Source organism: Vombatus ursinus, unplaced genomic scaffold (assembly GCF_900497805.2).
Source record: "Vombatus ursinus unplaced genomic scaffold, bare-nosed wombat genome assembly UNPS02014826.1, whole genome shotgun sequence".
Taxonomy (NCBI): domain Eukaryota; kingdom Metazoa; phylum Chordata; class Mammalia; order Diprotodontia; family Vombatidae; genus Vombatus; species Vombatus ursinus.
In genome coordinates, this window is record NW_020954604.1 from 11,548,551 (window position 1) to 11,836,908 (window position 288,358).

Below are 288,358 nucleotides of genomic sequence, written 5' to 3' on the forward strand. Positions count from 1 at the left end.
TCAAAGTTGTTTGTATTTACACTATTGTTGTCATTGTATACTTTGTTCTCCTGATTCTGCTTATTTCACTCCATCAGTTCACACAAGTCTTCTAGGTTTCTCTAGAATCATCCCCTTCAAAATTTCTTAAGGGACAATTGTATTCCATCACATTTATATTCATCCATTCCCTAATTTATAGTCACTTCCTCATTTTCCAATTCTTTGGCAACATAAAAAATGCTATAAATATTTTTGGACATCCTTAAAGTTTGTTTTGCCTAGGATTAATCCTTCCGTTAAGACATCCTCCCTTCTATTCTCTCCTTTCTCTTCTCCCATTTCCCTCCTATTTCCCTGTTGAGTGAAATGTATTTCTGTTTCCAGCTGTGTATATTCTTCCCTCCTTTGACCAGTTCATATGACGGTGAGGTTCAAATGCCACCTGCTCTTCCCATCCATTCCCCCTTGTTTATATAGACTTCTACTTTCACACCACAATCCCATGAGATAATTTCTCCCATTGTTCCTTTCTTTTCCTGCCCCCCCCCCAGTATATTTCTCTTCCTCGTCCTTTCCATTCTTGTTTTAAGATATAACAGAACTACTTCTAAGCCTTCTGTCTAATTAGACTCTTTTTATAACCCCTGGTCTTAGAGTTTTGAGTGGACCCATGTATCATCTCCCCATATTAAAATGCAAGAAATTTATTCTTGTTTAGTCCCTTATGATTATTCATGTTAATTTTTTGTTTGTTTTTCTTGACTCTATTTTTTTGTACTTCAAAGTTTCTATGTAGCTTTGGTCTTTACATTGAGTGCTTAAAAGCCTTCTATTCCATTAAAGGGATACATTTCTCTCCTATAGGACTATATTCAATTCTTTGGAGTTTTCATTTTGGGGGTTTCTTTCAGGCAATTGGTGTATTATTTCTATTTATACTTTCCCTTCTGGTTTTAAGAGATTTGGTCAGTTTTATGATTTTTGGGGGATATGATATCTAGGCTCTTTTTTTGGAGGTCAGGGCTTTCATGTAGTCCACAGATTATTTTTTTTTTCAAGTGAGGCAATTGGGGTTAGGTGACTTGCCCAGAGTCACACAGCTAGGAAGTATTATGTGTCTGAGGCTGGATTTGAACTCAGGTCTTCCTGACTCCGGGGCTGGTGTTCTAGCCACTGCACTAGTACACTGATTCTTAAATCATCTCTCCTTGATCTGTTTTCTAGGTCACTTGTTTTTGCCATGAGGTACCTTACAGTTTCTTCTATTTTGTCAGTCTTTTGCCTTTGTTTTAATATTTCTTAATGTCTCATGAAGTCATTAGCTTCTATTTTGACCATTCTAATATTCAGGGATGTTTGTGGCTTAGGCAAAGTTTTATATTTCTTGTTCCAAGCTATTAATTCCCTTTCTCATTCTTTTCTTTTTCCTTTCTCATTCTTTCTTCCATAACTTTCATTTCTTTTCCAATTTTTCTCTCTAGTGAACTCATTCATTTATAAAAAAATTTTTTTAAATTCTTTTTTAGCTCTTGCTTCATCTCTTCCAGGAATTCTAGTTGAATTTGTGCCTAAGCTGTATTTTTCTTTGAGGCTTTGCTTTTAGATGATTTGGAGTCATTCTCTTTTGTGGGGTTTGTGTTTTGAGGATCTGTGGCAAAAATATCTTTTTATGGTGGGATTGTTTTTGTTTGTTTGTTTGTTTGTTTGTTTGTTTGTTTTGCTGTTTGCTCATTCTTTGAACCTACTTCCTGACTTCCTAATTTAGATTTGATGTTAGGGCCTGGCTCTTTGCACTTCTGGAGAGAAGGTCTGGGCTGATACTGTTGCTGCTTTCTTGGGGTATTGAGTGCTATGTTATTCCAGATCTCAGGGATGGCTCAGCCTTGGGACCCACAAGCTTTCAGTGCTCCCAAAGTACCCCCTGGTCTGAGCTCTGCAAATTTCTGATCCAAGTTTGGGTCTGAGCAATATTCTTGTAGGCCTTTCCCTAGTTGGAAGTTTCGGTAGACTGCTACTAGACTTAATTACTATCAGCTGGCTGAGAAGTTCTTGTTGGGTTCATATTGAAAGAGCTGCAAGCTTCCTTTTGGTCTGGGATTCCTGCCCTTGTTATTCAACTCTGCAAGTTCAGACTGGGGTTAGGGCTAGAACTGAGACCCTCTTCTGTTTTTATCCCAGGGTCAATGTCACATAAATGCTGCTCATATTTGAATTTGGGCTAGGGACTTCAGTCATTCTTTATCCTAGAATATCACCCCTAGGGACAGGTACCCTCCTTAGTCTATCATGAATATATGACCTGGAATTGGGTAATGAGCAACAGAGCTACTAGTTTGCACCTATTCTTGTGCCCTTCACACATTTAAGCACCTCTTTGCTGGATCTGGGACTTATTCTTGCCCTGGTGTACAACTTTTCCTTGTGCTGGAATACTCTGCATTGCTGCTTCTTGCATATTCTCATCCCCTGTGTCTGCTTATGTCTCTGTCTGTCTTTCTATGCTGACCTGGGCTAAAGATAACTCACTGTGAATTTTTCTTGAATTTCCAGATCAGCATTTAGTCTATTTTTCTGGATGTTTAGAGAACATTGTTAAGGAGAAGTTTCTTATATTTCTTCTTTCTACCCCACCATCTTGGCTCCTTCTCCTCTTTGATGCTAGGGAGCCTTCAACGTCCTCTGCTGATATCTTAAGTGGACTACTGAGCTGGGAGTCCTCTGCTGCTCTGGTCTCAGCTGCACTCCTTTCTGCTGCATATTTCTTCAGTGCTCTCTCCCAATGACCTCCTTAAAAGAGTAGTAGTCTACACTCATTACTACTCATTGATTAGAAACCCTTAAGCATTTGCAATCTGGCTTCTTTCCCCATCATTCTACCCAAACAGTTTTCTCTGCCCCCTCATATCCAAGCTGTTGCCAAAACCTCTAGAGCTGACCTTTACAACATCTCTCAAATACACTCCCTTCTCTCTTTTAACACTGGCATCACTCCGGTGCAGATTCTCAACTCCTCATGCCTTAATTGCTGCAATAGCAGTAATAGGTGGGTCTGCCTGCCACCCAGGTAGTCTCTCTCCACTCTAAGCAATTCTCCATTTATCTACTAAAGTGATTTTCCTAAAGTGCAGGTCTGATTGTGTTACTCCCCTACTCAATAAACTCCAGTGGCTCCCCGTTGCCTCCAGGAGCAAATACAAAATGCTTATTTGTCATTCAAAGCTCTTCATAAACTAGCTAGCCCCTTTCTATCTTTTCAGTCTTATACCCTACCCTAAATATGTGCTCTTTGATCTAGAACACTGGCCTCCTAGTTATCCCACAGACAAGACACTCCATCTTGGCTCTGGGTATTCTCTCTGGCTGTCCCCCATACTTGGAATGCTCTTGTTCCTCTGCTCCTACTACTACTCCCCCACCCCACCTCAGCTTTCTTTAAGTCTCAACTAAAATCATGCCTTCTATAGCAAGCCTTCCCTAATCCCTCTTAATTTCAGTGCTTTCCCTCTGTTAATTAGATTTGTTTGCATGTTGTTTCCCCAAGTAGATTGTAAACTCCTTGAAGGCAAGGACTGTCTTTTGCCTCTTTTTGTTTGGCCAGTGCCTGGCACATACTAGGTGCTTAATAAATGTTTACTGAATTGAATTCTCAATCTCTCTGCAGCATCTCCACACCCTGCTCATCATGAAATCTTCCCTTCCTTTCCCTTTCTTACCTTACCCCTCCTTTCCCTTCCCTTCCCTTCTTCTTTCCACCTGATTGGTATGAGGCAGAACTTCAGAATTTTTAAAATTCTCATTACTCTAATTGATAGTGATTTGGACTCTTTCAATATGACTGTTGATTGTTTGGATTTTTTCCTTTTTTTTTTTTTTAGGCAATTGGGGTTAAGTGACTTGCCCAGGGTCACACATCTAGTAAGTGTTAAGTGTTTGGTCTGAGACTGGATTTGAACTCAGGTCCTCCTGACTTCAGGGCTGGGGCTCTATCTAGCTGCCCAGGATTTTTTCCTTTAAGAACTGTCTGTTCATATCCTTTGACCATTGTTGGGGAATGGCTGTCATTCTTATATATCTTGAATATCAGACTTTTATCCAGAGAAACTTTCTGCAAATATTTTCACAGTTAACTATTTCCATTCTAACTAGAACAGCATTGGTTTTATTTGTCTAAAAACTTGTTGGAAGGCCACAATATTTAGCTGTAATCAAATAAGGGAGAATTCAAGAAACTTCAATTAGATATACGTAAAAATGTACATTATTTTGTAAAAAGCTACTTTGTACTTAATCATTTCAAAAAGTGAAAACTGTTCGTTTTAAAATTAACTAACCTTTTAATGACTTTCTTGAGTCTGCTTTTTGTTGGAAAGCATTTGAATATTTGGTTGCAGCATGGAAGTCTGCAGTTTCAGTTGATCCTCTAGATGGGTATCAGTCATTTGTGACCTTAAGGGAATCTTGATTTGGGTTAGGTAGAAGAATGTAGATTCACAGCAATAAGTGGTTGAAAAGCAATAAAGCATTTTTCGGACAGGTTGCTGAAGGCCTGGCTATTCTACAGCATTTTTCAATATTTCAATTGGATCTTTTTTAGCTTCAAACAATGACTTTAAATGTCATCTACTAAGAGCTCAATCAATTCCATCTGTGGTTCTTTAGGTACTCTGGTGATAACTAGATGAAGCTGAAATGCTAATTTGAATGTGATGTCATGATTCTCAAAGTCAGTGAACCTTTCATTGTATTCTCCAATTAATAGGTCTGTAACAGCTGTGTATTCTTCAAATGATTCTCATATATTACCCCGCTCATCAATGACCCTTGCTAACTGGGGAAAATGTTCATCCAAAATTTTCTTTTGAAGAAATGCTTTGAAAAAAAATAGCTTTTATAGTAGGGTTTTTATATTTATGGGAATGGGAGGATAGGGAGGGATCTTTGGAGGCTAAGTAATAGGAGGGCAAGGTAATGAGTAGAAGTAAAGTAGAGGAGCTGGGAAGGATAGGAAACAATAGATATACACAAATTATAAAAACAAAGATCAGGAGTAGAATTTCCTAGGGAAAGTATATGTCTATATGTGCATATTATATATGTATGTGTGTCTGTGTATATATATGTGTATATATATATATACACATATACATACATATATATATGTCTGCACTTAATTGTAGCTTTCGGGGGGGGGGGGGGGGCCGGGGACAAGGGTGAAAAAAGAACAAAGTAAAAAGTGGGCAGCAGAGAACAAAATAAAACTTACAAGGAAGCAAAGAAAGATGGACAGCTCTCAACACAACATGCAGTATTTATCATACAGGCTTTCTTGAAATGAAAATTTATCGTTACAAGAAAAGGAAAAGAAAAAATAGCTTTTTTTGAAATGCTTGGATTTTTTTTCACCACATATCACATATAGATTTAGTTTTACCTTGCAAAGAAATATTCAAGTCGTTTTGATTTGACATGATATCACATAGAAATACAGCATTCCTACAGAAATCTTCTTTCAATAATTCACATGTCTAATTCTGTTCTTCATGAAATTTAACTATCTGTTCACACAGAGATAAAATTTTGTCTAACACCTGTCCCTGCAATAACCAATGCACTTTAGAATGATGTAGCAAATCCATACCAAATAACTCATCGTTCAACTTTAGCATGTTACAAAAATGATGATGCCATGTTGCATTTGCACGAATGTAGTTAACAATACTTATAACTTGTTGCAAAGTCACTTAAGATAGCTTTAGCAGAGATTTTGCTGATGCAAGATACGATGAAAAGAAACGAGAGCATCTGGATCTATTAATACCTTTTTTTCATCTGTGCAATAAATCCTTCATGTTTTCCTGTCATGGAAGGGGCACCATCTGTATATACGCTCACTAAATTTACCAAATTCAGTCCAATTTCACAACATTTATCTTGAAAGTTGTTGAAGCTATCTATTCCCTACGTTCTGTTCTCAAGAGTGCCCAAAGCAGATAACTCTTTGTAGCAAAGAAAATCATCTGTTGTGACCCGAATGAAGTATAAAACCTGTGCCAAATCAGTAGTATCAGTTGATTTATCCAAAGCAATTGAATAATACATATTTTCTTTTTGAAGTATTGAATGACATTGTTCTGTTAAGTTGAAGGCTCATTCATGCTGCCAATCAGTTATGGTTTTCCTTGAAGAGGCAGTTGTTTGTACTTTGAAATGTTATTGGGATCTAAACATCCTACCACTTCAACAATGCATTCTTTCACAATTTCTAAATCACTGAATGGCTTCCCTTTTTTCCTGAGTATATAAGCTACTTTATTAGTTACTCCAGTGGCATTATTTCCAGGTCTTATTGCTGCTTGAAAGAATTGTCTTTGCTTTTGCTTTTCATCTTTTAATTTCTGCAATACAGTGTTTCACACCTCTCCCTCTAATTTAAAATATTTGTGGCTCTTATGAGTGTTATAATGCTGATGAGCATTGAATTTCTTTAATGTTGATGTTGCAATATCACAAGCAAATCATCTTATCTTTAACAGAAACAAGATATTATTGCAATGCCTAATCCTCATTAGAAAATCTGTTTTCTTCCTTCAGCGTTTTCTTGGTTTTCTTTGACATAATGAGTTGTTAAGCAGACAGAATTTAAAAAATACTGTTGAATTGTGCAACTACTTACAAATTCCACTTCAAATAAAAACACAGTGCACCCTTGTCAAAAGTTGATAACAGATTGGTATACTCAACCCCCATAACCTTTAGCAAACCAGTCTCACGCGGTGGTGGTGCCAGTCAGGTGGCAAAGTTAGAAATAAATAAAAATACAAAAGACGAACAAAAATATATTAACAAAAATAAAAGGATTTGTTCTATAAAATTTGGATTCAGTCAAAAGGCCTCACTTAAGGACCTAGAAGGCCACATGAGGCCTTAAGGCTGCAGGTTCCCCACCCCTGCTCTCACCCTTGTCTGGTCATAAATTCTTCCTTTATCCATAGTTTCAAAAGACGTTTCTTCTTTGCTCTTCTAATTTCTTTATAAAATGACCTTTTATATCTAGGTCATGTATCCATTTGGATCTTATTGTGGTATATGGTATGAGATCTTAGTCTAAACCTAATTTCTGAGAGACTGTTTTCTAGTTTTCTTGGCAATTTCTGTCAAATAGTGAGTCCTTTATCCCAGGAGCTGAGGTCTTTGGGTTTATCAAACACTATGTTCATTTACTTCTATATGTTGCGCACCTAATCAGCTTTCTATTTTTTAGCCAGTGCCAAATAGTTGTGGTGATTACTGCTTTGGTGATCTGGTACAGCAAGACCCCCTTCCTTCCCACTTTTTTCTTGATTTCTCTTAAGAATATTGACTTTTTTTGTTCCTTCAGATCAATCTTGTTATTGTTTTCTAGCTATTAGCTCTAGGATCAAATATAAGGTGTTCTGTTTTGTATTAAATCTCTTAATAAACTAGACCCTTCCTACCTTTGTAGTCTTCTTATATTTTACGATCCTTACTGGTCTATTTGCTGTTTCGGGCATATAGCATACTCATCTCCCATCTCTCTTCCTTTGCACTAGCTGTCGCCTAAGCCTGAGATTCTCTGTCCCCTCTCCTTTGACTCTAAAGCTCCGTCAAGACCACCTTCTACAAAGGATCTTTCCCTTTTTTCCCAGCTGCCACTGATTTACCCCTCTGAGATTATCTTTCATTTAATTTCTATATATATTATTTATTTATGTGTTGTCTGTACATATCTTTGTTATTTACATATTGTCTTTGCCATTAGAATGTGAGAGTCTTAAGGTCAAGGATTGTGTTTTTGGTTTTATTTGTATCCCAGAGCTTAGCATAGTGCCTGGTACATAATAAGTGCTTGTTTTTTATTTTGTTTTGTTTTGTTTGTTTTTGGTTTTGTTTCATTTTGGTTTTTTTGCAAGGCAGTTGGGGTTAAGTGACTTGCCCAATGTCACACAGCTAGTAAGTTGTTAAGTGTCCGGTCTGAGACCAGATTTGACCTCAGGTCCTCCTTACTCCAGGGCCGGTGTTCCATCTACTGTGCCACCTACCTGTCCTGTAGTTAGTGCTTGTTGATTAGACATAGTAAAAAAAAGACATAATAAATAATATAATGATAGACATAATAAAGGCAGAAATATAGACCAGATGAATGGGGATACTGATCCTTTCTCCTTTCCTTACCTTTTGCTCTGGCTCAAATTCATTTGCATGCCAAGCCAGAGGGAAGTCTTAGAACCTTCTAACCAGAAATCAGATAATTGTCCAGGAAAAAAAAAAAACTATGATTTTTAGCTCCCGACAAAAGTATCAAAATAAAATAGATAATCTTAGTGTGGTGGTATTCTAATTTTAATTAGCTGGCAGTGGTGGCTCATGGCCTTTAACTATAACTAAAGAGCAGTCCTAACAGGGATAGGCTTTCTAGTCATTATACTCCTGTAGACCAGAGCTGAGATTGCTGGTAGGTATCCCTAACTGGGTGAAGCCCAGGAGCTAGGAGCTAGGAGTAATGCCCAGCAGCAACCATGAGACCAGTAGAATATGATACATCCTAGGGAGAGCAGAGAAGCCCCAGAGAAAGAGATGAGAAGCATTAGAAATATGACACCTAGTGGGAAACAGCAGAGGTACAACAATCCAAGAGAGAGCAGTGTAATGGCATCATCAGAAGACAGTGAACCTAACTACAGAGGTATTCAAAGAGGTTAAATAACTTGCCCAGGTGATAAGCAGTGCCTTGACTGGTGGCCTTGGGAGTTACTCTGGCAATGCAACATCTGAGGCATAAAGCAGTCCTACAAAGTTGTCTTTACCTACTGGGATAATAAGTGATGGGTTATTTTTAAAAAATATTTTAAGATGTTATTAATGTGTGTTTATGAGTCTTTGTTTTTTAAGCATTTCTTTTTTGATAGAGAAAATAAATAGCTGTCTTATCCAGTATCCACTGTATAATTGTCTAATGGACACTTCTGAGAAGTTTTTTTTAATCCCGTTTGGGGAGATCATAGATAACAAGCTTTATTTTGGATATTTTCCTTAGAGCTCTAGTGAGGAGGCAATGAACCAAAAAGCATGAGAAAAAAGCCTAATCCCTTTTCTTTTTTTTGCACTTAATAGTATTTTATTTTTTCCAATTACATGTAAAGATGGTTTTCAACATTCATTTTTATAAGATTTTGAGTTCCAATTTTTTTCTCTCCCTCCCCCCTTCCCAAGGCAGCAAGCAATCTGATATAGGTTATACATGTCCAATCATGTTAAACATATTTTCACATTAGTCATGTTGTGAAAGAAGAATCAGAACAAAAGGGAAAAACCATGAGGAAGAAAAAACAACCCAAAAAAATGAAAATAGTATGTTTTGATCTGCATTCAGACTCCATAGTTCTTCCTCTGGATGTGGACAGCGTTTTCCATCATGAGTCTTTTGGAATTGTCTTGGATCTTTGTATTACTGAGAAGACCTAAGTCTATCAAATTTGATCATCACACAACATGGCTGTTATTGTGTACAATATTCTCCTGGTTCTGCTCCCTTCACTCAGCATCAGTCCATACGAGTCTTTCCAGGTTTTTCTGAAGTCTGCATGCTCATCATCTCTTATAGCACAATAGTATTCCATTGCATTCATATACCACAACTTGTTCAGCCATTCCCCCATTGATGGGCATCCCCTCAGTTCCCAATTCTTTGCTACCACAAAAAGAACTGCTATAAATATTTTTGTACATGTGGATCCTTCTCCCTTTTTTTTTTATCTCTTTGGGATATAAATCTAGTAGTGGTATTGCTGGGTCAAAGTGTATGCACAGTTTTATAGCCCTTTGGGCTTAGTTCCACATTGCTCTGGTTAAATCAGTTCACAACTCCATCAATAATGCACCTAATCCCCTTTCTTTGGGGTTAGACTCCTCTAAGACTGAATCTAATCTGTTTCAACCGAGATCCAGAGCCCCTTTTTCTGGGAACAGAGCCTCCCTGGGCTATGGGTAATAATAGGTAGGAATTCAATAGGCAAAAGGGAGATGAAGGACATTCCAGGTATAGGAAACAGTGTGGGTGAGACACCAAGTCAGGAAAGTGATGGCTTTTGAGAGACATAGTGTGGTACAAGGGAAAGAGTGCTAGAGTTGGAGTACTTAGGTTCAAATCCTATCTCTGTAACTTATTACCTAAGTGACCTTGGGAAAATCACTTAACCTCTCTGGGCCTCAGCTTCTTCCTCTGTAAAATTCAGAATTTGGGGCTGGATGCCCTCTTAGGTCACTTTGAACTCTAAATCTATCATTCTGTGTTCATCACTCCAAGATGATACTTCCATGCTTAAGGAGTTTGAGAAGTAATTTTTTACATTTTGGAAAATGGGATATGCACGTGGACTGTGTATATGTGTGTGTGTTTCCTTCTTCCCTTTTTCTTGTAAGCTAAAGTAAACTCTGGACTTGGGAAGGTAGCCACACTTCTGTTTAAACCTTCAGTTCTTGCCACTAGAGGGTATCCTTAGGCTTACTAGTGGTCATCTTTGCCCATTCTTTCCTTGTATATAGGGTGCCATCTCACCCCAGTCTCTTTCCCCAGAAAAGGTCCCCCAGACTGTGCCTGTGACTACTAATTTGACCTTTTTTGGTTTGTTACTTCATGAGATTTGATTTCCCATCCTTCTCCCTGATGCTTCTACAGCATCCGAAATGAGACTCTGATGAAGCTCTAGAGAGGAAAATGAAGGAGCCCATGGCCACTCCTCATTTGCTGCTGGCAGGGCTTTTTCTAATTGGATCAGTTTGATTAAAGGGATTAGGGTGACCTCTCTGGCAGATCCTACTTTAATAATCTGCAACATTGAGAATGTTTCTCCTTTGCTCAAACGGGGAGTTCCAGAGACAGCAGTGGGAACTACTTACGTTTGATGAACTGTGAATTTAATGCCCCTATTCCTGAGCTCACCGGAGCCCTAGGATAAGGGAGAAGACATGGCCAGACCGGAGAAGGGCTCCCTGCAGACTGGGCCATCCGCCGTACCCCAAAAGCCTTGAATTCTTATCTCTAAAGTTCACCAAGTTGAGTCCAGAGCCCACTTGGGCTCCAGCCAGCAAAAATGGCACTGATGAAAGTCAAATTCGACCAGAAGAAGAGGGTCAAATTAGCCCAGGGGCTCTGGCTTATGAACTGGATCTCAGTACTAACTGGAATAATACTCTTCAGCCTGGGAATATTTCTCAAGATTGAGCTCAAGAAGAGAAGTGAGGTAATGAACAACTCAGAGAGTCATTTTGTGCCCAACTCTCTGATTGGGGTAGGGGTGCTAGCTTGCATCTTCAATGCTCTTGGGGGCAAGATCTGTTATGATGCTCTAGACCCTGCAAAGTACTCCAAATGGAAGCCTTGGTTGAAGCCCTTCTTGATCATCTGCGTTCTGTTCAACATCTTCCTTTTCCTGGTTTCTCTTTTTTGCTTCCTGATGAGGGGCTCACTGGAGAGTACCCTGACCCATGGGCTCAAGAATGGCATGAAGTATTATAGGGACACGGACACCCCAGGTCGGTGCTTCATGAAGAAGACTATTGACATGTTGCAGATTGAGTTCAGGTGCTGTGGAAACAATGGCTTCCGGGACTGGTTTGAAGTCCAGTGGATCAGCAACAGATACCTGGACTTTGCCTCCAAAGAAGTTAAAGAGTGAGTAGTAGCGTGGAGTTTCCTGTTTTGTGTGTATGTGCATGTGTGTGTGTGTGTGTGTGTGTGTGTGTGTGTGAGAGAGAGAGAGAGAGTGTATGTATTTGCATACCCATATGGATGAGGAAGGGAAGCAGTAAGGGTGCCCCTACCTATAACTGGCTTGGAGGTTCTTAGGGGAGGAAAACCTGCTAAGTGTCTGGGTCTACTTCATCAGACTAGGAGGGAAAGGTTCATTTCCAGATCAGATCTTCTGAGAAATTATTCACCTTCCCAACTCATTCATCCATAACCATTAGACCAGATTGATTTGGACCTGGATGTTTTATATAGAAATGATAATCCTGCCCAAATTCAAGTATTTTTTTTTCCTATTTCCACATCACTACTTATTTTCCAAGATTCTGCCACAGAACATCCCATCCCAAGGAAGCCCGTTGTTCTGAAATCATAGTAATAAAATAAGACTTTAAATGTTTCTATTGTCCTTGACAAAAAAAAAAAAAGGATTGCCTCTTTAAGGAAGGAAGAGTGTTGACCTTCACTTTACATATGGGTCATTTAAAGGACCTCGCCTCACAAGGGAAGTACTTGTCCAATTTTTAAGTGATATGTAAATATAAGTATATGCTTAGCACAGTGACTGGCACATAGTAGGTGTTTAATAAATGTTTATTGACTGATATAAATAAGAAATTATGAATTATTAATTTGTTTTCTAACTTCTGGTTAACAATTATAATAATAATACTTTCTGTTTGGTTTAGCAGAAGTGCCTGGCATCTAGTAGGCACTTAGTAAATGCTGATCAACTGATTGATCTGTGATTTTACCAGTGGAACTCCTAGGGTGGAAATTCCTTCTACTAATGAAGATCAGCAACTTGGCAGTAATTTATGATTTTAGAGAGTTGCCTGGTGCACTCAGAGGTTCATCAACTTGCCCAGCATCACAGAAACAATATGTATTGGAGGCAGGATTTGAACCTACGTCTTTTGGCTCCATGGCTGGTCCATTTCACTACTTTACTTTTCTGATGCAGTCATCATAGTAAGCCAAAATGTCCTTCTGTGTTAAGTGTCTTCCTGTCCTTTTTCTGAACAAATGCCCACTGTCCACCCATACCTTTGGTTGCTAGGTTCAAATTCATATCAAACGAAAGCTATTCAAAGCCAATCTGGTGAATAGGATGAATGATGCATCCATGGGAATGGCAGTTTAGGTCCCCACTGATCTTCTTGTATGGCTCATAAGCTAACTCTGAAGGTCATTTCAAAAGAGGACATTCAGAGGGAAGACCCTGGCTGGAATGGACATGAAAGGAAAAGAGACAGACCTGCCTCTCTTGCACTTGAGAGCTGGAGACCTGTCTTCATTTAATACACAAAGTTAACATTATAGGAGGAGCAGACACTGAGCTGTTCTTCATGTGATAACACTGAGCTACCTGCCCTCTGGTCCCCCTTTTATTAAGAACCCACAGTGACCAGAGGATTAGGTTCAGGGCACCTAAGTAGGTGCAGTAGGTAATTATGACAAAAGGCTTACTCTATGAATCTGAGGCAACTGTATAGACATTCCAACATTACGTGATGAACTGATGAGCTATACACCCTGGAGAGAGGTAGGCAGAGCTATACTAAGGCATTGTCACAGTGGAGGATGTCTGGGTCCCTCTGGCAAGCCTTGTTCCTTCCCACTATCACATTTTTATGTTACCCAGAACTATTTCTGAGACCCATTAGTGTTTTATGACCCTGGGCCCAGACGGTTTCTAGCTCAGTAGTGTAAAAAGAATCACAATGAATTTGGAATCAGAGAATTGGGGTTGGGATCCCAGCTCTGCCCCTAACTGTGAAGTTGGGCAAGTCAGCTAACCTTCATGGGCCTCAGTTTCCTCATCTTTAAAATGAGGGACTTGGATTACATCAGAGGTTCTTCACCTTTTTTGTGTCATGGACTCCTTTGGCAGTCTTGTAGAAGCCTATGCATCTTCTCAGAATAACGGTTTTAAGTACATAAAACAACTTAAATAGGATTACAAAGGAAACCAGTTATATTGAAATAAAGATGTAATCCCCCCCATCCTGTCCACAATCACAGACCCTCTAAAATCTAACCATATACCCCAGGTTAAGAATCTGAGCTAGATGATCTCCTCCAGCTCCAAATCTATGAACTAGATTGGCTAATAATAGCTAACTTTTATATGGTGATTTAAGGTTCACAGAGCACTTTCTATCCTTTATTTCATTTGTTCCTCACTACAGCCCTGTGAGGTAGGTGCTATTATTATCCTCATTTTACACATAAAGAAACTGAGGTTTAAAAAGGTTGGATCCTCCAGAATCCCATAATGAGTGAGTGTCTGAGGAAGGATTTGAACCTCGATCTTCCTGTCTCCAAATCCAGCCACCTGAAATGAAAGGTTTGGCTTAGACAGCTCTATGAGCTACTCCAGTTTTAAACATGTTAGAATTCCAAGTCCCTTTCCCTCTCTGAGCCTCTTCTGAAAAATGAGAGGTTTGGATTAGATCATTCCCAAAGTGCCTTCCTAGTAGGCTATAAATCTGAACATCAGCGAGCCCAAGAGGGCTTGCCTAACTAACTACACCTGAAACAAAAGAAGTTCAGACTGAAGGTCATTGCTGGAGGATTTTGTCTTCCCCTTGTGTGGGGATTATAGATGTAAATCCCTGTTGGAGGAGGGGACCATAAGCCTTTCTGTCCTTCATACACAGGGGGCAGTGTGTGTGTGTGTGTGTGTGGGTGGGTGTCTGTGTGTGTGTCTGTGTGTTCAGTTACAGATAGTATCATTTAAACATCTCTCTCACTCTCCTAGCAAGGGTGGAAGGCCAAACAAGCTTTAAGTTTTGCAAAGTGCTTTACATATGTTATCTATCATATAATGTATATATTTATTATATGTAACATGTTATATACAATATATGTTATATATTTTATATTTTGTAATTGGTGGTTAGCAATTATAATAATGATTTTTGTGTGGACCTGTGATTTCACCAGTGTAATGATCTTCCAGAGAGGAAACTCCCTCCATTTATGCAGATCAGCACCTTAACTGTAATTTATAATTTTAAAGAATCAGCCAGGGCCAATGAGATGTTAAACTATTTCCCCAGGACCACATAAACAACACGGGTCAGAGGCAAGTCTGAAACCCAGGTCTTCCTGGGCAGGAGAAGCAGCAGCCAGCTGGTGGTTTTGTCCCGTGAGATTCTACATGTAGCCAACTCCAAACTAATCCACAGAAACCCCAGCACTTGGATTCACCTTCTCTCCAGATAATCCCTAAACCCTATTGCCAGAAGGAGCAAAGTGGGGCTTTCTCCAAGCCTCGATTTTGTCCTGAGGAGCTGTATGCTTCAGGCAAAATTTGGCTGTAAGCGGACTGTTTGCTGTGCATAAATTGCTTCATTCTGCGCTTAGTTACAAGTATGTCACGGAGAGAGCTAGCCCCGAACCCAGGAAGGCCTGGGTGAAAGTCTCGCTGCTGATCCATACTGGTTGTGTGACTCTGGACAAGTCTCTCAAAACTCTCAGTGCTCAGTTCAACTCTGTAGAATTCTCTGATGTAGAATAGTTGCAGATATACATTGCCAGAGAGGGATGTCCTCATCAGGAGGTCCCTATATTGATGAAATGGCAGCTTTGGACCAAAAAGATTGCTTCATTTCTCTCTATTTCTCTGTCTTTCTGTCTCTGTCCCTTTCTCTGTCTTCTCTTTCTCTGTCTCTGTCCCTCCCTCTCTCTGTCGCTCTCTTCCTGTCTCTGTTTCTCTTTGTCTCTGTCTCTGTCTCTTCCTCTCCCTCTCTCTGTCTCTGTCTTTTTCTCTCCCTGAATCTCTCTGTCTCTCTTTCTCTGTCCCTCCCTCTCTCTGTCTCTGTTTCTCTCTTATTTATGCCTATTAGCATAGGCCTGAGTTCCTCTGACATTCTTTGTTTTGTCCTTTCCACAGCCTCTGTGACTGTCCACTTCTACAAGGGCATGCTGTGCTCTCTATTTGGGTTTCTAAGTGCCATAGTAATTGAGGCATTACCCCACCAAATGTGTTTTCTTGGTTCCACAGAAACACAAGATTATATGAAACAACCTCAGAAGGGGCAACGAGTTCCACGACAACAATGTTATGAACATAGTGTCACAGTGGGGTTCACGACAAAATGTCAGGATTCCATTAGAATGCATTAATGATATTTTTGTAAAACAATATCTATCAGGGCAATATTATGCCTGCACAGGGTTGTTTCTGCCCTGTGTTCTTAAAGAGGGTAATGCTTGGCCCCTTAACCCCCAATGGACTTGCAGCAACAAAGAAGCAACTAGGAATTTTCGAACATGGGGTAAATTCAGTTGAAGAGGGCAGGGAAGACTTGGGGAGATCGCTTAGGCCCGTGATTTGGCCATGTTGGGGGAGATAGGTATCCTAAATAGGCCCTCATGGGAAAATACCCTAGGAGACTACAGCTGGGAAGACTAAGGGTGAAGGGAGTGGGATGGAAGCAGGATGGAATGGCCACGGAAAGCACACCTGGAATGTGGGAAGAATGTCCCAACACTGATCTTATCTCTCACTGTTACTACTTGTTTAACCCTGGGCAAGTCACTTTCCCCATGCCTCAGTTTCTTCATCTGTAAAATGAGGGTTTGGATTGGCGGACCTCTGAGGTCCTTTCCAATCAAGAGCTCTGATCCTTATGATCTCCTATGAAAGGCATGGTGCAGGTCGTCAGATCCATCAAGGTTAGGTACAGTAATTCTGAGAGATGGGATGGCCTGACTACAGGCCTGGCCTGCATTCCTATAGCATCCCACTAACTCTAATCCTTCAAGAGGTTGTGGAAGGTGGCATGTGTGTGTGTGTGGGGGGGTATCTCTGGAATTGCAGGTACCTAGGAGAGGTACACCAAGGTGATAGAACCCTTGAGGTAGCAGCTTGGAGCTAGGCAAGGAAGTGGTTGATGGTTGCACAGGTCAGCGATGGAGAGAGACTGACCATGAGGCATAAGGATGGTAGGCTATAGGATCACTGTGGGGAAGATATGCCCCCCTCAGACTGTCAGCACCCTGGAACAAAGCCCAGTCTCCTTGTCCTAGTCACTTCTCTGCACAAACCTATCAGTAGGTGTTTAGTTTGCTGGTTACAGTAGTGTTGGATTAAAGGCAAATAAGGTCAGCTTCTTGAGATCTGGTTTGCACTCTGTTTTCCATTTTAAAAAATTAAGTGCCTATTATGTACAGAACCCTTTCCACACCCCTTAGTATCCTTTTAGGAAATTATAAAGATGAATAAGGCTAAGTTCCCACTCTCATGGAGGTTATAGTCTAGTATGGCACAAATAATTATAATACATGACAGTGCTGAGTCCTTTTTAAAAATAATCTTTAAAAATCATGTTTTTGTGGATGCCATGGCTTTTGAGGATGCCATTTTGAAAGTGATTTTATTTGAGGATAATATTATCAAATGAGATAATATTTGTAAAGTACTTTTTAAACTAAAAGGACTGTCTAAATGGTATTAAATTTTAATTAAATTAAATTAATTTAATTAAATTATTAATATAATTATATTTTATAGATATTTTATAATTTACATATATAAATTTTATAATTATATTATATAAAATATGATAATATTAAAATATAATATAATTAATAAATAATTAATTTAATTTAATTTAATTTAATGTTAATTTATTTATTAGTAGTATGATCTCACTCTTCTGATGCATTTGGAAGCTGCTCTCTGATCACCACCAAGAGGGATATAGGGATAGTGAAGAGAGAGCCGAGGAGTCCTGCCTCTCACCCACACTGTGTGAGCCTTGGCACGTCTCTTAACTTCTTGGTACTCTAGGCAAGTCTGTAAGATCAAGTTTCAAAGATGCTGATCTGTATGGTGGAGGGTTCCTGATACCAATGAAATAATAATAGCTAACATTTGTATGATGCTCATTCTATACCACCACTGTGCCAAAGCACTTCACAGTTATTATCTCATTTGATCCTTACAACAACCCTGGGAGGGAGGTGCTATTATTACCCCCATTTTACAGAAGAGGAAACTGAGGCAATGACTTGCTCAAGGTCACACAACTAGTAAGTGTCTGAGGTTGGATTTGCACTCATGTCTTCCTGATTCTAAGCTCTGCGTTCTCTATCCATTGCACCAACTAGCTGCTTATGAATCACAAGTCCATTCCCTTATTTCTTATTATTTATTCATGGATTATTCACCCATGATGGAATGTAAGATCCTTGAGGGCAATTTACTTTTCATCTTTATGTCTCTAGCACTTGGCTCAGATCTTAACACATAGTAGGCACTTAATAAATACCTATTGATTGATTTGCATTGGTGGAAGGAGTTTCTCCCCAGGAATTCCCTGCATTGGTCTGGACAAACAAAACAAATCAAAACAATATAATTCCTTCCCTACCAAATTCATACTGAAGCTAGCAGCTTAGATTAAGTTGGGGTACTGTTGAGGTTTTTTCCTCTACTTCTTGCCATTTTCTTTGTTTGGAGAAAAAGCTACCAAGCAGTGATATGGTCCTAAGGCATATGGACATGAAGAAATCACTGTGAGGAATAAGTCTCTAAATAGTGGAGGGTGGGCAGTATCCCAGAGGACAGCAGCATCAATTGTCTATTTAATACTTAAGGTATCTGTGATTGCTTCTGTTTGGGTACTCCCTCCACTGTCCAGATGAGCAGGTTATAAGCACTCCCTCCACAGTTTGGTAGACAGTAGACACTTTTCAGGAGTAGATGGAGTTAAAAAAAAAATATCATCTTCTGATGACCAGCCTTCTGATGATGAGCCTATCCATGCTTTACACCCACCAAATGTGATTTCTTGGTTCCACAAAAACAAGGTTAGGTAAAACAACTTTATCAAGGGCAGTGAGTTCCATAAAAACAATGTTATAAACATGGTATCACAATGGGACTTCATGATATTGTGGTGAGATTTTATTATAATGCATTAATGATATTTAGGTTGGTCTTCAGACTTCAAACATAGTCCATCCCTAGACCTTTCCTCAGTCTTTCCAGGGCTAGTGGTTTCCTGGCACAGACTTTGAGAATGTAGGGTACTGGGTTCATAGATTTAGAGCTGGAAGGGACCTTCTAGTACAAGCCCCTTATTTTACAGATGAGGAAACTGAGGCTTGAAGAGGTTAAGTGACTTGTCTAGTAACACAAAGCCAGTAAGTGTCAGAGGTGGGGTTTGAACCCAGGTCTTTCTGATTCCAAGTCCACATCACAGTGTACTGTGCTTGTTGCCTCTTTAGGAGGCATTGGGGGAAGACTTTAGTGGAGGCCCATGATAAACTCATGTTTAAATTCCAAGAAATCAGGCTTTTTTCAGACTATTTTGGTTCTTCTGTCAGAATCAGAGTAGATGGGATGACCATCAATCAATCAACAAGAATTTGTTAAGTGCCTACCACAGACCAGGAACTGCGAAACACCAGGAATACAAAGACAAAAGTGAAACACTCAAAAGAATCACAGATTTAGAGCAGGAAGGGACCTTAGAGGACATCTAGTCCAGCCCCATCATTTTACAGATGAGGAAACTGAGGCCCAAGGAAGTTATATGACCTACCCAAGGTCATAGAGGTTGTAAATAGCAGAACTGAAATTCAAACCCTGGTCCTCTGGCTTCCAATCTAGATGTCCTTCCACCGTCACAGTGTAAATTCTAACTTTTTACCTTCTTATGTACCATTGTCTTTAGCCTGCCTCTGTTACTCTGTCTTCCTTCTTCAAGTAGCCAGAATGACTCAGCAGAGAGAGTAACTGGACCCCAGATGGGGAACTTGGGTTTTGTTGTTGTTGTTTGTCTTTAGTTCTCGAAGAGAATCATGGCATCAGGAAGGTGATGCCATGATTTCCAAGTGGCTTTGACTCTTCTTGGCTGTATGAATTTGGGTAAATCATTTCATGAGGCAGTGGAAATGGGACTGTTTTTGGAATAATCAAAGAAGACCTGGAATCAAATCTGGATCTTCTACTTGTGGTCTGAGTAACCTTGGATCAATCCCTTAAATACTCTGGGCTTCATTTTCCATATTTGGGTAATGAAGAAATTGGGCCAGATGGCCGCTAAGGTTCCTTCCAGCTCTAAATCTGTGATCCTTTTCAGTATTCCACTTTTGTTTCCTTGTAGCTCTAGAGCCTATTATTCTTGGGGTTTTTTGTATTTTGCTTTTTGTTTTTTTTGGTTTTTTTTTAGACAATTGGGGTTAAGTGACTTGCCCAGGGTCACACAGCTAAGCCAGTAAGTGTCAAGTGTTTGGTCTGAGGCTGGATTTGAACTCAGGTCCTCCTGACTTCAGGGCCAGTGCTCTATCCACTGCACCACCTAGCTGCCCCAAGAGCCTATTATTCTTATATTATTATCCTCAAACTCCCTGAGCCTCAGTTTCCTTATCTGTAAAATAAGATTAATATTTGCATTACTAGTGAGGCAGCTAGGTGGCATGATCGATAAAGTGCTGGGCCTGGAGTCACAAAGACTTAAGTTCAAATCCAACCTCTGACACTGGCTGTGAGACCCTAAACAAGTCTCTCAACTTCTGTTTGCTTCAGTTTCCTCACCTGTAAAATGGGAACAATAATAATAGCACCTACCTCTCTGGGTTGTTGTGAGGATCAAATGAGATAATATTTGTAAAGTGCTTTACAAACCTTCTTACCTACCTCACTGGGTTGTAGTGAGAAGAGTACTTTGTAAACCTTAAAGTTCTATAGAAAAATCAGTTATTTTTTAAACAAGAACAAAATTTACTATGTCCATGACGCTGGGCTGGGCATGGAAGATGTTACAAAACTAAAGTAATTTAGTAAACTAAAGTAAAGTACAATCTTTGTTTTTCTTAGACTTTATAATATCAAGATGGTTAGAATCTAGTATAAGCATCAATTCTGAGTCTTTTTGTGAAAAGTGACCTCGTGAATGGGGGGAAAGAGGTGCTTTCTGGTGGTTTCTCCCCCTGTTGGGAATGCTATCAAATGGTGGAGGGGAGAGGACTATACTCATAACTTGGACCTCTGCGTCACTTTGTTCTAACAAGCTATGCTAACCGGCCATACACACTTGAGAGGCCCAGTTGGGATGGTTTCGAAGATCCAGGTAAGAATTTGATGGGGAGAAGGGCACGGAGATGGCCATCAACTTAAAGGTTTTCCAGTAGTTGAGAACCCTCTAATCACATAATATCAGAGTTAAAAAAAGGATTTTTTTAGGGACAATTCCTATGAACAGATACAAAATGAAGTGAGCAGAACCAGAACAATTTATACAATAACAGCAACATTGTAAAGACAAACAACTTTAAAAGACTTAGTGACTTTGATAAAAACAGAGACCAACTATAATTTTAGAGGACTCATGACAAAACATACTACCCACCTTCAGATAGATGTGATAGCCTTAGAGTGCAGATTGAAGCACCTTTTCTCTTTTTCCTTTCTTTCTTTTCTCTTTCCTTTCCTTTCTTCTCTCTCCTCTTTTTTTCTTTCCATTTATTTTTAACCTGGCTGATGCAGGAATTTGTTTTTCATGGCTATACTTGCTTTTAATGGGTTTTATTTTTCTTGCCTTCTCCATTGGCGGGGGAGAGGGAGATGAGAGGGAGAAAATGTGAAACCAACAATAAACAATAAAATAAAATTGAATTTTTTTTAAAAAGGACCTTAGAGAGATCATTGAGTCTAATTCCTTCATTTTCCAAGTGAAGGAACAGAGACAATTGAAGTGACTTTCCCAAGTTTACATAACTCTTTAGTGGAGGAGCCAGGACTAGAACTCATGACTCCTCTCAAGGCAAGGATCTTTTTCAAATCATTCAGAAAAAGACCCTTGTCTATTTTGTTACTTGTTGAGTAGCTCTTGTTTAGAGAAAGGACGTATGTTGGGAGTACATTGGTCCAAATGACGTGGTTCCTATTTCACATAACCAGAGAATATTGAGAGTTGGCATTACTTAGAAAAACCAAGATCTGGCAAACTGTGAGCTCTATCATGGCACATATCTCCTCCCAACTCCAACAGCATTTGTGAGTGTGCACACTTGTGGACATATATATGCAGGCAAAACAAAGTGGATGATATTTTCTTCAATGCCATCTCTCCTGCCATCCCAGGTATACATCTTGGGGACCTCATCAGCCTATGCTTACCTATCCCTTGGCCCCTTGGCTTGTTCTGTGTCAGGCTCTTTCCTCACCTACCCCATCCCACTCTCACCAGTGAATCTTACATTTTATGTGTTTCATCTACCTGAGGCCCAATAGATCAACTGGTTAACTTGATGAACACATGTATGTGAATATCCCTGTTAGGGAGGTTGTGGCAGTTAGTGGAGAAAACACTAGAATGAGGCTGAAGAAACATGGGTTCAAATTCCAGCTTTCATTGACTGACTTGGGGAAGTAAACCTCTCTGGTCTTCAGTCTTTGTCTTACCTACCCCTCGCAGGGTTGCTGTGGGCAGGATCAATGAGTTAATGGATGTGATAGTGCTTTGTAAACTGTAAAATCATCTATACATATGTCAATGCCACTGTTTACAATTTGATCAAATGTACAGTGCCCAGGGATGAACATGATCACTGTATCATGATGAAGCTGATTTGGATAATTTAAACACCTGGAGCAATGAGGTTAAGAAGAACATTTAAAAAATATCATTTATTTATTTTTAACATTAACTTTTTAAAAATTTGAATTCTAAAGTCTCTTTCTCCCTCTAACTCCTCCCCTACTTATAAGGAAGGCAAGCAATATGATATAAATTATATGTGTGAAGTTATGCAAAACATTTCCATATTAGCCATATTGCAAAAAAAAGCAAGAAAAATTTAAAAAGTAAAAAAAATTATGCTTCAGTCTTCACTCAGAGTTTATCAGTTCGCTGTCTGGATGTTATAATATTTTTCATCATGAGTCTTTTGGAATGGCTTGGATCATCATATGGGTCAGAGTAGTCAACCCTTTTAGTTGCTTATTGTTTCAATATTGTTGTCACTATGTACAATGTTCTCCTGGTTCTGTTCACCTGACTTTGCATCAGTTTGTATAAATCTTCCCAGGCTTTTCTGAATCCATCTTTCTTGTCATTTCTTATTAGTGCAATAGTATTCCATCACAATCATATACCATACCTATTAAACCGTTCCCCAATGATGGGCATCCTCTCAATTTCCAATTAAAAAAGTGCACTTTCTGATGTTTGGTTTGGTTTTGTATTCATTGACAAGTACTTTTGTAACTGTTCCCAACATTATGTCTCTCCAGTCAGACTGGATGCTCCCTGAGGGCAAAGACTATGTATATAACTCTATCAGACTGGGTCTCCCTGAAGAGGGAGATCATAGTTCTTCCCTCTTCTCTATGCACCTTTGTGATGCTCTATGTAGGACTTTATATCCAGTAAGTACTCAATAAATAAATACCTATCAATATACATCTATTCATTTATTCATTCAAGAAGCATTTATCAAGGCCCTAGTACAGGCTAGACACTGAGCTAGGAGCTAGAGATGCAAAGACAAAACTAATCCTTGACCTCAAGGAGCTTATAGTCTTTCAGAGGGGAGAGACACAACACATACACAGATCAGCAAACACGGAATAGATGTAAATCTAATACAAAATAATGGGGGCTACTAGCAACTGGGGGCATTAGAATAAGCCTTGAGTAGAAGGTAGCACTTGGTTGACTCTCAAAGGGATTTTGTAAGGCAGAGATGAAGAAGTGGGTTCCAGGCATGGAGGACAGCCTGTGCAAAGGTATGGAGGTAAGAGAGAGAAAATTGTGTACAGGGAAAGTTGGTGTACCAAATCATAGTGCTTATTCAGGCAAAATCTAACTCCTGGCATGAAAGGTTGAATGAATCCCCATTAAGGCTTGGTTTTTCTGCCTGAGGGAAATCTGGTTAGACCAAAGAATTCCTTCATTCATCTCTGCATGACCTCTCTTCCAGGGCTTGTTAAAACCACGAGTCTCACACGTCTCACAAAACTGAGAAAGACCTGACATTATCCCCCCTTTATATTAAAAAGTGATTCTTTTCTTTGACACATCCACTTCAATTCTGAAAATACCTCTTCCTTTTTCCTTTTGCCCCATCTTTTGTAACAAAGAACAAAAAAGAGGGAAGAAAAAGCAAGTCAGCAAAAACAACCAATGCACCAATTGTGTCTGAAAATATATGCCATATTCCAAGTATTTATTAAGTATCTACTGTGTGCCAGGCATCGTATGAGGCATTCAGCATACAAAAACTTCAATGAAACTAGTCCATATCTGAAGTCACCCACAAAAGTGGGATTTGTGATAGACCTGAGAGGGAAATCATTGGAGCTTGGGTAATACTCTAGGTTATAAATAGATGCCTCAGTGACCTAGGACTTGAGATCTCCTTGGCCTGGCTTTGGCTTAAGAGTATGAGCTGCCTCTTAATCCAGAATTGGAACAAGAGCAAAACCCCAGGTAAACAAGGTGAGGCTTCAGGATGGACTGATTCAGGAAAATGGGAAGCCCCAGGAGAAGGGACCAAGGCTGGAACTTATAGAAGCCTGGGGAACTACAGACTTCCCCTCTCCCCAACCTGTTTTCATCTACACAACCCTGTGCTTGACACTAAGGTGGAGGCAGAAAAGAGATGATACAGACTTGTCCATTGAAAATTCCACATCTAATTTTGGGGAGAGAGGCTTTCTGACCTCGCCTTAGGGAGCTCTCATTCTGATAAAAGAGAGACAATCCCTGTCCTTGCAAATGACCCACAGCATTTACCTGCTCAAAAAACTTCTGTGGCTCTCCATATCTTTTAGGGTAATATACTTAGTCTGGCATTTAAGGTCATCCATTGTCTGGTTCTAGTCTCTCTGTCCAGCTTATTTCAACCAGTCAATAAACATTTATTAAGTGCCTTCTATGTTCCAGGCTTTAGGGATACAAATACAAAAATGAGAATCCTTGACCCCAAGGAACTTGCATTCTACTATGCTGTATTCACAGCTAAATACAGAATCTTTAAAAAAAAATACACAGGGATGGGGGTTCAGGGAGGCAGATTGCACTTAGCTGGGCAAATCAGAAAAGGCCTCTTGAAGGAGATGGCACTAAACTAGATTACCTGTTGCCTAGCACAAGTACCTAGTTGCCTGGTACATAAAAGGAGTTTAATGAACATTTGTTGAATTGAATTGAAATGAATTCCCCATCTTGTTCTGCCCTCTAGGAGCTTACAATCTGACAGGGAGATAACAAGCAAAGAAATATGGATAAACAAGCTATATACATGTTCAATAGGAAATAATTAAAAGAGAGAAGGCACTAGAATTATAAAATCCTTATTTTTTTATACCTCTCCTCATTTGCCTGCAACCTGAGTGGTTTAGTGGATAGAGAGCTGGGTCTGGAGTCAGAAAGACCTGAATTCAAATCTAGCTTCACATACTTACCAGCTATGTGTCCCTGGGTGAGTCACTTTACCGATGTCTGTCTCAGTTTCCTCAATAATAAAATGGGGATCATAATACTACTTTCCTCCCAGGATTGTTGTGAGGATAAAATGAGGTAATATTTGCAAAGCCCTTGGCACAGTGCCTGGAATATAGTAGATACTTAATAAATACTGTTTCTTTCCTCCACTATCATTTTTCATCTTTGTAGGACATTTAATAACAGATACTTAACAAATGTCTGTTAAATGAACAGTGAATGAATGTGGATTGTCTGCTAAGGGCGGACACAGGCAGTCCTTACCCACGGGAAGTTCTCAGTCTTCTGGGGATCTAAGAATCAGACTGAGGGGTAAGGAGACATCACAGAATTTTAGAGCTGGAAGGGCCACCCAGTCCTACCCATACTTGAAAGGTATCCCCACTAGAACATACCCAACAAGCAGTCATCCAGCCTCTGTTTGAAAACCTCCAAGGACGTGAAACTGTTACCTTCCAAGGCTGTCCATTCCACTTTGGGAAAGCTTTTATTGTTAGGAAGTTTTTCTTGATATCAAGCCTAAATTCACCTCTTTGCAATTTCCACACTTTGGTCCTGGTTCTTGCCTCTGGGGCCAAATGGAACAAATCCAATTTACCTTTTCCTGATGGCAGTCCACTGTTCCCATTTGTCCCTTGAGTATCTACTTGTCCACACTAAATATCCCCATTTCCTTCAGCCAGTTTTTATATGTCATGGGTTCATGACCCTTCATCTTCCTGGTTGCCCTTCTCTGGACATTACCATTCTCTGGACATTTAATTACATTAAATTATCAATTTAATTTTTGAATTGTGGGACCTAGAACTGACTATGAGATGAGAACATAGGCACAATCATTTCCTTATTTCTGGATGCTGCACTTGCTGCTAAGATTACATTACCTTTTTCAGTTACTCTATCAACTTATATTGAACTTGGGATCTACTAAAATAACCAAAAGGACCTTAATAATAACAACTAATATTTCTATAGCATTTTAAGGTTTTCAAAGTGTTTTAATTATGCCGTCTCCTTTGATCCTCACAACAACACCATGAACTAGACACAGTTATTATCCTTATTTTATAGATAAGGAAACTGAGGCTGAGAGAACTTGCCCAGGGTCATACAACAAGTAAATACTGCTGAGGAAGAATTCAAGCTCATAACTTCCTGACCTCAATTCTAGCACTCTACCCCGATGCCACATAGCTGCTTTAAAAACCAGGCTGTTTGGATTGCCAAAGCTGGGCAGTAATGCATCCACAATTGATTTCAGATCATGATCTGAATCTCACCTTAGCTGTATATACAGTAAGGAAAGCCAGACCCTGTGAGCTCAGGACTGTAGGCCAAATCAGAAGACAAATAGGAGTGGGAGTAGGTTTAGCCAGTGACAGTTCTGTAAGAGCTGATGCATCAGTGCATGACACATAGTGGTGATGACACACAGATCAGTAGTGTAAGTAAGGGAGGACAAATGGGGCAGCTGTCCTGAGGGCACAGTCTGGATGAGGCATTGAGAGGGCAGGTACCAGTAAGTATCTATTAGGCAACTACTAGACCAGCCTAGGCATTGTACTAATTCCTGGGGGTACAAAAGCAAAAATGAAGTAGTGTCTGCCCTCAAGGAGTTTACATTTTATCAGGGGAGACAAAATATATGTATATAAGTATATATAGAATATATGCATATATGTATCCCTTATCTATCTATCTATCCATCCATCCATCCATCCATCTATCTATCTGTCTGTCATCCAAAAGGGTCAGAGCTAGAACTCAACCATTAATAACTTGCTGTATGACCTTGGGCATATCAACGTACCTGTTTAGACATCAGTTTCTTCGTCTCTCTTCTAGCTTTGCAATTCTAAGATTCTATGTCTCTGTGATTAGGATTATGTTCACGTGAGCTCATACTCATTACTGTATTAGATTGAAAAAAGGCTCCAGCTTATATGAAATCAACTCTCCGTCAATCAACCAACTGACTGGAAGTAGGCTCCAACATATATGGAATCATTTCTGTTTTGCACATTACATTTCTGATAGTTGAGTAATACATTTTGGGATTTTACATCTGATTTGTGTTTTCACCTGTAAGGAGGGAGGGGTGGGAGAGACAGACAGAGACAGAGACAGAGATGGAGAGAGAGACAGAGACAGACAGAGACAGAGAGAGAGAAAGTTCTAAGAAAGGTTTCTTTAATATTCAAATAGGTTGCAGAGAGTGGTTAAGAAGGCAAGGAGCTGTGGGTGTATGTGTGTGTGTGTGTTTAAAAACCAGGCTGTTTGGATTGCCCAAGCTGGTTAATGATGCATCCACAATTGATTTTAGACCATGATCTGAATCTCACCTCAGATGTGTATACAGTGGGATGACTCCCTCTGCCAACATAGAGCAACATTAGTAGCTAAGTCTTGAGGAATGTCCCAAGACCCAGAAAGGTTCAGTAACTTGCCTATGGTCACACAGCTAGTAAGGGTTACAAGTGTATTTGAATCCAGTTTCTTCCTTAACTCTAAGTCCAGCTTACTCTACATTATGCCACATACTCACCAAAATGCCAGAATAATTCAATAACTGGTACACATGATACATGTCAATCAAATACAAGTATGAATTGGGGGTAGGGTAAGGAGGAAGCTTTCTCTTCAAAAAAAATACTATTTATTTTTGACATTCACTTTAAAAGATTCTGAATTCCAAATTATCTTTCTTCATTCAGCCCCTCCCCTACCCATTGAGAAGGCAAGGCATATATCAATTATGCATATGAAATCATCCAAAATATATATGTATATATATATCCAAATTAGCCCTGTTGAAAAAAAAAGCAAGAAAAATAAAAGAAGTGAAAAAATATGGAGGAAACTCTCTTGATGTTACATTGCATTTACAGGATTGTAGTGTCCAGAACAAGGAAGATGACAGTCCTGTTGTACTATGTCATGGTTACACATTGGGAGTTCTAGGTTTGGTTGTGAATGTGAAATTTTAGGAAGGTCATTGATGAAGTAGGACATGTCCAAAGGGGGGTAACTAAGATAGTGAGGGGACCAGAGGCCAAATCATATGGACGAACTGGGACTGCCTAGTCTGAAAGGGAAATGATGATAATAATAGTTAACATTTATATGATGTTTGAAGGTTTGCAAAGCACTTTATAAATATTATCTCATTCAATCCTCACAACCCTGGGAGTTAGGTGCTATTTTTATCATTCCATTTTACAGATGGGGAAACTGAAGCAGAGAGAGGTGAAGTGATTTGCCCAGGGTCACACAAATAGAAAGTGTTAATCTCAATTTGAATTTAGATCTTGCTGATTCCAGGTCCAGCTCTATCTACTCTACAACCTAGCTGCTTTTTTTTTTTTCTGGTGAGGCAATTGGGGTTGAAGTGACTTGTCCAAGGTAACACAGCTAGTAATTATCAAGTGTCTGGTCTGAGATCAGATTTGAACTCAGGTCCTCCTGACTCCAGGGCTGGTGCTCTATCTGGTGCCCCTTCTAACTGCTTCTAAGACATAGCACTTTAAGGTTTGTAGAATGTTTTTACATATATTGTCTCAGGTGCTCCTTACAACAACCTTGTGAGGTAGTTGCTATTATCATCCCCAGTTTACAGATGAGGAAACAGGATGAGAGGAGATAAGTGACTTGCTTAGGGTCATGTAGCTAAGTGAGAGTCTGGGGGGGATTTGAACTCATCTTCCTCGTTCCAAGTCCAAGGGTATATCCATCGCATCAACTAGTTGCCTTAGGCAGAACAAAAAGAAACATCTTGAAGTATTTGAGGTGTCATGTGGAGGATGAGATTTTTTTTCATTTGCTTCCAGAGGACAGAATTAGGAGCAACAGCTGAAAGTTGTAAAGAGGCTGATTTAAATTAGTCAGTTGTGTGTCATGTTACCTTCATTCCTGAGTATCTTCCTTTCTCTTTCCCTTGTAACAAAAGACAACAAAAGGGAAAAAAAAGCAGGTCAGCAAAACCAACTCACTCATTAATTGTAGCTGAAAATATATGCAATATTCCAATCAATTAATCTCGTTTGAACATAGTTGTCTCCCTCATTAAACCTTTAGCTCCTTGAGGGCAGGGTCTGTCTTTTGCCATTCTTTGGATCCCCAGCACTTAGCACAGTGCCTGGCACAGAGTAGGCACTTAATAAATGTTTATTGACTGGCTCACAACAAACTTTAAATGCCTACTGTGTGCCAGGTACTGGAACTACAAAGACAAAAATGAAAACAATCCTTGGTTTGTGAAGGCGCCTGGCTTGATGTAAGGAGGAACTTCACGAGAAGTAACTCTATTTCAGTGGGCTTTCCTCCATAGTGGTGCATCACCTCACTGGAGGATCACTTGTCAGGGATGCTGGAGAAGGGGTTCCTGTTTTGCCCTAGGCTCTACTAGATGACAGCTGAGATTCTAGGACTTATTGAGATCTTGTCACCTCTTTTTGCCTCAGTTTCCTTATCTGAATAAAGGATGGGATTGGGCCAGGTGATCTCTAAGAAACCTTCCAGTTTTGATATTCTAGGATCTTGCTAAGCTAAGTGAACCAGAGCACACAGAGGACCTGGTAATCTGCCAAGCCGGTCTGTTACCTTCTTAATAGGAGAGGGATGGAGAGACACATCCCCCAGGTAACATCTCTCAGCAGTAGGAGGGTCAGGGAGCTGAGACTTCATTTGAGTTTAGCCAGGTCTGTTACTGAGACAAGTCAGAAGTGGGAAAGCAACGTCAGTGTTAGTCTGGGGGTGGGGGTGGAAACAGTTTCAAGGATGGATGCCCAGGTGATTAGGCCCAGGGTACCCTCTCCCCAACCCCTAAATGGTGTGGCCTTGTTCCATATGTAGGCCACAGGGAAATATATCATCGATACTCAAAATTCATTGCAGAAAAGACCTTAGTAATGGTCCTCCTTTTTTCCTTTTCCCCCTCCTCTCTGCAAACACAAATTTTCCTTTATCTTTAAGGTCCAGTTCAAGCCTTGCCTCCTCCATGACTATTATAGTTCCCACTGATGCTTCCCTTATCTCCTATCCCACTGTTCCCTCTTTTAAAAATATTTATTTTTAATTTTCAACATTTACTTTTATAAGATTTTGAGTTCCAAATTTTTCTCTCTCCCTTACTTCCACCTCTATAAGACTGCATGTAATCTGATATAGGATCTACATGTGCTATCATATTAAACATGTTCCCACCTCAGTTATGTTGTGGAAGAATCAGAACAAAAGGGTAAAACCACGAGAAGGAAAAAAACAGCAAAAAAGAAAAATAATGTTCTTTCTCTGCATGTGGACAGCATTTTCCATCACGAGTCTTTTGGAACATTGTTCCCTCTTAATTATGTTGTTTTCCAATAGTTTCCTTAGCAACAGGGTAAGTTTGAGGACAGGGATTGAGTTTTCTATCACAGAATCATAGAACCTCAATGTTGCAAGGAACCTCAGAGCCTGTCAAGTTCAATTTCTATCTAAGTAGGAATCTCCTCTCTAATATCCCCAACAAATGGTCATCCAGGGTCTACATAGTAGACCCAGTGACTGGGAGCTCATTATCACCCAATATATCCCAATCCACTTTTGGCTAATGGTAATTGCTAGGATGCATCTCCTTATATTGAGCCTACATCTTCCTCTCTGCAGCCACTACCCCTTGCTCTTTTCACTGACCTCTGGTGTCAAGCCTGCTCCCTCTCTCACACACTGCTCCTCAAGTATGGGAAAACCTACACCATTCCCTGGAAAACCTATACCATTCCCTGCTAATTCTTCTCCTCTTTAGGCTACTTATTCTCATTTCTTTCAACCAGTCCTTGCTTGGAATGGTCTTGAGGCCTTTCCTCATCCAGTTCATCCTTCTCTAGGCCTGCCCTGGTTTGTCAATGCCCTTAACATAGCATGTTCTCCAGAACTACACGAAGTTATCCAGATATGTTCTACTTGTATCCAGGGATGGGTTGGTAAATGTTGCACAACTGGTTCTGTTAAAAAAAACCTGTATTATTGATGTCTTCTCCTTCACTTGGAGTCTTGTTCATTCTTTTTTTTTTGTGAGGCAATTGGGGTTAAATGACTTGCCCAGGGACACATGGCCAGTAAGTGTCAAGTGTCCTCTCTGAGACTGGATTTGAACTCAGGTCCTCCTGACTCCAGGGCCAGTGATCTATTCACTGTGCCACCTAGCTGCCCCTTCATTCTTCATTCTTGAAGCGGACCAATGACATCAGGAAGGTGATGTTTTGACTTGCAAGTGAATTGGATTTAAGTGAGGTAGAGCTGTGCAGAGTCATCAGCCTCACTCTCTTCCAGGCGTCAGAATCCAGTGGCAAGACAAAGGTCATGACTATTGGTGATGCAGTGGGAGACCCTAGTCTTTTTAAGTGAAGGTCTTTCTCAGGTCTTTGTAATTAAGGGCTAGGTAATTCAGTAATTAAAGGCTAGGTAAGAATTGAGGCAAAAGATGGCCTACTTTGCTTCACAAAAGAATCAATCTAGGAGAAAAAGACCCTCAGAGTTTCTCACTGAAGTCTAGCCAATCAACAAAACAATAAAAGAAGCCCTGACTTGTAGGGTTTGCCAATTTCAGAGCTGTAAATGTTTACATTGAATATTTAAATATCAGCTCTCCAGTTGGTTCAAACTGGCTGTAGCTCATCCTTGCTTGTATCCCACATATCTTCAAGCACAGTGCTGAGCTCAGGGCTGTGAGGTCAGCAGTGTAGCTATCACCTACACCAACCTTCAAGTCATGAGTTTTCTGGGCAGGTGCTCAGGCTACTATAGCTTTAAAAAAATAAATTTTACTTTTTTAATGAATAAAAATCTACTTTCCTTTCCTCTCCCCTCACTGAAAATAAACAAGTAATAAATATGCATAGTCAAACAAAACGTATTCCCACGTTGTCCAAAAGAGATGTCTTATTCTGCACCCTGATTCTATCATCTCTTGGTCAAATAGCATGTTTCATCATGGGACCCCTGGAATTGTTTGGTCATTGTGTTTTTTGGAATTCTTAAGTCTTTCAAAGTTGTCTGTCTTTAAGTTGTTGCTATTTTATACATTCTTTTCTTGTTTTTGTTCATTTCAGTTTGTATCATTTCAGCCTATGTATCTTTTCAGCAAGAGCAGCTAGGATAAAGTGCCAGGATAGGGCGGATAGAGTGCCAGGCCTGGACTCAGGGAGACTCATCTTCCTGAATTCAAATCTGGCTTCGGACACCTACTAGCTGTGTGACCCTGGGCAAGTCGCTTAACTCTGTTGCCTCAGTTTCCTCATCTGTAAAATGAGCTGGAGAAGGAAATGGCACACCCCTCCAGTATCTTTGCCAAGAAAACCCCAAGTGGAGTCAAGAAGGGTCTGACACGACTTAACAACAGCAAAATATTTTCAGCACCGAGGACAGAGTTAAGGATTTTGCATGGGTCATTGAAGACATAGTCACTGGGTCTCAAGCTAGTGGCCAGGTTTCTGTAGAGGACGATTCAGTAACAGGTTAAGGTTTCAAGGGGAGGGGGGGAAGAGGGATAAACAACTTAATCCTACTCTAGGGAATAAAGAATGACTTTGGACTAGAAGGAAGCTTTTTATTTACTTAGTTATTTTGATTATCTATACTCCTCAGTCATCCCCATCAAGATCCAAATAAGAATGAATGGGTCAGGCAGGAGGTAGATGATAGGTCTGGATCTGTCACTGACTTGTGTCCTCATATGAATTACTAGGCCCCTCTAGGACACAGTTTCCTCACCTATAAAATGAGTTCATCAACTCTTGTCATACCAACCAACCTCAGAACCTTTATCTGTCCATCCATCTATCTATCTATCTATCTTTTTATCTGTCTATCTATCTTTCTATCTATCTATCATCTATCTGTCTGTCTATTTTTTTTTGCTTCTTTGTTGTGTTTTCTTTTTTAACTTCTTTAAATGAAAAAAAGTATGCTTCAATCTTCACTCAAAGTTCATTAATTCTCTCTCCCTCAGAGCTGTTTTAAGGACAACAGCTCACATTTATCTATCACTTTAAGGTCTGCAAAATGCATTGTATACATTACCTTATTTGATCCTCACAGCAACCCTGTGAGGTAGATGCTTTGTTTTCCCCATTTTATTTATTTATTTTATTTTTAGGCAATTGGGGTTAAGTGACTTGCCCAGGGTCACACAGCTAGTAAATGTCAAGTGTTTCATCTGAGGACAGATTTGAACTCAGGTCCTCCTGACTCCAGGGCCAGTGCATTATCCACTGTGCCACCTAACTGCCCCTTATTCATTCATTCATTCATTTATTTATTTTATTTTTAGGCATGTTTCCCACATTTTACAGATGAGGACAGTGTGTTACAGAGAGGTTAAGTTAAAAGGCCAGTGTCATATAGTTAGTAAGAGTCTGCCACAAGACTAGAACTCAGGCCTTCCAGATTTCAGGTTCATGCTACTCTGCCTCTCACATAAGATACTATCTCAGTAAATGCTTTAGGAATGGTGAAGTGTTATGTAAATATGAGGTGATGCTATCATCTCCATTTCACAAATGAAGACCCTAAGGCCCTGAGGAACCAAGGGACTTGGTCAAGGTAACATAGCTAACTAATAAGAGAACCAAGATGAGAACCCAGGTATTCTCTTTCTACTGCATGTGTGGTTGTTCAGCATCTATGTCCTTGAATTTCCCACATGTTGGAAAATGTTTCTTTTGTCCCACATCCCTCACATACACCCATAGACTAGGTAAAGCCCATGTCTTGGTCACTAGTTCTGAGATTGTGTTTGAAAAAAAAACAACCTCATTGCAATAAAACCATTGCATATTTCAGGAGATGCTGCCTCTCTGAGCCCTCTAGAATCACAGGATGTCAGAGCTAGAAGACACTAATTTAGAAATCCCTCTTTTTTACATATAAGGAAATTAACGCCCAGAGAAAGAAAGTGAATGGTCTAAGGTCAAATGTCAGAGATAAGATTTTTTGGGGGGGCAATTGGGGTTAAGTGACTTGCCTAGGGTCACACAGCTAGTAAGTGTCAAGTGTTTGGTGTGAGGCCAGATTTGAACTCAGGTCCTCCAGACTTCAGGGCTGGTGCTCTATCCACTGTGCCACCTAGCTGCCCCCCAGAGATGAGATTTGAACCTAGGTCTTCTAACTCCAGATCAGTGTTCTTCCTTCCCTACCATTCTACTTCCTGGTTCAGTTCTTCTCATTTTGGGGAGACACTGTTTTGTCAAAGCACTGGGGCCCATGGGTGTACTTCTTACCTCTTCACAGTGTGGTGTGCCTCTGTGGTAAAGGCTTAAGGGAAGAGAGAGAGCCCCAATGTTATTCTCTGGTAGATCCTTCACAGAGGATCCCTCTCAACCAATCAAACAGCATTTATTAAGCACTTACTGTATGCCAGTCATTGTGCTAGGCAATGGACACACAAGGACAAAGAATGAAACAATCCCTACTCCCAATTAGCTTGCATTCTAATGAGGGAGATGTCAAACACACATAAAAATATATACAGCATAAATATAAAGTTTATCTGCATATATACATGTAGTTAATAATAATAATAGCTAGCATTTCATAGAACTTTACAAATATAGAATTTTATCTTCACAACAACCCCGAGAGGCAGATGTTATTATATCCATTTTACAGATGAGGAAACTGAGGTAGAGAGCACTGAAGTGGCTTGCCCGGGTTCATGCAGCTAAGTAAGTGTCTGAAGCTAGATTTGAACTCAGGTCTTCCTGACTTCAGGTTCAGCATTCTATCCACTGTGCCACTTAGCTGCCTACTTAAATAGAAGATAGTTTGGGAAAATGGGCAATAGCATTTTGGGGGCAGAGAGAAGAAGAAAAGGCTTTATGTGGAAAATGGTACCTGAGCAACTGGATCCTCTTCTCTAGGTCCTTTTTGTGGGGACCAGTAGAATACTTAGACTGTCCACTGATCATCCTTTATTTTTACAACATGACTAGGCCATGTCCTTTTCTTTTTTGGAATGGGGGAGACTGGCTGTCCCTATCTTGCCCAGGCTAGAATATAAGTGGTCACTCACTGGCCTAATACCCTTGCTGACTGGCAGGGAAGCTTTTACCTGCTCTGTTTCCAACCTGGGGTAGCTTGCCTCTCCTTAGGCAGCCTGGTGGTTTTCACTCCTATGGGCTTACCATATTGGTATTAGACTTAGTACAAGTACACAGTCAATGTTAGCCCTACTCCAGCTCCGAACTCTTGAGCTCAAGCAATCCACAAGCCTCCTTGGCCCCCAATAGCATGGATTTTAGGTGTGTGCCCCTGTGCCCAGCCCATGTCCTCCAATCAGAACTTTACCTGAAGATACCCTTTATACTAAGAGGTGTCTTGGCTTAGGTGCAAGGGTTCTTAACTTTTTCTGTGCTGTGGACTCCTTCCTACAGACCACTTCACAAAAGACTTTTTAAATGCATAAAATAAAAATCATTAGATTACAAAAGAAACTGATAATATTGAAATACAGTTATCAAAATATTCTAAAAATCAAGTTCATGGGACCTAGTTGAAGAAGCCTTGACTTAGCCAATAAAGTGATGGCCTCAGGAAGACCTGGTCAAGTCCAGCTTCTGCCCCACACTGGCTGTCTGATCTTGGGCAAGTTACCTACCTCTCAGTACTCCCAGTAGGTACTAAGTGGTATGCACTGTTAGAGGGAGTTTCCTCCTTTGGAATTCCCCATGTTAATGAAATTGCAGGTCCAAAAAAGTCTTTTATGCCACATCTTTGAGCATTTGTTCTCATCGGATACATGCTGCAACTTCCTTGTGCTTGCCATGTATCTCTCCATTTTTATTTTTATCTTCATTATTATTATTAGTTATCTATATATAGTTATAGTTATCTATCTATATAATCTATCTATAACATCTATATTATTCCTCTCCTAGACTGTAAGTTCTACAAGGTCAAGGAATCTACCTTGAATAGACTGGTCCCTAGCAGAGCACTCTGTACATAGTGCCTTATATATGTTATTGATTAAGGTAGGGGTGGGGTCCAGGAAAAAATTTTTTTAGGAAATCTGTTTCCCTAAAACATATGGGAATGTGTTCCTATCACTTTTTACTTTTCTCTGAGGTGCTCTGGCTGGGCTTAAGCTCAGTCCTCATTGATACCCTTCTCCACTCATTCCTTGAAGCTAGGAAATCAGGCAAAGGTATATTTATTAAACACTTACTGCATACCCAGCCCTGTGAGTGACAATGAGAAAAGGAGAAAGTTTCAAAAAAAAAAAAGATCAAATTATAAAAAAAAAAGAAAGTTTCTATCCTCAAAGACCTTATAATTTGGTTTGGAAGAGGACTAACTCATATACATGAAATGTTTAGATGCTAACTAGTGCGAAAAGTGTGTGGTCTTGATTACAAACTCCATAGAAGCTTATTTTTTAAATTAAAAATTTTATGAGCAAAAATTGCTTTCTTTTCTTTCATCCCTCTCTCTACCATTGGGGGAAAAAAACCCAAAAACCTTTGTAAACAAATATACATAGGTATACATATACATACACACATACATATATATGCAAAACCAGTTTCCACATTGGCCATGTCCAAAAAGATCTCATTCTGCCTCAAGCCCATTACTTGGCTCTGTCAGGAGGTGGGTAGTGTACTTCATTTTTGGCTCTCTCAAATCATGGTTGGTCAATGCATTTATTGATCAGAATTCTTGAGGCTTTCAAAATTGTTTGTTATTCAGTGTTGTTATTGTGTAAATTGCTCTGGTTCTATTTATTTCATTCTGCCTAAGTTGAGAGAGGTCTTCCCAGATTTCTCTGAAACTATCCCTCTTGTAATTTCATATGGCATAATAATATTCCATTATATTCATAAGATTTGATCAACCACTGCCCAATTAATAGGCACCCCCTTAGTTTTCTGTCAAAAGTAGCTGCTGTATTTTTATGCATGTGGGTACTTACCTTTTTTCCTTTGATCTCTTTGGGGTCAATAGTTTAGAGAGGTGAGGAACAGGGGCTTCATCAAGGAGGTGACACTTGAAGTGGGCTTTGAATGATAGCTGGAATTTGAAGAGGAGGGACAATACGGATCAAGAGGTGTGGTGCTGGGAACGAACAATGAAGCACATTTGAGTGGCAGTGAGAAGACCAGTCTGATTGGAGCAATGGGAGATCCAAGAGGGGCGATGTTGAATAGGGAGTTGGTGTTAGATTGTGGAGCATTTTGAAAGTCAGGCAGAGGATTCTCTCTCTTCTTCAGTCCTCTGGCTTAGAAATAACATCTGTGAAGCCTCTTCAAGGTAGAGGGATGGTAGACATTGACCTCTTGTGATAGTAATAATTTATAACAAATTGCATTTATATACATCTTTAAGGTTTGCTAAGTTCTTTACAATGATCTCATTAGATCCACACAACACTGGGAGGTAGGTGCTATTATTATCCTGATTTTACAGATGAGGAAACCAACGCAGACAGTGGTTAAATGACTTGTCCAGGGTCACACAGCTAATAAGTGTCTAAAGCAATATTTGAACTGAGGGCTTTCTGAGTTTAGATCCAGCACTTTTATCCACTCCCCCACATAGCTAACCTCCATTTGAGGCAACCAGTGACCTCAAGGATCATCTACTCACACACCTACCCATCTGTTTTCCTTGTAGTCGCATCAAGAGCAATGTAGATGGACGCTACTTGGTGGATGGTGTCCCGTTCAGCTGCTGCAACCCGAATTCTCCAAGGCCCTGCATACAGACCCAGCTCACCAACAACTCTGCCCACTACAGCTATGACTACCAGACTGAGGAACTCAACTTGTGGATCCGGGGCTGCCGGGAGGCGCTGCTCCATTACTACAGCAGTATGATGAACACTATGGGTGCCATCGTCCTTCTTGTCTGGCTCTTTGAGGTACAGATTTGGTCTGTTTGATTTTAGGGCTATATGAAAGGTATAGCCAACAAGGAATTTGTGGTGGGGGGCAGGGAGGGAGGTCCTATTACCCTTTGGGTTTTAAAGGGCTGACTGCTTTACTTGGGGGTCTTGCCACAGAGTATCCCTGGCCTCATAATAGATCAGGATGGCATCAGCCCCATGACAGATTGTAATGACAGAGATGCTAACTTAGGTGTGTCCTGCTTAAAGCCAGTCTAACATAAAATAGCTAGTGTTTGTATATCACTTTGAGGTTTGAAAAGCACCTTACCAATATTACTCATTTAATCTTCACAATCCAGAGAAGTAGGTACCACTATCCCTATTTTTTACAGATGAGGAAACTGAGGCAAACAGAAGTTAAGTAATTTGCCCAGGGTCACAGAGTGAGGAAGTGTATGAGGCTGGATTTGAAATCAGGTCTTTCTGACTCCAAGTCCAGTGCTCTATCTACTGAACTAAAACTTGATGTTAAAACAAAACAAAACAAAACAACCCAATACCACGACAGAGAACTTGTGGGGGTATGGAACAGGGCCTCATATTTTATATTAGGAGGTGCCCAGGTGCATTTCAAATTAACGAGCACATCAGTTGCACAAAATGAGGTATGCCTCTTTTAAAAATCCAGTTTGTAAAACTGAAACAAGGGGCAGAATAGTCAAGTTTTTTGTTTTGTTATTTCCACATACTTTAAAATAAAACAAACAAAACTATGCCAATTGCATAGAGTAGGGAACATAGCCAGGAACTCACAAACACGAAATGTTAATCTGTGAACCAAGAGGAAAACAATTGGTGAGTGGAGTGGGCTCCATCAAGGGAGACTTCTTGGATGAGGTGGTTTTAAGTAGGGATGCTTAGAAGGGATAGGGAAAGACTTCACCAAGTCATCGAATTTAGCTCCCTGAAACCAATCAGGAAGACATTTCCATCATCCCAGGGTATTTACCATTCTGAAAGATTCCCTGGGGAGAGGGCACAAGCCCTTTCGAAATTATTATTTTGATTCTGAAGATACAATAAACCTAACAAATCTAAACATTAGGAAGTTCTACCTTTGGCCTCTCTGAAGTACCGCCCTATGAGTTATCCTTTGTTCTCTGAATTTTCTCCTCTCCTCTCCCCAGGTGACTATTACAGTTGGACTGCGCTACCTACACACAGCCCTGGAAAATGTGGCCAATCCTGAGGACCCTGAGTGTGAGAGTGAAGGCTGGCTGCTAGAGAAGAGTGTGTCAGAGACCTGGAAATCCATCCTGGAGAGTTTGAAAAAACTTGGCAAAGGCAGCCAGGTGGAAGCAGCGGCTGATGAAGGCGGCCAGGCCCCACCAGCCAGCTGAGGTGTCTCTAGGGAGCCCCTGCCAGGGACACCCCCACTGAACAATGACACACGGGGAAGTGGTGGGACTCAGAGGGACAGTGGAAACTCTGCTCCCATAATCTAATGTACATTCATGACTCCCAGTGGAGAATAACCATCTTGAAGAAATAACCCTTTCTCAGCAGGTGGGTGGAGGGGTCAAACAGGAGAGTTGCTAATGCTGGCTCTACTTGGAAAGGGGCCTCTCTCCAGCTCACTCTTCTTGGAGAATCCTTCACCATACCCTCCAAAGGCTTTCTCCCTTCTTTTGGTGGGCCCCAACCCACGAAAGGGGCTGCTTTACCAAAAGGGCGATACCTATATCCCCAATTCTTCTTGCTCCTCTAGAATATAAATGTGATCTTAACATCTCAGGGATGGCTGCCTGCCCATACACATGCTTTCTTCTCCCCTTTCCTCACCCATTCAGTGCTTCTCTTCCTTTTTTTTTAATCACTTCCCTTGCATCCTCTTTGGGCAGGTGTCACCCAAATAATTCAGGAACTAGAGACCCTGTCTGGGGCTCTACTCTGTGTGAGCCGGAGAGGATGCTGAGTGTCCCCTTGCTAACTCCAGGTCTGCTTGATTTCCAAGACAGTGTGTACAAAAGCAGCGCTTGATGACTCTAGATGGGATCACATTAGAGGAGTCTGGAAAATGTACTGCTCATTTTAAGTTGTAGCCCAGTCTCTTTGTACAGTTGATACTGGAAGATGGGGGTTGGAAGTGGGGAGTGCCAGACAAAGGATCAAGATTTCTCCTTTCCCAGAGGGGCAGGAAAACAGAGCGTGAGCAAAGAAGAAAAATAATTTTCAGCACTTTCCCTGTTTTTAGACATAAGTATGGTCTTTGTTCCTAAGTTCCTAAGTTCCTCAGAGATTCATTTTAGATAGAGCTATGAGCAGAGCAGGTCAAAGGTAACCATAGCCAGCACATGGCATCTCAAAACCTTCTCTTATACCCCATTCTGGGACAGAAACTGCTACACTGGATTTCTTTCTTTAAAAAAAAAAAATCTGATCATATCTTTGTCCTGGAGGGTAGTAGGGATGTTTCTTAAATGAAACAACATTTGCCCTTTGGGGAATATTGTGCATCTCTCCTGGCGGTATGGACACAGGGATAAATCTAAGCACCACATAGGACTCCACAAGCAATACTCCCAACACATCCCAGGCCTCCCAGGTAAGAGATAGTGAGGGTCTATATTTCTGGGATGACTACCTTGAGAAAGGCCTTTTGACTTGTGTCCAGAGCCTAGACATGAGAAGAGGAACCCTGGTCAGATACATTCCATAGAATGATCTTGCCTCCAACCTAAAATCTTAGAAACTAGGCCAAGGCAGATCCTTATCACAGCCCTCAAGGGCCAGTTAAGGGATCTGCTAGCTGGCTGGATCACCATTTAATTAAAGACCCATTCTGCAGCCCCTAAAACCAAAACTGGAAGAGGAAACCTATTGCCTTTTCTGCTATTGGGGCTAGAGGGAAGGGGACTTCCTAGACATGTCCCCCCCCTCCCCCAACGCCCCATGACTGCTTCAATCCAATCATGGCAGTTGTGGTTCCAATGAAACTTAGGTACCTTCCGCAGTCCCTTCTTTGCCTTCTCACTTTACATCCACAATGATGGGAACTTCTGATGTTTTATCATCACTGACCTGACTAAATATCACTGCCCTTTGCTCTGCCTTTGTGCATAGAGTGAAACAATATGGAACCTTGTTGGATAGGGAGTTCAGGTCCCCAAGTTCTGGTCTCTGCTTTGCCATTTGGCTTCTACTATATTCCCAGGCAACCTACACAGGTTTTTCTGTCCTGCTGTTGGGGGAAGATGTGACCTGAGGACTGCAATCTTTTTTTTCTTCAGAATTGGAACACAGGCCTGCTATTCTCAAAGTAGATGAAGACATTTAACTATGTGCCCAGCAACAGTTCTTCAAAGTCCCTGTATTAACTTAAAAGTTCTTTCACTATAACAGGAAAGCTATGTATTAACTACCTATACTCATGCCCTTGTCCAGGGCCAAATGCCACAATGCAAATGCTGTTTTAGGCTCACACTTGTACTTATGCTGTTGTCAGCTGTAACATAGACATTAAAAACATTTTAAGAAGAACATTGGTTAAATGAATGTCACTTAATACAGTATGTAACACCGAAACCCAAACTCTGGCTAATATTAACTACTGAAAAGATATTTGAGACATTTCTGCTCTTAAAGACCAGTACCTTGTATTGGTGATACCTCCCACTGATCCGTTGAGAAGAGCAATTTTGGTTATTAAGATAATCCAGCTAATCACAATTTGAGCCTAAGTTTAGACTTCAGTTATATTTTGCTTTTAAATGAAAATTAACCATACAGAATTTCCATACAGAAACATATTTGTAGGCCTGATTCTTTGAATTCTTTGACTCTCTGCTTTAGCTGACACACATTCCCACAACCAGGGAAACCTAAGGGAACTGAAAGAGATATGGGACTGAATAACTTAAGGCACTTTGAAAACGTGTGAGCTATTGGAGATAAGGGGCAAATGAGTATTGTCTATTCTGAGGCCTTGTCAGCTCTCAAATCATTGTAATTTTTGGGAAGGATGTTAAGTCACCTCATTTAATATCATGAATCTTGGTAATCTCACAGATGAAAAATTCTATAGGAAGATTCTATGTGGGCTCTGCTCACCTGCACCAATGACTGATAAGTCTATATCATCAGCCACTTCTTGCTTCTAACAATACTCACTTTCACTAGCAGTATAAAGCTAGTCTTCAATTCTGTATTTATTGAATATCTGCTGAATGCAAAATAGTTCTAGGCATCATGGAGGACATAAAGATAAAATAGTTTCTATCCTCAAAAGACCTAAAATCAAGTAGATATTGGGTTTGATTTCCTGTTCCTCTAGGTTCATGTCTGACAGTCCCCGTACGGGGGACAAATCAGGGACTTTTTACTTATTTCAGTACTCTACGAATTTGTGATTTGGCAGAGGTACCTCCTACATTAATACCTTCATCTTAGCAGAGAGCCTTCATGGGTTTTTGTGACTGAAAAAATTCATCACACGGTGGCCCAACATGGGTCGATAATCCCCTCTCTTAACTGAGCCAGGCTGGTCCTAGTGCATTAGATGCCCAACCTTGTTGTTAGGTCCGTACTTGAAACCTTTCCAGATTGGTAGGTAAGGCCTACTGGTCTCCAAGAACCCCGAGTTACCTTTGCACCATGGTAACGCATCAGAGTAGAATTTTAAGAGAAGTAGGGATTTATTACTTAAAAGTAAAATAAAACCCGTCACGAAATAGAAGCTATAAGTTTATTTAGAACACCTAAGGATAAGGGATTTGTGCACAGACTGAGAACGTGGAACAACTTCTAATATCTTTCAGGTCCTGAGTACCACTGGCTAGCAGCTTCAAGGCATATCAACCTTGAGTAACCTTGATATAGTTAAGAAGATTAGCTGCTAGTTAGCTCTGCACCTTCCCACTACATCTAGGGCAATCTTAATGCGGGGCACAGCCCAGGCTAGCAGTTTTGTAGCTTAGTCAGGACAGGGTAAGACATCGATTAAGTTCCCTCCTCTTTTTATGGTTAAACAAAACTTACTCCCAGTGACAGGACAAGAAAAGGGTAGGTCTCCAAGGCAGCAGCCATGAGGATTCAAAGGGTTCAGCGGGACATTGATAGAAAGGAGCTCAGAGCGTCTTTGAAAAATCTTTAAAATCAAAGGTGATAGGGAAGTGGAAGGAAAGAAGGATGAAGGAGGACTCATAGTAACATTAACATTAACTCATATTAAACAAAGCCTGAACAGGGGGATGCAGCACCACGAGCAGTAGAACACACTATCTTTTCTTTTCTTCTGAAAGTGGAGGATGAGCAGAAAAATAACATAATCTGGGAATCAAATTGATTGATCCAAGTCCCCCCCCAACGCCCTGCCACATCCTTTTGGTTTTATTTTGTTTCCCAAAGGGAAGGATTAGGATACAAAGTGCATTTCTCTTGTAAAGTGTCTCCTTTCTCTGTTTTCCTGTTAACTTATTTTGGAAAATTTGTCAGAAGAAAACCTCCTGTTCTTTTTCTTAGACAGGACTATCATAAGCCTGCAATGTCTGGTGTAACAAGTTAGAACACGGCCCTAAGATGAGGAAACTGGAATATGAAAATTCCCAGAAGGGCCGAAACCTAGATATTTCCCAACAAAACCCAAGTCTTTTGGCTGTGGGGAGGCCCCCAGCAGGCCTCTTCTTGGACTGAGAGCCATCATGATCCAAAGCAGAAAGGTCATAAGCTGTCATACCTACTTAACGTGCAACTTAATCAAGCAAAGTGATGACCAAGCACTCTTTGGGAAGGTGAAGAGAAGGGTTCAGCTAATGGCCATAATCGACACTAAGAACATAATCACCTTAATTTTCAGCTTAATACAAATGCCCCACATTGTCAGCAAGGTGAGAGGGTGAAAACCATTCCAAAGCATTTTATAGGATAAATTTAAGAAAGGGTAATAGGCCAGTATCATGTTAACATCAACACCTAAAGCATTTATTTGGATACCTTTTAAACTTTTTACATATGATACATTCCAAATTTTACAAGTTGTCCACAGATTTTAAAGTAATAGCCAATTTATTAACAGGTATGACTTCCCCTGATATTGAAAGCTTGTTTATATAAACATCTCTACAATGAACATAAATACATGCGGAACCAATAATAAAACAAAGATAGTTCATTATGGAAAGAAGAGGACTAGGCTGAAGGGCAAACCCGACTCCTCCCCTCTCAAATAAACCCTCAGAAAGTTGAAAACTGTATGTTGCTATTTTATGCAAATTCATAATTCTCTCAAAGACTAATAAGCCTTGCTATTTTAGATAATGGAACCTGAGGGAATGGATTTTTCTTTGCTAACTCAGGATGTTGTGGGTTTAGGCACAATAGCTGGTGTATTTGTATTAGGAAGTGCCTACACTGAAACCTTTATAATACTTCTGGGAAAAAAAGTCAAACTGGCCTTGCAATTTTAAACAAGAGCTCTGTGAACCTATGAAGAAGTGCCTAAGGGAAGTTGAGGCAGAAACAACTGTTTTAAAAAATGTCTACACCATGCACAACCTAAATATTAGGATTTAGTTCTACTTGAAGGCAAAGAAAAGGTGGAGAGTGACTGGACTCCAGTTTGTACTTTCTTGCTGCTCTTAGCTAGGTGTGCCTGTCAGAAGTAGGAAGACGGTTCAGTAGTGCTCTTTAGAAAGGATGGAGTCCTTTCAGACACTATTTTGAGAAGAAACAGAGCTGATGCTGGCTACTTTACATTGCTTTTGCATGGCTGTTTTATTTTATTACAAAGTCTGGATTTGCAATCCTACTCATGGATCTCCTCCCAGTACATACCGTGTGGTATGCAAAAAGGATTTAAAATACTAACTCTATAAAACCCCTGAAAATGACTTGGAGTCACAGTGGACATTCAAAGGATTAACTTCTCAGGGGTCCAAAGAAAAATAGATGAAAGTGTCACTCGCATAGTTAAAAACAAGGAAATTCATTGTATTCATTAGTCCTTTACCAACATGGTGACTTAGAAAGAAAGGAGGGTCTGGATTTGCACCTTGTACCATCTGGTATGCTGATCCCCAAGAATATGAGAGCAAATCTCAAAGGCTCCTGGGGTATCGGTATACCAAGTCTGAGTGTCTGTGCTATTCTAGCATATATTTATAAAATAGACCTGAAGCAGACATCTTTCCAGTAAGCCGCGTCCTAGGCAAGGGTGGACGAGGCCCAAGAATGATAATAGAGAAGGGCCCACTGTGACATGGGCTGAGTGAGAAACATATTGAGTATTGTAGGTTAAGTAGAAAGGAAATCAGTCCAGAGAAATGCTGTAGAGGAAAGACATCCTTAAAACATTGAGTTTTAATCCTCTGTAGGCTTTGATTCCAGGAGCAAACATTTCCAATAATTTATTCCTGGAAATTAAGCCAAACAGCATTTGCATCTGAAAAACTAGGATATTAAAAGATAAAAAAAAAATTAGCGGCATATTCCTTACACAACCCCTCCCATCCCCCTTGCCCCCCAATTATTCAAAAAGCCCTTTAATATGAGTTCTTTGTGCATGGAATCTCAAAACCACCAAAAAACAAGAGCCTCAAAAATACAATGTCAACCTTTTAAAAACACTGAAAACCAATCAGCATATTCCAGGAAAACTCCTTCCCCGAGTGGCCCGGCCCTCCCCTCCCCCGTGCCATTCACACAATCACTGGGGACAGTGCAATGCAGCAGAGACACGTTAGACTTCACTGTTTTGCTTTTAAAGCTATTGTTCCTTCAGCAGAAGGAAAAATAAAACTGGAAGGTAAACCAAGCTCCAAGTGTACAGAGTTGTCCAGGGAAAACTTGGAGTCTAAGAGATAAAAAGGTCACCTGGCAGTCCACCCACACGAACACACACATGCACACACATGTATAGACATACAGACATACATACACACGCCCAATGGCGTAATTGCTTCGTTTCCTTGCCTGAATGTGATCAGCTTCAGGCCTGAAATGCAGGATAATAAATAATGCAAAATGGCTCAGATCACTGGAGAATGGCCAAAGACAACTAGGGGAAATCTCCATCTTGGCATTCGTCTCCTCTCTCCATTTGTAAGTAAACTCACAGTCAGGCTTCCAAAAAGAGTCACACTCTTGTAACAGCAAAAGGAAGCACCTTACTGGGGGCTCCAACCCCAAGAAGCTTCATCCAAAGGAAGGGTAGTGCAAACAGTGCTGACAGAAGGAACCCACTGAAGGAAGATGGTGTTTACCCAGTCCCTGGAACCAAAAACTTTGAAAATAAAACTGGGGGGAAAAAAGCTTAAATAAAGAATTTATTTTCAAACTCAGTAGACCTTATTTTCTACTCCCTCTCGTCTGAAAAGCCGACTGGGTTACAAAAATCAAAGTTCATGTTTTCCGAAGTTAAGTGATTATAAATGTTGCCAATCAATGCCAACGAGCGTCTGGTTTGCTTCCTGGGCGTGCCCAATTTCCTCTGTGATACTGTGCTGCTGCCAGAGTTTCTGAATCTTCTTAAATCGCTCTTTGCACAAGTGTAAGGGATTCCCACGCCTGTAAGAGAGAAACATCTTACTTAGACACATAAGTTCCAATATTTTCTCTCTCTCCCCTCCACCAACAATTGTGAAGAAAGGCAAGTTTGTATGTTTAGTCCCCGTGCAAAATTTCCTCTGGTTTGGCTGTTGTGGTTGTTAGTGACAACCTGGAAAGATTGATAAGAGTAGCTAGAGAGGCAGAAGCAGCCCATAGGCTGAGAGGGAAAAATGCTTCCATTTCCTTTGCTTAGACAGACAGAAAACTATCCGTCAGGTTGCTGTTGAAGGGGTTGTTTCAAAAGCTTCATTTAATAATCACAGTATCCATAAGGTCATAAGGTCATTTAGAGTTTGAAAGAACCTTAGAGGTCATCATGTTCAAACCCTGCATGTTACAGATATGGAAACTGAAGCCCAGAGAGGTCAAGGTCATTCAGGGTCACATAGCTAACCAGCTGTCCAAGTCCAGTGTTAAGCAATCTCAGAAGCTGGGGAGGCAGTCAGAAAGATCGGACTCACTCAAGTTCACGTTCTAATTTAGTTACAACCCCATTCTACAGCTCTAATGGGTTATCATACACAAGTTACCAAGTTCTTTTAACCATGCATTCTTTGTTCCTGACTCTAGTCTCCCAGTCCTTCTCTTTCTCCTTCTCCCTTTAACCAGGGGCATTCCTTTCAGTAACTGAGTTAGGGCACAAGTACAGGAAAGGAAAAAAATGTATTTAGGTTATGACTATTAGAACTGGTCAGGAGATGATGGATGGAAGCCTCAGGCAGCAGGAGGAGCAGTGAGGTGGCAAGTCCAAGTAGCCTTGGAGATGGCAGAGACTTGGGCTAAACTGTGTGACCTTGGGCAAGTCACTGAGCTGCATTCTTCTCATTTAGAAATTTGATAGTAATACTTGTAATACCTACTTTACAAGCCTGTAATGAGAAAAGTGCTTTGGAAATCTTATAGTACTACATAATGTGAGTTATTACCACCGTCAGCATCAGCATCAACATCATGAAGGAGCATCTTTGGGTCAGGAGGTATCACTCAGAGTGTCTTCCTGTATCTGGTACAGATAACTTACCTGCCCTGCCTTAGTTATACTCTGTAGCTTCCACACTCCCTGTTCTCAGTATCTGTGCTCTATGTATAGCAAGGCAGTCATTTACCTCAGTTAAAACTCCCCAACCTTTGTGGGGGCAATGGCATGGTCTGTAGTAACGTTCTTTGACAGTAGCAGTAAGTGCTTGTGGGAGCAAAGCAGACTGTTCAAAGACAATGCAACTGTCCATTGAAATTCTTCTAAGAGGAAGATTAGGCAAGCATAAGGAAGGTGAGGAAAGAGGGCAATACCCTGAGAAGTTTGTTTGTTCTTTAAATAAATAAATCTTACACATGCATATATAAATATTATATACATTATAATATAACAATTTTATATATATATAAATCTTACATATAAAAATCTTTTATAAATAAATATATCTCTCACACACTCACACATTTTTAAAAGTTGATAGAGCTTCCAAAGAGTGTTACTGTTATGTATACTCGTTCTCACTCTTCTGATGTTCCTGACTTAGTAAATAATGTCCTTTATCTCTGTCACTTACTTAAGTTAAATTAAAGTCATTCTTCTACAAGGCCACCAGGAGTTAGAATAAGTTAGCTTGGCTGTAGTCTTAACCTCTCTATTTGAGACAATACTACCCTATGCTGTTATATAGCAGCCTACAGCTCAGCCAGTTATCAGAAGTGAAGGACAGGAAAAGAAGGCCCTATGCTCATGACTGTCTTTGATTACTGAGGGCTCATGTGCAGAAGAACCGCCCCCCATCCCTTGCCCAAACCACACACCCTTCCATTACTCTGGCACCAGTGACCATCTGATTTCTTGGGACTGGGTCAATACTATGCCTAATTGGTGCCCAAAGCTCCCCAAATTTTGGCAAGAAACAGTCATTTAAGGTCATTCAGAGGATCACAAACTAATCTCCTTATCCATTGTGCAAAAGAAGCTCTGGAGACCCAGAAATATAGTCAACGATATCATCAGATGGGTAACATGTTTATCAGTGGACTTATCATTAGCTCTTTTACTTACTACCTACATGATGTTAAGTAAGTTACTTCTCTAATGGACTCTAATTCTCTATTTCTTCATCTTTAAAATGAGAGTGTTGCATAAGATGGTCTCTAAGGTCCCTGCCACCTGTAAATACCACACGAAGATCCCACCCATGTCATTATCTAAGAATGCCTGAATTACCTGAGTCCCTGGTCTGTCTCTCCGTAGTCATCAAGGTATGGAGGAGCGTAAAAGCAGCCTTTGGTTTTTCCAGCTAAAAACAGCACCTGACATTCTCGTACTCTATAAAGAAACATTCTGTATCAGTAACCAAAGTTTGAGTATAACTTCAAATGAACGAAAGACTCATAATGCAACCTGCTATTGAACAGAACATGAAGTCTTGTATGGATCAATTTGGGAAATATCAGTAGGACTTGATTATAACCTGATCTGACCTAAAATGAAGTCTTTTCCCACCGCAGAACCATGTATATATCATATATGCATTACATGTCATCAATATTAATACGCAAGAATATGAAAATACAACTCAGCATATGCTATGAATTAGTAGAAGTGGTGCAAAGGCAGGAACTGGGTAGTTTTGGTTTTTTTTAAAGAGAGATTTTAAAGAAACTGAATCCTCCTCCAAAGAATCTATGATCCTTCCTAATCCTCCAAAGAATCTATGATCCTTCCAACAAAGCAGATTGCATTCTTGCCTACCAATCCTGTATAATTCTTGTCCATATTCTCCTATAAGCTGGCACAGGGGATCCATTCAACATTTCTAGTGCCTTTCTTGAGTTCTCTTGATATTGTGTAGCTAACAATGGAGCACCTGGGTAGTTAGTTCATCAATTAACCCTTGCTCTCATAAAGTGATCAGCTCATCTTTTTTTTCTACCACATTTTTTTACATCATGCTTTTTTTCTAAGATGTTACAGCTTGCTCATTTGAATCTCACACCATCTTGTGAAGTAGGTGTTTTTATTAACCCCATTTCACAGATGAAAAAAAAAAACAGGCTGAGAGGTTAAGTGACTTGCCCAGAGTCATATAACTGAGGTAGGATTTGAACTCAGATCTTGTGGGCTCCAAGTCACTGTACCACAATAGTCTCAAAAGCTCTCTCAATGACATCTCAGTTACTGAAAGGAGGAAAAAGGGCCCACAAAGCCTGGACTAACTCTGCTAAGAACTATACAAGTGCTTACCTCAGAAAGATCCCTACTCCAGAACCACAGGTATAGGTGTGTGCAGTACAGGCTCCAACATCTTCCCCTTCCAGCTCTGTCTGGCAGCAGTAGCTCTGGGAGCACAGCATAGTCCCACACACAAGGCACAGCGTGGGTGCTCGGCTCTTATCCCCTCCAGATTTGGGGCACCTTCAAGAGGCCAAGGGAAGCACAAGCTATTCTTTAACACACACAAGTGTGGTTAGAGCTTTATGGTTTCTCTAGATTTTTTGATTATATATGTTTTTGAAAACTTCTAGGTAATTAATTGTTACAAGTTTTTCCCTGCAGTTTATTCCAAAACATCCAGGGATAACATTCTTAGAAATTAAGTAGTGATTATAAAGGGTTAATTTTATGGTTCTCAAAAAGGAATTAACCCCCCCCCCCTGCAAACTTTATGTAAAATTGAGTGCTCCCAGTGGCATAAGATTTCATGGCTTAAAATGGTAATGGGGCAAAAAACTTACGAGAAATTAGATGCTTGATTAATGAGGCTGCTGTAATCATCTGGAAGGTCTATTAATTTGTTAGACTCCCTTGCATAGCTAAAACAAAACAGAATATGATGTTAATGAGGATACTAAGGTTACAACTGAGACAGTCCACACACATCCAAATCCAACTGAAGTTTTTCCAACTTTGACAACAATAAGTTACCACTGTGCCCGTAACGCCTCCATACTGGCACTGTTGCAGACATACATTAACAGCTATCAACAATTCTTAGCAGAGGATACCTTCTTTAGAGACTTAAAAAAAAAAAAACAACAAACAACAAAATGATAGTTTGAATGTAATTCTTTTCTAGACTCAAGATGCCAATCTGAAGCATATCTTAGAAGACTTCTGATCTCAAACATCCTGGATGTCTAAGTTTCATTGAGATTTTGCTCAGGACAATGTATGACCTGCTCTGTGGCAGGTTGTTCCAAAGGTCTCAGTCATGCCCGGCCTAGGACCAGTAAGAACATTGATTATATATGTTTTTGAAAACATGGTGCCCCCAAGAAGGATTGGCTGTCCAGTCAACAATGAGGGGGTGGTACAGAGGGAAGGCAAACATATATGTCTCAAAACAGGAAGGAAATAAGCTTAGCAGGAAATGTGAGGGAAATGATTTTTTCTAGAGTTTGGAATTTCTTAACAAAGCAATGACTTCATTTTTATTAAACACTCATGCTCTGTGGCATTCCTGATGCTAAAGAAAATAGCTTGAACCAAAGAAAACTCCTCCTAAGTGGAAGGAAGCAGTTACCAAAACAGTGAAAAGAAATGCTGACTGCGTACAAAATAGAACATGCCTATGTGTACTTCATTCAACATCAATTTATCCCTTTAAATCATGACCTATCATTTTTATAGATGGAAAATGTCTATATAAATATATGACCAAGGAAAAACTAAGGGGAAAAAAAGATTATCCTTCCCCCTTCTCCCAGATTTCTTATAAACTTTCACTTACCTTATGGCTTGTCTTCCACCTTCCAGATATTTTTTTACTTCACTGTTATTGCACCAACTTTAATGGGGAGAAAAATTATATTTTTATTTATAATAAAGTAGAACTATGATTTCTAAAATCTAATCTTAATAACCATCAGCAAAATAATATTTAAATACATAAGCAAAAATAAAATGATTTGCATTAAACTATAATTCTATACTTTACACACTTTGTTTAAAAGTACATAATAATTTTTGATACCCCTAACTGCCTATTTGATTCTGTGTCCCATTCTGAGTTGAACTAATTAAATATATCTATTTTTCCCTCTTATGTTTTTATCTTTTTTGAGGGATAGGATCTTTATTCCTCTTCACTATTCATTTTAAGTTATTATTATTATTATTTTAACACTTAGATCACTGATTCACTCAGAATTTATAGTATATGGTGTCAGATGAGCATCTAATTCCACTTTTATTGTGCTGCAAAACTGCATGGCTATTAACTTTTATTGAATTATTCTCTTCAACAATGTTTTACAGCTTTGGATTTATTAAGCATGAATCTATTGTATGTTTTTGGTTCTAATTCTAATTATCTATTCAGTTTCTCTGATCTCACTTTTATCTAGTATGAGATCATTTTAATACAAATTTATGCTACCAAACAGTAATGATTAAAAACCAGTATTGAAGAAAGAAATTACCCTGTTTAAAACAGTATATTCCCTATGCTAAAGAAAGATGGAAGAACTACATTTGTACAATGTAAATCTGCCAATTTTCTGAATGCAATACCACGGGATCATGGCTCTACAGCTGGAAAGGACCCCAGAGGCCATCTGGCCCAACTCCTTCATTTTGCAGATGAGGAAACGGAGTTCAGTGGAAGTTAAGTGACTTACTGAAGGTTACTCAGGAAGGAAGTACCAGGACCTAAAACCAGGTCCTCTGACTCCCAAGCAAATTACTCTTTCACTATACCATAATGGTCAGTATCTGAATTTGGAAATCCAGGAAAGTATTATGAATTCAAATCAACTGAGGAAAAGCCATTGTGAATCAGTGGCATGGATGAATTATGAGATATTAAAATTTTTTATTAGAAAAGTTTTAATTAAAAAGTTTTATTACTTTCACATGTGTAATTGGAAACAACTACAAAATGTTTACAAGTAAGGATTCTGTGAGGTTGCATGAACGGATAGACAAGCTTCATTTTGATTCCACAGCTTCCATTCCCATACCATAGAAACGACCTGGCAGAGGTAGAAGGAGCAAATGTTTGCTCACCAGGAGGTCTGGATTCCATTGTTAGCTCTATCCCCAACAGGCCTGTGACCTTGGGCAAGTCACACAACCCCCAGCTTCTCTGGGCCTCAGTTTCTTTTCATATAGAATTCTCATTCTAAGTCAGAGTAGATATTGAAGAATCCATTCAATATTGATTCTGTAATGTATTTACTAAAGTCTGTAAGGTTTGTTGCTTTAATAAGGTGAAAAAATCCCTCTTTCCACTCTATTTTTGCAAATGTTTCAGTCTGTGATGGGGAGACATTCAGGTGGAACACCATCTCAATTGGTGGAACTCTAATGACGTTTTGCTGTGCATCTGGATATAAACCTAGCAGAACAAGTGAACTTTTCATTTTAATTCAGGATAATTATAACTGAAGGAAAATTTTTTTTTGTTACCTTTCGATTAATGTGTTCATTATCTTGCTGTTTTCTTGAAAAAGGCAAATGAGGTTGTTTGGCAGAGAAAGATAGCTACATAAATGTTCGAACTGATTTGCTCCAATTACTAAAGGCAGACAAGAAAGAGAGAAAATCTAAAATGTACAAATTTTACAGATGGTACAAACATCAAGTAAAACTATATTATAAGGATTAAAGTTTTAAAAAAATCAATAGTGGAGGGCCCTTTAAAAAAAAGCTAATAATACAAAGAAAGGGGAAAACATTCCAACTTTTCTAGATAAATTAAAAATAGTGGAACCATATTACCAGCAACCTACTACTGTGAAAAGAATATTGGACTGGGCACTAAGAGATCCGTGCTTTAGACTACGGCCTCAGCCACTGACTCACTTTGTCAGCCCTAGCAAATTACTGAGCCTCTTCGGGTCTCTCAGTTTTGGGCTCACAGGGCTATTATATGAATGAAATAAGATAAAGAATATGACAGTGTTTTAGAAAGTAAAAATTCTTACACAAATTTGAAATGTTATTGTGAGAGATCGATGCATCCTTGCTAAAAGCTAAGGGTGTTTTAAAATACACATTCTATTTGTCATGAAATGTAAATGTTTCAGGAGTCGGGAGTATTTTTATTTTTTAAATGTTTTAAAATTTAATTTTTTTCAATGAACAAAAACCTATTCCATTCCTTCTCACTTCTTCCCTTTCCCCCTGCCCCTTGAAAAAGAAAAAACAAACCAAACTCTTGTAACAAATACGCAGTCAAACCAAACAAATTCCCACGTTGGCCATTTCCAAAAACTCTAAATTTTCATCAGTCTCCTGAGCCTATCACCCGTCTGTTGGGGGTTGGGGCAGCATGTTTCATCATGAGTCTGGACTATTTTTAGATGTCATTTCTCTTTTCTTTTGACTTACAATGAATGTATGGCCACATTCAGACTTATTACTTGGTAAATGAATTAAATATAAAATATCCAAAAGAATAGTAAAACATGCAATCAAAACAACATTTAAACTGATCTTATTGAGAACTACTAGGATGTTAAGTTACAACTTCCACATATAAATTTTAAGATTCAAAATGTTCATGGTCCTAGCTTTAATAACATTAAATAAAATACATAAAAATCTGCAGACATTACTGAGTTACTTAAAGATGCTTTTGATATTGTGCACTTCTTGGAACAGTATGTCAAATACTACACAAGGGAGAATTTCAATCTCTCCATGGAGCAGTGCAATACTAATGTAAATTATAGTAAGCAACTGTAGTATAATTTATATGTTCCTATATAAATATTATTTCATTTCATCTTCACAACAACCCTGAGAAGTGAGTGCTATTATTATCTCCATTTTATAGATGAGGAAACCGGGGCAGATGGCAGTAAAGTGACTTGCTCAGAGTCACACAGTAATTTTAATTTGTTTTCATTGTTTTGAATCAATCTTTCCCCAAATATTCACAGCAAAAGGACAGAAAAAGTTTTCCAATAACTCATAACTGAGTAATTTACCTTGGATTTCAGATGGGGCAGGTACTCCATTTAAGTAATGGAAAAACAAGGCAGAGCATCTCAGGAAAGGCATAATTCCAGCTTTGACACTCCTCCACAGATGCCAGCCTGAGGGAATTTCTTTCAAGGCACTTAAGTACAAAATGAATTGTTATTGGGAAGTGTAATGAGAAACGGTCACTTTAGTTAGAACATAGAATAAAAATAAGGAGGAATAGTTGAGCCTGATGCTCGAACTATTTCAGAGAGGCAGTTTAGTAAGCTAATGATGCCACCTGGCAGGCAGGATGGCAGGTATAAGCCATAATGTTAAAGTCTCATGTATGGCTTTAACTACTCTCTTGATATACATGATAGATACGGTCTTCCCCAGCCGAGCGCTGGCAGGTTTACGGTGCCCAGAATAAATCAGATACCCTAGAACCTACGTGAGTGACTCTCCAACCTCTGGAGTTGAGACATGCTACTATTATTTGATTTTATAAAATCTTGCCTGGACCCTTCCATCTTCCTAAAAATGTTACATGACTCATACAAATATTCTCTGGCTTACAGAAAAGATGCTGTAAAATAGTGATCTTGCTAATGTAGGCACTGCCTTTAATAGTTCATCCAAAACACTGATAGTATGCAATTCACGTCCATGTTCACCTATAAGTCTACCATAGGAGGTTGATCAAACATATGGGGGCTACTTTACTTAATATTACATAAGTATCAGTGGGCTATGCTTTGGTTATTCCTTACTGTCTCTACATGTTAAGCCCATCACCTTTTTCATTCATACAGTTTTCTGATAGTCAGATTCTGTAGATTGTACACTGTAAAATTTAAATGCTTTTTAAAAAAATCACCAACAAGCAAATGTAGCAGGCTCTTGTATTCTACTTCAATAAATGATCTGCTATAGTTTTTCTTAACTGTTATTTTTTCCAATTAAATTTTATATATTTAAATGAAGATTGCCTCCTCTTCCTCCCATCTTCCTGCCCTGCTCCAGACTGGGAAAGCAAGAAAAACAAAATCTCCTCTTACAAACGTGTAGAGCAAAACAAATATCTACGTTGGCCATGTCCAAAATGTCTAAACCTGTACTCTAAGTTCATCACCTCCCTTTTAGGAGGTGTGTAGCCTGTCTCATTATGAGTCCACTGGAATCATGATTGGTCATTGTATTGATCAGAGTTCCTAAAACTTTCAAAGTTGATTGTCTTTACAGTATTGCTGTCATTGCATACATTGTTCTTCTTGTTCTCCTCACTTCATTCTGCATCAACTCATACAAGTCTTCCCAGGTTTTTTTGAAACCATCCCCTTCATCATTTGCTACAGCACAATAGTGTTCCATAATATTTATTGTTCAGTTATTCCTCAATTGATGGGCATCCCCTCAGTTTCCAACTCTTTGCCACCAAAAAGAGGACTGCTATAAATATTTTTATACATATGGGTCTTTATCCTTTTTCTTTAATCTCTTTGGGGTACAGACCTAGTAGTAGAATTGCTGGCTCAAAGGGTAAATATAGTTTAACAGCTTTTTGTGCATAGTTCCAAACTGCTTTCCAGAATGACTGGAATAATTCACAGTTCCACCAGTAGTACATCAATGTACAGTTTCCCTAAAGACCTTCCAGGATTTGTCATTTTTCTTTTTTTGTCAACTTTGACAATCTGATAGATGTGAGGTGGAACCTCAAAGTTGTTTTAATTTTAATTTTTCTAATCATTAGTGATTTAGAGTTCATAGTATCAAACTTAAATAGAAACAAAGACCACTAAATTGTACAGAAGGATCCCTACAGGCCATGTATTGACTTAGTTTTAAAATGTAATATTATCTATGTTTTATTGTATTTTTGTTTTGTTTTGTTAAATGATTCCCAATTATATTTTAATCTGGTTTGGGCTACACCTGGAAATGCCGTGGGCTGCATGAAGCCTGCAGGCCATGTGTTTGACACTACTGATTTAGAGCACTTTTTCATATCTCTACTGATAAATTGAATTTCTTCCTTGAAAAAAATACCTGTTCATATCTTGGACCATTTATCAATTGGAGAATGGTTCTTGTTCTTATAAATTTGGATTAGTTCTCTATCAGGTATCTTAGAAATGAGAGCTTCATGAAACTTGCTACAAAGATTTTTCTTATCTACCTGTTTTTCTTCTAATCTTTCTTGCCTTGTTTTTGTTTGTGCAAAACTTTTTATTTTCATGTAATCAAAACTGTCCATTTTACTTTCTGTGACCCTCTCTATTTCTTGTTTGGTCATGAACTCTTTCCTTATCCATAGATCTGGAAGGTACTTTCTTCCTTGCTCCTCTAATTTATGATGTCATCCTTTATGTGTAAGCCATGTGGACTAAGACTAATAAATTTGGAATTTGTCTTGGTATATATTGATGAGATTTTGGCCAATACCTAGTTTCTGCCAGATTGCTTTCCAGTTATCTCGATAATTTTGTCAAATAATGAGTTCTTCTCCCAATAACTGGGGTCTTTGGGCTTATCAAATACTAGGCTACTGTTTTCCTTTGTTAAGGAAGGCTCACCAGGTTGAGGAATTTGGGAGAGAATATATTTGGAAATGACTAACATAAAAAGAAAAGTCATCAATGAAATTTTGATTTAAAAAAATCTGTTCCCTTTTCATATCTTCATTATGATGCCTTTGATAAGTATATAGTTTATTCTTATATTTTCTAAAGATGAGAGAATAGACATCGAGGTTAATGGATACTGATTTTGTTCTTACTCACTTTTCATTGGTAGTAGTTATGTTGGTGACTTTCCTCATTTGGTATTTTCCCCTCTTTCTGGTGTTTTGAGGACTGATACCTCAAAATTGTGCCATCTTCAGAACAGACCTCTGTACATACTTGGTCTAGTCTAAACAGGGTTTCGGTTTTATTTTCTATTTACTGTTTTATTTATTTTTTTATTTTTTATTTTATTTTCTATTTACTATTTCTACTTTTTTGTACAGCATATCAGGACTAATGTGGTATAAATATAGTGGGTTCACTGTCACTGATCAAGAGAATAGTTTTTAATTATATATTATCACTATGAATATAATTATGAATATTAGATATTACAACCAAAATCTTGATAGCTTTTTTCCTTTTTCATATGTTGTTCCAAGTTTCCTTCTAAAATGCTATCAAGTTGATTTGGCTAAATTGTTATCTTTCCCCAAGCTGTTAACTTGTGTTTTCTCCACCATTTCTTGCTATTTTATGAGACAATATGGCTAATAATCTTTCATCACTCTCCTCCATAAGATTTTTTCAAATGAATTTATATTTTACATTGGTATTAACCACTTTGCTCTGCATGACAATGGGAATAAATGTTTACAAGTTAAAGCAATTTCTTCTGGCTTCCTTATTATGGCAATTGATTTATATTGGTTCAACTTCCTTAAAAAATTACAATATATCTCAATTTCCCACATTTCACTATCAATAGATTGTTTATTAGGTTGGAGTTGCTTTAATTTTATGGCTTACCTTCTCATCTTTATTCTTTTCTAGTTTCTAATTCTTTTTTTTAAAATTTTTTTTTATTTTTAGGTAATTGGGGTTAAGTGACTTGCCCAGGGTCACATAGCTAGTAAGTGTCAAGTGTTTGGTCTAAGGTCGGATTTGAACTCAGGTCCTCCTGACTTCAGGGCCAGTGCTCTATCCACCGTGCCACTTAGCTGCCCCTAGTTTCTAATTCTTTCTCCTAATTGTATCTTAATTCTCATTTTGACACATTCTAAAAAGTCAATGAAAAGTCAAGTCTGACTATACAAAGACAGTTATTTGATTTGGAAGAGACTCCCATATTTGTAATTGGTTATTTCCTGCCTATTACAATGTAATATGTTTCAATTTTTGTGATGTTCTTTAATGCTCATCATATCCAGTGCCTAACTCTCTTATTGACACATCTTTCTGGTACACAAAGTATAGGTGAAAGGCTCACATAAGTGCAAGCCTTCCTTGCAATCTACAAATCTTTGGCCTTTTTTGTTTATTAATACTAAGTGTACTAAGAACACATTTTCCAGTAAATTTTTTGGCAACCCCTACTTTGCCCAACTTTGCGTTAAAGTCATCCAAGTGTGTGTTGATTTAATTTGCTAGGTTAATGTTCTTTCTACAATTTCTTTACCGACTAATCTTCACAGATGTTGATAGGTAAATGGTAGTTGTCTTCAAGGTGGTCTGTTTATGAATACTCATAATGGACACTGCCATGAGCTGACCAAATCCCATAAAATGACTTCTCTTGTTGCCTTTGGATGCACGACAAAATAAATTCCACTAACTCTCATTATTTTCCTCTTTAAGAAGAACCTGTGAGCAGTCCTTCCATTTAACTGTAACTTCCCTTTATCTTCTACCTTCATTTACAGCAGTAATATAAATACTGATGTGACTGAGGTCATGTAGTTTAGAGGATTCTTAACCTTTTCTGTCACATGAACCCCTTTGGCAGTCTGGTGAAGTCTATGGAATCATTCTCACAATAAGGTTTTTAAACGTAGAGAAGAAATCCACCGGATTACAAAGAAACCAATTATGTTGAAATATAGTTATAATGTATTAAAAACAAAACAAAACAAAACAAAAACAAGTTCACATATCTCAGGTTAAGAACCCCTGATTTAGTTATAAGTCCATTCAGTCCCTGGTCAAAGATCTCACATTAGAGTACCAACAGTTATGTAGATATTTGTAGGTGTCTACAAATTGTGTAACTGTGTACTATTGTAAAGTAAATATTTAAAATGCAAAAGTGAAAGTCACTTTTTAAAAGTCATAGTGAACCCTTTATAATGAAAAGAATCCCTTCTGATCTTAATTGTTGGTAACAAAGTTTTGGGACTACTGAGCAACTATTTAAGTGGGAAAAACAATCACTTGAAAAAGTCTAATTGAATTAAAAATAATTTTGTTTTGTGAATTTCTTGGTACCTCTTTCTATCTTCTGTAGCAAGCAGCCTAAGAAGCTGCTCAATCAGGGACTCAAGATGGGTGGTTAAGAAAGTAACTGGATGATATCTGAGGTAAGCAGGAAGTGCTTCTGATTCTGAGTTCTACTCACTTTGCCACTCACTGTCATGCAACGATAGGCAAAAAGGCTCAACTTCCACTCCTTGGTCTCACTGACAATGCAAGGTGGATGGTTCACCTACCTATAACGGGAAGGGTCAAAAGTGCCACCTAACTGCATCACAAGGAATTCAAATGTAAAAATGAAAATATGCTACATTACAAGCATTTACTGCATGTCAACAACCTTATTTGCATGGTAAAGCTCATGTAGAAGAGCAACATGCTTCCTGTGTAGTACAGATGTTACCTTCCTGCACAGTGACAAAGTGTTTTGTACAAAGCAAGCACTGCTGACTCTTCTTCACCAGTAGGATTTTCTTGGTCCATGCCATTCTCTTCTAAAAAGATAAGAAAATATTAGTATGCTATATTTGCTAGCAAGGTATACTGAAAATGAAACACCATCAATTAATTTCCAAATAATTTTCAACACTTTATGACCTCAAGTAAAACACGTGAGATGGTATGCTTTACTTCCATATGCCTTCTTCCCCCTAGTTACTTAGGATGAGCAGAATCTGAAAACACACAAAAAGGGTCATCCTCAGCTCAATAAGCCAGGCCACCTAGGGACCAAAAAAGGTTTCTACTAGGGCAGAATAATGTATTCATAAAGAAAATGGTTAAGAAATGAAATACTGATCACAATTCAACTGTTCTCTGAGATCAGCTTTGAAAAACTGCACCTATTAGAGAAGAAAGGAGTTATGATGAGAGGAGCAAAGCTATTAGGAGACAGGGGTCGAGAAAGAACCATTGGGGTCCTTAACTCTCCTTAAAAACAAACGCTGAATATTTGCCTTGACTCCACTGGAGAACCGCAATTCATTTTTAACTTTTATCTCATCTCTGAACCTGTCCTGCAGTCCATTCTTATATTGTGTCCACTTTGTTCCACCTGAGCCTGCATCCCCCCCACTGCCTATATTTAATCATATGCTCTCTCACAAAGAATTTCCAGTGTAAGGGAGAAAAGTGTCTTGAAGAATATAAATAAATGAACTAAAAAATTACTAATGGAATATATTCAGAAATAACAATGTATAAGATAAGTGCTAATCAGAGTGGAATAAATTAACTTAACAAAAAACCAAAATATTAACATGATTAGTAAAGGACCTCTTTGGGCTTCTGTCAAATAATCTTCTGCTAAAGATGTTTGGGTACATCAGGTCTAAATTCTTCATATCGTCTTTCATCGGGTAAAATTGGCTCAATATATTATTTTAAAATTTGTGGTAAAAAATAGATCTCACATGAATCACCAATGTATTAGCAGTACAGCCATTACACTGTAAACTCTTGGGGCTTACATATACCATCCCTTTCTGTACTATCAACAAGTATTTAAGATAATGACAACTAAATGTGCTTCAAGAAAAATTTTTTTTGTTTTTAAATGTTTATTTAAAAACTAAAACCCAAAAATCAATGCAACCAGCTAGATTTGCTTAGTAACTTATTTACATTTATATTAATTTATGGTATCATAACAAGTAAGAATTTCTTTTTTAGGCAATAAATAAAAATAAAATCTCTCTCCATAGAATTTTACTTTATGAACTGGAAAAATGAATTGCTCCAATTTCAAAACACTTTATTTGAGGTTGTAATGAAAAGAGTTATCCAATTATAATTTACATATTATTCTTCTTTTAAGTGATTTAAAAAAAATATGAGATAACTCAGCATTTTCTGAAAGAGATTATCAAAAGGATATAAGCAGAAATCATTACCTGTACATGAGGTAAGTAAGATTTGCACAATGTGTGCCATGGTGACAAGATGGAAAATGTGAAGATCTCCAGTGGTGAGGCTAAATCCTGAAAAGTCCTGACATTGCAAAGCTGGGAACGAGAGTACCAAGTTCACCTGGGAAAGAGATATAATATCTTAAGTATCAAAATGTGTTCACCTTATTTTCTTCCTTTATTTTTTTAAATTATGAGTATGACAATCTCAACAGCCATGAACATTTTCATAGACAAAAGGACAAAAAAAGGACCGTCTATGAAATAGGAACTCTACCATGTACCTCTTGATTTTTAGTTTAAATTTTCCTTCACTTTCTTTAACCAGAGTATTTTCTACATTTCTTTATTCTATAATCTAATAATCATCATCTGATCAAGTGATCTTCCTTATTAGAGAGAATTCTCACTCATCCTTGGCCAACAATAATCACCTAAAAACCAAAGGATTTGAGGTGAACATTCTGTCCTAAATCATTTAATTTGTCCTACAGCTTTCCTGACACAATAAAAACTGTACATGTTATCTTCTCTCTCTCTCTCTTTTTTTTAAGGCAATTGGGGTTAAGTGACTTGCCCAAGGTCACACAGCTAGTAAGTGTAAAGTGTTTGGTCTGAGCCCGGATCTGAACTCAGGTCCTCCTGACTTCAGGGCTGGTGCTCTATCACTGTGCCACCTAGCTGCCCCCTATATTATCTCATATATTCTCACAACTACACTGTGAATTAGGTAGAGTAGATGTAAACTTATGCACTAGATAGGTGACTGAAGCACAGAAAAGTTAAGTCACTTGCTCTAGTCACAAGATGTATGTTAGTCCTAGAGGTTGACTCAGAACTAGAACTCAAGTCTCCTGATGCCAACAGCTAGAATTCTTTCAACTAAAACAATTCTCTTTCTCAATACTTTCTCTTTTTTTCAGCATTTCCAAAAGATAACTTCATTTTAACAATCCAACTCCAAAATAAAATCTAAAACAGTAACAATTACAAGTGATAATCCGTCCCTACCCACCACCATATCTGCTCCTGACCAAACTAATTATGTAGGTAATCCAGCTTTATAGAAAGGAATATCATGAACACACTCACCAATAAATGAAACATGTCAATATCTAATATGCATGGAAGATTTCCATACTTCTCATTAGGCACTAGTGCTGAGTAGTAAAAACAAAAATAAGTTAGAAAACATTATATAAATTAATTCATATAGATTACATATAGCAACACCAGGTTTTCATTTGAAAGTTTCATAAAATCTATCTAAATATAGTTTTCCATAAGATACAAATAAATCTATAATTAACTTGTAAACAGAATTTAGTTCATTCTGAATGGGATATATGCTCTAATAATATTTCAGGGTTTCCTCTACTTGAAAAAGTGTGCTAAATATGAAAAATTATTTTAGTAAGTAAAATATATGTTTATTATATTATTTTCATATTAATCATTTAACAAAAGCATTTCAATATATTAAAACTTACATGCAAAAAGTATACAAAAATGTTCCTGCACCACCAAAAATGATGCTGCTGTCCAATGTGCAGCTGCAAATCTTGTTAATGACTTGAGACAGTCGTCCTGAAATGTGAAAACAGAAATATAACTATTAAGAAAAAGTGCCACACTGCATCCCAAAGAGATCATAAAAATGGGAAAAGGACCCACATGTACAAAAATATTTACAGCAGTTCTTTGTGTGGTGGCAACAAAGTAGAAATTGAGGAGATGCCCATTAACTGGGGAATGACCGAACAAGTTGTGGCATCTGAATGTAATGGAATACTGTTGTGCTATAAGAAATGATGAGCAAGCAGACTTCAGAAAGACCTGGAAAGGCTTGTATGGACTGATGCTGAATGAAGGGAGCAGAACCAGGAGAATGGTGTACACAGTAACAGCCATGTTGTACGATGACTAACTTTGATAGACCTAGCTCTTCTCAGCAATGCAAGGATGTAAGACATCTCTAAAAATCTCATGACAGAAAATGCTATTTACATCCAGAGAGAGAACTATGGAATTTGAATGCAGATTGAAGCATACTATTTGCTCTTCTTTTTTCTTCTGTTTTGTTTTGTTTCTTCTTTCTTGTGGTTCCTCCTATTGGTTCTAAGCTTTCTTTACAACATGATTAATGTGAAAATACGTTTAATAGGAATGTATATGTAGAGCCTATGTCCGATTGCATGCTGTCTTGGGGAAAGAAGTGGAAGAAAATTTAAAACTCAAAAGCTTATGGAAGTGAATGTTGAAAACTAAAAATAAATTAATAAAATTAAAAAAAAGAAAAATCTTAAAAAAAAAAAAGAAAAACTGCCACAGATGAATTACTTCTATTTCTTCAGAGATAACTATTTAAAATGCAGAACAGAGAATTCTACTCTATCTGGGAAACCATTACAGTAAATTCATATTACTTCCTGGCCTTTTGATTTGCCCAAAGAAGGTAATATCTCATGTAAAGTTACATTCATGCCACAAATATCATACAAATGATTTAACAGATAGATAATGTCTTGAGTGTGACGTGGATGAACAGAATTGTGTCTGACAGGATAAGAAGAGGGATGGGGCATGTTTATACACATATGTACATACACACACATAAACACATATGCATATATGTATACATACACACACACACATACTCTAATGGATAGTAATAATGTAAGGGGAGGTAAACTTAACTCAGAGAAAATACAGACTTCTAAGAGTTATTAGAAAAGTACTGTGTTTCAGGGCAGCTAGGTGGCACAGTGGATAGAGTACTGGGCTTAGAGTCAGGAAGACTCATCTTCCTCAGTTCAAATCTGGCCTCAGACACTTATTAGCTGTGTGATCCTGGGCAAGTCACTTAACTCTGTTTGCCTCAGTTTCCTCATCTGTAAAATGAGCTGGAGAAGGAAATGGCAAACTACTCCCGTGTCTTTGCCAAGAAAACCCCAAACGGGATCATGAAGAGTTGCACATGACTAAAAAGACTGAACAACAACTATGTAACAACTGACTACACTTAGGAAGAACCTCTTAAAGTTTAAAAGATTGAAAAACATCTGCCAAATGCTTCACCTAAAGCTGATTGAATAAACCAGATCTTCTTTCCATCTAATACATCTCTGATTGCTCATTGTTTCCACTTCTCATTTCCAGAAGTAAAAGCCCTTATTGTACTCAAGACAACTTATTTAGATGTAGGTTGCTACTCCACCAACTAATTATAAAGGAGTATAAGAGATACAGGAATACAACAAGATAGAAATGATATTTTTGATGCCCCAATCATTCCTTCAAGTCCCCAAAAGATAACAGTGAGAACAGGGACTACCACCCACTTGGCCACTATGCTGCCAATAAGTGATGTCTATTTTCAATTTCAGTGATTTATTAACAAAGGAACAAGAGCTCAGGGAAACTCATTTACTTATTTATGGTCAAAATAAGAACTCAGTAGCATCCAGAACTGTCACACAGGAAAAGAAATGTTTCATCCAAGAAGGCTTCACTTCTCCTTATGGGCACCCTTGCCACTCCTGTCCTCAGGTTTTATTACCCTTGAAGACCCTCTACAGCAGGTGTCAAACTCAAGGAGAAAAAGGGCCACTGATTTGTACAGAAGGATCCCTGCAGGCTGCATACTGACTTAATTTTAAAATGTAATATTATTTTTGATTTACTACAGTTTTTACTTATTTTGTTAAATATTTCCCAATTGCATTTTAATTTGGTTTGGGCCACATGGGCCCCAGCAATGTGTTTGACACTTCTGATCTAGAGTTTTTTGTTCTTTGTTTTGTTTCTTTTTTTTTTCTTTTCTTTTCTTTTTTTCTGTGTTCATAGTAGAAACTCAACAAATGCTGACTGATGAAACCTATTAAGTCTTCATGAAAAGTAAATCAAATAATTTTAAGTACCATAAGAGAACAGATTTTAACATGAAGGGGGTAAATCCAGATATAAGTGACTATTTCATTGTTTAAAAAAAACCACTAAACAGTAGCTGAAACTTACCTCATCCACAACTTTCATAGAATCAAGGGCAAGGTGAGATCTTACCTGTCGGCAAGGCAAATGACCAAATAATGGTTTCTCTTCATCATTTAATATTCTTTCTACAGAAAGCAATATAATGGTCAAATTTAGGTGCTAGAATTTTTAAGTCACTTCACTATAATATCTTAATATTGAAGAGCTAAAACTGAAATGGTGTTACTTCTGAACCATAAGAAGTCATAGTCCTCAAGGTGAGATTTTTTTAATGTTCATTCATAATGTACAATCTGTCAATCTGGATATTACTGCTGAGGTAATTCTATATCTTTCATTTACTTTACTATAAATTCTGACTTACAGTGGGCCTTATATAGGTCAACTACTTACCTATGGTTTGAATAGTATATGCACAGCTACCCCAACACATTATGGGGACACGGGGATCCTCTTCATTGGGATGAACCTTTAGTCCTACTTTGTAAGTGGCTGTTCCAAATGTTGTCAGCATTTCTTTAATACTTTCAGAATATGGATTCCTGAGATGAACAAGTATGGAGTTAGTTCCAAAACATTGTACACTCACATTAATTTGAAAGCAAGTTTTCTTGGATACTATTCCCTCTATTTGCTATGTGTTCAATATGTAAGTTTTTATGTTTTTTAAGATGCTAAGTTTTTCACAATGTACTTCACATGTGCAAATGTCAATCAGCTATAAACATCTTTGTTGTGAGAGGAAAAAAAACCACATGAACCACAATCACATACAATGTTTAACTTTGAAAACATAGGAGTATATTAAAGAACTTTATGATTTACCGAGTAGGCTTCAATAAAAGTAGACAGTATAAAAAAGTAGATGTCCATCTACTAGGTAATGTCTAAACTAACTATAGTACCCAAAGGGAATGGAATATTATTGTGTAGTAACAAACCACCAATATAAGAATATAGAGAAACATGGAAAGACTCATATGAAATGACCCGAAATGAAATAAGCAGTACTTGGAAAACAATATATACAATGACAATAACATAAATGTAATAAACAAAGAAGCAACTGAATACTATCTAATAATGATAATAACCAAGACTGGCTCTGAAGAAGAGATGAGAAAATACATCTACTTTCCTTCAATGAAAAGGTGGGATGCCTATGGTTTGAAACACAGCCTATACTCTCAGATTTGGCTGATAGATTCACTGGTTTTGTGGAACTTTTTTCTTTTTCTTTTCTTTTTATTCTTTGTTACAAGAGATGGCTCGATAAATATGGGAGAAGGAAAGGACATATTTGAAAATGAAAGTCATATAAAAGTAAAAGATATCAATAAAAATAGTAAGGTACAGAAAAAAATGAACTGTATATTTATAATGCTTACTTAAGATGATAGAACTTACTTCGGTCGAAAATCAGGCCTAAATCCTTCAGGGAGCTGTAGTTCAATCATACTTTCTGAATTTTCAGAAGATAGAGTACCTACAAGAAAAGCCATATATTATATATGTGTACAAACACACACTACTCAGACCACTAAAAATATTTTTTTTCTGGTTGTTAAAAGGAATGATAGTTCAAAGAAGCTACAGATACAGTTCCAGATAGTCTATATAACTTGATCTCCTATAATTGTGGCATCAAACATGGGGCTTCCCTTGCTTCTTGACCCCTTTTTGCAATAAATATGAAATGTCAGCTAATATAGTCACAACTTGCTGAGTGACTGGCCCCAAAGACTCTAGAAGCTGTGAGGGATAGACAACATGATATTGGATGGCATAACTGGGATCCCAAAAGGATCCCAACAGGCTGGAATAATGGCTTACATGGAATAAAATGAAGTTTAATTTAAGGGATGGATACATTTAAGGAATAAATTAAAATGTTACAAAAAATCAACTACACAACTACTAGATAGAGAAGATATAAAAGACACTTCAGAGAAGTACAAGATCAGTGAGTTGATAATATGATGTGTCAGTTAAACTAATATATTTATATATTCTTCTTAGGCTGCATTAATGTGTGTGTGTGTGTGTGTGTGTGTGTCCAGAACATGATACAACAGACAATAATCCCATTATTCTCCTGGCTAGACAACATCTTGAGCACTGAATCCAGTTCCAATTGTCACATTTCAGGAAGGAAAGTGATTAGGTGGTACATGTCTATAGGAAGACAATCAGGACGATGATGAGGACCTGAATTAGAAGCACCCAAGGACAGGCTAAAAGTAAGTAGTGATGTATACCCTGGAGAAGAGAACAACTGGAAGGGAAAGTCACTGTCTTCAATTCCCAGAAGAACTTCCACCTGGGGAAAGTTACTCCACCTCTCTTCCCAGGTTTCTGAGATGTAAAAGAGGGCACTGGATTAGATAACCTCTTCTAAAGATTCTAAGATCCTAAGGTACAAAGAGGACATAAAGAAAGTCACCTAACAATTAGATCTGTTAAAAAACGGAATGGTTGTCTCAGGGTGTTTGTCATCATTGTCATCATTGTCTCGATCATAATCATCTTTTTCGAGATAACCTTGACTATCTGATGGCAGGTATGGAAAGACATTAGAAGGCAAGGAGGGACAGTTAAGAGAGGCCTGGCTAAGCTGTTTTGCTTCCTTAAACACTGATACATATTGCCCATATTTCTTGATGATGAAACAGTGTCAGTAATAATGTAACCAGCTAGTCTGTTAATAATAACTGACTTTATATAGCACTTTAAAAATTTGCACAGTGCTTTATAACATTATGTCATTTCAAAATAATCCTGTGAGTAGGTACAATAAGTATTATCATTTCTATTATACACATGAGATTAAGAAACAGGGACTTTCCATTATGACACAGATAGTAAGTGTCTAGTAGGATGTGAATCCAGGCCTTCCTAACTCCAAGTCTAGTGTTTTATACACAACATCATGAAGGCTCCTCTATAATATGTATTATTGCGAGAACACAAAAAATTGAATTTTATATCATTTATTCCCAGCTGCTCTGAAAAAAAGAGGCTTAACAATTTTGCTGTAAGCTTCACACGTTTCGAATGGATAAGGAACTAGAGAGCAAAGCTGACAGTTCTAAGTCAGATAGTGACATGGAAGATTTTATAATTAAAACAATAACTCAGACAGCCCCTGAAGAAATACCCTTGAGGAGAAAACTATATCAGAACTTACCAAATGTACTTTCTTCTTTCCGAAGAAACTGCAATGCTTTTATCTGCTGAGATATTGTTCTAATCCACTGAACAAGACTTGGTTGGTCAGAAAAATCTAGCCTGTCAGAAACAATAAGCAGTATTAAAAAACAGGCAACAGTAAGATATCAAACATAGTAGTCCTTCAAATAATCACATACACACTTCAATTCTTTCAACTAATTACAAGGAGAAAAATCACATTTGAATTAATAAATAAAAAAATCACATACAAATGCTTTCAAAACAAAACTGTTATTTATCAGTCTAGTATTAATAAAAATAACTCAGCATATGTTTGTCTTTATGTTTTTCAAAAGTGAAATTTTAAACTTCAAAGCATCAACTACTCTAAGCTATATTTATTTTACATACACACAAAAAAACCCCCAAGATCCCCATATTTGAATTATAACTCAAAATAATTTTTATAGATTAAAGTAAAATACATTTCCTAGAGAGCAGTTTGTTAACAATAAGGTATAGTAAATTAAGTCCTGGTACTACAAGAAACAATTTATCACTGTCCTCTCACAAAAATTCACTTTTCACCATACAATTATCAATGATAGACATTTATCATTCCTTTCCTTCAAAATAAAGTCTGTAACGAGAGAAAAAGAATCAAATATTCAACCACACGAGTCTAACTTAGATAACATAGTTTGAGTGTTATGGGTTCTACTACAGAATAACGAGTTTCTAACACAGTTTTCTGAAACTTCTAATCTTTGTTTTTGATATCCTTCATCCAAAAACCAGACTCATCTTAACATCATACTACCTTTCAATATTTAAAAAGTCACATCTTGAAATTAAACTTAAGGCTAAAAAGCCTCATTCCTTTTCTTATTCAACTTCTTAATAATCTCAATATTATACTTATATGAACAGTGGATTTGATTTTAAATTCTTTTAAAGAACCCAAACAGCAACACATGAAGTATAGATTATTCTTAAGAAAAGAACTGTTTAAAATGCTATATTATTACCTGAATATGTATGATGTTCTGAGTATAGTACTACATTCTAGATTTTCTGGTCCATTTATAGTCTTGTCATAGCATATCATAAACCTTGCATAATAGGGGGCTGAACAGCTTCTTATAAGAAGCTGACCTAACCAACAAACTGGTAATGGGAAGAAAGAGGAACAAAAACACATATCCAAACTAATAGGTCCCTAAACTCTAAGGAGTTGTTAGGAAGCAGAGGAAGGAAGAAAGTTGAGTCTGACAGAGTATGAAAGCTAAAGAGCAAAAAGAGGTATTATAAACTAGAGTACCTGTTAAATATACTTCTTGGCGGCTGAAGCAGAGGAATAACAGTGTTGCTTAAACATTCACAAAGGGGACAAAGGAATTCTCCATTTTCTACATCATAGCTTGTGTGCACACGTAATCTCTGTTGTCTTCTTTGTTCCTTTGCTTGTACAGCATCAAAATACCTTTAAAGTAGGAGTTTTAAGTATTAACAAAACTGTTAGGTCTTTCAACGAAAGTCATACTTTTTTTTTAAGGCAATTGGAGTTAAATGACTTGCCCAGGATCACATAGCTACTAAATGTCAAGTGTTTGGTTTGGGGCCGCATTTGAACTCAGGTCCTCCTGATGTCAGGGTTGGTGCTCTATCCACTGCGCCACCTAGCTGCCCCTAAAGTCATACTTTTTAATATCATTCTTTAAGTATATAGTTTTCACAAAAGATCCAGCTTTGGCATCAACTAGCCATGTAACCTTGGGCAAGTCATTGGACCTTATTCTCATGTGTAAAAGAAAGGTGATATGCTAGATAAGGTTGATCCTAGCTTTTCTCTTCTATGAGCCATAAGCAACAATTCAGAACAAAGATGAAGCTTTGACAGCAGGAAATTGTATTATATTACCAAGAAACTCTATATTTGGTAGAATCCTGTGAAATTTTTAATATATTTATCAAAGTAAACAAATAATGTATTTTTTTGCAAAGAGGTATCTTGGTTTCTTATGCAATAATTTCACAAGTTTTATAATCAGCATGGGTATATCAGTGTTTGGAGTATGAACAGTGAGTTCTATGTTTTAGTAGAGGTGAACTTTAATTCATCTGCATGAAATTTTCTTCATATCATCCCCAAAAGATTTCTATTAGTAATGGGCACTGTTATCTACCCTAGATTTAATCATTTCCCCACTTTTATATAAAAGCTATTTGTAATAAAATATTTTTATGTTCACAATGGTCAAATGATCCCATATTATATGTACTTGGAGGGAAGGGTATAAATAGTTAGTGGCACAAGTAGTAAAGATGATCCATGGCTATGATATTCTTGCCTTATTTCCCAAGAACTCCAGTTGGCTTGGGGAAACTCAAAGAACCCTATGGCTGGCTTAGGCCCTACTCTATACAAAATGGCATAGCCGAGGTGGTGACAGCACTAGGATAGAGTACAATCTGAGGGGCCTCTTTAGCAGCAGTGAAATAAGTAGCTAGTACTACTTCCCTAGGAACCAACGCTATTTAGTTTGGATCTAAAGGCAGAAAAGATACCATTCCCTAAGCATGAGGCCAACTCTCACCCTTCTTGGAGCTGAATTTGCTATTAAGATCTTCCTTTCCCAATTACAGTAATTAATATTTGTCACTATGCAGTATCTTCCTTAGAAGGGAAAAAAGGGTTACATTTCCTTGCAATGCTACATTATTTATATGTATGTATCTACACAATCTCATGAATCATCACATTTAGGTAAATTGGGTATATCAACTTTATAATTTAATAGTGATAAGGTATTTGTCTTACAATTTTGAAGTTCTTTTTTCTGGTGCTGTACTTCCTTTAACTGCTTAAAAGTTCAATTTTTTTTTAAGGCAATTGGGGTTAAGTGACTTGCCCAAGATCACACAGCTAGTAAGTGTCAAGTGTTTGGTCTGAGGCCGCATTTGAACTCAGGTCCTCCTGACTTCAGGGCCGGTACTCTATCCACTGCGCCACCTAGCTGCCCCAAAAGTTCGATTTTGAGAACTGAAATAATCTTAACATTTACTAATTTATTGATTAGCAATTACCTTTGCCAACAATGGGCATGCATTATGTGTCCGCAGCTACCAGTGTGTGTTCCACAGGATAAGTCAGGATGCATGAATAATGGATCATACTTTTCTATACAAAAATAAAAAAAGCATTTATTCCTCATAGGAAAAAATGTGCTCCCAAAGTTCTACTTCAATTTTCCATCATGGTTTAAAGATGACCCTAGGTTCTCAAAGGCTAAATCAATCAACAAGCATTTATTAAACACCTCCTTTGCTAGTGATAGACAAAAAAGTAATAATCTCTTGTCTCAAAGAGCTTGGCTTACATTCTAAGGTGGGGGGCAGGGGGAGAGAAACAACATGCATATAAACAAACAAATACAAAATACATATACTACAATGCAGGGTAATTTTGAGCAAGAGGCACTGACATTTGGAGGGGAAGGAGAATCAGGCAAGGCCTCATGCAGAGGTGGTGCCTGAGCTGAGCTTTGAAGGAAAGTAGGGACTGTAAGGGACAGACTTACAGGGCAAGAAGGGGAAGACTCATAGGGCAAGAATATGCATTGAAGAAATGGGAATAGCCTGTACAAAGGTAAAGAGACAGAAGACTGAATATCATATGTAAGGAACAGCAAGGCCAGTCTGGCTGGACTGGAGAGTGCATGAAGGCAAATAACACATACTAAGCCCAGAAAGGTAGGTGGCTCCAGCTTGTGAAGGAATTTACATGCCAAACAGAGGAGTTTGTATTTGATCCTAGAGGTAACAGGGAGCCACTAGATGCAGGGGTGGGGAACCTGTGGCCTTCTAGGTTCTTGAGTGCAGCCTTTTGACTGAGTCCAAGTTTTATAGAACAAATCCTTTTATTATGGGGGTTTGTTCTGTGAAGTTTGGATTCAGTTAAGGGGCCACACTTGAGGACCTAGAGGGCCACATGTGGCCTCGAGGCCACAAGTTCCCCACCCCTGCCTAGAGTTTACTGAGCAGCGTAGTGATATGGTCAGATTTGTGCTTTAGGAATACCAATCTGATAGCTGTGTGGTCAATGAGGTGAAACAGAGAGAGACTTGAGGCAAAGAGACCAATTGGCAGGCTACTGTGATAGTCCAGGGCAAAAAGTAATGAGGACCTGGAATAGAGTGATGGCTGTTGAGTAAAACAAGGAGAACAGAACTGGCAGATGTTGGGGAGGAAGAAATAGGACCTGGAAACTGATTAGATATGTGGGATGAAAGACAGTGAAGAGTCAAGGATGATTCCAAGGTTATAAACCTGGCTGACTGGAAGGACAGTTTACTTTTGATAGAAATGGGGATGTCTGGAAGAGGGATGGAGGGGAAAGACAATGACTTTTGTATTGGACATAATGAGCTTGAGATGCCTACAGTACATCCATTCAAAATGTCCAAGAGGCAGTAGTTGATGCTAGAAGGGCTAGGGCTTGATATATGGATCTGGGAGATAACTGCATGAGATTATTAAACCCAGGAGAGCTTATGAGAGTGTAGAAACCAAATGAGAGTGTAGAAGCAGAAGATAACAGGGAATAGGTCAGAGCCTTAGGGGTATACTCTTAGTTAGGGGGTAGAATATGAATGGTGATCCTTCAAAGGAGTAGTCAGATGGGTAGGAAGAAAACCAAAGGGGGGCAGTATCATAAAAAAGCTCACCAAGTCATAAATGTTCAGGAAGAGTAGGGTGTTCACCTAAGCCACATGCTAAATAAGAAGAGGATGGACAAAAGGCCACTGGTAACTTTTGGAGAAAATCAATCAATTAATGCCAGGCATGTACTACATACAGAAGATACAGAGAAAATGCAAAAAGTTTCTGCTCTCAAGAAGCTTACATTCTAATAGAGGAGATAATATATACAAAAGTGAGGACACAGAAGATACACACAGAGTAGATGGAAAGTGGCCTGCAGGGCCTGGAATTCTAAGTGGCAGGGGTTAGGAGGGAGTGCATTTTAGACATGGAGAAAAGCCAATGCACAGACACAGAGAATGAAGATGAAGTATCAAGCGTGAAGAACAGGCAGTAGGCAGGTATTGCTAAACTGTAGTGTCTGTGGAGGGGCAACAAGAATATATTGCTTTTTCCAGGACTTGGAGGAGAGATAGCTTGAGACGATGATAAAGTCAAGTGAAGTTTAAAAAATTGTTTTAAAGATACAGGATAGCTAGGCATACTCGTAGACAGTAGGGAATTTGTGAGTAGAAAAGGAGTGCAACTGTTGGTGGAGCTATGAAATAGTCTAACCATTTGGGAAAGGAGTATATGCCCAAAAGGCTATTAAACTGTGTATACCCTATGAACCTGCAGTACTGATGCTAGGGCTATACCCTGTGCTGATCAAAGAAAGAAAAAACAGATCCATATGTACCAAAATATTTATAGCAGTTCTTCTATAAGGCTTGGAGGGAATACTTATACCAATGAAATCACATATTTTTGGAAGCAATGAAATATATAGCTTCAAGCTGTGAAAATTAATAAGTACTGGCTTATTAATAAGTATTAAGATATCAATTATTTTTCCAAACTATTTACAAAGCAGGACTTGAAAAAAATTTTATAGGACTGATGAAATCAATAAAGTATCCCTGAATTATCAACTAAAATTAGCACTTTATATTTAAGTAAATTGTTATTTATCAAACTTGTCAGCAAATTCAAAAGCATGGCACATTGAAAGAAATGCCTATGTCCATGTCCTTCCCCAGGCTCCTTTGTAAAGGGTAGAACATTAAATATAAATAACATCAAATTCCCCCTAATTCATTGATTGATTTTGCTGATTTTTCCCCTCTCCTTTTCTTCTTAGAAAAAAAAATAGCAATTATTTGTTCTTTCTGGGAGGTGACAGGAGGAAGAATACTGGGGAAATATAGGCAATATAAAAACAAAATATATAAACAAAAATAATAGGAAAATTAGAAATTTCTAAATATTATAAAATGAAAAAGATTAATAAGCAACATGGTAAACCATATCAAGTACTGAAATGGAATAGGATTATGGCTATGACAGAAGTGACGTACCTGGATCCTGAATAACTTTATTTCTGTTTTTTGACAATACAGTTGACCGTTGAACAAATGCTGCTAGTACCATAGCCTTGTTGTCGACTTTAACTTCCTGTTCCTCTTGACACAAAATACAAGTAACAATTTGCCTCTGTTCAGTGACTTGAGTTTGTTCTGGGCCCAAGGCTATGAGGGGGGTATCTGAAATCATAGGACTAAAATAAAAAGAAAGTCGTGAATACATGGCTAATTACATTGTAATTAATGATCCTAAGACATTCTGTTTAATTACAGTATATTACTCAATAGAACTATAGTTAGTTACTTGGCATTTAAGTAAGTGGACTTACACACCACATCCAAATACCTATTCACAAACTACTTGCTAATGAATCAAAATTTCAAAGATTCACTTAATTAAGCAAGAGAAAAACATTCAAAAACACTATTAATATGAATCAATGTATATATATCTTCAGATTCGAAGCATGCTTAAATTTTACAAGATTGAAAAATTAATATGAAACCTGGGGCTTCTTCATGAGAATTTTATCAGCTATTATTTACCCTAAATAATTGCTTGAATCCATTTCCTGTCTACATCCTACATATTTCTTTCCTGTCCTTTAGTCCTTCTAGACTGCCAAGTTCCTTCTGTAAAACTGCTTCCTGCTGTCAGAAAATTAAAGGCCCATTGTTCCTTTAAACCAGAGGTTCCCAAACTTATTTGGTCTACTGCCCTCTTTTAAAAAAAAAAAATTACTCAGCACCCCCTAGAAATCTACTTTCTTTAACCCTTTAATGGTTTTTAAAAAATTTGCATCATTTAAAAAATGTAAATTTTTTTTAAAATGACACATATTAAATTTAATAATTTATTGTAAATTTTGTTGTTTTTTTTTTTGCATTGAAATTTTGGTGATGCAATATCATAATGTAACTATATAGTATCATATTGTAAACAAGTCATAACATGCACACATTCCTGCTGATGCATGTTGGACTTCCTGACAATGCGTGACATGCTCACTGGTCAACACTTGCTTGTTAAGACCAGTTGGGGGACTTGATTACTGATGGTTATAACTTACATTTTGTGTGTTTATTTGGAAAACAATGTAATCACAATCTGTTACATAACAGATGAAACATGTGCAAACAGTTTTTCAAAATTTTCGTCTCTTCTTTCCTTATGCTTCCACTGTCCCCTTATTTTTATTCAATGCCCCCCAGTTGCACCTGAGGTTACTATTGCCCCCCTGGATCGTTCTAGCACCCCCATGGGGCAGTATCAACCACTTTGGGAACCTATACTTTAAACCCTCAAATTCTGAAAATTTCTGCTTTGGCTAAAAAAATGGGAAACATAATATTATTCTAACTATGGGGCATTCTGAGTTATTTAGCAATCTATTCCATCTATACTTTACATTATCTATAAGTTGGCTTAAGAACATATACATCTTAAAACTTTGTCACCATACCATCCCCCAGCAGCAAAACTTTATTAAAGTCCTACAGGGACTTTGGATGAAAGTAGGAATCTTTTTTCTGTAATAAAAACTGAGGTTAAAATAAAATTTAAAAAACTGAGGTTAGGGAATGGAATACAATTTAAATCTCAGGAAATTCCTTCTAAAATACTCTTCATTTACATTAAATTCCCAGATAGGAGTATGAACAGGACATTTCATAAAATCTGAACTAAGGATAATTAGACCAAGATGTTAAATATTTTGGATTGAGAGCAAAAGGCAGGAGGAAAGAATTTATACAAAAATCTATTTTTAAAAACTAATCAAATCTGTTTTTTAAATGCCCAATTAAAACATTAAGGTGAAATATTTGAATTATCTTAGTCTGGAAATGAGAGGGCATAGCATAGTTGAGAGAGAGCCAGACATGAAGACAAGAAACTAGAGTTCAGGCCTTGCCTTTGATACACACGAGCTCTGGGTGTATGGCCACGAGTGTAGATCAACTCTATAATATATCTTTTAGATGAGCTGCTCATCAATCCATCCCTTAAAAAAGCTAGGAATATTTCTTTACCTGTTATCAAGAACAGTGGATGTAGAAGCATCTAGTTCTAATGTTTGCTGAAAGAGTTCTTTGTTTTCATCTATGAAGTGTCTTTGCATTTCAGACATTTGAGCCATGATCTTTTCTCTCCGAAGTCTAGCTATTTCAGCTTTTCTCTTCCTCTCAGCTTTGTCTTTATCCTTTGAGCTCTGAAATGAAATTCAGTTATGCATTGTGGAAGTTTAACGATTAGATTTAAATTCTGTACTACCTATATATCTTCTTTGTTTGAGCAAAGGTTAGAGAGATCTTTACCATTAAGCCTAAAATATAAGATAGTAAAAGCCAAGGAAAGAATGAAACAAGTACAAGTCAATACTCTAAAATAATATATGTCAGTCAATTTCTAGACATTTAAAAAGGTAGTTGGTTATCAGTAATACGAGACGAAATTAGAAATTTCCTTTATTAAGAGTCAATATGTCAATATATTACTTATGCCTATACTATCAACAACCATAGTTTACCTCTTCCATTATTGTTCCTTCTGCCTCAGTCACAGGACTGGTGGAAGAACACTCTCTTATCTTCTTAATGGCATTAAAAGTCTATTAAAAAAAAGAAAGAAAATAGCAATGAAATCATTTCCCCAAGGAAACACAAAGAATTTGTGCTAGAGCTGGGACTCAAACCTATGGTTTTTCATATCCAAGTCCAGTATATTTTCAATACACCACATTTCTTTTCCCTAATTCTTTTGTCAAAATATTTTGTATTTGTAACCCTAGTGCTCAGCACAGTGCTTGGCACACATTAAATGCTGAACGCTTTTTCATTCATTCATTCATTCATAAGCAGTCAATAATTCACACTACCCATGAAAAGTGGTAACAATAACATAGGAAATTTTACCTTCAATATCCATCTAATCATGTCTTTGTGAACTTCCAAGTAGGGGGCATTTTGTAGTGTTTCTAGCATAGCTACGATGCTAGGAGAATTGCTGGGTGCTTCACCAGGTTCTAAGAAAAATAAGCAAAAGAGAAGAGGAAAGCTGATAAATGCTGTTTATAACTACATTCTTTATTCCTGGCATTACCAATGCTGTTAACAGTAATAAGAACAATATTACAATGGACCTGTGACTTCAACGATGTGGGTACTCTCCTTCAATGGTAGAAATTACAATTTATCCATACCTTCTCATTTCATGCAACTTTTGGCTACAGGTCTTTCTGTACTCTTCCACATTAAGTCTACCCACTGTACTAGTGTAGGCCTTCCTATACTTCAAGGAGGAAGTGTACACTTCCTATACTCCTTCCTACACTGAAGGAGCATATGGGCTATCCCTCCTCATATGAGTAGCCTACCTCCTTTTCTGAGCATACATTTCTCTGACAATATCTTTTACACAGATCCTCCTGTGTCATTCTTTATTGGTAATATACTATCACCTATTACATGAACAATGTATCTTTCCTCTTTTTTTTTTTTTTGGCTAGGTAATGGGGCTAAGTGACTTGCCCAGGGTCACACAGCTAGTAAGTGTTATATGTCTGAGGCTGGATTTGAACTCAGGTCCTCCTGAATCCAGGGCCAGTGCTCTATCCACTGCGCCAGCGAGGCTGCCCCAACAATGTATCTTTCCATGGTCCTGTGTGTGACTTGCAATTTTAAATCTTCAGGAAAGACATTCTATGTCTCACAGCTATAAAGGACCAATAGAAGAACACTGGTGTTTGTTAAAAAAGATGGATTCTTGTTTTCAGGGAGCAATTTGAGGTCATAAAAAACACTGTGCATTTCCCAAATCAAGTAATCAGGGGCAGCTAGGTGGCACAGTGGATAGAGCATCGGGCCTGGATTCAGGAGGGCCTGAGTTCAAATCCAGCCTCAGACACATAACACTTACTAGCTGTGTGACCCTGGGCAAGTCACTTAACCCCACTGCCTAACAAAAAAACAAAAAACAAAAACAAACAACAACTACAAAAAAAACCAAGTCAAGTAATCAAGTCTACTTTTCTCTTCCTAGTCAATTCTGGGACAAGTTCAATGTCCAACTACACTGTTTTTCTAAAAAAAATGTACTTAGTCCTATGGGCAGCACATTCAACTGCAAACCACAGTATGGACAATAGGCATTCTCCATCTACTTGGTTTTTCTTGTGTGAAAAATTAGGCTAAAATCTTTGGAATGACTCTAGAATTCATTCAAGAAGCTCTAGTTCCAGTGCCTAATCAATCAATCAATTAACAAATATCTAAAGGCTTATTATGCACCATATACTGTTAAACACTAGGGTACAACAAAGGTCATAGACCATAGTCTTCCCCATTAGAAGATATGTACATAATTAGGTACATACAGATAAAAATAGAGTAGATGAAAAGATGGGATACACTGAGAAGGACATCCTACAGAAAACAACATTTGAGTTAAATCTTAAAGTAAGACAGGGATGCTAAGGGTGAAGGTGAGGAAGGAGAGCATTCCAAGCATGGGGACCAGTCAATGAAATGGCACAAAGATGGAAGATAGAGTGTCCAGTGTGAGGAATGGCAAGTAGGCAATGTGGTTGGACCAGAATAGGAAGAAAGATATAAGATGATAGCTTGCAGGAATAGTAGGATCTAGCGAGGACTTTTAAAGGATGGGGGAGACTTAGGCATAGTTGTTGGTATTAGGAAAGGAGTAAGTGGATAAGGAGAGATTGAAGATGAGGAATGGGGATGATAAAAAGGGCAATCTGATGGAAGAGGTAAGATCAAAGGTACGTGCCTTGGCAGATAGATTAGAGTTAAGGAAAAGACACCAGAGATGATGCTGGAGGGATGTGAGATAAGCAGAAGGTGAAAAGAAACAGTTTGTAGCAAATTGTCTCCATTTTTTGGGTTAATTATGAGGCAATGTTATTATCTGAAAAGGTGGCAGAAGAAAGGGGTGCTGTGGGGGGCTTGAGGAGAGAAGCTGTTTGGAAAAGTTACTATGGAAAACTGAATAGAAAGTTGATTAGGAAGGAAGAGAAGGGTTATCTTGTTGTAGTGAGGGATCTGGTGATATAAGATAACATAAATTTGTACTGAGTACAGCCTTGTTTTGTGACTTCTTCCAGTTCTGTTCAGAAACATGTGAGTGACAGAAGAGAAGGTGGATGGTAATAGTAATCCAAGGTTGGGAATTTCATGAGAAAGGCTATGTGAAAAGAGGGCAAGGGATTTTAGAGCAGAAGATAATACAGAGTTAAATTGGTTTACCAAGTGGTTGATATTGGGTGGGAAGGAAGGAAAGTACAACCAGTGCAGGGATCATGATCTGGTAAAGTACTGAAGGATAGTACAACTGAAGGTCATGATTAGGATGAATAGGGTTAAAGATAGAGAGGTAGAATGAAGAAATATTATGATCTGTTAAAGGAATTTTAGAGTTCATGAAAATATAAGTAGAATAATTGTGGGTGATGGCAAGATCAAGGACAAAATCATCTCTGTGTGTACTTGAACTAGAAATAGAGGATTAAGGGGAGTTAAGGAGACTGAAGAAATATGAAGTTAAGAGTATTTGAGGGAATTTCAACATATATCATGAAGTACCCTAGTAGGAGTGCAGGAGTTTCAATCAATAAAATGTGATCTGCAAACAAGAAGATCTATTTGGACTCCATATTGGACATACTTCATGATGGTGACAATTTTGCTGAGCACATTTCTTTCTGTTGTATGCCTCATTTGATACTTATAATCTAAGAGTAAAATTGTTACATCTGTTGATACATCTTTTGATCAACAATCAAACATTTATGAAGTGTTTACTATATTCCAGGCACTGTACTAAGCACTGGGGATACAAAAAGAGGCAAGAGACAACCTCTGCCCTTAAACAGTTTACAGTTGAATGGAGAAGACACGCGAACAAATAAATACAAGCAAGCTATATAAAGGATAAAAAGGAAATAATTAAACAGAAGGAAGGCACTAGAATTAAGAGGGTTTAACGAAAAACTTCCAATAAAAGATGGGATTTTAGTTGAGATTTAAAGGAAACCAAGGAGGTCAGTAGGCAAAGTGGAAAAGGGAGAGGATTCCAGGGATGGGAGACCAGCAGACTGGTTCAAAGAGTATGTGTTGGGGAGTAAAGTGTAAGAAAAGGAAAGGTAGCAGGGACTAGGTGATGACAGGTTTTGAATACCAAACAAAGCATTTGGTATTTGATCCTCAAGGTAACAAGGAGCCAATGGAGTTTATTGAATGGGTGTAGGGGTCTGTGGTAGAGGAAAGGTTTGACATTAGACCTGCACTTCAAGAAAATCACTTTAGCAGCTGAATGAAAGACAGACCAGAGTTCGGAGAGACTTGAGGCAGGCAGACCCACTGGCAGGCTATTATAACAGTCCAGGCATGAGCATGAGATGATGAGGGCGGTGACAATCTAAGAGGAGAGAAGGAAGTATACTAGAGAGATGTGGCAAAGGTGAAATCAACAGGCCTTGGCAGCAGAATGGGGAGGTGAGAGATAGTGAGGAGTCCAGGATGACTCCTAGATTGTGAGCCTGAAAGACTGGGAGGATGGTGTTGTCCTCTACAGTAAGAGGGAAGATGCGGGGCAGGAAAGGGAGGGTTTAGAGGAAAAGACAATGTTTGTTGTTTTGGACATACTGAGTTTAAGATGTCTACTGGACATCTAGTTAGAGATGTCTGAAAGTCAGTCAGAGATGCGAGATGGAAGGTCAGCAGAGAATTTGGGAATTTTATAACTTTTTTACATGTCTTTTGCTTTACTAATCTGAATACTAAGTTATTAAGTTCCATTGTTTCTGATTCTCCTTTTTGTCTGTTTATTGATCTATTCTTACTTTTTAACTAATACCGGATGTCTTTGATGAGTGCTGCTTTCTAATACAGTTCGAGGTCTAGAAATGATATTCTTCCTATGTCCCTAGCTCTTTTCCTTATTTCTCTTGATATATACTAGACCTTTCAAATTTTATTTGGAAATTTTTTTTTTCCAAATTAATTTTTTAAAAATTTGAACAAGTTCTATAAAATATGGTTTACTAAATCAATTGCTTTTTTATATTCAACAAACAATAAGTACTATGGGATCTTCTGTTTTCTGTAGCTTTCAGTCAATTATGTGACTTAAAGATGTTGTTTCCTATAGAACATCATTTGTGAAAGCATGTCTATTTCCTTCACATACCCTCCTTCAGGATATTTTTGTTAAATTTGTAGATTATTGTTATATTTTCTAGAGATGGGGAAGCAGGTGTATAGGTAGGTAATTATTGATATTTTCTTATGTTTTTACCACCTCCTACAATCTCTCTCCATAAAATATCACAAATGAGTTTATATTTTAAACTGGTATTACCTTTGGCTGTCATTATATTGCCACCTGACAATGAGATCAAGTATTTGTTGGTAAAGCAATTAGTAGGGCTTTTTGGTCCTTACAAATAGATGCCATTACACAGAAAGACTGAACACCTGCTGTCATTCAGGGCACTTATTTGACTTCCCAGATCCTCATGTTGGAGGGATTAGAATTGTTTTGTCTCCACAGGGCAGAACCAAGAGCAATAATTGAAAATTGCAAAGGGACCAATTTAGTCTTGATGTGAGGAAAATTTTACTAACTGTTCCTAGCTGTCCAAAAGTGGAATGAGATGCCTTAGGAGGCGGTGGGCTCCCCTTTCTTAGAGGTCTTCAAGCACAGACTGTATCACTTTTCAGGTGTCTTATACTGAGGATTCCTTTTATGTATTTTGACTAGAAAGTCACCACAATGCCTTCAAACTCAAATTCTGTGGTTTTGTGAGCTGTGGTTATAAAAGGGGCACCAGCATCTGAAAACTTGTAGGAGTAAATCAATGGAAATGGGCATCAAATGGATCTGTGATCAACTGATGAGGTAAATTTGATGACTCCATTAATTCTCCTCTCACTGGCCCCTCCTTGTAATCTGGCTTTCAACCTAATCACAAGACTGACAGTTCTCTCCAAAGTTACTCATAATCTTAAAATTAAATTTTTATTGAAATCTTTTGTTTTTACACTACCTACACCTCCCAATCCATTTTCCAAAAAAGATACAAGAGTGATATTCCTCAATATCCTCCACAGTTCTGACCATATATATCTGAATTGTCCTGCTGAATTCTAGTGATGTACTATAAACTTTAAGTTCAAATAAAAACTGCTCTGTTTTGGAATTTTTAAACCCTTCAAAATCTGTCTTCAAATGCTTTCCAGACTTAAGATACATTTATTCGCCCTCATGCACTCCAAAGTCCAGTCAAAATAGCTTCCTTGCTATTTCTCCCACATGACATTTCCAGGTCTTTGTACAGGGTGTCCTCCCCTGCTTAAAATGCAAGCCTTCCTCACTTCATCCCTCAAATGACCTTCTATTTATTTTCTACATATTTTGTATATACTCACATGGATACATGTTGTCCCCTTCAAATAGATATGAGCTCCTTCAGAGCCAGGACTATTACATTTTTATCTTTTATCCTTGACAACTAGCAGTGTCTGGCACATAGTAGGAACTTAACAAATTCTTGTTGATTGATTTTGTTTTTAGCATTCCAGCTACTTCTTAATATATCCCCCACTCACAGTTTCTTCCCGTGAAAGAAAAACTGTAAAGCAAAACTAACCTTGAAAACTCCATTCCTAATGGTATGTGTTAATATTCCACACCTCAGTTCCTCAATCCTCTATTGAGGAGGGAAGCATGTTTCATTGACTGTTCTCTGGGACCAAAACTGGCATTTTCATCTTAGCTTAGTGTGCCTATCTTCCCATTACCACCACTCCATGACAAGTTCAGCCTCCATAGTTTCATTTTTGAATTATAGATTAGATTTGAAAGATAAAGTGCTGATTTTAAAACATATCAACTTATGTCCATGTCTTCCCGTCAATCATCAAGCATTTATCATTGCCTGCTATGTGTCCAGCATTATGCTAAGCACTGCAAATACAAAGAAAGGAAAAAAAAAAACAGTCCCCACTCTCAAGGAACTTAAAAGTCTAACAGACTCATGAATCTACAAATGTACTGAGCAATTTTTATATAAAAATACATCTAGATTTGTAATTGCACGTAGCACAATGATGCTTAGTAAGCAAATGAATACTTAGCCTCAATTCACTTAGTGCCTTTTATGATCGATTACTAGAGATTACACAATTTTTTAAAAAGATGTACAGCCTTCATTTTCACAAAGGGAGGCAAAGGAGATAAGAAGCTGACCTTGGATTCATGAAGAGTAGGCTTCCACTCCAGACCGTGACCTCTCTCTCCCTTTCTCTCTCTCTTTCTCATTGTCTCTCTCTTTCTTTCTATTCTGGCCAGGTGACCCTGGGCAAGTCACAAGTCATTCCCAGGCACTAGCCAATTCTAGAATACTGTTGGTTGAAGAGAAGGTGCTAATCTGCATAGGTAAAGGAAGTTCCTCACTGGGAGATTCCCATAGCAATGAATTCACATTTGTGGTAAAAAAAAAAAATTAAGAAATAAAGTTGAGACATACTTGATATCTTTTGAGTGAAAGTAAACGTCACTACAGACTCTTCACTGACATTTTCTAAATGCTGTTTTTCCTCTTGTAGTGCCATTCCAATCAAATGCAAGACCTAAAGTAAAACAGAAGTTTTAAGAAGAAAATATCTGATAATTCAATTGTTACAAGAAAGACCAAATTGTAAGCTATAAAAAAGCTGAATTTTAAAGACATACAGATTGGGTTTCAAATGAAATTTTAAAGTAATTTTTCCAATAAGGAATTCTTAAGAAAAGAAAAACAATTAATTCAGCTTCATATAAGAGGAAAATACAAAGGTCAATTTTTAGCTAAATTTAAAAACACAAGCCCCTTGATGGCAGGACTGTTTCATTTCATGGTGCCTTCCAAAGAGTAGGTGATCAACAAATATTTGTTCAACTAGAATTGTCATCTAAAATCCCATCTGAAATGGCTGGCTACCGATGCTACTTAATGACAAAAGTCAAGTACTATGCATTTGGTACACATGCTACCTGGTAATAATCACTAGAGCCTGGAATCAACCATCATCTAACCCCATGCCCACAGAGCCCAGTCCCACCTTTCTGCTAGGTCTAAACCAACATCAGAAAGATTATTAAAAATCTTTTTAAGCATTTTCTAAAGACACATCTTAGTCTAAATATCCAGTCTAAATATTTTAAAAGGTTTAAAATTTTCCCTTACATCTTATAAAAGAGCCATATGAAATTCTTGAACCAACATAGCTCTCTTAAATTCTATATACATATTTCACACGTTTATTTATACTTTGCCTTTCTTAGGAATAAAGATGTGATTTTTCTCCTTCTTTGCATATTTCCTTCCACATAGGCTCTAAAAATGGTGGCTACAACCCTAAACCAAAGAAAGTTCACATTTATGTGAAGGTAGTAAAATACGTATCATGAACACATTTTTCTTCAGATAGACAATAGGTAGCATTTACAACTCACACTATAAAACACACTGTTCTGAGTTTTCTCTATTCAAACACAGTAACATTAAAACTTTCATTAAGATATATTGATTGGGAGAGGGGAGCAAGTGAACAGGTTGTCAAAATAAACAAACAAAAGAAAAGACGGTCAGGGAAATACTTTTAAAAACGTACAGAAGAGAAAAGAAGGCCAGAAGGAAATACAGACAAGCAGGACAACTTACATATTGAACTGATCATATACTAAAAACCTTTATGTACTAGAGATGCATGGTTTCACGTGAAAAACCTCTTTTTCTGTTTTACTTTGCATATGTAAATTCTGATTATTTGGTGGCTAATTTTAAGTTAAAAATAAAAACAAAATTTAAAAATATCTTCAAACCTACCCGTTGTAGCATGGACTCTGACCAGGCATATCCATTATGTTCTACAGCCCACTGCAGTATTGTCCCCATGATACATAACATAACATCTGATTGCAAAATATTAACTAGACTTGCAAACAAGGGACAGAATGGAGGCAAAACAGGAGGTGGAAGTGCTGAAAAACAAATTTATTATTAGTTTCTTCTCCAAACTAATCTTTCTCTATACTATTTCAGAGTCTAATTAATTCTTATCTGGATAATTACAGTACCTTCTCAGCTGGTTCTCTTGCTATCCAACTTATACCCTGGCAGGCCAGATTAATCTTGGGAAAGCAAAGTTTTTATCACCTGCACATTCTCCCCAACACTCCAGATCAAAAACTTTCAAGGACAAATTATTCATAGAATTAAGTATAAACATTTTGGCTCAAAATCCACCCTTTGGTCCTAACCTCTTCTTTTTCAGCCTCATTGTTGACCCCTCTGAAAACTGTGTTCAGTAGAGAACTGAGTCACTTCTACCACTTCTCAAATGCTCTCCTGTTGCTGCCTTGAAATTCCATCTAAGAGGTGATGAACTCAAGATGCAGAATGAGACATAAATTTTTGGAAATGGATAATGTGGGAATCTGTTTTACTGTACCATGCATTTTTTTTTAAAAGCAAGGTTTTTGTTTTTCTTTTATTCCGGATAAATAGTAAGCAAAGAAAAATGTTTGTTGGTTGAAAAATAATTTTCCTCTTCTAGATTATCTTCCCTCACACATCCCCATTCAATATTATCTTTCCTAATTCTTCCTGGGAAGAAAGATTTTCTCCTTCCTGTGAATTTGCATGGTTTAATACTATATCATGGTATATGATTATATAGTGACTATAATCATTTATGTAAGTCTTATTTCCCCTATTAGATCCTAGGCTGTGGGAGTGCCAGATCTGTGCAAGATTCACCTTTATTCCATCTCTTTTACTTGCCACGTTGAGAATGCATTTCCTCTCTCAGAAATCCTACTTTCCTTTTAGGCTCAACTCAAGTGCCACTTCCTATCCTAGGACTTTTCTAATTCATTCAGCTATTAGTCCTCTCATTGTCTCATCTCTATGCAAAAATTACTTTGTATTCACTTTTGTATTACTTATTGATCTACAAGTTGTTTTCTATCAATAGAATGCAAGCTCCTTGAGGGCAGGAACTGTTTTTATCCCCAGCTCACATCATAGCACCTTCCACATAGAAAGTGCTAGATAAATAATTTTTAAATGAATCAAATCTCCAAAAATTTACACATAGTAAATATCCAATAAATATTACTGAATAAAAAGAGAAACTAAAGATGCATTCTTTGGAAGTCCACCTACCTGTATCTTCCCTATTTTGCCTTTTTAATTTCCTTTGAGCTTCTTCAGCCTAAGAAAAATCAAAGATACTTAGATTAAAATTCATTTATAAGGAATACCTGAAAATCCTAAGCTAACAACCAATTATACAAATTATCAAACACACAAATTATTAGCAAACAAGAGGATTATCATTTTCGATTGAGCAAATTTATATTCTTTTAAACTGTGTTCAACAAAACTTGTGAGAGCATTTAAACATATCTATTTTTAATCAATCAAAGCATCTTTAAAAAAAGGGGGGTATGGAAAAGATACCTAAAACAAACTTGCTTAGCTTCAAGTAAAGTTAGCAGCAAAGAAGCAAGTCAAAACTCTGATTGTGAGACGAAAAGTTTAGTCCCACTTAATGAATGAGAACTACTGAATTTTTATAGTTCATAGCTGGAGGCAGCAGGAAGAATATTGAATTCATAGACAGAGGACCCAGGCTCAGAGCATGACTGTCATTTACAATCTGTGTGATCTTGGGCAAGCCATGAAATTAAATTAGGTGTTAGTTTCCATACTTGTTAAATGAGGAATTTGGATTTATGATCCACAAGGTCCCCCCCTTTCCAGTTTTAGATTATGTAAATTTATGAAAACTCCAATTAGAATGAGAACCTATAGAAGTTTGACCAAATTTTAAACTAAAAGTTAAAAAATGAGACTTTAATACATTTTCATGAAAAAAAAACCACTGTAATTACAATGATTCATCAATCATTCAATAAGTATTGTAAACTGCTTACTTTACACCAAGTATTGTTTTAGGTGGTGAGCATACAAATACAATAAAATAAAACAATCTCTACCTATGAAGGGCTCACATTCTAATAGGAGAGAACAAGGATCTATATAAGGACATGTAGGAAAAAATGTAAGGAGAGTATGTACAAAGAATATAAAGTTGTCTGTAAGAGAGGGAACCAGCAGTTAGGGGAGTTAAGGAGAAGCTTCATGTAGTAGGTAGTTCTTGATGTGAGTCATGACACAAGGCAAGGATTCTATGCGGTAGAGGAAAGAAGTATATTCCAGGCAAGCAGGATGGATAATCCAATGGCACAGAGATGAGAGATGGCAGTGTCACCTGTGAGAATCAAGGAGACTAGTTGGCTGGAGAGCAGAGTGTGAGAGGGGAAGAGTAATGCATAATATTATTAGAGAGGCTGGAGAAAGGTTGTAAAGGACTTTACAAGTTAAAAAGAATTTATAATTGATCCTTGAAGAAATAAGGAGCCACTGGAGTTTACTGAGTAGGGGTATCATGGTCAAATCTTCACTTAAAGAAAATCACTTTGGCAACAATGAAGAGGATGGACTGGAGTGGGCAGAGACCTGAGGCAGGGAGGTCACTGCAACAATGAAGATGAGAGGTGATGATGAGGGTCTGAACAAAGATGATAGCTGAGTGAGTAGAGAGAGAATGAGTCAGATGCAAGAGATGATATAGAAATAAACATGACAAGATTTAGCAACTGATTGGATATATGGAGTGAAGGAGAATGAGGACAAAGAATAACACCCAAATTATGAATTTTGAAAATTTTGTTAACTGATATAAAATATAACAGCCTACAATTTGACTTTAAATAGCTAATGGAAAGCTTCTGAATACGTGTTTTTTTCCTAATTACCTTAGATTGCTCTGCCCTTGAGAAGTGGTAGAAATATAGATTGAAATCTTTAGTGCATTCTGGTTTTAGTTCATATAGGCCCCGTCCTGTTAATCCAGGTTTCCTATAAACAAAAAGTAATGATATCAACTGTTACTGCTCAATTTTTGAAATTACATTCATCCTTGTAAGTGACAAAGCCCCTGATCTTGGATCAAGAATCTAGAAGGAGCTAAACCTAACTGCTGACTTTTACTGTTTTTCCAGGAGTTCTTATCAAATAGGAAGTCTTTTTATACATAACCTATGTATCATTTATCAAACACTGAGTTAGTTTCTTTTTTTTTTAATTGCTTCTGGCTCTCTTATCTAGTCTTTCCACTGATTTAATCTTTCACCACTACTAAGTAGTTTTGATGATTATTACTTCATAATATAGTTTGAGGCCTAATAATACAATTCTCTTTTCATTCCTATCTTTCCCCCCATTATTTCCATTAAGATAATAGACTTTAATCCTCCAAATGAATTTTGCATCTTTTTATCTAGTTCTATTAAGTATCCCCTTAATAATTTGAAGAGCATAACACCAAATACGTAAATTAATTTACATAGTATCATCATTTTAATATTACTGGCCTGGCCTAACCAAGTCTGCAGAATTGCTATTTAAGTCTTCCTGGAATGTTTTGTATTTGTATTTATTTATGATGTTTGTGGGACTTGATATCTGTGGGATTCCTAGATATTTTATGTATTTTGTAGTTAATTTTGAAAAGAATTTCTCTAATTTTTTCTTCCTGCTTTTTGTTAGGGTTGGATCATGCTAGTGATTTTTATCTGCTATTTTGCTGAAGCCAGTAATGCTTTTGATTAGTTTCTATACTGGTTCTAAGGTTTTCTGAATACATCATTATGATCAATGAAAATTAGAATAGTTTTATCCCCATTTTTGCCCATGCTTATACCTTTAATTTTGTTCCTGCCTTATTGTTATAGAATTATTACCTAGAAGCATATTTATAGAAGTATCAGAGTACACTGGAAAGAGTGAAGTTAGACAGTTGAACTTGGGAGTAACAAGACTTAAGTTCATATTCTTTCTCTGCAAATTATACCACCTACATAACCTAGAACAAGTCATTTAACCTTGCTGGGCCTTTGTTCTTCATTTTTTAAATAAGGAGATCAGACTTGATGATTTCTAAGGTCTCTTCGAGCTGTAGATCTAGCTTCATACTTAAGAACTCTGTCAAATAACAGCATGGAAAGAGAGCAGTCGTACTTTGACCTAATATGTACTGGGAGTCTTTCTAATGTTTTCCATCACAAATGATGCTCTTGGTTCTAGATATATCTATTTTATATCACATTAAAAAAGGGTCCCTCAAAGACTATGTTTTTAAAGAATATTAATATGTGAGTTAATTTATTTTCTAAAAGGCTTTTTCCTGCATTTATGGGAAGCATCATGTGTTTTGTTGTTCATATAATTAATTATGCTTCTTAAAATTTTTTATTTAACTTCTTTTTGTTAGAATGGAAAATTAAATGTTAGTGAGAGAAATGTCCAGCAATCACTGTGATATAAAAACAAAAGGCACTCAGAATTTAGAAAAAAATAGAGATCCTAATGCCATAGCATTTCCTAGTGCTATGATTCTTTGTTTCTGATGAAGATGTAATATTTCCTTGTTTCAGTATCTGGCACTTCAAAATGCATAAGAAAAAATGTTTATTGTAATAAATTTAGAAGGAAAATTATTAAAATACAAGATATGTTAATGTTTTTCACTATGAATGGAGTTATATTTACTATAGCTTTGAAAACAAATTTCCAGCCTCCTATGTAAAAGAGGGTTTTTTCCTTCCACTTTATTCAGATCAGTGGTCATTTTAAATATATTAATGGTGATACATTTTGGAGGATAGATAAAGTATGATTAACAAACTTTTTTAAACCTCAAAAATCTGAAGTCTAATTGACTGCTGAGGGCAGTTCACACAGTCTAACAAGAAAAGCTGAATGCCAAAGAGAACAAAGAAAGATAATTCAAGAAGTAAAAAGTACTCATTTGAAACAGCTGCTCAGGTTAACCACTTTTTTTTTTTAAGGTAATCAATATATAAAAAAAGTCATTCATTCTGAAGAACTCAGTGAGCTTCAATGGTGGCAGCCACACTGATTTAAATGAGAATTTCTATGTTTCCTATAGCCCCAAATTATTATGGGAAGCAGGCTTAATTTAATTTTTTAAGGTATGTAATAGAATTTTGGGCCAATCAAGAAGACACCATCCAAAAATATGGCCCTGTGAAATTAAACTTCACACTTCACTGCTTACTACTAGAGAAATCAGCCATCTTCAGAAAATGGAATTCTAGAATATAATATTACTTTAGAAAGTAAACTCACTTGAAACAGGCAACTGCTTCAATTACACTCTCCATTCCCGTCTCCTTGTTCTCCTGAATGGCATAATAGGTAAAGAAGTGTTTCATATCACTAGTCAATAGTACCAGAGGCTTCATACACAACGTATGTACTTGTATAAGATCTTCTTGTGTGCTGACATTTACAAAGCTTAATATAACTTCAAAGAACAGCATCAAATGCCACTACCATATGGGATCAAGGCCTGCTAAGACCATATTAATAATAATTACTGACATTTAGTATCTCACATTAAGGTTTACATGCATTATTTCATACATACATTTACATGTATCACTTCAATTAACCATAAATTGAAAATGAACTTTGTAAAAAAAAAAAATTTTGTAGTAATTTATCACTTTCTATCTAAATTGTTTTTCATGAAACCAATGGCAATATACAGGGCATCTGGTATCTCTAAATACGGTTTTGGATTTTTATATATTCCTTACTCAAAGCATTAAGAAAATTTAAAATTCATTTTTAATTTAAAATTCATCTATATGACAAAATCCTATTCCAGTGCTTTACTGGAGGTAACAGTTTCTATCAAGCTGAAACAGTTTTTGAGCATGGGACAAATGATACTTGCTGTCTGAGGATCAGCCTAGTTAAGATTGAAGAAGCTCATCAACCTAATTCTATGATAATTAATTTTTCATCAACCACAATTTTGAAAAACTATCCACTGAGTCAACAGAGGGGTTGTAATCTGCGTCTGTGGAAGGAAAATCTTCCCCCATCCCACTGCTCCATTATGTTACTAAAGTACACTCTCTACCTTCACAGGTTCCTACTTACCATAGGAAAGTGGGTATGCAAAAACTTTTTATTGTATTCTAAAAGATTTTATTATACAATAAATACAAAAAGCACAGATCTTTAAGGCCTTTCTATTTGCCCCTTATGGCACATTTAAGTGATGTATTTTATTTTTAGGTTGGAAAAACTTTAAGAAAAAAATAGGAAATTGACACTGATAAAGTTCTTTGTTGTTCTATATATTGTGAATTTTTAGATACTTACATCTTCTGGCAAAGCCTTTACCAATTCACTATGTGCCATAGGTCTAATGCTCAGCTGATGGATAATCTCACGTTTAATTTCATCTGTAGCATTTACATGTCCAACTCCAGGACTAAATCTTTCTCCTGTTAAATTGGAAAAAAGTATGTAATCACATATATTTAATATAGCTACAATGTAACTCAGACAATTGTTTGTATTACATTTTTCTATTTGTATCCCTCTGTCTGCCTTTGCAGTGGGAAAGTGAATGGTTTGGCAATTGTCATCAAAATCAGTGGAGGTTTAGATTTCTTGGGTCCACAAACAGGCAGGACAGAGATCTGGACAATAAGTGGAAAGAATCTCACATTTAGCCAACAACCTCAACCATGCTGAATCATAGTCATGTCACGTAACTGTAGATTGCTGTCTTGGATGGATTGGGGGGTTAAGAGTAGAATGGCAGTAAAGAAGTATAGGTAAGGGGCAGATGGTAAAAACAGCAGTTAAGGTGCCTCTTCTCATTTCACTTGCTACTTGGTAAGCAGGGGAAAAGCCCATCTATGTTGTGGTAAAAAAACAAACAAACCAAAAACCACCTTTGTTTTTCACCACATTTTCCCCCTTTTCACTCCCCTTGGCAGTAACTACAATTCTTTTTCTGGGGAGCACAGAGGAGATGTTACAGGTGACCTAAAATAGCACAGGATGAGGGGAAAGACAGGAGGCAAGAGAAAGCAGAGGAAAAAAGGAAGGAGAGAAAACCTTTGTAACTATAGTTCACTAATTAAAATTATTATTCTTACCACTGCCAAGAAAATTTTTTTTCTTCCCAAAGAGATGGAGAGAAACTATTTGGATCACTTCCCAGGAATCTCAGCAACAACAGTACTGCACTAGTCTTTTGAATATTCTGTTTTCTAGTGTGCTACCATTTCTTCCTTTATTCTTCTCAAACCTTAGAACCCTTTAGGTTGATGTTACTCTAAGGAGTCACCCTTCACAAATCCTCCATCATACCTAACTGAAGGAGAGAAGGATTAAGAGTGTAATATCCTTTCCTAGGAACTGAATTTCATTAACACGCCAGGTGTTATTAGGATTTCTGAGTTATGTGCAACTGTAAGACCCACCCAAATTTGTATTTGTGATAGATTCAAAAACTTACCAACAAGCATTATAATGAGGTACAACATTTCTTCTATTAGAGTATTATTTTGCTGGACGACATCCTATTACAAATAAGGGATGGAGAGACAAAGGGCAAAAGTTTGAGAAAGTACACTTTATGGTTTATTGACAAAAGGAAAATGATGCATTTAGGCTTTCAAATAGTAACCAAATATCAAGTTGTATACTGATCAATTTTATATATTGCATATATTTATATGTATATATGTGCATATATATATATATATATATATATATATATATACACTAGTGTGTGTTCCTTAATAAGTGAATCTAACACCTCATTACTGTTTATAAATTAAACTGCCAATTTTACTCAGCACTGACCATTCTGCATGATTCACACAAATCCCATATAAAGCTCCTATGTCATAGTTCAGTGCTTTGGTACTTATTTTAGAAATGTGAATGGAGAGTGACGAGGGGTAGTTAAATGAAAAAAATATAATTAGGATCCCTCAACCTCATATTACTGTGGAAGCAGCAGAGGAATGGCATCTACTTTATTTCACTATGCTTAATAAACATTGTCCAATATTGCAGAGAATCTGAAAGTCAGGTCAAAGGCTATCTAATCCAACTCATTACTGATTAAGAATATTTGCTTTCTTACAACACACAGGAAAAGCAATATATTGTACCACTTCAAGCAACTGTTTGAAGACTTTTATTAATAAAGAACATACTATATTAAGAAGCAATCCGGTTCACTTTAGGATATTTCTAATTGTTAGGAATTTTTTCCCCTTAATATCAGGCTACCCAATGCTCTTGGTTCTATCTTATGGAATTGAGAAGAATAAGTCCAATTCTTCTTTCACCTGACAGCCTTTCAAATACTTAAAAAGAGCTAATCATGTCCTCTTTCAAGTCTTTTTTTCTTTAGGTTTAATATCCTGAGCTCCTTCAAACAATCCACATAGGGCACAGTGCTTCAGGATCTGCCCTAGGGCAGAGTATGCTGCTCTTACCTGGATACTCTCCAGCTTATCAATGTCCACCTCTATACGTAGCGCTCAGAACTGAACCTAAGACTCTAGATATGACCGAAAGGAAGAACACATAGGGACTATCATTCCCCTAGTCCCAGTCACCAGGCCTTTCTTAACATAGCTGATATCACATTAGCTTTTTTGGTTGTCACATTGCAATACTTCATGTTAAGATTTCAATTCCATCTTATGGAAGTGAATGTCTAAAACTAAAAATAAATTAGTTTAAAAAAAGATTTTAATTCCAGGATGTTGTTGGTTTTTTATTGTGAGTTCCAAATTTTTTCTCTCTTGCCCTTCCTGCACTCATTGAGACAGGGAGCAATATGATACACATTATACATGTGAAATCATGCAAAACATTTTCCATATTAGCCATGTCACAAAAAAAGGCAAGAAAAATGAAGTAAAAATTAATATACTTCAATCTGTACTCAGAGTTCATCAGTTCTCTCTCTGGAGATAGTAGAATTTTTCATCATGAGTTCCTTTGGAATTATTATGGATCACTGTATTGATCAGATTAGCTAAATCTTTCACAGTTGGTCATTATTACAATATTGCTGTTACTATGTACAATGTTCTCTTGGTTCTGCTCACTTTCACTCTACACCAGTTTGTATAAGTCTTCCCAGATTTTTCAGAACCCATCCCCCTCATTATTTGTTATAGCACAATAGTATTCCATCACAATCATACACCACAACTTGTTAGCCATTCCCCGAACTGATGGACATCTTCTCAGTTTCCAATTTTTTGATACCACAAAAAGAACTGCTATAAACACTTTTTATAGATATGTCTTTTTCTTTTTTTCCCTTTTTTTGGGGGGGGATCTCTTTGGGATATAGACCTACTAGTGATATTGCTAGATCAAAGGGTATGTACAGTTTTATAGTCCTTTGGGCATAGTTCCAAACTGTTCCCTAGAATGGTTGTATCAGTGCACAATTCCACTCACAATGCATTAGTGTATCTCATCTATTTTTCCATGTCTCCTCCAACATTTATCGTTTTCCTTTTCTGTCATGTTAGCCAGTTTGATAGGTATGAGGTAGTACCTCAGAGTTGTTTTAATTTGCATTTTTCTAATTATTCATGATTTTGAGCATTTTTTTCATATGACTATTGATAGCTATGATTTCTTCTCTGAAAACTGCCTGTTCTTATCCTTTGACCATTTGTCAATTGGGAAATGGCTCTCATTTTTATAAATCTGGCTTAGTTCCCTACATACTGAGAAATGAGGCCTTTATCAAAGAAACTTGCTGTAAAGGTTCTCTCCCCCACCCCCACCGCCAGTCTCCTGCTTTCCTCCTAATTTTGGCTGCATTGGCTTTGTTTGAGTGAAAACTTTTAAATTTCATATAATCAAAACTATCCATTTTACTTCCCATGATATTCTGTAGCTCTTGCTTGGTAATAAAAGCTCCCCTTATCCATAGCTCTAACAGTTAATTTTTTCCATGCTCCCCTAATTCACTTTTCATTTTACTCTTTATATCTAAATCATGTTTCTATTTTGACTTTATCTTGGTCCTCAAAAGTCTGTTTTGCTTCTGACTACTGCCTACTTTAATCTGCCCTACCTCTAATCCACGTTTTTTCTTAGCCTCTTTCCTTCCTACTTCCCTGTTGGGCAAGACAGATTTATATACCCAACTGAGTGTAACCAATTCAGATGAGAGTGAAATTTGAATATTGCCTCCCTCCATTTTCCCCTCTACTATAAAAATGCTTCCTTTTCTTTTATGTGAGAGAATTTTCCCAATCCTTTCCTTTCCTTTCCCCTTTTCCCCTCTGCATCCCTCTCTTTCTCACCCTTACATTTTTTTGAGATCATCCCAACATAATTGATTCACACTAGTGCCCTCTGTCTATGCAGACTCCTTCAAATTGCCCTAATAATGATAAAGTTCTTAGGAGTTAAATGTCATTTTCCCACATAGGAATGTAAATAGTTTAACCTTATTATGTCCCTTATGATTTCTCTTTCATTTTTACATTTTTATGCTTTTGGTGAGTCTTGTGTTTGAATGTCAAATTTTCTATTCAGCTCTGGTGTTTTCATCAGGAATACTTGAAAGTCCTCTATTTTACTAAATATGTGTTTTTTTCCCTGAAGTATTATACTCAGTTTTTCTGAGTAGGTTATTCTTGGTTGTAATCCTAATTCCTTTGCTTCCTGGAATATAATATTCCAAATCCTCTGATCCTTTATCAAGGTAGCTACGAGATCTTGTGTGATGCTGTCACTCCATGATATTGGAATAGTTTCTTTCTGGCCAGTTGCAGTACTTTCTCCTTGACCTGGGAGCTCTGGAATTTGGCTATAATATTGCTGGGAATTTTCATTTTGGGATCATTTTCAGGAAGTGATTGGTGGATTCCTCAATTTCTATTTTACCATATGGTGTTAAGATACAGGGACAGTTTTCCTTGATAATGTCTTGAAACACAATGTCTAGGCTCTTTTTTGATCACGGCTTTCTTTGCTTTCAGGTAGTCCAATAATTCTTAAATCATCTCTCCTAAATCTGTTTCCAGGTCAGTTGTTTTCCCTATGAGATATTTCACATTTTCTTATTTTTTTTCATTCTTTTGATTTTCTTTTATTGTTTCTTGATGTCTTATGGAATAATTAGCATCTATATGCTCAATTCTAATTTTTAAGGAACTATTTTCTTTAATCAGGCTTTGTACTTCTTTTGCCATTTGGTCAATTCTGTTAAGATGTTATTTTTTTCATTTTTTTTTGTATTCCTCTTTTACCAAGCTATTAATTCTTTTTTTAATACTTTTCTTGCATTGCTCCCATTTCTTTCTCCAATTTTTCCTCTACCACTCTTATTTGATTTTGAAAATCAACCTTTTTTTTTGCTCTTTTAAAAATATCTCTTTCTTTAGCTTTTCCCATGAATTTTTGTTAGGCTTATGTCCAATCTGCATTTTAGTTTGAGGCTTTGCTCGTTGATGTTTTTGCATTGTTGTCTTCTTCCAAGTTTGTGTCTTAAGCTTCCCTGTCATCATCGTAGCTTTTAATGGTCAGGTTCTTTTTTTGTGTTTGCTCATTTTTCTAGGTTTTTGTTTTGTTTTGTTTTGTTTTGTTTTAATTTGAACTTTATGTTTGAGCTGGGCTCTGCTCACCTGGAGTAGGGGATGGGAACCGTCACTGTCTCAAGTTTCAGACTTTTCACCCTACTGTTTTCACAGCTAGTTCTGGGAGAGGATGTAAGTTCTCAGTGTTTCCAAAATGATGTGACTGGAGTAAAGACATTATCACTGCTCTCCTGGTCTGTACTCTGGTCCTTACCCAGATAGAGGCCCTGTTCCCTTGAATCCAGAAGTGCTAGCACTCCTATCTCTGCCCTGGAATTGAGACCCAGAACTAGAGGCCCTCCTCTCTCTCTGCCCTGGAACTGCAACCAGGGTCTCAGCTCCATTGCAACCACAAGCGCTCCTCTTTGCCCTGAACCTATGACCCAGAACTGGGTAATGGGCGATGGAGTTGCTAAACAGGGCTCAGTCTTGTGCCCAATACTCTTGCAGGAGTCTCTTGTAATCTTTTTTTGAGAAGTTGTTTAATCCCTTTACTGTCCTTGGGTGATGAGAGCTTTTGAAACTGTTGCTGTTGCTGTCACTGCTACTTAAAAAGGTCTACAGCTGGTATTGCTGCCATGCTGTGCTACAGGGCCAGCTCCTACTCTACTGTCACAAATCTCTCCTTCTGACCATCTAAGCTGTCTCTGGCTGGAAAAAAGTCTCACTCTGACCTTTTGTTGTTTATGCTGCTCTAGAATTTGATTTGATGTATTATTTTAAAGTTGTTTTGAGAGGAATGTTGGAAAAATTCAAACAGAATGCTCCCTCTACTTTGCCATCTTAGTTTTGCCTCGAATCCCAGGTCTTTTTCAGACAAATTGCTGCCTAGCTCTGCCACCCAGTCTGATTAGTAAAATTGGTTTTCTGAAAACAAATGTGAAACTTTATATCTAATCTTTAAATTTCATCTGATTTAATTCAATCCAATGTTCTAAGGTTAGATTTTTTTTTTAAGATCCTACTGCTATCACTCAACTTATTAACTTTGAGTTATCTGTGAATTTGAGAAGTATACTGTTAATAACAGCATGGCATAGTGGAAAGAATGTTATCAGGAAGGTCTGAGTTCAAATTCTGCTTCTCTCAGTCTAACTAACACTAACTAGATGTATGTAACCAGTTTCAGTTTATTCATTTATCAAATGGGACTAATTATGTTGAGGTAGGTCCTACTTCAAAGGATTATTATGAGTATCAAATGAGATAATATATGTAAGGTGTTGTACAAAACTTCTAGCACTATATAAGTATCAGTTACTTATAGATTTATCCAAATCATCTATAAAAATGTTAAATAGTACTACACCAAGCACAGATCCCTTAGGGACTCCACAAAAGACTTCTTTTTCAAGCTAATATTGAACCAATAACTACTCTCAAGGTTCTTCCATTCAACCACAACCAAATCCATTTATAGCTATTGTCTAACCCAGTACTTTCTACTTTTCCCACAAGAATGGTTGAGAAATTTTGTTAAATTCTTTGTAAATTGCATCTGTGACATTTCCCTGGTCTATTTTCTGTCAAAAAAAAAAAAAAAGGAAATGAGTTTAGTCTGGCATAGCTAGTCTTTGATAAAGCTATCCTAACTCTTTGTGGTTACAACTTCTTTTCTAAATGTTCCCTTACCACCCTTTTAATATGTTTAAGAATTTAGCCCAAAGGAGTAGCTAAAATTATTGACCTTTCTTCCCAGTTTTGGAAATTGGTACCTTTTCCTTTCCCCTGTCCTATAGTACCTCTTCCAATCTCCACTATCTTTCAAAGAATACAGACAAAGTCTCAGCAATCATCTATCAAGTCCTTCAGTTCCCTGAGATGCAGTTTGAATGGGCCTGTTGACGTGCACTCATTAGGGGCAGCTGGTTGCTTTCTTATTACCATCTTTATTAATGCTGAAGGTACAACTCCCTCTTAGCTACTTTTGTGCTGTCCTTTAAAGTCCCAACACTCTTGTCAGAGAAAATAGCAGGAAAATAAAAGTTGTGTTGCCCACCAATACCATTCCACTTGCTATCTCCCCTCCTCCCACCAACTACAGTCCTCTCCCTCATTTGATCTTCTTTTCTCCAATCAAGCTTAAAAATGAAAAACTCCTTTCTTTTTCTTAGTTTTTCTTGCCTGGTTCAACTCATAGTGTCCTATTCTGATAGGATTCTGGCATACTTGTGTATTCACCTTCTCTTCTTGCATCTTCCTTAAGTAGGTATCTTTTAAAAACTGAGTAGTGAGTTCCCTGTACATCCATTTTGAATTCATCAGATGACTAATTTCTCCTGTGGTAAATTCCCCTGAAGAATATTAGGCCATGGCATCCTTTCTCTGAAGTCTCTGAAATCTGCTCTCCTAAAATGTATGATGCCTATCATATCATGTCTAGATTTTCTCTCATCCATCACAAATTCTAAAATCTAGTAGTCACTTCTTGACAAGTTCCCTGTCACAACCATCCCTGCAACTGGTTAGTCCTTTTTGGTGAGAATTAGCTCCAGAACAGAAGTTCATCTTGTTGGTGGCTCCACTTTTTGAAGGATGAAACCATTATTGAGATATACTTTTCTAAAGAGAGAGCTCCGGCAGACAGTCATATAAAGTCACCTATCAGTACTATATCATGTGCCTGTTTGCCAAACTCCTCATCTTTTCCTTTTTTCTGTCCAGGAGATCTTCAGCACAATTCAATGACAATATTTTTTTCCTGCTTCTGTAACCATTAATCTTCAATTCAACAAGCATTTATTTGGCATTTTCTATGTTCCACATACTAAGCTAGATGCTGGGCATGCAAAGACAAAAACTAAACGATCACTGCCCTCAAAAAGTTTACATTATACTGTGAGGAAACAATATATATGCAGTTTAGTATTTATAAAATACATACAAAGTAAATCAAAAGTAATTTTGCAGAAGGAGGGCACTAACAACTGGGGGAATAAAGAAAGGCTTCCAACAGGAGATGTAGGTACTTGAGGTATGCTTTGTAGGCAGCTAAGGCTTCTATAAAACGAAAGTAGGGAAGGAGAACATTCTAGTTGTGGGCAACAGCAGACAGCGTTTCAGACAACAGACCAGCACGTAGGCTGGTCAGTTTGGCTGAAATATATAATGTCTAAAGGGATGTAATATGAAATATTAGCCCTTCTCAGTCTCAGTTTCCTCATCTGTAAAATGGCAATAATAATAGCACCTATCTCCTAATGTTGTTGTGAGGATAAAATGAGATAATATTTGTTAAGCACTCTGAAAAGTGCCATAAAATGTTAGTTATTATTGTTATCATTATCTAAAGGCGTTCAGTACCTTCTCTAATACTTCATATTCCTGATCAGTGCTTTTAAGACTCCTCCTACCAGTATCATTTGTGATCATGAAGATAATCAAAAGTGGGTAATATTCATGAAGTTTCACAAATCTTTCAAGGTTCTCACACACTGTCCAGATGCTAGAATTAAAACTGACTTTTCTACTGTTAATGTCATGTCAATAAATAGCTACTTTAGTACTCCTCAGTAAAAGGCCCCAAACACCTATTAATATTTTCTCTTCCCCTTTACTAGATGGTCAGTCCCTTGATGCTGCCTGAGGCTCCCTATCAGCATTTTCTGGGATACTCTGAAAGCTATTTCTTTTGTAGAGACTCCAGCTTCCACTATGAGAAGAGCTTCAAATGTTCAATGATCCTCTCCCCTCACTTCTTTAACTTTCTGACACAGATACGAATTCCTCTCTGCCTCTTCAGAGCCTTCTTTTTGTTTTTCTATGGAGTACTCCATTCTCCCTGATAACCTAGAGAGTAGAGAATTATTCTTCTAAAGCTTAACTTCTTTCTAGGAGGGAAACCACCACGTATTTCGAGCATAGACAATGACTGCTTGACTGTAACAGAAGGAAATGTCACATGTGCTATTTAGGTCATTATAAAATTCACCCTACTCTCTCTACATTCTGGAAGCAAAAATCTTGGTCCTTTATTGTTCTTACTAGAAGCTCATATGGCTAGCTTGGTAAATACTTGTTGGAGTCCAACTCGGGAGCCATTAATCTCCTTACTTCATTAGCTCCTCCACAGACATACCCAAATTCTTTTGTGTCTTTCCACTTTTCTTCTCCTCTTCTTCAATCCTCTCTTCTGATTCTGCCGCTTCTCTTTTAGCCTAAGTTCTCTTCCCCAAAACTTAATCTCAGATCTTTTTCACAATTAAAAAACCCTCCAAATACAACTTCTCAATTCCTTCTCTACATTCTTCAGTTGGAGTCTTTCAATCAACTTCAACCAACCCAGAAATTTCAAGAGTTGTGTAATACAAAGGCAAAAGTACAAAGCAATGCATAAGCCTACTCCTATTTTTAATAAATAAAAAACCTAAAGATCTCCCTGGTTAAATCTGCAGAACAAATCACTTCTTTATTTGGTAAGTTTTATTGATGTGTTTTGATTTTATACCATAGTCAATCCCCACCAAAAAAATTTTTTTTTAAGAATGTGGGCCTGAGAGAGACTAGAAGTTGTTTACACTTATATTAAGAATGAACAAAAAAGAAAACTTAATTCCAAATATAGACAGTTCTCACTTTACATAAATGGATCATTCTATAGACGTCTACTTCCTATGTAATGTAAATTTGTCCATGGACGTGGGGAAGGGGAGGAGGGAAGGAGGCAGGAAGGGGGCCACACACCATTGGAGGGAGGGGCTGGCATATAGTTCAAGGATAATTGAGGCCAGAGATAGAGAGGCAAGAGCAAAAGGAGGAACAAGTGGAGCTGGGACCAGCCACATGGGGGCCTAGCTAGAACCAAGAGGAAGAACAAATCGGGGACATACACATGGAGGCTATAGAGACACAGAAGAGAGAGAATGGGTATCATGTGGGGGCCATGGGCAGATATGCAGTACCCGAGCATGGACAGACAGAAGACACACACAGGGACCAGACACACAGGTGGGCGGGCAGAGCAGGGCAAAGGTCTCCTCTCTCAGCATGCCACAGGTCTCAAGCCATGCCCCTGATCTGCTAGTGGCAGCAGCAGTGGTGGTCTCTCTGTGTATCTGTTCTTCTGCTTTCACTTTTTTTTTCAGGGTCTGTTTCTTTTTTTGGTGGAGGGTGGGAAGCCATGGAGTGCTAAGTCAAGGGGAAGCAGTGGAGAGAGAACAAGAGCTCAGTAGTGTACAGTAAAATTAACATAGTTTTTTTTTGGAACGTGGATTTCTTTCAGAATTCTTTATATAAAGTCGAATATGAGAACTGTATACTCAATCATTTCAGATTAGCAATTTAAGGGCAAGATTCCCTTCACAATCCACCACAGTCTCTCCCCACTAGCCAGAAGGTTATGTGTAGAGGAACCACTTAAGGGTGAAGTACCATGGCCCTAATGAATAGATCTGGTTAGTTTAGTAAATAAGAGACAAATTATGAAATATCAACTCATCTTTTTAAATCACGATAGGATAAGTAAACTCTTCAAAAGCAAGGAGTCAAAGTTAAGTACAAATATACTGAATTAATATAAAAGAGGAATAAGTATAATTGCCACTCCCTAATACAAGTTAGTGTTGAGGGAATATAATATACTTGAAATAAATTTAGCTTTGAGGAAGAAAAGTGCTATAATACAGTTAAATATAATAGTTATATAAAGTTTTATATATATATGTAAAACATATAGTTATATGACACATTGCTTTAATATACTATAAAACTATCTCTGAGATTTGGCAGAACTTCCACAAAGTGTTGAGACTGCCTAAAAACTCAATTACAGATTCCTTTAAGAAAAAAAACACCTGTCTTTTCCTTCTTATAAATCTTTCATAATGACTAGCACTATACTTTTCAAAATAATAAAATGTGTTCAATAAATAACTGTTAAATATTACAATTTTGCCCAATGTAATGTTAGAGTTTTTTGGAGGGAAGAGGCAAGAGAATCTACAATGCTACATATGAATCTGTTCAATAAAAAGTCATTAAAATGTATTACATATGTTATTCACCATTAAACCATGTAAAATCAGATTTCATACTCTGATAACATAGGGCAAGATTAAGGGATTTTAAATTTCATTGCCCATCTTTACTGACCTTGCTAAAGGTTGTTAAAACATATATTAGTGATGTGATAGATATTTGGAAAACTATGCATCTTACCTTATTGGTATTCTCAGAGCTGAATCTTTTCCCATAATCAGGAGTACTGAAAATTTGATAAAGTTCAAACCGACTGAGCATTATCATTAGAAAATGGTTTGGATCCATCATAGATACACCTGTCTGTTTAAAACAAAGGTTGAAATAAAAGAGAAAAGGTTTAAAGTTAAGGTTTGGGAACTTATTAATGACAAGTGTAGTTGATTTTCAGAGTGCCTGACTCTTCCAATTCCCTGGACATTTTCTGAAAGATGTGTAGTCCTGACCCTTTATAGCAATTTCTTACCAGATGACATTTATATTGGTGGCTAACAATTTGAATACACTGGCTTACATGGACAATTTAAAAATACTTTTTTTAAAAAAATGCATGGCAATTACACACTGACAAATCACTAAAAAGAGCAGCTTCACAAAGGCAGAATACCAAATTATGGATTTTTCAATTTTTTCTTGTGAAGAATATGCAATTGACGTATGACAACTTTTTGACTATTGCTATTTCCAAAGTATCCAAAGGATGGTTTTCTTTAATAGGATCTTTGTAAGTTCTGAAGCAATCTATACTTTCTATATAATTTTGACCAAATATTTTACTTCCCTTTGAAGCTTTCTTTTCTGGGCATTTTCTCCTTTAAGAGTGTTATTACTTCTTATTTTCATGCTACTACTCCTATTCCCTTACCTAGGATTTAAAAATTTTTTTTTTCTGAGTGCTTTGATAACACCAATAAAAAAAAAAATCTGTGTTAAGCTGGATATCTTAGTCTCATTACCTGAAGCATTACTATATCCTTGTCAAACATCTCACGTCTGCATTTCACATTATGGTAGTAATAAATCTGTAAAAAATAAAACAAAACAAACACACACACACATCAACTTTCCTAAATATTTTGTCTTTTATTTGTACAAAAACATTCTAACACACCATAAATGATAGTCTTTTTGATCAACCCACCATGTATTGCTTATAGAGCAACGAAAATAATTCTGTGTTCTGTAGATCAAGGCACGTTGCACACTTTAGACCATTTGCAGGTCAACAATTGTGAGCTGGTCTCAAAATTAAATGGGAGCAGAGTAGGCTGAAATGCATTTGAGAAAATATGCAGCACATTAAATTACTGCAAGGCACTCCACTAAGAGAAAACCCTACCTTCTAAACACTAATAATTTATGAGTATGTGATATAGCTGAAAACCATGGAACATTACAATCTCTGAAGAATCAAAACTATAGAAGACTCAAGCAGCACAAAGAGACACAGGACTAAGGAGGACTAAGAAGGCTGTGGCACATTACAAATAATTACTCTGGCACAAATAGCTATGTAAAAAATACTCAAATCCGTGATCTCTTCAATTTGGATATTCCCTCCAATGATGCAGATCATAATCTATCCATGCTTGCTTAATGAATGCTACTGTTGTCCATGTCTTCCTATAATTCTTCCACAGGGTATCCACCCAACCTCCTGGAGACCTTCCTGGTTTTCTCCTGATATTGCAAAGATAAGGATGGCATCTTCTAGCTGTCCTTTTGTTGACCCTCACTCTTGACACAGGAAGAACTCAATTTCTCTTCTGATCACACATCTCTCTGATAATATCTTTTACTCTTCTTGTTCTCGAAAAGTCATCACTGTTTATATGTTTCATGCACCTCTCTATCACTACTTTATGTAATTTATATTTTCAATTCTTTGTAGACTGTTGTATTCCAGGTCTGCCAACACTACACAATTAGAATGTTCATATGAAAAAGATGGTTCTTTGTTTCCAAGAGAAGCATTATAAAAGTTTTGCAGTTTCCTGAAGGCAATCCAAGTCCCTTTCCTTCTCTTTTTTTAGTATTGGGTCTAATTAACTGTCCATGTGTACTATCTGCCCAATACATGCACACTATATACATTTACATATACATATACATACACATGTATACACATACAAACATACACACATATAGACTAATGTAAAACTTCTTTAGGGTGTTCTGGTCTTCCCTGGATGGAAAGTCATATCAATCTCTTTCGAGCTGTTACTGTTCTCTTCAGAAGTTTCTGCTAAGTTCTGGGATTTGATGCAACCAACACAAAGCCATTCACATATGGGAGTATCTACAGGACCTCACTAGCCATAAGGAATCATGAAGAAATCATGAAGAAATTGCATTGCTAGACTTGGAAAAAGGAATCCCTGGGTGTGAATCCTACTTCAGACATCAACTTACTGGATAACCCTGGGCAAATCACTTCACCTCTCTGAGACTCAGTTTCTTCATATGTAAAATGAGGATATCAGAATCAATGGCCATTTTCTACTCTAAATCTAAAACCTTTTGAGTGAATCCCTTTATAAGCTGGGCTTTGTGTTGGATATTCACTGTGTTGAACTGAAAAAGATATTATCCAGGAAATGTGTGCTCACTAAAGGAGGTGAGTTGTCATGTAAGAGATGATAAATGGATAGCTTGATTCTTCAACTGATCCATGAAGAGATTTAGAGAAAAGGTTTAGGTGTACTGGGAAGACTTTAGAGGACATAAGGGAGGAAGAACACGGAGAAGCTTCACATAGGAGGAGAAGGTATGGATGGGGTATGACCTGAAATGTTGGAGGAAATAGCCAAGTCACTGAGCTAGGAGCTCAAAGGACCTTATACACCATTTAGAAGAAATCCTTTATTTTACAGATAAGGAAACTGAGGCCTAGAAAAGGGAAGTGACTCTTCTAAGCTCATACATGACAGTGAATATCAGGGGTGATCAGTTCTTTTGATTCTAAATCCATTACCCTTTCCTATACATCATGTTGCCTCTAGGGCTAATTTCACTGATGAAGTGATGAATATGGTTAAGTAGTGTTTCTATGGTTGCCAGCAGAACAAGGCTTCTAGATCCATCCCTGTAATCATAACTCCCCTATCCTATTTCCAGCTTGCCTTCTAGCCAAAAATAAGGCCAATAGCTATGAAAAAAAGAAAACAAAACCCCAAACTGAATCTAAACTGGGGGGAGTTTGACAATAATTAAAACTTGAATTTTATTAACATAACTTTTAGCTCAATTTCACAATGAATTCTAGATTATTGCTTTGCTTTTCTACTTTTGACACTTTCTCTTATACACCTACCAATGACAGAATATGAGAACTTTGGGTTCTATGATTAAATCTGTGGTTTTTCTTTCTATTGTAGCTTCTAAATCAAAGATTAAGTGCCATGAAAACTATGGTAGCTAATGATAACAGCTAACATTTATGTAGCACTTTCAGGTCTATAAAGTCCTTTACAAATACTGTATTATTTTATTTTCAAAATAATACTGGGAGGTAAATGCTATAATTATTTCTATTTTACAGGAAATTGAACGAGGAATGAGGAAATTGAAGCACAGAGAAGCTATGTGTCTTGCCCAGGGTCAGACCAGTGTCTGATGCTGGGTTTCAACTCAAGTCTTCTTGATTTCAGGTCTAGCACTCTATCCTCTATTCCCTCTGTCCACTGTGCTCTAATCTCAATACTGCCCGTGCCTGGATTAGAGGTTGGGAAATGGGGTAAAACCTTCCCCCAAAATTTGAGATACTAACCTGATTAACAAGAGAGAATCCATTTCTTCTCCACATTCCTGCATGGACTTGGGCACATAGCACAAGGCATCGAAGGGGATGTTCTATTAACATGGGTGGACTAAGCTCACTCTGCAAGTAAAAAGCCACATAAAATCTTAGCTAATGTACCATATTAACAGGAGCAGATGGGCAGGGAGACTTTGGACTAAGTACAATTTTTAAAAATTTACTTTTAAAGATAAAGGTAACTGGGACTCAAAAATAACATGAATGCTACAGAAATAGGAATTTGCTTTTAAATTTCAGTTAACACTTACCAGAGGAAGTAGCTCTGGAAATTTATACGCCACTTCACTTTTGCTTAGCAATACATGCAAACCTGAATGGGAATAAAAAACCCAAAAAAAGTTTTTCTGAAAGAAATATATAAACAACCATCCTTTTCTAATTCTTCCATCTAACTTTTTTACACCTTCCTATCTATAAGGTTACCAATTAAAAATTTAAATGAACTGTACAATAAAGCAAGTCTTTTGATTTAAGTGGTTTGAAATGATGATTGTATGGATGCAGTCCATTTCCATAATAATCCACATGGAGCAGTAACACCTCAGGATTCTAGTTCTGGGGAAGCAGACTGAACTAGGAAGAAGAATAGTAGGTATGTTATAAGGGAATATGACTTCAAATCCTGACCTTGGGCGAGCCACTTAACCTTTCTGGGCCTTAGTTTCCTCATCTGTAAAATAAGGGTGTTAGATGATCTTGATCTCAACTGACTCAATGATCTTTTAGGTCCCTTCTAGCTCTAAATCTTAAATCCATGATTAGTCAGTCAAAGAACATTTATTAAGCCCTACACTGTTCCAGGTACTGTGCTGGGAACTGGGGATACAAAGACAAACATTAAGCAGTCCCTTCTTTTTTTTGGCTAGGCAATGGGTTTAAGTGACCTGCCCAGGGTCACACGGCTAGTAAGTGTTACATGCCTGAGGCCAAATTTGAACTCAGGTCCTTCTGAATCTAGGGCCAGTGGTCTATCTACTGCGCCACCTACTTACCCCCTAAGCAGTCCCTTCTTGTAAGCTTATATTTGATCCAGAGAGATAACCAATACATAAAGAAGTACACACAGAAAAAAAAAGCAAAATAAATATACCATACATTTAAGGAGCTTGGGCACGAGCAGCTGGAGAGGGAATATATATATATATATATATATATATATATATATATATATACACACACACACACACATATTTTAAAAAGAGGATATATTTATTTAAAACAGAATTGGGATAAGAGATGGGGACTTCTCTGGTTTCCTTTAAGACTCAGCTCAAATCTGAACTTCTACAGAAGGCCTTTCTTGGTTGTTTCTCTGCTCCCTCTACCCCTCACTAGTCCCTTTCCTCTGAGATTATCTTCTGCTTCCTCTGTATATGTTATCTCCCTCATTAGACTGGGTTTCTTGAGAGCAGAGACCATATTTTTTATGCCTTTCTTTGTATCCTCACTACTTACCACAGTGCCTGGAACACAGAAATTCTTAATAAATACTTGCTGACTGACTGACTAGTAGATTTCACCAATATAAAGAACTCCAAGGTGAGTAACTCCCTTTAACATGGCAGGTTGACCAAATTCCCATTCCAGCTGTCCATCCCCTAGGCCATTCTGTCTCAGAGATGTGACGACAATCTGGCTGCAACATCTGTCACCCCACTTTATGTTCTTAATGATGAATATGCATTGAAACCAGGGAACCAGAGCCTTCAGTTGTTTGTATGATCAATAGGTTTTCTATAATGCCTTCTAAGTGAATTTGGGGGCGGTGAGTAACTAGCCTTAGAGTAAGAAAGGGACAGGATTCTAATACTTCCTTCCTGTGTAAAGAAATCATATTGTACTTTCTAAAACAGCCTTCTACAATTTTCAAGTGTCTTCAGAGGTTTATAATAGGCATAATCACAGAATTTTAGAACTGAAAAGAGAATTTAGACATCTGCTAGTTTTAAAATGTCCAACACTGTCATTTGATAAAGAAACAAGGAAGGTTAAGTAATTTGCTTAGGTCATAGAATTAATTAATGACAAAGGGGATTGGTACCAGGGTCTTAGGCCAATGTTCTTTTTAGTATTCTACTACTGCCAGGTTCTTGAATCAAAAGGTTTGCATGGATAATATTGATAATAATAGCTAACATTTATAGTAGTCTTTTAAGCTTTGCAATATGTTTTCCATATATTATTTCATTTGATCCTCACATTCCTATCAGATATATATTGTTATTATCTTCATTTTATAGATAAGGAAACTGAGACTGAGAGAGAACAAGTGACTTGCTCAGGGTCACATAGCTAGTAAGTGTCTGAAACAGAATCTGAACTCAGTTTTCCTGATGAGGTCTTACACTCTATCCACTATGCCACCTAATTTTCTCACAGTATAATAGCTCTTAAGAAACTATCATTTGTACAAATTCTATGATAAAATACCTTTTTATACTTACAGCTCTATCAGATAGTTTTTTTGGTATTCTCTATATATTATATATAGTGTTCCAAAAGCCTTAGTGCAGTTTTAAGCTATTAAAGACCTCTGAGACACCCTTTATATTATTATTATATTAATATTAGTAATAATAACATTATTATATTATTATTACTATTAGTAACAATATTAGTAATAACAACAATAATAACATTTATATAGTGCTTTAAGATTTGTTAAGTGCTTTACAAATATTGTCTTCTTTTATTCTCACAACAAACCTGGGAGGCAGGTGCCATTATTATAGATAAGGAAACTGAGGCTGAGAGAGGTTAATTGACTTGTCTATGAACTCACAGCTAGTGTCTAAAACAGAAGTGGAGTTCAGTCCTCCCGATTCTAAGTCCAGTTTTCCATCTATCCACTGTACCATTTAGCTGCCTATGTATGTACACACCTAAATGTATATGTATATGTGTGAATATACATATACATATGTAAATATCTACACACACACAAGCTCTCTTTAATTATTTTGGGAAAAATATTTCAGAACTAGTGCTATCCTAACTTCTAGGGACAGAACAGAATGGGTACAGTTCCCCGGTGCAACAAAATAGATATAAATCCCCAATGTCTGTGTACACAGCATCTGGCACATAGGCATACTAGCAAGATAACATAATGATGCTCAAAACACATATATCCTGTATATGAAAAAAATTTTTTTTTGTGATATACTGTACTGAATAACTTATTTACAAACTGAGTAGATTAGAGTCATACTATGACTTCAGTACATTTTTTTGGGGGGGGAGGGCAGTGTTAGTGTTCAGACCTGGGGTTTCTTCAATATTGGGAATTCCTTTCACTAATGAAGATTAGAAACTTATTTGCAGTTTATGATCTTAAGACTGCATGGAGCACTCAGATGTTAAGTAACTTCTCACTGCCACATAGCTATGATGTATCAGAGTAAGAACTTGAGCCTAGATCTTTTTGATTCCAAGGGAAGTCTTTTCATATCATAAAACAATGTAAAAATGTAAAGAATCCTTGTATAGATCTGGTACTCATCTCAGAATTGTATAATCAAATAAGATAAAAAAAGATAGGGGCTTTAAAGAGCCCTTTCCCTAACACTCCCTGAAACAACGGGGTATGTATCCTTAGAAGAGGGTAACGTAGGCCAAATCAATACTATAACAGTTCTGCCAAAATGGTTCCATGCCAGAGGGGAAAGCTGCAGATTCCTGACCCTGGCAAGCAGATAGCTTCAATCTATATCCTACCTATTGGGACCACTAGGTTCCCCTTAGGCCCTCATCACCTCCTGCCTAGACTATTGCAATAGCCTTCTTACAATGAGGTAGGTCTTCCTACATCCATTCTCTCCCCACTCCAGTACATCTTCCAACATAGCTGTGAAAGTGAACTTCTTTAAGTGCAGATCTGGCCATATCACTCCTCTACTCAATAAACTTCAATGACTCCCTACAGTCTGTTTCTAGGATCAAATCTAAAGTCCTGTTTGCTTTTTAAAGTCCCTTTTCAAAACCTAGATCCAACCTATCACTCCAGTATTATTCAACCTTATTCCCCTTCCACATTCTATGATCCAGGCAAACTGGACTTCCGTTTCTTATATGAGGAATTCTGTTGTTCTTCTACATGAACCCATTTCTGTTCCCCTCCTTTGCCAGTGCCATCTTCTCAGTGGTCATGATTTTATTTTCTTTACATTTCTTCTGTAAATACTCAGACCTGAATTTACACATGTACCTGTTGTCTGCTCCAATAGAATGTAAGTTCTTTGATAGCAGAGACTGCTTAAGGCTTGTACTTGTATCTCCAATGCAAAGTCCTTGACACATTCATAGTAAGGCACTTATAAATTCTTTTGGACTGATTACTTGGAGCCTACGAACTAACCTTTTAAAAATTAAAAAAAAAATCTTCCCCTAAATACTTTTGTCAGCAGCAATAACCAATAAGCTATAGGCCTTCCCTAAGCCTAACATTTATTTTTATTTTTTTAGGCAATTGGGTTAAGTGACTTGCCCAGGATCACACAGCTAGTAAGTGTCAAGTGTTTGGTCTGAGACCAGATTTGAACTCAGGTCCTCCTGACTTCAGGGCTGGTGCTCTATCCACTGTGCCACCTAGCTACCCCTTAACATTTAATTAGATATTTATAAAAGCAGCAGGTATGAAGGGGCAAAAGGTTAGGTAATTTCTATTTATTAGCAGCTGCTTTATGATAGTCTCTGTATTAAATGTTCTTGAATTACAAGGAAAAAAAACTACCTGGAGGGCATAGCATAAGAAATTATTGTAATATAAAGACAAAAGACATCAATAAAACATCTTTAAAAGTAATTTTTCTTAAAAATATCTGAATATACAGATAAATTTAGGTTGCTCTACAGGTTACACTCTCTACTAGATAGTACCATAAATTAAGAAAAAAGAAAATGGCAAGTCTTTTGAGATTATTTACCTGCAAGTAAGCGAGAGACTGGAAGGTGAATGCTAACTTTTTCTTGGGAGACACAGTATCTAATGGTCTCAACCGCATGCCCACAGAGGCTTAGTGTGATGGGCTGCTCCCCGTCGGTGAAGCCGCTATGGCACTGCATCAGCACTGCCAGACATTTCTTGTATGCCTCAATCAGCACCGTTTCCTGGGAAGGAGGATTAGATGTGCACCATTCAGTAAAGACCAGACTCCAGAGACAACCAACACCCATCTCCCAGGCCAAAAACAATTATTTTGTGATCAAAAAATCAAAGATCTCATTTAGACACATTCTGAAAAGTTATTTGAGAAGAGGTGGAATGAAACAGGCACCAGAGGATCACAGAGCATTAGCACAATAGTGCTCTATACTTCTATAGTCTCTTCCATCCCCTCCTGTAAGTTTACTGTAAAATTACCAATAATTGTGGAAGATAGCAAGGTCAGCCCTAGCAAAAACAGTTGTGATTCTGGGCACTTAGAAGTATTCATCAGCCCAGACAGGTGCCCCCATTACTGATCAGCCCCCAAACTTGTGAGACCCTGGGTAAATCACTTAACCTCTTAGTGCCCTAGGCAACTCTCTAACACTCTAAGTTCAGAGTAGTTGCCAGTTTTTATTAGTAGAAGGAACTTCCTCGCTGTGAGTTCCCTCTATCAATAAACAGAGGTCCAGGTTAAAGATAAAATAACCATTGTCTAATTATACACTAACTTAGAAAACTGATTGCTATTTAAGAGCAGAACAGGATCCTCTGACAGAATAGGGCATAAGACCTGGGGGTGGGGACAGCATAAAGACCCCTAAAAAGTCCAGAGGTACTGTTGGGAAGGCAAGCCTTAGGCATTACAGAAGGGTCACCCCAGGAAGTAGATACCAGGGATAGGTGGAATTCATACCAAAGAAAACTGCCTATTTCAATTTTATTTCCTGGCCCTGGAGAATCAATAACAATACAATCAAATAACAAATCTCATCTGAGCACCTACCACATATCTAGTCTTACACTAGGTACTGTAAGAGATATGAGAAGTATCCTTTCACTGAACTTACAGATTAATCAGAGAAACAATTTAAAAGCAGAACATATAGTACTAAGTGGTCTGACAGACTATAAATGCTTAAGATTGGGGTATGGAGAGGTCATTCAGAATAAAAGTATATCAGAGAAGCCAGGGAAGACTTCATAGAGGAAGTGAGATTCGAGCTGAGTCTTAAAGGATGGGTAGGTTATCAATATGCAGAGGAGGAGAAGAAAAGGTATTCCAGGTTAAGGAGTGGCATAAGCAAAGTAATGGAGATAAGAATAAGTAAGGTGTGTATATAACCATAAGAAAGGGCTGAAAGTAATAATGAAAGATGATTCATAATAATGAAAGTTGAATAGACAGGATCATAGATTTACAGCTAGAAGAAACCTAAGGGATCATCTAAGTCAAACACTTCATTTTATAAAGAACTAAGAGGTTAAAGAACTGGCCCAAAGACACATAGGTTGTAAGTAGGAAAACCAAAATGTAAACCTGGGTTTTCTGATTCAAATTCAAATTTTTAATTTTTTTAAAATTATGAACTTGAAACACCAAAAACAAAACAAAACAAAACAACAAAGCTAATATCCATATATACAACAGAACACAAAAAGAGGACTGTATTTGCAACTATGACTTCATTTCATACCATTTTTTTAAAAGCATATAATTCCACATGTTACTTTCAAAACTGTTCTGCTTGCCTGTGTTTCCTTCTGAACTTCTTTGCTCTTTTCTGTGCATTATTAAAAAATGTTTCAATGGCCCTATTTTTTTAGACATCATGATTGCTTAGGCTCAGCCTCCCACATCCCTCCTCCCCCAGTGAAAACTAGACTTTGTGGGAGGCACAGAGTGGAGCCAGATTATGACAGGCTTTGAATTGATGTGGTACTTAATGTGGTAGTCACTGGAGAAGTTCTTAAGCAAGGAAATGACATGAATACTTTTAGTAAGAATGCTCTGTTATCCATCCACAGAACTTGTTATACACAGAATTGTTATAGAAGAGAATAAGGGAATATGGGGAAGAGAAGATAGGCTAGGACACCAGTTGTTGCAGTTATCAAGGCATAAGTTTACAAGAATCTAGATTAAGGCAGTGGCTTTGAGAAAGGAAAAGAAATAGAGATTCCAGTTACAAATATCGGCTTTGTGCACAGGCGATGGAATAGAGCTAAAGGTATGAATACGGAGTTATCATCTAGAGCTGGTAGTATATTCACCTCAACAAATATTTGCAAATGAAGACATGAGGCTAGGTGACATCTACAAGAAAATAAATAAATCAGAAGAAGGACTGATAAATAGAATCAGAATCAGAAGAGGGATTGATAAACAACAGTTAACTGTCTCTTGATCATTTAGTATAGTTAACCCACGTACAAAACTGAATCCTTCCCCAGTGTTTGGATTGTTCACAACAGACTAGGTTTCAAACAATTTTTTTTTCTCAAGTTTCTTCTTGACTTCTTATATTAACATGGACCTTTTTTTATACTACATTAAATATAATGTACATATGGATGGATGGATGGATGGATGGATGGATGGATTACGTCTTTGATTTGAAAGAACCCAAATGCCCAAATTAAATTTCAGTTACAAATAAACAAACAAACTAAAAATTCATAATCTAGACAGCGAGGACCATGTCAACTGGTCTTACATATCACCATAGTATCCCTAGCATACCACAGGGAAGAGCCTATGGTCTGTATGCAATTTCAAGTCTAAATTTCATAAAACTGGAGAGAGAGTTCTACAGGAGCCTGCAATTACAAGTGTCATATAATTCATGGCACACTTTTGGAGTGTGATTGGCCTATGGTGTAGGATTGCTTTTGGTACATGTACAGGGCCTATCTACTTTTGAAAGCTTACTGTCCAGGAATCATATGCAATGGTAAATTAGTGACCTTCTCAAGTCAGATACCTGACAAAGGCAAATCACCCTTCTAAGAGTACACTTAAAATACAGTTAAAATTATAGTTTCCAAGGCAAACAGTGTAAACCAAATAGTATAATGTATAATTAAGTTTTTCTTCACTGGACATAATGCCTCCAACTGCCTTGAAATCATCCTCAGAAGGTAGAAATGATTATTTAAAGTTTGGAAACTGTTGAGAAGAAGTGAAAATACTTTTTGACCTAGTCTTCACAACTCACAGATAGAAATGTACAAACAATGAAAATCTTTTTTGATGTAGTTACAAACTTCTGTTTGAGGATTTTAGGATAAAAGGGATTTTCACTGAAAACAAGATCCATTAAAGCTCCTCTTTACATTATCTCATTGATCTTGTGTGCAAGTTGACACATAAGTAAACAGCTAAAGAAACTTACATCCAAAGCACACCAGTCCTGCATCATGGAGATGACATGTGTTAATTTCATTTGTAGTGTAAAAGCTGCTTCCCACTCAGGTTCCATTTCAATATGCTGTCCTACTTGGCGTGTAATTGGATCCATTCCCTAAGAGTAAACAAATACGAACTGGAAATCAAACTACATCATAAATTTAACATAATAATTCTACCGAAATTTAATTGTCCTATATGGGATAGACTACAGGAAATCTTCAAAATCCCTTTTCAGCTCAATGATCTTGTGTAAAATCTGTTGCAAGATTTTAAAAAAGAAATGAAAAAATCATTGGTTAAATTTGTATAACTATCCCACATATTCTCAGAACATAATTTTTTTCATAATAGTTCTCCCCTTTGAAACTAAAACTTTTCTTCAGTTTGAGAGAAAACTGGTAACAGAAAAATAGAAAAACTAAATTCTCTACCTCAGTCTAACAAAAATTAAATTTATAGAATTTAGGTCTAATTTCCATGGAATTGGCAGAGCTAATTCAATGGAAAAGTCAAATCCCAAAATATCTGAAGTATATTAAAAAAAACTTTTAAAAACATTTTTTTCTTTACAAAGGTTACTTCATGGGGCAGCTAGGTGGTGCAGTGGATAGAGCACCTGCCCTGAAGTCAGGAGGACCTGAGTTCAAAGCCAGCCTCAGACCAAACACTTGACACTTACTAGCTGTGTGACCCTGAGCAAGTCACTTAACCCCAATTGCCTAAAAATAAAAAAATCAAAAAAAGGTTACTGCAAGATCAAAATGGTACATATACCTAACTTTATGTACAGCAGGCCACTTGTCTTTTTATTATTAAAACTAGTTAAAATATAACAGCTGGTCCTTGCTGGAAAATTCTGCCTCTCTTTTGGAACCCTTCCAGAAAAGGAATATAAACAGAGGAAAAATAATTTCATTGTAGTATACGAACATCTATCAAGCAAATAATTAGGATGGTGAAAATTTAATATTATGGTTTCCAAAGCAAGTAAACGTCAATGTAACAACATTATATGTATGTATGTATGTATTATATGTGGACATATAATAATAAACACAGTTGTACCACTCGAAAGAAATGAAGGAAGCAAACAATTGAAAGTTAACAATACATAAAAAGACTTCAGATCAATAAACAGTTTCCAGATAAAATCCTTTCACTTAATATCTTGATAATGCTTTTTCATTATATGGATTCAAAATGTAATCCTCTTAATTTCTCATATGTAAATTTACCCCCAATTAAGAAATGTTTGAAATGTGATGGGGCTTAGTTTAGTAATAAGCTACAAAAACAAAATCATTCTTGACATTTTTTTAATATGTTGGTTCACATACCTGCATGCATTTTAGCAGTTCTAAGAAAGCATCAAATCCTTCTAGGAACTTGTATCTCAGGTCATCTGACCAGTCAGTGGGTTTACTAATTAGCACATATCTAAACAAAATGAAAAAAAAAAAACACAAAAAATGTAGGAGTTCTTAACATTTAAAGTCTTAAAAAAAACTTACTTTACTTTTCCAATGAACAAATATTTATTTTCCCCCTTCTTACTTTCTTTTTCCAAAAAAAAAAAAAAAACCTGTAAGAAATATGCAGTCAAGCAAAACAAATGCCCACATTGGCCACATCAAAAAATGTGCATCTCATTTTGTATCCTGAGACCATCACCTCTCTCTCAGAAGGTGGGCAGCATGTTTTATTATGGATCCTCTGGAATTGTCACTGGGTATTGAGTTGATCAGATGAACATTTAAGTCTTAACTGGTTTAATAATTAAGCAACTGCTTACTTGAGGTCTAAAATAAGACTCTGAACCCTCCTGAACTTGAAGGCTTGCAAGGCTGTGTATCGTTCAAATTGAAACCTGCCCTGGATATCTCGATGTTTTAAATGATCCATAAAAGTCTTGATGATGGTAGTCATAAGGTTTTCTTCTGTGATTAGCATTCGAGCCTATACAAAAGTATATCAGAATATTTTTTAGTAAAAAACTATTCACTGGGTAGATAAAACATGAATCACAGGATTTCATAAACAATACAATATTTTTTATTTAGGGCCTAATGCCCGCATGATAATAATAGCTATTTTCTCATATTTCTTAATTATTGTTAATCATGTTATTTTCCCACTGTCATATGAGGACACAAACTATTCAGGGACGTTGAGGTATTACAGAGGTCATTGTTTTTCAATTAAAAGATACAATGGTCTGTTCAATGGCTTAACTAAGCTAGATATTTACTTGAATTAATGTGTGTGTGTGTGTGTGTGTATATACATATAGATAGATAGATAAGAAATACAAGATAATTGACAAGAAATATAAGATATATAATAAGAAATCTATGCCAGAAGAGCTCTGTAAGAAATGCCAGACCTTATTTCACACATTTTCTTAGTCAAGACTTCCTAACTATAATTATAGAATGTAACCTTTTGATATTCCCAATGACCCCATGTTGCTTTCCTGTTCCAACAGACTGTCCCTTAAGTCTTGTCTTTCAACCCCACTGAGTATACTTGATATCACCCAGCATCTGGGCCAGTGTATGGGAAGGGTCTTAGTGACTACCTAGGTTAGACTGTGCATATGTTATTTGCAAAACAAAGGGGAAGTAACAAGCCATGTCAGTTTGACCATACTCTTATGATAATTATAAATTCAGAAATTTGCATGGAAAAGGTAAGAGGAAAATGTTCCAAAGAGGAAGATACAAGAGTTTTCATTAGTTCACTCTCAAATGACACTGGACGCAATATAGCTCAAGGTACTGAGAAAAAAGATGACAAGACGTCTCGAGGCTAAAAGAAACCTCAACGTTACTGTCAATGGAACAAAATGTGGTATTTATTATTGTCTTGTTTTAGAACATATGACCACAGATTTTTTGAGGGCCAATAATATGTGCATATTTTGGTACTAAAATATAGTTGCTTAGAGGCACTGTGGTACAGGGGAAAGCAGGCTAAATCTGAGCACTGAACTCAATCAAGGGACCCGAGTTCACATCCCTTCTTGTATAAGTTTGGGCAAGTCACTTAACTTCTAGGGTCTTAGTTTTCCTATCTATAAAATGAGAAGGTTGGCCTTGATGACCTCTGAAGTTCCTTCCATTCTGTATCTATGATTCTATAAACACTTAAACTTATTGATCAGGGTTCTGCTTCTTTTGACTGGATATCAAATCCATTAATTAACAGAGTGGGTCATTTTTACTGTTCTACTCAATACAAGAAGAGTTATCTACTACTCTGGCCCAGGGAAATTCCAAAGTGTAAATCTGACTTCATCTATTATAGTTCTACTGGCAAAGTTACAAATAAGAAAGATCAAAAGGTGCTTGCTATTGTGTCTAATAAATGCTTATTAAAAGCCTGATATTTTGTAACTTTCTAATTCCTAAATTCCTAATAGTTTCTCAAGGTATCATTCTAAATGAATTGGATTCTAATGAAATGGATATTGAGTTAATTACACAGCTCCAATTCACCATGATAACACTTATCCTTGGGACTCTACTTTGTTTGTACATATGTCTTCTTTTCACTTTGTTTCAGAATATCAATCTGTTACTTACCTTAAATATTCTCACTCTATGTAACTCTCAGTCTCACTTAGAGATGCCAGTCTCTCACCACACACCTAACTTAGTATGTTCAAAATAACAAGGTAAATCCTCTAACAGTCTGGAAAAATTCATAGGATAAGGATAAGTCTCAGTGCTCACCAACTCCTTTTGAGTTGCACTATATGTGGTATAGACAGGACATACATTTGGTCAAATAAATTGGAATACAGACTAATTGTAAGATGTAATCAAATTATTTAAAAACATAATCTCTTTGGACTATCCTATTATTAACTGAGAAAAAAACTGGTTCTTAACCAACTCTCAAGAATTGCTATATATTATTTCATAGATACCAACAAACAGAGTTGGGTGTCCCCCCCCCCCCAGGATGGGATATGGTTCAGTAATATTTAATACCTTTGTCAATATCCAGAAGGAAGAAATTACGTTAATGGATATCACCAATTTGGAGAAGAGTGAAAGACTTTAGCACTTTGTAAGGTAGGGACAGAGATCAACATGAGCATCATAAATTAGAGAAGTGATCAGAAGTAACCAGGAACATACATGGAGAGAAAAAAAAAAGCAAGCAAAGAGTATTTGGGAGTAGGAGATGTTATCACAGTTAGGCTGGGCAAGAAATCAAGCCAAAACTAGTGCTGAAAGACAAGACTGGCACCCTGATAAATAAACAAATACTCAAGATGTTGATTTTTATGGAATATTTTGTCATAATCAGACTAGGGACATAAAAAAATCAGTGATACTTTGGGGAAAATTTTAAATGATTTTTAAAAGGTTGGAAAACAGGACCTTGAAGAAAGTGGGGTTTTGTTTTAATCAGGAAAATAAAAAATTAATGAATAACCTCATGTGCAGTTGTTCTCATTAAAAAAAAGGATACTACTGTCAGAAGAACATGCTGTCTCAGTAGTTTTCTCAGTCATGGGGATGTATTCTGAAATACCCATATTCTCTTAGGGATACCACGTACTGGGTAGAATGGCTGTTCGTGCTTAGGCATAATGTGACCATAGAATAATTTTAATACTGGCCTGTAAGAGGATCTGGCCTGTGTATTTAGCCTCATTAGCTTGAAACAGATAAGCTAATCAGTCTTGACAACATTTTCATCCTCATCCACATCCTTACCATTCCTCAGCAATGTAAATAATTTTACTTAATTCTGCACTTTTCGCTGTTACACTTAGAACTTAATTAACTACACTAAACGACTTCCCAAATGCCAATGGCCCAATGCCTGTAGTGTACAATAATTTACATGAGGTAAATGTCAAAGAAGGTTTTCGCCTTCTTTTATAGAGAGGGCTAGCTAGTGCTGACAACCAAACAATGTTGTGGTCTAGAAATTTTTATACAAGTCTATATTAAAAATTTTCAGCAAATAAAGTTTTAGAAGCAACTCACATCTGTACAACTAGGGAACAGTGAATTGGTAAAGTAAAAGTAGTGTTAACAATCAATCAACAAGCATTTCTACAGTGCCCACTATATACTAAGCACTGAAATACAAACACAAAAAGTGATACATATTTTTTCTCAAGGGGCTTGCACTACAAAATAAGGCTGCAATCTACCCAGTATCATTAGAAAATGGTATTCCAAATAAATTTCACTAAGTATCTGACTGTGCCTAGCATAGAGCCTTTGACAGAGATATAAAATATTTTTTTATATTTTTATATATTTTGTATTTTTATATAACTGAAGATTATTTACTGCTTCACTTTTGATGAAAATATTTTAAAGATGTATTACATAATTCTATGGCTTATTAAACAGGTTACTGAACATAATTTAATCTTATCTTGGCAACTAGGAGTCATTTTAATGAATTACTGGACTGGGAAGTAATATACCTGCTAGGGCTGATAATTTTGTTGCCTCCTCCTTCCCTTACATATCTCAACATAACAGCTTCTAGCAGCTCCCCTACTTTTGGCTGTCTGGCTACAAGAAATATAAGAACCAAAGGTTTAATTTTACATGAAACTCTAAATGGTTATAGTCTGACAATAATTCCCCCGACAAATAAAATTTACATGTTTGTGACAGCTATTTTCACTGCTAGGAAGTTTTTTCTCATGGTGCTGTGTTCCAAATGATTGAGGTTGTCCTATGTCAGGCTTTCAAAACAGGTGGAACATTATTGTATTTGGGCATATGTAAATCTCAGTAGTCTAAAAGTTCAGGCTTTAGTGCCTCTAACAGAAAATAGAAAAATTCTTCTTAGTCTTTCAGTACTTACAAGTGAAGGAACTGTGAATATCTGTACCGAGAGGTCTGCGATTGAAAACTCTCTGTCGTGGTCATCTGTCACATAATCACTCTGCAAACGCTCATAGTTCTATTAAGAAGGCAAAAAAAGGGAAGGAGTGCCAACTATCAGTTAAGAAGAAAAGGCGAGCACTACTCACCAGAGTAGGTGCAGTGAAGAACTGGACAGACAGAGCAGTCACCGACACTGCTCGCTCGTGATCATCCTCCATAAAATCTCTCTGCAACTGCTGGTAATTCTAAACAACAAGGGGGAAATTCACCTCTAATCCACACGGACCAAATTTTTAATAGTTATAATGAATAGTCTGTACTCAGGAAATTCAAAGAGATAGTACTGGTAGAAAAAGGGGTCTTGCCATCCCCTAAAATCATTTGAATAATCTCTGCGAACCAACTCTAGTTTTATGGCTGTTACTGTACTTCTGTGAGGTACACAGTAGCAACTTAGCACTGACAGGAAGATACAACTAGCTTTCAAAATATTATCATATAACAAAGGAGGTAAATATCAGCAGCGTTACAGTTCCTGATGACATTATTCCTTAGTCTGACTTCATCGTAGCTAATACCTACAGAGCAGGTAATTCAATTTCAGGCTGCCAGGAGGAGGAGAGAATCCAAATGCATATCACATAGAATTCATGACTTTTAAAGGAGATACTACATATATATTAAACTAAGACTATCTCTATATCAAAAAGTCCACAGAAGGGGCAGCACCTTAATTTCACAGTGCTGATAGCTTTCAATTCCCCATCTTCATTTTGCCATTTCAAGTCCCTTTCAGAGTTAGGTATAGGGATATACACATATTGGCATAAACAATAAGTCAAACATTACTGACCTGAGGTTAGTCCATGAACTTATTTTATTTTATTTTATGTTGGTGAGGCGATAGAGGTTAAGTGACTTGCCCAGAGTCACACAGTTAGTGAGTATTATGTGTCTGAGGCTGGATTTGAACTCAGGTCCTCCTGACTCCATGGCCGGTGCTCTATCCACTGCGCCACCTAGCTGCCCCCCTATGAACTTATTTTAAAAATATTTTGATAATCACATTTCAATAAAACTTATCTCCGTTGTAATCCTATGTATTTTATTTTATAGCATTTAAAAGTATTATTCTGAGAAAGAGCCCATAGGCTTCATCAGATTGACAAAGGGATCCATGACACAAAAAAGTTAAAAAGAGGGGATTCCTCTTTCCTGAAGACCTATTAATTTTGCAATTAACAAAAGATAAGAAATAGCTACCTTTTATTAAATTTTTCTTTTGGACCCCAATCCATTTCAACAAATTCAATTAAATACATACTAAGTAGATTTAAATGTCTGGGCCTGAAGAACTAGAAGACATGCAGAAAATTTAGGCTATTAACTATTAACTATTAACAAGGTCTAAATATAGAACAGGCTGCGTCAGGAGGTAGGAGTGGGTTACTCCTCACTGGAGGTCTTCAAGAAACAGCTGGGATGTCCACTTGTTAGGTATGTCGTAGTTAGTATGACTAGATGGCTACTGAGTCAGATGCTTTCTGGTTTTGAAATTTTGTGGTTTTGCTATCAGCTATTAAATTGCCGGTTCTATGTATTATTGGCCTGAACTAGTTCATTATTTATGCTGCTTATTTTAGTGGTTTTCAAAGTTGAAAAACTACTTACTTTTGCAAAGTGGATGGCAAATAGCTTCTTATATTTCAAATCCATAAGTAAACTGCTCATGAACAACTGATGATAGACACTCCGAGCTCCTACGAAGGAAAAGATCAGGGTATATGAGGAAAGCAAGAAAGAAAGTCACTTCCAAGGAATTTTAAAACTGTATTGTAAATCTCAGCGATTTCAGCTGTAGCTTTTCTTCAGTGACAGTACATCTGTGCTTCACTAGCAGAAACTGAAATTCGTATTTACTTTTAGAGTGATATATTAAAAATAAAGAATCTCATTGATATCGAAATTTTTGCCACAAATTCAACATTACAAAAGTGAAAATATATTTGAATTTGCACCCTAAATTTTTTGTCTAAAAATGAGACTGAATTTCTGGACTAAAAAAAAATTCTATTTGTAAAAGGACATACAGAAAATTACTAAGGTTTATCTACCTAATAGTTACTCAAAATATAAAATCATTGAACTTATCTGCTAAAATGAACTTTTCAAAAAAGAATCTTCTACTATTTTGAATATATTTCCTTTCCAACTTATAAAAAAAGTTTAAAAGATTCACCTTTCCATAATTTTGAATCACATAGCATCAATTTATCCACAAGAGAAGAGTTTTCACCATCTGGTCCTTCCTGTAAGCCAACTTGACATAATATTCGACGAAGCCCATCTTAAAAAGATACAAAGAGTGGTAAAACAACTATTGCAGACATCAAAATATTTTAAACAGATATTTTATGCAAATATCAAGTCAAATTAAGATAAATCAAGAATACATTCTATATATGCTCTTAAAACTCAGACTTATCTGTAAAAAAATGAAAAGGGTCAGCAATTTATGAATGTCTTTACAAAATGGCCAACTCACAAAGTGTTCTATAACTCTACATTAAAATTTGTACCTTTAGAAGGGAGTAAGAAAATGGAAGTAATAAGTTCTTATGCTTCAAAAAAATGTCATTAAGAAAAAAAATGAGTTGTCAATCACTAAAAGAAGCTGTGGAGTAAGGGAAAGAGCCCAAGATATGGAATAAAAAGATCTGGGGCTTCTAATCCCAACTCTGAAATTTACTACTCTCATGACCCTGAACAAAGTATTGAACCTCTTTATCAGTAAAACAGTTTAATAATAATAAGTATACTACCTAGTATAATAGGGTAGTAGTAAGGAAAATGCTTTATAAAGTACCCAGCAGTGTGTATATATAAAATACATGTGTGTATATATAATATGTATATAGGTATATGCTATTATTATAATTTTTCCTTGAGCAAATTTTATACTAACAACTAGTTTATTGCTACCAATATTTACACATAAAGCTTGAAATAATCTTAAGTGCTAGCTGAATCAGGATTAAAAATTCAGTAAATACGTAAGTAATGGATTGGGAATCAAAGGCGTTGGGTTCAAATTCTGACTACCACTTACTACCTTTGTGACCATGGGGCAAGTACCTCACCTCTCTGGGCCTCAGTTTCCTCATCTGTAAAATGGGGAGGGTGGTGGACTTAGTGACCTCTAAAGACCTTTCCACCTCTAAATCTATGATCTATAATCCTATTTTATAGCATTTATTTATAGACAATATTTGTATTTCCATATTACTTTATAATCTAACTTTAGTTCGCAAAACTAAAGGAGGCCTAGAAGTACAACAGGTATCAAAACATTTTGTCAGAACGTGAACACAAACTTTTAAAATGCAATTCATAATATAACAAATGTTAAGAAGTTTCTAATCTGTAACAAAAATTACTAAAATGTACTTTCTATTTCAAGGTGAATATAAAATAATTACTAGTACAAAAATTAACAAAGCAAACCAAGAGTTTCCAAATTATGTCCCCCCCACAAAGCAGTATTCAAATAAAGTAGCCTTCCCCTTTGCCATAATCAATATAACAGACAATCTATAATCATTGCTGTGTGTCACCTTCCAATATTAAGATTATTAAGAATACAGGTTTTTTTCTCCCGTTTAATAAAAATCCTCAAGCCATGTATGGTGGTACATACCTATAATCTATTATTGGGGAGGCTAAGGCTGGTGGACTGCATGAGCTCGGAAGTTACAAACTATAGTATGTTAAGTTGATGAGGTGTCTACACTAAGTACAGAACCAACATGGTGAACCCTAAAGAATGAGGGGCCATTAGGCTGCTTAAGAAGGGGCAAACCAGCCCAATTTGGAAATGGAGGAGGTCAAAACTCCTGTGCTAATCAACACTGCTATTAGGGGCACGAATGGCTGCTACACTTCCAGCCTGGGAAAGGCAGGGAGATCTATGCTCTTAAAAAATGGATAGCGCCATCTTGAGGAGGGAGGCAGGGAAGGAAAGGAAGAAAAATTTAAAACTCAAAAGCTTATGGAAGTGATTGTTGATAAATCAAAATAAATTAATGAAAAAATGGACAAAAATTTCCCTAAAATTTCAAGAATTCTTATGAGAAATTTTTCTTTTGAGAGAACATGGAATGAACAGAAATGAAAATATCAATATTCTTGTTTATCACCAAAGAAAAAAACTTTAATGAGGTCATAAAAACATCTGAAATTCCCTGGCAATTTAATAGGCCAATAAACAAGTTCCCCTAAATTTCCAGAATCTCACATTTCCATAAGGCATGAAATAATGTGAAAATGTACTGAAAACTCAACAGCAAAAACATTCCAGGTATTTGACAAAAACACTTGGAAGTTATCAAAGTTATTCCTCTGTTTCAGTACTTTATTTTTTTTTGGTTGGGCAATGGGGGTTAAGTGACTTGCCCAGGGTCACACAGCTAGTAATTGTTACATGTCTGAGGCCAAATTTGAACTCAGGTCTTCCTGAATCCAGGGCCGGTGCTCTATCCACTGCATCACCTAGCTGTGCCTCAGCACTTCTCTTGAATAAAGTATGTGGGATACCTCAGACACATCCTTGCTCTTCCCTTCCCTGCCAGGAATAATGCTTGCTTTTTGGGCTTTGGTAGACACATGAGAAATAGAGAACTACGAAGGCTCTGAATTCTCTAATGACGACTACATATACAAAATGCCCCATAGGCAAATTCTCAAACTATATGGAAGAAAGCAAAGCAAGATGTTCTATTTTAACTATATCACTCAAATACAAATTAGTCAGGATTTTGATGACAAAAAATATAAAGGAAAACATTCTGGTAGCAAAACAACAAATCTCCAAGTCTAAACATGACTAACATCAATAAAGAGTCAAACTATATTTTAAATTTTTCTCCCCCTCCCTCTTCACCTCCCCCCATGATGGGCGCACAATCTGATATAGGCTATACATATACATTCCTATTAAACATATTTTCACATTAGTGAAAGAGTCAAACTATGAACTAACATAAATTACCCATAAGTGTATCTACACATGCAAATCAATGAGATGGTGGTGGGGAGCTTGTCAAGGGCATCAAATTCAATTTTTTAAAAATCTCTTCACTTGCTGATTTTTCAAATGGTTTAGATATGATGCTACAACATTCCTTAATAATATTTAGCCCATTATTAAGAGAGTGGATAACATACCTGAGTATCCAATAATACTGCCAAGCCAAGTCAAAAGCTTCAAACCAAAACTCTGATGTGCAACAATAGATGAATGCATAACTTGCACTTTCAATGGTTTAGTCTGTCGACTCGTATTTCTCTTAAAAAGAAAAAGCAGAATGAATAACAGAACTTAAAGAGAGATTTGAGTAACTGCTCTATTTAACACAGCAATGATTGTTAACTGCTCGTCTGCAAAAGTCCCATTCTTTTTTTTTTTTTTTTTTTTTGGCGAGGCAATTGGGGTTAAGTGACGTGGTCAGGGTCACACAGGTAGTTAGTGTCTGAGGCTGGATTTGAACTCAGGTCCTCCAGACTCCAAGGCCAGTGCTCTATCCACTGTGCCACCTAGCTTCCCCAGAAGCCTCATTCTTAAAGGCCAACATTATTTCAGCGATGTTACTTAGATGGAAAACCCCTGTTTCAGGAAAATCAAAATTGCAAATAACCCAAAATGTTCTTGATTCTGAATGCTATAGCATTATATCTAAACTATTTGAAAAAATAGTAAGTGAAAAGGGGTTTTTTTGCATTGAATTTGATGCCCAAAAGGAAAAAAAAAAGATATAATGTGCATAAGCAAGGTTGCAACACATTATTAAGGATGATATAAATGTAAGAACTGGTGCAAAAGACTTAATTGAGGTTATTTGTGAATGGAAAAAGAGATGATCCATTTATACATACTACACATAATAAGAATAAAAGATGACAGAGAGGCAGCTTAATTGGTACATTATTAACACTAATAGAACAATATTAACGTTAAAAGAGTAAGAGGCCTTTCCTGTGTTAGGTAGGTCTATGGAGGATGTACAGGAAAACATGGAAAAGAACCATAGATGAGAAACTATGAAGGCCCTGGGATCTTCATTGACAGAAAAAGTTATCACATTGATAAAATCATGGATTCAAAGTTTCACAGTGCAAGATTGCATATGGACACAAGATAGACCATTACATTTGGCTTGTCTTAAGTATTTTAGATTATTTGTCATTAAGGACAAATGCCTACTCAACTGAAACGTGGTGACTTATTTTTTACAAATTATATGAGAAAAATTATTGAGCCACACTTTATATGAAACTTAAACATCTAATAACCATCACAAGAAATTCTACCATAGAAAGTTGGGCTAAAAATCTAAACAATTTAAAAAAAAATCTTTAGTACTTCTATAACTTTTCCTTATATATTGACCAAGGTGCCTTTTAAAAATTCTTTACCAATTACTTCAATGTGTTTATGCAGTCAATCTGTCAACATATAATAAAAAGGTGTTATTTTCATGGGAAACTTTAAAAGTGACCAAACTAAAACAGGTTAAGGTTTCAAATGGTCATCTAAACAATTCACACAAATCTTGATAATGTCAACTTTTCTATTTACATTCTAGGCAAGGTACTCACAGGCCATTTGAGTCTTTTTTTATTATATAGTCAATAAAAAAATTATACCCCCACCCACTTCTTTTAAATATTCTAATGCCTGATTTTTCCTTAAACTTTATTAAAAGAAAATAACAATTAAACTAGAAGTTCAAAAATACGTGATCTACTCAATGGATTTTGAAGTCAATCTTGTTTTTTTTTTAGTACCTATGTATCTGTTCATCATATTATTTTCTGATCACCATCAAAGCCGCTTTTTGCTCAGTTAAGTACATACATTTAGTTCATTTTAAAATTATTTTATGCTTTACCATTTTTTTCAATTACATGTAAAGATAATTTTTTTACAATTGTTTTCTCAAAATTTGAGTTAAAAATTATTTCTCTCTCTCTCCCTCCCGTTCCCCCTTCATTGGTAAGGTAATCAATTTTATATAGGTTATACATGTGCAATCATGCAAAACATTTCCATGTTAGTCATGTAAAAGAGAACATAGACGAAAAAAAATCAAGAAAAAAAAAGAAAGTTGAAAAAAGTATGCTCAATCTGCATTCAGATTCCATCAGTTCTCTGGAGGTTGATAACATTTTTCACCTAAGTCCTTCAGAATTGTCTTAGATCATGCTATTGCTAAGAATAGCTAAGTCATTCACAGTTGATCAGTGTACAACATTGCTGTTATTCTAAACAATGTTCTCCTGATTCCGTTCACTTCACTTTGCATCAGTTCATATAAGTTTTTCCAGGCTTTTCTGAAAGCATCCTGCTAATAATTTCTTGTAACACAGGAGTATTCCAACACAATCATAAACCACAAATTGTTCAACCATTTCCCAACTGATGGCCATCTCAATTTTCAATTCTCTGCCATTACAAAGACGGCTGCTATAAATAATTTTGTACATATATGTCCTTTTCCTTTTTTTTTAAATTTTTAATCCCTTTAGGATACAGACCTAGTAGCAGTATTGTTGGCTCAAAGAGTATACAGAGTTTTATAGCCCTTTGGGCATAGTTCCAAATTGCTGTCCAGAATAATTGGATCAGTTCACAACTCCAATAGTACATTAGTGTCCCAATTTTCCCATACCCCCTCCAACATTTGTCATTTTCTTTTTCTATCATATTAGCCAATCTGATAGGTGTGAGATGGTACCTCAGAGTTGTTTTAATTCCTATTTTTCTAATCAATGGTTTAGAGCATTTTTTCACATTACAGATAATTTTGATTTCTTCTTCTAAAAACTGCTTGTTAATATCTTTTTACAATTTATCAATAGTGGAATGATTTGTATCCTTATAAATTTGACTCAGTTCTCTATATATTTGAGAAATTAGTCTTTTATCAAAGAAATTTGCTATAAATTTTTTTCTCAGTTTTCTGCTTTCCTTCTAATCATGGCTGCATTGGTTTTGTTTGTGCAAAAACTTTGTAACTTAATGTAATCAAAACTATCCATTTTATGTCCTATAATGCTCTCTATCTCTTGTTATGATCTTTCCTATTTGTAACTTTGCTTCACTTTCACCCTAGTGAAACAGACCTTTCTTACCTATCTTCTAAGTTGTCTTGGTATGGAAAATCGTTTCACCTAGTCCTTTTGTTGGGTCTGCAGCTTCTGATTTTGTTTTGGGGCATTATTTTAACATTATTTGAAAGGGAATTTGGGAAAGCTCAAGTGAGTCCCTGCCTTTACTCCACTATTTTTAGTTTTTTTTAAAAGGTAATTATTCTCAAGTTAAAATGTTTCTTTTTTTAAAAAATTCATCTTATTTTTTTTTGTTACATTTTGAGTTCCCAGCTGTCCCCCTCCCAACTTTGTACTAGAGAAGGCCAACATTTGACAAAAATGTATATGTGAAATTATACAATGCATACTTCCATACACCAGTTCTTTCTCTGGAGGTGAACAGCGTCTTCCTTCATAAGTCCTTTGTAGCTGATTTGAATATTCATATTAATCAGATAGTTTAGTCATTCACAGTTACTCTTCGAATGCAACTAGTATATACAATGTTCTCTTGGTTCTGCTCATTTCTGTCTTCAGTATTTCATGCAAGTCGTTCCATGTTTTTCTAAAATCAACCAGCTCATCATTTCTTACAGCACAGTAGTATTCCATCACAATCACATACTACAACTTATTCAGCCATTCCCCAATTGATGGGTATCCTCTTAATTTTCAGTTCTTTGCCACCACAAAGAGAGCTGCTACAAATATTTTAGAACATATAGGTTCTTTTCCTTCTTCCTTGATCACCTTGAGAAACAGACCCAATAGTGGTATTGCTGGGTCAAAGGGCATACAGAGTTTCATAACTCTTTAAGCATAATTTCAGATTGCTCTCCAAAATGGTTGGAGTAGTTCATAACTCTACCAACAGTGAATTAGTGTCCCAATTTTTCCACAACCCCTCCAGCACTTGTCATTTCCCCCTTTTATCATTTTAGCCAGTCTTATAGGTATGAGATGATAGCTCAGACTTGTTTTAATTTGTATTTCTCTAATCCATAATGATTTAGAGCATTTTTTCATGTGATCATAGATAGCTTTAATTTCTTCTTTCAAAAACTGCCTGTTCTAATCCTTTTGCCATTTATCAGTTGGGGAATGACTCATATTCTTATAAATTTGACTCAGTTCTCTGTATAATTGAAATGAGGCCTTTACCTGAGAAAATATCTATAAAAATTCCATCCCCCCCTTCATTTTCTGCTTTCCATTTAATCTTGACTACATTGGTTTTATTTGTACAAAAGCTTTTTAATTTAATATAATCCACAGCTGGGTATAGAAATTTGAAGGGGAAAATAGAAGGGAGGGCAGATTGGGGGAGGTAAAAGTCAGAAGCAAAACACTTTTGAGAATGGACAGGGTGAAAGAAGAGAAAGAGTATGATAAACAGGGGGAAATTAGGATGGAGGAAAAATACATAGTAATTCTTATAGCAAGTTTTTCTGATAAAGACCTCATCTCTCAAATATAGAAAATGCAGTCAAATTTATAGAAATAGGAATCATTCCTCGATTGATAATTGATCAAAGGATACAAACAGGTACTTTTCAGATGAAATAATCAAAGCTATCAATAGTCATATGAAAAAATGCTCTAAAGCATTATTGATTAGAGAAATGCAAATTAAAATAACTCTGAACTATACCCCACACCTATTAGATTGGCTAATACAACAGAAAAGGAAAATGACAATGTTGGAGGGGATGTGGGAAAATTAAGATAGTAATGTACTGTTGGTGAACTTGTATACTTATTCAACCATTCTGGTGAGCAATTTGGAACTATGCCCAGAAGGCTATAAAACCATGCACACCCTTTGACCAAGCAATACTACTACTAGGTCTGTGTCCCAGAGAGATAAAAAACAAAAAGGAAAAGGACCTGTGTGTACAAAAATATTTATAGCAGCTCTTTTAGCGGTGGCAAAGAATTGGAAATTGAGGGGATATCCATCAACTGGGGAATGGCTGAAAAAGTTGTTGTATATTATTGTGATGGAATACTATTGTGCTATAAGAAATGATGAGAAGGATGCTCTCAGAAAAATCTTGAAAGACATACATGAACTGATGCAAAGTGATATGAGCAGAACCAGGAGAACACTGTACACAATAACAGCAATGTTGTATGACGATCAACTGTGAATATCTTATTAACTATTCCCAGCAATACAATGAACTAAGACAATTCTGAAGGGCTTATGATGAAAGGCGCCATTCATTTCCAGAGAAAGAACTGGTGGAATCTGACCAAATGCAGATTGAAGCATACTTTTTCTTTATGTTATTTTTTCCGTTTTGTTTTTTTATCTGTGTTTTCTTTCACATTGCCACTTACACAGAAATGTGTTTGCATGTATAACCTATGTCAAATTGCTTGCCTTCTCAATGGGGGGAGGGGCAGAGAAGGGAAGGAGAGAATTTGGAACTCAAATTTTGAAAAAAAAAAGAATGTTAAAATTGTTTTGACATGTAATTAGGGGAAATATTAAATTATTAATTTAATGTAATCAAAATTATCTATTTTATATTCCATGATGCTCTCTATCTCTTGTTTATTCATAAATTCTTCTCCTACTCTTAAATTTGATGGGTAATATGTTCCATGTTCTTCTAATTTACTTATGATAGCTCCCTTTAATGTATCCATTTTGACTTTATCTTGGTAAATGGTATAAGATACTGGTCTATACCTAGTTTTTGCCAGACTGCTTTCTAGTTTTTCCAAATATTTTTTTTTTACTAACTTGTGAGTTCTTATCCCAAAAGCTTAACATTTGCCAAACACAAGGTTACTATAATCATTTACTACTGTGTATGTCTACTCTGTTACTGTGATCCATCATTCCTTTCTTAGCCAGTACCAGATAGTTTTGATAATTACCACCTTATAATACAGTTTAAGACCTGGTACTGCCAGTCCTCCTTCCTTTAATTTTTTTTCATTAACTCCTTTGATATTCTTGATCTTTCGTTCTTCCAAATGAATTTTGTTATTATTTTTTTCTAGCCCAATAAAAGAATTTTTTGGTAGTTTAAATAGGATGGCACTAAATAAGTAGATTAGTTTAGGCAGAATTGTCATTTTTATTATATTGGCTCAGCCCACCAATGAACAATTATTATTTCTTCAATTATTTAAATCTGACTTTATTCATATAAAAATGTTTTACAATTATGTTCATATAGTTCCTGGGTTTGTCTTGGCAAGTATACTCCCAAGTACTTTATATTGTCTATGGTTATTTTAAATGAAATATCTCTTACCATATCTTCCTTCAGGGCTTCATTGGTGATATATAGAAATGCTGATGATTTATTTCTTTTACATCCTGCCACTTTGCTAAAATTACTTATTGTTTCAACCAATTTTTTAGTTGAATATATAGGATTTTTCAAGTATACCATTATATCATCTGCAAAAAGACAGTTTTATTTCCGCATTGCCCATTCTGATTCCTTCAATTTCTTTTTCTTCTCTTATTGCTATTGCTAGCATTTCTAATACAATACTGAATAATATTGCTGATAATGGGCATCCTTGTTTTACTCTTGATCTTACTGGAAGGCTTTTCTACCTTATCTCCATTACAGATGCTTGTTAATGATTTTAGCTAGATGTTTCTTATCATTTTAAGAAAAAATCCATTTATACCTATGCTTTCATGTTTTTAATAGGAATGAGTGTTGTATTTTGATAAAAACTTTTTCTGCATCTCTTACGTTAATAGTTGTCCTTGTATTGAACCAGCACTGCATTTATGATATAAATCTCACTTGGTCACAGTGTATAATTTTTGTAATATATTGTTATAGTCTCCTAGCTAGTATTTTAGTTAGAATTTTTGCATAAATATTCATTTATGTAATTTTCTTTCTCTGTTTTTGCTCTTCCTGGTTTACATATCAGCACCATATTTGTTTCATATCACAAAAAGAGTTTGGGAGGACTCCTTCATTGCCTATTATTCAAATAATTTATTCAATATTGGAATTAGTTCATCTTTAACTGTTTGGTAAAATTCACCTATAAATCCACCTGATCCTGATGTTTTTTCTATAGGAAGGTCATTTTGGCCTGCTCAATTTCTTTTTCTAAAACAGGTTTATTTAAATATTCTATTTCCTCTTCTGTTTATCTGTGCAATTTATATTTTTGCAATTATTCTTCCATTTCACTTACATTGTTAAATCTATTTTAATATAATTGGGCAAAATAACACTTAAGAATTGCTTTAATTTCATCTTCATTAATAGTGTATTCACCCTTTTATTTTTTGATACTAGTGATCTGGTTTTCTCTTTTTAAAAATCATATTAACCAATGGTTTATCTAGCTTACTGTTTTTCATAAAACCAACTCCTAATTTTACTATTAATTCAATAGTTTTATTACATTCAGCTTTATTAATCTCACCTTTAATCTTTAGGATTTCCAATTTGGCATTTAATTGGAGATTTTTAATTTGTTCTTTTTCCAGTTTTTTTAAAATTGCATACTCAATTCATTTATCTGCTCTTTCTCTATTTTATTGATTTAAACAGTTAGATATAAAATTTCCTCTGATTACTGCTTTTGCTGTATCTTATAAATTTTGGTATATTGTCTTATTCTCTTTAATAAAATTATTTATTGTTTCTATGACTTGTTCTTTGACCCACTGATTCTTTAAGATTAGGTTATTTAGTCTCCAATTAATTTCTAATCTGTGCTTCCATGGTGCTTTAGTAAATATAATTTGTATTGCATTATGATGTGAAAAAGATGCATTTAATATTTCTGCTTTTCTGCATTTGACCTTAAAGTTTTTATGCCCTAATATGTGGACAATTTTTATAAAGATGCCATGTACCACTGAGAAAAAAGGTATATTCCTTTCTATTCCCATTCAGTTCTCTCTCAATGTCATCATATCTAGCTTATCTTGGTTAGATTTATCTAGTTCTTAGAGTGGAAAGTTGAAGTTCTCCACTAGTACAGTTTTGTAATTTATTTCCATCTGTAATTTATTTACCTTTTCCTTTATAAATCTGGATGCTATAGCATTTGGTGTATATATGATTAGTATTGATTTAGTATTCATTATCTACCTTCACTTTACAGTGAAACTGAGCCCCAGAGTGGTCCAATGACTTGTCTAAGATCCCACAGTTTATAAATGGAAGAGCTGACATTTCAACCCAGGCACTCTGATTCCAAATCCAGTGCCTACTACTGCTATACTAAGTTGCCTTTCTGACAACACATTACTAAAAGGGCAAGAAACAAGCCCCAAAAATTAAATTAAGAGGATAGCACTATTTATAAATCCATGTTACATTTCTAGAGAACAGCAGTTTTTTATACTCCTTACTACTACATCCTTAAATATTTAAGTATTTGATCATCAGAACGGTGCCTCTTACTTCACTATTTCAGATGGGGGAGCAATATTAAACTTAGATTATATTTACATAAAATATAACAAGAAGATTTTTATGATAGTTAAAACAATGAACAGAGAACTTTTTTTTTTCTTTAGGCAACTGGGGTTAAGTGACTTGCCCAGGGTCACACAGCTAGTAAGTGACAAGTATTTGGTCTGAGGCCAGATTTGAACTCAGGTCCTCCTGACTTCAGGGCCGGTGCTCCATCCACTGCGCCACCTAGCTGCCCCACAACAGAGAACTTCTAAGAGAATTATAGCATCACATAGAGTTGGAAAAGACCGCAGATGTCAGGTAGTCCAACTTCATTGAATTCTACAATGAGGAAACTGAGTCACTAATTGTAAGGAATATTCTGTCTATTTGAATAACAATGTTGTTATTCTAGTAACAGGTGCATTATCAGAATAAATAGCAAATGTCCTTTCCCTGTACAGAAGATTTAAGAAGCAAGAAAGGCAAAGTCCCCTTGAATTGAAAAGTTTGGCTACTAATATATCAATTTCATTCCAATGAAATGGCCAGAAGTCCCTACTCATAGATGCTCTAGAAACTTTTCTGGAGGAAAAGTGGCTATTCTGATAGAGGATCATTATTCTGACATAGGGGTACCAGAGAAGAGAAGGTAGAAAAAAAATAAGCCTTATCCAAAATCTATAGAGGCTCTAAATCTCAATTACCACTTTTAAATAACTGGGCGGGGGGCAGGAAGGAGAGATATCTGTAACAGACACATGCAATAATTAGAAATACTTAAAATTTTTTGGTACAGTAAACCTTAAAATGAGAAGAGAAATTAACTCTATAAAAAAAAAACTTCAATAGATTCTGGAATTGCTATCTGCTATTAACACAGAATAGAATGGTTCTAATATTACTTACCACAATCACTGATTTTGCTTGTTCACAGTACTGGAAATCTCCATATCGAACTGACCTACGTCCCTTAAGATAAAAAATTTTTTGAATTACAATCAGCATAAATAAGTTCAAACAAAGAAAAAAATTGTGAACTCTTTTTAAAAAATAATTATACTATTTCATATAAATAGTGACTCTGACCCTATTATTGGATAGAAAACAAATTCAAAGATGTGCGTGTCAAATTTTTTAAACTTTTTTTTAACCATCATTCAATAAATTACTTCTTGAAGTACAATAAGGATTAATTCTTTCTGACTCAACAATTGAGCACTTTTACTCCTTGGTGGGATAATAGCAATCTGATATCTTCTAATAATTTTAGTTATCAGGGAGTATTTTGAAATTACTTAATAATATGCATAGAATTACATTTAGAAAAAAGAAAACTAGCTCAGGTGCACTTTAATTATCTCTGAGAAAAGTTATTATAGAAAATTAAATGTTAGAATTCTCTTTAGAAAATCCTCTCTTTGAGCAGGATGATAGAGGGGAGGGGGTAATCAGAAGCAAACACTTCTGAAGAGAGACAGGGTCAAAAGAGAGAATAGAATAAATGGGGGGCGGGATAGGATGAAGGGAAATATCCTGAGTTTTTCACAACATGACTACTATGGAAGTGTTTTACATGACTACACATGTATAACCTCTATCGACTTGCTTGCCTTTTCAATGAAGGTGGGTGGGGAGAGAGGAAGGGAGAAAATTTGGAACCCAAAGTTTTAAAAACACATGTTAAAAAATTGTTTTCACATGCAACTGGGGAAATAAGAAATACAGGAAATCTATCCTGCCCTACAGGAAAATAAAAGAGGAAAGGGATAAGAGAAGGGGGGGAGAGATAGAAGGGAGGGCAGATTAGGGGAAGGGGTATCCAGAATGCATGCCATCTTGGGTGGGGGGAGGGATGAGATGGGGAGAAAATTTGGAACTCAAAATCTTGTGGAAGTGAATGCTGAAAACTAAAAATAAATAAATTAAAAAAAAAAAGAAAATCAGCAAACACACACAAAAAAAGAAAGAAAATCCTCTCTTTTACATCATTAATAAAATGATATTACTTACATCTCGATCTACTGTGGTTGCAAAGCCAATAGCTTCTTTCTGAGTGCAGTTAACAGCTTTCTGAAGGGTATAAATTACTTGTTCATATGTATGAACCTCATCATTAAACAGCATGCAGTAGTAAGTGTCGCTCTTCCCTCTGTGGGATTAAGAAATCATGTAGTTACTGGTTTCTCAAATCTAAAAAAATTTATTTTGGTTACAGCACTAAGAGGAATCATTAAGTCTAGGTTTTGCCTAGTTCCCTGACTACAGTCAAGGTTAAGCTATATGATAGTTTAGTTTTTCTATCTAGCCAGTCATAATAAAAATGTAGTAAGCTCAGAATTTATTGCTTATATTGCTCATTGAAAAATCCATTCTAGTTGTCTGCATTTTACACTTTTCCGTTGCTGAAAAAGCTAACTAAGGCTGAAGCCATTATTTCTTCTCTATCATGTGAGCACCTGATTCTTTGAGATGTAAGTTCATGGTTTAGATTCAATTACTAACTGACAATGCAAATAGTTCAGATCTTCTAAAACTTCACTTTAAGGCCTGTAAAAAAAAAAAAACCAAAGACTAATAGTTTTATCCAGCTGTCACCAAAATGCTGTATTTCACAAGACAAAAACTAAAAGGAACTCAAAATGGGTTGAACTTTTTTAATCATTCCTGGTTTCCCTTAAAATACAAATTGGAAAATTCAACATTATGAGCTAATTTAACTCAACGTAATTTGATTCAATAACAAACTGGTGGTTAGCCTCCATTTTATTTTCATTACCTCCTGGGCCCAGGAAGGGCTTCTATGACAAATCCCTAGGTATTCAAAGTCCACTAACGATTTTTATAGAAATGATGCATTAAGGGCCCCACAAACACAGAAACACAAAGGATAAACAAGTCAGGTACTTACACTGTCTCTAAATCTGGTGGTAGTTCATTTTCTTTCTCCCAGGTTAATATATCTACTGCATAGCGAAACATGATTGTAAAAATGTTGTAGGTTCTTGCGATCATATCTTCTGTTAAATGTATGAGAGGATCCTGAAAGGGATGTCACAGTGATTGGAACTATATATCCCATTCTTTAGATTCTCACAGTTACCAACCTATTCAGGCTCTTATCTTCTCATATGACTACTATAGCCTAATTGGTCACTTTGCCACCAATCTTATTCCAGATACACACACACACACACACACACACACACACATTTCCAGTTAATCATCCTATACCATCATTTTAGGACAATATTACTATAACAGCAACCATCAAAACTTCTTGATAACAGTTAAAATATGGAAAAGTAGATTAGTAGGAGAGATTACATAAGCAAGAACCAGGAGCAGTTGGAAGAGATCGAGAGCAGGTATCTACCACAGGAAAGGATAGGAGGAGAATTCTTCACCAGACAAGGGATAGAAGAACTCACAAAAGATAAAAAAACATAAATACAATTTTCAAAAAGTATGGCTCAACTATAACAAAGGCCAAAGTATGAAAAATGATGCAGATGGAAAAATAAATTACAGAAGGTATTAACCCCTGAGACATCTATAAGTGAATAATTGACACATTTAAAGAATTCAAGGAAAAATAAGCACTGGAAACAAAATCAGGATAGAAAATAAATAAGTGTAGTTGAAAAGAATGAGACAAAAAAAATTAGTGTAGTTGAAAAGAATCACAGAATGAGCTAGAGCTGAATAATACCAAAAGAAGATAAGAAAATGGGGAAAATATGACCAATATGAATAAAAGAAAATCTAACCATATCAAAATAAAGAATCAAGAGCAGAATCATCTTTATATTTAAAGATAAAATCAAAGACAACAAAATGGAAGTAGAAAGACAAGCTCATAAAATAGCTGAAATGGGGGGCAGCTAGGTGGTGCAGTGGATAGAGAATCAGCCCTGGAGGCAGGAGGACCTGAGTTCAAATCCAGCCTCAGATACATGACACTCACTAGCTGTGTGACTCTGGGCAAGTTACTTAACCCCGATTGCCTCACCCTTCCCCACAAAAAGAAAAAAAGCTGAAATGGAAAGAGATTCTGAGTAGCTTCACAAAACAAGTGAAGTCTCGAGAAGCTAGATCAAATTACAAGTTTGGGATCACTCATCTTCCTCAATTCAAATCTGGCCTCAGAAACTTACTAGCTGTGTGACCTTGGGCAAGTCACTTAACCGTTTGCCTCAGTTCCTCATCTGTAAAATGAGTGGGAGAAGGAAATGGCAAACCACTCCAGTATCTCTGCCAAGAAAACCCCAAATGGGGTCACAAAGAGTCAGACATGACTAAAAAATGACTGAACAACATTTATGAAAACTTCACACAGATATTTAAGAAATAAAAACTTAATATTTTAAAATTTACCAAGTCCATAGAACCCTGACAAGATGTTCCTAATTCAACTCTCACAGATATGCTACATGTTACTATATAACTTCAAAAGTACAACAAGGAAAAAATCCTCACTGAAAAAATCCTGAAGTTGCCAGAAGAAAAAAAGCCACAACAAAGAACATTAATCAAGAATATAGCAGATTTTTTTTCCTCAGAAGGCCAGGAACAACAAAGGAAATTGGGATGTGACATATATAAAATTTAAAAGTATGGGCTATCCATTGACTGAAGAATGGCTAAACAAATTGTGGCACATGAATGTAATGGAAAATTACCATGCTATGAGAAACAATAGGAAGAATTGAAAGCATGGGAAAGCTTACACGAACTGAGGCAGAGTAAAGCCTGCAGAAACAGGAAAACAATATATACAATGACAACAATAATGGAAAGAACAAGAAACAAAACTGAATATTATAAAAAACAAAGACTAAATATTACAAAATTGTAATGAATGACTAGCTTGTACTTAAAGAAAAGATATCGTCATTGGAGAGAGTGGGAACTATAATGTGGAACACTGCATTTACTGTCAGACTGAGTTGATATGTTGGTTAGCTTTGTGGAACTCCTTTCTTTTTTTCTTTCTGGCTTATTTTTTGTTACAAAGAATGGAGTTCACTAAGTAGGCAATTAGGGAAGGGATATATTAAAAAATTAAGATGATGGTAGAAACCAATAATATAAAAAAATTTAAACACAAAAACAAAAGTCACTCCTCTAGTGAAAATTAAATTATGCTGTTTGAAGGCTTGTTGCTGAGACACTAGTATTGGATTTAGAGTTAAAAGGCCAGGATTCAATATCCTAACTTGACTACACTACTTGTAGACCTCAGGTAAGACACTTAGCCCCTATACACCTCAGTTTCCTCATCTGTAAAATGTAAGAGTTGGATTTAAATGACTTCAAGTATCCCTTCCAACTCTAGTTCTAAATCTACAATACTAAAGCAAGAGAAATATATTTTTAAAACCAAAATGATTAAAGAAATTAAAAGAAAAAACACATACTTCAAAGAGGTCTCTGATATCTACAATATATAGATATTGTAACACAAATAGAAAATGTCAAGAACTATTTCCAGAATACAAGTGATAAAAGGTAATGAACAAACAGTACTAAGAAGTATAAACTAACAATAATCATATGAATTATTGCTCCAAATTCCCTCATAATAAGAGAAATACACATCAAAACAACTCTGAGTTTTCACCTTAAATCCAGTAAATTGGCAAGAAACACAAAAGATAGAAAAAGTCAATACTGGAGATGGTATGAGAAGTCAAGTACAGTAACATACTACTTCAAGAGCTGTGTATTATGATAATCATTCTGGGAAGCAATGTGTAATCATGCTAAACAAATGACTCAAATGTCCACTCTTTGACCCAGAGATCATATTACTAGGTATATTCTTCAAGGAGATTAAAGATGGAAAGAAGGTCACTACATACTTCTAAATATTCATAGCAGCCCTTTTTCAGTAGCAAAAAAAAAAAAAAATGGAAACAAAGTAGATGCCATTGATTAGGAATGGCTAAACAAATGTGAATGTAATATTAATATTTCACTTAAAGAAATTACTTAAAACAATTCAGAAACACATGGAAGATTTACATGAATGGATGCAGGGTCAAATAATCATAACCAGGAAAACAATATATATGGCTATAACAAAATAAATAAAAAGAATAAAATAAAACTGAACACTACATAATTAAAATGACCAGGGTTGGCCCTGAAGCAGTTAAAAAAACTGCCTCCCTTCACTGAAGAAATGGTAAACCATGGGTGTAAAACACCAAACACATTGCCAGACCTGGTTAAAGTATTGGTTGGTTTAACTAAACTGCTTTCTCTCCCTTTCCCCCTTAAGAAAAATTCCTTATTACAAGAGATGGCTCACGGTCGGGGAAGTATGGAGGGGATACACTGAAATATCTGAGAGAAATGCCATTTAAAAGCAAAAAGGAATCAATTTAAACAAAGGTAAAATAAATTTTAAGTACACAGATAATTTGGCAAGAAATAAGAGAATGAATATTTAAGTTATTATTACTTGGTTAAATTTTATATTATTACTTTTTCTCCAGTGAAAATGCAAATAATCTGGATTTTAAGTTTTTATTTGGAAATTTACTCCATACAGAATGGCCCAAAAGTCTTAGTGCCGTTTAAAGTTTTTAATGGTTACTTAATTATTAAAGCTTAAAACTATACAAAGACTTTTGGGACACCCTGTATTATTTGTAACTAAATTCACAACTTAAAAAATAACATTACACAGTACCATCAAAGATGGCAAAATGTTTTAAAAAGTCTAATCTTAAAACACCAGAACAACAAAGCAAAAGCTAAAAGTAATAATGTATTCATTTTACAAATGAGAAAATCAAGATGCTTAAGTTTTAGCTTTCCTTTTTCCAGGATAGAAGCTGAAAGACTCTTATTTAAGTATGTTAAGGACATATAAGTCATCCATGTTCTTTAGAAGCTATGGGTACTCTTCTGCACAGGACACACTAAAGTCCAGTCTAACAGAGTGTCTTACGGTATTGATGGGTGATGAGGAAACAGAACAGAGGCAGAATCAGGAATTGTTTCACCTGGGATATAACTTGTTATTGTTTTTAGGAAGTTGGGGGTGGAAACAGTGACAAATGACAGTCTAACTGAGAGTATGTTTGCACAGAGAGAAGAGGCATGCTACTCACAGGAAGTCTGGCCTTTGCTCTCACTGGGATTAGAATGGAAGGAAGGCAAGCCTTACAGGTCCCTGCGGTGCCAGCCCAAGGGAATGGAGCTAGACTATATGGTGCTAGTTGGTAGAAGATATCGAGGCATAGGTATAGAATAAGGTATAGAGATAGTAGTTTCTAGACCAGAAATGGGGAACCTGCAGTCTTGAGGCCAAATGTGTGTGTTCTAAGTCCTTGGGTGAGGCCTTTTGACTGAGTCCAAATTTTACAGAACAAATCCTTTTATTAAGGAGATTTGTTCTGTGAAGTTTGGATTTGGTCAGAGGGCCACTCTTGAGGACCCAGAGGACCACATATGGCCCTGAGGCTGCAGGTTCCCCACTCCTGCTCTCGACTGTTTTCCTTCACCCATGCAGAAGAAAAGTGCCTGTTTCCAATCCCAGGATGTTAACATCCTGGGTGAAAGTTCTGTACTCAGTCCTATTTTTTTAGTTCCATCACACAGACCCAAAATACAAACAGAAACAGTAAAGTAACATCTTCAAAAGGCCAAAGATTTCTCATTCTCTGCAATCCAATTTTTATTCCATCATCTCTCCAACTCCTTTCAGAACCATACACCATCTAGGTTTCTTCCTTCCAAAAAATCAGGTGTTTTAAAGAAGACTGCAAAAGCCTGCTTATAGTTCAGCCTAACAGCTGTTGTACAACAAAAAAGGCATGGCGAAGTGGCATCTCATGAGCATGCAAGAAAAAAACAGGCCCAGCAGATATAAGGAACTTGATTATGGACCACTTATTAAACCACAGGAAGAAATATAACATTAGAACATTGGCCTTCTTTATGCTACTTCCTAACCACTATTTCTTGTGGTTACTTTCTGCAGCACAACTGATTCAGAGGTTGAAGAATTATAATGAACTGTAATCTTTTGTTTTTTTGCTATATATTTTGTAAACCCAAACCAATTCTTAATTATCTGTGCTAAAAAAAAAAAAGGTGATGGTAACAGCAAAGATATCTGAAATTTTTGGTTAATCCAAAATTTTAATTGAATCAGTATTACTTAAATGAAGTCAAGTCAAGAAGCATTTATTAAATTCCTGCTATATGCCAGGAACTATATGAAGTGCTGGGAAAACCAAGAAAGGTGGCAGGGAATTGGGGGGAAATAACATAAAAACCAGGGAAGCCAGGAAATGGAGATGAAGATGAGTTGCCAATGAAAATGCTCGGAGTATTTGAGTGTGTGTGTGTGTGTGTGTGTGTGTGTGTGTGTGTGTGTGTGTGTGTATGTACAGGCAGGAGGGGGCCTGTGGACAGCTTTAAAAGCCAAATACAGAACTGATCTAACCATTTTGGAGAATAAATTGGAACTATGCTCAAAGGGCTATAAAACTATGCATACTCTTTGATCCAACAATATCACTTCTAAGTCTGTATCCCAGAGATTTTTTAAAAAGGGAAAAGGCCCTTTTTGTACAAAAAATATTTATAGCAGCACTTTTTGTGGTGGAAAAGAACTGGAAATTAAGGGGATGTTCATCAATAGGAGAACAGCTGAATAAGTTGTGGTATATGATTATAATGGAAAACTATTGTGCGATAAGAAATGACAAGCAGGATGATTTCAGAGAAACCTAGAAAGACTTACACAAACTGATGTAAAATGAAGTGAGCAGAACCAGGAGAACATTATACACATTAACAGCAATATTGTATGATGACCAACTATGAATAACTTAGCTATTCTTGGCAATATAATGCTCTATCTTCATGATGAAAACTGAATCCAGAGAAGGAGCTAATGGACTCTGAATGTAGATTAAAGCATACTATTTTTCACTTTCTTTTATTTTTTTTTGGTGGGTTTTTTTTTTTTTGGTTTATATCTTCTCTCACAACACGACAAATAGGGAAATATGTTTTGAATGATTGCACACATTTAATCTATATCAAATTGCTGACTGTTTCAGGAAGGGGGGAGGAAGAAAAGAAGGAGAGAATTTGGAAATCAAAATTTTTAAAAATGAACATCAAAAATTGTTTTTACATATAGTTGGAGAAAAAAAAATACAAAAGTTTTTTAAAAGGCCAAATATAGGATTTCATATTTGATTCTAAAAGCAATAGGGAAACCACTGAAGTTAATTAAATTGGGGGGAGGTGGAGAATAAGGTCAGATTTTTAATATAAAAAGACCCATTTGATAGCTGAGTGGAGGATATAGTGGATACTTGAAGCAAGGAGTGCTTTCATAGTGCCATAGCACTAAGGGCTAGTTCCCATTTTTCTCTCTCAAACTTCATATCAGAAGCACAGAAAAAAAAATTAATTAAAGTGTCAAAAATTCAAGAAAAATGCACACTACTTTAACTAATCTCCCTTCGAATTCATCCTTTGTTAACATCAAAGAGTGTAAAATGGCAGACAACAAAGGTGATAATTCAAGATTACATAATAGACATCTGAATAAAAGAGTTGACAGTAGGAAAAAGAAACGTTTAATCTAGAGCAACAACAATGTACTCTTTATACAAAATGCTAGTGACGCACTGTTGATAGGGAAGGTGTTTTGATTGTTTTTCCAGTAACAACAGTGGTTTGTACTAAATCTTTGTAACCAATGCCTTATATTTGCCAGACAGTGACTAAAGTCAATAGATCTGCAGTGAAAGAACAGAACAAAATGAAGTGCTCAATGTAGGATCTAAGTATATTACCATGTCTTCTTTAGCATCATACTAGAATTATCAGAGCTACCAGAACTAGTATGGAAAATACCAACCCTTAAGAACCAATGAGAATTCTCCAAAAATCATAAATGCCAAAGACCACCCAAAAGCAAAAATCAATGGAGTATAATGAATTATAGTAAATACTGATTAGAGAGTGCAGGGAGGCCCAGAGTTGCTCTCACCCATCCATGGGCCCAGGCCAGAAGCACGGCAATACCCAGAGCTGATCACTGACTTAGCAGCAGCATGGGGTCTCTCAGTGAAACCAAGAGTGGAAACTCAATGTCTGGGGCTCTGAGGTAGACCAGAAGCACAAGTATGCTCAGAGCTGACCTTAGACTGAGCCCCAGACACAAGGAAGCAGTATGGAAACAGAAAGGCTAAGAGAGTGGACTCAAGTGTCCAAATCTCCCAACTAGATTAGTATTGGTTATTCAGGGGAGATCATGAACTCAATCTCCTGCACAGAACAGCAGCTGAAAAAGGGGAGAGGTGAGGAAGGAAAAAAGGGTATCCCAGAAGGGCCAGGATTGCAGACTCAGTCCCTAGATTTTCCAGCTAGACCTCCAACAGCTGGCCAAGATGCCCAAAGCAGATCAATAGAAGAATAGGGAAACACAAAAGAAAAAGAGTTATTATGATGCCAGAAATGCTATAAACATAAACCCGGAAGAGGAGACTAACTCCACACACACACACACACACACACACACACACACACACACACACACACATAAAATAAAGTCTTTAAGAAAAATGGAGCTTGCCTGCAAGATCAATGAGAATTCCTAGGGGAAAAAAAATTCTGTTAAGAGGTTTTTAAAAAGTTTAAAAGGATATTATAAGTGAAATTACAGCAATAGAGAAAGGAATTGGAAAAGAAATGAGAGGTAAGAAAGAGAAACATGGACAGATAATTAACAGTTTAACACTAGAGGTAAAAAACCTTATCCAAGTAACGGACTCCTTAAAAATTAGAATGGGCCAAATAAAAGTTAATGAGTTCATGAAACAAGAAATATTAAAATAAAGAAAAAAAAAGAATAGAAGAAAATATAAAGTATCAAAAACAAATGGTTTAAAAAGTAGATTAAGGAAAGATAATCCAAATCTTGGATGTCATATTTTAAGAAATCATGAAAGAAAACTGTCCAGGTCACTTAGAACCAGAGGGAAAAGTGAAAACGTAAATACATCAGTCATCTCCTAAATGAACCCTAAAATGAAAAATCCAGGAACTTTAGATAAAAAAATCCATAGCTTTCATATGAAAGGAAAAATACAGAAAATAGCCAAAAATAAAGAGTTTAAGAGTTTAAGTCTGTGAGAAACTATAGTTAAGATCACACAAGATTTTGCACCTAACACCATAAAGAAGATGAGAGCATGGACAACAAACTTACATAGTATAACTGAATTTAAAGGTGGGGGGGAAATGGGCATTAATTAAAATGGACCGCTTCCAAGCTTTACTGATGAAAAGAGCTGAGTCACAACTTTAAAATACAAACACAGAAGCAAAAAACAAAAAACAAAAAAGCAAAAAAAAAAAAAAAACATAAAAAGTGATGCAAATGAGAAACTGGTGAGACTTTATAATAAAGTGAGACTTTATAAGGATGAAGCATTTTCATTCTAATGGGAAGAGGGGGAGTGTGATGATGCAAACATCACCTAAAAACCATATATTATTTGGATCTCAGAGGGAATCAAAGAAGATAGAGGGCCTAGGAGTGATTTTTGTAATGTTTTGATGACTTGTTATAAGAAAAACAAATTTTAGGGGCAGCTTGGTGGTGCAGTGGATAGAGCACCAGCCCTGGAGTCAGGAGGACCTGAGTTCAAATCTGGCCTTAGATACATAACACTCACTAGCTGCGTGACTCTGGGCAAGTCAATTAACCTCAACTGCTTCACCAAAAAAAAAAAAGAAAGAAAAACAAACTTTAGATTCAGAGGGGAGATACTGAAGACACATTTAAAAGGAAAGAAGGAAAAGATAAGAACTTGTGATTGGGGTCTGGATGGGGGGAAAAGAAGAGAGTACAAGCTGTTTGCATCAAGCATAGAGCATCAGTGCTGATCACACTCTAGTTCCACCCCCATCTTCTATGTAAAGAGGGGGCAGGAAGGAAAGAGAGGAAAAAATATAAGAGAAAAGGATGGAGGGAAACAATAAAACCAAAAAGTTTTACATAAACAAATCCAATGCAGCTAATATTTAGAAGAGAAACAATTAACTGGGAAAAAAATCTTGGGAGCAAGTTTCTCACACAGAGATGTTATTTCCAAAATATACATGGAACTGCTTCAAGGTTATAGGAATTAAAGCCATTCCCCAATTGAAAATGGTCAGAGGATATGAACAGGCTATTTTCAAGGAAGAAATCCAAGCTATTTGTAGCCATATGAAAAAAAAACTCCAAATCACTAATAATTAGAGAAATGCATATTAAAACAACTCTGAGGTTTCACTTCACACCAATTGACCAAGTTGACAAAAAAGGAAAAATGACGACTACTGAAGAGGCTGTAAGAAAACAGGCATATTAATGCATTGTTAATAGAATTGTGAATTGGTCCAAACATTTTAGAAATCAATTTGGAATTATGCCTCAACAGCTGTTCATATCTTTGATCCAGCAATACTGCAACTGATCCTATACTCCCAAAAGATAAAAGAAAGTAGAAAAGGTATTATATGTGCAAAAATATTTATAGCAGCTCTTTTTTTGTGGTGGCAAAGAACTGAAAATTGGGGATGATATCAATTCTGAAAGACTTCAAAAATCTGATCAATCATGATTCCAGAGGATCAATGATGAAAAATGATGCCCACTTTCTCACACAGAGATGATGAGATTAATTTGGAGAATAAGACATGTTTCTGGACATGACCAATATGGACAATGATGTGTTCAACTATGCTTATTTGTTACAAGGTTTGGTTTTGTTTTGTTTTCTGGGGGAAGGCAGGAGGAAGAAAAAAAATACACAGCTGATAAATGCAAAGAATAAAATTTAATTTCACAAATGCTGATTAGGGTTAAGGTATTACATTGTATTCCAAATATATTGTATTCCAAATGCTGTGTTGACTATACTAGATATGATATAGGTAAAGAAAAGTGAACATAAACAGTTATCGAATAAGAAAAAAACTTTTGTGTGCTAAGACTTTTCTAAGAGGTAGTATTCACCATTTTGTGATTGAATAGAAAAAACATAAGTGTTTCAATCCCTGAAATGAATAGAAATTAAAAAAAAAACTTCAGATAAAAAATTCACAAGTACCCAACGATTTTGCGTGACAGAAGAAGTTATGTGTTAAAATGACACTTGTAACCTACAAATACTGTTTTCTAACAAGGTTTATTGAATTTTTCAGTCTCCTTCTGTTCAGTGGAGCAATATATCTTTTTTGTATAGTGAATGCCACCTCTAATCCTATCTACTAAGTAATGTACTTTTACCCAAATTCTGAATAAAGCATAAGTTTCTTCAAATTACAGCTCCTAAGAGTAATATTGCAGAAAAAAAATTACCTCCTCTTCCTCAGTTTCAGATATGTTAAGTTCATGTTTTGTACAATAAGGACCCTCTTTCCAAGCTTCAGTATCACCACAGTCACAGAAGCCTCCACCTCCAGATGTTGTCATCTTTAAAAAAAAATGGTAAGAAAACAGTTGGTCAACATCACCCATTTATTTAAGACCTGAAGTGTACATAATCGCACTAAGGAATTAAAACGACTTTGATGTGTCATAATTCCCCCCTTCATAACAGAAAATATTTCTAGAGCTATTTTCAAGTACCTTCATTAAACAGCATGCAATGTCTATAGATAACCTTCCCAATGATGTAGCTTCCAATCTGTCCATGCTTTCTGGATATTGTAATTAAAAGAATATAATTACAGACTAATCTAAGTGATTTTAGGATATAAGCTACTTGATAGTGTCTAACATTTTATGGACATTTTTTAAAGGGTTTAGTGCTATATTGCCCAAAAACATGAAACATTTTCATTTGATATTGCACTCTAGTTATAACAGGAAACACTCCATTTAAATTTTAAAACCTTTGGAAAACATTTTTGTGTATATGACCTGTATTTTTATGACCTGAGTGTCTCTATTCTATCTTGCTCAGAAGCACTAAGCAAACCTAATAAAAATTTAGAGACTGAACTCTAACACTGTCATTTACTTAGATTTCCCTCATTTAGGTAAATCATAATGATGTTGGCAACCCAGATATAATAAAAAAGCCATCTACTAAGTAATGTACTTTTACCCAAATTCTGAATAAAGCATAAGTTTCTTCAAATTACAGTTCCTAAGAGTAATACTGCAGAAAAAAAAATTACCTCCTCTTCCTCAGTATCACCTAGATAATGGTATTTCTGCTGTCAGATAGTTTTACAAAGCATTTATTGCTTTTCCCTTTCAGGAAAGACTCTTAAACTACACTGCACCTTGGTTTAAATTAAATGGCCAAGGGGCAGGTAGGTGGTGCAGTGGACAGAGCACCGGCCCTGAAGTCAGGAGGACCTGAGCTCAAATCTGGCCTCAGACCAAACACTTGACACCTACTAGCTGTGTGACCCTGGGCAAGTCACTTAACCCCAGTTGCCTAGAAAAAAAATAAAACAAAAAAATAAAATAAATTAAATGGCCAACTGCAGAAATCTTTTTTAACAATTTTTCTAATGCCACTTCTAGGTCTGTATCCCATCGAGAATGGGAAAATGGGAAAAGGACCCACATGTACAAAAATATTTATAGCAGCTCTTTTTGCGGCAGCCAAGAATTGGAAATTGAGGGGATGACCATCAATTGGGAAATGGCTGAAAAAGTTGTGGTATATGAATGTAATGGAATACTATTTTACATGAACTGATACTGAGTGAAGTGAGCAGAAGTAGGAGAACATTGTACATAGTAAGAGCAATATTGTGTGATGACTAACTTTGATAGACTTACCTCTTCTTAGCAATGTAAGGATCTAAGACAATGCCAAAAGACTCATGATGGAAAATCCATATCCAGAAAAGGAACTATGGAGTCTGAATGCAGATTGAAGCAAACTATTTGCTCTCTCTCTTTTGTATTTTGTTTCTTCTTTCTCATGGTTCCTCTCATTGGTTCTAATTCTTCTTTACAACATGACTAATGTGAAAATATATTTAATATGAATGTATATGTAGAGCCTATAGCAGACTGCATGCTCTCTTGCACAGGGAGGGAAGGTGGAGAAAATTTGGAACTCAAAATCTTATGGAAGTGAATGTTGAAAACTAAAACTAAATAAATAAACGGTTTTTCTTTTCCAACCTCCTAAATAGTTTATTTTCCCCCCAAAAGACCAGAAAGGGGACTCAGATGATACAAAGTTGGATGACAGACATAAGATCAACAAAAACCTATAGAATTTAGAACCACTTTTTTTTTTTTTTTTTTGGTGAGGCAGTTGGGGTTAAGTGACTTGCCCAAAGTCACACAGCTAGTGAGTGTTCTGAGTCTGAGGCCAAATTTGAACTCAGGTCCTCCTGACTCCAGGGCTAGTGCTCTATCCACTGCACCACCTAGTTGCCCCTAGAACCAGTCATTTTTAAATATAAAAATAACAAAGTATTCTCCACTGGTCAATATTAGGAAAAAGGTAAATTCTACTTTTAGTATCATGATAAAGCTAAAAAGGGGTGTCCAGACATGGAAAATCCTAGGGTGAAGCTTACTAAATTCTCCCTAAATGATGATTTTGCAGTCACAAAAGATTACAATAACTGGAAGAAGAAAAATTCACTTTTACACTGCTGTAATAGGGTTTTTAATTTAGCTCTACAATTAGTAGCTCTAAGAAGCACTTTGAGAATTTGTCAAGAGAAGTAGGAATATAGATTTAGAGTTGGAAGGGATATTATAGGTCATATAGCCCAACCTCTCATTTAGCAATTGGGACCAAGAGAGACTGATTTGGCCAAGATCATGCAAGTAGCAAGCAGAAGTGTCAAGATTTGGAATCAAGTCCTCTAACTCCAAACCTAGCACTCTTTCTACTATACCGTACCACTTTCCCCCTCATAGCACCCCACCAATCTATATACATGCTTATTCAGACCTTTCAGTACAGGTAGGATGGTTCAAAGAGAAATGGATATTTCTCTGATCTAACAGAGAAATAGCATATAAAAGCATCCTGGAGAATCAGAGCTCACTTCTACTAGAATTTCATAGATCCTATTATTCACCTCACCAACATGTAAGAAGGTAGTCAGTAAGAACAAATTGGAGAAACAGCAGATTTTCTTAGCCTAGCAGTGACCAGCCATTTCTGTCTTCTACTTTTTAGGCGTAGGGAATATAAGAAAAGTGAGTAAATGAAAACATTCATAAGAATAGGTTCCTATCAACTGGGGAATGGCTAAATAAACTACAGTAAATGAATGTAATGAAATACTATGTAGTCAGAAATTATAAAAAAGAGAATAATTCAAGGAAAGATGAGATTTGTGCAAACTGATACTGAGCGAAATAAACAGAACCAAAAAATATACATAATGTAAATTAAAAGATCACTAAAAGGAAGACAAATTGAACAACTGAAAAACTAAAAGGTCCTGGGGGAAGCTAGATGGTACAGTAGATAGAGCACCAGCCCTGGAGTTAGGAGGACCTGAGTTCAAATGTGGCCTCAGACACTTACAAGCTAGCTGTGTGAAGCTGGGCAAGTCACTTTAACCCCCATTGTCTCCAAAATAAATACAACAAAAGAAAAGGTCCTAGAGAACAGGTACCAAAAAAGGGCAACTGGAGCAGAATTTTATGGACATTCTCAGACATGGTCTGTATGAAACATTTTGGCTTGACTGTCTTTGTTAGAAGGGAAGGTTCAAACTTGGAAGGAGTTAGGGGAGGTGATATATTTCCAGAAATGACTATGATCTTAAAACAAAAGATATCAATAAAACTTTATTTTTTCAGAGCATAAGGAGAAGTTTCATGTAACAACTCCTTAGTCTATTGCCCTCTAAATATGCCTAACTTTGTTCTCAGTTTCTAAAGAAACCACCAGGAAAAGGCATTAAAGTTAGACGTATGGGGCAGCTAGGTGGCACACTGGATAGAGCACCCTGAGTTCAAATCTGACCTCAGACCAAACACTTGACACTTACTAGCTGTGTGACCCTGGGCAAGTCACTTAACCCCAATTGCCTTAAAAAAAAATAAAGTTAGATATATGATATATTCTGAATTTTTAAAAGTACTAATTATTTGTATCAACAACTATGGGCATAAGTGCTAATGAGCACAGTGCTCTGCAACTGGGCCCTCCCCTAACTTGATAGAATTCTTAACATTAAAACACTAGTATTCTATAGAAGACAGATAATCGTAATGTAAGTAGAGGGATGAGGCCCTTATACCATAGGTAACAAAAGATATCTTTTTTATTTAATAGTAATTTTTGTTACTTTTGATTATTTCTTTCCTTCTCTCTTTTTCCTTACCTCACACTTCCAACCATTGTACTCTTTCCTCTAATTTACTAATAATCCACCCAATGAAGTTACAGCAATGATAAAAAATAATGCACATAAAAACAAAAGTAGCAAAACAAATACATTTTAAAATGTGGTTAACAATCCTTTTTGATATCTGTCTTTGATTAGGTTTTAATTTTTGGACCATCTCTTCCTCAACATCTAGAGTCTCATTTTTTTTTAAACACAATTCTCACTAGTACTGTCATGTCCTTTAAGAAGCTTACCAAGGGGCAGGTAGGTGGTGCAGTAGATAGAGCACTGGCCATGGAGACTGGAGGACCTGAGTTCAAATCCAGCCTCAGACACATAACATTCATTAGCTGTGTGACTCTGAGCAAGTCACTTGACCCCAATTGCCTCACCAAAAAAAAAAAAAAAGAAGCTTACCTAATATCTTGCTGTTAACTTAAGTCTTATTTTAAATCTTTTAATCTTACCATAGGAAAAAAATACAGTAGAAATCAACACATTCTATTACAGACATTACTAACCCTATATCGATGCTCTCTGTGAATACTTCCCAAAAAGCACTCCATGCATAAAACACAAGTTGGATCAACAGCACAGTCTCTGTAAAATTAAAGAAGAGAAAATCAGGACAATTTACAGAATGATCTATTTCACAATATAATATTTTCAAATGAGAATATATCCTACAACAGTCAAGATACAAGAGGTTTCTAAACTATACCTGAGGGAATTCTGTCCCAAAACCTGTGAGTGAAGTCATCCCTAAGTCAATTTCAAATAATGTGAAAAGCTTACTCATTTATACTTATGTCAACACAATTGTTAAGGGCTTTCACTTGAAGCTGAAACCAGATTTATTTTGTTTCAACAACTATTTTTCTTTTTCAACATAGACTTTGGATTGCAGGATTTCCCTAAAGAAATATTCTCCCATAATGAAAAATTAGGGAGCAACACCTCCTTATTGGCTGGTGTTAGTAAAACAATGATCATGGCAAGGTATTTCCTAAATACATGTCTATCTTGCTTCCACACCAAAGTTTAACCATCTCCTCATTTGCCCATTTGGTAGATCCAACTTCCAGAAGTATTCAGAGCAAAGGACTATGGAAGCAGCTTATTGGAGATGAGGTCAAAGAACCACCATATCACACTGTCTGCATTGGAAATGCAGTGTTCAAAATCTTGGGGTTTTTCTCCATTATAGTACTGAGTCATTTGTACAGAAAGGATTGTTTGAAGTTACCAAAAATTGGACGTGCTATCAGCTATTAAACTTTTCAATTTGGAATTAAGCAAAGAAAAGTAACTAAAAAGTCCATACCCTTTGACCCAGGGATTCTACTACTGGGCATATCAGCCACATAGGTCAGTGACAAATAGAAAAGCCCAACATCCACCAAAATATTTACAGCAACACTTTCTGTGGAATTAGAGAACTAGAAACAAAGTAGATGCCCAAAGATTAGAAAATGACTAAACAAAACTGTGGTACATATACGTAGGGGAAAATTATTATACTTTAAGAAACGATAAACATGATGAATACAGAGAAATGTGGAAAGATTTATATGCAAAGTGAAGTAAGGATAAGCAGGAAAACAATATCTAACAAGAAGAAAAAAACCACTGAAATTGAATATTGTAAAATTAAAATTACTAAGCCTAGACATTAAGAGATAGAACACACCTTTTTCACTCCTCTGTAGAAGTGGAGGTCAACAGGTATAGAACACTGCATATAATGTCAGACTTTATCAATATGTTTATTAGTTTTGAACTTTTTTTTCTTTTACTTTTGAAATTCTTTGTTATAAAAGATGGCTTTCTGTGAGATGAGTAACAGAAGGAATTCAACAGGAAATAAAGGTGAAAAAACAAGATTCAATAAAAATCTATTTTATAAAACAGTTAAGCTTAGTTCAGCTGCCAACCAAAGCTTTATATTAAAGGATTCTATGTAAACCTTTAGGACAAGAGTTTTTAACCTAGGGTTCACAAAAAGCTTAATGGTTTTTGGTAGTTATAATTTCATTTCTCTAAAGGTAAAGGAAGTAACAAGGGAGAGATTATTTTCAGGTTCTGATTCTCACAGACAGAGGGAAACTAGTTTCTTAAATAAAAATGATGGCAGGTGTGGGAAAAAGTGATCCTTTCCTACTAAGATATGTGATAGGGAAAAAAAAGATGGCATCAATTAATAGATTTCATTAGGTCCTTGAATTTGGGTAAGCAGAAAATGACATCTTTATCCTATATATTTATTTTTACAAATTTGAAAACAACATTTTGAAGAGTCCATAGGCTTCACCAGACTGATCATCATACTAAAAAAGCTAAAAACCCTTTCTTTAGGGCTTTAATCCTTCCTTCCATCTAGAAACAGGCAGTTATTTGTCAGAATAGTATTGTGTCACTAATACTAGTAGTCTTACCCGGTCTAATGTGAAAATGATTACACAGCATCACAAAACTTAAAAAATAAGATTTGTCTGAAGCATTAAACAACATGGAGAAGTTGGTCAGTTCCCCTTGACTATTTTCCCAATTTTGGCACAGTATACACTAGAGATGGAACAAATTTAAGAATATTTAAAAGCCATGATAGCCGTATTCAGGTTTTGCAATAGTATGCTGGTACTTAGGGTAGAATACCACAGAAGTGGGGCAGACCTAAAAGAAAATCTACTGCAAAGATATAAGCAACAGAAAATTTCACAAGAGCAAGAAATAGAAAGTAACCATTCTGTACCACTCAGTCTTAAAAGGGAAAAAGTAATTCTTCCAAATAGGTGTTAAGTGTGGGGCAGCTAGGTGATGCAGTGGATAGAGCTCCCGCCCTGAAGTCAGGAGGACCTGAGTTCAAATGCAGCCTCAGACCAAACACTTAGCTGTGTGACCTGGGGCAAGTCACTTAACCCCAATTGCTTAAAGAAAAAAAAAACAAAACAAACGAATAGGTGTTAAGTGATTAAACAAAAAACAAAAAACCAAAAACCACCTTTCTCCCTGCTGCTAGGGATGAGCTACTGAAGTGAGGAGATTAAATATTTTGGCTTTAAAATTTCCAAAACAAAACCTTCAGCAAAATTCTCTACTATGAAGAGTGCTTTATATGATGCTATCATTGCCTGGTAATAAATAAGGTTACCAATTGGAGGATAAGGTTACCAATTTAACCACACAAAGAAAACCTTGAGTTTCACTTCTTCCCTGCCAACCCATTCAACTTAATTAAGTATTGCCATATCAAATTATAGCTCTAAATCACATATCAACTGTGAAAACTAAATAGCACTTCTAATTATCCTCCTGTTCTACTGTGACTACTATTCTTACTTCTTTAAAAATATACCCAAGGACGAATTATATCAATATTATGCTTAAAAATAACTTTTTTTAGTCAAAAACACAAGTTTTTTCATTACTAACAATGAAATAAACTCTAATTAATCCACCAATTACAAGTGTTTTGGTTGTTACCTATTTCCCTTATATAAATTAAACAGACAAAATTGTTATCAAAATACACAGCAACATACAAATAAAAGACTGATATCACAGGTTTCAACCAAAACAATCTGAGAGGCACTCACAACCTCACATATTGTAACCCAAGATGCCAAAAGAATACCCAATCCATCAAGGATAAAAATATATATATATATATATATTTAAGCCCTTCCTTGAATGGTACACTTCAGTAATTCTAAAAATCACACTGACAATCCAGGAAGAGGAATAACAACCACTGTAAAGTAATGTGAAATTACCATGGAAAGATAGGCTGTAGATGGATGAGAAATACTTTAAATGCCAAACAGAGAAGTTTGTACTTTATTTTAAAGACATTAGGGAGGAAGCCACTGAAGCTTTTTAAGTAGCTGAGTGACATGGTTAGAACGGGGCTTTATGAATGTTAATCTGGAAGCTGTATTTAGGTTGGCTAGAAGAAGGGAAAGGCTGGATGGATATAGAGATCAATTAAGAAGCTACTGCAATATATATTCTAGGAGAGTAATGAAGGGGATCCGAATTAAAGTGGCTGTGGTGTGAGAGAATAGTATGGAGTCATAGAGGCAAAATAAACAAAATCTGGTAAATGACCCCAGATGGTAGGTGATAGTGATGAGCTAGCCGAATAATCCCTCCAGGCTGCAAAATAGGATGAATGGAAGAAGGGGGAAGCTTTTTGACAGATATAGAAAGACAGAAAAAAGGGTGTGTTAAGGAAGAAAGATAATGAATTCTGTTTCAGACATACTGAGTTGGAGATGCTTATGAGTTGTTGAAGTGAAGATGTCTAGTAAGTGACTGGTAATGTAGGTCTAGAGCTAAAGAGAGAAAAGAGCTGGATATGTGGATATACAAATTATCCACAAAGAAATGACAGTTGAACTAAGAAGTGTGGATAAGATTACCAAGGGAGAAGGAAAAGAAGGCCAGGACAGAGATCTGGGAAATGTTCACACATAGGTCATAAATAATGATCTTGCAAAGAAGACTGAGGGGCAGCTAGGTGGTAAAGTGGATAGAGCACCAGCTCTGGAGTCAGGACCTGAGTTCAAATCTGGCCTTAGACACTTACTAGCTGTGTGACCCTGGCCAAGTCATTTAACTCCAATGGCCTTAAAAAAAAAAAAAGACTGAAAAGGATCAGTCGGGTAGGAGAACTAGCTTGTAGAAAGAGAAATAAAAAATTGGTAATAAAATACATGGCCAGAGGGAGAAAATGTTCAAAAAGCATAGACCAAAAAGTTGGCAAAGAGTCAAGATATAGTAATGATGGGGAGCTTCAACTACACAGACATCTCTATCTGTTTAAAGTAGAGAAGCTGAGAAATTCTTGACACACCTTGCTACCAATTTCACCATTCAGAAGGCAGAAGACTATTTTGGATCTGACTCAAACCAATGAGAAGGGAATGTTAGCATTATCAGAAATGAATGGAGCCTTGGAAAGAAGTGACTTTAGGACCTTCGACTGCCTGACAAACAGAGAAAACACCAGGTTTAGACTTTCAGCCAAAAAGATTGCCTGAATGCAAAGCTAATGGTATAGCTTCCATATACCTACTCCAGCAAAACCCTAAAGTTTACACATTAACATATAAAGATGAAGAAATCCAATGAGAAACTACAATTACTTCTCCCATCCCAGGCTTGTACAACAGGTCAAACCAGAAGCCCAAGGAGAATAGGAAAAGAGGCCCATCAGAGCAAGAGGTATCACAGAACGGTACCCCAGGCCCAGGGGCTCTGAGGTCCCTAGCATCGTATCCTGAGATGCCACAGAAAGGCCCTGAAGATCTTGTGGTCTGAACCTCAAAGATCCAGGTGGGGGTCAACCCCAGAAAGTGAAAGTAAATATAGGAACCCATGTAACGCAGTACAAGACCACCCCACCCCAAAGCAAATTGGGGGCAGAGTCTGGACCTGACACAAGGCCCCATTTTAGGAATCAAAGCTGGAGGAATGAGTAAATCAAAGAAAACAACAAACAATATGAAAAATTATTACAAATCTAAAGATCTTGCAAAGTAGGAGGGAGTAACTAATAACCACAGAGACACACAGAAAAAAACTGACTTTCCATAAGGACTGTATGAATAACTAGAAGAAATTAAGCAAGGGCTAACAAATGAAAAGAAGGTACTTGAGAAAATAGCTGGAAGGATGATAAACAGCTTTAAAGATTTAAAGTAGTAAACCTTGCCCAAGAAATGGCCTCCCTGAAAGCTAAAATAGACCAAACAAATCAATGATTCCAAGAGACAAGAAATATTAGAATAAAATCAAAATACCGAAGAAAATGTAAGATATCTAATATCAAAACCAACTAACCTAGAAAATAGGTCAAGGAGAGATAATTTAAGAATCATAGGACTCCGTGAAAACTCTGATGGGGAAAAGAAAAAAAAAAACTTGGACACTATATTTCAAGAAATTGCAAATAAAAACTGCCTAGATCTATTAAAATCAGAGGGTAAAGGCAGAAAGAATTCATTGATTACCTCTGAAAGAAACCACAGACAAAATCCAGAGCTTGTATGTCAAAAGAAAAAATACTGCAAGCATTCAGAAAGACGGAAGTAGTTTAAGTGCCAAGGAACCACATTCAAAGATCACATAAGACATAGCAACTTCTCTACACAAGAGGAAGTCTTGTAATACCATGTTCCAAAAAGCAAAAGAAACAAGCTTATATAACCAAGAAAAACTTATCCTGAAAAGCTAGGTATGATCCCCCTGAAGGAGTATAGGGTTTTAATGGAATAGAGGACTTTCTTTCCTTTTTTTTTTAGGCAATTGGGGTTAAGTGACTTGCCCAGGGTCACACAGCTAGTAAGTGTCAAGTGTTTGGTCTGAGGCCAGATTTGAACTCAGGTCCTCCTGACTCCAGGGCTGATGCTCTATCCACTGCGCCACCTAGTTGCCCTTTGGAATAGAGGACTTTCAAACACTTCTGATGGAAAGATTAGAGCTGAATAGGAACTCTAAATTATAAACACAAAAATCCAGAGAGACCTAGAAAGACAAATTTATTTGAACTGGAAAAAGCAGCATGATGATATAGTGCTAACATTCTAATGCAGGACAAGAAACAGAAGTCCCTCAGAACCTTAATGTCTTCAAAGGGCACTGAGGGAGTTAATAAAGAAAAATAAAAGTCATGAGGATAAATTAGTACTGCTCTGAGGCTTTGAAGAAGGCCAAAAGAAAGGAGGGTAAAAGGAATATGACTATACTAGTAGCGCAGAAAGGAGGAAGAAGGATTTGTTATTTACTCTTTATCGTAGTGTGTGTAAGGTTATACAAACATGGAGGAAGAAGTGTGGGGGAGGGGAGTGGAACCTCAATCTTACCTGAAATGAACATGAATTGAACATTCACATGAAGACCTTGGTGTAGAGATACATCAAATTCAACAAGGAAAGCAATGGGAATTTGGAGGATTAAGGAATTAAAAAGAAGAAAGGACACAAAGGAGGGAATAGCTACAAGCAAAACAAAACTTCTTTATTCTGAAGAGTCAAAAGGAAAGATAAAGGAAAAAGCTAGAATTTAATAGCTCAGATCACCCCTTAGACAATTAAGGAATGACTGAACAAACTATGATATGAACGTAATGCTTATTTGCTACGAGAGTTTAATTTATTTTGCTTACTTTCTCTCTTTCAATTGGGAGAGGGGCCTGAGAGGATGTCAAGAGAGTTAGCAACAGAAATGTCAAAAAAAAAAAAAGCATCAATGAAACATTTTTTTTAAATGCACAGAAAAGAAAGTTCAGAAAGAAGCAAAAACAACTGGGATAGTTTTGAAAATAACACAGAATTTATTATGTACTTTTTTTTTAGTTAGAATGGAGATTCAGTTTGGCAGAGAATACTCTTTTTAAGTTTTGATGTATATGGAAATACTCTTTTTTGTTAAGTTCAAAATTTTTGAAGTAAAAAACAAATATTTAAAAAGATGAAATAAACAACAACAAAAAGAAAACAACAGGCTTGACACTTACCATACACTTTGGAAAGGAACATAGCAAACAATGTAGGGAATAGACAGGTAGAATATACCATGAGCCCTGGAGGAAAACAGATCATGAAGAATAGGAGGCCCTCAAAAATTATATTCTAATATCACAAACATAGATGACTCTGACCAGAGAGAAAGGGGGAAACTGACTAAAGAGCAAGTATATATTGAATTCATCAACTTTTTGGGGGGGGGGGGTAGGCAAAAGGGTTAAGTGACTTGCCCAAAGTCACACAGCCAGTAAGTGTTATGTGGCTGAGGCTGGATTTGAATTCAGATCCTCCTGAATCCAGGGCCAGTGCTCTATCCACTGCACCACCTAGCTGCCCCATCAACTAAGTTTTTAAAACACAACAAAACAAAGACAAGTAACTGAAGATGAATACAAAAATGCAACATGGCTGGGTAAGAATAAAGTCAGTAAGACTAAAAGTCAGATTGATGTAATATTTGTGATAAATGCTAATTTTGACAAAAATTTTTTAAAGTTATGTTGGGGGCAAGATAAAGATCAAGGAAAGGCAAGAACTGAACGATAATAAACCATGGAGGAAAGGCAGAAATGTTTAACTCTTATTTTTCCTTTTGTTTTCTCTACCAATGAGAACACTAAAAATAAAATAGTTCAGAAACCCAAGATAAAAGAGAACAATTTGATTACATTCAAGTCAATAAGCCTTTATTAGGTCCCACCAAATGCATAGTGAAGGAAAGGGACATTGATATAGATTATAACCTTTTCCTAAAATTTAACTGATAGAAATTAATTGCCATGATGAGGCTACCAAAAGGGCTTACAAATCACCTCAACCAGCAAACATTTGATCTTCTTGCCAAGCTGAGAGACATGTCAACTAACTACAACAGCAGTTTAAAATGTAAATTCGTTTTTAGAAATCTTATAGAAAAAGATAGTAGAAGATACTGATTTATTAACTCGTAAAAAACAATAAGAAGCAATGGAGAAGAAAATAAATTTAAAGAAGCTTGGTGAGAGATCCATAAGTTATCCTGAAGGCATTTAAGAATGAAACTGGAAGGACAACAGACAAAAAAAAAAAGAGAAAAAGATCTGTAAAGATTTTTATAACAAACTCTTCATCATCAAGGACAGTAAAGCTACCATATTTGGAGTCGAAGTCCCAGATGAGCTGCATGAAAACAGAAATAGCATGGAAGAAAACAAAAAGGAGAAAGAAGTTGGGCCAGATCAAGTATGCACAGAGGAGATCTATACTGTCAAGAGACAATTTTGAGGGCACTGCAGGATTAATTCTTAAGATAGACGAAAAAAGAAAGAACACTGATGGCACTGAACAAATCTCAGACCTTATCAACCCCCCCCCCAAAAAAATGGCCAAGAAAGAATCAATATCCACAAAACCATTTGCCCACCTTTATAGCTCTATAAAACATTTATGAGAATAACACATTCATTCACACACACACACACACACATACCCCACACCATCCTTGATAAAAGTATAAAAAGGGAAAAGGAAGGCTTTTGCAAATGATGTTCTACAAAAAGACCACATCTTTATAGTTATACAACTGACAGGGGTGTAAAGAAAACAAATTTTCTACTGTGCTTAATGACCCTAAGAAGCATTTAATTTAGTGGAACCAAAAGCTGCTCTAAAGTTAGTCTCTCCTTCAACAAAATGTCTCCCATGCCTATAATAAAATCATACAAGATTGCTTGAATGATATGCAACAGAGTTGCATACAGATATGCAACAGTTATGATATGTAACTCACTTTGATGACCCTCTGATTCATAAAACAGGGAGACATATTCCCTAAAGGTGTTTACCATTGTCATTGAAGATGTTCACTGCAGAATCCAAATGAAAGAGGAATTCCGGATAGATAGAGAGGTCCTCCAGATATACCTGTTTGTAGATGACAGTGTGCATAAATGACTGATTGCACGAAGTTCTAGAGCACTGTCACGGAGTCACTGATACAAGTTACAACACTTGGAAATTTCAAGGCATGTTCAGGAAACAGAGTAGTCCACACTGGCTGAAATGTAAAATATATGGTAGTGAACTATAAGACATAAGACTCAAATAGTGGGGTGTAGCCAAAAAGTGGGGCCTTCAGTGCCAGGTAAGGCATTTGAATTTTACATGGTAGATAACAAGGAGTCACTGAATGTTTCTGAGCAGAAGATCTGAGTAAAAAGATATTTCTGAGTGAAAGATTTATGAATAAAGAAGATTAGCCTGACAGCCATATGACAAACTAAATGGAAGACCTATTATGAAGGTATTGCAAAAATCCAGATGAGTAGTAAGATGGACATCTACAAATGTGGTGGCTATATACATTCAGATGAAGTACAGGATGTGAGACATATTGAAATGATAAAATCAGCAGGATTTAAAAAGTGAGTAGTTAAGAAAAGGAAGGAAAGTTAAAGAGTCAAAGGTAAAACATAGGCTCAAAATATGAAATACCAGGTACATGATGATGCTGAAAAGGGGAAGATTTAGGGAGAAAGTTTGGGGTATTTTTAGTTTGAGGAGACAGTGATATATTCAGGTAGACCCATATATGGTTAGAAATAGGAAAAGCTGAAAAGAGGTCAGGGCTAGAGATACGGATTTGGGAATGATTTATATACAGGTGATAGTTGAAGTCATAAGGGCAAATGAGATTGCTTTAAGAAAGAATATAAGAAAAAAGAGAGTTAAGGGTAGAACACCAGAAATCACTTTACCTACTTTAAAGGATTTAAAAGATGAAGAACTAGCAAAGGATACAGAGAAAGAAGACTTAGAGAGGTAGAGAAACAAACAGGAAATGCAGTATCTCTGAAGCCAAAGGAAGAAAGAATGGTGAGAATGTAATGGGTGGTCCACAGCACCAAATGCTGCAAAGAGGTCAAGGAAAATGAGATCAGATTATATGGCTGACTTCCAAAAGAAGAGTTTCAATACAGTAGAGGGAAACAGAACTCAAACTGGTTTGGGGTAAGGAGAGAAAGCACACAAGTACAGACACTGAGTATCTATGACTCCTTTTTCAAGAATTTTGGCAATAAAAGGAGAAAGATAATAGCTGAATGAAATGATAGGATACAAAAAAGGATTTTTAAAAAATTATTGGGAAGACCTGAGCACATTTGGAAGAAGATAGGAAGAAGCCACTGAAAACGGAGAAAGGAAGATGCATGGGGGGGGGGGGGAGCGGATACTTCCTAAAGCAAAGTCATGGTGGAGAAATGAAGGGGTTAAAAGGCATTAGCATTTAGCAAGGAGTAAGTATGTTACTTCTTCCTGTGACTTGAGGGAAAAACAGAATAGTTGATCCTTAGAAGTAGTTGTGAGGACTGAAGTTTGCTGAGATAAATAAGAGAATTAAGGGAATTCTACAAGTAAAGTGAAAAAAACATTTATTAAGTGTTTATTATGTGCCAGTCAGTATACTAAGTACTGGAGACAAAGAAAAAGGCCAAAAAAAAAAAAGTACATTCCCTCAAGGAACTCACAATCTACTAAGTTATCTGTGGAGAATAGGGATACAGGTGGAGGACAGAAAACAATTTTGGAAAAGTTTCTGGAGAATGGAATAGGGAGTTGATAAGAAAAACAGAAGCACTAAATAGCAAGGAACTTATGTGTTCAATATTCAGTTCTGGAGGCTATATTTTAGAACGACGTTAACAAATTGGAATAGATCCAGAGCAGAGTGACCAGTTTAGTGAGGAGATTCAAAACTATGCAATATGATGACTGATTAAAGGTAATAGGGATATTTAACCTGGAAAGGTGAAGCCTAAGGGAGAAGATGACAGCTGCTTTCAAAAATGTGAAGGTCTTTCAGGTGGAAGAGGGATGATATTCGTTCTGCTTGGTTCCAAAGGGCAGAACCAGGGCCAAAGGATGAAAAAGTAGTTGAATTTAGAGACAGAAGACCTGGGTTAAAAATCCCAGCTCTATTACTTACTATTTATGTGACTAAGCAAGTCCCTTAACCTTTTAGTGCCTTAGTTTCAGCTGTAAAATAAGGGGTTTGAAACCACACAGGCTCTAAAGTCCCTCCCAGCTCTAAATCTATGATCCTAAAATTAGAATGAACTGCTCAGACAAAATAATGAGTTCCCATTTACTGGAGGTCTTCATATAGAGGCTGAATAATAGCTAGTCAGAAATGTAGCATTTCTTTTTTTTTTTTTTAGTGAGGCAATCGGGGTTAAGTGACTTGCCCAAGGTCACACAGCTAGTACATGTCAAGTGTTTGGTCTGAGGCTGGATTTGAACTCAGGTCCTCCTGACTTCAGGGCCGGTGCTCTATCCACTGCACTACTTAGCTGCCCCGAAATGTAGCATTTCTGATGAAACATTGATTATACTAGATAACCTCCTTAATTCCTTACAACTCATTTCACCACCTCTACCAAAGTCTCCCATCACCTTTACCCAGAAGATAGGATCTCTTCAGAACACCTACCTCCACAAGAAATATCTTCTGCCCGAAATTCTCAAACTAGAATCTACCTCATACCCAGGCCACATGATCCACTGGTTTACAGCCATTTAAACTATGGGAAATCATACTTTAAAAAGCAAACAAGCCTATTGTCAATGCATTTGAGAACTATTATCAGATTATGCTTAGATTGACAAAAGTACCAAAATATCAATTTCAGGAAACCAGTCTAAGACTGAAAAGAGGCTTTTATACACATATATAGGCAACATGACATAGTAGAAACAGTAATGGACCTGGTGTCAAGCAACTTGGGCTCAACTCCCACCTCACGTAATTATTGGTTCATGGAAAAGTCACCCTTGGGGCTGCTAGGTGGTGCAGTGGATAGAGCACCAGCCTGAAGTCAGGAGGACCTGAGTTCAAATCTGGCCTCAGACCAAACACTTGACACTTACTAGCTGTGTGACCCCAGGTTAAGTCACTTAATCCCAATTGCTTTAAAAAAAAAAAAAGCCACCCAACCTCTAACAACTCCTGTTTCTTAATCTGTAAAACAAAGAAATATCTGTACTACCTGCCTTGCAGGGTTGTTGGACAAAATGATTCTGAAAACCTTAAAACACTATGTAAATGAGTTGTTTTAACATCCAACACCTTTAAGACCCTTTTGCAGGTAAATGACTTACACTATGGAGGATTACAGGCTAGATGACAGTATATAGTTGGATGGATTAAGAACTTGGTTGAATGACTGAACTCAAAGAGTAGTCATTACTGGTTTGATATCAACTTGGAAGGAGGTCTCTAGTGGAATGCCCCACAGGGATCTGTGCCTGGCCTTATCCTATTTAACATTTTGATCAATGACTTAGATCAGAGATGTCAAACACGTATCCCATGGGCCTGCAACACTTCCACAAAATAAATAAAAATACAACAAAACAAAGAGAGCATTACATTTTAAAACTAAATCAATATGTGACCCACAGAGATCCTTATCTGTCTATTAGTGGTGCCTATTTCTATTTCAGTTTGACACCACTGGCTTAGTTAAAAGGTATACTGAAATCTGTAGATGACACAAAGCTAGAAGAGATTAACAACATATTGGATGAGGACTTTATCAGTACTTCTATAGGCTAAAATGTTGGACAAAATCTTATACGATTAAATATTAATGAGTATAAATGTAGTCTCACACTTGAGTTCAAGATTCACTTCACAAGTTCACGATCAGAAAAGTATGGCCATATATGGTAGTTCATATAAAAAGAATTTTGGGGTTTTATTGAACCATAAGTTCAATGAGTCAAATGTGTTATAGCAGCCAAAAAAGCTCATGGAATCTTGGGCTACATCAGGAAAGGCAAAGCAAGTACTGCTGTACTCTGCCCTGGTCAGATCATATTTGGAGTACTATGTTTAGTTTTGAGAGTCACATTTTAAGGACACTGATAAGCTGGAAAGCTTCAGGGGAGGGTGACTAGGATGGTAAAGGGCCTTGAGGTAATGAAATATGAGAATCTACAAAATAAAATGTGAATATTTAGTCTGGAAAAGAGAGGATTTGGGGAAAGGAGAGATATAACAGCTGTGTTCAAGTTTCTGAAGGGTTGTCAAGTGTGGCTCCCACCTTGATTTACAGGAAAAACTTCCTAATAATTAGAGCTATCCAAAAGTTGAACAAGCTATCCTGGAAAGAGCATTAGACTGGTAGTAGGTAAAATTGGGTTCTGATTCTGACTTTGCCATTAACTGTATAATCATGGATAATTCATTTCTCTGAGCCTGTTTCCTCAACTATAAATGAAGAAGCTTGGATTAAATGATCTCTAAGGTCCTCTCTGGATCTAATATTCTATGATCCACCAGCTTATTTCCTATTCCTATAAACACATATGCCACTGGTTTTCCTGAAGCTCTCTCACTCTCATCATTTTATGATATTCAATGGCAAGAAAGTACAGGAGGCTCCCCCCTATTGGCGAGCTTCAGGAATAACAAAATCTCTGCATATTCTGGAGATACTGTGGTTTAGTGGAAAAAGTTTTAGATCTGATTTAAATCCCAATTCTGCTATTTCTTCCTATGTTATCTTATAATATCATTTAACCTTTTGGACCTGGGTTTCCTCATCTGTAAAATGAAAGGTTTAGACTGGAAAGTCTCTAAAGTATCTTCCAGTTTTAAATATGAGTCTATACTGTACTTGCAGAAGACTTGAGAAAAGCTCTCAATAAAGGTCCAAATTGCTTTGTGTTAACAATAGCTCAGCCAGGCCAACTGAAAAATTAAACTAAAATAAATTTTAAAACAAAACAGACCAGCAACATAATACATATGCACAGCCCTCTGACTGAATCAGAGAACAATTAAGGTTAATTTCTTCAATAAATAGATGCATCTTGTGGGCAGAGCCAATATTTGAAATTGTGTAATGGGGAACCTCTCCAATTTTCTCCACAAAATCACCAGCAGCAACAACCTAGAACATAGTCTATCCACCACTACTTCAATACAAGTCCACTGGGCTGAATGTTTGTGGAAGAAGAGGCAATAGCAACTTTAAAGAAGATGAAATAATGGGAGATTCCACGAGAACCTGGTTCCTCAGGATCCTCCTAAAATATAACAGAAATGTTGAAGAAAGTTGCTAGACAATCTCACACAAAAAATAAACCCACAAAAAACACAATGACAGAGAACTGAGAAAAAATAAAAAATCATTATGGAGTAAAATAACCATCAGAACCAGAAAGAACTATACTAAAATAAAATCAGATGTAGCATCAAGAGTGAAGGAAGCAGAACCAAAAGAGAAAGATACACTTTGATTAGCACCATGTAAAGAAAGACTACAATAACAGCAACAAATTATTGCTATATAAAGAATAAAGGTCAAAAAGGATCCAGAAAATAATAATAATATGGGTATTACTATATTAAAGTCAATATGTACATCTTTTAGAGATGAAGTTAATGATTAACAAGTAATTTAAATTACAGACATACATAATCATTCACATTTTTGTCTGTTTCAGCTTGCATGCTCCTTTTTCCTATTTTCTTTTATTGTGCCCTTATTCATAATTTAACACCTATATCTGTTAATGGAAGAAAAAAGTTAAAATTTTAATATTAAAAGAACATCAGCATTAGAAATAATGCAAGAAATCCTGAAGTATACAATTAAGCAGACAAAAGACACATTCAAAGAAAGATTGAAATCAGCAAAAAAATTCATGAGGAGAAATAAAATAACTGATGTTGCTAAAAGATCTGAGTAAGTAATGATGACACAACTCAGTACAAAGGAGAATAACACAGAGAATTTGACAACTATCAATGAAGGCAAACAAAAGCAGAAGTAATACAATAGAAGACAGAATGGCATAAAATGCTGCTGAAACAGAAAAACAAGCCCCGAAATAATTTAACTAGAAAGATGAGGAAGGTCTGATGCAAGTGAAGATCTTGAAGAACAGAATAAAAAAAGGAAGCCTCAGAATTATTGGGGGTCACACAAAATAACAAAGGAAAAAATATGATCATTCTATTTCAAGAAATCATTCCCCCAAATTTCCCAGAATCATATAAACAAGTGACATTGTGAAAACAGAAAGAATTCACAGAACCCAAGGAGAAACTCAAAATTCAACTCACCCGGGCACATCACCGTCAAACTTCAAAACTACAATGACAAAGAAAAAAATCTTTCAAGCTGTCAGAAGGAAGAAAGAGATTACTTATCATAAAAAGATCTCACATGATTTTTCTATAAAAAGCAAGAATAAAGTAGGAGGAACATGCCATAAATAAAAAATTTAAAACATGGCCCTCAAAGAATCAGTTTTCCAGCAAATCTTGTATGTTTTTTTTTAAATAAAGATAAACATTTAAAAATCAATCTGATTTCAAAGAACTCATAGAGAAGAAAAACAAATTTCAAAAAAATCTTTGGTGGTGATAGGGTGGATGTAGAGATAGTTTCAGGGTTAAGCTCCTATGTTTGATAAACGGGATGGGGCTGAGTTTTAGAGAGAAGGACAATGGGAAAATGGTGTAGGAAAAAGAGCACTTGATTTGGAAAAGATCTAGGTTAGAATTCCAGCTCTGCTACTTACCACTGCTTTGACATTAGGCAAGTCATTTCACCTCTTTGGGACTACAGTTACTTCTTTTACAGAAGAGTTTAATCATGAAAGGGTTAGACTAGATGACCCCTAAGGTATCACCTATCTCTAAGGTCTATTCACAAGATATTTACAGAGTTAACAGCATAAAATACAGGAATTGTGTTTAGTATTCTTTTGTTAAATTTAACTTCTTTTTTTGATCTGAACCCATGACTTTGTCAGTAGGGAGGGCTCCTGGTGAAGAAACTCTCTGGGCCAACAAAGTCATCTGTAACTTATGGTCTTGAAATGTGGCCTAGGGCAATGAAAGATTAAGGGACTTGGCCAAGGTCATGCAACTAGTATGTGTCAGAAATAAGATATGATTCAGGTCTTTCTGACTCCAAGGACAGTTTTCTATCCATTACATACATATATACGCTGACTCTTAATTTTGATTTAGAAACAGCAAAGTAAAATAAGAAAGCTGCTATTTCCTTCTGACAAAATGAGTAGCAACAAAGATGGAATATATAAAATTTACCAGCTGAATATAACCAGCTGGATATAACTCCCCCAACAAAAGAACTATAGAATATGTTTTAAAATAGAATTCAATAACACATCTCCACAGAAAGCATTCAATTTCCAAAAGAGGTAGTTTCCTAAACTATAAGAGAGAGGTAGACTAGATAATTTCAAAGGCCTATACTATCTCTAAATCTTATTAACTAACTCCTATGAAGATTTCAAATTGAAAGTGCCACAAAAAATGTATTATGCTATGTCTAGGTAAAAAAAAAAAACCAAATCTAGAGTTGCATTTATGATAGCTGATGATGTTGAATTCAAAACAGAAAGCACTGAGAAATAAGTAAGGAAAGTATATCATGCTTAAAGGCACTACTGAAAATGAGCATAAAATTGGCAAAAATGATAAAAGATGGAAATAGTCAATATCAGAGATCTATGGAAAGACATGCACACTAATACACTATTGCTGGAGCTATAAATTGGTTCAACCATTCTGGAAAGTAATTTGGAATTACGGTTTGTTTTTTTCTAACCAACTGAATAAATGCATATACTCATTAACTCAGGGACCCCACTGCTAAGAGAGGTCAAAGAAAGAAAAGTCCCAAATATACCAAAATATTCATAGCAGCACTTGATGTGGGGGATTAGTAAAGAAGTGGAAACAAAGGAGGTTCCCATTGACTGGGGAATGGCTAAACAAATTATCATATGTGAATAAAATGGAATATTACTGTATCTTAAGAAATGAATGTGCAGAATTCAGAAAAAGATGGGAAGACTTGTATGAACTGATGCAGAATAAAGGAGAACCAGGAAAACAATACGTACAATAACAACATCAAAAAAGAAACTGAGTATTTAAAAATTATAATGACCAAGCTTGGCACTAGGTAAGAGTTGAGAAAATACACCTCCCTCCTTTCACTGTAGAAGTAGAAGACAATGAGTGTTGAATACTGCATATACTATCATATTTGTCTGATTTGTTGGTTGGTTTTGATTAACTGCTTTCTTTTCTTTACTTTTTTAATCTTTGTTACAATGGATAGCTTCATAGGGGAAGGGAGAAGGGATATATTTAGAAATTAATGTGATAAAAACAAAAAGCATCAATAAAAATAAAATTTCATCAAGAAAATAAGTATCATTTTGCATATATATACATTAAATAATATAGCAGTTACATTTATAAAGAAGTCCAAATTTTTGTGAGAAATAAATTGAAAATTACTGTACCATATTCTACTATCCTTCAATCAGAACATGTTTTAAAAATGATGTATAAGGTTATAGACTTAAACAAATCATTGAATAATCTGAAGTTAAAGTGGAAAATGTACATTTTTAGGTTACACATGGAACATTCACAAAAACTGATTTTATTCTTAGTCACGTAAAAATCCTAGGCAAATTTAAGAAGGCAGAAATTGAAAATGCTACATTTATGGACTATAATTCAATAAGCAGAGAATTAAAGAGAAATGATATACAAATCTACAAGGACATTTAAAAGTTATTTATTAGAGAATTACTAAAGAACTAATTATAAAAATGTCAAAAGGTTACTTCAATCAAAACAACAACAAATACTACACATAAAAAGGCCAGATATACAGAACAGTGCAAGGAAAGGCATGGAGGAAAACACTAAATGTGCTAGGGGAGAAGAGAGAAGACCAGTTTGGCTACATCTGAGAGTGCATATGAGAAAAGCCTGGAAATATACAAAGCACCAAAAAGATATTCTACCCCTCCAATAGACTATGAATTCTTTCAGGACAGGGACTGCTATTTTTTCATCTTTATATCTCCCCATTGCTAAACATAGTATCTTGTATATCGCAGAACTTAATAAATGCTTGTTAAATTTAACCTAAAAAAGTTTTTTATGGAATGCAGTTTGAGTAGCATAGTAAATTCAAAGAGCTAAATGACTATAATAAGAAAAAAGAAAACAAATGGAAGTTGATTCTGCATTTAAGGAAATTAGAACAAGAACAAAGTAATACCCCCAAAGACAAGAAGAAAAATGAGGATTATCAATATCAGAATATAAATTAATAAAATGGCAAACAAAAAATGAATTGATAAAATAAAAAGCTGACTTTTTTAAAGGTCCAATGAAATTGATGCACAGTTAGAAAAGTCTATTTTATAAAAGGATTACAAAGAACTCAAAATCAGAAATAAGAGTGAAAGAAACAACAACACATATAAGAAATTTGTGTTAATAAAAATTTTAACTTAAAAGTGGTTTATCTTAAAAATATAAAATATCACATTGAAAAAACAGTAAATAGATAACCTAAAGAGAACGATCTCAGAAGAAGAAATCAGGCCTTTAAAGAATTACCCTGAAAAAAAAAAACCATGGTATCAGGACCAAGACTTACAAGTGAATTTCTCCAATCTTCAGAGAACAAATAATCCCTATATTACATAAACTGTTTCTAAACATAATGTCAACCGGTTTTCCAGTTCTTTCTGTGTTACTGATTATGGTTTTAACCTTCAAACTTAATACAGATAAAGCTATTAAAAAAAATTACTGACCAGTATCATTAACGAATAATGGTACAAAAATATTGAACTAAATGCTAGCATGAAGAATCTAGTCATATATATATAGATATATATATATATCTATATATATATGTAAAGTACAACCAAGATAATGTGTACCAGAAATGTATGAATGGCTCAATATGAGAAAAATAATAAATATGATAAAAGTTCTAATTATATGATTACAGTGATAGATGTAACAGAACAGGCTTTTGATAAAATATACCCTTCATTTGTGTTTTTCTTAAAATACAAAAATATAGAAAAAGACTACTTTTTCCTAATTAAATTAAAAATATATACAATTGAAACCAAGAGCTAGCATTACATGGAATGGTTGGTTTCATACTACTACCCTTTAAGAACTTTATGCTCCAGCCCAACTATCCTACTAGTCATATTGAGAATTCAATGCTCCTTTGCCAAATTACCATTCATTAAGTCATTTATTATAACTGGAATGCTCTCCCTCCTCTTTTCCATCTTTTGGAAACTATGTCTTCAACATTCAAATACAAAGCTTTCTCTATGAAACCTTCCTAGGCATTCCCAAGCTGTTATAGTTCTCTTCCTCATCAACTTTCCTTGTACTATTGCTATTTATGTTCATGCTTCATTGTCTTTAAGCAGAAGGTTAAGCTTCTTAAGGATGGGGACTATTTAATTTTTGTCCTTGGAATTAGATGATTAAAAAAATTTGTTGAATTTTAATTGAAAAAAGAAACATTAGAGGCATTCACACTGACAACAGGTGAAAAGCAATGTTGTCTGGTTTTATCACATCTATTTAACAATTTTAAAATTTTAGCTATAGCAAAAAAATTGTGAAAAAGGAATTTTGGCAATGAAAAGGTTAAAATATCCCTATTTCCAGATTACATGGATTTTCTGATTACATAAGGAGCTAAACAAATTAACTGATAATGAATGATGTTAGCAAATTAACAAAGTCTGAGATAAATCCACAAAAATTATCTATATTTTTACATGTCACTAACAAAAACCAGAAAAAGATGATACAAAGAAAAATGGTACTTACAGTAATAACCAAATTATTGAATATTTGGTCATTGACTTAATAAGACATGAGGCCTAAATAAAAACAAATTTTAAATGATCTTGACAAGAAATAAAGTAAGAAATTAATAATGGAGGGATATCCTCCCTCCTATATTGCTTGAGTCAATAGGCTTAAACGTTAATATTTCCCAAACTAATTTAGTGATTCAATGCAATATCAATCAAGATGTCAATGAGCAGCTTTCTAAAATAAGAAAAGACATTAAAACTTATATGAAAAAACAAACAGGCAAGAATATCAAGGGGAACTATAAGAAAAAAAATATTAAGAGCACTCTCCCCTGCCATTAGAGCTATGTTTTAGTTTAATCATTCTGGAAAACAATTCAGAACTATGCAAGAAAAATCACTAAACTGTTCATTCTCTTTGACCTAGCAATTCCACTATTGGCCATATATGCTAAGGAGTTGAAAAACAGAAAGCCCTCCATATATACCCACAGCAATTTTTTTATAGCAGCAAATTTTATGACAGGGAAAAGTGTATGCCTATCAACTGGGGATAGCTGAACAACTGGTGGTATATTAATACTAAGGAAAATGATTATTCTGTAACAAATATGAGGAATTCAAAAAAACCTAGGAAGATTTTATGAACCAATACAGAAACAAGAGAACACCACAGAAGGGGAACCGTGTTTCAGTGGAAAGATTTGGAGACAGAAGACCTGGGTTCTAGTCCTACCTCTGCTACTTACTATGTTTTGACTTTGGGGCAAGTCAATTGACTTCTCTGGGTTCAATCACCCCATTTACAAAATAAGGGGGTTGAACTATATGACCTCCAAAGTATTTTATAGATCTAAATTTATGATCCTATGATAATTATAATATAAACCAAGGCTAAAAAGAAGCCAAATTCTAAATAACTGGAGTGACTAATCTTATCTCAGAGAAGAGATAATAATACTTCAACCCTCTCAGGAGAGAAGTGTAAAATAGTATGTATACTATCAGATATGGGCACTGTGTCAGTTTTAATTAACTGTTTTTCTTTGTTACAAAGATGGTTGAAGATGATGGAGACGGTATATTGGGAAATAGACTGGTATAAAAACATAAGACATCAATAAAACTTATTTTTACAGAAGAAAAACAGACCAGACCAGAATATCAAAAGGAATTCTGGAGGAAAACATTTATATATGGTGATTTACTCTGCTATTATTTCAAAATACATTATAAAACAGTAATAGTCAAAATGACAAAATCATGGATAAATAACAGAAAAATATATCAATGGAACATAATAAAGAACACAGAAAAGGAACGGAATCAATGTATATAGAAGTCAGTGTTTGATAAACATAAGATTACAAAACATTGAGGAAAAGAATCATTGAATAAGGATTCAATAAAATTGCTGAGAAAATTGCATAGCAGTTTGACAAAAAACAACTTTAGATTCATACTTCATAACACATACTATAATAAATTCCAATTGAATCCGTATCAAAATATAATAAGTCAAACCATAAATAAGAAAAAAAGAATATTAAATTTTTCAGTTTTACAAGAACAGTATTACTAACAAATAGAAGAAATTACTAGAGACAAAAGAGATGGATCCGATAAACTAAAAGTAGTACTTTAAACATGACAAAAGCCTTGTATTCAAAATAAAAAGAATAGATGGGGGGTGGGGGGAAATCTCTGCAGAAAATGTATCTAATACAAACTAACAACAGTAAAACCAATTCCCCAACATATAAATGGTTAAAGTGTTCACAGTAATAAACTACAAGCTATTAAAAATCACTTGAAAGACTGTTCACACTTTCTATTGCAAAGGGAGATGAAAAGCAAAAAAACAACAACAACAAAAACCACCCCAAAAAACTCTTAAGGTACTATATTATATCCATTAAAACAACTTAAGATGATAAATTCAATCCTAGCAGGGTTATGGAGAAACAATTATACTACTACCCAGTTGGTGAGTTGTATAAATCTGTGCAGTCTTTTTAGAGAAAAATATGGCAACATATTGTGAGAGTCACAAAATAATCCCCAATGATCCTACCTTTTGAGACATCCTAAGGATGCACACAAAAATATTTAGAACTGCCTATAGAAAAAAAAATAAAAATCCATATGGCTTACTAGTTGGGAAATAACTAAATAAAAAGCTGCACATTAATGTTATCTGATACTACTACACAATAAGAATGACAAATAGAAAGAACACACAGAAATGTTATGATACATGAAATAATCCAAAGCAAAAAAAAGCAGAATGGAACAGACACAATGAGGACTACACAAATATAACAGCAACAAAAAATTTTTAAGAACAAAGATAGAAAAGAAATAAAACAGAAGCATTAAGTTGTTACTGTTAGTATTTTGCTAAAGTTTATATTTTTATCAAAATGTAAATAGTTTTGAGCTTAAGATTTTAGTCTAGATTTTATTCCATATTTTATTTGTTCACAAGTATTGAAGTTGTTAGTAAGTTTATAATGAAAAATTATTTTTAAAAAGATAGTGGGCAATAGCAAAAAACTTGAGCAGACGCTATGCACAAAGTTGAATCAGATAAAGCAAAAGAAATGCTTTTCTACTTCTATACTCCAAAGCACAGTTTAATGGTGGCAGTCATGGATTACCTGAAGAATAGTAATAAATAGGCCAGCAGGCCAGGGAACAAAACATAAAGAGAATAACCCATTTTAAACAAAGCTTTCAGTCCTGTTTTGACAGGTAGAAGTATCAAACACCCAAAGAAACAGCTATTATTACAATGCAAATCTTATCACTTCAAAAAATGAGCATTTCATATTTGTTTAATATATTTTATTTTTCTTACAGTAGGCAATAATTGCTTATTGGCATTTTAACCCTTTACATATGGGCTCCAGACTAGTGTTCCAGGCTGACATTACGATTCTCCTTCACGCACTCTACGTTATAACCAAACTGACTTACTTGCTGTTCTCCAAACAAGACATTCCATCTCCCACCTCCATGCCTTTGCATAAGCTGGCCCACAGGACAGGAATGCACTGCCTCTTAATCACTGCCTCTTTGAATCCAGAGTGCCCCTAACAGCTCAGTTCAGGTGCTACTGCCTTCTCTCTGAAGCCTTTCCTGCCACCTTCAGTTATTACTGCTCATTCCCTCCTCAAATTTTCTTGTACTTGGTTATCTATGTAAATATTATATTCCTCCCCCCCAAAAAAGAACGTATATTCCATGAAGGCAGATAATTTGTTCTTTTGTCTCTGTATTCCTAGAATGCACATAATAGGCACTCAATAAGTGCTTGTTATAGGAATGTTCCAATTATTTTCTTAAAATAAGATATGGGTAAATAGAAATAAGTACATTAAAGTTTTCAAGCAAAAATATGCCAATATTTTAGGAGGAAGATGTGTTACCTGCAAGAGTATGTAGGCTCTCCTACTTTAAAAACACGGCCACAGAGATGGGAAGGTTTGTTTCCTTGTTCAAGTTTTGGAAATCCAAATGCAGGATCTTCTCCACAAAGATACCACTCCATGGGTCCCAACAAAACATGTTGTGCCAGCATATCTTCTCTCTGTGGAGCGGGGTTGGGACCCCTACAGTATATTTTGGGTACATAGTGGGCTAGATGCTGGTATACTTCTCTAGTCAGGTCAGTTGCTTGTAGCCATTTCTTTAAAAAAAAAAAGTTGAGTCAGAATACCTTACTAGTAAGAAAAGAAAAAGAAACTAAAAAATTACTTTTCATATAAATTAAGTACTGATGATTAGCCCTTTTTAAGATAAATTTCAAATTTTCATTTAAAATTCTGCTCTGCTTTGATGGATCCATGAGTTTATGTCAGTGTGGACATTCCTTCAGTGATACAAATTAAAATCCCATTTGTTCTGGGTAATTCCAATCTTTGTCTTCCTTATAAATCCTCTACAGAACCACTGTTAGATGCTAATTCTGCTATGGAACAGTTTTATTTTTAATAAAGTAAAAATAAATTTACTAAAATTGCAAAGGAAAGTCAGTTCTTAAAGTCACTGTTTCCTCCTTTCAATTTTTCAGGTCCTTCTATTTGCTGGTAAAGTGACACTGGAGATGGAATGAGAAGGCTCAGCTTGTGATTCTAGCCCAGTCCCTTCAATGCTCTGAGTATCAGTTTCCTCATCTGTATAATGAGAATAATAATACCTGAACTACCTAACCCATAGGGTTGTTTTGAAGAAAGTATTCTTTAAATTTGTAACACATTACTCTAAAGGCAATTTATTCTATTATTTTTCTTTAGTTCCATTTTGTATGCTCTCTCTCCAATTCTATCATTCATTCCCAACATTCTCAAGGGACTTGACTTTCTCCCACCTCCACACTGTATCTTAGATGGAAACCAAATCAATCTTGGCATTTCAGACATGAAAAAGACTGCTAAGTTGCTCTCTCTGGTACTAAAATTGAGTTAACACAACTAACAATTCATAACTGGCTAGTATTTATGCACAGAAAACAATTTTGAAACATTTCAAAGTGAGTTAGTTTGCTATCAAAACTGTCCCCTAGTTACATAACACCACAGTAATGTTTACCTGGCACAAACACAGCAGTATTTACCTCTGAGATTATCTCTAAACATACAAAAAGTAAAATATCTAGTTTTAAAAAACTAAACTGTTAATAGCTTGATATCACTCCCACTTGCCACCTCACCCCACCCCATTATGATACTATTAACAACCTCTGTCCAAGGTCAATGCTAATATTACATACAGGCTACAGAGTTATATTTCTTCTTCCACTTCTCCAGAAATTTGTACAACTGAAGATAAAAGCATATTTCTACAAAATATTTTACCTCCTGCAAACACTGAAGATTTCTCACTGAAATAAGAGGTTAAAATTAGTAAATAATTCCTGATTCTGAGCTATGTAATCAAAATCAAACAAGAAATTATTGGCAATAGGAATACTTCTAAGTGAAAGTTCTCAATTCCAAAGATCTAAAAATTTTTTTCCTTCCTAGTCAATTTCACATTTTAAGTGAAACTCAAGAACTCTAAGAATTCTTTTTTTTTTTTTTTTTGGCAAGGCAATTGGGGTTAAGTGACTTGCCCAGAGTCACAGAGCTAGTAAGTGTTACATGTCTGAGGCCGAATTTGAACTCAGGTCCTCCTGACTCCAGAGCTGGTGCTCTATCCACCGAGCCATCTAGCTGCCCCAAACTCTAAGGATTTAAGAATTCTTAAGAAGTTTTGGGTTTTTTGATGGATCAGGACCTATATCATCAGGGTAAGAGCTCCCTATGAGGAAGTAATTGTTCTACAACTTATATTCCTAGAAAGTTGCTTGGGTTTGTTGCCAATGAAATGGCTAATCATGACCCCAGAGGACCAATGATGAAGCCTGCTACACACCCTCTGACAATGAGGTGATGGATTCAAGATGCAGCATGTAATACACATTTTTGGACATGACCAATGTGAGAATTTGTTTTGCTCACCTATGCATATGTTACAAGAGTTTGTATTTTTTTTTTGTTTCTGATTTTTTGTTTGTTTGCTTGCTTTTTTAACTGATGTGGGAAGAGGTAGAAGGGAGAAAAAAAGAAATGTTTTTTAATTTAAAAAATAACAAATTTCTTTTAATTATAAAGTTGCTGGGACATTAAGAGGTCAACTAACTTGAGGATTACACAGCCAGTATATTGTAGAAGTAGGACTTAAATCCAGGTTGATGCTGACCCCTGCACTACAGCAGGTTGCCTCTCTTGTTAACACATCATGAAAAAATGGAATGCAAGTTAACTCAAGGGAATTAATCATGAAAACAGGTTAAGTTGATGCTCTTGTCTCCCAAATGAAAATCTCTTTCCCAAACACCACTAATTTTGCTGTGTTTGTTTTGTACAAGAGATATCCTTTCAACCTACAGTGTTTCTGTAGAGATCTCAAAAGATCTCTCCTTTGGGATAACCGGGCCTAAGTAAAAAATATATCTATGCTTTAAGTTCAGAGATGAAAATAGGAACAAATAAATAAAGTAGCCAACAATGCCAGATCATGTGAAAAGTCACCAACCAATAAACAAACAAAACATGTATTGTATTAGGTAATTATTTTTACTAGAACTAATCAACTAGAATTAGTTTATTCAAGAACAAACTTCAAGTTTCACAGCAAATAAAAGTAGCACAAAAACTCTTCCAAAAAAAATAGATATTTTCAATACACTATTGGCAAAGCATAACACGCATAGAAAAGAATAAATATCATCAAGGATTAAGATTGAAAAAAATAATCTCTCTACAATCCTAAAAAGTTATCAAATCTCCTCTTGATTTTTTTTTTGGAGCAACATACATGATTTGTATGAAAATAGAAATGAATGATTTCTTGTTTTTCCTTCATTTTATGGTCTCAAATCTTGTAAAAAGAAATCCTTTTTCCACTTATTTTAATTCCAGGGAGATAAGTGATGAAGTTATCTAAAAGCACTAATGTAGCTTAATGGTACTATCAACCAGAAGTGTCAAACTTAGTTTTGGATCACTGAAACAAACTCTAAACCAAATAACTATTCAGGTTAAATAAATGTTTCAGTTGATGAAATACAAATTATATAATACAAATCAAGGTTACAAACTTATATAGCATAAACATTCTCAATATCCAGTTTTAATTATGTAACATTTTACTATAATACTATGATTTTTAAAAGTGGCTGAACTAAGATAAGTCTCTTATTTCCAAAAAAGATGTACTCCCATTTTTAATGTTTTTTAAATTAGCTTAGTATTTTGTTTTCCCCCAGTTACATGTAAAAACCATTTTTAACAGCTGTTTTCAAAATTTTGAGTTCCAAATTCTCTCTCTTCCTCCCTCCCTAACCCCATTCATTGAGAAGGCAAGCAATTCGATACAGTTCATGTGTAGTCATGTAAAACATTTCCATAACAGTCACATTGTGAAAGAAAACACAGATCAAAACAAAACAAACAAAAACCTCAAGAAAAATAAAGAAAGCAAATAAAGTATGCTTCAGTTTATATTCTGACACCATCAGTTTTTTCTTGGGGGATGGATAGCATTTTTCCATCATTAAGTCCTTCAGAGTTGTCTTGGATCATTGTATTGCTGAAAATAGCTAAGTCATTCACAGCTGATCATCCTACAATACTGTTGTTACTTTGTATACAGTACATTTCACTTTGCATCAGCTTATGTAAGTCCTTTCAGGTTTTGCTGAGAGCATCCTGCTCATCACTTCTTATAGCAAGCACAATATACTCCCATTTAAAAAAAATTAATTTCTTTTTGATACACTTTAAGTTCCGAACTGTCTCCTTCTCTCCCTCCCTCTCCACCACGCACTAAAGAGGGCCACCATTTGATACATTTATAAATATATATAAAACCATATTATGCATACTTCTATTTATCAGTTCTTTCTCTGGATGTAGATAGCATCTTCCTTCCTAGGTCCTTTATACTTGATCTGAGTGTTTATAGTACTCAGAATAATTTGACTGTTCACAATTGTTCTTTGAACAATATTGCTGTTAACTGCACACAACATTTCTCTTGGTTCTGTTCATTTCACTTTTCATTATTCCATGCATATTTTCTAAAATGAACCAGCTCATCGTTTCTTACAGCACAGTAGTATTCCATCACAATCATTATCACAACTTTTTTAGCCATTCCTCAACTGATGGGCATCCCTTCAAATTCCAGTTCTTTGCCACCACAAAGGGAGCTGCTATAAATATTTTAGAATATATAGGGTCTTTTCCTTTTTTCCTTATCACCTTGGGAAACAGACCTAACAGCAGAATTGCTGGGTCAAAGGGTATACTCAGTTTTATAACTCTTTGGGCATAAAATTGCTCTCCAAAATACTTGGATCAGTTCACAGTTCCACCAATAGTGTACTAATGTCCTAATTTTTCCACACCTCCTCCAACATTTGTCATCTTCCCCTATCGTTTTAGCCAATCTGAAGGTGTAAGATGGTTCCTCAAAGTTGTTTTAATTTGCATCTCTCTAATCAATAATGATTTAGAACATTTTTTCTTACTACTATATATAGTTTTGATTTCTTCATTGAGAAACTGCCTGTTCATGTCCTTTCACCATTTATCAATTGGGGAATGACTCATATTCTTTTAAATTTGACAAAGTTCTCTATATATTTGAGATATGAGACCTTTATCTGAAAAAATGTCTATAAAATCCCCATTTTTTGCTTTCTTTCTAATCTTGTTTTATCTGTACAAAACCTTTTCAATTTAATGTAATCAAAATTATCCATTTCACAATTCACAATGCTCTCTATCTAGTTTACTCATAAATGCTCCTTATCCTCAGGTCTAAAAGGTAATATTTTCAATGTTCTTCTAGTTTCTTATGCTAACTCTCTTTATAACTAGGTCATGTATCCATTTTTACCTTATCTTGGTAAATGGTATAATATACTGATCCATACCCAATTTCTGCCAGACTGCTTCCCAGTTTTCTCAACATTTTTTTTTACCAAATATTGTATTCTCATCCCAAAAGCTTAAATCTTCACATTTATCAAACACAAGGTTACTGTAATCATTGATGACTGTGTATTGTATATCTACTCTGTTCCACTGATCCACCTTTCTATTTTTTAGCCAGAACCACAGAGTTTTGATAATTACTGCCTTATAATATAGTTTAAGATCTGATACTGCTAAACCTCCTTCCTTTAATTTTCCCCCCTTTAATTCCTTTGATATTCTTGACCTTTTGTTCTTCCAAAAGAATTTTATTATTTTTTCTAGCTCAATAAAATAATATTTTGGTAATTTAATTGGGATAGCACTGAACAAATAGATTAGCTTTGGTAAAATTGTCATCTTTATTATATTGGCTCTAACCACCCAAAAACAATTAATATTTCTTCCGTTATTTAAATCTGACTTTATTTGTATAAAAAGTGTTTTATAATTATGTTCATGGAGTTCCTCGGTTTGTCCTGGCAGCTATACTCCCATTAAAAAAAAATAAATGTATAATGTATGAAAATCAGAAATTCTAAAACAAACTAGATGTAGCTATTTACATCATGAAAGGAATCACTACTGGAAATCTCAACTCTCCTACTATTTAAAAGGTGTTTTGATTTAGAAAAAACTTGTCAGAAACATGTGTATTATGTAAAGCAATGTATATTTGTGTATGAATTCTGTCCTTCATATTAGTTACTAGAAATGACAGAAGAGAAATAGAGTGAGGAAAAAAAGGTAGAAAAAGTTCCCTTAGAAGCAGAAAGCTGGGAAACAATTTTTTACAGCCAGTGTCTCTGATAAAGGACTCATTTCTAAAATACATAGAGAACTGAGTAGAATTTATAAGAATACAAGTCATTCCCCAACTGATAAATGGTCAAAGGATATGAACAGGCAGTTTTCAGAGGAGGAAATTAAAGCTATCTATAGTTATATGAAAAAATGCTCTAAATCACTATTGATTAGAGAAATAAAAATCAAAACAACTCTGAGGTACCACATCACACCTATCAGATTGGCTAACATGACAAAACAGGAAAATGATAAATGTTGGAGAAGATGTGGGAAAATTGGAACACTAATGAATTGTTGGTGGAATTGTGAACTGATCCAGCCATTCTGGAGAGCAATTTGGAACTATGCCCAAAGGGCTATAAAATTGGGTACACCCTTTGTCCCAGCAACAGCACTTCTAGGTCTGTATCCCAAAGAGATCATAAAAACGAGAAAAGGACCCACATGTACAAAAATATTTATAGCAGCTCTTTTTGTGGTGGCAAAGAATTGTAAATCGAAGGGACACCCATCATTTGGGGAATGGCTAAACAAGTTGTGGTATATGAATGTAATGGAATACTATTGTGCTATAAGAAAGGATGAACAGGCGGACATCAAAAAAACCTGGAAAGAGTTATATGAACTGATGCTGAGTGAAATAAGCAGAACCAGGAGAACACTGTACACAGTAACAGCCACATTGTGTGATGACTGACTTTGATAGACTTAGCTCTTCTCAGCAAGGAAGGGTCTAAGACAACTCCAAAAGACTCATAATAGAAAATGCTATCCACATCCAGAAAAAGAACCATGGAGTCTGAATGCGGATGGAAGCATACCATTTTCTTTCCTTTTCTTTTATTGTTTTATTTTATTTCTTCTTTCTTGTAGTTCTTCCCATTAGTTCTAATTCTTCCATACATCATGACTAATGCAAAAATATGCTTAACATGAATATATAAGTAGAGCCTATATCAGATTATATGCCAAAATCTTATGGAAGAGAATGTGGAAAACTAAAAATAAATAAATAATTTTTATTAAAAAGTTCCCTTAAAGAATAAAGGGCCATGAATTCCTAAACAAAAGAAATTCAAGTTTCTTAAAATTAGTTCTCACTAGTTGCCACAATTACTGTTTCCCTCAACTTACCTTTTTTATGTTCTTTAAGTTAACCAATGTCTTTATTTTTTGAATTAATTTATTTTGATTTCTCAACAATCAATTCCATATGCTGTTGAGTTTAAAATTTTTTTCCCCCTTCCTCCCCACCACCCTCCCCAAGATGGTGCACAATCTGATATAGGCTAGACATCCCTCCACTTACTTCAACATTTACTTTAAATCTACTTTAAATACTTTAAATCTCTGATTTCATCAATATGAGCACACCTTCAGCTGAAAGACTCCTAGTGGGCAGTCCTTAGTTGCTGTAGCAAAAAAAAAAAAAAAAAAAAATCATTTAGCAGCCAGGCTTTAGGCTATATCTAAACCTCTTTGAAGTGAGTTACGCTTGTCCTCCACCTCCCAGAGGTCTGTTTCTGAATCTTTTCCAACTTGATAGTACTTGCTTGAACTTGTGCTCCACTGGTATCACTTTTAAGAACTCAGAGTCACTTATCTACCAAGATGAAATACCACTTAGCAGGGCTCCATTAGAGGGCTCCTCTTAACATGTGTTTAAAAAAAAAAATTGGAACCATGAATTAGTTTCATGTTTACATTGGAAGTAAGTAATAAAGAAAGTAAATCTGAACAAAAATAATTCTTACTACTGAAATTATCATCACATCATACTTATAGGCCTGCATTTCTTTTTCTAATGGTATAGTCTAGACCCTGGGATGAAAAGTAGTAGAGCTGAAAGTAGGACAGTAAGACTCTTAAAGGTTTCTCCTCTTGTGTCATTAGACTACCAGGATACATGTAATCTATCCCCAACACAAAGCACTAGGAATATGCAGATAATTCACCACTATGGAAGGGTTGAAAATCGCACCTTCTTTGTGTTACCTTTTCCTACAAGATTTGGGCCTTCAATGAAATACATGAAATTTGATACATTACAAAATTAAAACTATATTCCTCAGAAAAACATATAGAAAAGTATTTTTAACCACCACTAAAATCTTACTCTGATTCTTCCTCATGGCATGGAAATGATGACCCTGGTTCTGGAAGATAGCCACATGAGCAGAGTACAAGCTTTGGTAGGCCCTATTAAACTGGGAAGGCTTTAGGTATGGGCTTGGTATGTCTGTTTTCCAAGGACCAAAGAAGCTAAGTTCAGAAATGCTTGTGACTAGTTCACGGCAAAGTTATGAATTCTGGCCACAGCAACTCTCACAGATTATCTACTGAGTTATAAAGGGGTATCACACTGCATCAATGGATGGAACACCCATGCCAATAAAGACTACTCTTTAAGTAATTAAACAAGCGAAATTTTTGTAGATGTTCCCTGATGTATCCCTTCCCCTCGATGCTCGACAGCTGCCTACCTTGCTTGCCTGTAAGTCCCCACTTTGTCCCAATATGACAAATAAAGGTGAAAAAAATATTGTAATACATTTATCCTAGTAATTATCAGCTGCTCTCACACACTATTTTGCACTGTTTTAGAAAGGGTAAAAACCGTTTGCAAGCAATTCTTAAAACAATAATCATCTGCATTTATTTAATGAAGTTTTTGTGAGAAAACAGCTCAAAATAAATTTATATTAGGAATGTGTTCTCTTATGATATGAAAGGAGTTTACAAATGAAAACATCACTGATTACAAATGCTAGGGGAAGAGACTGGCTTCTCCTTTTGTATTCTTCTTGCAATATGAGAAAAATGTCCATCTGTATAGTACTTTAGGTTTTACAAACAGCTTTCATGGGATCATAGATTTGTAGAGAGAAGGGACCTTACCGGCTATTTAGTCCAATCCCTTCATTTTACAGATGAGAAAACTAAGGCCCACAGAGGAAAAATGATGTTCAAGGTCGAAGAGACAGGATCTGAATCATAGTATAGTGGTATTCCAAATCTGGCCTTCTCTCCACTGTACCCTACTGCTTTCTTCATAACAGCCCTATAAGGTAGGTGATATGAGTATTAGCCCCCTTCTACAGATAAGAAACACAGGTCTAGAGATTAAGTGACTGACTTGTCTACAGTTACACAATTAATAAGTGTCAGAGACAGGACTTGAACACAAATTGCTGATTCCAAGACCAAAGCTGCTTCTGCTATAGGAATGAACATCAAATTTTCCTATGAATGAACTATAGTCACCTGTAAAATAAAATATAAATCATTACATTCAAAGGAATTCTAGAAATTAATTCCAAATATGGAAGTTTACTTTTCACTAAGGCAGATCCTTAATTAAAAGCAACAACTGGAAACAGTAAACACTTAATTGTGGCATTATACTCAAACTTACTAGTGCAAGAAATGTAGATATACAGAATAGGTCTAGGACAACTATACCTGCTGTGAAAACAATTCTGCCAAGTTAAAAAAAATGAGAAATTGGAAATAGACGAGTAGGAAGAAAAGGACATTTTTGTAGTTATATAAAAGTGCAACATGATAAAGAGTAATCTTAGAAATCGAAATTTAGAATCAATACTAATCAACAGAAAGCAGCGACAAGTCAAGTAAAGAAGCATTTATTAAGTACTCACTATGTGCCAGGAACTGTGCTAAATACTGAGAATACAAATACAAGCAGAAAGATAGTCCCAGCCCTGAAGGAGCTTATGTTCTAATTGGGAAAGACAACACATAAATGGAAGCTGAAAAGTAAGTAGTAGTGGGGGAGATCCAGGAGAGAGCATGGTAGTCAGTAGAGTCAGGAGTGGAGTCTGGAGAAGAATGAAAACATTTTCAGACAGCTAGATAGAGCAGTGTACAGTAAAAAGTGTAGGACTTGGAGTTAGGAAGACCTGAACTTGAATCCCACCTCAGACACAATTGGTTGTGTGACGCTGAGCAAGTTGATTAACCTCTATATGTCTCAGTTTCCTCATCTGTAAAATGATAATAACAGCACCACCCTTAAAGGGCTGCTGTGGGGATCAAATGAATAACATATTTAAAGAGCTTTACAAACTTTAAAGCACTATACAAAAGCTAGCTATTGTTATTATTGTTATTGTTATTAAATGGCTGGCCTGGGCTCATTCCTTAAAGTGAATGTTCTGGGACGAAACAGCCAATCAGAGGAAGACCACAGGGATAGAATATACTTCCAGTATGAGAAATCCAAGGGTGGAATGAACTTCCTGCACAGGGAGCTTTCTGTAGCATGGTAGAGAAAATCCAGAGTCAGGAATAGAGTCAAGTTCCAAGTCCAAAGCCCTTTGGGCTTGTGTCCCAGGACACTGGCTTCTCTGGGTTTCCCTGCAGGACTAGTTGCAACATCCAGATTGTAATCCTGAACTTGAAGTGACAGATGGGATCTCTGATAGGCAGAAGATCAGCCCTAGTCATATAGTGTTAAGTACACCTTAGGAAAAGCAGTATGTTTCCAGTCATTTGATATAGTTACAAACTGAGGATAAGGAATGAGATGAGACAAGTATTCATTAGCTACAATTTCCAATGATAATGTGATTTCAACCAGTCACTGGCTAAAATAAGATTCTAAAGGAAAGCTACTCCTTTGTAACAAGTTACTTCCTTGCCTTTCTTCAAATGTAACTATTTAATTGAAATTTAATTTCAAACCCTATTTAGCCCTATAATAGTACCAACATGAAAGCTATTATTAATAAAATCTCATTAATTCATCCTAATTTGAGGGGGAAATCACTTGGAGAATACTGTGAAAAGAATGCCACTTCATTACTATCCAGCACATTCAGTGACCCCTAGTTCCTGAAGGCCATAAAAATAGAGGGAAATCCCTGACATGTTCCCCTACAATTCAATACAACAAACATTTATTAAATACCCACCCAGAGCATGGAATTGTGCTGGGCACTGGTGATATAGACAAAAGTGAAACAATTCCTGCACTCAAGGAACTAATATTCTAATGGAATGATAACAATATACACACAGATAAGTATATATAAGATACAAAGTAGGGAATAAAGTGGCAAAAAAAAGAAATTTTAGTGTTCCAGAAAATTTGATGAGATTGAAAAAAACAAAAACAAACAACCAACCTGATGACTAGGAAGCTCAGGTAAGGCTTCACAAAGGAGGTAGCACCTGAGTTAAGCCTTGAGGGGAAAAACAGGATTCCAATGGGCACAGACGAAAAAAAGCAAACATGGGGGGGGGAAGGGGAGTGGAGTCTGTATGAATGCATAGAGGCAGGAAATGCCATGGAACAGTGATTAGTCGCATTTGGTTGAAACATATAACACAGGAAGGAGAATAATGTGAAATAGGGCTAGAGAGGTAGGTTGGTACTAGAATATGGAAGGTCTTCAATGCTTGATTATTTTGTATTTTGAGTTTATTTGGATTTCTTTTTTATCCAGGAAACAATAGGGAACCACTAAGGATTTTTGAACAGGGAAGTACTATAGGAAGATGATACTGACAATAATGTGAAAAACAGATTGGAGATGCAACAGACAGGACATAGAAGAACCCATAAGATGGCTATTATACATTAGTCTAAATGAAAGGTAACGAAGGCTTGAATCAGGGTTGTAGCCACAGGATCATAAGATCTTTGATTTAGAACTGAAAGGGACCTTAGAGTTTATCTATTCCAGCCCTATTGTGAGTAGATTAAAAAAAAAAAAGACAGATGTAGGAGGGATGATGCAGAAGGAAGCAAAACTGAATGGATCTGGAACCTTACCAAATGACTCCAAGATTATTAATCTGAGTGACTAGGAAGAAGATTGTAACCCCCTTCAGCTTGATAATGATTTGAAGGCAAAGGGGTTGGGTTCCAATTCTGACTCTTCCACTTGCTACCTGTGTGACTTTGGGCAAATAACCTAACCTCTCCAGTTACCAGTTACCTCTACCTGTTTCCAACTAGATAACTTCTAGGGTCCTTTCCACTCTAAATCTATAATCTAATGATGTTGTCCTCACAAATGATATTTATTTAGGGCTTTAAGGTTTAAAAAGCACTTTACATGCATTATTGAATTTGATCCCCAAAAAACCATATAGGAATTACTATTCCCACTTTACAGAGAAGAAAAGAATCAGCAAAGTCAAATAATTTATAAGCTAGTAAAATTAGGCTTGAACCTATGTGTCTCTTGATGCCAGTTCAGCTCTCTTTCTACTATACCAATAAGGAAGTTAATAGGAAAGACTTCATGTTTAGACTTGGAGACAGAATAAATCATCTGTTATTCCAGAATCAACCTCACTCAGAGTCTTATCATCAGGCTAGCCACCAGGCAATGAGTTCTTTTTTCAATCACAATTCACAAAAACTAACCAAGGTTTAGCAGAGTTAGGATGTGGATAGGTGAAAAAAGACAAAAATCACAATTCTTTTAAGTATCTAAGAAGTATATAATTCTGGTGGGAAGACAGCAAGAGATACTGGAGTAAGTCTTGGAGTGAAGACCTGGGTTCAAATTCATACCCCACACAAACTTTGTGACCCTTGGCAAATCATTTAACCCCTTAGTACCTCAGGAAACTCTCTAAGACCCTAAGAGACAGAACAGTAGCTGATCTTCATCACAGGATGGGCCCCAAAATAAATAAATAAATAAATAGCACTCAGATGATAATGGGGAGCAGGGAAGAGAGAGACTAAACATTATATTACTCAAAGAATTTTATATTTCAATAATTATCATAGTCATTGTTGAATCAGTGTACATGAATCATGTACAACTGCACTGTTAACCTTCAACTCTCAGATCAAACATTTCTGTCTTCTTTACGTCATTAACTTGTTTAGCAATGGCTCATTTTAACCCATTTAAAAAGTAAAATTACAAAAGTAAAATGCAACTTGGAAAGTTTGAACTACCAAAACGTAATTCAGTGACATCCAAACTAATGACTTCCAATTGCAACCCCCTTGATCTCTCAGTGTGGTTCTACAGTCCACTGTACTATAGATTGTTAGGAGCCTGGGATTCTAGTACAGGCTTTCTTAGTAGTTTTCTCACTATTCCATTCAATTCAATAAATATTTGCTGAATGCCTATTTTGTGCAGAGCACTTTGGTAGATAGTACGAAAAGATAAAAGGTTTTATAAATCAGGACCCCTCTACTCATGAAACTTACAATCTAATAAGTTGATACAATTCAGGCATAAACAATGTAAAATAACATGTAAATACAGAGTGTTACGTGAGATCTAAGGAAAACAATATTACTGACTGAGGAAGGAAGAGGGAAATCAGGCAGGGCTTCATGGAGGTGGTATTTCAGTCTGTTTTTAAGGCAATAGGGAGTTACTTGAGATTTTTGAGGAGTGACATAACCTGACATACGCATTAGAATTATTTGCATGACAACATTAAAGATGGATGGGAGGGGGAGAAGAGAGCACCTTTAGAAAGATATTGTAAGCATAACTCAAAAAGAGGTCCTTCTTGAAAGTGGGCGGTCTACAGGTGTTGCATGTTTTCAGAATTTTCAATGTACTGGTCAGTTGTCCTGATTTTTCCCTCTTCTTTTTCTTTCTTTTGGCTTTAAAAAATACTATTTGTTATATGAGATGTCTCTCTAGGAGTAGAGGAGGATTCTGATGACGTTAAAAACAAAAGACATCAATAAAAACATTTTTCAAAAAAAGAAGAGAATTTTAATATTCCAGAGAAGTGGCCCGAACTCAGGCAAAAGCAGAAAAAGGGAGAAACTGGAGATGTTAGGGAAGCAGAATCATAGATCTAGAGCTGGAAAAAACCTTAGTTGTCATCCAATTGCTTCATTTTACAGATGAGAAAACTGAGGTACAAAGAGGTTAATTGGCCAAAGTCACACAGTCATTAAGTGGCAAGAGAACAAAATATCTCAAGTATGGATCAAGTATGGACAGAGTATCTTATCAATGTAGATTCGCTGCCATTTATCTGATTATTTACTTAATGAAGATTATTCCCATTTATGTTTCCATGAATCAACACAGAATACATGCAAAGTCTAGCCAAAGGTTTTCTAGTCTTTAGATATAGGGTGGATAAAGTTACAATTCAGCATAAAGTGGATGGAAATAAAGCTCAACCAAACAGTTCTATACTATAGTTAAAAAGACTAAAGACTAAACATTTTTGATTCTTTGAGGAAAGTTGCTATACAGATTCCACATATCGATAAACTAAGTTCCACTTACAGATCCTTCTGTCACCTCCTCCTAATCCCTTCCCTCATCCTTTTCCTTTACCCAGTCAAATTCACTTTAGTCCACTCTCCCATTCATAGAGAACTTCTAAGCATTCATTTAACACAGTAACATGCTCTCTCCCTTTCAAACATAGCCATCCATAAATTCACAGGTCATTCAAGGCAAATAGTAGCTTAAAAAAAAGCTCTGGCGCCTTGGAGATGGTACCTATGCCAAGAGATCACTGAGAAACTAAAGTTATTTTCAGTTTTATTTACAAGCAATCTAGATGATCTGCTCTTAGTGCTCCTGCTTGTCCTTTCAGAAAAGGTTTCACTTCAGAAGAGATGTCATATATTCTATGAGGGTCATTATGAAATTCTGCTAGTTTTTAATTGCCATTTTTTTTAAAACACAAAGTATAGTTCCATGGCTTCATCTGACACAGTTTTGTTTAAAAACAATAAAAAGAATGGTCTAGTACAGAAATATTAAACTCTTAGCCCTGAGGCTAGCAAAACTCCTTAGAATAAATTGTAATTGGGAAATTTTTAACAAAATAAATAAAAATATAATACAAAATAGAGAATGTTAATTTGTAGTCTTTCTAAGTCAATATTCATTTCTATTTGAGTTTGACACTACTGGTCATAACTCTTCCTAGTATCAATACAAACCTAAGTAAAGGTAGGTCAGCTGGGTGGCCTCGTGAATAGAGCCCCAGGGAAAAGACTCATCTTCCCGAGTTCAAATCCAGCCTCAGACATTAACTAGATCTACTCTGGGCAAGTCACTTAACCCTGTTTGCCTCAGTTCCCTCACCTGTAAAATGAGCTGGAGAAGGAAATGGCAAATCACTCCAGTATCTTTGCCAAGAAAACCCCAAATGGGGTCATGAAGTTAATCACAGAACAACAAAGTAAAAGGAGTGGGTGTCCTATTGTACTTGTAGATCTGCTACTCTGTAAAAATGACTTCTTTCAGATAAAAGTGGGGGGATCAAGAGAGAATTGGAGAGGAGGGAAAGGAGTAGACAAAAAGGGAGAGAAAAGGGAGAGACAGGAAGGAGGGGAAGAAAGAGGAGATAGAGGGAGAAGAGAGAATAGGAGAAAGGGAGAGAGAGAAAAAGAGAGGAGGGGGAAGTAGGGGAAGGGGGAGAAGTGAAGAAGGGGGAAGGGGCAGGGGGGAGAGGGGAAGAGGGGGAGAGGGTAAGAGGGGGAAAGGGGAAGAAGGGGGAAGGGAAAGAAGGGAGAAAGGGAAGAGAAGAAGGGGAAGGGGAAGAGGGGAAGAAGGGGGAAGGGGGAAAGAAGGGAGAAGGAGGAAAGAAGGGAGAAAGGGAAAAGGAGAAGAGAAGAAGGGTAAGGGGGAAAGGGGGGGAAAGGGGAAGAAGGGGGAAAGGGGAAGAAGGGGGAAAGGGGAAGAAGAGGGAAAGAAGAAGAAGGGGGAGGAAGAGAGGAAGAAGAGGGGAGAGGGGAAGAAGGGGGAAGGGGAGAAGTAAGAAGGGAAGAAAGGAGAGAGAGAGAGAAGGTAGAAGGGAGAGAGAAGACATGAGATAAGAGAGAAAGAGACAGGAGAGAGTATCAAGACATGTAAGGGGTGGAGGAGAGAGAAGAGAAAAAGTGGAGGGAGGAAGGAGCACAGGGGAGAGAAATGAGAATACAGAGAAGAGAGATAAAAGAGGAGAAAAGAAATAGGAAAGGAGAAAGGGAGAACATGAGGAGAGAAAAGACAGAAGAGCAGACAGACGAGAGGAGAGAACAGAGGTGGAGAAAGAAAGGAGAGACAGCCTGCTCTTTTGTCCCCACTCCGTCCCCCAGGAGCGTTGATTTCTGGAAACCTCCAATGAATACTGAATGACAGGTGGGGGGGGGGGGCGTCGGATGCTACAATTGTTTACACGCTCCTCCCGGAGACAGGAGGCTAGGGAGAGCGAGCAGCCTCTCCATGACACCCTACAACCTGGAGAGGGTGATCTTTCCAAAGTTGCCAAGAGGAAGACTCGGTGGCAAGAAGCGGCTGGGGCACATTTTACAGTTAGGGGGCAGGAAGAGTCCAAGCCCCGGCGGTTTCGCTCGGCCCCCGGCCTGGGGGCGAGAGGGGAAGAGGAAGGAGCCGGACAGCCGGGTCCCAGCCCCGCTGCTGGGACAGGAAGGGACGGATCACGACGGGACGGCGGAAGGGGGAGCCGCTCTCTGGGGCCGTTACTCCGGACAGCGGAGTGACCGGGCTCGGACAGGAGCGGCCCAGAGGGTCCCGTCGCCCCCTTCCCCAGATACCCCGACCACCCCCCCACAGTCCGTCCTCCGGGCCCCGAAGCTCACCCCCGCGGTCTCCTCAGCGGAACATTCCAGCAAACTCCGGTCGATGGCCTGCACCTCCGGCTCCAGCTCCGACGCCATCTTCTCTCCTCCGGCCTCCGCCTCCGCTGCCTGCCTCCCTCAGCCCCCGGGGGCCGCGGCCGACACCCCCGCCTCAGGCAGCTCCGCTCCCCGGAACCCGCCGGGGGGAGGGGGTCAGGCAGGGAGGAAGGGTAGAATGGAGGAGGGAAGGGAGGGAAGCAAGCGGGCGACAGGGGACGGGACCGGGACGGAGACGGGAGTGGGGGAAGCCGCTGGTTCTGCCTCTCGGGGCTCAGCGGCACGTCACCGCCTCCCAGTCCCGGGGAAAGGACACGGCGGGCCCCGGGGCCTAGCGTAGGAGATCTCCTCTACCGCGTCCCAAACCGGGGAAGGGGCAACAACACCATGGAGAGCGAGCAGGGCATTGTGGGGACTGTAGTCTTCTTTCCGGGGCTGCCGGGAGGGAGGTGGTGCTGGCAGACGAACCACAAGGGCATTTTGGGAGTTGTAGTCCGACTTCCGAACTCGACCTCGGGGGAGGGGTAGAGTAAGGAGGGAGTTGAAGGCGTGGAATTTGCTGCGAAAACAGCGTGGTCGGAGTTGTAATCCTCTTTCTCGCCTCAAAGCTCATCTCGAGAGCCACCCTCCTACATGAAGTGTTTCTTAATTTCTCCAGCTGCCAATGCCCCCCCCCCCCGCGAAATTACAATGTATTTACCTTTTCTGTAGTCTGAATTTATTTATATGTGTACGAGTGACATGTAAGTTAATGAGATTATGAAACTGTTTTTTGTTTTTTGTCTTTGTATGCTCAGTATCTAGAACAGGGCCTGGCAATAATAGGCGTTTCATAAGAACTTGATGTAGTGATTGCTTACTCTCCCCCCAAACAAACTAAAAACCACTCCCCTTCTGAATTTCCCTATTTCTTTCAAGGGTGCCTCAATCTAGGCTGGCATCCTCATTATCCTTGATTTCTCACTCTCCCTCATCCCACACATCCAACGGTTGTCAAATCTTGTTATTTCTATCTTCACAACAGCTCTCATATTGGTCCTCTTCCTTTCACTTACTCATTCACTCAATAAATTTTGATTACTGCTATGTACTCACCAGGCCACCACCATAATTCATACCCTTACCACCCCTCTCCTGGACTGTTGTAGCATTGTCCTAATAAGTTTCTGCCTCAAGTCTATATATCTATATATATATATTTTCCAATATATATCCACTATATTCTCATATATATCCAATATATTCCAATACATATCCTCTACCTCATACCAGGAATGCATTATCCAGGAGTGGTGAACCTGTGGCCTCCAGGCCACATGTGGTCTCTGAATCCAAAAGGTCTTGGATCCAAGTTTTTGGATTCAATCAAAGGGCTGCACTTGAGGACCTAAAGGGTCACTTGTGGCCTCGAGGTGGCAGGTTCCTCACCCCTTCACTATTCATCTCACCTCTGCCCCCTTAAAATCTCCTGTTTCCTTCAAAACTCAGCTCAAGAGACATTTCCCTGAAACCTTCTCTGATTCACACCTTTCTCCAAGTGCTGGTCCCCCCACCAAAAAATTCATTTTAAATTAATTTTGTACATAAAATACATATGTTGTGCGGTCTAAATATAAAGATACAGCTTATGGGTGTCATGAATATATCAGGGACCCGACCCTTTTTTGCTTATGATTGGAAGAGGGCTGTTATGGCCCTGTCAGCATGCTATCTACTAGAATTTTATCTATCTGCCACCTTTTGAAAAGTTGCTTCTCTAACTTTTGGAAAGAGTGCTGGACTTAAGAGTCAAGAAGACCTGAATTCGAATCCTACCTTAGGACATTTTCCAGCTAGGCAAATCACTCAACCTCTTTGTGCTTCAGTTTCCTACTTTATAAAATGGAGATAATAGTAGTACCTACCTTACCAGTTGGTTGTGAGAATCAAATGAGTTAACACATGTAAAGTACTTTGCAAACTTTAAAGCTACAAATGCAAGCTATTATTATTAGCCCTCAAAAGGGAAGAGTAGCCTTTGCTTACACTCACTAGCTTAGCCACTTTCAACCAATTACTGGTTACACAAAAAACCATCATGAATAGTTAGTAAACCTCTTTACCAAAGAAAGCCGCAAATAGAAAAAGAAGTTGTAGATATTAAAATGCACCAAAGACCAATGCGGGGAATTGTTTTGCTTGACTATAAATGTTTCTAACAGTTTTGTTTTTCTTATTCTCAATTGAGAGAAAATATAGACTCTCTGAAAAAAAAAACAATATGTGTACTATATATATATATATATGTATATATATATATATATATTCTTTGGCTAAAATATTTATTACATATGTGGTGCATGCATACATACAAGTACTCACTGCAGGTCACAGGACTTCCCCTCAGGGAAAACACTTTAGGCTTGGTTGGAAGCAGAATTACATGTATCTCTTTTGTATATACTTATGTATATGCTCTTTCTTCTGATAGAATGTAAGCTTCTTCAGGACAGAGACTTTCCTTTTTGTCTGTATCCCTGATGCCTTGAATAGTACCTGGTAGTAGGAGTCACTTAATGCATATTTATTGATTGGTTGATTTCTGGGAAGAGAAAACAGAACAGGATATTATGAAAAATGAAGTTGTACTTACCACCTCACCACCATCCTCCCCAAAGTGTTCACCTAGTCTTTCTTTGTGGCTTTCCACCAACACCAGCAGCTCATCATCACCTCAAAAAAACTTAAGAAGTCTGTGAAGTTAGTCAGCATTGGAGGTAGCATAGTAGCAGACAGAATGCTGGAAAGAGTCAGAAAGATTTATTCAAATATTTTCTGTGACATTTATTAGCTGTGTGCATGCTATCAACTAGAATTTTATCTATCTGCCACCTTTTGAAAAGTTGCTTCTCTAACTTTTGGAAAGAGTTAAAGACTTAAGAGTCAGGAAGATCTGAGTTCAAATCCTACCTCAGGACATTTTCCAGCTAGGCAAATCACTCAACCTCTTTGTGCTTCAGTTTCCTACTTTATAAAATGGAGATAATAGTAGTATCTACCTTACCAGTTGGAATTTAATTACTCTAAACCTTGGTTTTCTCATCTATAAAATAGGGATTATAATAGCAATTATATAGTACTTTAGGTTGTGCAAAGTGCTTTACAAATATTATCTCATTTTATCCTCACAACAACCATGGGAAATTGTACCGGCCGTGCCGACCTTCTGCCGGCTGCACGCCATACCCTCTCCTCCTATAAGGAGCAGGCTACCAGAGTCATACTCACTTCCGAGTCTTCGGTCCTCAGCCGGATAAACACACAGAGACGAGCCATCGGGAGGCGCCAACACCAGAGCTTTATTCAGAGGCCATCACAGCAAGCCATCACAGCAAGCCCAAGCAGCAAGGCCAGAGCAACAGAGCAGGAGCCAAGAGAGAGCGCGCGTGATCTGACCACGCTCGTTCCTAAATACCTACCTAGTCCCTCCTCCCCAGCCCGCTTACTAGCCAATGATTGTAGGGTCAGATATCGGAAGGGGCTGTCTGAGTTTAGCACACCAAGGGGGAGAAAGTGACGTAGGAGGCTAGGACCGGATACAGGGAGGAGGCATCTGGGATTAGTGCATAGACAGAGTACGTGACCTAGGAAGTCAGACTCAGATACTGGGAGGAGGGGTCTGGGGTCAGTGCTACACAAAGGGACCCAGGAAGTCAGGAAGGTCACAAGATGGAGGCGTCTGGGGCTGACGCCGCATACAGGGAGGGGGCTAAGCAAAGGGAACTCGGTCCTCTGCCATCCCACTCCCATGTGGCACCGCCCCTTGCCTCAGGAGCACAAACTCCGCTACTTCCTTGTACCCAGCTTATCTCACATAGCACTGCCCACTGCCTCAGGGCTTCTCCGTACCCAGCCCATCCCAGTTCACCACGACTCCGCCTACCACAGCCCCTGCCTCGACTTCCAAATATACCCAGATCTTACCCTACTCTTGCCACAGCGCCCAACTGGCAACTGCCAACATCAGACAGTCCCTCACAGGAGATAAGTACTATTTTTACCCCCATTTTACAGATGAAAAAACTGAGCCAGACAGAAGTTAAGTGACTTGCCAAGGTCCCACAGGTAGGAAGTGTCTGAGCCCTGATTTGAACTAGTGTCTTTCTGACTTGAGACCCAGCACTCTAGCCAATGCCACACCTAGCTGCCACAACAACATCCATAGCAAATGAGGTAACAGGAATAGCACTTTGCAAACAAATTGATACATAATTGTTAATTATTATTATAGAGGCAGCTAGGTGGCTCAATGTATAGAATGCTGGTCTTAGAGTCAGGAAGATGTGAGTTCAAATTTGTTCTCCAATATTTACCAGCTGTGTGACCCTGGGCAAATCATGTAACTTCTGTGGATAGAGCTGGTTACCTCAATTGTAAAAAGAATAATAATAGCACCTACCTTCCAGGGTTGTTACGAGAATTAAATCTGTTAAAAAAAAAGTGCTTTGCACAGTACCTAGCATATCATAGGTGCTTACTAAATACTTGTTCCCTCTGTTCCCCTTAATATCATTGGCCAGTGACAGCATATATATTTGTTTTCTAAGAAGAATCTGAGGTTCAGAGTTCCATGAGTAGACAACCAGAGTTGACCCACAGCAAAATTGTGAAACATGTAGTGCTTATCTTTGGTTCTGACTTTCAACGCATTCTTTTCTTATGTGTCACCCTTCTCTGCCCCTTAAGGTGCTCAGTGCCATCATTCTGTGGAGGGGGAAGGATCATGGGATTTAGAGATGGAAATCATCTATTTCAACTACCTTGTTTTCCAGAAGAGGGAAAGTGATGATTATGTAACACTGAGGTGATGGGCTGCTAAACAGTAGAAATGGGCAGGAATCATTCACAGCTACTCATACTCTGTAATGCCCTCCATTCTTCTCCTCTGGGATGAAGGGAAGAGGTACAGGGAAAGAGAATGAAAACAGCATAGGTCTCACCCCCCACCCCCACCCCAATTTCAACACAGCTATTAAAAGCTTACCCCCAGACAATTTCTATCTCATTGCCTAAAAAGAGAGCTTAGTATAAATGTATCCTCTGCCTTGGGAAATTGTAAAATACTAATCAATAATTCTCTTTTTTTAGCTCTAATCTCCAAGCCAGAGAATTGTTCCAACAAAATAACCACAATCATAAATCTACCTCTCTTTCCTAGGTACTTACTGAACATGGTATTTCATTTGAGCAAAAACATACGTATATTAGCAATGAAATGTTTAACCACATTTATCATAATAATTTGCTTAAAAGACAAAGTAAACAGGAAGAAAGAAAATAGCATTTATTAAGCTCCTATTATGTGTAAGGTATTGTGCTAAATACTTTACAAGTATTATCTGATTTGATCCTTACAACTACCCTGGGAAGTAGCTGCTATTATCATTCCCATTTATAAATGAGGAAACTGAGACAGAGGTTAAGAGACTTGCCCAGAGTCACTCAGCCAGTGAATCTATGAGGTTTAATTTGAACTCATGTCTTCCTGATGCTAGGACCAGTGCTTGTATTTACTGGACACCTAGCTACTTTAAGCAGAAAAGTAACCAAATTTTATGAAACAGAAATAAACTTGGAGAAAGAGGCTATAACCCTTGCCTCAGAGGGTCAATTTCCCTCCTTGTTGTTGGATTACTCAGTGCCTTGGCATGTATAAGGGTCAGGTAGAATTGGCAAGAGCTAAAGAAAAGAGAGATCCAAGCTCTTTGATTTCCAGCATAGGGAGAGGACAAGTCATTCAGACCTCTCTTCAACCCCATTGAAGGGAGAAAGACACTGGAAAAAAGATATGTAGAACTTCTACCATGTCTCTGTCCCCAGCTTGCTACACCAGAGAATTAGGGGAATTTTCCCCTTTGGGTGAGATCTGGGATTCTCTTTTGATTATGATGAGTTATCTCAATCCCAATAAGAGAGCTTCTTCAATTTGTATTCTCTGGTATATGTTTTCTTTCTTTCTTTCTTTCTTTCTTTCGTTCTTTCTTTCTTTCTTTCAAGGCAATTAGGGTTAAGCGACTTGCCAAGGATCACACAACTAGTGAGTGTCTGAGGGCAGATTTGAACTCAGGTCCTCCTGACTCTAGATATAGTGCTCTATCCACTGTGTCACATAGCTTCCCCTGGTATATATTTTCATATGTATACTTTCTTTGATTTCTGCTTTGCTATCCACTTGGATAATCTCTTGGTGGAGGGAAGAAGACTAAAGACATCTGTTTTTCCATCCCTGTGAACCACATCTAGACAGACCCATGTAGGCACATATAAACCTATATGGGCAAAAACAAAACAGTACCCACATATTACCACCACCTCCACACACACATACATGTTGTGCTAAGCACCACAGACACAAATAGTAAAGTAAGAGAGCAAAATACATTGTGGTGATATGGTACAGCAGAAAGACCGTTGAATTTAGGATCAGAGGATATGTATTTGAATCTGATCCACATTGTTTAAGACCTAGGACAAATATTACTTATCTGGGGCTCAATTTCCTCCTTTGTAAAATGAGGTTAGACTCAGGAACCTCCAAGGTCCGTTCCAGCTCTGAATTTCTGATTCTACAGAATTACAGATCTTTGAAAATGAAATGCTTGATCCAATAACAGAAAAATTATGAGATCATGGTAGCTTTAAGCTTAGGGAAGCTAGGTGGTACAGTGGATAGAGTGCTGGTTGTTGTTGTTTGTCCTTCCTTCTTGAAGAGGACCATGACATCACGGAGATGATACCATGATATGCAAGTGAATTGGATTTAAGTGAGGGAGGGCTGTACAAAGTCACCAGCCTCATTCTCTCCTCTGGAGCCATCTGGGTCCTGTATAGGCAAGATACACATCAGGATAACTGGAGATGGCCCCCAGAATACCGGACCTGGAGTCAGGAAGACTCATCTTCCTGAGTTCAAATCTGGCCTCCGATACTTCCTAGCTGTGTGACCCTGGGCAAGTCACCTAACCCTATTTGCCTCAATTTCCTAATCTGAAAAATGGGCTGGAGAAGTAAATAGCAAACCACTCCAGTATCTTTGCCAAGAAAAGTCCAAATGGGGTCACAAAGGATCAGACACAACTGAAATGACTGAACAAAGCTTCGAATGTATAGTCTATAAGTCATTCGGGTTCCTGGGATTTCTCTTTCACGTTTTGTTTTTGTTGTTGTTCTTGTGGAAGGAGTAGCCACACTGATGAAAACACAGATGGTTGTAGCATTGAAGTGTCATGAAATTTATTTTATTCTATCTTAGCCACAGATTACGTTCTTAAAGGCCTTAAGAACTGTGCTGCAAGTACTGCTATTAGCCACTAGAGGGACCGAGTGAGTAAGGGTGTGAACAGAGTGTTGTAAAGTATAGGCATACCTCAGAGATATTGCAGGTTTGGTTTCAGATCACTGCAATAAAGCAAATATCACAATAAAGCAAGTTATATGACTTTTTTGGTTTCCCAGTGCATGTAAAAGTTATATTTACACTATATTGTAGTCTATTAAGTGCATAATAGTGTTATGTCTATAGATAGATCGATATCTATATACCTTAATTAAAAAATATTTTTTGTTGCTAAAAAATACTAATCATTATCTGAGAACTCTGAGAACTGTAATCTTTTTGCTGGTGGAGGGTCTAGCCTCGATCTTGATGGCTTCTCACTTACCAGGGTGGTGGTTGCTAAAGGTTGGGGCAGTGGCTATGACAATTTCTTAAAATAAGACAACAATGAAGTTTTCCTCATTGAATGACTCTTCCTTTCTTGAAAGATTTCTCTGTAGTATGCAATGTTATTTGATAGCATCTTACCCGCAGTAGAACTTCTTTCAAAATTGGAGTAAATTCTCTCAAATTCTGCCACTGTTTACATTTATGCAATATTCTTCAATATGGTTGTGTCTCAGAGAACAGGGAGGCTGGAGGAGAGTGAGAGATAATGGAAAATGACCAGCTGGCACAGCACAACACACACACCATTTTTCTATTATTTATCCATCTTTTATGGGCAAGGTTCGTGGTGCTCCAAAACAATTACAATAGTACCATCAAAGATAACTAATCACAGATTGTCATAACAGATATAATAATAATAATGAAAAAAGCTTGAACTATTGTGAGAATTACCAAAATGTGACACAGAGATATGATATAAGCACATGCTACTGGAAAAATGGCTCTGATAGGTTTACAGGACACAGGATTGCCACAAACCTTCAAATCACAAAAACCACCAATATCTGTGAAGTGCAATAAAGCAAAGCACAATAAAACAAGGTATGTAATTCTGCAGCCTGTGATTCTGAAGCCTGAAGTTGGGGGAGAGGGGGGTAGTAGAAGAGGAGGTACATGGCTCCCCTTAAACAGGTTATGGCAGTTATGGATCAGTACAAATGACAGCATCTTGTTAAATTGTATTTATTTAAGATGTAAGAGTTGCCCAGTGATAAGCTGGTACCCACAAAATATAACAATTCTTAGAGGAAAGCCAGCAGCATGTTGGGCTTATCCTTTGTGAAGAATCAATGGATACGACTCATATAGGATCAGAAAATGTAGGTGTATTTCTTCCTTCTTTCCTTCCTTCCTTCTTTTCCTTTATTCCTTCTTTCCTCAAACATTTAAGTTTCTTTTTCAGTATTTTAATTTTAATTTGTTTTTATTCTGAACTTGAGATAGAGCAAAACACATGAAAATTTCCATATACAAAAAAGAACCAAAAAAAGAAGATAGTAGATGAAACCATGAATTTATATTGTATAATTTTTTGATGTAATAGGGACCTCAGCAAATATCCATGTGTTCATGCTCCCAGGACTGAGACTTAATTTGCCAGTTTCCTATTATACTAAGTATATAAAATATCCAACATGTTAAGTTCTAAAGCTCTCCTACTTGTCTGTGTTATCTGGACTTCTCTTCTGGGAATTTAAAAAAATTTTATTTATGTTTAATTTTTTAATTCAATTTTGTTTCATTTTCATATCAGAATTCTTTCTCTCTTCCCCACCCTCACACCACCCACTGACAAACAAAAACCATTACAAATATGTATAGACAAAACAAATTTCTACATTAGCCTTCCTCCATAAAAAGCAAGAAATAGAAGAAAAAATGCTTCAATCTGTATTCTGAGTCCATTAGCTCTCTTTTTGGAGATGGATAGCATGTTTTACCATGAGTCTTTTGGAATTGTGGTTGGGTATTGATCAGAGTGACTAAATCCTTCAAAGTTGATTATCTTTACAATATTGTTGTTACTGTATGTTATAATACTCTTGTTACCTGGTTCTACTCACTTCATTTTTCATCAGGTCATATAAGACTTCCCAGGTTTTTCTGAAACCATCCCCTTCATCATTTCTTACAGCACAATAGTATTCCATCACATTTATATAACCATAATTTGTTCAGCCATTCTATGAACAACTCTATCTCTTTGACCATGAACTCTTCCCTTATCCAAAGATTTGACAGATAATTTCTTCCATGTTATACTAGTTTGTTTATGATTTCACCCTTTATGTCTAAATCATGTACCCATTTTGAGCTTATCTTGGTATACAGTGTAAGATATTAGTCTGTGCCTAGACTAATTTTTTTGCCAGGCTACTTTCCAGTTTTCCTAAGAGTTTTTTTGTCAATAGTTGAGTTCTTGACTCAATAGTTGGGATTTGGGGGTTTATTAAACAATAGATTATTCTGCTCATTTGCTTTGTATATTTTGCACACAATCTGTTACACTGATCAACCTACTTCTTAGCCAATACCAAATTGTTTTGATGATAACAGCTTGGTAGTGTATTTTGAGATCTAGTACAGTTAGGCCCCATCCTTCCCAATTTTTTTCATTGCTTCCCTTAATATTTCTGATCTTTTGTTTTTCTGGATGAAGATTGTTATATTTTTCTAGCTCTATAAAGCATCTCTTTGGTAATTTGATTGGCATGGCATTGAATAAGGAAATTGATTTGGATAGTATTATAATTTTTATTATATTGGCTTGACCTACAGATGAGCAATTAATATATATTTATTTATTAAGTTGTCTTTATTTTTGTGAGGAATGCTTAGTAATTGTGTTCATGTAGTTCCTATGTGTATCTTGGAACATAGACTCTCAAATATTTTATACTGTCTGTGATTATTTTAAATGGAATTTCTCATTCTATTTCTTCCTGTTGAATTTTGGTAGTAATACTGTACACAGAAATGCTGTGAATTTGTGTGAGTTTATTTTATATCCTGCAATTTTGCTGAAGTTATTGTTTTGACTAAGATTCTACATATAAACCATCATATCATCTGCAAAAAATGATAGTTTTCTTTTCTCATTGCCTATGTTTATTCTTTCAATTGCTTTTTCTTGTCATATTGCTATGGCTAGCATTTCAATTACAATATTGAATATAGTGGTGATAGTGGGTATCCTTACATCACCCCTGATCTTCTTAGGAAGGCTTCTAACTTACAGCTCTTACAGATGATGCTGGTTCTTGGTTTTAGATAGATACTATTTATCATTTTAATGAAAATTCTGTTTATTCCTGTGCTTTCTAGTGTGTTTTTTTAAACAAAAATTAATATTATATGTTGGAAGAAGCTTTTTCTGCATCTATTGAAACAATCATATGATTTTTATTGTTTTTGTTATTAAAATGTCCATTGTGCTTATGGTTTTCCTAATATTAAACCATGACAGCTAGGTAGTACAGTGGATTGAGCACCTTTCCTAGAACCAGGAAGACCTGAGTTCAAATCCAGGCTCAAACACTTACTAGCTGTATGACTTTGGGCAAATCACTTACCCTGTTTGCCTTAATTTCCTCATCTGTAAAATGAGCTGGAGAAGGAAATAGCAAACCATTAGCATCTTTGCCAAAAAAACCCCAAAAGTGGTCATGAAGAGTCAAACACGACTGAACAATATTAAACCAGCTTTGCATTCTTTGTATAAATCCAGTCTGATCATAGTGTATGATCCTTGTGATATTTTGCTATAATCTACTTGCTAGTATTTTATTTAAAATTTTTGCATTGATATTCATTAGGGAAATTGGTCTACAGTTTTCTTTTTCTATTTTGACTCTCCCTGGTTTAGGTACCAAAACCATATTTGTATCATTTGGTATTATTCCTTCTTTATCTATTTTTTCAAATACTTTGTATAGAATTGGAATTAATTTTTATCTAAATGCTTGGTAGAATTCACTTGTAAATCCATCTGGTTCAGAGGTTTTTTCCTTAGGAAATTCACTTATGACTTGTTCAATTTTTTTTCTAAGACAATGTTATTTAAATATATTCAGTTTCTTGTTCTTTTACTCTGGTCAATTTATATTTTTGTAAATATTCATTCATTTCATTCAGATTGTCAGTGTTATTGGCATACAGTTGGGCAAAATAGCTCCTTAAGTTGCTTTATTTCATCTTCTTTGGTTAGGAATTCACCTTTTTTATTTTTTATTCTGGTAATTTGGTTTTCTTTGTTTTAAAAATCAAATCAGTCAACAGTGTGTGTGTGTGTGTGTACAAAAAACCAGCTCCTAGTTTTTACTAATTCAATGGTTTTTTTTTTTTTTGCTTTCAATTTTGTTAATCTCTCCTTTGATTTTTATTTTGGTGTTTAAGCTGGGGGGGGGTTAATTTGTTGGGTTTTTAATTCCTTTAGTTGCATGCTCAGTTTATTGATCTGTTGTTTCTCTCTTTTGTTGATGTGTTTAGAAATATAAGATTTTCCCTCAGTATTGCTTTGGCTGCATCCCAAAAATTTTGTGTGTTATCTCTTTGTTGTCATTAGCTTTAATGAAAGATTTATTCTTTACTCCACCCGTTCTTTAAGATTAAGTTACTTAGTTTGTAGTTAATTTAAATTTTTTTGGGGGGGTAAGGATCCTTTTCAACATTTTATTACAAGTTAAAAAAAAGCAATTTTTAACATTTGTTTTTTTCAGAATTCTGAGTTCTAAATTCTGTCCCTTCCTCCTTCCACCCCCCCTCATTGAGAAGGCAAGCAATTTGATATAAGGTATACATATGCAGTCATGGGCAACATATTTCCATGTTAATCATGTTGTCTATTTTTTTTTTTTTTTTGGTGAAGCAATCAGTGTTAAGTGATTTGCCCAGGGTCACACAGCTAGTAAGTATCATGTGTCTGAGGCTGGATTTGAACTCAGGTCCTTCCTGACTCCAGGGCCAGTGCTCTATTCACTGTGCCACCTAGCTGCCCCTTATATTAATCATGTTGTGAAAGAAAACACAGACCCCCCCAAAAAACCCAAGAACAATAAAGTTTAAAAAAGTATGTTTCAATCTACACAGAGTTTATAAGTTCTTGTTCTAGAGGTAAATAATATTTTTCATCATAAGTCCTTCAGAATTGTCTTGGATCATAGTATTGCTGAGAATAGCTGGGTCATTCACAGATGATCATCATATAATATTGCCGTTACTGTATACACTTGATTCTTCTCACTTCACTTTGGATCATTTCATGTAAGTTTTTCCAAGTTTTTCTGAAAGCATCCTGCTCGTTATTTCTTACAGCACAATAGTATTTCATCAAAATCATATACCACAACTTGCTTAGTCATTCCCTAATTAATGTGGACATCCCCTTAATTTCAAATTCTTTGTCTCTACAAAAAGAGTTGCTATAAATATTTTTAGATTAAAAAAATCCTTTTGGGATACAGATATAGTAGTGGTATTGCTGGATCAAAGAGTATGCACAGAGTATGCTCTTTGGGCATAGATCCAAATTGTTCTCCAGAATGGTTGGATCAGTTCACAACTCTATCAACAACGCTTTATTGTCTCAATATTCCCACATCCCCTCCAACATTTGTCATTTTCTTTTTCTGTCATATTAGACAATCTGATAGGTGTGAAGCAGTACCTCAGAGTTGTTTTAATTTGTATTTCTCTAATCAATAGTGATTTTGAGTATTTTTCATATGACTATAGATATCTTTGATCTCTTCATCTGAAAGTTCATATATCTTGACCATTTATCAATTGGGGAATGACTTGTATTCTTGTAAATTTGACTCAGTTCTCTATCTATTTGAAAAATGAGGCCTTTATCAGAAAAACTTGCTGTAATTTTTTTCAGAGTTATGATTATTATATAATTCTCTCCATCCCATTTTCCCTGTTTATCCTTCTCTCTCTCTCCTTTCCCTACTTAAAAGTGGTTTGCTTCTGACCACCATCTTCCACAATCTGCCATCCCTTCTATCAGCCCCCCCCATCCATTTTTCTTCCCATTTCTCTATAGGTTAAGATAGATTTCTACACACAATTGAGTGTGTATATTATTCCCTCTTTGAACAAATTCTGATAAAAGTTTAAAGCATTGTCCACCACCACCTCCATCTTCCTCTCAACTGTGAAAGCTTTCATGCCTCTTTTTTGTGAGATAATTTACCCCATTCTACCTATCCTTTCCCCCTTCTTCCAGTGCATCCCTCTTTCTCACCCCTTAATTTTCTTTTTTTAGATATTACCCCATTATAGTCAATTCACACCAGTGCCCTCTGTCTATGTATACTCCTTCTAACTGCCCTAATATTGATAAAGTTCTTAAGAGTTAAAAGTATCAGCTTCCCATGTAGGAATGTAAACAGTTTAACCTTTTTGAATCCCTTATGATTTCTCTTTCCTGTTTACCTTTTCATGCTTCTCTTGAGTCTTGTATTTGAAAGTGAAATTTTCTATTCATCTCTGGTCAAACATCAGGAATGTTTGAAAGTCCTCTATTTCATTAAATATCCATTTCCCCCCTGAAGAATTATACTCTGTTTTGCTGGGTAGTTGACTTTTGCTTGTAATTTTAGTTCCTTTACCCTTGGAATATGATATCCTAAGCCCTCGGACCCCTTACTGTAGAAGCCATTAAATTTTGTGTGATCCTGACTGTGGCTCCATGATATTTGAATTGTTTCTTTCTGGCTACTTGATGGCTTCTCTTTCACCTGGGAGCTCTGGAATTTGACTATAATATTCCTGAGAGTTTTCATTTTGGGATCTCTCTCAAAAAATGATTGGTGGGAGGGAAGGTAGGTGGTGCAGTAGATAGAGCTGTGGCCTTGAAGTCAGGAGGACATGAGTTCAAATCCAGTCTCAAACAAATGACACTTACTAACTGCGTGATCCTGGGCAAGTCACTTAACCCCAATTGCCTCAACAAGAAAAAAAAAAGCAAAAAAAAAGTGATTGGTGGATTCTATCTATTTTTATATTACCCTCTGGATCTAAGATATTAGGGCAGTTTTCCTTGATAATTTCTTGAAATGTGATGTCTAGACTTTTTTTTTTTAATCATGGCTTTAATGCAGCCCAATCTCTCCTTGATCTGTTTTCCAGGTCAGTTGGTTTTCCAATGAGATATTTTACATTTTCTTCTATTTTTTCTATCCTTTTGACCTTGTTTTATTGCTTCTTGATACCACATGGAGTCATTAACTTCCACTTGCCCAATTCTAATTTTTAAGGAATTATTTTCTTCAGTGAGTTTTTGTACTTCTTTTTCTACTTGGCCAATTCTGCTTTTTAAAGAGTTCTTTTCTTCAGTGAATTTTTGTGTCTCTTTTACCATTAACCAATTCTGTTTTTTCAAAATGTTATTTTCTTCAATATATTTTTGTGCCTCTTTTATCAAGCTGTTAATTGTCTTTTCATAATTTTCTTGCATCACTCATTTCTTTTCCCAATTGTTCCTCTGCTATTCTTATCTCTTTCTTTAGCTCTCCCAGGAATTCTTGTTGGGCTTGGGTCCAATAAACATTTTTCTTTGAGGATTTTTTTGGGGAGTAGGGTAGCTGTTTCCACATGTTTTCTATGTTCATCTTGTTCTTCCTTGCCACCATAATAGCTCAAATTCTTTTTTGAAAGAACAACATGAGCCAAGATGGTGAACTAAAACCAGTGACTTGCTTAAGCTCTCCCCCAAACCCCTCCAAATATCTATAAAAAATGACTCTAAACAATTCTAAAGCAGCAGAACCCATAAAAAGACAGAGTGAAGCAAATTTTCAGCCCAAGATAACCTGGATGGTTGATTGGAAAGGTATATCGCACCAGGCTGGGAGAGGAACGCAGTTTGGCGTGGACATGCAGGCCGCAGCGAACCTGGAGCAGCCCTCAGAGGACTGAATCGCAGGCAGCTGTGGCAGTTTCCAGACTTCTCAACCCATGAACCCCAAAGACAATTTAGAAGGTCAGTGGGAAAAGTCTGTTTCTTCGGTGAAAGAGAAGCACGGTGGGGTTCCAGCCCCATTCCCCAAGCTTGGCCTGGGGTGGCGGCTGCCTCCTGAGCTTCCGGCCCACAGACTGAGGGGAAATCAAGTGGCTGAGCAGAGGGGGATTGCAGGGATCTCTACTGGTGCAGGATTCTCTTGCTTTGCCTGTGCTTTGATCTGGGTCACAGTTCTGGGTGGTGATTCTGGGACGAGGAGGAGCGCTGGCATGGTGGAGCTTGTAGTGGCTGTGGAGAGGAAATCCTCCTCACAGTTCCAGGACAGAAAAGAGTGCTTGTGGTCACTCATAGAGCAGAGCACAGGCCAGGAAAGGTGTAAACACCTCGTCCTTGATCATAGCACCTTGGAAGAACTGAAAATTTACAGGTCCCTAGAAGTATCTCTGAAAACAGCTGCACCAAACCCCTGAAGCTTGGGACAGTACATTCATCACACTGGAAACAGACCCCTACCTTAACAAAGAGTTTATAACTCAAGTAATTGTCCAGGATCATGAGCAAGCAGCACAAAAAGAGTCAGACTATATTATCTTACTTTGGTGACAAAGAAGATCAAAACACCCAACCAGAAGAAAACAAAGCCAAAGTTCCTATATCCAAAGCCTCCAAGAAAAATATGAATTGGTCCCAGGCCATGGAAGAACTCAAAAAAGATTTTGAGAAGCATGTAAAAGAAGTAGAGGAAAAACTTAGAGTGATGCTAAAAGAGAAACAAAAAAATACTGAAGAAAATAACACCTTAAAAAATAGCCTAACCCAAATGGCAAAAGAGGTCCAAAAAGCCAATGAGAAGAAGAATGCTCTAAAAAGCAAAATTGGCCAAATGGAAAAGGAAGTCCAAAAGCTTACTGAAGAAAATACTTCCTTAAAAATTAGAATGGGGCAATTGGAAGCTAGAGACAATTTGAGAAATCAAGGCACTATAAAACTAGTCCAAAAGAATGAAAAAATAGAAGAGAATGTGAAATATCTCATTGGAAAAACAACTGACCTGGAAAATAGATCCAGGAGAGAGAACTTAAAAATTATTGGATTATCTAAAAGCCATGATCAAAAAAAGAGCCTAGACATCATCTTTCAAGAAATTATCAAGGCTCAGATTCCTAAAATCTAGCCACTGCTTAGATTCTTATACTCTAAACACTGCTTACCCATGTTCAGACTCCTTAAGAGTCTGCCCAATATGATAGATGTTCTAATATACCTTGTCTTTGGCTGAAAGAAGGTTTGGGTCAAATTCTTTCAGGGTATTGTGATTTTGGAGTCCCAGCACCCCTGAACCCCTAAACCACATCATTTTGGTGGCCTGTATGGGGAAACTGCCTAACCCCAAGTTCTTCTCCAGCCAAGACTGGAAGGTATGTAAGCTTCATCTTCCTCCCTTTCTTGCTCTGCAGTTGGGGTCGCTCTCCAAGCACCAAGGCTTGGAGGTGCTTTTTGGACAGACAGTTATGAGGCTGACTTGGCCTGACACTCTCAGGCTCTTGGTCCATGGGGTCGGTTCAAGGCCATGGACCTGGGTACATCTTCCACAGCATAGGGGACAAGGATGGACACCCTATCCGGAAGTGTATCTGTGAATTCCCTCAGTGCTAAGGAATTGGGGAAAACTGCAGTTGCTTTTTGGTTTCCTGAGGCTTACTTACTCCCTTCCCTCTATGCTCCTGAATTCTCCTTCATGGAGGTTACAGGGGAAAGTCAGAATACCTGAAAATATCCTGGCAGATTCTGGAGGTTTTGTGACTGATCATTAAGGAGTTTAGAACTCCTCCTTACAACACTGGTCACTCTTTTCTTCCACTCCCTTCGCTTGAGTACTTTTGATTTCACCCTCCCCCACCTGGGGAAAAGGAAGGGGGGAGGGGCAGCAGCTACAGCATGGTCCCCACTGGCAATGGCTTTGGGCCCTAGGGCAACCTTTGCCTGGAAGCATCACCCATGTTCAACACATCCTGCTCAAGGTAATGAAGTTAGCCAGCAAACTTGGGTAAGCATGCTATTTTAAATTTGTAGTTTTAACTGTTAACGATGAGATGCTGATTCTCTGTGTAAAGTAATTTGGAAGTGCATTTAACAAAACTGAAGTCACCTGATTGATAATGGGTTTGTTTCATGTTTCAAATTGGTGAACTTTCTGTATCAGTTATGTCAAGCAACTTTTCATAATTTGATTACTGCTAAAACAATTTAGCTATTGTTGGTTGTTGTTTTAATGTGTAAACTAGTCAAAAAGCTTGTTTGGGTTATGTATGGCTTGTTGAGAATTTGCAAGTGTATAGAAATCTCTAATGATTGGTTTTTTATGTAAATCCTGGAAAAGTTTTTCCTAAACTGTGATTAGTAAAACTTGCTATTTGAGGTAAAAGCTCATAGGATTTTTTTGAGTTGTCTGATGGGTCATAATCCATCGATAATCAATAATCCACCATCTGAGAGAAATGCCACAAGCTACTCAGAGAAGGTGGTACTGGTGGGAAGTCAGCATTGAGAAAAGCTGAGAGGACAATTTTAGCCTCAGTCTACAATGGGATCCTCCTGGCTCAGTTTCCCCAATATGTTCCTTTGAAAGGGAATGTTACCCACCTGGCTATTCCTGAGTCTGGCTATGAGGTGGATTTGACACTGCATGGTTGGAAAATTGAATTATCTGAATCCAAATAGAGCTAAGGACGTTTTATTCTCTCATTTGGGCCCTAAATCTAGTTCCTGTTTTATATCTGGGCCCTGCAGTCTTTTCTGTTAGATTTATGTCTTCCAGACTATGGGCCATTTACCTACAGTTGGTAGCAAACAGCAAGTACCCGCCAATGTCCGCACATCGTTCCCTGGATTCAGTCTGTGCTTGGTTCCAGTCAACCTCCTCTTTGGGACCCCCTTGAGGCAGGGACAGCTCTACGCCCCTTGCCAGCAGGAAGCAGTTTCAGAAGCCGAGACCTTCGTGCCTTACCCCAAAAGAATTTGGGTTCCTATTTGTTTGAGGGGGGAATGATGGGGTTGGAATCTGGACCCCAGAAAGGAAAAACCCTGGACTTTCCCACATGGCCAAATCTCTGACTTTCCCCTGAGGCTATAATCCCATCAACTGGCCTTTCATTGTAGTTACACCCAATCTCTCCTCCATTGTCTTGCCTCCTTATGGCCCCCAGCCATTTCCCACCCTTAGTCCTAGCTAGGCTCCATTCTCCCTTGGCCAGGCGGTCCAGGTCCCAGGAGTTCTGTTCACCCCAGCTTACTAGCCACTCCCATCCAGATCTCCTTAAGCCCTTCCTCCTGTCACCCCAAACTACTTGGCCACTCCTAGATCCCTCCCACAGTCTTTCTGTATATAAGGTCCATCTTCTCTCCATTAAGATGCTCAGATTCCTAAAATCTAGCCAAGGTTCAGATTGTTAAAATCTAGCCACTGCTTAGATTCTTATACTCTAACCACTGCTTACCCATGTTCAGACTCCTTAAGAGTCTGCCCAATATGATGGATATTCTAATAAACTTTGTCTTTGACTGAAAAAAAAAAAGAAGTTATCAAGGAAAACTGCCCTGATATTTTAGAACCAGAGGGCAAAATAGAAATTGAAAGAATCCACCAATCTCCTCCTGAAAGAGATCCCCAAAGGAAAACTCCTAGGAATATTGTAGCCACTTCCAGAATTCCCAGGTCAAGGAGAAAATATTGCAGGCAACCAGAAAGAAATTCAAGTATTGTGGAAACACATTCAGGATACCACAAGATTTAGCAGCTTCTACGTTAAGGGACTGGAGGGCATGGAGTATAATATTCCAGAGGGCAAAGGAGATGGGACTACAACCAAGAGTCACCTACCCAGCAAAACTAAGTATGATCTTTCAGGGTAAAAAATGGTCATTCAATGAAATAGGGGACTTTCAAGCATTCCTGAGGAAAAGACCAGAGTTGAATAGAAAATTTGATTTTCAAATACAAGACTCAAGTGAAACATGGAAGAGGTAAACAGGAAAGAGAAATCATAAGAGACTTATTAAGGTTGAACATTCCTGCAGGGAAAGATGATATTTGTAACTCATGTGTCCTTTGTCAGTATTAGGATAGTGGGAGGGAAAAAAATTATATGCATGTATAGATAGATAGATAGAGGGCACAGGGTGAGTTGAAGATGAAGGGGTGATATCTGGAAAATAAAATTAAGGGGTGAGAGAGTCTTATATTGGGAGAAGGAGAAAGGAAAAAGTAGAATGGGGTAAATTATCTCACATGAAACAGACAAGAAAAGGCTTTTACAGTAGAGGGGAAATGGGGGAAGGTAAGAGGGAATGAGTGAATCTTATTCTCATAGGATTTGGCTTACAGAGGGAATAACATGCACAATGGGGTATGGAAATCTATCTTACCCTACAGGAAAATAAGAGGGGAAGGGGACAAGAGAGCAGGGTGTTGATAGAGGGGAGGGCAGATTGGGGGAGGGGATAATCAAAAGCAAACACTTCTGAGGAGGGACAGGGTCAAAAGAGAGAATAGAATAAATGGGGGGTAGGATAGGATGAAGGGAAATATACTTAGTTTTTCACAACATGACTACTATGGAAGTGTTTTGCATGACTACACATCTATAACATGTATCGAGATGCTTGCCTTTTCAATGAGGGTGGGTGGGGAGGGAGGAAGGTAGAAAATTTGGAACCCAAAGTTTTAAAAATACATGTTAAAAATAAATAAAAAAGAACAACATGTTTGCTTCTTTTTGCAGCCTATTTCTTCACTTTGAACTTTATGTTAAAGTTGGTCTCTGCTGACCTCAGGGTGGGGAAGCACTGTCCTAGGCTTCAAGCTTTTTTGTGCTACTGTTTTCAGAGCTACTTCTAAGGGTCTGCAAATTTTTAGTGCTTCTAAAGTGGTGTGATCCTGGAAGAAATACGGTCACCGCTCTCCTCATCTGCACTCTGCTTTTTACCAAGGAAGGGCCCCTAGTCCTTTGCAGCTGTATATGCTAACATTTCTCTTTGCCTGAGAACTGTAACCAGGGCCACTGTTCCCTTATGACTGACCACCAGTGCTTCTCTACACCTTGGAACTGAGACCCAGAACTATATATGGGTAATAGAGTTGCCAATTAGTGCCTGTTATATCCAGGGCCAGCAAAGTGTCCCCTATAATCTCTTTCTGACCAATTGACCAACCTCCTTATTGTCTCTCGACCAAGAGCTTCCAAAGCTGCTGCTACTGCATGTGTGGGCTTCAGACAAATCACCCCAGTGCTACAGACTTCTCCTGCTGACCTCTTAAGTTTTCTTAGGCCAGAAAAAAACATCTCACCTCAATTTTTTTGTTGGCTCTGCTCTTCCAGTTTTATTTCTTTGCATGACTTCACATGTGTAATTGATATCATATTGCTTGCTTTCTCAATGAGTGAGGGACAGGAGGGAGGGAAAGAATTTGGAACTCAAAATTTTAAAAAAATGAATGTTAAATTTTTTATATGTAATTGGGAAATATTTAACAAAATAAATAAAAATACATTTAAAAATGTCTTTCTTTAACTCTTCTAGGCATTTTTGTTAGGTTTGTGTCTAATCTTCATTTTTCTTTGAGGCTTTGCTTGTAGATGTTTTCAAATCATTGTCTTTTTCTGTGCTTGTGTCTTGAACATCTCTGTCACCATAGTAACTTTATAGTTGAGTACTTTTTAGGTTTATTTATTCTTCCATCCTACTTCTTGACTTTGGACTTTATGTTAATGCTGTGCTCATTTCTTGGGAGAATTCTAACCTGAACTTCTGCTACTTTCACAACTCACTCTGGGGGCCTACAAATTTTTAGTGCTTCGAAAGTCTGTTCCCAGTCCTCCTGGTCTGCGATCTGCAAGTTCTTGACCCAGGTTTGTGTCTGTTGGCTTGTGTGTAGTTGAATTTTGGTAGACTGTTGTTGGACCCCGTCACTGTTAGCCCATTAAGGCCTTCTTTAGGTTCAGAGAGACTGATCTGCTGACTCACCTTTGGTTTTGTCTCCTGTCCTGCTTTTTTCACCGTAGGCTTCTGTGCTGGGCTAATGGATAAAACTGTGTTAGTGCTGTGCTACTGTACTGAGAGCCATACTGTTTCTGATTTTTTTCTTTTTTTTGGTGCTCAGTATTCAGCTAAAGCCCTAAGTTCAGTTCCAGTTGCTCCTTTCCATGCTGGATCTTCAACCCAGAACTGGATAATGGGTGGAAAAGTTGCCAGATGTCACCTGTTCTGTTCCCAGTACTAGTTTAAGGGTCCCTGGGGATTTTTCTATTCCAGGACATCCTGTTTTGGTCCTCTTTCTTAGGTCCCTTTCTGTCACAGGGCACTGGAATTCTCATGGTTAGTGAGCTCAGTGTCCACAAACCTCTCTTTCTGTCTTTCTAATCTGCCTTGGGCTGGAAAAATGATTTGCTGTGCCTTTTTTGGGGCTTTACTGATTAGAATGTGGTCTAGCACATTTTCTAGGTTATTACAGAGGAGGTATATTTGGAGGGCTAAACAAAAATATTTTCCTCTGCCTTCTTGACTCTGCCCCACCTCTTCTATGAATTAAAAAAAATTCATTAACACTCTTTACTTTATTTCCTTCTTTGGGGGGCATCATTATCATTACCTTCCATATCCCTAACTATCCCTCTCCCACCCCAAAACTCCTCCCTTAGAACAAATACAAACTGATAAAAACAAATCCAAAAATTGTCCATGATTGTCCAATGTGGAAAGTATTTTTAAAAAAATGTACTTCTCATTCTGCACCTCTAGTCCATCCCTTCTCTGAAAAGATATGGGAAGCATCCTTCATCATTGGTCTTATAGAGTTATGCTTGGTTATCAAAATGAATCACTTTGTACTCTCTAGCCATCTTCTTACTTCCATGTAGAAGCCAAAGATTTTTGCAGGACAGCTAATTTGGCATTTCAAATTTCATCCCTTTAGTTGCCAGAGTACTCAAGGGTGTCATGGTGCCTAGGTAGTCTAGCTCCTCCCCCACCCCACCCTCCATCCCTCACAGGAAGCCCAGGGAGGGAGAGCTACTTGTCACACCTTCCGGAGACAGAAAAGGCATAAACCAGAACTGCCTTTTCTCCTTTAAACTGACACAGCATCTCACTGCCCTGCTACTGTTGGGAGGGAGATGGATCAAAGGACCACACAGGGTTTGCTAGGTTCTGGATAGGGCTTCTGCAGGAGGCAATAGAGGTTTGCTCCTCCACATCAGACTTATTTCCTGAAGCTTTCAGCAGGCGGCATCAGTCACACTCCTTGCCCCTGCTCCCCATTTCCATCCTCCACAGCTCTCCTTCCTATCTATTCTCAACATTCAGGCTATTGTGTTTGCTCTTTTGCCAGCCTCACTCCCTCTCTCCCATACCTCTGCCATTCTCTTTTTGTTCAATTTTCTTTTTTATTTTGGCTTAATAATTAACATAACAATTACAGAAACATTTCAATATACAAAGAAAAAACAAAAGGAGGCTTATAAATCAAACTTCTATTATGTATAGCTTGCTTTTGAAAAATTTATGTAAAATTTATAATAGTGGCAACAATTCCCTATTTGTTTTTATCCCCTTCTAAACTTTTTTCTTCTAGTTTTAATGTTTTATTGATGTTCTTTTCTTTCTAGTTGTTTTTTTTTTAAATTTATATCACAGACCATTAACTTGCCCACTTCCCGTTAAATTGTGAGCTCCTTGAAAGCAGGGACCATCTTTTCTCTTTTTTGTATCCCAGAGCTTAGCACAGTGCCTCACACTTAGAAGATACTTAATAATTACTTACTGCTTGGCTGACTGGCTAACAGAAATACTCCCTTGTAATAAAGAAATATAGTCAAGCAAAGCAAAACAACTCAACCACAACTAAAAAAATGAACATCTCATTCTCCAATTTTAGTCCATCATCTCTCTGTCAAGAGGTGTAGGCATACTTCATTATCAATCTTTTGGAGCAAAGGTTCCCAAACTTATGTGGCCTACTGCCCCCTTTTAAAAAAAAATTACTCAGAGCCTCCCCAGAAATCTACTTTCTTTAACTCTTGAACATTTTTTAAAATTCACATCATTTCAAAAAATATAAAATTTGTTTTTAAATGATGGATCTTAAATTTAATAATTTATTGTAAATTTGTGGACTTTTTCCTGCACTGAAATTTGAATGATGCAATATTTCATCATGTAACTGTGTAGTATCATATTGTAAACAAGTCACTACATGCACATATTCCTGCCAATGCATGCTGGATTTCCTGACAATGTGCAACATGTTCACCTGCCAGCAGACTTGACCACTGATCAGTTATAACTTGCATTTTGTGTGTTTATTTGGAAAATTGGAAAATAATGTAATCACTAACTCTGTAACAAAACAGATGAAACATGTATGAACGGTTTTTCAAAAATTTCTTCTCTTCTTTCCTTATGCTTCTACCACTCCCTTATTTTTATTCAAAGCCCCCCAATTGTACCCCAGGCAACTACTGCCCCCCCCATCATTTCAGTGCCTCCCAGAGGGCAGTATCACCCACTTTGGAAACCTATGTTTTGGAGTCAGTGTTAGTCACTGTGTTGACCAAAGTTCTAAAGTCTTCCAAGGTTATTTCCTTCTACATTATTGTAGTTATTGTGTAAATTGGTCTCCTGGATTCTATTAATTTCACTGTGCATCAGTTCATACAAGTCTTCACAAATTTATCTGATTTCTTCATATTTGTCATTTCTCTTTTTGGGGGGGGGAAGGTTAGGCAATCTGGGTTAAGTGACTTGCCCAGGGTCACACAACTATTAAGTGTCGAGTGTCTGAGACCAGATTTGAACTCAGGTCCTCCTGACTCCAAGGCCAGAGCTCATATTTGTCATTTCTTGTAGCACTTTTGTGATAATTTTATTACATTTATCTACCACATGAGTTCAGTCATTACTTTATTTTCAGTTCTTTACAACAGAAAGAGCTGCGATAAATATTTTTGTATATGCAGGCCTTTTCCTTTAGTTTCTTTGGTATAAAATCTTTGTAGTGCTATTGGTGGACCACAGTTTACTTATTTCTTGGGTATAATTATAAAATTTTTTCCAGAATGGTTGTACCAGTTCTGCCATTCTCCTCAACTTCCAGCAGATGGTGCTTATTGCCTTCCCAGGGGACCAGTTCCCTAAAAAACGGTCCTATATGGAAAGAATGTCCCCATGCATTTATAGTTCCAAACCACAATTCTGTGCATCTTAAACCTTCTTTAGCACATACATGGACCTCCCAGCTCCAGGTCTCATTATGCAAGGTTTCTCCAGGGCTAGAAAATTATCTCAACTTGTACTTTATGAGCAAGTTCTTGTTTTCAACACAATGTAAACTTGTAGTGACACTAGTTTGCTTCTTTCCCCCATTGTCCAACTGGCGTGCCTCCTGCTCATATCAGCATTTCTTTCTGGGTCTAAGAATTCAAGGAGAGCTCACAATTCATCTCCCTAACTGTCCCTTTCCTTCTAGTATTTCTTTGGGGATCAAGGCCAGATTATTCAAATTATTCTTCTCCAAACATCTAGTAAAGGGAAAAAGATATAAACCAGCTGCTTCACCAAAGGAAGGGAGAAATTTGTAGTCCCTACTGCATAAAATTAGTTCAGAGGAAGGTTAAGGACAAATTAAAGTGAATTCATTTGACCATAGCCAATATCACTGGCTTGATCTCTGAAAAGGCAGGTTAGCTTTATTTTGTTAGGAAGTATAACTAGGGAAGAACTAATTCTGGGCTAAATTGTAAAATATATTAAATTTGTCTTTAGTTCCTATCCTATTGCTTTTGGCAGTCCTTGTAACAAATGCCCACAGCTTTCTCACCATCCTCTGACTGTCCAAGACCCATGGTTATGGAATCTCAATAGGGCAGCCTAGTGGTTCAGACTCCAGATTTCTCTTTTTCTCCCTATGTTTCCCTCTTCATTCTTCTCCCACTCCCCCCCACCCCAACTGGAGAAATAGCTTAAAGTCTGTTTGTCTGATTGACAAAGTCAGTGGTGTCCATTTCTTATAGGAGCTTTGAATTTAGTGAAGGCTGCATTGATGAATATCATTAGAATGCCTTCAGGCTGTTCATTCTGTCTGTTACAAATAGAAGTTGTAATAAATCTTGGTGGACTGGACAATTTGTCTTTGTACTTAGTCTTTTGATCAGGGTCTGTGTGTTTTCCCACAGGGTCTGTGTGTTTTCCCAACCTCTCTAGTGTTTCTGCTTTCATATCTGTTTCTTTTGGATCAGCAGGTAAGCAAAGGTGATTCATTGTCTGGCAACATCTTCCTCTCTGCACTAATCCCTTAATGTAAAGAAGGATTAGGTAAGAGGATACAAAGAGATTAAATAAAATCCATTATTAAATTATTAAAAATAAGGCTGAGTCACTTTAGCCCAAGGAAAGATGTAAAACAAAACAAGTAATGCTATAATTCATTGTCAAAACAGCTTTTGCCTGCTTTCCTCCCTCCCCCACCCCTTTAATATTAATGGAAAATAATAATCACTTAGACTCTAAATTCTTTGGGTTCATGAATATTATGTCAGTGGAGCACAAGCTCTAGCAGGCCCTACCAATTTGGAAAGCTTTGAGGATGGTCTTAATGACAGACAGTATACATTATATAGGTATGTGTTATCTCACTTATAGAATGTAAGTTCCTTAAGGACAGAAATTGTTTCATTTTTGTCTCTGTCTCTATCTCACTGCCTGGCACATAGTAAGAGTTTAATAAATGTTTATTGGTCAGCAGACTGACTAGATTGATTGAAACAAATTTGCCAGGATTAGAAACATTTTTTATATTTGTTTTTATATCAACTTCATTTCCACATATATTCCTCTCTCTTCTCCTACCCAGAAAAATCGTCTCTTATAACATAGAATACAAAAGAGGGGGTGGAGGAGTTAAATGTAACCAATTAACATGTCAGCTGAGTGTGAAAATGTATGCAATACTTCATAGCCATCTCTGTAAATAAGGGAGGGAAGAGCATTTTCTCAACTCTTTTCTAAGGTTAAGCTTCATGAACATTATATCATACAACATTTAGTTACAGTTTTTTGTTCTTTACACTACTACACAACAATTTAGCTACAGGTTTTTGTTCTTTATGTTCTTGCAGTCATGTGTATTTTTCATGTTCTGCTTACTTTACTCTTCATCAGTTCATATCAGTCTTCCCAATGGTTTCTGTATTCTTCACATTCATTATCTCTTGGGGTACAATAATATTCTTTAATACTTATATAACACAGTTTGTATAGCCATCCCCCAATCAAAGAGCACCTACTGTATTTCCATTTCTTTGCTACTACAAAAAAAAAAATTCCAATGAAAATTTTGATATATATGGGTTCTTTTTGTCTTTGACCTCCTTGAGCTAAGTGCCTAGCAGTGTGATCACTGGATCAAAGAGAATGGACATTTGAATCACTCTTCTTCTTCTTCTTCTTCTTCTTCTTCTTCTTCTTGTTCTTTTAAGAATAATTTAATAATAACTGCTTTCCAAAATGGTGGGACCAATTCCCAGCTCCACCGAGAGTGTATGTGTGTAGGGGCAGCTAGGTGGCACAGTGTATAGAGCACCCTCCCTGGAGTCAGGAGGACCTGAGTTTAAATCTGGCCTCAGACACATGATACTCACTAGCTGCGTGACTCTGGGCAAGTCACTTTACCCTGATTGCCTTGCCAAAGAAAAAAAAAAGAGGGCATGTGTGCCCATTTCATAAACCCTCTGACATTGAGTACTCCCATCTTTTGATATCTTTGCCAATATGCTAAAACCTCAGAATTGTTTCAATTTGCATTTATCATGTTATTAGTGAATTGGAGCTATTTTTCATTTGGTTGCTAATAGTTTGCAATTATTCTTTTGGAAATTCTTTGTTCATATCCTTTGATCACTTATCCTTTGGGGAATCAGCCAGCATTTCTGTAGTCATGTGTTCATAGCATCAATGACAGTGGATCTATTATTTTTGGACTCTTAACATTTAAGTGCCAGATGTACAATATGAGGAAGAGGAACCAAAGAACAAGACGTTAGGAATAGCAAGTGCTCCAGATTAAATACACGCAGATGAAAGGATGAGAGGATACAATTTTCAAAGTATTTTAGAACTGATTTCTAAGAGGAAGGATGCTACTTATAAATAGCATTATTACCAAGAATAAGGCAATTAATAATAAATATAATATACATTTATATTATATATAAAATATATAAATATAAATAGCATTGTTACCGAGAATAAGGCAATTGGTAATAAATAAATAGCATTGTTACCAAGAATAAGGCAATTAAGGGATCATTGGTAACTATTGACTCTCATCACTATAAAATTTTTATTAAAATATCCTACACATGTATCAAGGATATTATTGATGAAAAATATGAGAAGAGAATAGGCAGGCTTTTGCAAACAATTTGATATAGTAGGGCATATCTTCACACTATACTAAAGCGCTCAGAGCACACACTGTATTTATTTTTTGTTGATTATAAAAAATTATTTGACTACCAAAACAAAATAGCCTTAAAAGTTTTCTCCCAATTAGGTGTCTTCTATGCCTATGTTAAACATACACAAAAAATAAACATAAACATAAAAAATACAAGATTTCTTGGGCAATGAAATCAATAATTTGTTGATTATTCATATCAAGTGAAGTATAAAACAGATATATACATTCACCTAAGGTGTTTGCCACAGTTATGGAAGATGTCCTTGGCAGAGTCTAAATGGAAGGGGGATTCCCTAGGGATGCTGAAATTCTCCAGATGCTCCTATTCAAAGTTAAGATTGTGCTAATTGCATCAAGACTCAGAAAACTACACAGCCTCCTTAATGAGAGCCACAAACACTCAAAAGAGATCAGATTAAAAATCTATAGTGGAAAAACCAAATGGTTGGATGAAGAATATCTATTAGGAATGAGCACATCCTTTGGAGAATTTGATACAAAACAGTTTTTCAACTTCTCTCAAACTCTTATTAAAATTCTCTTTATAAACTTCTCTCTATAGGATTTCTTCATAACATAACACTTATGACAATTGTCACAAGAAAGAAGGTCATCTTTCCTTTCTTTCTCACTGACCTCTCCACAAACTCTTCATGGATCCTCCAGGACCACAGAGAAAACAGTCTCTCTGACTCCATAGGGTGAGGATATTCACATTAAGCCGTTTGCTAAACCAATTCTACAGTAAGACATTTCTCAGCTAACTTTCTGAACTACCAGTACAAAACTGCTTTTCTCCTGATATTCTAAGTTCTTATAACTATAGTAACAATATTTAAAGTCTTTTTGAGATAGACATTCAAAATAAGGGTTACAATGATACCGAATGTAAAGTGCTTTGCAAATTTTTAAAGTGGTACAAAATGTCAGTTATTATCAAGGCTGCCCTTAGTGTGACCAAAGTAGAAAGTATGATTTTCATGGATCAGAGAAAGACCTAGTCATATCACAAAGCATTGCACAAAGCTAGGTGGTATAGGGGATAGAATGCTGGGACTGGTGGAGTCAGGAAGACCTGACTCAAATCCAGCCTCGAAAATTTAGTAGCTGTGTGACCCTGGGCAAGTCATATAGCTACTATCTGCTTCAGTTTCCTAAACTGCACCTGCTTCCCAGGGTTGCTACAAGAATCAAATGAGATAATATTTGTAAAGTATTTAGTACAGTGTCTGGCATAGAGTAAGTTCTTTTTTTTTTAAATTAATAAATTTATTTATTTTTAGTTTTCAACATTTTCTTCCACAAGATTTTGAGTTCCAAATTTTCACCCTATCTCGCCCCTGCCACCACCCCAAGATGGCATGCATTATGAATACCCCTTCCCCTAGTCTGCCTTAACTTCTATCTCTCCCCCCACCTTCTCTTGTCCCCTTCCCCTTCTATTTTCCTGTAGGGCAGGATAGATTTCTGTAACCCATTTCCTGTATTTCTTACTTCCCAGTTGCATGTGAAAACATTTTTTTTAAACATGTGTTTTTAAAACTTTGGGTCCCAAATTTTCTACCTTCCTCCTTCCCCACCCACCCTCATTGAAAAGGCAAGCAACTCAATATAGGTTATACATGTGCAGTTGTGCAAAACACTTCCATCGTAGACATGCTGTAAAAAACTAACTCTATTTCCCTTAATCCTATCCTGCTCCCCCCATTTATTCTATTCTTTCTTTTGACCCTGTCCCTCCTCAGAAGTATTTGCTTTTGGTTACCCCCATTCCCAATCTGCCCTCCTCTCTAACATCCCCCTACTCTCTTGACCCTTTCCTCCCCTATTTTCCTGTAGGGCAAGATGGATTTCCATACCCAATTGAGTGTATATGTTATTCCCTCCTTAATTCAAATCCTATGAGAATAAGATTCACTCATTTCCTCTCACCTTTCCCCATTTCCCCTCCACTATAAGAGCCTTTTCTTTTCTGTTTTTTTTTGTGAGATAATTTACCCCGTTCTACCTCTCCCTTTCTCTTTCTCCTAGTATAATCCTCTCTCACCCCTTAATTTTATTCTCCAGATATGACCCCTTCATCTTCAACTCACCCTGTGCCCTCTATCTATCTATCTATCTATACATACATACATATAATTTTTTTCCCTCCAACTACCCAAATACTGACAAAGGTCTCATGAGTTACAAATATCATCTTTCCATGCAGGAATGTAAACAGCTCAACCTTAACAAGTCTCTTATGATTCCTCTTTCCTGTTTACCTCTTCATGTTCCACTTGAGTCTTGTATTTGAAAGTCAAATTTTCTATTCAGCTCTGGTCTTTTCATCAAGAATGTTTGAAAGTCCTCTATTTCACTGAATGACCATTTTTTCCCCTGAAGGATTATACTCAGTTTTGCTGGGTGGGTGATTCTTGGTTGTAATCCTATCTCCTTTGCTCTCCGGAATATTATATTCCTTGCCCTGAAGTCCCTTAATGTAGAAGCTGCTAAATCTTGTGTTATACTGATTGTGTTTCCACAATACTTGAATTGTTTCTTTCTGGCTGCTTGTAATAGTTTCTCCTTGACCTGGGAACTCTGGAATTTGGCTACAATATTCCTAGGAATTTTCCTTTGAGGATCTCTTTCAGGAGGAGATTGGTGGATTCTTTCAATTTCTATTTTGCCCTCTGGTTCTAAAATATCAGGGCAATTTTCCTTGATAATTTTTTGAAAGATAATGTCTAGGCTCTTTTTTTGATCATGGCTTTCAGATAGTCCAATAATTTTTAAATTCTCTCTTCTGGGTCTATTTTTTAGGTCAGTTGTTTTTCCAATGAGATATTTCACGTTGTTTTCTAATTTTTCATTCTTTTGGATTTGTTTTACAGTGTCTTGATTTCTCATAAAGTCACTAGCTTCCAATTGCTCTATTCTAATTTTTAAGGAGGTATTTTCTTCAGTAATCTTTTGGACTTCCTTTTCCATTTGGCCAGTTTTGCTTTTTAGGGCATTCTCCTCATTGGCTTTTTGGATCTCTTTTGCCATTTGGGTTAGGCTATTTTTTAAGGTGTTATTTTCTTCAGTATTTTTTTGGGTCTTCTTTAGCAAGCTGTAGACTTGTTTTTCATGATTTTCTTGCATCACTCTCATTTTTCTTCCCAGTTTTTCCTCTACTTCTCCTACTTGCTTTTCAAAATCCCTTTTGAGCTCTTCCAAGGCCTGGGACTGATTCATATTTTTCTTGGAGGCTTTGAATGTAGGAGCTTTGACTTTGTTGTCTTCTTCTGGTTGTATGTTTTGATCTTCTTTGTCCCCAAAGTAAGATAATATAGTCTGACTCTTTTTACACTGCTTACTTATGATCCCGGCCAATTATTTGAGTTTTAAACTCTTTGTTAAGGTAAGAGTCTGCTTCCGATGGGGGGAATGTACTGTCCCAAGCCTAGGGGGTTTGTACAACTGTTTTCAGAGCTACTTCTAGGGACCTGTAAATTTTCAGTTCTTCCAAAGTGCGATAAGGGGCGAGGTGTTTCCTCTCCACCACCACAACAAGCTCCACCATGCCAGCGCTCCTCCTTGCCTCAGGACCACCCCTCAGAGCTGTGACCCAGATCCAAGCATGGGCAAAGAAAGAGATTCCTGCCTCAGCACTGGCAAAGAGATCCCTGCAATCCCCCTCTGATCAGCCACTCAATTCCTCTTCAGTCTATGGACTGGAAGCTTAGGAGGCAGTTGCAGCTCTGGGCCGCGCTCAGAACTTACGGCTGAGACCTAGCGCCTCTCTCACCCTAGTCATAGACTTTTCCCACTGACCTTCCAAGCTGTCTTTGGTGTTCACGGGTTGAGAAGTCTGGAAACCGCCACAACTGCCCGGGATTCAGTCCTCTGAGGCATGCTCTAGGTACACTGTGGCCTGTGTGCCCATGCCGAACTGCTCTCCTCTCCCCACTCAGCGTGATATACCTTTCTGATCAACCATCCAGGTTGTCTTGGGCTGGAAATTTGTTTCACTCTGTCTTTTTGTGGATTCTGCTGCTTTAGAATTTGTTTAGAGTCATTTTTTTACAGGTATTTGGAGGGGTTTTGGGGAGAGCTCGAGCAAGTCACTGCTTTCACTCCGCCATCTTGGCTCCACCCCTCCATAGAGTAAGTTCTTAATAAATGCTTATTCTCTCTCTCCCTCTATCCCCTTCCACATTTACTCATTAGAGGGTGTCTCAAATTCCACCAAGAGGCTTACTCTACTTGCTCAAGGCCTTGACTTCTGTAAAAATTCAAATTCTCCTACTTGTCTTGAAGGAAGCAAGGAAAGTTAGGAGGTAGAGGTTGGGAAGCCGAACATGTCAAGCACTGGCAACAGCCAGTGAAAAGGCACAGAGAGAGGCAATGGAGTGTCTGGTGTGAGGAACAAGAAGGCTGGTGTTGATGGATTGTAGAGTATGTGAAGGGGATATATTGTAAGAAGACTGGAAAGGTAAGAAAAGGCCAAGTTATGAAAAGCTTTAAAAATCAAAATCAAGATTTTATATTGTATTTTGTTCTGAAGATAAGAGAAAGTCACCAGAGTTTATTGAATAATGTGGTAATATGGTCAGATATAGACTTTAGAAAGAACACTTTCTGAGGCAGCTAGGTGGCTCAGTGGATAGAGCACTGGCCCTGAAGTCAGGAGAACCTGAGTTCAAATCTGGCCTCAGACCAAACACTTGACACTTACTAGCTGTGTGACTCTGGGCAAGTCACTTAACCCCAATTGCCTGAAAAAAAAAAAAGGAAAAAAAAAGAAAGATCACTTTCATGGCTGAGTGTAGGATAGACTGGAATATAGAGAGACTTGAAACAAGGAGACCATAGTTTGTTTAACTATGGACAAACTCATCAAAAAGTTGATGGGTACCCTCTTAATACTAAGAGAAATGATCATTAAATAACCAAATTATTGGGGAGATCCAGGGTTTCTAATTTTTCGTATTTCCTCATTCAAAGTTCTCTCTTTCAAGATCTCAGACCTCACCCAAAAATTTAACCACCTAGACCATCTTATCTATGTGGAGTTGTTGTCCCATCCAACTAGAAAAACTTTACAAAGAATTTAATCTGAGTGAATTCCAGCCCATTTTGTTTTATTCAGGCCTGGGGGGTGGGAATACCCCCCACTCCACCCCCTACATTCTTTGTCTAGAGTGTCCAAGGCTAGGGGTGATCTAGGAGTGACATAATCAAAGTCATGTCCTCTAGCCCTTCATTAGAATAGGTCCATCTCTCATTATAATTGTTAACCAATCAGAGTTGATTGCCACCTGTCAGAAACACCCTCTCTTCCAAGGGCATATGAGCATCAAGAAACTGCCATGATCCATTTTTGGTTTAGGAGAGAGCCAAATGACCTTTTTATTAATTATCTGCTAGCCATAATTAATAAAGTGATTATTAATTGCCCAGAAACTATGTCTCTTGAACTTTTTATCTATCATAATACCTAGTTCTTTGCTCTGTCTAAAAGTGCTGCTATGAACATTCTTGAATATAACTCTGGGTTTAAAAGTAGAATTAATATATGAATGAATAAAGAATTCATGAAACACTAACTATGTATTAAGCTCTGGGAATACAAATAGAAAAGAAAGACAGTCCCTGATATCAAGGAGCTCATGTGCTAACTGTGGAGACAATAATATGGAAGATTTCAGCTGCAAGTCAGATTGAAAGGTCCCATGGTCTTTAGGAGTCAGTGACCAGGCAGATGGTAATTCCCCTTCTTTACTGTCATTTCCACTAATAAAATCATATCAATTTCTGATGCTGAAACATTGGACAATGCCAAGGACTTTGGAGGCAAACTTTCTTTGTTGAATCTTCAATAGCTGTTGCTAGAACACTTGTAGGAGCAGTTAGTTATCAGGTTGCATCTCCATGTGACTTTCCTCATGGTAGAGAATGATGACTCACTCCATAGAGGGTGCCTGTGTGCAGTGCAAAGTTGGCTTGAGAATTTGGGAGAGGAGAGTCTTTTTTTTTTTTTAACTTCCTACTCTGAGAGAGGACATATGTGGTTTCAGACCTTTTTCAGGGAGAACTTTGGAAAGAAATAGAATTGACTTTGGAAGATAAATAAGTAGGGATCCAGGTGAGATCAGGGATTCTTTCTTGGTTGAGCTATCTTGCTCCTGGTGGGAGAGTTTGTTCATCCTGAATATCGTCTAGTGTATGATAATCTGTATAATTCTCTTATTTCAATTTGTTCTCTGTTTGGGTAACTGGGTTTCCTTGCTACTAATAAGTTCTGATAGCCCTTTCTGTAATTAGCATTTTGTGGGAAAGGGATAAAGATTTCAAAAGTAAGCTTGGGGTACTCCTTCCCCTTTAAGTGATATCACTCAGGAAAGTGGTTTGAACTTAAAAATCATTACCCTATACTACCTATAGTTAGGAGGGCAGATAGAGAAAATTATAAGTCAGTATTCCTGTTCTGAGGAGAGCACTGGCCCAGCCTTGGTGAGGGTTGGGCAAGATTCTTGAGATATCTATTCATGCCTCCCCATGAACCACAATTAGACAACCCATGTGAACGTATATAACCTACATGGGAATATGAACGGAAGACCATATGATTTAGAGCTCTTGATAATCTAGTTTATCCTTCTCATTTTACAAATAAGGAAATAGAGGCCTAGAGAGGGAAAATTACTTTCTCCAGGTCACTGAGGAAGTTCCACAGAAGTTGTGGCTCTTCTCTTTCTAGTATGTCATGCTACTTCTTAAAATGGCCCCATGCACTTAGAAAAAACAAGTAGATTTCTTTCCCATTAATTAAGTGATATGTAAACATAACTTGGTACATGACATGAGTAGATACAAATTATTTTTCTAGGGAGCAAAATACAGGCTAAGATTGTTCCTCTATCTTGGGTCCCATCCATGATCTTCTTCATCATAAAGGACTATTCCTTAATAGATAATCCTGTCGTGCCTGGACCCCAATGAAAGCCTTAATACCCAGACCTCAGTATATTTTTTCTGTTCATCTCATTTCAAGATTGATGTTTATGCAGTACTGTTGAATTTGTTTCATATGTATGTATACATATATATATTACGCATATATATTGTTTTGTATGTACTTATATATGTGCATTCTTTCTCCTCAATTGAATGTAAACTCCTTGAGGTCATGAATGATTACATTTTTGAGTTTGTATAGCACACTGCTTGGTGCAAAGTTGGCAATTAGTTAATACTTGTTGATTGATTGGTTTGGCCTATATGTCCTTAAAGGTTGATCTGTTTCAAAGTTATCCTAGACCACAGTCTATTGGAGAATGGGGACCATGCCAACTATGTGGCACCTATCATTATGAATTCTTGAATCGTTGAATTGGAGGTAACTAGATTGTACAGTGGATAGACTGCTGGTTCTGGAGTCAGAAAGATCTGAGCTCAAATCCAGCCTCATACACTTACTAGCTGTGTGATCTTAGGCTAGTCATTTCACCTCTGTCTGCCTCAGTTCCCTCAAATGTAAAATAGGGATTATAGCAACACCTACTGCCTAGAATTGTTGTGAGCATAAAATGAGATAATATTTGTAAAGAACTTAGCACAGTGCCTGGCACATTTCTATTATTGTTTAGTTGTTTTCAGTTGTGTCAGACTCTTTGTGACCCCATTTGGGGCTTTCTTAGTAAAAATACCGGAGGGGGGGCAGCTAGGTGGTGCAGTGGATAGAGCTCTGGCTTTGGAGTCAAGAGGACCTGAGTTCAAATCTAGTCTCAGACACTTGACACTTACTAGCTGTGTGACCCTGGGCAAGTCACTTAACCCCAATTGCCCCCCCCAAAATAAATAAAATAAAAATACTGGAGTGATTTTCCATTTCTTTCTCCAGCTCATTTTACAGATAAGGAAACTGGGGCAAACAAGGTTAAATTACTTGCCCAGGGTCACAAAACTAGTGTCTGAGGCCAGATTTGAATTCAAGATGAGTCTTCCTGACTTCAGGCGCAGTACTCTATCTATTGTGCCACCTAGCTGCTAGCCTGGCACATAGTAGATGCTTAATAAATGTTTCCTTTCTTCCACCTTTCCTCTTAGAATGATATATCTGGAAGGAACCTTATGTATTATCTAGAGGATAATATAGAGGAGAGAACCGAAAGGGGTAATGGTTTACCCAAAATTACATAACTTATTAGTAGCTAAACTGGTACTAGAACTCTGGATTGCTGACTTTTACTCAAGCTATCTTTCTACTATCGCACACTGCTTCTCCATTTCAATAAATGTATTTAAGACACTACTATAATTGTCTATCTAGAGCACTATGACTTTCATCTTCAGGGAAATTAATCAGGAAGACTGTCTGTATTAGAAATAATGTCTTCCAGATGAGAAAATGTAACTCCCTCCATTCTTTGCAGAGGTGGTAGACTATGGTTATAAGATATTCTTTATAAGATTAGATTTTGTTGATGTATTTGGTTAGTTTTGCTAAACTATTTCCTCCTACCCTTCACCCCGTCACTCCTGTTTTGTTTTGTTTTTATAATCTGTTACCAAGGATGGCTTTTTTGGATGGGGAAGAGATGGCTATATATTTGGAAATGAACGTTATGTAAAAACAAAAGAAATAATTAAAAATTTTTAAAAAGAAATACTGTCCAAGAATACAAGTGATTTCCCAGTTGATAAATGGTCAAAGGATATGAACAGGCAGTTTTCAGATGAAGAAATTGAAGCTATCTGTAGTTATATGGGAAAAAAATGTGCTAAATTACTATTGATTAGAGAAATGCAAATTAAAACAACTCTGAGACCTCACACATATCCAATTGGCTAATATGACAAAAAAAGAAAGAGAAAATGATAAATGTTGGAGAAGATGTGGGAAAATTGGAACACTAATGCATTGTTGGTAGAGTTGTGAACTGATCCAACCATTCTGGAGAGCAATTTGGAACTATGCCCAAAGGGCTATAAAATTGCATACCCCATCCAACTAGTGTCTGTATCCCAAAGAGATCATAACAAAGGGGAAAGGATCCATATATACAAAAATACTTATAGCAGTTCTTTTTGTGGTGGCAAAAAATTGGAAATTGAGGGGATGCCCATCAATTGGGGAATGACTGAACAAATCGTCATATATGAATATAATGTATTGTGCTATAAGAAAGGATGAGCAGGTGGATTTCAGAAAAACCTGGAAAGAACTTACATGAACTGATGCTGAGTGAAGTGAGCAGAACCAGGAGAACAGTGTAAACAGTAACAGCAACACTGTGCAATGATCAGCTTTGATAAACTTCGCTCTTCTCAGCAATACAGTGATCTAAAGAGAATTCCAAAAGACTCAATGGAAAATGCTATCTACATTCAGAGAAAGAACTATGGAGTCTGAATACAGATTGAAGTGTGTTATTTTCTTTCTTTTTTCTTTCTCGTGGTTTTTTCCTTTTGTTCTGATTCTTCTTTCACAACATGACTAATGTGGAAATATGTTTAATATGATTGTATATGTGTAGCCTATATCAGATTGCATGCTGCCTTGGGACAGGAGAGGGAAGGGAGAAAAAAATTTGGAACTCAAAACCTTATAAAAGTACATGTTGAAAACTATCTTTACATGTAATTGGAAAAAATAAAATACTATCAAGTGGAAAAAATAAAAAGAAATAATGCCTTCTTCTTAGGTTCCCCAGTCACCTTATTGATCAGACAATCTTCTGGTTTTTAGGGCTCATGAGCTTCTTTGGGGAATAAGATTACGTTAAGGTTGTGATTTTGCCCTTGATAATGTGTTATATGTTGATTATCCTTAGGCATGTTGTCTAGGTAGTTTCACAAAAAAGAAATAACACTCCCTTTGAGGAAGGAGTTGTAGCAGAAAGCAAAGTAATATCTTGATGGAGCAGCCTAAAATGGAAGCTTCAGAGGCAGAGGAATAGCGAGTAGGGAGGCAGAATGTGACAGCCACTTACTTGGAAATGGAGCTGTAAGAAACGGTTCGGCTGGGATGCAATCCCAGGAATGTGAACTATTTAAGAAATGTTTCCTCTCTCATCAGATCATAAAAGAATCAGTGGGACATCATACCTATTTATGCATGAGGGGATTTTCTAGTTTTGCTCTTCTGTCCTAATTAAGAGCCTTGCTATTTGATTTTAGGTTACAAGTCTGTTGATAGAGAAGGTACTAGATTCCTATGGTTCCACTCATCACATCTATACATTTCCAAATCAAAATATCCTTCCTTAGCCACCAGTCTCTTGTCTGGGTAGTGTCCTCCTGTTAAAATGTAAACTTCAAGTCACTAAAAATTGGAGAAATGAAAATTAAAGCAAATCTGAGTTTCTATCTCACACCGATCAGATTGAAAAAGATGACATAAAAAGAAAATGTCATTTATTAGAAGGGGTGCCAGAAAACAGATACACTAATGAAATGTTGGTGGATCTGTGAACTGATATAACCTTTCTGGAAAGTAATTTGGAAGCATAGTCACTAAACTATACATGCCCTTTGTCTCAATGATGTCACTACTAGGCATATACCCCAAGGAGATCAGAGACAAAGGAAAAACAAAAAACATTTATAGCATCTCTTTTTATAGTGGCAAAGAACTGGATGCTAAAGGAGTGTCCATGTAAGGGAATGGTTAAATAAATTATGGTATATGACTGTAACAGAATGAGGTATTTTTTAGCAGCTAGGTGGTGCAGTGGATAGATCAATGGGGTTGGAATCAGGAAGATTCATTCTCGTGAGTTCAAATCCATCCTCAGACACTAGCTGCGTGACCCTGGGCAAGTCACTTAACCCTGTTTGCCTCAGTTCCTCATCTGTAAAATGAGAAAGAAATGGCAAACCACTCTAGTATCTTTGCCAAGAAAACCCCAAATGGGGTCATAAAGAGTCAAGAACAACTATATTATTGCGCTCTAAAAATGATGAGAGAGATTTTCAGAGAAAGCTGGGAAGTCTTGTATAAACTAATGCAGAGTGAGGTGAACAGAATCAAGGGAACAATTTATATAAGAATATTGTAAAGACATATAAAGATGATAATCAATGAAATGACCAATTATGATTCTAGAGGACTGATGATGATACATGCTATTCACCTTCTGACAAAGAGGTAATAGACTCAAGGTGTAAATTGAGGCATTTTTTTTTAATATGGTCAATGTGGCCAATATGACCAATTTGTTTTGCTTGACTATGCATATTTGTGGTGGGGGTCCTCCCCCGACCCAGGCCCCAAATTGTGAAGGTAAGGTGGAAGGGATAAGAAAGCTAGCAATAGGATTACAAAAGACAGACAGAGATATAGAGAAACACATACACACATACACACAGAAGAAAGTCATGGAAACTTTTTTTTAAAAATGAAAGGAAGAGAACAGAAGGAAACAGACAAATAGGATGGTTTTGAAAATTACAAAACTACATGTTGAATTTATTATAATCTTAAAAGGAAAAGCGAGCTGTGTGTAAGTAATAGAAAATATCAATTTCATGTATAATCCTCTTTTTCTCTTCTACTTTGTATGTGGAAATGCTCATTTTACTTGGTGTTTGTTAAATTCAGAAATTTATTTTTAAAAAATTTTTTAAAAGAATTGAAAGGGGAAGGAAATATGTATATAATACCTGTGTACCAGGCATTGTGCATTTTACAAATATTGTCTCATTTGATCCTCACAACAACTCCAGGAGATAGATGCTATCATTATTCCCATTTTACATATGAGGAAACAGGTTAAGTGACTTACCCAGGGTCATATAGCTAGTAAGTATCTGAGGCCAAACTTGAACTCAGAACTTCCTGACTTCAGATCCAGCACTCTACTGTGCCCAGCTGCCTCTATGAATATACTGTCTTTGATTCTGTATTTGTGTCCCTGATGATTAGGTTGGGGCTAGTCACATTATAAGCATTTAATGAATTATTTTTTGTTCATTCATTCATTCATAGACAAACTAGAAAAATCTGTCTCTCTTGCTTCCACTTCCTCACACTCTTGCCTCCAATCCCATTACTCAGCTGAATCTGCTAAATAACCTCCCAATGGGGAGCAGCTAGGTAGCACAGTGGATAGAGCTGCAGCCTTGGAGTCAGGAGGACCTGAGTTCAAATCCGACCTCAGACACATAACACTTACTAGCTGTGTGACCCTGGGCAAGTCACTTAACCCTATTGCCTCATCAAAAATAAATAAATAATCTCCTAATGGCTAAATACTTTGCTCAGTCCTAATCCTTGACCTCTCAGTGACTCTTGATACTCTTAGCCAATCTTTTCTCCTAGAAATCCTCTTGGCTTTCATGACACTAGACTTTCCTGGTCTCCATTCTTTCTCTCCAACCACTCCTTTATAGTTTCTTTTGCTGGATCACAAGCCAATCTCCTGCCCTACTTTGCTTGGGTATATGTCCTGTGTTCTTTTCTGCTTTCTCATCTCTGTACACATAGCTCCCCAATTCTACGTATCCCACCCTCATCTGTTCCTTAAGCTCTAGTCTCACATAAGCAACTGCCTATTGGACATTGTACCTGCCTGCTGGACATCGCACCTGGATGATCTATAGGCATCTCAAATTCAAGATGTTCAGGGGCAGCTAGGTGGCACAGTGGATAGAGCACCAGCCTGAAGTCAGGAGGACCTGAGTTCAAATCTGGCCTCAAACCAAACACTTGACATTTACTACCTGTGTGACCCTGGGCAAATCACTTAACCCCAATTGCCTTAAAAAAAAATTTAAGATGTTCATTATCTTCCCCACAAAACCTATCCCCTTTCCTAACTAATCTTAGTGAATTTAACACTCTTCTTCCAATCATTCAAGTTAGAAACCTTGGAGTCATTCTGTCTCACTCCTACTCCCACCCCACGTAACTAAACATTTGCTAAGTCCTATGCGTTCTAACTCCATAATATCTCTGGATCTACCACCTTGATTCATACACCTAGATACTCTCACCTGGACTATTGTAAAAGATTCCTCACTTGTTATCCCTGCCTCCAGTCTTTTTCTTCTCTAAGCCCTCTCCTTAAAAAAAAAAAAAAAAGGTCAAATAATAAAGCACAAACCAGGTCATCTCACTCCTCCACTAATGACGCTCTATTGCTTCTAGGATAAAATACAAACTTTTCTGTGTGACATTTAAAACTCTTCACAATCTGGCACTAGCACCAGTCTATCTTTCCAGGTCCATTGTATATTACCCTCCTACACTAACTCAATGTTCCAGTTAAATTGATCTAGTTGTTATTCCTTTCTTACAATATTCTATCTCCCATCTCTTTGTCTTTGTACATGTTTCAAATGTTCTCTGTCTTCATTTCCACCTTGTAAAAGCCCTAGCTTCTTTCAGAGTCTAACCCAGGGGTTATCACCAATAGGAAGACTTTTCTGATTCCCGGCTGTGAGAATGCCTTGCATCTCCCCAAATAACTTTGTATTTTTTAAAAAAATAGATTTTGGTTTTTACTTATGAAGAATATAGGTAATTGGGCCATGAAGTATAAATATGGTTGACTTCTGTGATCTGGGGGCAGCTGGGTGTTGCATTAGATAGAACTCTGGACTTAGGATCCAGAAGACATCTTCCTGAGTTCAAATCTGGCCTCAGATACTAGTTGTGTGACCCTGGGTAAATCACTTAACCCTTTTTGCCTCAATTCCTCATCTATAAAATCAGCTGGAGAAGGAAATGGCAAACCACTACTGTATCTTTGCCAAGAAAATCCCAAATGGGGTCACAGAGTCAGACATGACTGAAAAACAACTGAACAACAAAATCTGTGATCTGAGATTGGGCCCACCCCATCTCTAAGAAAGATTATGACTTCTGCCTTTGTAGAGAATAGGAAGAGGGTATGCCCCATCAGCCTAGGGAAAGTGGATAGGCCATCTCTCCTTCACTCTCCAGTCACCAAGATGGGTATCAGGCTAGAATTGTGTCTATCTATTACTCTTCGAGAGCAACTAGGTGGTGCAGTGGCCTACAGTCAGGAAGACTCATCTTTGTGAGTTCAAATCTAGCCTCAGATACTTACTAGCTGTGTGACCTTGGGCAGGTCACTTAAGCTTGTCTGCCTCAGTTTCCTCATCTGTAAAATGAGCTGGAGAAGGAAATGGCAAATGACTCCAGTATCATCTCTACCAAGAAAACCCCTTATGGGGTCATAAAGAGTTGGACATGACTGAAACGACTGAACAACAGCAAACACCATACTCCTAATATCTAGGAGTATGATAAGGGAGTCAGAATAAAAGCCATTTTCCCTGATTTTTTCTTGAGGGAGTTTAAAGATAGGGCTCACCCTAGAAAGAGAAACAAAAGGGTGATATTAAAGAACATTCTCATGGAGGAACAGTATATATTTGTGATGATTGACAAGAGCTGTATCATCGGTTGTGTCAAGGAGTGGGGAAGAAATGGGAAAAATAAGAGACCCCCTTCTCTGAACAAATGTTGCACTACCTATGTTTTCTGGAGACAACCAAAAGCCAGGATGACATGGGAAGACATAGAACCTCTTCCCCACTCCCTCCTTCACTGTTCCTCCTCTCTCCTCATTCCTTGCTAAACAGCTTAATTAATCCTCAGAAAGACTTTCAGAGACCTTTAATGGAATCTGGCAGTCAAAGAGGTCATTATTAATTCCTCTACAATTCAGCTGGAAAAAGTTAATTTTTACTAATGAAACTCACTTTTTTTCTTACGATGTTATACCAAAGCTGAACTAGTGTATCTGGGAATCATTATCAGACTGTAAAACACTCACCCAAAAGTGATGTTTTGGGGATTTTTTGTTAACTTCCAGTGAGTCTTCATTGAAAGAATGATGAACTTTGATAAATGTAATGATGTATTGAGAAACAAGATTGTTTCAGAGTTATAGAAATTCCCAAATAGATATGAAATATCTCAACATGACTTGCACCATGCCACACATCATGAAATGTAAGGAAATTTATACAAGAGATAATGATAAATATACTTTATGGGTCTTGGAACTCAATTGATTTCAACCCCATTGAAAACCTATGGATTACGATCAAGGCTAGAGAAAGTAAAATGGACTTTGTTAAAAAATAGGTTCAATATGTAATGTGATAGAAGTATGATTTCACGATGGAAAATTAAAGAATGTATAAAAATCTTCAGAACTCCATGCCAAATATAAATATGTGATTGCAGCAAAATGTGGACATATTGCATATTAAGTACTTCTTAAAGATATAAAAAATGTAAGATTTATTGTGTAAGTCAATGAATGTAGTTACTTTATTTTGTCCTGGTTAGTTTGCATACCACTGAATTCTTGACCCAACCTGTTTCAATGTTGGGGTCAATTGCCTTCCTTAAGGGGCAGTTCAGCTCCCTTTACTTTTAACTAACCTATCAGTATAAATTAAATGTAGTCCAAGGCTTTCATTGACTGCACCATTTTAAAGCACTGGAATCGACTATTAGGGAAATGATCTTCCCCCAGGTTCAAAACAGATTGATTCTCTTCTTTGGTATCAAAACTGGCACCCACCCAAAAAAAAACCCTATCTCAATACCTTGCATCTTCCACAAGATCCAAATACAATGGGCTTCCAGTAAGCTTTAGCTGTGGCCCATTTTTAGGAGCCATAGAATCCCAGAATTTGGGAGTTGGAAGAGGCCTCCATGGGCATCTAGTTGATCTTGTAATTGAAAAAGAATCGCCCTTGCAACACACCAAAAAACAATCATCCAGTCTTTAGGGGAGAGCTTTAGTGACAGAAAGCCTACTACTTCCTTGGGAAGTACATTCTACTTTGGAATAGCTCTAAGAGTGAAGTGTCACACATCTGACCTGAAGGCTGTAAGTGTCCCACAACACTGTGGAGTAAGGCCCAAATCAGATTAAAATGTAATTGGGCAATATTTAACAAAATAAATAAAAATAAAATAAAACAGGGATAATGTTAATACATGATTTTCTAAGACAAAATGTGTCCTGTAGGGATCCTTATGAATAGTTTAGTGGTCTCCATTTCTATTTAAGTTTGATGCTCTTAGCACTAAGGCTAGCACTTTGAACACCTTCTAAGGAAGTTTTTCCTGACATCAAGACTAAATGTTCCTGTTGCAGCTTATACTTCCTGCTTTGTCAGGTTCAAATAGGACAAGAAAGATAGGCACCAACTGGATTCAATTAACATTTTACAGTACTGGAGCCAGCTATCTGGATTCACCTACTCTATCTAGTTTACAGGTGATAAATTATTTCCAGATTGGATTCTACCCTTCCCATAAGGGGAGTGGTTGCTTCCTAGAATCCTACCTTGGAGTTTTATAGTCTTCCAGGACTTTATACCTAGAATTTTTGTATATTTTTTTTTCCATTTGGCCAGTTCTGCTTTTTAAGGCATTTTTCTCTTCATTGGACTTTTGTACATCTTTTACCATTTGGCCTATTCTGTTTTTTAAGGTGTCGTTTCCTTCCATTTTTTTGTGCCTCCTTTACCAAGCTATTGACTTTTATATGATTTTTTTTTGCATCGCTTTCATTTCTTTTCCCAATTTTTCCTCTACCTCTCTTATTTGAGTTTTAAAATCCTTTTTGAGCTCTTGCAGGAATTCTTTTTGGGTCTAAGACCAATTCACATTTTTCCTTGAGGCTTTGGATGTAGTAGTTTTAACTTTCTTGTCTTCTGAGTTTGTGTTTTGATCTTCCCTTTCACCATATTAATTTTCTATGGTCAGGATATTTTCTTGTTGTTTGATCATTTTCCAGCCTATTTCTTTTTTTTTTTAGATTAATTAATTAATTTATTTTTAGTTTTCAACATTCACTTTTATAAGATTTTGAGTTCTAAATTTCCCCCCTCCCTCCCTTCCCCCCTTCCTAAGATTGCATGCAATCTGATATAGGCTATAATCATATTACACATATTTTCACATTAGTCATGTTGTGAAAGAAGTATCAGAACAAAAGGGAAAAACCACGAGAAAGAAAAAACAAAAAGAGAAAATGGCATACTTTGAGCTGCATTCAGACTCCATAGTTCTTTCTCTGGATGTGGATAGCATTTTCCATCATGAGTCTTTAGGAATTGTTTTAGATCATTTCATTGTCCAGCCTATTTCTTGACTTCTTTATATTAAAGTTAGGCTCTGATCCTGCAGTGGAGGGTAAATTGTCCCAAATTTCAGGGTTTTTGTGCGATTATTTTTAGAGCTAACTCTGGGAATCTGTAAGCTCTAGTTCTTCCAAGGTAGTATGATCTAGAAGAGGTGTGTTTACTAGTTTCCTGGCCTGTGCTCTGGTTTGTGAGCTATCACAACCACTCTTTTCTACCCAGGAACTGTGAACAGGGTCCCTGCTCCCCTGCAGCTACAAGCACTGGTGTGCTAGTGCTTCTCCTCACCCTGGGACTAAGATCTAGGATTGTGACCCAGATCCAAGTATGAGTAATACAACAGAATCCTGCACCCAGTGCTAGCAAAAGAACCCCTGAATCTCCTTTTGACCAGTTGTCAGATCCCCTTACTATCTCTGGGCTGAGAGCTCTGGAAGCAGCGAAGCTGTAGATTCAGTCATCCCCAATGCCTGCTGCTGGTTTCCTGTGACATGACCTGTGCTTCTCTGGATCGGGCTCCATTCCCCTCACCCCCACCCTGTGTGATAGACATTTCCTACTGACCTTCTAAGTTGTCTTGGGCTCAAAATTTGTTTCATTTCATCCTTTTGTGTTTTGCCACTCCAGAATTTGTTTTGAGGCATTATTTAAAGTTATTTTGAGGGAAATTTGAGAGAGCTCAGGTGAGTCCTTGCTTTTTCTCCATCATCTTGGCTCTGCCCCCCCCCAAATTTTTTTTAATGAAATGAGAGCACTTGATAATAAAATTGGAAAAGAAATCAGATTTATGGAAGAAAAGATTGGAAAGGGAATTAACAACTTGGCATAAGAAGTACAAAACGTTCCCCAAGCAACAAACTCCCTAAAAATAAGAATGGACCAAATAGAAGTTAATGACTACACAAGGAAACAAGAAATGCTAAAAGCAAAGTCAAAAGACTAATAAGTAGAAGAAAATGTAAGGTATTTCTTGGTTCTAGAAACAGATTGAAGAGAAAAAATTCAAGGATCATTGGACTACCTGAAAGCCATGACCAAAATGAGAGGTTAGATCTCATATTCCAAGAAATCATAGAAGAAAACAGCTTGAATCTCTTAGAACCACAGAGCAAAGTAGAAATAGAAAGAATCCACTGGTCACTTCCAGAAATAAGCCCCTAAATGAAAACTTCCAGCCATAGTACAGACAAAATCCACAGCTTCCAGATCAAGGAAAAAATACTACAAGTAGCTAGAAAGATAGAATTCAAGTACCAAGGGGCAAAAAGTCAGGATCATATGCAAATCAGCAGCTACCATCAGAAAGGAACAAATATCTTAGAACAGAATAGCCTTAAACAAAGGCTTTCAACCAAGAATAGCTTAAACAACAAAACTGAGCATTATTATAAAGGGGAAGAAATAAACTTTTAATGAAATTAGAAGACTTCAAAGCATTCATGATGAAAAGACCAGACCTGTTTGAAATGCAGACAGAAGAGTTAGAGAACCATAAAAGGCTAGAAAAAATAAAGTGAAAAAATATGCTTCAATCTGTGCTCAGAGTCCATCAGTTCCGTCCCTAGAGGTATATAGCATTTTTCATCATGAGTCTTTGGGAGTTTTTGTGGATCAGAGTAGCTAAGTCTTCACAGTTGATTATCCTTATAATATTGATATTTTTGTGCACAATATTCTTCTAGTTCTGCTCACTTCACTTTTTCATATAAATCTTTCCAGGTTTTTCTGAAAGCATCCCCTTCATCAATTCTTACAGCACAGTAGTCATATTCAACTTGTTTAGCCATTCCCCAGTTGATGAGCATCCTCTCAGTTTCCTATTCTTTGCTACCACAAAAAGAGCTATTGAGAATATTTTTGTATATATAGGTCTCTTTCTTTTTTCTTTGATCTCTTTGGGATATAGACCTAATAGATATTGCTTGGTAAAAATGCATGCTCCATTTATAGCCTTTTGGGCATAATTCCAAATTGTTCTCCAGAATGGTTGGACTCATTCACAGCTCCACCAACAGTGCATTAGTGTACCTGTTCTTCCACATCTTCTCCAGCATTTGTCATTTTCCTCTTCTTTCATGTTAGCCAATATGATGGGTCTGAGGTTTTAACTTATATTTGTACTCCCATCACTGTTCCTAGTGCCTATTAATAAATGCTTATTAACTTGACTAGACTTCACTGGAGCATTTGTAGACATTCTATAATTGGTTACGGTCACCTCTTAGCCATGTAGTGAAGGGCTGGCTCTTTGATTGGTTTCAGAGGCATTAAAAAGTCCTTTCAGCATTAGTTACCTCTCTTTTACCATGCTCTCTCTTGAGGAATCTCAGTGACTAGGTGTCTGATGAGAGATCACGAGTTAAGGGGAAATGCCTTAGCTACCATTCTTCTCTGAGGTCTTGAGAAACAGACATTCTCCTTGGCCTCTACATTTGTTCTTTTCTACTCTAGGTGAAGGGAGTGGAGTTGACATGACCTTAAAAGTTTCAAAAACATCTGGAAGGTGCTTCAGTATCACACTGTTCTGGAGGCTGAAGCACATTTTGATTTCCCAGCATTCTAGGATATGTTTTACAGTCAGTCTAACATCAATGCCTGAGAGACCTCCTGGATCCAGGCAATTGGAAGCTGAGATGAGAACTCATCTAGCAGTCATACCATTATCTGGACATGGACTTGGTGGGACTAATGCTCCACAGAAATTGAGCTAAGTTGATCCTTCATCTCCCCTATCCAGAGATTGAGGTATTAAAGGGGAGACTATGCTGCAAGAGGTATTAGGGAAAATGTTTGCACATTTTTTCTTTCATATCTTTGAAGCAACTATCTTTTGGTAAAAGCAATTTGATGCTGTTGTTAAATGGAGCTAGGTGTTAATTACGCTCCTAACAATGGGGGAACACAGCCAGTGGGTGATCAAACCTATGGCAGTAGAGAAAAACCCTTAAGGTTACTCCTGGAACCTGAAGGGGACATATGGCTTGCCTGGCTCTTTTTATCTGCTAATCCCTCCATGTCCCCTAGGTCATCAAACCTTTCAATTCAATCTCTGAATTGTCTCTTGCATTTGTCCCCTTGCTTATCATTTATTCTCACTGTCATCTCCTAACTCAGATATTCAACATAACACTAAAAATTTTTTATTACTGTTACTGTTTTTTATCACATTTATTTCTGGATATTTCACTGCCACTGTGAAGTCCCCAAAACAAACCCACATTGTGGGAAACAAAATGAGTAAACAGGAACAACCAATATAGTGACCGCTTTTGACAATGTATGTGATTTTCTCCATTTTCACACCTTGTGCCTGAATTATCCTAAGATCTTCTTAACCAGTCTACTTACTTCTAGCTCCTCAAAACTCTTAAATATCCCACAAAGCACTATCAAATTAATCTTGTATCACAGGAGACTGCCCATAGCATTCTATTGCTAAAAAACTACCAGTGACTTCCCATAAGCCACAAAATAGACCCCAAGGTCCTTAAACTAGCATATAGAGCCCTCTATAATCTAGGTCCATACCACTTCTCCAATCTTCTCTCAAACACTCTCCCCCATGCAAGGGGAGCTAGGTGGCAAAACAGATAGAGCACTGCATCCGGAGTCAGGATAAACCTAAGTTTAAATCCATCCTCAGACATTTACTAGCTTTGTGACCCTAAGCAAGTGGCCTAATTACTTTCTGCCTCAGTTCCCCTGATCCTTAAAATACAGATAATAGTAGTACCTATTTTTTAGGGTTGTTGTCAAGATCAAATGAGGTGATATTTGTAAAGTACTTACACAGTGCCTGGCACATAGTACACACTTAATAAATACTTATTTCCCTCTCCTTCCCTCTATGCTTCAGCAATACTGGATGGCTTGATATCCAAGAACTGAAAGTTGCACCTTACTCCATACCTTTGATCATGTCCTTTCCTATACCTGCAATTCGTGCTGCATTCAACCCTCAACCCAGTGATATTCACCTATTGAAATCTTTTATATTCTTCAAGACCCAACAGGAATGTTATTCATGAAAGGTCACCGAAGGACAAATGGAAAGACTCATAAATCCTAAGGGTACAGGAATGGTACAGATGGAAAGGGCCAGAGGATACATAGGTTACACAACTCTACAGTGAAGCCTTCCTTCATCTGGAAGTGATCTCCCTTATGAATCTCTTCTTCAATTAAAAATTTTAAAATAAACTTTACAGTTATCAACAAGATTCTAGGTTTTCATTTTTTTGGGATGATCCAGAATTGTGATACTATGGGAATTCCCAGAGAGACAATTTTCTCCACCAATGCAGATCTGCAAGTGCTGAGCAATTAATAGTCCTAAAGAATTGGGGGGGGGGGTCACTGAGAAGTTAAGCAACTTACTCAGGGTCAAAGCAAAAGATTGGAAATTGGAAAAGAACACAGAAATAAATAAGATGTTATTGTGATTATTTTGTAAAAAGTTTATTTGTTCCTTTGAATAAATAGCAAATAGTTTTGAATTTATCATTTTACATGTGATTTTATTTTGATTTGATTATTTGATTTTACAGGATAAAAATAATGTATCTGAAATAAAAAGAAATGGTTTAAAATATCTTTGCAATAAATGTCTCAGATATAAATCTGTTACAGGAAATAATTTATGTTTCTTCCTTTGAGAACTACATGTTCATATCCTTTGTGGAATGGGTAATACTTTTGTATTGTGTTGCTTCCTTATAGAATATGGATTTCAGATTTTGGTTCTTTGAAAAAATTATCGGATAAATTTGCTGTAAATTTTTTTAAAAATCGATTTCTTATTTCAGATGCTTTGTTTTTGTTGCACAAAACCCTGTCTTTTATGTGACCAAACCCATCTACTTAACCTTTAATAATTGCTACTATTTAGCATGTAGAAAAAACTGTTCATCTTCACAATGAGATAAATGTTATTCTGTTTTCCTTCCAGTTTTTATTGTGTTTTAAAAATATTTAGCTCATTGTGCTAATTGGAATTTATTATCATATGTGGTGTTAGATATAGATTTTATCTCATTTTTATCATAATTGTATCCAATTTATCTAATTATTTTTTATTAAATGATGATTCCTGAGGCTTCTTGTTAAGATGGTGGTGTAGAAGTTAGATCTCTCATGTGTACTACAGCAAAAGCATAAAATGACCAAGAAATCCAAAGAGAAGTATTAAAAAGCTCCGTCATTCATCCTAGAGCTTCACAAAAAGATAGTTAGAATCCCATGAGACCCCTCTTTAAGGAAAGCCAGAGTGAGTATGGGAGAATAATCCGGAAGTCTGACAGCTCTGTGACCAGAGATGTTCCAAGGGCATCTGAAACCTAAAACATTCTGTTCTCAGGGGCAAAAAACAAAACAAAACAAAGCAGAATGTGCCAATCGGAAAGCTCCAGGTAGGTCAGAAACTCTCAGCACTCTGACGACTCTGACACTAGGCTGGGCATGAGAACATTCTGACTATGATACCCCAGGCAGTCTGACCAAATGTGTCCCAAGGGCACCTGAAACATGCAGTACTCTAGTCCCAGGATATAGAAACAGAGTATTTAGATGGGGCTCAGTATTCTGACTGCTCTTGTCATAGATAAGGGTTAGCAGCCTGAAATACCCTATACGGAAAGCCCCAGAGAGTTAGAAATCCACAGCAATCTGACCTGAGATGCTTCAGAAGGCCCTGCAGCCTGTCACACTCTGAACTTGGAAGATTCCAAGGGGCCTGAAACCTTCTAGCACTTTGAGTACAGCTACACCAGGGCAATGTGGAAATCACTCTCAGGAGCACAGGGAATCCATGTCAGGACCAAAGAGAACCTGACCATCTAATCCAAGAGAAGAAGAGACGGTAGAGCTTATACTTGACACAAAGTCTCAAATCGGTTACTGAGGCTGTAGATATGAATAAGCAGCTGCAGACACTGAATACTATGAAGCAATATTATGGGTCAAGAGAGTAACTCTATAACAATTAGAAGCAGATCTTCAAAAGAAAAAAATGTCTTGACCACAGAGACTACAATAGTCCCTAGAAGAAATGAAATAAGAAATAAAAAAATGAAGTGACATAAGAGAGCTGTGGAGAACAGAACTGACAGGTGAATAAATGGCTTAGAACAGAAGGTAGAAAGTGTTACCCAAGTTATGGACTCCCTGAAAATTATAATGGAATAACAAGAATCGGTGAATCCATGAAATAACAAGAAATATAAGAACAATATCAAAAGACTGAAAAAAAAGTAAATATAAGGTATCTACTATTTTAAAAAAACACTGACCTGGAAAAAAAGTAAAGAGATAAATTAAGAACTATCACTCTTCCTAAAAACTGTGACCAAATGAAAACTTCTAGATATAATATTTCAAGAAATCAAAAATGAAAAATGCCTAGATCTTTAGACAAAGGAAAATGTTAAAAATAGAAAGTATTCACCAATCAACTCCTAGAAGAAACTCCAAAATAAAAATTCCTAGGAATGTCATAGCCAAAATGCAAAGCTCCCAGGTCAAAGAAAAAAGCCAGAAAGAGTTCAAGAACTAATGCACCACAGTCAGAATCACACAGGACTTGGAAGATGCTACTATAAAGAGAAAATCTTTAAATACATTATCCCAAAAGGCAAAAAATTAAGGCTTACAACCAAGAATAACTTACCTGGTAAAACTGAGTATAATACTATAGTAGAAAAAAAAATGGAACATCTGGAGAAAGAGGACTTGAACGTAATGGAATATTATTACATCATAAGAAATGATGAATGAGATGGATTCAGAAAAACCTGGGAAGACATATATGAGCTGATGCAAAGTGAAATGAACAGAACCAAAAGAATGATTTACATAATGACTACAACATTTTAAAGAAAACAACCTTGAAAGACTTAGGAACTCTGATCAATGTGATGACCAACAAAAATTTCAGAGGACTAATGACGAAGTGTGCTACCCACCTTCTTCTACAGAGGCGATGGACTAGAAGTTCAGAATGAAACATGCCTTTTTGGACATGGCCAATGCATGGATTTGTTTTGCTTGACTATACTTATTTGTTACAAGGGAAGGTTTAAAAAAATTGGGGGATGGGAAGTTAGTAACAGCGATGCTAAAAGAGAGAAAAGAGTGTTATTAAAATACTTTTTAAATGCACAAAAAAGAACAGAAGGAAGTTCAGTAGGAGACCCCACACAAGCAGTTCAGCTTTGAAACTAACATGTTGAATTTATTACATAATTTTTAAGCAAGCTGTATCAGATAGAAATTTGTAGTTTCATGTAAATTTTTTGTTCTTTGTATATGGAAGTGTTCAGGTCTATTGGTGCTTGTCAAGTTCAGAATAACAAAAAATTAAAACTAATTTAAAAATAAATAATTCCTTTTCCTAATATTTTATAATCTTAGGTTTCTCAAACTATTGTATTATAAGCATTATAAGACAATTAAACTGTTTACAAGATTCCTTACCATATATGAAGAGATAAACTTGTTTGTTGACCTTGCAATTATTGATATCAAGGCATAAAATAAGTATACTTAAGAAAAGTGTTTGCCATTGTCATGGAAGAGATACAAAGTCCAAGTATTACTTTGGCTACATTCAAAAGATGTCATTTTGCTGTCATTTTGAAATTTAGGGGACCAATTGGAGTAGCAGAGGATCACACTCCAGACAGACATAAATGAGTTAATATATATAAAATTCTTTGTAATCCTTAAAGTGCTATACAAATAGCAACTATTATCATTCCACAGATTTGGGTATGTTATATTTATGTCATTATCTTTGAGATGATCTGTTACTGTTACTCTATTTGTTCTTTAACTCAGGCATTATTCTATAACCCCTCTTCTGGGTTACTCCTCCCACTTGTACTCAGGTTAGGTCCCCAGAAGGCAGCAGCAATCTTGGATTCTGGGGTACTCTGTGACTGACTACTTCTAAAACCAGTGTGCTTCCCATTAACAATTAGGAAGCAGGTACAATTCACAAGCCATTTACTAAGATGGCTTAGTAAGAATTGTTGTTGTTCAGTTGTTTTCAGTCATGTCCAATTCTTCTTGACCTCATTTGGGGTTTTCTTGGCAAAGATATTGGAGTGGTTTGACATTTCCTTCTCCACTTCATTTTATAGATGAGGAAACTGAGGCAAAAAGGGTAAAGTGACTTGCCCAGGATCACATACCTAGTAAGTGTCTGAGGCCAGATTTGAACTCAGGAAGATGAATCTTCATGACTGGCACTCTATCCACCGTGCCACCTACCTACCCTGATTGATAGCTAGATAGAAGCTACAAAACATTCCCCACCACAAACCTGGGGCCTTTTCTCCCGCAAATATACACAGGATCCAAAGAAGAGTGGGTTCCCAAGTTAGCGAGATATACAGGATAGCAAGATATATGTGTGTCAATGGCAACTCACAATTCCTGGTCCTGCAGGGCCTGAAATCTATTCTCTTGCCAAACAGTCCTCAAGATTTTCCTTTGTGCAGCATCTCTGCTAGGTGGGTTGCTCCTCTGGGCTCCCAGCCCAGATCTACTCTCCTCCACAGCTCTGCCTTTGTCAGGGCTGACTCTTTTGATCCCATAACCAGCTCTTTTCTCTGCTATCTGGGCCCTCCATCCTCCAGGCTGCTTTTTCCTTTCCATGACTGTCTTTCTATATCTGTGTCTGTGTGGAGCGTGATTCTCTGCTACTGCGGTTGGGCCCCTGAACTTTTTCAAAATGTCAAACTTTTGAACTATTAAATGAGGTGCCACCCTCTAGACAAGTAGCTGCTATAAATGCTGCTAGATGTATGATGGGGGCCTGGTGGAGATGGGGGAGCACAAGCAAGAAAAATCTACTCCTGCCCCTGCCACAAAGTACTCCTGAGTTGGCATAGCCTCCCACTCACCAGGGCTTAGCTATTTAAAGCCCACAGGAGTTTGGCTTATTTGCCTGCCCAGCTATCAATGGCATTGTTCCCTTCTTACTCAATCATCAAGGCTTTCATATTTTAAAAAGTGGATTGCCATGTCACCATCTTCCTCAATAAACTCCAGTGATTGTGTATCACCTCCAGTATCAAATATACAATCTTGTGTTAGGCATTCAAAGCCTTTCACACCCTGCCCCCACCCCCACCCCCAGCTTGGTGATTCAGTAGATAGAGGACTTGGTCCACAGTCAAGAAAACCTGAGTTCAGATTCAGCCTCAGATACCTACTAGCTATGTGTGTTACCTTGGGCAAATCACTTAACCTGTCTGCCTCAGTTTCTTCAACTGTAAAAATGGGACTAATAATAGTTTTTTGTTACTTTCCTTGGTTGTTGTGAGGATCAAATGAGATAATATTTGGAAAGCACTTAGCACGGCATGTGGCACAAAGTAAGTGCTATATAAGTTCATAGTGAATAGGGCTATGAGCCTGGAGTCAGAAAGACTGGCGTTCAAATCTGAATACTTACTAGCTGTGTGACCCTGGGCAAGTCACTTCACCCTGTTTGCCTCAGTTTCCTCATCTTAAAATGAGCTGGAGAAGGAAATGGCGAACCACTCCAGTATCATCTCTGCCAAGAAAACCCCAAATGGAGTCACATAGTCAGACACAACTGAAAAAACAACTGAACAACAAACTTTTCTTACACTTCTATTTTTTCACCTTATGCACTCTTCTTCCCTATCCACACTCTGTAATCTGCTGATACTGGCCTCCTTGCTGTTCTACACACAAGACACTCCATCCTCAGACTCTGGCCATTTTTATTGACTGTCCCTCATGCCTGAAATGCTCTCCCTCCTTATCTCACCCTCCTGGCCTCCTTGACTTCAAGTCCCAGCTACAATAACACCTTCTACAGAAAGCCTTTCCTCAACCCCCTTTATTCTAATGCCTTCTCTATGTTGATCATCTCCATCTCATCCTATCTATATCCTATTTGTATGTTATTGTTTGCATGATGTCTTCCCAGCTAGACTATGAGCTACTTAAGGACAGGAACTGTATTCCTCAGTGCTTAGCACAGTGCCTGATACTTAGTAACATTTAATAAGTATTTATTAACTAACTGCATGTAGGTTACCTTCCCAGGCTTATCCCACCTTACTCCTGTTACACACTCTACATTCCAGCTAAACTAGTCCAACCTTAATTTTTCTTCTCCCATCTCTTTGTGCCTAAAATCACTTCCTCCTCATCTTTGCCTCACAGTATCCTTAGCTTCTTTCTAAGCTCTGCTAGGTACCACCACCTTCATGAAGCTTCTCCTGATCTCTCTAGTCATTAATACTTTTTTCTTCCTCAAATTACTTTGCATTTACTTATCCATGAACACACTCAACTACCCAGTAGAGTGTAAACTCCTTGAGGCAGGCACTATTTTTCATCTTTTTCTTATACCCCGGCACCTAGGCAGCAAGATGGCACAGTGGAGAGAGTGTTAGGCTTGGAATAAGGAAGTCTTTGGTTCAAATCTGACCTCAGATACTTACTAGTATGACCTTGGGCAAGTCACTTAATCTCTGTTTCTTCATCTGTAAAATGAGAATAATAATAGTACCTACCTCTCAGGGATGTTGGGAGGATCAAGTGAGATATTTGTAAATCACTTAGCACAGTGCCTAGTACATAGTAGTTGCTATATAAATTCTAACTATTATTATCATCATCATCATCATCATCAATGTCATCATCATCCCAAGCCTAGTATAGTATCTTGTATAAAGTAGATGCCTAATAAATTCTTGAATTAATTGAATTTTATATAGACATTATTCTGAAAAGATTTTTCTAAAAAAATATTCTGAAAAGCCAATTTCATTTTGAGGGACATTGGTCAGTGCTCACTTCTGACTCACTGAATAAAGTGTTTATGATATATAGATATGTATTGTGTATATAGGGCAGATAGGTGGCACAGTGGATAGAGTGCCAGGCCTGGAGTCAGGAAGACTCATCTTCCAAGTTCAAATCTAGCCTCAGAAACCTACTAGCTGTGTGATCCTGGGCAAGTCACTGAACCCTGTTTACTTCAGTTTCCTTATTTGTAAAATGAACTGTAGAAGGAAGTGAAAAATGATTCCAGTATCTTTGCCAAGAAAACTCCAAATGAGGTCGTGAAGAATTGGACATGACTGAAATGACTAAACAACAACATTGTGTATACATCATACATATATAGTTCACATAAGCCTTTGGCCTCCAACTTCTTAGCCCTGAAACATATTATCCAGTCATCCTCCCCCATGTCCACTTTGGTGTTGAAGTTGCTGAGTAGTAAGGTACTGTATATGTTGATTTGGTTTAGAGGATTTTATTATGTACTCTGCAGTGACTTCACATGTGTCATGGATATCATATTGCTTGCCTTCTCAAGGGATGGGGAGGGATATAATCAAAGGAGAGAATTTGGAATTCAAAATTTTTTAAAAAATGAATGTTAAAAAATTTTACATGTAATTGGGAAATATATAACAAAATAAATAAAAATATATTTTTAAAAATCAAGTATTCTACAGAATTTCTCTATTTCATCCTCCGAAACAAATGATGGTGCTGAAGTTGCAACTACCTTCATGATGATCCCTTTGCCAGTGTTCACCATGAATACTGCAGGGTGTGAAGACCAAATAGTCCATGAAGAGATGCTTATTTATATGATATTTTTAATTATTTTTGCCACTGTCTCTTTATTTTTCCCTTCAGTGATTACCTATCTTACTGCTGTTATTTTTATTTCCCTGTAGTTACCACACTGAGATAAGAACCAGTTCATACTAGTTGTAAGAGATCTGCCATCTAAAGTTCTAAGGACTTAAATTATCAGAATATTTCTCCAGGTCTACTTAAAATGATCAACAATTTGCTCCTTTTTAAAATTTCTTTTTTTATATTTGATAGTTTTTCTTCATGGCTTTTCCAAAAGTAGTAGCTTCCATTTGTATACTGCTTTAAGGTTCACAAAGTACCTTACATATGTTAATTCATTTGATCCTCAAAAAAACCCTGTGATATAGGTGCTATTAATAGCCTCATTTTACAGATGAGGAAACTGAGGCAAACAGAGGTCAAGTGACCTCTCCAGAGTCACAAAACTAGGAAGTATCTGAAACTGGATTTGAATTCAGGTCTTCCTGACTCCAAGTCTCATGGTCTCTCCACTGAGCCATGTAGCGGCCTCCTTTTCTGAGGCTCTCTAATTTACTCTTCTTTTTTTGGGGGGGTGGGGTGGGCAATGAGGTTAAGTGACTTGCCCGGAGTCACACAGCTAGTAAATGTCTGAGGCCGGATTTGAACTCAGTCAGTGTTCTATCCACTGCACCACCTAGCTGCCCTAATTTACTCTTCCTATTTCTTTAAGCCCTAACGTGTTCTGAAGCTGAACAAATTTTTCAAGAATTGTCAAAACCCCTTCATTTGCAAATGATCATCTTTTCCTTTAAAAAAATTGTTTTGCTTTTCTTAGAAATTGACTCTGGGATAGAAGCCCATGTTTTAATATTTTTATATAAGTTCTGTCATTTCTCATTCTTGCGGAAAAATCTTGTGAGAATAAAGTTGATGCTTTTGAAAAGTAATACTTTTCCTCCTAACCGTTAGAAAGATTTTTTTGAAGCTTGGTGATGATGTGCTTAGGTGCATTGAATTTTGAATTTTTCCTTATTGGTATTCTATGAATTCTCTCAACTTATAGTCTATTGCTTGTTTTCTGTACCTCTGAGAAGGGGATGATTTCTTACACAAATTCTTTATCTTTTGAAATAGTCTATGGAACCTTAGTAATCTGGTGGTTCTACCTTTTTATCTCTCTACTAAATCTGCCACTTTTAGCCACGTCATTTCCAACCTCCTTCCAATTGAATTATTTTCTTCAGTAGTTATTCTATTTAAACTGTGCTTTCCGTCCTACGATGTGTTAATATTGCTTTCTACTGCTTCCACTGTTATTTTCTTTTATCCATCCATCCATTCATTAATTTATCTATCATCTATCTAACAATATAACTCTATCATCTATCTTTGTATCTATCACCTAGCTATCATATATCAATCTCTGTCATTTACCTAAACATGTCTGTCTGTCTGTTGGTCTTGATCAGCGTAGAAGCTTTGATCTTGAATTGTTTCTCACTGGAGTCAGTTCTTCCCTGCCTAGACAGCCTGATGGCCTCACCTTCACCCCACCCCCACCCCTCACCCAGTTGTTTATTCCATTGATGCTGGAGTTAGTTTGGACACTGGATTGGATTTAGTCCCAATGAAGTTCAGAACTCCTGAGTTCAAGTCATCCATCAGCCTCAGCCTCTGGGTAGCAGAGATTTTGGCCTGTAGAGAGGTGTGCCACATCTCCATATTCCACTGTTGTTTAAAAATATTTTCAAAAAATCATGGAAAGACCTACATGAACAGATGCAAAGTGAAGTGAGCAGAACCAGGAGAACACTATACACAGTAACAGCAACATTGTATGATGTTCAGCTGTGAATGACTTAGCTGTTCTCAGCAATACAGTGATCTGAGACAATTCCAAAAGACTCACGATGAAAAATGCTTTCCACAAAAGAACTGATGGAGTCTGAATGTGGATGGAAATATACTATTTTTACTTTCTTTACTTTGTGTGTGTGTGTGTGTGTGTGTGTGTGTGTGTGTTTCCTTTTGGTCTGTTTCTTCTTGCACAACATGATTAATATGGAATATGTTTTACATGATTGATCATATATAGCCTATAACAAATTGCTAATCATCTCAAGGAGGAGGAAGGTGAGGGAGGGAGAAAATTTGGAGCTCAAAAAAATTTTAAATTAATTTTAAAATTTGTCTTTACATTGGAAAAAAAATGATATTTTCAAAGTCAGTTTCAAAACTATTTCAAAAATATTCAAAACTATTTCAAAACTACTCAGCTCCATCTTATCTAGAGATTCTTTGGTTGCACCCAATTCCTACTGTTCTGGGTTTTGTTTTGTTTCATTTTTTGCTTATTTCATGTGTTCCTTCATTAAGCCATTCATAAAACCATATTATGTCATCTTAAAGAATGGCTTGTGTTGTTTCTGATGCAACTGTAGGTGCTATTTCAATATTTTCCTGAGGAGATACCACTGTTTCTTTTATTCCATAATCATTTTCATCCAGTGAGAACTCTTTGATTCTTTGGTCTTTGGGTCTATCACTCAGTTATCTTTGCCTCTCCCAGAGTCCAGCATAATGCCTTGTATATAGCAGGTATTTAAAATATATTTGTTGTGCAAATGAGTGAATTAAAGAATATCTTTAGGTAAATGATTTTAGGCTTTGGTAGAATTGAAAAGCTTGTGGCTGTTGTCACTCACCTCCTACTTTTGCCCGCCTCCTACTTTTTTCTTGGTTTCAATCAATACAAATACTATCTGAGTGGAAACCACTTCCTTAGCTTTGTGTCTCATTTCCCATATTTCTGTACTTCCCTAAATGTGTCATGTTCAGTAGTAAGGTAATTCTTGTAAGGGGAAAGATTTTAAAGAAAACTGTCCCAAAAGCAGAATTGGAACTGTGATTTCTAATGCTGAGGGAAGCTGTGGATGTTCTGTCCCTGGAGAATTTCAAGAGACTGAGTGACAATCACCTGAAGTGCATAGTTTAGACACTCACTACACTAGAGGCAGCTAAGGGGTACTATGGGCAGAGCCCTGGGCTTAGAGTCAAGATCTCAGTTCAAACCTAGCCTCAGCTAGACTGTGTGATCCTAGGCAAGTCACTTGACCTCTGCCTGCCTCAGTTTCCTCAACTGTAAAATGGGGATAATAATGATACCTAACTCACAGGGTTCTTGTGAGGATCAAATGAGGTAATATTTGTGAAGTGCTTAGTACAGTGTCTGTACATTAGCACATAGTAGGTGCTAATAAATGCTTATTCCCTTCACTACCTTGAGAGTTTAGTTTCTTTAGCTCTAGGATCTTGTATATGGATTAGTCAACTGGATGCAAGGATCACAGTTTGGCAGAGAAATAGAGGTGGTAGGGATTTTGGAGGCTATTTAGTCTAATTGTCTTATTTAATAGATGAGGAAACTGAGGCTGAAGGAGACTGTGACTCCCCTAAGTTTGCAAAGATAGTAAGTTCCAGAGCTGGGCTTTGAACCCATGTCCTATGGCTTTAGAGCTAGTGTTCTTTCTACTATACCAGAATAGCCTAGTCCAGAATAATAATGCAGTAATAATATCTAACATTTGCATAGCACTTTAAGGTTTGCAAAGTGCTTTATAAATATTATCTCATCTTATTTTCATAATAACCCTGGGAGGTAGGTGCTGTTATTATTCCTATTTTACAAATGAGGAAACTGAGAATAAGAGAGGTTATATGATTTATCCAGGGTCACACAGCTAGTAAGTATCTGAGGCAGGATTGGAACGCAGGTCTTCATGGCTCGAAGTTCAACTCTCTATTCACTGCTCCCCTGAGATTTAAGGTTTTACTTCCTCTTTTGCCCCATGTGACCTTAGGCAAGTCATTTTACTTCTTTGCTGCCTCAGTTTCCTCATTTGTTCAAGGAAGGGGGTGGACTAGATGTCCCTTCTAGCTCTGAATGTGTAATCCTGTGATCAGAAGTTTGGTGGAGAAGAGGAGGGATATGGAGGGAGGGTGAAGGAGGGCTGAGGTAAAAAAAAAAATAAACTTTGGAGTCTTAAGTTGTAAAAAAAATTTATCTTTAAAATGACAAGCACTGTCACAAAATCAGCTATAATTTATAACTTGCTCTATCAGGCTTTGAAGCAAAGTCCTTCCCCTAATTATTCCAAAAGAATCATTACTTCTTCAGTAGCCGGTAACACACAGAGATGTTCCTTTTTTTTTTTTTTTAACAAGGTTTTATTCAAGGTTGGAAGCAGCCCATCAAATGGCACTGAGTGGGGAGCACAAGGCTTTAATAATAGAGGAATAATCGTTCCCCGTGCCTCCAGAGTGCTTTTCAGCCAAATGACCTTGAAGAACTTTAGATATATAGACTTCATTAATCCTGGCAACATTCATGTGAAAGAGGTAACACAGATGTGACAGTTTTATAGACAGCTCTAGAAGGATGCCAAAGTCCAACTTCTGAATACAAGGGAAAAGGAGGAGGGTTTTTTTTTCTGGAGTAAAGAGTTGGGGGGAAAGTTGTTAGTTTATTTTAAATTGGACAAAATCCTTGTGTCTATATGTGAACCCGTCTGAACATTGATTTTAATAAGAAGAAATACACAAAGCTTTGACTGATTAACTTTCAAGTCAAATGGAACAGGGTGGCTAGTAAAGTAAATGAAGTTTGTCTTCAGTAGTGTATTTTCTCTGCCCTTCTCTTTCCCCCAGACAGATACAGTACAAAGAATATCAGAGTTGAGGACAGCTAGGTGGCATGGTGGATAGAGCACACACCCTGGAATCAGGAGGATCTGAGTTCAAATCCGGCCTCAGACCAAACACTTGACACTTACTAGCTGTGTGACCCTGGGCAAGTCACTTAACCCCACTGCCTAGTCAAAAAAAAAAATAACTCAGATTTGAAGTTATAGTATATGGGTTCAAAGCCTTGCTCTGCAACTATTACAGGAAATTGAGCAAATCATTTCATCTCTCTGGACCTCAGTTTCCTCATCTGTTAAATAATGGGATTAGACTCGATGATTTCCAAGGAACCTTTTAGTTCTAAGTCTATGACCTTCCCAGGTCCCCTTCCTCTTGGTTTCTAAGTCCCATTCTTAATGCCCTCATGCAGTCTTCCAGTTGCCTATGGCCTACCCCATGTTTGTCCTATCTCCTCCCTTCAAAACTATCTTAGGTCTCTCTCTCCTTTGCATATCCAAATTTGTTCTTCTTGCTCTCATATTTCCAGTTGCTGATTGATTAGAGATCACCCAATAAATTCACACCAAAAGAATTAATGCATGATGACTTAATATGCCATTTAATAGATATGTCACCAGGCCAAGTTTTTTGACCTTTCTGAATCAGCTTCTTCATCTATAAAATGGGGTTAATAATACTTTCACCACTTACTGCAGGGAGGTGTGAAGAAAGCACTTGGTAAACTATATTACAGTGACCTCTTATTGGCCATTATGATGTAATACCTATGATTTCCTGACCTTTCCATCATCCTACATCTAATTTTCATGGCAATTTTTGCCAAGTACCTGGGAAAATAGACTTTTATAAACGTGCAATCAGGACAGATTCCTTTGGCAGAAGAATGGGGCTCAGATCACAGGAGAATCAGGGAATGCCATCCAGGTGAAGTGGGTATCAATCATAAGGAAAACTAAAGAAAGTGAGACTACAGAAAATGATAATGGGAGTTTAGATAGATAAATGAATTTCCTGAATAAAAACCAGAGTGAAAAAGGGAGAGAGAGAGAGACAGAGAGAAGGGAGACAGACAGACAGACAGAGATACAGAGTGGGGAGAGGGAGGGAGGAAGAGGGAGACAGCAAAGGGGGGGGAGAGAGAGAGAGAGGGGGGAGAGAGAGAGAGGGAGAGAGAGAGAGAGAGGGGGGGCGGGAGAGAGATGCATCTCAACCTGCCTTTGTTTTTTTTTTTTTTCCTTTTGGGTTCTTGCTTTGGTTCACAATGAAAACTTTCCCATCTCATTGGGTATTCTAATTATGAGATTTGAAGTCAGAAGACCCAGATTTGGATTAAGGCTCTGTTATTTAATTCCTATGTGACCTAAGACAAGGTCACTTGTCTCTGGGTCTCAGGTTCCTCACTTGTAAAATGAGGTGATTGGACTACATGTCCTCTGAGATCCCTTCCATCTCTCCAGCCTATAGAACCATAACTAGGGTAAGCTACCTGGGGTTTTTCCCCCAGGTGATAACATTTGGAGGGTTCTGACTGCATTTGTACTCATTTAGTAGGTAGAAACAACTGAACTTACCCAGTTAGCAAGAACTATTCATTCAAATAGAAACCAGGAGTGAGCAGTGGTTTCTGTCCTGTATGCCCCAATCCTACCCCGTAGGGCTTTGTGTCTGTAGGTCCAAGGTCTCTCCTTGAGAGGTCTCTCCATCTTCATTCCCCCTATAGAAATCTATCTTTAAAAGTTGTTTTGAGAGTGACTTTCCTAATTGCTTGTTCTGGCTGTGTTTTGTGTGCTTACAGTAAAGAAGAGAATAAAGAAGAGAATTGCTAGTTGTAGCTCAAGATCCTGTGAATTTCCCTTCTCTCTTTGTCCCAAACCCTTGCCTAGTGAAAAAAGGTATTAGATCTTTAAATTAACATAAAAGTAACAGATTTTCTTTATCATACATGTAATCATTTTACCAGGGCAGCTAGGTGGGACAGTGGATAGAGTGCGTGGCTGGAGTCAGGAAGACTTGGGTTTAAATCTTGCCTCACACACTTATTAGCTGTGTGACCCTGGGCAAGTCATTTAACCCTATTTGCCTCACTTTCTTCATCGGTAACATAAGCTGGAGAAGGAAATGGCAAACCATTCCAGCATCTTTGCCAAGAAAACCCCAAAAGGGATCACAAAGACTTGGACACACCTGAAATGACTGAATAGCAACGAAAATCAGTTTTACAATTTAAAAAATAGACACATCAGAAAAATTCAGCTTAGTAAGAAATTTAGTGCGTACTGTGTCATAAGCTGCAGAAGGACATGGCAAACTACTCCAGTATCTTTGCCAAGAAAACCCCAAATGGGGTAAAGAAGTGTTGGACGAAACTGAAAAATGACTGAACAAAAAAATGTGACAAACATTATGATAGACCCCCAGGGTACAACAGAAATCAAAAAGTCCATGTCTTCAAGGAGCATACTTTCTACTCAATAGCAATAGCAACAAAAAATACCAAATTCTAAACATCTTCTAATTCTTACGCTCATGTGGACATTCTTCTCACATGGCTATAATCAGAGTAGATCTAGAATTCTGAACTTTACTTTTTAAAAAAAGTTTTCTTTGTTTTTTAGGCAATTGGGGTTAAGTGACTTGCCCAGGGTCACACAGCTAGTAAGTGTGTGGTCTGAAGCCAGATTTGAACTCAGGTCCTCCTAACTTCAGGGCCGGTGCTCTATCCTCTGCACCACCTAGCTGCCCCTGAAACTTTTCTACTAGTATGGTACAGTAGGAAGAATGCTGGATTTCAAGTCAGAGAGACTGGGTTTGAATTCCAGCACCTCTAATTCCTACCTAGGTGTTCTTGGGCAAGTCATTTGACCTTGTTGCCTCTATAAAATGAAGGATTGGATTAGATGACCTATAAGGTCTCTTCTAGCACTAAACTTATAAGCAAATGAACTTCCTATACCTTTTTTTTTTAAGAGGCAGATAGGTCGTACAGTGAATAGAGCACTAGGCCTGGAGTCAGGAAGACCCAAGTTCAAATCTAACCTCAAATATAAGCTGTGAGAACCTGAACAAGTCACTTGAACTCAGTTTTCTCAACTGTAAAATGTGGATGATAATAGAAAGTCACAAGGTTGTTGTGAGGATCAAATGAAATAATAATTACAAAGCATTTAGCATGGCCTAGCTTATAGTACGTGCTTTACAAATGTTCATTCCCTCTCCTTTTTTCCAAATTTGCACTGAACCCATCTTAGTGGCAATGCAATGGGATAGGAATGAGTTGAACAAAGATAATTGTATTGACTGAAATGGAATTGTGGTCATTAAGGTTCTTCTGTCTCTCAATGTTTATTATTCTATGTTATTGATTACAAAAGTAAAAAACTTCTAATGCTATTCTTTGTATCAATCAAACCAATCAAATCTGAGCAAATATTCAGGGAACTGTGTAAAACCCCATAGGGGTTGTTACAAAGACCCAGAAGTTCCCTTCCCTTGAGGAACTTAAAATTTCAGTGGAGAGACAAGACAAACTTCCAGAGATCGAGATCTCAATGGCATAAGCACTCCTTTTAGGTCAGTAATTCCTCATCATATGTGATTCTTTTCCTTGTCTTTCTGTAAGTTATACACAGAGGATCTACCCAACATGGTAAAGTCCTTCCTTGAGGTCTTGTAACATCGCCTGTTATTGAGGCAGCAGTAGCGCTGCCCGTCTGTTATTCAAGGATCTGGCTACATGACCTGCCCATCTCTGGTCATGCATATCCTCCGTTATGTATTTTTTCCCCCAAGAACTGTCACTGTACATAGAACATCAGACTTACAGTCAGCAGATGGTGGGTTTAAAGACTATCTCATACATTTTGCAAGTTGTGTGACCCTGGACAAGTCACTTAAGGCTTTTCAATCTTAGTTTCTACATCTGTGAAATGGATATAATAATATCTGTGGCACTTGCCTTATAGGATTGGTGTGAGGATCAATTGAGATAATGTATGTCAAGTGCTTTACATATCTTAAAACATTTATGTAAATATCAGTTCTTGTTATTATTAATCTCAGGGTAAAAAAAAAGCTAAGAAAATAACAAGTACAAATAATATGATAATCAGTCCTACTGGATTTCTGGGGCTGGAGTTGTTAATGAGGGTTTCATAGACAATTTAGGATTTTTGACAACTTCAGGCAAAGCATCCTGCGATTTAGGCATCTTATGATTGCAGGTAAGGCAATATGAGTACGAGATAGAGGGCTAGGCCTAGTCCCAGAAGACTAGAGCTCAGAAAGACCTGAGTTCAAGTCTGGCTTCTATTTGTTCCTGACTAACCTCTCATGGCCCCAGGCAGCACGTTAAGATTTAAGAGTTTAGGTGACTTGCCCAAGGTTATACAGATATGGAGCAGCAGACTTAACATTTGAACCCAGAACTTTTGCCACTCTAGGCCCTTACCTTTTCTCCTTATGTTCCCTCTTAGAATCTCAAGTTTCCTTCAAAAATTCGGCTCAAAACGAAAAGTTCAGTTCCTCCAGGAAGGCTTTCCTGATCTCTTCAATCAGTTGATCAGTAAATAAGCCTTTACTAAGCACCTACTACATGCTGGTCACTGTGCTAAGCACTGAGGATATAAAAAAAAAGGCAAAAGACATTCCCTGCCCTCATGGAGCTTACGATCCAATGGAGGAGATAACTTGCAAACAATTATGTACAAACAAGCTGTACACAGGAAAAATGGGAAATAATTAATGGAGGGAAGGCATTGAAATTAAGAGGGGTTGGGGAAAGCTTCCTGTAAGAGATAGGACTTTAGCTGGAATTTAAAGGCAGCCAGGGAGGTCAGTAATAAGAGTGGAGGAGGGGGAGGTTTCTAGGCATGAGAGATAGCCAGAGAGAATGCCTGGAGCTGAGAGATGTAGCAGTATCTTATATGCAGAATAGCTAGGAGGTCAGTATCTTATCTGGATCAAAGAGTACATGTTGAGGAATAAGGCGTAAGAACACTAGAAGGGGGGGGCGGGGCCCTAGGTTAGGAAGGGCTTTGAATGTCAAACAGAGCATTTTGTATTTCCTGAAGGCAATAGGGAGCCACTGGAGTTTATTGAGTAGTGAGGGTGACCTGCTAAGATCATACCTGTGCTTTAGGAAAATCACTGTCATGATTGAATGAAGGATGGATTGGACTGGTGAGAGACTTGAGATGGGCTGACCCACCAGCAGGCTATTGCAGTAATCAAGGCATAAAGTTATGAGGGGCTGTACTAGAGTGGTGGAAGTGTCAGAAAAGAAAAGGGGGCATATTTGAGAGATGCTGCAAAGGTGAGATTGACAGGCCTAGGCAACAGCATGGATGAGAGGAAGAGGTGAGAGAGAGTGAGAAGTTGAGGACCATCCTAGGTTGTCAACCTAAGGGCCTTAAAGTTATGGTGTCCTCTATAATAATAGGCAAATTAAGAAGAGGGGAAGGTTTAGGAGGAAAGGTAATGAGTTCAATTTGGGGCATGTTGAGTTTAAGATGTCTACTGATCATCCATTTTAAGATGTCTGAAAGGCAGTTGGAGATAGGCAGTTCAGGAGACTGAAAGTCATCAGAGAGGTTAGGCTTGATTTGGTAGATTTGAGAATCTTCAACATAGAGATGGTAATTAAATCCAGGGGAGCTGATGAGATAACCAAGTGAATTAGCATAAATGGAGAAGAGAAGTGGGCTCAGGACGGAACCTGTGGGACACCTACTGTTAGTGGTCATGACCTGGATGAGAATCCAGCAAAGGAGACTGGGGAGTGGTCTGATAGGTAGGAGAAGAACCAGGAGAATGCAGTGTCCTGAAAACCTAGATCAAATAAAGCATCAAGGAAAAGAGGGTGATCAGCAGTGTCAAAGGCTGTAGAGAGGTCAAAAATAATGAAGACTGAGAAAAGGCCATTGGATTTGGCAATTGGGAGATCACTAGGAACAATGGAGAGATCAAGTTCAGTGGAATGAAAAGGTCAGAAGCTGGATTGTAAAGGGTTAAGAAAGTGAAAGGACACAAAGGGGAGACGGCTTTTTTTTTTTTTTGGTAGATGGTCTTTTCACAGGAGTTTAGCTACAAAAGGTTAAAGAGATAAAGACAATATTTAGAAGTAATGGAAAGACCAAGTGAGGGTTTTTTGAAGATGGAAGAGACACGGTTATGGTTGTAGGCCACAGGAAAGGAGTCAGTAGAAAGGGAGATCATGAAGATAAGTAAGAGAATGGAGATTCCAGAAGGGCCAGTCTCTTAGAGAAGATGGGACAAAATGGGATCATTTGTATAGACCCAGGGGTTTTCCTTAGTAAGGAGCAGAGCCGCCTCTTCTTGTAAGACAGGAATGAAGGAGGAAATAGTAAGGCATATGAGTGACATAAAGAAGAGGGAAGAAGAGAGAGCTTACAGAAAATGGCTTCAATTTTTATTGTCAAGTAAGAGACAAGTTTGTCAACTGAGAGGGTGGGGATGGAGGAGCCAAGGGAGGTTTGAGAAGGGATGAAAAGGTTTGGAATTGCCGCTGTGGAGAGTGAGAAAGTGAGTTGATAAGGAGGTTTAGAAGGATTGCTGAGCAACAGTGAGGGCCCAGTTGAGGTCATGCGACATAAATTCGAAGTGGACCCAGTCAGAACAGTTATGTGATATTCTCACCTTATTCAAGAGTATGTGTCTAGGAGTGAAGGGGGCAAATAGTGGGAATAATCCAAGACTAGGGTTTGGTAGGGTACAATCAGCGATATGATAGGAGACCAGGGACTCAAGGGGGAAAAGTATAAAGTTGAACTGGTTCACCACGGGATCAAATGGGGAAAAGAGGAGAGAGAAAACTGGAGAAAACTGAAGGGCAAAGGAATTGGAAGTCATGGTATGATAAAGAGTAGGGTTTGGTCAGGGAAGGCAGAGGGAGAGGTAAAAAACGAATAAATTATGATCAGATAAGGGGACTTCAGAACTCTTGAACATAGAAGTGGTGCATTTGTGGGTGATGGCAAGCTTAAAGGTATGACCATCTTTGTGTGTGGCTGAGGTGGGGTGGAGGAGTAGGTCATGGGAAGTGAGGAGAGAAACTGAGTGGCCAGGGTACTTGAGGGGGAGTTGGTATGTATGTTGAAGACCCTTAGTATGAGGGCAAGGGTTAGAGAGGAGAGAAAAATTGTTAGCTGTGTACTGAACTCACTGAAGAGGGAAGAAGAGTGATCTGAGGGTTTGTCAGCAACAGCTACTACCAGGATTTAGGTTGGGTAGAAGACATGGATTGTACGGCCCTCAGAGGAGGATAGGTTACTGAGTGATGGAGAGAGGGGGAGAACTTGAAAGTAGCAATGGGGAGCAAGGAGTATTCAGACTCTCCTGCCTGGACCAGTGAGCTGATGGGGAATGAGTGAAGATGCTGCCAATAATGGAAACAGTGGCCAGGGAGGCTATCATCAGGGGGTGGTAGGTCTTTATGATTGCTACATGATGGAAAGAGTAGGAAAGGAAAAGATTTAAGATGAAGGCAGGTTTGTTGCCTACAGAACAGATATTTCAGAGGGCACAGTGGAAGGCCTGGGTGGTGTTTGGTTGGAACTTTGGAGTGAGAGGGTTGAGGGCGATGGGAATAAGGAATTGGATGGTAGGGAATGGGGAATGGCATTTGCACAATGACCTACTGGGCTTCAGAATCACTGGGATGTATAGGGCGTGACCAAATGTGAATATGTTAAGTGGAAGGCAGTCATTCCACTTCGAAAAGGAAGCTGGAGATTTGGCAGGAGATGGAAGAAGTGAAGTCATAGGGAAGGTTCCTTCTCTTTTCATGAGGTGGGAGATCAGTTGGGGCTCAGCAGAAAGTAGAAAGCTTTCTGGGCAGGGGGAGATGAAAGTCAGTACAGATGGAAGTCCTGCAGGCTATTTGCCTCACCTCAGGGGACACAATAGATAGGTTATTCTCGGCAATAACCGAGATAGAAGGCCTCAATCAGAGGCCTCTAGTGCCTCAATTTCCCAAATTATCTTGTAATTATTTGATATATATCGTGTATACATTTATATGTTTCCGTGTTGACTTCCAAAATAATAATGCAAACCACACTATATACAGCAGCAGTTCTCCAAATAAAAGTCATAGGACCTGTTGGATCCCTCAGGTTTCTAATTATGCAAAGAAGTCATTACCCTATTTTTATTAGAATTAATTCATTCAATAAATATTTCTTAAGGCCTGCAGGCAAGGACCTACAGTGGAAATCTTACTCACAAGGACTGGCATGGTTCCTGTATTTAATTCAATATTCAATTCAACAAGAATTAAGCACCTACTATGGTCCCTTAGTATGCCCTAAGGGCAACAAGATGACTCAGTGGATAGAGCACTGAGCCTAGAGTCAATAAAACCTGAGTTCAAATTTGACCCCAGACACTTATTAGCTGTGTGACCCTGGGCAAGTCACTTTACCTTTCTTTGCCTAGGTGGCAGCTAGGTGGTTCAATGGATAGAGTGCTGGGCTTGGAGTCAGGAAGACCTAAGTTTAAATCTAGCCTCAGACACTTATTAACTGTGTGACCCTGGACAAGTCACTTAACCTTTGTTTGCCTTAATCTACTGTAGAAGGAAATGACAAACCACTCCAGTATACTCATGCAGTATGGTCCAGGGGATCCCAAAGAATCAGACATTACTGAACAACACAGTGCTCAGTTCCTGACACATAGTAGGTGTTTAATAAAATCCTAGTTGACCCTCCCCTTCATGTCTACCCTTCATACACTTTTGGACTCCCTTACCTTTAGATTGGCCAAAATGGCACCAAAAGGCATGCAGCGGATGAGGTACAAAAATAAGCACAGGACAGTGGAAGATTCTAGGCACAAGGAAATGCAATTTTTCACTGTACGAAAAACAAGCCTACAAAGAGACGGCCCAGGGACTCTTTTCCAAACATTAGCTTGATTATTCCAAGATTCTTCTTAGCTCTAAATAGACATTAAGTTTCCCTTTCCTAATAAGCTCTAATAAAAGATTATAAACTGTGGAGCACTTTGGTTTAAACAAAGTAATCAAAAAGTAAGCAATCTCCGTTCTCTATCTTTTGGCTCAGAGATCATTTTGTCTGTTAAAGACCTTTTTTTTCCCTCTTTTCTTTGGAGTCTCAAGGTCAAACAGAGGTCAGCCCTGAGCTTCCTGAGGGATGGCTGCTGTTAGGTTATTTGCTCATTTTTATAGCCGAGAATAACCAGCCATCTCTACACTTAGCCAAGGCCTTGCCCAACACAAAGGGCTGGGAGATAGGGCCAGGAGAGGATTAATCCTATTTAAGCCAAAGCCCACAGGTTCAAATCCCATTAACTGTCTGACAGACTCACCGAGAATAAAAGTATTTACCAGTTACAGGATGAAGACAGCAATGTGACATCAAAGTATTCTAGTCATTTGAGGAATAAATTGCCCCAACATACTAAAGCTGTCAACTGATTGGAAAGAAGAATTAAAACCCATTAATAATGCAAAAGCAATGCCTATCGTTCCACGCTGGTAAAATTCCATTATAACCAACAGGGTCTCCAATTGTATTTTCTGTACATGGTGAAATTTTGTTATAAAGAACATATCACTGGAAATTGTATTACCAATTTGCGGATGAAACTGAGCTGATTCTCTCTATAAAACACAAATTTCACAGCTTAACATTTAGAAACTTTCACAATCTGGCTTCCATCTATTTTTCCAGACTTATTTCACATTATTCCCTTTTTCTCATATTGTGTTCTAGCCAGATGGGACTACTTTCTGTTCCCTGAATTAATCATTCCATTTCCTGACTCCATTGCTTTGTACAAGCTGCCCCCAAACCTGGAATGCCTTCTGTCCTCACCTCTAGCTCTTAAGAATGTCTAGCTTCCTATAAGACTCAGCTCAGGGGGACAGTTAGGTGGCGCAGTGGATAAAGCTCTGGCCTTGGAGTCAGGAGGACCTGAGTTCAAATGCAGCTTCTGATACTTCTTAGCTGTGTGAGCCTGGGCAAGTCACTTAACCCCAATTGCCTCACTCAAAAAAAAAAAAAAGACTCAGCTCAGGGTTACCTTCTACATTTCCTGTTGCTATTTAGTCTTTTCAGTCACATCTGACTCTTCATGCCCCCATTTGGGGTTTTCTTGGCAAAGATACTGGAGTGGTTTGCTATTTCCTTCTCCAGCTCATTTGACAGATGAGGAAACTAAGGTGAACAGAGTTAAGTGACTTGCCCAGAGTCACACAGCTAATAAATGTCTGAGGCCAAATTTGAACTCAGGTCTTCCTGACTCCAGGCCCAGCCCTCTATCCACTGAGCCACCTGATCAGCTGCTCCTGATCCTTTCTGATCCTTCCTCAGTTTATCGTATATGTAGATACTTTATCTGTTGTATTCCTCCTTACCTTTATTTAAATGAAAACTCTTTGAGGGAAGGGTCACTTTTTTCTTTGTCTTTGCGTTGTACCTAGTGCACAGTAGGCTCTTAACAAATTCGTTTTAGATTGGATTGACTATTGAATGAGCAAGTTAAAAAGATGCATTATATGATCTAAGACAATTCCAAAAGACTTGTGATGGAAAATACTATCCACATCCAGAAAAAGAACTATGGAGTCTGAATGTAGATTGAAGCAGACTATTTTTCCTTTTTTTTTTGTTTTGTTTTGTTTTGTTTCTTTTCTGTCTTGTGGTTTTTCCCTTTCGTTCTAAATCTTCTTTACAACATGACTAATGTGGAAATATGTTTAATATGATTGTACATGCATGGCCTATATCAGAGTGCACATTGTCTTAGGGGAAGGGGAGGAGAAGAAGGGAGAGAAAATTTAAAATTCAAAATCTTATAAAAGTAAATGTTGAAAACTAAAAATAAATGAATATTTAAAAATTTTTAAAAATTTAAAAGATGTATTTTAAAACTTTAAAGGAAAGAGGTTCATTGTCATGTGAATAAGAGCTACCCACATTTATACAGCTTGCTTTTCTTAACATTTATAAAGGCTTTCCACATGACAACCCTGGGAAGCAGGTAGTATAGGTATAATTATCTCTATTTTACATTTGGAAAAACCTGAACTCAATGAAAAAAAAAAACCAATCCACAAAAACAAGAAACTGGGACTCAGTCACCATGTATAATGTCATTGAGCCAGATGGACAGGTCTCTTCTTGGTGAATCTAGGCCATAGTGAGTATAGGGGAAGGGAATAAGTATTTATATGATATTTATGTAGTATCTATATAAGTATTTATATGTGCCAGGCATTGTGCTAAGGACTTTTTTTTAAAATAAATACTATCTCATTTGACCCTCACAACAGCCCTGTGAGGTAGGTACTATTTTTGTGTCCATTTTACAATTGAGGAAACTGAGGCAGACAGACATGTAGTGACTTGCCCACAGTCACACAACTAGTAAGTATGTGAGGCAGAGTTTGAACTCAGATTTTCCTGACTCCAGGCTCAGGGCTTTGTCCTCTGCACCACTTAGATGCCTCTGAATATGATCTCTTCTTGACTGAGGCCATATAATATTAAAACTGGAAGGGACTTAGGAGATATTGTTTAATCTCCTTATTTTATAAGTGAGGAAAGCAAGACTCAGACTGCTAGCTATGTAGTTGAAGGAGGCCTAGAATAATAGCAGTTCACATTTATGTAGGTTTACCATGTACCAGGTTAAGCTGCAGTCAACACTAATAATAATAATAATAATAATAATAGCTAACCTTTATATAGCACTTACTATATGTCAGGCACTGGGCTAAGCACTTTACAATTATTATCTCACTTGATCCTCACAACAACCCTGTGAGTATTATCCCCATTTTACAGTTGAGGAAACTGAGGCCTGGGGTCACACAATTATTAGGTATCTGAGGCAGAATCTGAATTCAGGTCTTCCTGACTCCATGTCCAGAGGCTGTTGTTACAATGGAGGCCTTCTGAGTCCCATGACCACTATACCTGCTGAAGGAGTATCAGGACACTACCAGACACATGCTTCCTCACCTTGTATATGTTTTTTTGGTCAGTATTATTGTTTTGCTTCCCAGTTTATATTATTTGAGTAGGAAATGGGTGAAGAGAATGATGAATGAAAAAAATTTATCAAGCACTGTACTATATGCCTAGCATTGTACTAAGTTCTGGGAATATAAAAACAAAATCAGAGACAGTCCTTGACCTCAAGAAACTTGCATTCTAATAGGGGGACAAAACACCTATTAGGGAGTAGCAGCCAGGGAGGAGTATTTTGATGTAAAAAGTTACTGGGATGGTGAGTAGAGCCTCTAGTAGGTGGTGGCCTTGAGGCCACATGTGGCTTTCTAGATCCTTGGGTGTAGCCTTTTGACTGAGTCCAAGTTTTACAGAACAAATCCTTTTATTAAGGGGATTTGTTCTGTGATTTTTGGATTCAGTCAAAGGGCCGCACTTGAGGACCTACAGGGCCACATGTGACTTCGAGACTACAGGTTCCCCACCCCTGCAAGTTTAGGGAGTAAGTTATCATAGCTTTTCCATAAGCAAAGGGATGGATTTGATTGTGATTCCAAAACTAGAAAGGAGGAAGGGCAGGTAGCCATTTATCATAGAGGAGTGACATTAGCATGGCTGGAGCCATTCTCAGATGTACAGTTATCCCTTCCACATCTCAGGGGTTAGGGGCATGGTGCCCCCCAAATCTGAAAAATCCGCTTAAAATTTTTTGGCCCTCCCTTCCTACCAGAGAAGTCTGAATTATTATAGTATTAAAAGATAAAATATGTTGATGTATACAATACCATACATATATTTTATGCATTTCTGAGTTTCTAAACTTTTTCTGTGTTGTCTGTAGGCCCTCACATGTTGTTTGTGGCTTCTGCAAAATTCCCCAAAAATTCCCATTTAATTTCTTATGCTGACCCGTGATAGAGCAAAACCTCAATGGGGAAAGTCTCGATGTGGAAGGGATATCTGTAGTAGATCATACTAATCAGGACAGTGGGCCTTAGGATAAGAGTTTTGAATATGAAAGTCAGCCAGTAAAGCATTTATTAAAAGATTTCTATGTGCCAGATATTATGCTAAACACTGGGGATACAGACAAAGGTAAAAATATGGCTCCCTGTGCATATTTGGATCTGGTCAATGTTGAAATTTGTTTTGCTGCTCCACCCATATTTATTGTGAAGGTTTTGTTTTTTTGTTTTTATTATTCTTTTGGGGGGCAGTGGGAGGGAAACAATAAATGCTTATAAAAAGAAAATTAAAAAATAAGAGATCTAGAAAAGCACAAGCAGAGGTCCCTTCTCTCAAAGAGCTCACATTAGAAAGGGGGAGAAAACTGACAAGTAATTATGTGCATACAAGATACATGCAGTATAAATGAAAGGTATTCTCAGAAGGAAGGCACTAGTAGGTGGTGTTGGTTGGGGAGGGGAGGAAGGATGGGAGGAGCTAGACAGGCCTTTGTAGAAGGTGGGATATGAACTGAGTTTTTTTAAACATTCTTTTTTTAAAATTTTGAGTTCCAAATTCTTTCCCTCCCCTCCCCAATTAAGAAGGCAAGCAATTTGACATAGGTTATACATATGTAGTCTTGTAAAACACATTTCCATGTAAGTCATTCTGTGAAAAAAAATACAGACAAAAAAAAAAGGAAAGATAAGGAAAGTAAAGAAAAAGTATCTTTGATCTGCATTTAGGCTCTACCAGTTCTTTCTCGGCAGATAGATAGCACCTTTCATCATAAGTCATGCAGAATTGTCTTGGATCATTGTATTACTGAGAATAGTTAATACTTAATAAGCTATTCATAGTAGATCATCATATAATATTGTTACTATGTACAGTGTTCTCCTGGTTCTGCTTATTTCACTTCATGTTCATGTAAGTCTTTCCATGTTTTTCTGAGAATACTCTGCTCATCATTTCTTAAAGCACAATACTATTCCATCACAATCATCTACAACAACTTGTTCAGCCATTTCCCAATTGATGGACATCCCCTCAATTTCCAATTCTTTGCCACAATACGATCTTTTCTTTTTGTTTTTTATCTCTTTGGGATACAGACCTAGTACTGGTATTGCTTGGTCAAAGGGTATACATGGTTTTATAGCCCTTTGGGTATAGTTCCAAATTGCTCTCCAGAATGGTTGAATCACTATACAATTTTACCAACAGTACATTAGTGTTTTAATTTTCCCACATCCCCTCCACCATTTGTTATTTTCTTTTTTGTCATATTAGCCAATTTCCTTGACTTGGGAGCTCTGGAATTTGGTTATACTATTCCTAGGATTTTTCATTTTGGGATCTCTTTCAGGAGGTGATTGGTGGATTATTTCAATTTCTATTTTACCCTCTGGTTCTAGAATATCAGGGCAGTTTTCCTTGATAATTTCTTGAAAGATGACATCTACCCTTTTTTTTTTATCATGACTTTCAGGTAGTCCAATAATTCTTAAATTATCTCTCCTGGATCTATTTTCCAGGTCAGTTGTTTTTCCAACGACATATTTCACATTTTCTTCTATTTTTTCATTCTTTTGATTTTGTTTGATTGTTTCTTGATGTCTCATAAAGGCATTAACTTCTACTTGCCCAATTCTAATTTTTAAGGAATTATTTCTTCAGTGAACTTTCGTATCTCTTTTTCCATTTGGCCAGTTCTGCTTTTCAAGGCATTCTTTTTTTCATTGGATTTTTGTGCCTCTTTTATCTCTTTTACCATCTGACTTGTTCTGTCCCAAGTTTGAGGGTTTTTTTGTGCAGGTATTTTCAGAGTTAATTCTAAGGACCTGTAAGGTGGTATGATCTAGAGAGGAGTGTGTTTATTTCTCTCCTGTACTGTGCACTGGTTTATGAGTGACCACAAGCACTCTTTTTAACCCTGAAACTGTGACCAAGGTCCTTGCTCCCCTGCGGCCACAAGCTCTGTTGTGCTAGTCCCTCCTCACACTGGGACTAAGACCCAGGACTGCTACCCGGCTCCAAGTCAATACAACAGAGTCCTGTCCCTGGTGCCAGCAAAGGGACCCTTGTAAACCTCCTTCTGACCTGTTGTCCAATTCCCTAACCATGTGTGGGCTGAGACAGCTAGAAACGGCCACTGCTGCCACTGATTCAGTCACCCCAAGACCTACTCTTGGTTTGCTGGGGCTCTGTGCTGTGCACTAGTCTGCTCTCCCCTCTCACCCTGGTGCTACAGACCTTTCCTGCCAACCTTCTAAGTTGTCTTGGGTTGGAAAATTGTTTCTCCTCATCTTTTTGTGAGTTCTGCTGCTCTAGAAGTTGTTTAGAGTCATTACTTAAAGGTATTTCGAGGGGTTTGGGGGAGAGCTCAGGCAAGTCCCTGCCTTTACTCTGTCATCTTGGCTCTGCCTCCTGAACTGAGTCTTAGACAAGAAACCAGAAATGCCAGGAAACTGAGGTGAGCCTGAAAACCATTCTAGGTATGAGGGACAGCCAGGGCAAATGCACAGTCAGTACATGGTGTTTCCTGCCCTGGGAACACCAAGCAGGTCAATGTAGATGGATTGTAAAGTGCATGAAGAGGCACATAATAGGAAAAAAAAAAGACCCTGGAAAAGTAAGGAGGGGTCAGCTATGAAAGTGGTCCTTCTAAAGCCCAGCTCTGACCATATCATTCCCATACCTCCATTCAATAAACTCTAGTGTCCATCTACTACCTCCAAGATCAATAAAGTCCTCTGACTTTTTAAAGCGCGTCATAGCCTGGCCCCTTCCTACCTTTCTAATCTTTTTTACACCTTACTCCCCGCTAATACTCCAAGATGCCAAACAGAGGATGTTATATTTGATCCTGCAGGTAAGAGGTAGTTACTGAAGTTTACTGAGTAGTGTCAGCTCAGTGGTTAAGTCGGCCTTAAGGCTTGGTTTCTGGGAGAGATACAGATGTACTTCCAAGATCCAATGACATTGGTTTCCTTGCCTCAGCTCCTGACTATGGGCATTTGCGCTGGTTATCTCCCATACCTGGAACTCTCTTCCTTCACATGTCCATCTCCTTCCTTCCCTGACTTCCTTCAGCTCCCCAATAAAATCTCATCTTCTATAAGAAGCTTTTCCTGATCACCCTTAATTTTAGTGCCTTCTCTCTAAGACTATCTCCAATTTATCTGCATTTATTTATTTATATAGGTATTTTCATGGTATGTACTCCATTAGAATGTGAGCTACTTGAAAACAGACTGTTTTTTCTTTCTTTCTTAGTGTCTCCAGCTTTTAGCACAGTGCCTGGTATACAGTAGGTGCTTAATAAATGCTTGTTGACCTGACTTGGCATTCATAATGTGTGTCAATCTCTACTTTTCCAGCCTCCTTATATATTACTCCCCTTTCTGAACTCTACAGTTTAAGCAAACTGGTCTTTTGGCTATTAATTACATTCATGCAAAAACACTATTAAAATATCCAAACATGAGTAGGAAATTAATAATAATAATGGCCAACATTTTAACAGTACTTTAAAGTTTACAAAGTACCTACTGTACATTATTTCATTTTATCCTTACAACAACCTAGGGAAATCAGTGCTCTTAAATGCTATTATCATCATTGTTTTGCACATAAAGAAACTGAGGCAGACAGAGGTGAAGTTATATGCCCAGTGTCACATAGCTAGTAAGAATCTGATGTAGGATTCAAATTTAGATTTTTCCAGAATCCATGTCAATTGCTCTAGACACTATACCACCCAACCATGCCTACCATCTGCTCAGCAGAACCAAATTAAGAAAGAGATTTATACTGAAAACTTTCTGCTGAGTCAAAATCAGAGACAATTAATTTTTGTTAATTGTTTTTGCATTGTGTACAATATGGTGAATATCTACACACAGAAAAACATGATGCCTGATGAAAACTGTTAGGTTTACTAACCATTCTGAATTATTATTGGATTGTAGTATTGTGTTATTTTTCTATTTTAAAAAATCCTAAAAGAAAAAAATTCACCTACATGACTGACTATATAGATTAGGTGAATAATTAATTATTAATTAGTAACAATTATTATGTATAAGTCCTCTATTCTGTAGTTCCAGTACATACAGGATTTTAAAAAAAATAATGAAGCATATTCAATCACAAAATATTAAAATTTTATTTAAAAATATCAATATTAATGAGTTGCAATGTTTTTGTGCTGTTAATAAGCACAATTTAAAACATTGTTAATTCCATCTTTCTCTCGTCTTTTAAAATGTCTATTTTTATATATTTTATGATGTTTGTGTTTATATGTTTCATAATATATTAGTTCAGTAATTGTCGTTCATTCATTCAGTTGTGTCTGACTCAATGTGACCCCATGGACTTTTATCCATCGGGGTTTTCTTGGCAAAGATACTGGAGTAGTTTACAATATCCTTCTCCAGCTCATTTTACAGATGAGAAAATTGAAGTAAACAGGGTTGAGTGACTTGCCCAGGGTCACATAGCTAGGAAGTGTCTGAGGCTAGATTTGAACTCAGGTCTTCCTGACTTCAGGCCCACTGCTCTAGCCACTGCAGCACCTAATTCAGTCATATACACACATGTATATATGTATATGTACACATTTGTGTATGTGTAACTGTGTACCTATACATATATGTGCCTGTATGTGTGTGCGCGTGTACACATGTGTGTATCTGTGTTGTACATATGTATGTGCACATGTGTGTATATTGGTGTATGTGTATATGTGTAGTGTGTATGTATTTGAATATATGTATAGATATCTGTATATGTGTATGTACATATATACATATATGCATATATGTATTATTGAGTATATATTAAAATATTTTTACTGAGAGGTTTGCATAATATAAACCTCTAGAGGCTACTGATCTAAGACAATTCCATCATGGTGGAAATTTTTATACTGGAGGTTCCAGACATTGATGAAATCACCAGAATAGGCCAGATATATTAATGTAGCTACAACCATACAGATAAGAGATGCAGAGAGAGAGAGGAAGCTAGTATGTGTGTGTGTGTCTGTGTGTACACCTACACACAAGTCAGGAAGGCCTGATCCCAGGTTCCATCTCTGACACACAATGGTTGTGTAACTAACATGACCTGGGCAAGTCCTTCATTTAACCTCTTGTGCAGACTTGCAGTTTCCTTACTGAGAGTTCCCTATATTCCAATAAAATCCAAAAATATGTTTGACTGTTTTTGCCTTTTTTTGTATCCCCATAGCTTGGCACAGTGCCTAGTATGTAGTAGGCACTTAATCATTTTATATGTGTGTGTGTGTGTGTGGTGTGTGTATAAAATATCACACACACATACACATATATATATACACACATACACAAAGTTGTCTTTTAAGACTTACAAAGATAGGGCAGTTAGGTGGCGCAGTGGATAGATCACAGACCCTGAAGTCAGGAGGACCTGAGTTCAAATTCGGCCTCAGACCAAACACTTGACACTTACTAGCTGTCTGACCCTGGGCAAGTCATTTAACCCCAAATGCCTTAAAAAAAAAAAAAAAAAGATTTACAAAGATAGTTTTCCATTACAGTCCTGTAGGGTAGGACATAAAAGGTTTCATTATCTCTCATTTTGCAGAAAGGGAAACTGAGACCCAAAGAGTCAATCAACAAGCATGTGTTAAGCACATACTATGTGCCAGGTACTATACTGAGCACTGGGGATACAAAGAAAGGCATCAACAGTTCCTGTCCTCAGGGAGTTCACAGTCTAATGAGAGAGACAACATGTAAATAATTAGGTACATTGAAGATATGTGCATTGTAGATGAAGGTAATTTGAAAAGGGAAGGTATTAGCACCTTGGGGGAACAAGAAAAGCCTAATGTTGGAAGTGGGATTTGAGCTGAGCATTAAAGGAAATGGGAGAAATTAAGCATCTGTGATAAGGGACAGAACATCCCAGGTATGGAGGACAGCCAGCCAGTGCAAAGACACCCAGGGAGAGCAAGAGCTCTCTTCCATGAATCATGGCTAGAGGGCCCGTGTAGCTGGATTGTGGAGTTCGTGGAGGGGGGTAAAGTATAAGAGGGCTGGAAAAGTGGGAAGAGGACAAGTTATGAAGAGTTTTAAACGTCAAACAGAAGACTTCATATTTGATCCTGGAGGGAATAGGGAGTCATTGGAGCTCCCTGAACATGGAAGTACCATCCGTGGTCAGACCTACATTTTAGGAAAATACATTTTGGCAGCTGAGCAGAGGATGGATTGTAAGGAAAGACAAAGCATAGGTGGCAGTTAGAAGGCTGTTGAAGTAGTTCAGGCTAAGGGTGGTAAGAGTCTCAGACAGGTTAAATGATGCTCTAGTGATTACAAAGCTAATTAAGTGTCTGAGACAGGATTTGAATCCAGGTCCCCTGCCTCCAGGTGCTACATTCTTGCCACTACAACTCTGATCACGTTATTCTAGTGGTCGAAAATCTTTCATAGTTCCCTGCTAGTAAAATTTGTTTGCCTGGAATTCAAGGTACTCCATAATCTGGTGTCCTTCTGCTTTTCCAGCTTTATCTCATATTGTTGTTGTTCAATCATGTGACCGCATTTGGGGTTTTCTTGGCAAAGATACTGGAATGGTTTACCATTTCCTTCTCCAGCTCATTTTACAGATGAGGAAACTGAGGCAAACAGGGTTAAGTGATTTGCCCAGGTTCACACAACTAATAAATGTATGAGCCAGATATGAACTCAGGAAGATGAATCTTCCTGACTCCAAGCCCAGTGCTCTACCCGCTACACCACCTCAATACCCTTATCTCATATTATCCCCTGCCATATACTCTATATTCCAGTCTAACTGAACTGCTACTTGTCCCCCAAACATGACCTAATTTTTTCCACCTCTGTGTCTTCATTCATTTTATTCCTTATGTCTGGAATATTCTGCTTCTCCTTCTTCACCTTCAAATTTCAATTCAAATACCATTGCTAAGAATACTTCCCTGATCCTCTGTAGTTAGTAATGACTTTTTTCCCCTTGGACCTCATCTGGTCTGCAGGTGTTGAATGTACTTGTATTATAGTCAAACCAAAAAGCATATACTTTTAAGCATCTACTAGTGCCGGGCATTAGGGACACTAAGAAAGGCAAAAACCAGTCTCTACCCTTAAGGAGTTCACATTCTAATGGAGGAGACAACTTTCATACCACTATGTACAAAGATGATAAATAGAGGGTAATTGGAGATAATCTCAGAAAGAAGTCACTAGCATTAAGAGAAATTGGGAGAAGCTTCTTGCAGAAAGTGAGATTTTAGCTGAGACTTGAAGGAAGGCAGGAGATAAAGATGAACAGAGAGAGTATTCTAGGTATGGAGGCAGTTAGTGAAAATGCATGTAATTAGTGAGAGGGAGGCCAGTGTCAGCTGGATTGTAGAATACCTGAAGGGGAATGATGTGTCAGAATATGAATAGAAAGGGACTGGGTTATGAAGGGTTTTAAAAACCAAACAGATAATTCAACTTTTGAATTTTGAAGTTGTAGGAAGATAGTGGAGTTTATTGAGTTATAGAGTGATATAGTCAAACCTGCACCTTAGGAAGATCCTGTTAGTAGCTGAGTGGAGGATGGACTTGAATGGGGAGAAATAAGGCAGGGAGACCAACTAACAGCCTGACGCAACCAACTAACAGCCTGATGCAACAGTCCGGCCGGTATTAGAGTGGTAGAAGTGTCAGAGGAGAGAAGGCAAGCACACCACAGAGGTTGTCAGGGTAGAATTGACTGGACTTGGCCAGGGGCTGAATGTGGGGAGTGAAAGGGAGTGAATAAAAGGATAACACCTACACGGACACTTAAGGTAACTTGAGGAGATGGTGGTGTCCTTGAGAATAATAGAGAAGTTAGAAAAAAAAAGGAAGAGAGCTTTTGGGAAAAGATAATGATTTCAGTATTGAATATGTTGAATTTAAGATGTCTAAAGAACATTCAGTTTGAGAGATCCCATAAGCACTGGTGATCAGAGATTTGAGAGAGACAAGCTTTGAGCTAGATCAATAGATTTGAAAATTATCTGTTGTTCAGTCATTTTTTTTCAGTAGTGTATGACTCTTCATGACCCCATTTGGGGTTTTCTTGGCAAAGATGTTGGAGTAATTTTGCCATTTCCTTCTCCAGCACATTTTATAGATGAGGAAACTGAGGCAAATAGCTTTAAGTGACTTGTCCAGGGTCACACAGCTAGTAAATGTCTGAGTTCAAATTTGAACTCAGGTTTTCCTGACTCTGGGCCCAACGCTCTATGTATTCATTATTTCTTACAGCACAGTCATATTCCTTTATGTGAATGTAATACAGTTTGTTTGGTCATTTCCCAATGGATGAACATCTTTATTTCTAATTCTTGGCTATCACAAAAAATGCTGCTATAAATATTTTGGGGTTCATGGGGACATTCTTTTTATCATTCTTTTTTTTGGTTAGACAATTGGGATTAAGTGACTTGCCCAGAGTCACACAGCTAGTGAGTGTTACGTGTCTGAGGCCAGATTTTAATTCAGGTCCTCCTGACTCCAGGGCTGGTGCTCTATCCATTGTGCCACCTAGCTGCCCCGGCTCTATTACTCTTGTGATGTTAGGATAGCCACAACTTCTCAGAGCTTCAGTTTCCTCATCTAACCAATGAGAGGCAGCTGGTAGTGCAATACACAGGGCGCTGGACCTGGAGTCAGGAAGACTTGAGTTCAAATTTAGCCTCAGACACTTACTAGCTAGCTGTGTGACCTTGGGCAAGTCACTTAACCTCCATTTGCCTCAGTTTCCTCATTTGTAAAATGGAGATAATGATATCACTTACCTCCCAGGGTTGTTGTGAGGATCATATGAGAAAATAATTGTAAAGCACTTAGTATAGTGCCTGGCATATAGTAAGTGCTATATGATTTTTAAATAATAATAGTATCTACTTCAAAGGGTTGTTGTGAGTATCAAATGAGATATTTATTAAAAATTAAGCATAAAGTAGACAGCTAGGTGGAGCAGTGTAATGAATACTGGGCTTGAAGTCAAAACTCTTCCTGAGTTCAAATCGGGCCTCAGACACTTACTAACTGTGTGATCCTGGGCAAGTCAGTTAATCTTATTTGCCTCAGTTTCCTCATCTGTAAAACAAACTGGAGAAGGAAATAGCAAACGGCCCCAGTACCTTAGTCAAGAAAACCCCAAAATGGGGTCATGAAGAGTCAGAAATGATTGAAAAATTACTCAACAGCAACAATAACAACCATGAAATCTATCAGGACTTTCTCTGAGGAAAGTCGCTTCTGTATCACTCAGTCCCCTCCTCTGGCCCTCTTCTGGAAGCTTCCATGCCTCGTGTTGGAACCTTTCCCTGCCCCATGCCTCTGTCATCAGGGTCCCATCGGCCAATCCTTCGCATCCCCTTGCCTGTGACATCAGAGATGGGAAGCCAATCAGACACACGTGAGAGGGAGCCCACCTATAAAGCCAGTGGCTCTGCAGGGGACGTGACCCTCCATCACCTGGGCAGGGCAGCTAGAGAGCTGGCAAGGCTGGAGCGGAGCTAGACAGCACCCTCACCAGCCAGGGCGGCCTCTCTGCAGGGCCCTCCCCGGCTCCCCAACATCTTCCTGCCAAGACCCGAAGTCCATCCAACTGAGAAGGTGTGTCAAACCTCCCCAGCGTAGCTTTCCTTAGCCTTGTGCCCTGCGTGCCTCAGTGTGCCCTGCGAGTTCTCGTGGTTAGCCTCTTGCTTTAAGTATTTCTAGGTTGTCTGACTTTAGCCCAAACCTCTACGTTTCAAACTAGATGTTTCATCTTTGTCTTGACCCCTCTAATCATCATCACAGTCTACCTTATATAACATTCATTTGTATATAGATATTTTTCCTCCCACCTCATAGTGTCCTTTTTCTCCTTTACCAGTATCTAGATAGAATATAGTTGTTGTTTTTTTATTTTTATTTGTTGGTTTTTGAAGGGGCACAGAATCTGAGATTTCATCCGTGTAGGGAGCTCCCAGGGAGGAACTGGCAGCTCTTCCAGTGGGGATGGGCACTTTCTCTGCACTTTTTTTTTTTAAACAATTTTACAGATTTGCTTGGGGCTACTGAGAAGTTAAGTGACTTACCCAGGGTCACACTTGCCAATATGGGGCAGAAACAGGATTTCAACCCAAGTCCTGCTGCCTCCTAAGTCAGGCACCCTATTCCCATTGCATGGTGTTGTGTTGATCCTTTTTTAAAAAATGTTGATTGAATTAGTGGATTGAATTTAAAGTGAGGTTAGAGAGGTTTCTATGATGGTTCTTGCTGTCCAGTTGTCCATTCATGTGGCTCCCTCTGGGATCCCCCCTCCTCTCAAATTTACTGTTCAAATCAGGCTCAGTGTGAGTTGAGACTTAGTGAGCATTAATTAATTAAATTTAATGAGTATTAATTTATACCCAATTCATAGAATTGGGAACACTTTGTTCACAGCTAAAATAGTTTGGAGGTATTATAAAAATAGTACGCTGGATCTGACAATAATTTCCTCCCATTTTAGTAGGTATTTTGCCTGGAGTCTGTGTGACATGAAAGATATTGGGGACAAATTGCTCCCACTGCTCCTACATAGTGAGGTGGTACAGTGGTTCTCAAACTTTGTGGACTTTGTGGGTGCCCTTTATACTCTTAAAATTATTAAGAACCTTTATTTATTTGATATATATTTATTTGTTATAAATATATATGTGATCATAGCTATTGATATTTACCTCCTTAGAAGGAGTCTTAGTATTAGTTTTGATCCCTTAAAGGGTCTTGGGGACTCCTAGGGGCCCCTGGAACACACCTTTGAGAATCAGTGGAAAGAACACTGGATTTGGAATCAAAGGAATCTAGGTTCAAATCTTGGCTCTACTCCTCATTACATTTGTGCCCTTGGTTTCTTCATTTATAAAATTTGGAAAAGGTTGGATTATAGATGGTCTCTGAGGCTCCTTCTAGCTCTAAATTCTACGCTGCTATGATCTTGGCAGGATGAGCCCAATGACCTAGAGAATAGTAACTACTACCTAAAGAACACGATTTTCTCCCTGGTAGATCCTCTGAAGTCTTGCTAAAAGCAAGAGAAAAATATTGTGAATATTGCTGAAACCCAAAGTAAAATCTTTACTTTCAACCGGAGTGGGCTGTTCACCTTTCTTTAACTGATTAGTTGGTTGGGGGAGAAGTGTTTTGGAATATCTGAAAGCAGGAAGTCTTCCAAAGAACACAATGTAATCCTCTACCTACTCATGAACTTTTGCCTTTTACCTCTTTGACCCCATTCAGAGTAGGGGCTTTTATTTTCTTCTGTAATGGTGTCTTCTAAATTTATAGAAAACTCTTGAGTTTTTCTTGAGCTTAGCTGCTTGATTGAATCTGTGATTTAAATTCACAAAGGATCTTTGCAGTCAAGATTTTCTCCAGAGGCTGTTTGTGACCTTTACTTTAGTGCCGTGCCTATGTCCAAGTTCTATTGGATAAAACTCAAAAGCGGTGTGTCCAAACTATAGAAGATCCCCCAAAATGTCCAAAGAGACGATATAATTTTCCCTTGCCCTTATTCATGTTATCCTGAATCTGCTTCATATGGGAGCATCATAGATCCTATCTAAAGCTAAAAAGAAGGTCAGAAGTAATCATTCACTCATTTTACAAATGAGAACTCATTTTACAAATGAGAAAAAGAGGCTTAAGAAGACTTTCCAATTGATGCCACACATGATGGTGTGCTGGTAAATGTTTAACAACCTGCTCTGGGGAGGGATGGGGAAGGAGCTGTATTTCCAACACACTTTTATGCTTAATCTATATTATTAACATTTTCTCCATCATTGTCTTAAATCAAGACAATCAACAAAATAATAAATCAAGCCCTGATTTGTAGTGTTTGCTGATTTCTGAGATGTCAATGTTCACACTGCATATTTAACTATTGGCTCCCTTGAGACTGTGAGCCTAGCTCTAGCATATGCTCGGCATAGATAGTACGCCTCAGAAATGAGATTTGAATCTAGATCCTCTAATCCAGACTGAGTGGACTTTCCACCGCACACACTATATACTCCATATATCTAAATCTTAATCATCTATCCTCCAGGGGTCCAGTTCAGTTTCTTTCCCCTCTGTGATAACTTCCCAGACCAATCATTCCAGCTTGGACAGAGCTCTTCATTCATTCATATTCATTATTTATATCACTCATTTGGCAATATGGTTCTGTAGAAGTTTTATCAATCAATTTCATAAATATTTATTAAGTACCTACTGTGTGCCAGGCACCATGCTAAATGCTGGTGATACAAAGAAGCAAAAGATAGTTCCTGCCCTCAAGGAACTTACGATCTTAATGGGGAAAACAACATGCAAACAAATATGTACACACAAGCTATATACAGGATAAATAGGAAATAATTAAAAGAGGGAAGGCACTAGAATTAAGAAGCGTTAGGGAAGGCTTCCTATAAAAGGTCATAATTTACTTGGGACTTAAAGGAAGCTGGGAAGGTCAGTAGGCAGGTTAGAGGAGGGAGAATATTCCAGTCATGGGGACAGCCAGAGGAAATGCCGGAACTGAGAAATGGAGTGTCTTGATTTCATGGGATGTCCTGGAGACCAGTGTCACTGGATCAAAGAGTACTGTCAGGGATTAAGATGTAAGAAAATTGGAAAGGTAGGGAGAGGATAGGTTATGAAGGGCTTTTAGCCAAGCAGAGCATTTTGTATTTGATCCTAGAAGCAATAGGGAGTTGCTGGAGTTTAAATGAGCAGGACGATGACATGGTGGGACATATGCTTTAGGAAAATAATTTTGGTGGCTGCATAGGGGATGGATTGGAGTAGGGAAAGTCTTGAGGCAGGCAGACCCACCAGTAGGCTATTGTAATAGTCCAGGAGTGAGGTGATGAAGGCTTGCACTAAGAGTGGTGGCAGTGTCAGAGGAGAAATTGACAGGCCTTGGCAATAGCTTGGATACAGGGGATGAGAGAAAGTGAGGAATCCAAGAGAATTCCTAGATTGTGAATCTGAGGGACTAGGAAGATGGTGCTTCCCTCTACAGTAATGAGTAAGCTAACAAGTTCCTTTTTAGACATAATGAGTTTAAGATGTCTATTAGACATTCAATTAGGGAAAGCTATGGGGCAGTTGTGTATGTGAGATTAGAGGTCAGCAGAAAGGTTAGGGAAGAATAGGTAGATCTGAGAATCATCAGCATAGAGATGGTAATTATATCCATGGGAATTGATCAGATCACTTAGTGAAATGGTACAGACGGAGAAGAGAAGAGAACTCAGGACAGGACCCTATGGGACACCTGTGGTTAAAGGGCATGATCTGGAAGAGGATCCAGCAAAGGCGACTGAGAAGGAGCAGTCAGAGAGGAAGAGAACCAGGAGAGAGTGATGTCCTGAAAACTTAGAGAGAAGAGAGTATCAAGGAAGAGAGAGTAATCGACCATGTCAAAGGCTGAAGAGAAGTCAAAGAGAATGAGGATTGAGAAAAGAAGGCCATTGAATTAGGCAACTGGGAGATCATTAGTAACTTTGGAGACATCAATTTTGGTGGGATGATAAAGTCAGAAGCCAGACTGTAAGGGGTTAAGAAGACAGTGAAAGGAGAGAAAGTGGAGGCACCTATTGTAAATGGGTCTTTTTGGAGATTAGCTACAAAGGGCAAAAGAGATATAAGAGGATAGTTATTAGGGATGGAAGGATCAAGTGAGGGTTTTTTTTCAAGATCGGGAGATACGGTCATGTTTGTAGGCAGTAGGAAGAACCATTAAACAGGGAGAGATTTAAAATAAGTGAAAGAACAGGGAGCACAGAGAGAGCAATTTGTTGGGGAAGATGGGAAAGAATGGAATCATTTAAACAAGGTTAATGCTGGTAAGAAATAAGGTCACTTCATCATATGGGATGGGGGTGAAGGAGGAGATAGTGACAGAAGGCATCTGAGTGATAAGAGATGAGGAAGAGGGGAGAAGAGGGAGCTCACAGTGAATGGCTTCAATTTTTTCTGTCAAATATGAGACAAAGTTCTCTGCTGAGAGGGTTGGGAGAACCTATGGAAGGTTTCTGGAAGAGCCACTGTGGAGAGTGGGATAATGAGTTGATAACGGAGGTATAATAGAATTACCTAGCAGCAGTGAGGGCCCAGTTGAGGTTATGTAACATAAGTTTGAAGTGGACTCAGAATGATTGTGTGATTTCTTCCACCTTCATTCAGCACATTTATAGGAGTGAAGGCTTTGAATGGTGGGAATGATCCAAGTCTGAGGCTTGGCAGTGCATAATCATTTATATGATAAGGGAGTAGGGATTCCAGAGAGGAGGACAGTTAAATTGGTTCATCTAGGAATCCATGGGGAAAAGGAAAGAACGGCTAGTGATGACTTAGGAGAGAACTGAGGAGGTCAAGTGACGAGGTCATGACGTGGACAAGAAGTGGGACTTGATAAGGGAAAGCAGAGGAAGAGATGAAAAGCCAATAGATTATGGTCAGATAAGGAGATTTCAGAATTTTTGAACATAGATGTGAGTGGCGGTACTTTTGTGGGTGATGACAAGTGGAAGGGGTATGCTTATCTTTGGGAATGGCTGAGGTGGGGAGGTCATGGAAAATGAGTAGGTTAAGGAACTGAGTGGTTTAAGGTACATTGAAATCTCCTAATATAAGGGTAGGAGGTAGGGAAAAGAGAAAAATTGTGAACCAGGTAATGAACTCATTGAGGAAGGAATGGGATTAAATTGGAGGTCTATAAACAAACAACAGCTATCAGTATTTTTATTGGGTGGTAGATATGAATAGCATGAACTTCAAAGGAAGAGAGATTACTGAATGATAGAGTGGTGATGAGGAACAACTGACTATTCTAACACTCCCACCTTGGCCATTGAGTGGTGGACAATGATTAAAGGAATAGCCAGGATTGGAAAGGGTGGCCGGGAGGCTGGGGGAACCAGGTTCAGTAATAGCTAATAAATGGAAAGAGTAGGAGAGGAAAAGATTAAAGATGAAGACAAGTTTGTTGCCTATTGAAACAAGCATTCCAGAAAGTACCAAGAAAGGTGCCAGTTTGGTTGAAATTTTAGGGTGGGAGGGCTCAGGGGGATGGGAGTGAGGAATCAGATAGTGGGGTGTTGGGGAATGGGGTATGGATGATCTATAGGAGTTCAGAGTCACTGGGATGTTTGGAATACGACCAGGTCTGAGAATGTTTATCATTTAGTGGAAGGTGCCATTCATCTTCCCCAGGGAAGCTGGAGATTGAGCTGGAGGCAAGTATCTTTAAACTTTTTAAAAATATATTTATTGACTAGACTGGTAGGAGAGCAGTGATCCCATTTTATGAATTTTGACCCCCTTCTTAAACTCTCCCTAGCACGGTACCTTGAGCACAACTTTTGATAGTCATAAAAAAAAGCAAACAAATGAACAACAACAACAAAAAAAAAGACCCCTGGTGCCTCTATAGAACTCTCTGAGACCCACAAAGCTCACTTGTGACAGGCAGCCTCTTCTGTAGAATGTAAGCTGCTTGAGAGCAAGGACTATTTTTATTTTCTCTTTATATTCCCAGGGCCTAGTATACTTTGCATGTATAGTCACTTAATGTGTTTCTTGAATTTATTTAGACACTGGACATACCCCATTTTCTGGAAATTTCCCTACCCATTCCTTGTGTATCCTTTTTGTGCATGTTACAATCATAGATCTAATAATAATAATGATTAGAAATGGTCAGCATTTCTATAGTGCTGGCAGAGTGCTTTCCATATGTTATCTTATTTGATCCTCACAACAGCACTGTGAGGTTATAGGTGCTATTTTTATCCCCATTTTACAGATGAGAAAGCTGAGGCTAAGAGAGATTAAATGACTTGTCCAGGATGACACATCTAGTAAGTGTCTGAGGTAGGACACTTGAACTCAGGTCTTCCTGACTCCAAGTCCAGGCCCCTTATTTTACAGATGAGGAAACTGAAAGCTTGATAAAGCTGGGTGGCAAGTCTGAGTCAGGGGATTTCTTTGAAAGATCAAAGCTGAGACCCTTTTCTTTTTCCTTCTGTAGACCTAAGATCATGGTACCCAAGTGGCTCTGGTGGCTGATCCCTCTCCCAACTGAGACCCAATTTATCACCTTTGCCTTAATCCTTTCATCCCTCTTGTTCCTCTTCCCCTTTCTCCTGCCCCTAGTTATTTTGTTTTAGCCCTTGGGCCTCCTTTTATTTGAGACAAAAATGATTTATGAATTGACTGGTATGTCTGTCTGGCAGATTCTTTTGGGAAATCCCCTCTAGGTCCTTTAACTGCTGTGGAGGACTGGGATGGTGCTGAATTACTGTTTGTTGACTTAATTTGATGCGATGATATTAGTAGGGGAGCTTGAGGGGTTAATGAGTGTTGCCATATATGGTCTCACTGAGAGACTTTTTGTTGTTGTTTAGTTGTGTCTGACTCTCTGACCCCTTTAGGGGTTTTCTTGGCAAAGATACTGGAGTGATTTTCCATTTCCTTCTCCAGCTTTGTTTTACAGATGAGGAAACTGAAGCAAACAGGGTTAAGTGACTTGCACAGGGTCACACTGCTACTGAGTGTCTGAGGCCAGATTTAAACTCAGTCTTTCTAACTCCAGGCCCAGGGCTCTATGCACTATGGCGTCATCTAGTTTAATGTGCTGATGTTGGCAGGGGAGCTTAAGGGGCTGAGGAAGGCTGCCACATGAGGTCTCACTGAAAAACTTAGGGCTTCTCGATCTGGAAAAAAGTCTGAGAGGACACAATAGGGTCTAAATGTATAATTCCATGAAGGAGTTGATAGGGTAAAATGTAGACTTGTTCATAAAATCCTAGAATTCTAGAACTCTGGAGGACCTATTTGTTGCAAATGGGAAGTTAGTTTTAGAGTAAGTAAAATGTAACTTTAAACAATAAGAAATAAATTATGGTCATCATTAACCTGAAATGGTGCTCAGGATGATTTTTTTTAAGTTCAAGAAGTGCTTATAATCAATGCATGGATAATTTAAAAAAAAATTTGGGCTTGTGATTTCATTGGCATAAGGAACTCCCAGCGTGGAAATTCTCTTTATCAATTCAAATAAGGAATCTAACTGCAATTTGTAGTCTTAGAGTGTTAAGGTTAGTGAAAGGTTAAATGACTCACCCAGTGAGGTCCCATATCCTAGCTTACTTGTCAGAAGCAGACTTTGTCCTGAGATTTTCCTGGTCCCACGTGGTTTTGTCTATGCTGTCTATCTATCTCAGCTGATAGATTGTCGGTCCTTACTGATTCCCCCCAAAATCATCTCTTTAATAAACTTATCATTAAATTTTTTTAAATAAAGTTTTTAAAATAAATGTATTAATGTCTTTTGCTTTGACATTGCCTAAATTTCCCCCATAGTCTTTCCCTTAGTTCTTCTCAGAGGGACATCCCTTATGGAGTAAGGAGATTGACCAATAAGCCCAGTCCTTAGAAGCCTGTTCAGAATGTGTCAAACACGCTCAGCTGATGTAATTCCCCACATGGAAGAGGCTTGGGGGCCTGTTTCTGGGAGAGTTGCAATGATGTGTAATAAAAGTGCCTTGGAAAGATTTTGGAGAATGTGCAAGACATTTTGTAACTAGGTTCAGCTCTGCTAACCCCATGTGGATAGCAGTACAACCGCCTCTTTTATGTGGGGAATTGATTTTCTGAGCATGCTATATAGGCTTATATGCACTGGGCTTATTGGCCAGTCTCCCACTACATTTCTAACAAAGAAATTTTTAAAAAATAAAAAGATGGAGAAAAATTTTGCAAAACCCTTCAATACCTAGAAAAAAGAATATTTCACATCCATGAAACCTCACCTCCCCGCAGAGGAGTAGTATTTTCTCATACCTCTTCTTTGGGGTCAATTTTAGTTTTCGTAATTTCGCAACATTCATTTTTGAATGTTTTGGGATGTTCTTAAATCAAATTAAGTCAATAAGCATTTGTTAAGGGCCTACTCTGTTCCAGGCACCGTATTAGCCCTGGGATATAAAGAAATGCAAAGATAGTCCTTGTTTTCAAGGATCTCACAATCTAATGCAGAGATTCCCAAACTTATTTGGCCTATTTCCCCCTTTAAAAAAATTAATCAACACCCCTCTAGAAATCTACTTTCTTTAACCCTTTAGTGGTTTTTTGGGGAAATTTGCATCATTTTTTTAAAATGTCAAATATTTTTTAAAAAATAATGCATCTTAATTTAATGATTTATTGTAAATTTGTGGGGTTTTTTTCCTGCATTGAAATTTTGATGTTGCAATATTTTGTCATGTAACTGTATAGTATCACATTGTAAACAAGTCATCACACACACATATTCCTGCCCGATGCATGCTGGACTTCCCAACAATTCACGACAGATTTGCCTCCCAACACTTGCTTGTTAAGACCTGTTGGCAGACTTGACCACTGATGGGTTATAACTTGCATTTTGTGTGTTTACGTGGAAAATAATGTAATCATTATGACTTTAACTCTGTTACACAACAGATGAAACATGTACGAATGTTTTTTCAAAATTTTCTTCTCTTCTTTCCTTATACTTCTACTGCCTCCTTATTTTAATTCAATGCCCCCCAATTGCACCCAAGGTTACTACCACCACCCTGAATTGTTCTGGCACGCCCCAGGGGACAGTATCGCCTACTCTGGGAAACTTTGAATGGGAAAAGGATAAGGGGGAACAGGGATAACATTTAAACAACAACCAATTACGTAGCAATAAGCTATATACAGGATAATTAGAGATCATCTCAGAGGAAGGTACTAGCATTAAGGAAGATCGAGATGGGCTTCTTGTAGAAGGTAGGATTTTAGCTGAGACTTGAAGTCGGGAGAGCCAGCGTTCCAAGCAAGGGGAATAAACAAGTGAAAATGCCTGGAATTGGGAGATGGAGGGTCTTGTTCAAGAAACATGAAGAATACCAGAGAGGCAGTTAGGTAGCACAGTGAATAGAACACAAGACCAGGAATCAGGAGGACCTGAGTTCAAATCCAGCCTCAGTCACATAAAGGCATATTACTCTGGGCAATTCAGTTAACCCCAATTGCCTCAAAAAAAAAAAAAAAGAATACCAGAATCAACTGGATCATAGAGTATTTGGAGAATTTGGAGGGGAAGGTATGGGAAGGTTGTAAAGGTAGGAGGGCTCTTTCCATTTACATGGCTGTAGTCATCATGTAAATTGCTTTCTTAGTTCTGCTTACTTCACTCTGCATTACTTGTCTGTCCATGTTTCTTTGTATTTATCATATTTGTAATTTCTTACAGCACAATTATAATCCACTTACTTTCATTCTTCACCATTTGTTTAACTATTCCCAAATTGTTGGGCATCTACTTTTGTTTCCAGTTCTTTAGTACCACAAAACGTTCTCCTATAATATATTTGTATTTATGGAGCCTTTCTTTTATTAATAATCTCCTTGGAGTATATGCCTAATAATCAAATTTCTGGGTCAAAGGGTATGAACATTTTAGCCAGTTTATTTGCACAGCTCCAAATTTCTTTCCAGAATGGTTGCACTAATTCATAGCTCCACCAACAATGTATTAGTGTATCTATCTTTCTACAGTCACTGCAATACTGATTATTCCCATCCATTATCATCTTTGCAAATTTTCTAGGTATGACATCAAACCTCAGTGTTGTCCCAATTTGTCTTATTATTTGTGATTTGGAGCATTCTCTCACATGATTGTTAATAGTTTGCACTAGAATGCAAGAATTGCATATGGTTATTCTTTTGGCGACTGTTTGCTCATACTCTTCAACTACTTATCTCTCGTGGAATATCTTTTGGTTTTATATATTTCTGTTAGTTGTCTCTATATCTTGGATACAAAAACCTGTTACAGGGAAAACTGATACAAAAAGTTTTTTTTGTTTGTTTTCTCTCAGCTGGACTGTTTTACCCTCTATTCCTGGATGCATTAGGTTTGTGTAGAATTATCATGATAAATTAATTAATCTCAAACCACAGAGATCTTCTTTGAGTTTGGATGCTGAGGTACTGATACATGTAAGTCTGAATCACACTTCACCAATATGATGTTGTAGACTCAGTGGTATTCACAGGGAAGGCCCCTAATCAGTAAGGATAATAATCACATTTTCCCCACAAACTTTCCCTGGCAGAGACATAAATAGGATGGAGCAACTGGTGCTTTAGAGCAGTGCCAAACTCAAGCTACCAGCAAAACCACTGAGTGCTGCCGGCACAACTAAATTAAAATGTAATTGGGAAATATTTAAAATAAATAAATAAAAATACAACATAGATGTTAACTTGTGGCTTTCTAAGTCAATATGCAGCCTGCAAGGATCCATTTCTATTTGCATTTAAAACCACTGGTCTAGAGGGTGCAAAAATGTAACTAATACCTTACCATCTAGCTATATTTGCAAATATATAGATCTATCTACATGTATAGATATATTTACATGTAGTACCCCTATATGCCAGATGGTACAGTGGATAGAGCCTGGAGTCAGGAAGACCGGAATTCAAATCTGGCCTCAGGTAGTTATTAGCTTTGTGACCCTGAGCAAGTCCCTTTACCCTGTTTGCCTCAGTTTCCTTATGTGTACAATGAGCTGGAGCAGGAAATGACAAACCACTGCAGTATCTTTGCCAAGAAAACCCCAAATAGGGTCATGAAGAGTTGGACATGACTGAAACAACTAAACAACAAATCTACATATATGTAGATGTGTCCATATATGTGTGTATTATATATATGTAGATGTATCTGAATACACATATCTATCAATATTATATCTACAGATATCTATCTAAATATGCATATCTCTCCATATATACATATACATATATAGATAGATATGTATAGATAGATATCTATATAGAGATCTGTATATATATAGATATCTATAAATACATATATATCTGTATGTGTATGTATCAATAGATTAGGTATATGTATACCTATAGATAGATAGGTATGGATATCTCTATACATATATAGATAGATATTGACATGCCTACAGAGATGTATACTCTATATAGATCTCTCTCTTTCCCTTTCTATATACATATATGCATATATATGTATGTGTATGTGTATGTGTATATATACATATTTTTTTCCTTTAGAATCCATAGGCATGCATAGAGCATACCTATGGGCACATCTGTGCTGGAAAGCCAGAATAATAAATAACCATAGGATCTGATATTTAGAGTTTGAAAGGGACCTGAGATGTCCTTTGAGTCTGGCCCCTTCATTTTACAGATAATGAAATTGAGAGTCCATATGTATATTGCAAATGCAGTGGACATAGAGGACTTGAGTTCAAATCTCACCTTTGAAAATTACTATCTATGTCATCTTGGACAAATCAATTAACCTCTCTGTGCCTTACATGCCTTCATGTGTAAAATAAGGAAATTGGATGAGATGGACTTTTAGGTCCTTTTTAGTGCTAAATCTATGAGCCTAAGCTTGCCCAGGGAGGTTAACTGATTTGCAAGGGGTCACACAACTAGTGGATCTCTGAACACAGGTCCTCCTGATTCTTAAGTCTGATGCTTTATCCACTATAGCACATTGCCTAATTTTTCCTGCTGAGATCATCTGAATTTGTATTAATTAGTGTTTTTTATGGTTTTCAGCTCATTAATTACAAAGTTAATTGGCAAGACTGTTTTCCTGTTGCTTGTCTGGAGCAAAATTTTGGTGTTTGCTGTAACCAGCAAAATTGCTGGTCATAGCTCTGC

The 288,358-nt window shown here is 37.3% G+C and overlaps 2 protein-coding genes across 3 annotated transcripts; one reads left to right on the top strand and one right to left on the bottom strand.

Annotated features, from left to right (window-relative positions):
• Positions 1-10,871: 10,871 nt before the first annotated feature.
• Positions 10,872-39,661, top strand: PRPH2 (peripherin 2). Its single transcript, XM_027838435.1, has 3 exons — positions 10,872-11,674; positions 37,876-38,122; positions 39,277-39,661. The coding sequence occupies exons 1-3, from the start codon at positions 11,094-11,096 to the stop codon at positions 39,487-39,489; spliced, it is 1,041 nt and encodes a 346-aa protein (XP_027694236.1). The 5' UTR covers positions 10,872-11,093; the 3' UTR covers positions 39,490-39,661.
• A 4,380-nt stretch (positions 39,662-44,041) lies between these two features.
• Positions 44,042-193,406, bottom strand: UBR2 (ubiquitin protein ligase E3 component n-recognin 2). 2 transcript variants are annotated; one of them, XM_027838320.1, is made up of 47 exons: positions 192,385-193,406; positions 175,914-176,173; positions 152,779-152,857; positions 148,284-148,397; positions 137,802-137,932; positions 136,904-137,042; positions 135,800-135,862; positions 126,561-126,681; positions 123,577-123,684; positions 123,009-123,097; positions 121,484-121,582; positions 117,260-117,423; positions 116,805-116,904; positions 115,451-115,579; positions 112,054-112,237; positions 107,377-107,438; positions 107,078-107,188; positions 104,265-104,330; positions 103,489-103,611; positions 93,219-93,282; positions 92,069-92,193; positions 91,022-91,074; positions 88,627-88,729; positions 86,969-87,017; positions 85,628-85,782; positions 84,287-84,389; positions 77,655-77,764; positions 77,270-77,350; positions 76,773-76,951; positions 74,736-74,935; positions 71,722-71,815; positions 69,956-70,117; positions 68,651-68,751; positions 66,871-66,949; positions 65,857-66,005; positions 65,533-65,588; positions 62,961-63,057; positions 62,563-62,630; positions 61,456-61,591; positions 59,967-60,057; positions 54,611-54,741; positions 53,085-53,193; positions 51,406-51,462; positions 50,411-50,488; positions 49,920-50,090; positions 48,900-49,001; positions 44,042-46,651 (listed from the first exon to the last, which is right to left on the bottom strand). In XM_027838320.1, the coding sequence occupies exons 1-47, from the start codon at positions 192,460-192,462 to the stop codon at positions 46,510-46,512; spliced, it is 5,265 nt and encodes a 1,754-aa protein (XP_027694121.1). In that variant the 5' UTR covers positions 192,463-193,406; the 3' UTR covers positions 44,042-46,509. The 2 variants fall into 2 exon arrangements, with proteins under 2 accessions (XP_027694121.1, XP_027694120.1); XM_027838319.1 differs by lacking the exon at positions 121,484-121,582 and adding an exon at positions 121,315-121,413 and having other exon boundaries at positions 192,385-193,405.
• Between the last annotated feature and the right edge of the window lie 94,952 nt (positions 193,407-288,358).

Coding starts and splice junctions, on each gene's coding strand:
- PRPH2 (XM_027838435.1), top strand. CDS start 11,094: ATGGCACTGATGAAAGTCAAATTCGACCAGAAGAAGAGGGTCAAATTA. Junction 11,675..37,875: donor GCCTCCAAAGAAGTTAAAGA/GTGAGTAGTAGC, acceptor TTTTCCTTGTAG/TCGCATCAAGAGCAATGTAG. Junction 38,123..39,276: donor TTCTTGTCTGGCTCTTTGAG/GTACAGATTTGG, acceptor TCCTCTCCCCAG/GTGACTATTACAGTTGGACT.
- UBR2 (XM_027838320.1), bottom strand. CDS start 192,462: ATGGCGTCGGAGCTGGAGCCGGAGGTGCAGGCCATCGACCGGAGTTTG. Junction 84,390..85,627: donor CAGAGTCCATGCTACAACGG/GTAGGTTTGAAG, acceptor GTTTTACTTTAG/GTCTTGCATTTGATTGGAAT. Junction 71,816..74,735: donor TAAAGTTATTCAGGATCCAG/GTACGTCACTTC, acceptor ATTTTTGTATAG/AAAAGTATGATCCATTATTC.